Genomic DNA, 282,192 nt, shown 5'->3' with positions numbered 1-282,192 from the left:
GTAAGCCTATATGATTAGATTCTCAGCTTCTCTAAACTGGTATACACCTAATACCAATTATACCAGTTTACACCATCCGAGAATCCAGCCCATTGTTCTTTAACAATGAGGTGTTTAAGGCAGATTTGGTAAAACTATTATATTTTACCAGGGGCAAAATACAGTCTACTGTGTGTACTCTCCTCTGGATTTTAATAAAGCAGCACTGAATATTTGAGTTAGCAAGACACATCCTCCCCATGCCCTCTTCTCATAAAGAGTCTGTTATCACTTAAGCAAACACTGTTACAGCATTACTGGAAGTTAAAATCTCCTCTTTACACAGAGTTATGCAATGAAACCTCTGTATCTCAGAAAAATATCACACTGGATAGGAATGGAATTGCAAATAATACTCCTGCTCATATGCGACAGAATAGAGACTACTCTTCCTCTGTATTCCTGGAACGCCACTTCTGGCATGAGGACCTCAGTTCCTGTTCCTTGCTTATGTTAAATTAGTGCCAAGTGCTGCAGGTCTCCTTGACAGTACTTCCCTGCAACTTGGCTCCCCATTGCAGAACAACTGGTTTAGGCAGAAAGCTAGTGAAATCCCACTAACATGACATGTTCCCCAGTAAATTGCAGGATCTAGCCACAAACTCTCTTACATAATGGTGAATTCAGCACGGAATATCCATCCTGTATATTCTCCAAAAGATCTTAAGGCGAAACTGGTCCCCCAAAGAAGCTAGAGACCAAACAAGCAGACTGTTTCATGGCTGAGACAATTTAACTGCCACTTTGCATCTGGTCCTGTGCTGCTTCCACTGGAGGTGTAATTTTATTGCTACACTCCATATTACAGTCAAGTCCATATATGTCAGGTAAGACTGAGGCTCCACTGTATTAGGCACTCTACGAACATAAGGAGAGCCCCTGCCCTGAAGAACTGACTTTATGAACAGACAAAACAGGCAAAGGGTAGGAGGGGGAAGAGGGGCACAGAGAGATGCAGCCTGCCCAAGATCAGCAAGGAAAGCAAGGAAATCTCTGAACTCCCACTCCAGCGCCCTACCAACAACAGAATGCTTCCTTCCAAGTTTATTTCATTCCCAGCTGAATGCAAGAACCTTCCCCCTCTCCACCATTACAGACTGCAGGGTCCCTGACACACATTTCCAAGAAAACTACCAAAATTAAATTCAAAGCCACACATGGATTTGAAAAAAGTTAGTTTGCTGTATTTCATTGTTTTTCAATTGTGTTTATGGATTTTTTATTTTATTTTTGTTTGCATGTGGTTACAGAACTTGAGGATACAATTGGCATAAATAAACCTGGGATGGAAAGATAGGACAACATACTGTGGACAAACAATGAGTTTCTGGAACATTGATCCCTTTTTTCCTCCTTTTGTAGCCAAAATAGTGAAAGAAAGAACTTTCTGCAGCCATTTGTGAAGAAGAGAGGTGTTTGGTGAAAATTAACTCCCGGCTTCTCAATCTAACCTTGTTGTTCTTGGAGTCAGATTTTTCAGACTTACAGTCCAAATGGACACACTGCCAATTCAGGTAACCTTTCAGTTGAAATGACAAACCCTTTTGGACTTCCAAGTGCTTTAATAGCCACAACCAAAACTGTGTCTGTAGTTGATTTATACAGCTGGCAATATTTTTCTTTGTAGAGGACTACTAGGAGAATCTGATCAGCTATACAATTTCACAGCAATACAAATTACAGTACAATCACACAAGTCAGCCAACTGTGCAATCTTTATATAAAATGACTAACTTAATTTTCTATTTTTACATCCTGTATTGGAAAGCTGGATTGTTTAAAGCTTAAGTCAGTAATGCTTTTTGGACAAGACAAATCCTTTTCAAGTGAAGGAAAAGAAAACATTAAAGTCCACCTGGTCAGTAAGAATTTAATTTACTATGTTCTTTATTTGGGGGAAAACTGTACCATGCATTGTACTTGACACTTAAGTAGGCCTTTTTCATCTTTAAATCCATATGTTCTTATGGCCTCCCATCACGAAGTGTGTGGAAACAGAAATGTGAAGGCATCTTTAAGCAAGAAATGATTTCTGACACCCTCCAATATTGAAATGTTTTGACATCTCCTATGGCAACAGGAAAAGTGAACCATAAAATATCTTATGTATTCCATCTATCATCGGGTCTTCTGCTGACAAGGGCAACAGTCTCCCCCTGGCACGGAGGTGTCCAGCCCCATTCTCTATCACACCCTAGTCATTAATTTGGAAACAGGTGCTGCTTTCTGTGTGGTATCCTCTGCACCTACAGCTGGTCAGAAAGACAATTCAGTTCTAGTAACAGAAGGGGAGTGGAAGACGGATACTTCAGCTCCAAAGCTCCCTCTAATTTTTGTCCACCCATGTGGAATAAATTTTGTCATCTGCACCAGGTCATGTGTGGATGTGCACCACCAGCAGAAACACATGCTGCCAGCTGTGGCATCTGAATCTCTCCTGGTGGCTACCCAAGTGCTCAGCTTACAGGCAACCTCGCTTGGCACTATCCCTAAGTTATTCATTGGAAGAGGGAAATCGTTCCTGTTGAAGGGTTGTTTTATAGGGTTCAGATATTGTAGTGTAGGATGCAAAAGCTTCAGAACATAACTAGTGTATGGATCCATGCCCCAAGGCATGGCGTCAATCTTCCCCCTTTTCCCGTCAAAATTATTGGTCGCGGGGTCACCTCTAAGAGCACCTGCTGCCTCCACCCAAGCGACTTACTTTGAAGTAGGGTGCGTGTAGATGTTCTGCATTCACTACTTCGACGTAAGGGGTCTGCCAAGAAGGTGCCCCACCCTGGCGGATGGAGACGCTCTCATCAGCCCAAGCAGGGCTCTATGCTCCCTGCCGGCTGCCTTAAAGGAAGCACCTCCTCAGCAACCCCAGGCAGGAAGCTGAGACTGTGTCACAAGCAGGGGCAGTACGAGCTCCCCCTTGGACTGACCCTGCTCGATGCAGCACCCATCCTCCGCACGCCCTGTGCACCATAGCAGCATGCCAGGACCCCCTGCCCCCCCAGGGGCTCCAGAGGAGGGATCCGAGGGCTCACAGGGCCCAAGCAAGGGCCGTGCCAGGAGGGGACCCTCCTGGATTGAGGAGGAGCTGAAGGGCCTCCTCAGTCTGCGGGGGGAAGGAGGAGGTCCTTTGGCAAACCAGTGCCCCCAACAGAAATGCCAAGGCCTTTGACCAGCTGGCCAGCAGACTTGCTACCTGAGGCCACCCCGACTGCACTGGCAGCAGTGTGCAGATAAAGGTGAAAGAACTGGGGCAGGCGTATGTGAAAGCCCAGGATGCTGCCAGCCGGTGGGGAGCACGGCCCATGCACTGCCCCCACTATAGGGAGCCGCAAAGGCTCTTGGGACTAAGGGAGGCAAACGCCCTGGAGCACCTCATCGACATCATTGGTCCCCCCACATGGACAGTGGTGAGGAGGAGGGCACCTCCAGCACCACCAGCCCCCCGCGTGGGGACCAGCCCACCTAGACTGAGGGCGATGATGAGGGCTTCAGCAACGGGACCCTCATCATCACCTTCCTCTCCAGGACGCCCAGCCGAGCCTCTTCGAGCAGAGCTCGCCTGAGCCCCAGGAGGTCGCAGTGGGTACGTACGGGGCAAGTGAGATGTCGCAAGGGATGGGTCCCCCTGGTACACGCCTGGGGACAGAGGAGGGGGAAGGAACACGGGCCGATCCTCGCCAGGCGGGAACCTCAGCACACCTGGGAACCCACAGGGCTCATGGGTCATCAGGCAGCAGGGGACTGGGGTGGGGGCCAGCAGACCAGAGGCCCCCCCCACCGGGATTGGGACTCAGCACTCATGGGCCATTCCCCTGTCCCCTTTTGTCTCCATAGGTCCATCGTCAGGCAACCACTACAGACCTTTGGAGCAAGCCACAGCAGCAGTGGGATCAGGAGGCCACCCCATCACCCCCAACTGCATCCCCCTGTGGCTGGGCCTCACAGAGGTGACACTGGAGGGACGAGTAGGCGGCCACCAACCGGGCAGTTGTGCAGGAGATGACTGGGACACTCCGGGACTGGCTCGCGATGGAGCTGGATGTGTGGGTGTGGCTGGCTAGCAGCCTGGATGCCATGGCTCGGGCCTTGGCTGCGTGCCTCGCCCAACCTCCCACCCCCTCACCAGCCTAGCCCACAGCCTGCCTCCCACCAGCCGGTAAAAGACGCTGGATACAACCACTGATTGCCAGTGATCAAGCCTGTTACCCCTGTAAAACTCCGGATGTAGAGGCATAGCCGTCTGTGTACTGATACTCAGTGAAACAGTTTTTGAGGTTCTGCTGAGTACTTCGGTTAGGAAGAGTATTGCTCATACAATTATGTATTTCTTGGATGCAGTAGTTTGTGCATAGATAATGCACAAAATCCTGTTTTCCTGAACACAGCAGGAATCCAACAACAGGAGACATTTTCTTCACTAATAGTTTCAAGCCTCTCTGCAGCCAGCACTTTGCCCAAAGGTTCTCTCTCCACTTTATACTACCAGCACTTTGTGACCGTGTCTTAGGCTTTTTGTTGTTTATATCTCAGCTCCTCTGGCATTTCTTGCTGCTTCTGCCACACACATAAACACACCTCCACTGCTCCTGCACTTGTTACATCAGGTCCTGTAGACAATATTTCAGACACAGGGTTGAACTGCTATTCGAGACTTGGCCGTTTGCCAGTTTTGTGGGTGGTGCCATCTATTGTTTCTGCTATCTGATTCCATGAAGTGCTACAGGACTGCTTTTTTGCTTGACTCCTGTTCGCACTTATCCTGAATGAAAGGCACCCATGCTACTCACCTGCTTCCCAGAGGTTGAACCCTGCCCGTAAGTAGTTGGCTGTACTGGTGAGCCATAATATGGAAAGGAGGCTTATGTCAGCTCTCCCTGAGCCAGAGCGTACAATGCTTTCTTCCCCCTGTGGCCAATGAGGTGCCTATTTGGGTGAAGAAATGTTCTTTACGCAGGCAGGACATATGGCCAATCCTATAAGTAATTTTTTCTTTATTTTCAAGAAACAATTAAGGACCCCCATGCTGGTCTTCCTGTCTCCTACCATGGTTACTTTACAGATGTCACTGCAACTGTGATGGCCTCGAGTTGCAGAGGGGATGGAGAACCACAATCTGTAGAAAGCAATTTAGGGGTGAAGCAAATGCATGTAATATGAGCCTAACCATACTAATTCCTGTCAGAATTATCTAGCTATTATTTAGTCCTGCCTTAAGTGCAGGGGATTGGACTAGGTGACCTATTGAGATCTCTTCCCGTCCTACCCTTCCATAGTCTGTGGTGGGAATCCTCCACTGGAATTTCTCCTCACACTCACTGTCAACCCCACTTTCCCCAAAGTGAATCATGTGCTTGTCATGCTGCTCAGTGATCACTCAGGCCTTACAGAAGCTGAGAGTGATCAGCTTTATTCCGAACAGTAAACCCTCGAAATGCACGATTTCAAGGTGTGCTTAACTTGCATTAACATGAGTTAAGTGCAACTCAGAATCCTGCTCCCCTCCTGCCCTGGGTCAACCCCTCCAGCCCATGTGGCCCCGGCTCAGCACCCCACTCATCACCCGTGCCTGGCTCCAGCTCACCCTGCACTCCCCCACCCCCGTCTCTGGCTCACCACCCTCCCCCCTGGTTCACCCCGTGTGTGACTCTGGCTCAAGTCCCCCCACGCACAGCTCCGGGTCAACTCCATCCCCTGCCCACCTGCACCCCTAACTCATCCCAGGCTTAACTCTCCCCTTCTATATCCCCAACCCCCTTTGCCCCAGGACTTACCTTCCAAAAGGAGCTCCAGGTGCTCCTGCTGCCTCCCCGGCTGCAGAACGTGTGTTCTGCCAGGGGAAAAGCTACCCCCAACTTATGCAAAATTTGGGTTACATGGGGGTGCGTGGGAATGGAACCCTCACGTAAATCGAGGGTCTACTGTATTCAGTTCCATACGACTGTGTAACATCGCCATGAACTTCTGTCGCACCCCACCCAAAGGTCAGCCTTTAAGGACAAATACTGAAGTACCAAAATCATTAAGTGGCTTGGGGCTGGCCTAAAGTCAGCACTGCCTTTGAGCAATGTTGATGGCCATAGGCAGGGACACTGACGGGGGGTGAGGGAGCACAAAGGGGGCAACTGCCCCTGAGCCTGGCATTTCATAAGGGCCTGGAACTCCAGCCACTGCAGCTGTCAACTTAGCAGCGGTGGCAGCCAGAGCTCCAGGCCCCTTTGAAACACCATGGCAACAGTGCTCCAGTTACCCATGGCTGTTAGGGAGTGGAGGGAGGGAGGGGGCACCACAGCCCTGCACCTTCCACTCCTGGTCCCACCCCTTCTAGGTGTGGAACCAGGCCCTCCCTCCCACCTGGTACCAGGGCCTATGGGCCTGTCAGCGCTAGTGGCCATAAGGTGGGCAATTAAGGTCAGGCATTCTTATCCTTGTCCTGAGCTGTTACTCTGTGCACCATGAGATCATAGTGTTCTGAGCTATTAATCTCCTAAATTCCTCCCCTCACTATTTTCACCTCTGTACCTCTCCCTTGGCGTCAATATTCGTATAAAATTGGAGGCCATTGTAAAACACTGGCAGCACTAATCTATTCAGAATGCCAGTAAGTAAGGACAGTGATACAGAATGGGGCTGGAAATCTGAGGGTCAGTACATAAGATTCCCATGAAAGCCCAGTACATGAGGTCAATGCTCCTCACTAGGTGGGGAACAGTGTTTTGATAAATTTCCTAAATACCACACTCTGACAGGCCAAGCAACGTAAGACAGATGGTACTTCAGGAGTCCCAGCATGCTGTGATACACACAAGGTTGGGAGGCAGTGTGAGTAGGAGGCTGTTCTGAACAAAGGGCAAGTCAAACAACTAATCATTTTGCGTAATGGACAACTCTGCAGCAGTTTTATCGCCTGGTGCAGAGGCAGCTCTGTAGACAGAGACAATCGTGCAGCTGCCTATGAGAGATACTTGAACTAAGTAATTACAAGCTACCAGTCACATCTTATCTCTCAGGGGGGGGAGAGCTGAATTGGAGGGGTGGGGTAGAACATGCCCCCTACCAGCTGTGGTGGGTTTACAACGCAGTGGATTGCAGGACGGAATCAAGTGTAACTTGACAAGTTTTCAGGGTTTTTTTTTTTCCTCACCATACATAGAATCATTTCACGGGCACTGAACTATCTCATTTGCTACTGAGGCAGCAAGATGCCTATTCATTCCACAGTTTCTGCAAGCCTCAAGCTCACGGAAATAGTGACTTGTTTTTATCCTGACAAACACGCCTGCCAAAGAAAATCACATTCTCTACATCTATGGTTTACAACATTGTTTCATTTGCAGATCCCTAGAAAATTCTAAATGGAGCTGCAGAGCCTTTTTTGCAAGCTAACGAAGTCTTCAGACCACATTTTGAAAACCATTGCTTTACATACTCCTCACAAAGAGGTGAAGCTGGGACTGTAGGGGCCACCTACCAGGGACAGCAGACATCCTATGTGCGGGAAGCTTAGACACACACAGAGCACGTCTTCACTACCCAGAAGATCGACCCAGTCAGGGCAGATCTTCTGGGGTTTGATTTCTTGTGCTTAGTTGGGATGCTTGAAATTGACAGTCTTCCCTTTTACTTCCTCAATATTGCAAGGTCTAAGGGAGGTCAATGGGACAGTTCTTCCCATTGACCTCCTTCTGTGAGGACAGCCACATAAGTTAATTGTAGATAAGTCGATTCTAGCTATGCAACTGTCATAGCAAGAATTGCGTATCTACAATCAACTTTAAGGTCTAGTGTAGACCTGGCCCCAGGCACACGCATCTCCCCAAACTTGTGGGTGAAATTCCATGCCCCCTCCCAGAACTATCTTTCCAGATTCTGTGCTAGGCTGGGTAGGGAGGCCCTGATAGGGATACAACATGGGACATAGTAGCTATGGGATTCCCACTTGATCTTTTTTAACATTTGTCTTTTTGTCCCCCACCCGACATTCATAGAAAATAAATGGAGCTCATTTTACAGCACTGGCTGCAGAAATAGAAACAGTGGATATGATGCAGGGTCAACAGGGCATTTTGAACAACGATGGGTGGCCTGAGAGTTTCGGGGTATAATATTCCCAGACTCTTTTCCAATATAACCAGTTACTGTCCACAATTGTCACAACAAGATGTGCATGGCCAGCTTACGGGTCTTGGAGGGGGTCAGTGAGATGTCTGAGTGATGCTCCAAGCTTTAATCAGTCCTTTGAAAAGGACATGGGGAGGAAGATGTTCCCCCATTTCCTGTAGTTGTAATGGAACCTAGCTCTGCGCTCTGACAAATTATGAATCAGTTTGCATCAATTTTGGCTTTCAAGACTATTTCCACAAGGAAAAAGACTGGGAACATACTTTAAAAAATGGATGCTGAGATTCTTCTTTCCAGGGCACAAAAGCTGACCCTGTTAACAAGAGACTCCCCTGGGCTTTCTCCAGCCAGCTCATTAATGGGTGCGGTAGGATTTGTCTCAGCTTTCTGGAGATCAGCTGGCACTAGGGTTCCCTATAAGCCGAGTGCTTGGGAAGCTGCCCAGGAGTGAGTTAAGTGCCAGCCGGCTGATTAGCAGAATGCCCACAGCCACCCACAGCTGGCCGCATGTCTTTCTATTGGTGCATATCCACACATGCCTTGGTGCAAGTAACAAAATGTATTGCACCCCGGATGGAAATGTTAGGGCGAACACTGGCTAGCACCTATGTTTAAAGTGACGGTCCCAACCTTTTCAAGACGGTGACCCATTATGACAATTCAGTAAGACTTTGTGACCCAAGGCAATTCAGTTGGCCCCCGCCCCCAAGCTTAAACCCCTCGCAGCCCCAAACCATCCCCCTACCCCCAGGCTTAAACCCCTTGCAGCCCCCAAATGCCCCCCATCTACCTCACACAAGCACCACTGCTGCCCCCCACCTTCTCCTTCACCAGGCCACTGCCACCACCTCCCCCGTGTGGCTTCCTCCAACCCTCCTACACCCTTCTTCCGCCTCCAGCCTGGGCAGTTGCCTGCCCTGCCACACTGAAGTAGGACTCAGTTTAATTAGGTTTAACGGCCAGATCCCTCCTGCCAGCTGTTAAACCAATTAAATTGAGTTTCATTTCAGCACAGCAGGACAGGGACAGGGATCCAGAGGAGTGAGTCATGGTAGCTGCAAATGGCTCCTTAAAGAGCTACATGAGGCTCAGAGCCACCCAGCCAGTGACCCATGTTTGGGTCCTGACCCATAGATTGAGAAGCCCTGGTCTAAAGCAAAGAAGAAAAGCCTTTTCCTGCTGTGAAAGATGACCCAGAATAACTTTTAAGGAGGACAAAGCATTCAGCACTGAGTTGCACTCTCGGGTGCTGGCTGTACAACAGCCTGTCACCGACCCAGCGGTGGGGGTCCGTACAGCTGAAATTGGAGTGGGAAAGAATGCTGGTGCTGTATTGAGTTTTCAGGTTAGAATCAAGCTCTTGGAGAGAATAGTAATAGTTAGGGTCTCTAAGGTTTGACATGGCTCTCAGTGCCAACAGGACTGCAACCTTGGAGAATAGTGAGAGGAGCAAAGCGAAAATAAAATAATAACAACAATAAAAAAAACCAAAACCTGAGACTATAGGGAAAGGTAATTTAATTATTGTTGCACAACATCAGTGAAGATGCTTAAAGTCTGAATGGACTAGAAGACAGACCTTTCTACACTTATTGGCACCGGCAACCTACTTCAACTAAAGCTGAAGTCGACATGCTTACCATGGCATATTATGTATAGTAAGGTCAACAGGAGCTGCTCTCCCATTGATGCTGGCTATTTTTCTTGTTTTGGTGGAGTATTGGCATTGATGGGAGTGAGCTTGGAGATAGATTTATTGTGTCTGTAGCAGTCACAACAAATTTACTGCCAGTGGATCAATTACTTCAGCACCAATCAATTGCTTACTGTGGCTAAGTCCTTAATAATACAGTTCCACAAACTGTATCGCTTTCTCCCCTCAGAGTGGGGAAATCACCCGCCAGATACAAATCACAACACTGTCGGCTGTTTAAATGAATGGCCAAACTCTTAAAGGGCGAGGGATGGGGGAGGTTAATACAACAGCATAATCACATAACATCACAGAAGGAAGACACACACTTTCAGTTACATTTACCACGAGCAAAATCTGGCAGATCATGAGTTGCTCTCACTGGTTCTCTGCTGAGCTTTGGGAAAAGAATTCTGGGTACAAGACTGTGGAATTGCTCAATGGCTGCTGCCGTTACCCCAGGTCTCAGGCAATATGAAAGCGACTGCCAAGTCCACTCGAGTGACCAGGGATGTGGCAGAGGGTGGGAGTTGAGTGGGAAAGCAGCTCATGGATACTCTTAAGCAAATGCAACATTGGATTCAGATGTAATCAGGAACTGCAGTCATGTTCTCGCAGGTTGAAGTGTAGAATGTTTAGGGCTGGTCTACAGAAGAAGCACTACATTGCACAGTTGTGCATGTCCGCTAAAGGCATGCAATGCCGCAGTGCTGGTTCCAGAAGTGAATACCAGGTGTGGATGCTGCCTCAAGCTAAAACCTATCTGTGCCTTTACTCCACTAGGATATTACACCACCAGCTACCTATGTGAAGAGCACACTTGCTTTCTCTGAAGCACAGACATAGCCTTAGTGCTGAAAATAGCTTAGCTCATCTCTAGTAACTAGTACTATGTGCATTTATATCCATTTGTGTACAACCAGATGTGCTTGCGAGAAGCACACAGAGAAAGCAGAAATGGTACAAGTTACATGCCCTCTGCTTGCATACGCTTCTCACCTCTGCGGCACAAAGGGAGGGACAACAGAACTTATGAGTAGTGTTTCTAATGAAAAATATTTCCTTCTTTTAGTATCGCACTAAGCCCCTACAGTAAAGGGAACAACTGATTATTCTCAGGGATTAGGTAGACCATTTCTCCAAAAAGAGAGCAGTATCTCAGCAGTATGGGTAGAAGAACCCCTTTTTTATCAATGTGTCAGCTCTTGAGATTTGACACGGAGAAGAGCAAATTATATATGGCCAGAGAAAGCAAAAAACCATAACCAAACAAGACTGACCTGAACTTTCTGGAAAAGTTGCCTCTCGGTATTTGCACAGATCATTAAGTGACTCATTTGTGACCCTGTCTTGCAGCATTTTCCTGATGTGCAGTGTCCTTTTCTAATCAGTGAGATTCCAGGTGGGCTTAAAGGCTTCTCTGTAAATCTTGTTGTAAGACTGAGCCCTGGAGGTAAACAAGACAATGGACAAGTATACTTGTCTCAGATCCATGGTTAAAAGGATTACACCAATCCTTCATTTAAAGACTACTGTACTTATGAGTACTTGCTAAAACGAGGGACCTATGTTCACCTACCTATGTTCACTGAAGGAGTGAACTTCTTCCGCTTAGATGAGCAAGCCGTGGGGTCCCTGGCCGGAGAGCGGGGAGACCCGTATAGCCTTAGAACCCCCTGCAGCCCCAAACTTCCTCCAGCCTTAGACCCCCCTCCACATCCCTAAACTGCCCCCAGCATTAGATTCCCCCCACCTGCTCGCAGGTCTAAATGGCCCCAGCCTTAGACACTCCTCCTTCCACAGCCTCTTCGCCAGGGCTGCTAGACTGGTTGACTCTCCAAGCCCTCCTGCTCCCAGCAGGTAACAGTCGTTAAAACCAATTAACTCAAGTGTTAAGCTTTCAGCACCTAAGCATAAGGTAAATGCTGTTTTTAGTGATAGATATCTGCCTGAGGAAGCAATGTTAAGAAACTGCAAATGGCTTCTTTAACAGCCACATACAGCTCAGAACTGCCCAGCTGGGCACCCTTAACAAATCTAATGGTGACCCATGTTTGGGTCCTTATCCATAGATTGGGAACCCCTGCTCTACATACATACACTACTTCCTATTTCTGGTGCCAAACTATTCAAATACCTCCGAAAAGTACCAAAACTCAACTGGTTTATGTCAAGTTACAAGCACTTGGAACAAACCGGATACTTTTACATGTATTTTGATGGGAATTTAGTGTCGCTCTTATGAGTTTTCGCCTATGAGCAGAAATTGGGGAACGAGTTGTGCTCGTATAGTAAGGGATGAGTGTAATTCATATCAGACTCACTCAAGTCATTCTCCAGCAAGCTGGATCAAGGTATTATGGTTGGAAAACTTCCAAGGTATGATCCAATAGTCTTTCACAAAGTAATGACAATTATTTTCTAATATGGCAACCTTCTCATTCAGTCCCAGAACAGCTGCTAATCCACTTCCTCTTTCATATAGAAATTGCTTGTGTACATCTGTCTTCAATCAAATCATTTATTGAAAACATCCCATTGGGTTTTCCTACCAGGCCTAAAGGAGTCACATGCTCACTTTCTACTGGATCACAGTAGACTGTAGGTGCTTAACTCTCTTAGTTTTCTCAGAAAATCCCAGCCTTTCAGAATTAGGCTTTTTGGTATCCCAGAGTAGCAAAGCTCCAAGTCCCAAGCCCAACATCCAACAAGGGAAAAGTGCTTTATAAAAATGGCTTCACATTTTCCAACAGAAAATAAAGGTGTTTTTATAACAAATGAGAAAAAGCTGTTTTAATCCCTTCAGTCTGAACATGACTGTGACTCCTGCACCATCGTGGCAGTCAACGGCATAGTTGGGGGCTTAGTTGTGTCCAATCTGGCTTTTACTAAATTCCACCCCTGCCCTTACAGATCTAACCTCTACCATCTTTTCAGTCCTTACTCAAAAGAAAGCTTAGAAGACTCACTTCTTGTGGCAGTCCAGGTGAGTCAGCCAGGCAGTTCTGCATCTTTACACTCCTTGACTGGAGTACACCTCACCTCCCTCAGGATGCGATGCTGAGACCAAGTTTCTTGATACCCTAAATGACTGCTTTGTGAAGCAGCTGGTTCTGAAACCTAGAAGAGGAGAGGCAATTCTTGATTTAGTCCCAAGTGTTGCTCAGGATCTGGTCCAAGAGGTGAATATAGTTGATCTCTTGGAAATCACTATGATAAAATAATTAAATTTAATATTCTGGTGGTAGGAAAAACATCACAGTAGCCCAACAGTGCAGTGTCATTTATTTTCAGAAAGGAGAAGCCCTGTAAAAGAAGCAGTGAGAGACAAAGTCATCCTTTAAAAAATGGAAGTTAAATCCTAAGGAGGGGGCTGAGGCCCAGGAGGGAGTGGGGCGTTGAACCAGGGCTGGGGGTACCGGGATTTTGAGTTGCACTCACCTTGCATAAATGTGAGTTACACGCAACACAACAGCGCACATTTGAAGGGTTTACTGTACTAAGGTCTGTATTTTTAGCTCCCTAAATCTCACACCAGCTTACTGGTATCAGTTGTCTCAAGAGTGGCTCTGGGCTCCATATGACTGTTTACTGCATCTCAAAGCCGTTTCATTCACTAACTTGAATTATTTGTACTCTATTTGTCATTTCTAAAATATTAATTTCTCCCCAGTAACTAAACCTTTGACCATTCAAGAGCTTATCTTGTTTTCTATTCTGAGACAAAAATTAAAATATGTTTGCTTTAAGAGAAATTGGCAGTTACCACTTACAGAGGAATTAAATTTACCTCAGAGTTGAGCACCGGAGAAAGGGACCAAAAACTCCAAGTAAGCCCCTGAGAGATGCACTTCAAAGAAAAAAAAAGTGGATTTGCCCTTTTTTGTGATGTTTTGCTATATGCGGGATAGATATTCCTCCTCTGCCTTTCTTCAGCCTTTTAAAGAAAGAAACAAGAAAGTCTGAGTTTTGCTTCATGAGGGTCATCTACAGGTTAAAGAATGAAAATTCAGAGGAAAAGTGATTTCTAGTCAGGCTGCTTCAAACTCCCTGCTTTTTATTAATACCTATTTCACTGAAATGCATGAGAAACACCTGGGATAAAAAGTGAGGGTCCCTCACCATGTCTACTCCACAGGAAGTTTGTCAGATTTATCTACTGTTGCTAATTTCCGTTCAGTTCCACCAGACTTCAGCTTTTTCTTTCTCCCCGGCTCCAGCATTCACAGTGGGGTTAAAAGCCAGTGATGTTCCAAGATAGTGCCAACCCCTGGAAGCCTGGAAGTGGTGAAGTCACTGGTTAGAAATCACCCACAACAACAGTGAGAGACTTAAGCAGCCCCCTTCCTTTCCAGTACCACCACTGGACAATGCCTAAGAAAAAAGCCCGGCTGACTGTCATGAAAGACACTCATAAGCCAAAAACACATCCATCCTGTGTTAAAATCTGTTGTGTCTTTGTGCCCATCCCCTAAACTTCTATCCCACAAGCACTGTTTTCAGACTGATAGATCATGAGCGTCCTCCATCTCTAGCGTCCTTTCTCCCCCTGCAGATAATGTCACAAGGGCTATTGCAATTCCCAGAGGATGAAGCATGTTATAAGAGAGATGAATGTTGTGCTCTTGCATGGAAACCTTGGTAGCCAACAAATTTAGTTTATCATCTGTTTACTGTGGGAAGTCATGATTAATCAAAATTATGTTACATATAATCATTTAGAGTTAACTTGTAGGAGTATGAAAGTATAAGCTTGATCAGGACAAGCTGAAATGCAATAGCTTATAGGCTGAGGCCTTGTAAGACTCCAGCTTAGCTATTTTAGGCCTGAGAGACAAGAAATGACGATGTAAGTGAATGGAAAATAACCAGATGCCCTAAGATTATGGAAAAAGAGGTACCACGTGGTAATATTCCCCAAAATGATCCAGAATGAGATCATAAAATACTGTAAAGGTACATCTGTCTCCAACACATCAGTCACAGGATACAGGCTGGGCACCAATGCTAATGAAACAAAGGGAGCTTATACAGCCTATAGAAAAGTGGGAGCCTGTAAGTTGCCAGGGAACATAGACTACAGGTTGAAACTATAAAATCCAGGACACTCTGATCCGGTAACATCTGTTGTTTGGCTTGACCATGGATGTTACTGTACTGGAGAACCGAGGCGGCTGGGATGGGGACCAGCTGCAAGACCAGCTTCTGAGAGCTCTGGCCAGGACTGGGAAGCCTCAGGCCAACCATTGAGGGCCAGGAAGCGAGCGGAAGAGGCTGGCCAGTGTGGGCTAGGAAGTGAGCAGATGAGGCTGGCCTGTGGGGGATAGGAAGCCGGCGGTGGTCGGAGAGCCATAGCTGGGGCTGGGAAGTTGGAGGCAGCTGCAGCCAGGGAGCAACAGCTGAGGCCAGAAATCTGGTGGTGGGGACTGGAGAGGCAGCCAGACTGTGGCCATGGAGCTGGTGGTGAGGGCGGGGGATGGAGTCGCCGCTGGAACAGTTCATTTAATTCTGACTTAAATCAGATGTCTGCTCTTTATTTAGGGACACACTCTCTCTGACCCAGGGTATCAAGTGTACCATATGATGGTACTTTTCTGCAAACTGTCAGCCCCAGCGATACTTTGAGAATGCCCAGCGATACCTTGAGAATGCCAATTGTAAACACAAAATGAAATGTCACTGTGTCTATAGGCTGACAAACCTTTTGCAGTTTATAAAAGCCAATGACATGATGCTGAAGCTTTCTTTTAAACCATTGAATATATATACACACACACACACACACACACACACATATATATATATATATGTATATATATATATAAAATTCTAAACTCAGAGTAAATTTAGGCAAGATTTAGCTTAATATAAATTTTGGGCCTGACCATGTGTGGTGATATATGCCTCCAGCTTTCACTGACACCAGGCCCCTATACAATTAAGCTTCAGTAACAAACCCTTTGCAAGACAGGGCTTACAAGGAAACAGGAGCTCCAGTCAATTCAGTGTTGCAATATTCAGACATCTAAACGAAATACAAGTACCCTGGCAGTCTTCCTAATGATATTGCCTAACAAGTAAGCTGGTATGGCAGGAATGCATTTTCATGCTTACACTAAATGTGTAAATATAATTCAATTTTTAATGATCGAAATGGAGGTAAATTAACTGCCGCGTTATCCCATAAGATTCAGAAGGGAAGTTGGAAGCATTTCCAAAGAGTAAGACATCTTGTTATGGAAAGAGGGGAAAGGACGGGGAGCATAGGGAGGCAGAGAGAACACTCTGTTTTCTTGGGTACAGCCAAAATCTCCTGTTTCTTTACTGTTCAGAGTATATTCCTTCTGGTTATTCCTTCACTAAGATAATTGGCTACGGTTAATCAAAAGAGATTCATGTGAAGCTTCCAATGACAAACCACTGTCTGATTCTGCTCCAGATTGCTATGTGGCATTTTGGTCAGTCATTATCTGTTTGCTGTTGCCTCTTTATACAATGGAGCACCTGCAAACCCTATCATCGTTGGACATTATAGAGGACTTGTATTACTTTCACATCTCTGCCAGCCTTCCATAGTCTAATGATCCTAGAAGAGCCAACTTCTGTTGTCAAGATTCTGATACTACTTACATCAGTGTGAATCAAGAAGCTCTGCTGGAGTCAATAGCCTATCACTGGCATACATGAGAACAGAATCACATGAAAACATACCATATGGCTTAAAATAACAATATGAGCATCTTAATAGTCCTACCATACCAACCAGCAGTACCTTTTATTCCATCACTTTCTGATTTTAATCCAATTACAATACATCTACTCTAGAAATATCTCCCTAAATTCCAAGGCATACTACTTGCAAAGAGTAGGGTGAAAATCTGAAAATGAAACATTGCTGAACAGTCCAGTATTTGCCTTTCATCGAATGGAGCAGGTGCCAGAACTACAGGTCTAGAGCACAGGTGATGTGTAATGTGGTTTTAGATTAGAGCATCACATCATTTTACTGATGTGTAGAGGCTGGTGCGGGTATACAAATGTATCTCAGTGTCTGATCTGAGTCACAAAAATGATCTGCAGATTATATTTGCCAATATGCCCAGATTTTCAGGGTTCTGAAGGTTCCGACTGAAGTTCCGAGACACTACCCACTCTAGATCCTAGCCAGGGAGAGCCATGTGGGTAGCTCTGTGGGGGCCTGTACAGAGTCACAAGCCCTTCATGTGCCCTGAGATGTGTAGGAAGCTTTGAGGGAGGAGGTTGGAATCTTGGTCAGGTGGGTAGCTGCAGGGAGCCACAGGACCTCCAAGCAGCCAGTGGACTTTCTCTATCTCTTCCCCCTAGTCCTTCTACCTGAGCTCCAGTTCCTCACAACTGCCCATTGGACTCTTATCAAAGCCCTGCACAGATACGAAACTTGTATCTGAATTTATGCTGCTATCCACAGAAATGGTCTGTGGGTATCCAGATCTGTGATAAAGTGGATACCCATGAATTCATTGGGCTCTACCGATGTGTAAGGGAGTTCTAAACTGGTGTAATTTCATCCCAAGAAGATGTAAAAAAACTGCAAGAAAGGGTGGCTTCCTTTAGTAGATTCATAAATATTAAGGCCAGAAGGAATCCATACACCACCATCTAGTCTGTCCTACTGTGGAAGATAGTCCCAGTGCAGAGATTATTGGATGAGGTTCTCTGGCCTAACTTCTATGTGAGCTATAGCCTGTCTTTATTAAAAAAAAAAAAAAAAAGACCCAGTCTTGATTTAAAGACTTCACTTCAATCTCTACTAAGTTGTTGCAATAGTCATTACCCTCACTTAAAAATTTGCACCTGATTTCTAGTCTCAATTTGTCTAACTTCAGCTTCAAACTGTTGGCTCTTGTTATGCGTTTCTTCTGATAGATGTAAGAACCACCTACCGTCAAAAATCTTTCCTTCAGTAGGTATTTGTAGACCAGATGAATTCACCTTTCAAATTTCTCTTGGATAAATAGAATATGTTGACCTTCTTTAGTCATTCACTGTAAAAGCCTGTACTTTAACATGCTCATTCTTACACCCTCCTGTTAGTGACAGATCTCCTCTGGCTCCTCAAAATGAGAGTGAAAACAGTGTAGATTCACTCAGACTCCCCCACTCACACAGTGAGCAAAATGCAGAGATGTTGCATGTATGCTAAATAGCAATGAGTGGGTCTCAGTGTAATTGAATGCAAATAAGTCTAAGATAATTGATGTACAGCAGTGAAAATTCAGTTACCCTGCTAAACATTTCCAACAGAGGCCAGGTGCATCAACACCAACTGAGGTTTATACCAGCAGAACTTGATACAATTCTTTACCAAGTTAATTGACACTTGTATAAGCCTATTGTATGCTGGTGCCTATCATCTACATTAGGAGTTTGCACTAGTGGGGTCAAGTCAATGTACTTATGCCACTACAAATTTTCTTAATTTAAAGAAGGCCTGGACAAATCAAGACAGACTCTGGTACTGATATAATTTTCACCCTCCTCCAGACCCCTTCACCATGTGTGTTATACTAATTTAGTAATTTGATACCTGTTAGTCTATAAGGTGCCACAGGACTTCTTGTTTTTGAAGATACAGACTAACTCAGCTACTCCTCTGATGCTAATTTAGTGTCACTTTTAAATGCGGTCTGTGTATTTAGGAATGTACAGCTATGTTATCAGTTTGCGCGTATTCCCCAAGCTTTTACTCCTTTCTCAATTATTTCTCAGCTTAATACTGCTCAGTTCAAGGGACATGAAAAGTTTAATGTCCATTCTTTAAGACCTTCTGCCCAATGTCTACTAATATACTTTTCTGGGCTACTGTGAGAACTCTGTAGTCAGCCACTGAAATCAGCTTCGGATAGACTGTTGCTAGGTCACTGGGAAGCCTTTCTACAAATCCACAAAGATTTTTTTAAAAAATTGTGAACTTACTCTTAAAAGTGTGCAATACTGAACAGAAGCCAAAATGGAATTCTCAAGTAATATACTCTCCTAAATCAGTTGCAAGTTGAAGTTATTTTTAGGTGAGCAAGAGAGAGATCAAACAATTGCCATGTAAATCTTTGCTGTTTTATGTGCTGCAAGCACCGTGTATATCTACAGTGCTATAAAAGGCCCCAGGCTTTCAAACACACACGAGTAAACGTATGTCTTATTGAGGAAGTTTAAATGCCTGTTAATGATTAACATATAGGCTTGCATAATCATCACAAAATACAATATTATTTAATACAAACTTCTCCACTAGAGAGCACCAGCATACAAACTATTTTAGAGATTCCCCATAGCAAAAACAAAACATGAATAATAGGTCTTGAAAACTGTAATGTTGTAATTTTTAAAAATTGTTCATATGGGAACTAAGTGATTCAGGACTAAGCGGACTTAGAAGAGCCTGTTTCGATCTCTGGACAAGGCCTGTAAGCATTTGAGTGATTAGCTGATGTTTTCTATTCAATTCCTACTGGAGTGGCACCTTTATTACTCTCAGCAAAGAGGCCTAGAATATTGGAAACTGAACTACACTTTCTATCCTAGATGTGTTCCTTCTAGATCAAAACACAAGAACAAACAGTATGGCTACAGATCACAGACATAGAGAATTTCAGGCTGCTAAGCTGGTGGCTTTCATGGACACTAAATTCATTTGTAATATAGTTGCTCTCAGTGCTATTTTTGCACCCGTACAGCAGCCCCAGCCATGGGATTGAATAGTGGGGTGATGGGAGGGGAGCTAACTCAATACTGGCGCTTAAAAAAAAAAAAGCCAACCAACAAACCCACCACTCACAAAAAAGGTACCAGTTGCTCTTATCAATGCTTGTAGCATTTACCACCTTGTCAATGCACAGTATCTCACTGACACCAAGTGCAAAATATTTCATCTGTTGAATACAGGACTTTTTAAAAGCCATATAGACAGCTCAGTGCTAACATGTTTAGCACTATGTATGTGACTGTATGGTGATAAGTCTTGTTATTGATAAATGTAATTAATAAACACTTCCAATACTGTTTGTATATAACATGTGACCAGCTTCAAAAACTGCTGGATCGGTTCTCCAAAGCGTGCAAGGACTTTGGGCTTACCATCAGCCTAAAGAAGACAAATGTACTTGGTCAAGATGTTGCTGAATCCCCATCAATCAGCATTGACAACTATACTTTAGAGGTTGTCCACGAGTTCGTTTACCTCGGGTCCACCATCACTGATACCCTGTCGTTGGACACTGAGCTAAATAGGAGGATCAGAAAAGCGGCCACAACTCTGTCCAGACTCAGCAAGAGAGTGTGGAATAACAACAAGCTGTACACTCACACCAAAATGCAAGTCTACAGAGCCTGCATCCTCAGCACCCTCCTTTATGGCAGCGAGACTTGGACCCTGTACGCCCACCAGGAAAAGAGGCTGAACATCTTCCACTTGCGCTGCCTCAGGCGCATCCTTGGAATATCATGGAAGGACAGAGTTACCAACACAGCCGTCCTCGAGCAAGCTGGAATCCCAACCATGCACACCCTCCTCAGGCAGCGTCGGCTCCGCTGGCTTGGCCACGTCCACAGGATGAACGATGGAAGGATTCCAAAAGACATCATGTATGGTGAGCTAGCCTCTGGCAAAAGACCCCCCGGACGCCCCCAGTTGCGTTACAAAGATGTCTGCAAGAGAGACCTCAGAGAGGTAGACATCGAGCTGGACAACTGGGAAGAACTAGCAGACGACTGCGGCAGATGGAGGCAGGGGTTACACAAGGGCCTTCAGAAGGGCGAGTTGAAGATCAGACAGCTAGCAGAGGAGAAGCGAGCGCACAGAAAGCACAATAAGGACTTGCCAGACACTCACTACATCTGCAAGAGATGCAGCAAGGACTGTCACTCTCGTGTGGGTCTTTATAGTCACAATAGACGCTGTAAATGAAGTCTTAAATTGAAATTTTAAAGGGCGCGATCCATAGTCTGTGCAGACTGAAGGATGCCTACTACTACTATAACATGTGCATTCAGTGTGATTAGCATCTCCAGTGAAACTAAAGACTACCATGCACTGCTCAGCTAGACCTGATACATTAGTTTTAAAAGTAGTTTTAAAAGTACCCAGCCCCTCCCCTTTCACCTCTATGCAGGAGGAGAACTAGTGGAGAATGGTACATCACTGCCACCAGGAGAATGCAAAGACTTAGCTCCACAAACCTGATAAAATACAGATCTGTGGGAGAAATTCAGTCTTACCCCACCATTAACCAGGTATTGTGAAGGGTCTCCTGTCCATCCAGAAACAGCAAGCAGTCTTACAGCACCTTTGAGATTTACAAGTATATTAGGTCATGAGCTTTTGTGGGTAAGAGCCAATGCCTCAGATGACTGGATAATTGTCCAACCACCTGAGAGAGTGGGTCTTACACAGGAAAGCTCATGGCCTAATACAGTTGTTAGGTCTCAAAAGTGCTGCAAGACTGCTATTTGTAAAGCTACAGACTAACCGGGCTACCTCTCTGACACTAATCACTCCAGTTTAGCCAACCCACGTTCAACTGAAACTTTCACATATCTGAATCCCCCCAATACAAATGACTTTCCAAGCATTCTCTGGTTATCTTTTTGATGTCCTGGATGCATATAAGTGAGATGAGGTTGTACATGGCATAACATGTCAGTTCCACTAAATTGCACATTTCAGAACTCATGCAGAGATGTATTTCTCCACACAAGATTAGATGGCACCCTCTACAACCTGGCAAGACTCAAGGCCAAAACTAAGGTCAAGAAAGTCCTCATTAGAGAACTCCTCTTCGCAAATGATGCAGCTCTCATCACTCAATGAAAATACGCTACAGTCACTGAAGGATTCTCTGTCCATAGCCTGCAAGTTGTTTTCTCCTGGGATAAGCATGAAGAAAACTGTTGTATTCACTTAAGCTATATCTCAGCGACCCAATGTCATTCTGGATAACAGCCTGTTAGAGGTGGTTCAACAAGTCTGTTACCTTGGAGCTACTGTCACAACAAACCTCTCCATAGATAAAGAACTGAACATCAGAACTGGGAAGGCAGCTACTATTTTTGGCAGACTTACAAAACGAGCATGGAATAATCCTAAAATGACTGTGAAAACAAAGATACTACTCTACCAGGCATGCATATTGAGTATCCTGCGATATGATACTGAGGCATGGACCACTTACTTGAACCAGGAGAAAAAACTGAACAGCTTCTATCTTTGCTGCCTCTGCAGAATTATGAATATCAACTGTCAAGATAAAGTTTCAAGTGCATACGTCCTGTCAAGATCTGACATATCCAGCCTCATAGCAATCCTCAACAGCAGAAGACTACATTGGCTTGATCACATGAGAAGAATGGGTGACCAACGTCTTCCCAAAGAAATCCTCTTCGGTGAACTGTCATGTGGGTGGAGAACAAGAAGAGGACCAGAGCTAAGATTCAAGGACACATGTAAAAACACCTTGAAAAAATTCAACATTGATCCAAAATCCTGGGAATCTACATCATCAGACTGAAATACCTGGTGACGACTGAGATGATAGGGCATGTCATCCTTTGATAGTATATGTGCAAGCCACACAAAAGAACTTTGTCTCGGAAGGAAAAGCTCTCAGATTCAAGAATTTGGAAACAGACTGACATGTGGTTATTGCTGTCAACTGTGCAAATCCAATATTGGATGGATAAGCCTTGAGAGAAGCTGCGGACTCAAATACTGCCCATAGATCCTCACCGCTGCTGCTAACCACTGCCTCTCAAAATGAAAAGGGGCCATACATAGTACCACCAAGCCCCACTGGGATAGAGTTGAAGAGAGTTTTAAGCACAAATCTGAATTTCTTGGTTTATATATATAAGTGTAATATACGTTGTATGGAGCCAACTGATATAAATCTTAGTTTAAAATCTCAGATGCTGTTTCCTGTAATTGAGAGGAGCAGAATTTAACCATAACATTTTAGTCCAATTGGACCCACATGAGTTGCAATGCCTCATATGCATTTTTCCTGTCAAGCTGGACTTGCAAACAAAACAGCTTTCATGTGGCACCCTTTGTAAAGCATCCTCCAAACATAACCTGTGCTAATCCTCACTATGTGGTTTGACAGAATATCACTGTGTATAATGTTTGTGGCTGTTATTGTCTGTGGCCAATTCCACAAACACATTTATTTGATCAAAGCAAATGAAATGCTTGAGGTAAACAGGCACTCAATGAGCCATCAAAAGGAGCAAGCTGCAGGCACCAGTGGAATTGATTATGTCGATATTATATTGGACAGAGGTCGGCTGACATGAAGATTAGCACTATCCGTGCTTGTTATCATAATGAACATGTCAGCATCAACAAGACATCTTCCCGTCTCTTCCCATGGCACACTGTGTTACAGCCTGAGGAATGCTAGCATACAAATGCTACAGCAGGATGAGTAGCAACAGAAAGGACAGAATGGCTAGATCATGGTTTCTCAAACTGGGGGCATGTGCAAAAATTCCAGGAGGGGCACGAGGTGACCCAGCCTCCCCCCCTCCCCATCATTCCCTCGCCCCAAGAAAGAGCAGGCCTTTGCTTCCAGCTCTCAGCCCTTGCCATTTTAAGTGGGCAAGCCGGCATAGCTACTATAAAAAGCAGACAGATGGCGTAGACCCATGTGGAGCTAGCTGTCTCCTACAAAGGTGAGTGAGAGTGGGTTGGGGGGAGAGGGAGGAAGAGTAGGATGGGGTTAGATGGGGGGGCTGGGGGTGCCTGGCTCGGGGGGAGGGGGATGGGGTAAGAACAGGGGGCTAGTGGCACCTGGCTGTGGGGGAGGGGAGGGGCTCAGGTGGGTGGCTTGTGGGGCTCAGGCAGGCAGCTCAACCCCATTTGTGCTTATTTTTAATTTCAAATAACATTTTATATCAAGTTTTTGCATCTATTTTAAATTACAAATTGAATTTTTTGTTAAAGGGGGAGTTGGACAATGGTAAAGAAGAGGTGGGGGGTGTGAGGGTTTCTCCGAAATCAGAAGGGGGCGTGATGCTGAAAAGTTTGGGAACCACTGGGCTGGATAAAGCTATTTATACAGAAGAAGGACCTTCACTACAGTTGAATCTGGCTTCCTCCACCTGTGACAAACGCCACGAGAATTCAGTGTCTCATTTATGGGATGTAGTTAGAAGAAAACACTTCAGTTTCCACGCAGTAAATGAAAACCCCTATCTAGCACAGCATGCTGGAACCAGAGCAGATAGGGCAATGATGATGAGGCCTCTTATAGGCATAATGATGCAGATTACATTCCTCCCAATTACTCCTACTACCATAGCAAAGGAGTTCTTTGCAACCAGAAAATGCAGGATGGGTTACAATAAGAGAGCTCTTGACCAGCTGTGGATTGGGTTCACTTATAAAATTACTTCTGTCTACCCTGAACAAACGAAGGGCCAGTTTCAGTGTAGTATTCCTCACAGGTGAGCTGGGCCAAGAGGCCATTCCTGCAGACATTCTCTCTGGGCACTGAGCTGCCTGTGCGGTCACTCTAGAACCAGGAGAGCTCTCACGTGGACCCTACTGGAGAGGCAGGTGGGGACTGGTGGAACAGAGGGACAAGCAGTACTGCAGGCAGAAAGGGGCATGTTTGTGGCAAACCTGTGTCTTTGCAAGCTAAACAGCCAGGGCCCCTTGCAACAGGGGCTAACTCCCTGAGGGCTGTCCTGCCCTATGCAGAGGGTGGGTGGGAGTGCTGCACCAGTTTCCAGCCATCCCTATTCCTCAGGATACGTAAGCTACACCCCTCCCTTTGAGTGATGATATTTAGAGACAGGTTCATCGTAATGTTGGAACAGTCAGATCCTGATCTCACTTTCATGGGTGTAACTCCACTGATTCAATGAAGCTCCTCCTGATTTACACTGACGTGAGCCCAGAACCAGGCTCAGGATGTTTAACTTCAGTGTGTATGTTAAGGGTTAGACTATCCAGTTACTGATCTCAGTCACCCCTTTGAAACTAACCCTGGTTTAGAGTAATAAACAGCTCTGCATCCTGTCCTGGGGTTCCTGAATGTAGCAGTCCAGGTCTATTTGCCAGCTGAGAAATGCCCACATTCAAAATTAACCACTAGAGTTACCAGTCCCCTTGGCCTCCATATCAGGAAGATTAAGGACTCAATGGACATGGAGACTGGACTACATTTTAGGGTCTTACCCTTTGAGCTGGTATGTGCAGGGAAAACTGGCACTGAGATGGTTTATTTTGTACCTCTTCTGTGGACAAACCTGGTAACTCAAGTAATTCCACCACCTGTGGTAGCACAGGGAAATCCACAGGGCATTTCCGTAATGCATCCTAATAAAGGAAAATAAGAGTCATTAGGTTTTCTTGAACTGTGAATTACTTGGTAACAGCTGGGAGAGAAGGAACCAATGTTGAGTGCCAAAGGAAGTATGAATGTCATGGCCAATTCCACCCCTTCAGCTTTTATTACCTGCAAAGTTCTAGCCCACTTGAATTTTCAGCTCTTATGATTGTAGAGCTCATTAGTGGAAGTCAACACACTTAGTATGTATTTAAATGCAGCACAACTATTGTAAAAAAAAAAAAAAGGTACATTAAAGTGCTTTATAAGAGCTATGATGATTTTACACCACCATGCAACTCTACTTTTAATACATTACAAAGTAATTCAGCTTTTGCTCTGTTTCTCTTCACATGGGAAACAGAAGAGGAAAGGTAAGAAAGCATATTAGGAGCTTTTTAATGTTTCTGAGGGTAAGAGCAGTAGGAATAACACTTTATTCACTCTCCCCCTCCATTTCCAGCCAGCTACTCCAACTACAGCTATCAGACAGAACAGTGAATTGGGAGGAGATTGTAACAGTGGTAAGCAAATGGCAATATCAGGAAGCATCAAGTGATAGTGGCATCTGGAATATCATAAGCAGCATACTTGCATGTAATTACATTAATTGTATTTAATTACACTCTGTGACCTGAACATGCTGCTTCTGAGGGATCTAACATACGCTGGTATCACAGTTTAAAAAAGGAACAAGAACAAGTGCACAATTAGCTTTTTTTTTTTTTATCGTGGCTTTGCTCTGAAATACACAACATATTGTGCATGCCATGAATCACCCACAGGAGAGACAGAGTGACAAGTGGGAGATCCTTTACCATGTTTATCTGAAGCCTCTTAAAACATGTTTCCCTTGGGTGCAAATGAAAATTTGATTGCAACCTATGTAGGCTCCACACCTGTTGCAGCAAGGTCTGTTAACCAGCTAGCCTAGAGGCCTTACAGCTTCAGTCCATATAATCATCCCAAAGGGGACACTGGAGGCAGCCTCACTCACCCCCCATGATCCACTTGCTCCCCTCAAGTTCATTCACTGCACTGGAGTAGGCAGGGAGCAAGGCAGGAAGAGGCAGGATCACCCACTATACCGGGTTCCCCAACTTTGGGACATACTTATCGAAGTTTATCAAACTTATCAAAGCTTCCAGCCATTTCCTGAGCTGCTCCAAATTATGTTGCTCCTAGGTCACTTCCTACCAGGCCAAAGCTCCTCAGCTGGGACACAGTCACTGGTTTAGCAGACTTGCCTCAGTCTCCTCTTCAGTTAGTCAAACCCTCATAGGGTTTGCAACTCCCAAAGTGGTGTGTGTGGAAGGGGCTAGAAAGCTACATCTCTGCTGCTACAGCAGCTCTCAGAAGGGTGTTGGCATCTTAACACACCTCTCAGCGTGAGCTTTGCTTCCTGATACCACCTGCAAAACATTGCCCTTTCTCCTAGGCTCATTTTAACTTCTCTCCTGTTAGGAACATGCCTTGCACCTGCTGAGAGGTAGCTCTGCTCCCAGCTCTGGTTCTGTGTGGGGTCTGCAGAGCCCATTACACCTCACCACTGATGGCTGTGCTTCAATTCCATCTCCAGACTTCTGTATCCTTAGAAAAAGATATCTAGAGGTCATAGACACTTAGAAGCTAGTGCTATGGTTTTTGCCCTGGCTTCAGGGACAGTTCCGAGTACAGCGGATCACAGATCAATGGCTTAGCGCATGTTTTGCAGAAATGTTTTGGTTTCAACTAACTTCCACCAAATTACGGGAAATCAGTGGATACCTGCCTATCAGGCTGCTGGGGATCCTAGGCTTACAGAATCAACGGCCCTGAACGGCCCAGGCATGCAGACTGCTCCAGGGCTGGAGTTTCCTGGGTTTCCAGGGTCTGTGGCAGCCCTGCCACGCCAGGGTTCCAGAGTGCAGCATCCTTGAGGTGGACCTGAGAGGCCTGACTCTGGCTATGGCACTTCAAACTTTCTGCTATGGAGGTGGTCCGGAGATGGCCCTGAGAACTCTTGATCCAAGGAGAGCGTGAGATTGAATCTATAGCAGTGATGGACAGTTTAGGCGAGTAAGTGTCCCGCACGAGTGGCCCTCCTCCATCTCAGAGGGACACCAGATTGTTGTAACCAAGATGGTGGCCCACCTAAGGGTAGTTTTCGAACTGCGCTTGCATACCTCAAATGTGCGGGGTGTGGCTGTTGAAACGTAGCAGCACTGTGATTGGATACAAAAGGAAGTGCACAGTTCTCACAGCCAGAGCCTTGCGCAGATCCAAAAATGTGGACAAGCCTGCAATCTGCCTCTGCCAGGCTCAACTCCTCATCTGACCCGTAATCCATGACCTACATTTCACTTGCATCTGCACAGCAAACCATCCGGGGGGAGGGAAGGGAGCACAGAGGAGTAAGGAGTGGGCAGAGAAGAGGCCAGCAGCAGGGAGTGGGGTAAGGGCAGAGATGGGAAAAGTGCACAGAAAATTACTTGAGTAAAAATGCAGCTGCTTGGGGGAGGGGGAGATGTACTGAAGTACAAGTCACTGGTGTCCCTCTGGAAAACTACCTGAATAAAAGCACATGCACACGTCACATCTTTATAGCACTTAAGTACCCAGAAGTGAAAGCAGAGACACTTTTACTCAAGTAACTTTATGAGGCAGCAGAGACTAGGGGTAAAAGGCAGCATGGGAGGTGGAAAAGGGACATCAGCTCCAGCCCCAACCCCAAAGAACTGGGCCCTCCCCCCTCAGAGCCGGGCAGTTTGCAACTTTGCTGGGAGCCCTCATTCTCTCCCGGAAATGAGTGGCCGCCCCCACGCATGTTCCCAGCTGCCCTAGCCGGCAGCATAGAACAACGTGTGGGGTGGGCAGCCTGTGTCCCTGCGTGGGACCACTGGCCAGGCTCTCAGAGGTCAGTGCTCCAAGGTAAAGAAAGGGATGATGGCTCCTCCTGCAGGGAGATGTATGCGCTTGTGTTGCCCCTTCGCTGCAAGCAGTGCAGGGGCCCACCCTGGTTCCCTCCCCTCCCCAGGCAGGCAGGCAGCCAGGCAAATGCAGGGAGCCCTGCATGGGTATCTGCTCCACTCTCCACAGATCTCTGCAGATAGGAAGGACTTTTCTCACAGTCCATGCGGTGTGCAATCAGCGTGCACCTCACTTCACATGCCCTCGTTTTACATGCGTGTCACTTTAGTAATATCACTAGGGAAAAAACTACAGGGATGGAAACAGGTGGAATCTGGCAACTCTGTGCGTGGGCAAAGGTAAACAAAACGTCTCGTGGGCCACACATAGAACCCTGATGGGCCATGTGTGGCCTGCGGGCCGAATGGTGCCCACCACTGCTCTGTAGCCTGGTGGTTAGCATACCCACCAGGAAACTCCAGCTTCCAGTACCTGTTCCAATGATCACTGAAGTATTTAATAAAAAGTGTCACTGTTTCAACAGACAAGACTGAGAGAGATACTCTTTGCCTCTTCCCCCTGAATGCTCCATAGCTGGGTGGCTAGGTTACGCAACAGGGAGGTGATGGCCATAGCTGGGTTCTAGTCCCTACTCCACAGCAGGGAGAATGGGGATGTGAAATCAGGTTGCTGGCATCCTGGATGAGTTCTCTATAGGGCTATTGGATGGGTGAGGGAGAGGCACTACCAAGCACCTCATCCCTGGTTTTTCTTGAGAAAGGGGTGATCTAGCTTAGGCACCTAACCCCAGGAAAAGCTCTGAATCCTGAGCAGAAACAGCTGCTTCTCTTTGGCCCAGTTAGATCCACTTTACTTGCTTTGAGGGGCAAGGCTTAGGCCCCACTCCGTTCCTTGACATGTTTTACTGTCTGACTTAGGCAGCTCAGAGCACTGGTACCCACCTGGCTTTACTCTGGTTTGCCACCAGTGCAACTGAGACTGGAATTGCCCCATACAAGCACCCACGTGCCTGCCTCACTGCTTACATCTGCAGGGGGGAGGGGGAGAAGTGGAGTCGTTTGGGCATTAATTAAATGGACTCAAAACCACTTTGTCCTTTCCATATCTTTTCTCTACCTGGCTAGCTAAAGACAGCAAACGAGACCATTGATTAAAATAATGATATCCGCTGCAGTCTGACTCTGACCATGGCACCAAAACCCACCATTTATCAGCTAAAGACACACAATTTCAGCTCTTCCCACTAATCCATTACATGTTATTTGCTTCTAGGAAAAGTGTTGCTTAAACCAGGCATGACTCAGTCTCTTTTATATCAGCAACCACATCATTATAATCATTGGCATTTGTGGGTGGCTGCTATCTTGGCCAACATATTCCAGGGATTGTACCAGGGACCCCCAGAGCTAAAAGCATGAGCTGGTGCAGCTTGGCTGCCTATGTCTTAAAAAAGACTCTCATCCTTACCGGTCTGGGCACAGTGGGAAATCTGCAACACAGAGCAGAGCCAGAGCAGAGGCAGCAGCAGCTCATTTTGAACATGGGGCAGGAAGTGGGGTGTCGAGGCAGTCAGGGCATCTCTCTTGCCAGAGGTAGTTACTCCCAGTTCTGGCCTGATCACTCTGGTTCCCAGCAGCTGCCCTGCTGGGGATTAGAGGCACTTTGAGTCAGGGACAGGGCTCAGGGCTTTATAGAGGTGTTGGGGAATGGCTCAAAGCAGAGTGCAATTCAAAGTCAGTGTGTGTCATGTGTAGGGTGGAAACATAGGTTACCTCCCACCATATTTCCATCGCAGAGAAAGCAATCCTCATGACCCTGGCCTTACAGAAAGCAGAGCTGAGGGAGAAAAGTTAAGTATCTTTCATGATGCCAAAGTTAGTGATTGATCAGTACATAACTCAAATATTTCCAGCCTCTAGGCCAGTGCTCAAACCAGCTGTCCATACCACTGAACTGTGTTTAATACAAACTTATGCAGCACATTACTCTTGATCCACATTCATTGTACCATTAAGAGTGACCTGCTGGACGCAAGGACTCATTTGATGTGGTTGGGAATTATTGAGTTGTACAGCATCATCAACATGATGAATGAGTGGTAATTGCTTTCTGATGACTCTGCAGAGGACAGACTAATTAGCATTCAAAGGCCCTCAAGAGCCCTGTCTTGTTAATTCAGAATTAGATACTCACCTGTTTACTGTGCTACCATTTTGGGGTGGTTGTCTTTTTGGGCCAAAGCTGTCTCAGGTATAACTCAGCTGAAGCCAAGGAACTTATACTGGGGATGAATTTGGCCCAGTGTAGAGATATTTCATGCACACGTGCAAGAAAGCAATTTATATTTTCAACGTAAAGGAAGAGACCTTTCTCTCTACCTCTTCCCTCCTCTGTACCAGCAGCTCTCTAAGTGCTGGCTGCTTAGTCAGTCCCCGTATAGAAGCTGTGAAAAGCATCAGTTGTGCTGACAGTTCTGAGATGTCTTCGACTCTGCTATGTCCTTTAGAGCCACAGTGAGAGGAACAGACTGCGTTGGCTTGTCATCCCCAGTGTAATTTTTCTATAGCCCCCCTTTGAATGTGAAAAATATGCTATTCTTGTCTAGTCTCAGGCAATTTTAGTTTAGTATAATGCACCCGTGGAGGTTAGGCTGAGGCACTGCATACCATGACACTTGGCTCATTACTTGGCTCTGTCACAACCTTCCTGTATGACCTTTGGCAAGTCACCACCGCACAGGAATGAAACACCCACGACTGGCCTGGGCCAGAGGACTGTCCACCATCTCACCACTCAAACCCAGACACCCTTGCCCTCCCTCGCCCTTCACAGAGGCCCTGACGCACTCACTCCATCCCCCTCCCTCCATCCCTGGCTGCCCCCACCCCGCTCACTTTCACTGGGCTGGGGCAGGAATAGGGGCGTGTGGGATGGGGCTCTGGGCTGAGGCTGGGATGGCGGTACAGGAGGGGTATAGAGTGTTGGGTCTGGAAGGGTACTCAAACCTGCGGTGTGGAGGGGGATGAGGGGTGTGGGATCCAGCTGTATGGCACTTTCCTCAGGCAGCTCTCAGTTGGAAGCACAGTGGGGCTAAGGTAGACACCCTTCCTCCACTGACCCCACGCCACACCCAGAAGCAGCCCTACACACTGGTGCTGCTTGCAGGCACTGCCTCTGCAGCTCCCACAGGTAAGGTTGCCAGGTTCTCAGAATGCTTATACAGGACATACCAAGCCCTCCCGGCAACCCCAGTCAAGACGTCTGGTCACCCTATCCACTGGTCACAGTTCCTGGCCACAGGGACGTACTGGCCACTTCTGGGAATGGTGCAGAGGCAGGACAGGCAGGGAACTAGCCTTAGACCCCCAGCGCCACTGTACTTTTAGATCTGCCAGTTTGGCTTCTGTAGCCTTAGGCAGATAAAGCCCAGTTCTGGGGAACTCCAGACGAAACCGCAAGGGAATGGGGTTCGGGCTGCCAACTTTCTGACTGAAAACTGTTGCCCCATCTCTCCTCCGAGGCCTCACCCAGCTCACTCTCTCCCCACTCCCTCTGTCGCTTACTCTCCCCCACCCTCACTCACTCTTTCTTTTTCTTGGGCCTGGATCAGGTCCCTTTTCACGTGACTGGTTGGTTGAAAACTGGACACCTGGTTACTCCTCAAGGACTGGCAACTGGGGCTTGGGCTGCAGGGCTGTAAAACTGCTTTGTAAATATTCAGGCTTGAGCTGGAACTTGAGCTCTGGGACTCAGTGAGGGGGAGGGTCCCATGGCCCACAGCAAATTTTTAACTCCTCAGGCCCAAGCCCTGTGAGCCTGAACCACCTGACCCAGGCCAGCCAGAGCTGTGCTGAAGGGGCCTTTATTCCAGTGTGGATGTAGCCTTAGTCTTCTGTATCTTACTTTCTCACCTCTAAAAGGGAGGTAATACTTGAGTACTTCCTTTCTTCCACTCATTGTCTTGTCTCTTTAGACTGAAACCCTTTCAAGAGCAGGACTGCCTCTTACCCTATGTACAGCACCTAGCACACTGGAGAACTGCTCTGAAGTGTGGCCTAGAAGCAGTACTCTAACGCAAATAACTTGTTCCCAGCAAACCTCTCCCTAAGATTAACCCAGAGTCCACATCACAGAGCCATGAGACTGGCTGGCAGATGCACACTGCCAGATGCTCAGATATGATGGTGATGGGTTGCAGTACAGACACTGGGCTAGCAGATATCTACAAGCTTCTGGATCAGCTATACATAATGCATATTAGCTGCTTTGTAAAGACAATCCTAGTAGGAATTTTTCTAATACTGGTAATGGTAGCAATCCATGTAAAGGAAGCTGAATTTAGCACTCTGGCAACTAGGTCACAGGTCGCCTGTGGAAGCAAATTAAGAATCAACTACATCAAGGCTGTGTCTACACTAGCTCCCAACTTCGAAGGGAGCGTGGTAAGTAGGGTGCCAGGAGATTCCTAATGAAGTGCTGCACTGCATATGCAGCATTTCATTAAGCTAATTCTTCCCTGTGGCAACTTCAAAATTTTGAGGAGTAAGGGGACTTCGAAGTAGCCTGGACACTTTGAAGTACCGGCGGGTTAGCCGCGGCTACAGCAAGCCAGCGCTTCGACGTTTAACATTTCGAAGTTGCCTTGGGGGAGAATTAGCTTAATGAAGTGCTGTATATGCCCCACAACACTTCATTAATAATCTCCTGACACCCTACTTACCACCCTCCCTCCGAAGTTGGGAGCTAGCGTGGACACAGCCTAAGTCTCACAGCTTTGCTTTCCCATTTACCACACCCAGAAAGTCACTTACTGAAGAATACCCCTTCCATATAATTAAGGGCAATTGAAGTCATTATGGATGACTGATGTGCTGTATAGATTGTGCGCTCTACAGGTGGGAGAACAGCAAGAGACTTGTAGTCCCTGTGTACCGTAGGAATTATTCGGTATGATTAAAATACAGCACAGGAGGATTGGCTGGATCTATCTCCATAAATTATCAGCTCCTTACTTTGGCCAAAAAAAAAAGTAATTAAAGAGTCACACCTCATGGCAAGGTCAAATACAGAACATTTTAAAGTAGAATGGCAAATTTCATTTGAAATGCTTGTGATATGTCTGCAAGAGTTATGCCTGCCTGCTTTCTTTCTCTGCATCAAAAGCAAGGCAAGAGAGAAGTGTCCCTACAGACAATTACAACAGAAATGGAAGACTTGTATGAAAAGAAGAGTATGCTGAGAAGAGCTGAAATTTCTGTGAAAAATGGGATAGGTGACCAAATAATGGCACCTTTTGTAAACTTAGGCCAATATATGAAGTGTATTTAGTTTCTCAAGAGGATTATCTTAAAAAAACAAACAAACAAAACCACTACAGGCTTAGATATGGGAACCGTTACTCTTTTTCCCAGATGAATGAGTGAAGTCAGACTCTGCTACACTGATCAAATGTAGGACTTTGTTTTCTAAATTTCCAAAGAAAATCCTAATTTTCTCATAGAAGAACAGAAACAGCAGAGGAAAAGCAGGGCCAATTGCATGAAAAAAAAATGAATTATCCAGAATAGATGCAGCTGAACTACACCCATATCAGCAGACATATCATAGCAGTGGAGAGTCCAGAACTCTCCACAGCTCTCACTAGCTGACTGGAAAATGTCAAGAGCTAAAGCTGGATTTCTAGGGATCTTCTGTGAAAAATAGGAATGAAACTATTTAAAGCTGGTGCCTGGAGTCTACAGTAATGTACAATTGTGTATTTCTACAGATACAGTTGTTTATGGAGAGAAAGGAAAAGATGAGCCTTAACAAAGTACAAGAGCTCTAATGTGATGTATTCAGTGGCATCAAAAATATGCCACAGTAAACATTATTTAACACCAATATCAGTAACTGTAGATAGATAGATAGATAGACAATCAATTTGGCATGCTGGTTGTATTATCTTGTGCTCCACACATGATAGGAATGCTGCTAAAATATTTGGTTAAATGCTTAAATACTATGTGAGGACCAATTGCACTAACTGCTTGGGAATTCATGTAAGTGAACAATGATCAGTCTATTTCTAATCCCTGGTGAGAACTATAAAACCTGAGTGTTAATTAATTTAGTTGCAGCAGAACATTGTTAATGTTTTGGTACATGATTTGCATGCAGCACCATCATCCTTCTGCTGATAAGGAGGAGCTAGCACTGTAGTCTTATTAATTAGTATTCACTGTTCCATACCAGGCTTCATATACCCCGAGACTGTTTGACTCAAATGATGCAATAGAAATTACTGTGTCTTATAATGCATAGCAGTCTATGTTTTAAGTCATAACAAGACTGAAGTGAGCAGCACAGTGTCAAAGAGCAAGTCCTGTTTTCTTGAATAGAGCCAAGCAATGGAAGCAATCCCATGAAACCTTACCTGGGTAGTTAGACAAAAGAAAATAAATAAATAAAACAATGGCTTAATAACCCAAAGCAGATCTAGCACAGTATGCATTTAGTTTTTTGTAGCTTGCCAAGCTTGACCAGTTACATTTTCATCTCAGTTTAAATATGAAGGTGTTGAATGTATTAGAACCCCCAGCTTGACTGACTGAGACACAGAAGTACATTCTCTCACTTGCCACTGGGCTACAGATTCATCCTTTGGCTTTCCAAGGCAGTTTTTCATGTTTCTTGTAGTTGAGCTCTTCAGAAGAAAAAAGTGCCAGAGAGACCCACACCATAATTCTGCCTAAAAAGTGCCAGAGAGAGACCCACACCATAATTCACACCTATACCCTCCTGAGATTTGGGGTCTATAAAAGCCAAATATGTATTTTGCAACATGAGCCCATCTCTAGAACTTTTTTCCCCTCCACGATTTACACGCAAGAGGGATCTAGGCCTGAAAACGAAATGACTGGAAGAGATTTTCCTATAAGCCATTTATTCCATAAATGTCCATTGCAAGATTATTTGTAGTTTCCTCTGAATCATCTCCGTTTTACAAACAGGATACTGGACTTGATGGATTATTGATACGATTTAGTCTATCAATTCCTATGTCACTTAAGGCTGTGTCTAGATTGCGGGAACTGTCGGCAAAAGACATGCAAATTGCATACCACATTTGCGTATCTCTTGCAGACAGTTCTTTCAGGAGAGGATTTCCTGACATTTGGCCCATCCACATGGGGTCAAATGTCAGAAAACCCCCTCTGCTGAGACATCCCTTCTTCCTCATGGAATGAGGAAAACAGGGATGAAGACAAAACAGTCCCAAAGTGGCAGACTTCTGTCAGCAGACCTCCAATCTCTCGACAGAAGCCTTCAGTTTAGACATAGCCTAAGATTTGGGCCAGAGGCACGGGGTAAAAGGGAACAGGCATAATTTTTATGAACACTCTCTTGCCAGCTGATTCATAAGCTAGCGTTGATGTTGATTTCAGAAAAGATCATTTGACTGTGCTTTTAACTAAAAGAGGTTGAATTCATCTCCTATATCAATGGGACTAGAGATGCATTTGAACTGCAAAATTCAAGACCAATCCTACTTTTGAGCATCCTAGAGTTCAGAGCCAGTGTTTTGGTTCAACAGAGAACAGCAATATGAGAGCCTGAAACTGTTGGTATAAACAGTGTAATTATGGTAACTAAAGAACACTGATTTATACAAGCCCTAAATATCTTGAGTTTAGGTAGGCCCCAGCTCTGAGGCACTTGGAACTTTGCTGGCATCTTCCAATCTTCAGAAAATATGTGAAATGCAATACTGAAAAACTATTCAGTCTATCACCCCCTAAGCAGTATGATTACTGGAAACTTCACAAGTAGCTTACCAATGATGTTGAATGGAGAGAATGCCTTAGATACTCAGCTGCAGTGTTAAGGCATTTGTGCACTTTACAAAACCTTGCTAATGGCTTGGCAGTCCCAGAAGCTAGGAAGTAGATGTTATCCATGCAGAACTGCTGACTGCGCCTTCAAATGAAAAAAAAAACCAACAATTTTTAAGACAAGATCATTCCCCTAATAGATACAATCAATGTGAATGAAAAAGCCATTGCTTAGATGGAGCAGCAAATTCCCAGAATCAGTCAGCTAAAGATAATAGGGAGTGAGGAAATACCTTTTATCTTTCAACATTTGGTGAAAGAGACAAACTTTGAAGTTTGCACAGAGATGTGCAATCTCAAAAGCTTGTCTCTCTCACCAGCAGAAATTATGCCAGTAAAGAATGTTACCTCCCACCTCTGTCTCTTTAATATTCTGGGACTAACACAGCTATAACAATGTGGCAAACAATAATTTATTTAAGAGCATTCCGAAGGATAAGAAGCCAACCACAGTATTGTTCATCTGTTGGAGAAAGAGAAAGAGGGGTGAAAATACTTCTCAGTGTATATTTTTTGGTGTGGCAGGCTTCTCTTTCACTGGCAGGTGGATATAGAGGTCTGCAGAAGTGCAGAGTCTCTAATCTTAGGCTATGCCTACACCAGCCCAGAAGATTGACCTGCTCAAGGTCGATCTTCTGGGGTTCGTATTCACACATCTAGTAGGGACACGTGAAATTGACCTCACAGGGGTTGCACTCACCCCCTGTACTCCTTGCAAGATGCAATGAGAGGAATAAGGGAGGTCGATAGGAAAAACTCCCCCATTGACCTTGTACAGCAGGGACAGCCAAGCAACCCAAGTGCAGATAGGTCGATTCTAGCTACGCAATTGCTGTAGCTCAAATTCTGTATCTGCGGTTGACTTACTTTGCCTAGTGGATACATAGCCTTAAGAAAGAGTTGCATTTTAGTTTTTCCCGTGCACTTTGTATACCCATAAACAGGGCCAGACTTAGGGGCAAGCCACTGCATGGGGTGCTGGTGCTGGGGGCACCAGGTTCAGGGTCCTGGGCATAAACATGGATTTACAGGTCCCAGTATGCAAAATTATCATCTTATGTGACAGGATAGATCATGTGTGCAAATCATTCATCAAGGGCATGAAACAGGCTACAAATTAAATGGGCTAAAAACAAGATTCTGAAGTTTAGCAAATAGGGAGGGAGGCATCTGCCTCTCACCTGGGGCAGCATTTGGTCTAGGGCCAGCCCTACCTGTAAACAGCCATACAAGGTGCAAGGGGGTGGAAACCCAGTCTATCATTTTGCATTGGGAAGGCCAATGTGTACAGGGAGAGATTATGTGCAATCATTTGTGGAATGACAGCAGATTGCACATTCCTTTTCTGGCACCCTCGGGGCCTGACCACTCCCAAATGAAGGAATTTGCTGGACCATGGATGATCGTTCTGGGGCCTCTGCTGCTGGCCTCCTGGCCAGGCTCCCCCAGTGGCCTCCAACCCAAGTGCAGGCCTGGCCACCAGGCTCTGCTGCAGGCCCTTGCCAGACTCCCTGCTCCCACCACACTCCAGCTCTGCTCCTGGCCCCTGGCTGGGCTCCAGGCTGCCAGCTCCCAAGCCACAGGATGGGCTCTGATGCCCGCCCTTTCTGGACTCTCTGTCTCTAGCTGGGTTCCCTACCCCAGTGGCCATGGGCCAGGTGCTAGGCCACTGCCCCCAGTGCTTGTCAAATGCCTAGCCAACCCCCAGCTCTCTGATCCAGGGCCTTTCTGCTTCTGCAACATACATGGTCCTGCTGGATCACAGCTGTTGCCAGATCGGAGAGAGGTTCAACCTGTAAGACTTCTGGGATCCTCCTCCTCCTCTTCTCAGCTGGTGACTTCGCAGCCTGTGTAGGATCATAAAAATTAGACATGGAACAAAGACCTATGAAATTACTTAGTCCATCCCCTACTAACACTGGGTGATTTTATTATTGCCAATATGTTAGTGTCAAGGGGTCTCACTTCAGATGGGCACTGTAACTTGAGTTGATTCATACTACAATGGTGCACAGAGCTCTTTTTGGCTGTGCACAGACCAAGACAATAGACTGAGGGATGGTGGGAAGATGGAGGTTAGACAGCCTCTGAAAGAATCTCCATTTAAAAGCAATCTAGGGAATCAGAACTGGCAAGTTGCAGACCTAGGATAAATTTTCCTATTCCCTTTGTCCAGCAGGTATTTTTTCTCTGACCTCCTAACACAGCAGCTGCACATACCATATTCTCAATAAAGTCATAAAGCAGAGGATCCATCCCTGTCCATGGTCATAGATCCTCATTTAGCTTTTGCTTTGGCCCCGTTTTTCTTCTTAAATTTGCCTGAAAACGTTTATAAATTGAATTGAAATGGATATAAATTTGAAAAGGAATTGTACCTAATAATGCAAACTCTGATGTCTACATTTCAACTTCAGTAGCAATATATGGGCCATTTCTATGTTTGTACTATTTTCTTAATAAAATCTCAGAATCTGGATCTCTTTTCTTCTGTATGTATCTAGGAATAAAGTACTGTAAGTATTTTGTGAGTTTTTGAAACTCTTGTATTTTGATATCTAAAGAGGATTTACCTGAAATTTCATAAATTTTCCCCCTGTAACTGTGTATAGTAGTATTTATATCTGCTAGCCTAAAAAGCATTCTTCCATTGGGATTAGTAAATTCAGATTTTGTAGGGCCAATTCTGTGGTATGTTTAAACCTGTATTACACTTGCAAAGCGTCACTTACAATCTTCAGGAAGTTCCTGCTTGCAGGCAAGGGATCACCACGGAGAAATGAGCAGTCTGGGTTTAGAAAGAAAGACCCAGTGTGGAGCCAGATGTGGTGCACAGTGACTCTTTGCCTCAGGAGCAGCCTGTTTTCTCTCTCACTTAGTTCTTGTGTGTTATGGTTATTGGTTTTAACAATTAAAGTAGCACTATGGAGCAGTCTACAAGAATAAGTATTTTATGGTTCTTTATCGATATTCTGTTTTTGTGTGTCATGAACACAAAAATCTTCAAGTACAGGTCCATTGATATAAATGAAGTTACACTGATTTACACCAGTTGAGAGTTAGACCAACGGTTGCTTGTGATTGGCTTGGACACTCATCCCTGTAGTTATCTGTCTTTTTTCCAGTTCTCCAGATGGACAGTAGATAGCCTGAAGGCTACTATACATACAGCTACAGCAGTGGTCCAAACTGCTCTCGGGGGACCGGCAATGTTTAATCCTAATCATGCCACTGAATTTTAAGCAGAACTGTATCTGACAACAGTTATGTCTGTAGCCTTAGGAGCAAGTCAGTTAGCTTCCTATGCTCCTGTTTATTATGAAGTGTGAAGGGAAGAACAAAAAATGGAGATGAAGGTGTATTTACAGGAGGTGGTAATAGTGAGATGGGCAGTAATGGCTCTGGAGGAGCCTGCTTCTTTCCTAGGCCTCCACAGAGGCCTCTCCACAATATGTACGGCTGGCACTGTGAAGCTCAGAGGCATATTTTGTATGACAATTTGATTGAGAACTGGTAAAACCAGAGCCTTCAGTGAGAATCTGCTGCAATAAATGCTTAAAACCAGTTTAATTGTTGTTTGGATGGCTGTTATTTTACTGTATCTAGTTTAATGAGTTAAAGGGCTGTCTAAGCAATGGTGAAGCTCTTGCTGCCTATCATCATCATCATCCCAGGGCTGTTTCTTTGGTACAATGTAAGCCAGGAAAGGGGACCATTCTCAGAACAAAATGACTAGAATCTACCTTACCAGAGAGAGGCCCTTATATGTCAAATGGAGGAACCAAGACAGCAAACCCAGGAGCAATGGTAATCTTGATGCACCTTTCATCTACTTCTCATACAACAGTATCTGTGCATATGTTTTTATTTTGGATTCTTTTTAGGCATGCCACCACTACACTCATCCCTCGTTAAATGAGTACTTGCTTAACGAGGGACACATATACCTCCCTTAGTTCACTCAACAAGTGAATCCCCCCAATACAAGCCTAACCCCTTCCCTGTGGCTCCAAGCCTCTCAGTCTGACCCCCCTCCCCCGCCAGCCCCGCAGACCCAAACCGCCACAGCCTGACCCCCCCACACTGTCCCAACCCGCTGCAGCCTACCCCAACCCCCGCAGCCAGACCCCACCCCCACTGGCCCTGTGACCCCATACTGCAGCCTGACTGGACCCATGGCCCCACAACCTGACCCCTGCCTCCGGTGGCCCCACAGCCCCATACTGCAGCAGCCAGACCGCCCCCGCCGCCGGCCCCATGGCCCCAAACCGCAGCAGTCTGACCAGCCCTGTGGCCCCATATCACAGCAGCCTGTACCCACTGCTGGCCCCACAGTCTGACCCTCCTGCCAGCCCTGTGATCCCAAACCACGGCAGCCCGAACCCCCTGCGGGCCCGCAATCTGACACGCCCCCAGCCAGCCCCATGGCCTCAAACCATGGCAACCTGAACCCCCCTGCCTGTCCCTCCCCGGGTCCAATGTGCCACCAGATTTTAACCCTCCTTCCTGCTTAGGGCCCCAAACTGGCCCCAGCCTTTAACCCTCCCCAACCCAAGGTTCACTTACCTTTCAAAAGCAGCGCTACCTGCTGCCACTCCTTCCCCAAGTTAGGAGCACTAGAAACCAGAGACTTTTACATGTATTATAATGATAATTTAGTGTCCCTGTTATGAGTTTTCGTCTACGAGCAGAAAGTTGGGAACCAATTGTGGTTGTACAGCAAGGGAGGAGTGTATATCTGGAATCCCTGTCCCATTCCGGTTTGCCAACATAAGACCCTCTCTTCATTCAGCCCCCTGTTTAAGAATAGTTTCTTCCACCATCAACCTAAAAGGTGAGTCACAAACTATTTTTGTTCAAAAACTGCACCATCAGATTATGCACATGCCCGAACTAACCAATTTTGTGTGATTTATATCAGCTTCATAGATTGCCTCATCATTTCACCCCTATACACAGTGTAACTGTCATTTAGTGTCACATTGGGTAGCCAAAATCTCTGGAGAAAAAAGAAGCCATTGACTCCTTATTTATTCTACAATGTGTTTAGAACACATCTGGGTGCTTTTCTGCTAAGAAAGCACTGAGAATAACTCAGGATGGGTGTAGGAAGCAATAAAAAGGGGGTGACAGAATTAGATGAGTTGTATGACACGAACAATGAGGAGTCCTGTAGCACCTCACAGACTAATGGATTTATTAAAGCTTATGACCTAATACATCCATTAATCTCTAAGGTGCTCCAGGACTCTTCGTTGTTTTTACAGATACACAGCTATCCCTCTAAGACTTGTATGACAAGATCATTAAATAGCATCAGAATGCGCTACTCGGAAGGACTGACAAGAATAATGCCCTCGAGTGGCTATACATACAGGTTGTTCTACAACAGAAATGGATGCTACATAATGATTATCTGCAATTCTAAGTCAGCCATCGACTTTTACAATACATGTTTTATAATTTGTGTCTTACAACGATTCACCTATCTTTTTGTGCCCATCAAAATTTTGTTCTCTACACTGAGATGACATCTTCATTTTTGGTTTGGGTTTTATGCATTGAATAGTGTAGCACCACAAAGGGCAAATTATGAGCTCATTTATATTGGTGTAAGTTTAAAGTGGCTCCATTGAAGTTTGAATTTACACTAGTGTAACATTAGAAATTGACAGAGCCTAGGAAATAATTTGCTTCTCCTAGATAAAAAGTTTACCTTACCTTTGAAGCCATTCAGGCTCATGCCAGAATAGTGCCAATCCTAGATCTGAACATAGTGCTATATTTGATCTTTATTTTGAGTCACCAGAAAAGTAAAGTTAGAGAGGCTCAACCAATGGGAAGAAGCATGATGATAATAATGCACTTTTGTGTTCCAAGGCAGCATTTTCTCCTGCCACTTCCTGGGCATTGCACCTAAAGCACAACTGACAGACTGTGAAATGTACAACAATAGAACAGAGATCCAGTTGTCTCATGTTTGACCACAAATATGTAGTTTCTTTTTCAAGCTTCCTAGCAAGCATGGAAAAGTGATACTGCTTGGCTATTAATATACATAGTGGGAGTGATTTGGTCAGAAAAATGGCTTCAATAACAAGCACTAAGATTTCTTAACTTCACAAACCGAGTGAGAAAGAGGAAATGGAATACATTTTGCTGGTGTGTGCTCATCAGAACTGTGCCTATTGTCAAATACAAGCTCCACAAGTAATTGAAAGCTGCTTTGATTTGAATTTAAACCGTCTGTGTGACTGAACAATGCAGAACTCACTGCTTGATAGAAAGTGCCATTTTAAACGACTCTTCTTCAGGGAGCAGAGAGCAGACCTAGTCTGCCACCTGCAGAATATATCTTTCTGGTGGGGATGAATGGCCTCTCTTCTTCTGACACTCCCCTCTTTCGACCTCTCTACCTCGAGATTTTCCCATTGTGCCCAGTCTTCTTCAGTTCCACCTCACCAAGGTATCATTGAGCCCCCTTCTCTTTTGGTGGCATCCTGGGAGGCACATTCTGATCTCACTTCAAGTCTGGCTACCTCCTCTGTTCTATTCTCATAAACCTCTGCTCAGCCTCTCCACTCTGGCTTCCTCCAGCTTCCTCTCTAGCCAGGCCCATCAGGTCTTGGTACTACAACTCAGAAGAGCAAACTGGATGCTGAGCAGTTATCTAGAAGGGTGGTAGCTCAGATTCTACCATTGCCCCCTGCTCACAGACTCACACTCACAGACCTCCTCCAAAGTCTGGCCCCACTGAATTCAATGAGCATTTTGCAGGGAATCAGAAATTCACCTTGTGTGTCTGTTGGAAAGGAAAGGGCAAAAGAGAAGGACTGTGCTGAGCATTTAACAGAAATTTTCTCCCCTGCAAAGATTTCCTGCCCTCATCCCTAAAATTTCCAGTTCCTGTGGGGGAAAAAAAATTAAAAGCCCAAGACTGCTGCTGAAAGGCTGAGAAGCAGGAAACTAGGGAGAGTTTTCTCTCTCTCTCTCTCTCTGTGTTTTCCTGTGTGTTAAGGCACAGTACTGTGCTGATCTCCAGAGCCATGTTATTTCTAGAAAAGCCATTTCTGGTTGATGTCTAAAACTAGAGAGAAGGTGTGTTTTAATCAAGCTCCACAAACTAACTAAAAATTTAGGAAAAAATCCTGGTTTAACCTTTCCTCCCCAGTTATTTTGTCTAGTGTCCTAATACATAACTCTCTAGGACTTCTACCATCTTTCTACATCTTGTAATGTACAGTAGTCATTTCTTCTCTATAGTGAAGACAGAGTATTCTAGGACAAAGTACTGAATTTACACTGCCTGTAGGACTGAACAATGCAATACTCACTGCTTGACATAAACAAGGTCATTTAAAACGTGCACTTCTTCAAGGAGCTGAGAGCAGACCCAATCATTGGTGGCACCTTCAGGAGAAACCCTTCTAGTGGGAAGAAGGGCCTCTCTTCTTCCCACGCTCCCCACTTTCTCTGACCTCTTCACCTTCAGAGGACTCTTGGAGTTAAGGTTTGCAAACAGGCTTTGAGAAATTCCAGAAAAACAAAGGCCGACAGCTGCTAATCTAACTGCTTTTATCCTTTTAACAATGAACCATCTGCATCTGGAGCCACTCTCTTTCCCTCACTAATTCCTGGAGAGAGAACAAACACCTGATCAGAGATACAATCCTTTTGTCTTGGGAAAACCAGATTGCAGAATCTTTCTGGCAAGCATGAGGCAAACAGGAAAACTAAGAGTGCAAACACACCTGTTTGCTCCTGAGACTGTGATTTTGATTCAGTGAGAGACAACAAGTAAAGACCATCACCTTGGAATCGTTTGCAGTCACTTCCTAGAGTAGAGTGGCACTTCCAAGGTATAACTCCTCTAGTTCCTCCCAAACTATAAATGTGTCCATACAGTGAAGAAGTTGTAAAGTTTGCTGAAGGAGAGCCATATTCTGGCCTCCCGTATACCCAGAGCACCCCACTGATATATCTCAATGCAGGATTTTGCCTGTTTAACATAAAATCACCAAATGTCAAGCTAAATTCTCCGCCCCACTCTGCATGACAGACAGAGCCCTTCTCAGTGGTTCTCTGCCGATACAAGTGAACTCTATGCTAACAGCAGTGAGAATTCCATGTACATAAGGGGAATGGACGAAATAACAAGAAATCCTCTGTATGGATAGGAGAGGAAAACCTAGCTGTCCTGTTATATTTCTTTGTTGTGGAGCCCATTTGCCCTCCCACTTACAGTGGTGCCCCTCCATTTAATGCCTTAGGGACACAAAGAATTACTCACCAGAGACTTTGGTCTGACATGCGTGACTTTCCCTGCAGGCTGTGGCAGTGTGGCTTTAACAAGATGCACCCACTTCTCTTCGGGAGATGCAGCCTTTTTCCATGCTGATGTTGGTGTGCCAGTCAGTGCAGAATGGGGTGACGAGTGGGGCACAACCCCACATTCCTTCTGCTCCCAGTGTTTTTACTCATGGAGTACAATGAACTCCAGCAACTCACTTTCTCCTTACATGTGTATATGAAGGAGAACAAGAGGGCTCATCTGCTCAGGGGAGCGAGAATAGGCTCTGACCCATTTCACTGAAGTGAGCTGAAGAAGTGTCTTTTCGGAAATTCTTTGTTGCATCTAGAACTAGTGAACCACAATGAAACCATCGTATATGAGTACAGGTACCAGGGCTTTATTAGACATTTCACTGAATACAAAGAAACTGGGCTTTCTGCTTTTTTACATTAAATACACAGTCATAAAAAATCACATTGGCTATACAGAACTGTAGGCAATTTTTTACACAACATTTATTAAAGAACCATTGACTAGATCCTAAAAAGAGAAGGTACAGCCCAGTGAACCTCTGGTGCACAATGCACAAGGAGCTATAGGTCATCAGTGTGACACACCCACACGTCTCACGAAATGGACTAATGCCATTCCAGTGCATTAGCAATCATTTGGAATAGTAAGGCTTCTAGAAAGAGAATTTCAATAGGATCAGAGGCAGTATGGTAATATTGTTAAAGTAACAACCTTGCACGCTTCTACAACTACTCACCACTCAGCACTCCATAACCCTACACCTGCCATGGATTTATCTTTCAGTACATTCCCTCCATCCCTCCACCCAGTTATAACTACCCTTAAAATTAGTGCATTCTGTTTTATGTAGGCAAGCTTCCCAGGCAGTGTAACACTACTCAAAACAAATTTGTTAATGTAGTACAATTCACAGGATCTAGGTAACTTCGCAGATCCAACTGACTTTGGTTGGACTCTGCATGGGTGAAAATGTTTGCATATGTGGCTCTAACTGCAGGACTGAGGCCTTGGAGAAGTGGTCTGTCTCACTGCTAGTGTAGGATTGTCTCTACACTTATGCTTACCTGTTAGCTTTTCATTTCAGTTTACAAAGTTTAGGGCTAAACACGTCAGGCATGTGGGTATGCATAGGGAGTGGGTGGTGGAGGTGGGGGAAACCAGTGACAGGAGCTGTAGGTCTCTCCCTGCCTTTTCCTAGCCCCACGTACCTTCATGGATGTTTTTGACCACAGCAGGAAGTTGTGTATTGAAACAAGCAACCTTCCATAGCCAGCACAGACATGGGTTTGTTTATCTCTACAAGTGATGTTGGGGAGGGAACTGAGGTGGAGAGTAGGGTAAGGCACCTTAGTGCACATCGAAGGGAAGAGAGACACAATGGACCGACGGTAGAGAGGTTACAGAAGGTGCTGAAATTTGGTAAACAGCACTTCTGTTCAGTGTTTATTTTGTAATGAAAGAGGCGGTGTCTCTTTCTTTTACTTTGAAAACTGAGGCAGCAAGCCCAAAGGTGCCTAGCGGGGCTGGTGCTGAGGACTGGCCCACATTAAGCACTGCTTCTTGCCAGCCAGCAGGGTGGAGTCTCCCTGGATTTCACTTCAACACCCCAACCCTGTTATCTGATGCTTACGTAAGTCTGACTCAAACCTCCTGCCTGCTCCCCAATACATACATCATATTTCTTAGAGCACAAAGCCCTTCAGTTCTGGCCTGCTGGACATCGCATCCTAGTGAAAGTAGTAATTACTCAAGACAGCAGAATGCTGTCAATGGGTAGGAGTGGCACAGACACCTCTTTATCCCTAACGACTCTCTCCTCAACATGTTTGGAATGAACCTGGACACTGGGGCAGGCTCTGAACTGAGCTCACGTATTCCACCAGAGAACATTCTCGGTGTTATCCAGCACCCAGGTAATACACTGCACAGCTGGAAAACCCTGGAAAAATTTGCCCTTAGTGTCACAGTTACACTACAATATGGAGCAAATTACAAGCTCTCTCTTACATATGCACTGGTCTCATTGTCCTAAATAGGAGCTGTGAGTGTGCATCTCATGGAATGATCTAGCCCATATTGTGTCTCACACCAGGGCTTGATACTTGTGTACAATTAATTTGTTCACAATTTAGCAACCTTTAAATGAGCTCCAAGTAAATTCAGTTTAAGTCCTTCTAAAAAAGTCAAACATACCAGGGCTAGACAAAGCATTCAGCTACCACACAACTTGTTCTGAAATCTGAACTCATGGCTATGGGGCTTAACAAAATTATGTGGCTACATTAAGGCAGGTACCATGGCTGCCCTTTTCCTTTAGGATAAGTTTTTATTTCTAACAGTTGTACACAACCCCCACCCTGACACTCACACGCACGCATACACACATGCACACACACAGAGAACCAGTACCTATAAAACAGCAGCACGATAATAAACAAATAATAATAATAGAGAAAAATCACTGAACTCCAAGAAACTGGTCATCAATACGTTACATACTATACAGCGTATTGTATCCTGGTCAATGGGTGAACATACAGCGCAGAACAATGTTGACAACTGTTTATAACACAGAAGTTATCAGGGAGATATGGCAAACACATCATATAAACTATTTGCTTTTGCTTCGCTGAAAAGGAGTTTAACTGTCTAAAATGGTGTTAGCGGAACTCCTGAAATCCTCATGTAGCACATTCAGATGACAATGCTCATCACTCCCTGTGCTTTATTCAGAATGGAAGACACTAGAGATATGTTCTCAGTAGGCTTCCATTTTTCGATATTTCTCTGTCTTCAGAATTTTCAGTTCCTTTTATTATCATATGCCCCACACTGTGGTCAATCTCCACTCTAGATTACATCAGTTTAAAACTGCAGTAACACCTGTGAAGCCAACAGAATTGTACTGACAGCAGGATTCAACTCTGCAGTCAGGAGGTACTCACACATATTATACATACTTTTACAGAAATCAACACTATGATAATTTTAAATGGCAGAATGTATGTGTAAATGACAGCTATAAAAATACTGGGCAAATGCTGCTTGCAGTTACTCCAGTTGCCACATCACTATTTCATTACTATTGGTACTTCAGCAAGCTGCATTGTTCACTGAACTAAGCAGAATTTGGACCCCTTGGCTGATTCGAATCTCACATACTCTGGTGTAAATCAGGAATCACTTAATTAAAGCCAGTGAGCATACTCAGATGAAATCAGTGTCAGGCCAGGTCTACATGAAGAAACTAAGTTGATTTCAGATATGCAGTTCTAGCTAGAATTGACTTATCTGAAATCAACTTACCTGGCTGTCCTCACTGAGAAAGGTCAATGGGAGAGTTTCTCCCATCCACCTCTCTTACTCCTTGTGTCTTGCAAGTAGTACAGGGGTCAACGCTGACCCTGATAGGTCAATTTCATGAGTCCCTACCAGATGTGCAAAATTGAATCGTGGAAGAGCAATCCTGGGCTAGTGTAGACATAGCCTAAGTCAGATTTGAATTAGGCTTGAGACAAATCTCAGAAGGTATAAGTCAGAAGAACCCCAAGGAAATAAATGGAGCTATGCTGATTCACACCAGCAGAGGATCTGACCCACTGACTTTAATGTCTTTAATGTATGTGGTGCTCTGTCGTGATAGGTAATTTCAATTTTCACATCTCACTGAAAGAAAACATTAGAAAGCTATGTCATTACACTTGAAAGTTTTGTATTACGTGACAGACACACACTACACTATAGATATGAGTGGATAAATGCATACAGAGACAAAAGACAATGTGGTGGCATCTGATGAATTAACATTATTAACTCCAAAGAGAGTGATGGATGCAAAATGCAACAGAGGAAAAATTATGATGCCCAGTATCTTAGGTGGGGTTTTTGCTCTTATGAGTAGATACAGATATTATTTCACAGATAGGGTTTCATGTGGCACATATGGAGAAAAACCAAAGCAGGGCACGCATGTCCAACAATGGAATGTACTAGGACTCAATTCTGCAATTCATATCCAGGCAAATTTAATATTCAGGTCAATTTAGCTTACATATAGATAGAGAGGTTGGGCTCTAAGGACTTGTCGACACATGAAGATTAATGCAGGATAAGCAAAGGGGAGAATTTAAAGTAGATTAACTGTTCCTGATTAATTCCAGGAGTAATTGCTCACGTTCTGGAATAAGAGTGCTGTGTGGATTAAACTGGGGTGGGCAATATGCAGCCCTCAGGCTGGACCTGGTTTGCAAGGGCAAGTGGCGCTTTAATTACCTGCACGTTCACAGTTATGACCGCTTGCAGCTCCCACTGGTCACGGATCACTGTTTCTGGCTAGTAGGAGCTACAGAAAATGGCATGGACTGAGACACTGCTTCCCACTGCTCCCATTGGCTATGAACACAGATCTTTGGTGAATGGGAGTTGCAAGCAGCAGAATCTATGGATGCACAGGTAAATGAAGTGCTGGCAGCCCACCAGGGGCTAACCCTGGTGTATTGCCTTCCACTCACAGGCCACTTATTGCCAACTCCTGGTTTAAGCTAGTGTGGAATAAGGCATTCATGCTCAAATTTAAGCATCTGCATATGGAGTTAATTGGGAATAGCGATTCTGAAATAACTCTCTGTACAGACATGACCTAAAATGGTCCAGTTGCATTGCACTGTTCCTTTCTGGTTGGTTGGTTGGTTGGTTTGCAAGCATCCCACAAGAACAAAGGAAACTTTGCCTGCTAGGACAGCAGAATTAAGATTTTTGTCAATCACGTTTCTTCTATTTTTTCCCATCCATATGTAAAATAAATTTTGTCATCCACACCAAAACTGGGGATGCTCTGTTAATCAGCTGGGCAGCATCTGACTCTCTCCTGGGTGGCTGCCCAAGCACTCGGTTTACAGGGAACACTGATCACAGACTATACCACCAGCAAACTGAACATGTTACTCAAGTGCCCACCTGACAACAGTTAAAGGAATCTGTTTATCCACAATTCTGTTTTTCTCCATGGGGAAGGAGATTAACAGCTGAATGAAAATGGCATTTATCTGACAAAGGGTTTTTGTGCATTTAACTAACAGTACAAAGTTCCCTTGCCTCCCACGTCCTAATGGAGAAACCTCTTTCTTCATATATTACTCTGTCTCTGCAGAGGACTTTTTGCTTTGCTTTTATTTTCCAGCACCCAAAACACAAATGGGGCACAACTGACACTAAGCAAACATTTTAACAATGCCAGTAAGCTCAAGATACACCATAGTTATATTTATATATACTTTTTTCTTAAATACATTAAAACACCTGTTTTCAGTACATATTTATATAAATGGAACCCTTGTGGCGTTTTGTGTGCGCTTGATTGAGGGTTTCCAAGAGAAAATCCAGTACTGTGCCTCTCAATTAGCTACAACAGCAATCCAATCACAAAATAAAAAAGAAAATTATAGTCTTATTTCTTTGCCTACCCTAACGAGGCTTGCAATACCCAGATTTTTAATTTTTAACGTATATTACTTATGTGCAGTTAAAATATTTTAGTCATATTTAATAACTGAAAAACAACAGAAAACATTTAAAAAAGCAATCTAGTTCACTGAAGTAATTAGGAAAATAGCTTCTTCACCATATCTCCAATTAGTAAGAAAACATATTGTAATAATTTATATCACCAGGCACCCTGTTCTAAGGGAAAGGCACTGCCTTGAGAATTGTGCAAAATGTGGCAGTTTCAGTCTGCATGAGATTCAGCAAAACTTACTTTTACATTTCAGCTCATGTAGGTCTCATCTGTTCAATTCTTCCTTGAGAGAATCTGACAGCTGAAAACTACATTCATTAGAAGCTACTGAGCTTTGTCCGGCTTTGTGAGAAAACTTCTTCCATCTGCCACAGGAAGAGACGTTGTTTGTGAATCTCAGCAACTGTTTTGGTCAAGTTTTGGGTTGGTAAAGAAAAACTGGCCTGGTTTTGCGGTTCCAGTGTGATTGATTCTCATAGCCCTAACGGACACACAAGAACTGTTAATGAAGGAGGAGTGGAATTTTATTTTCTACTTTCTTTAACCCATTTTTGTACACCTTCAGATAAAAACAAAGGGCACAGTTCTTTGTGTGCCAATCTCTATGTTGTGTATGTGAAGATAATATATATGTGTGTGTGTGTGTGTGCGCCTTTACTGCACACATATATACATACACAGACACACACTAGAACTTCCTGTAAATATAAAATAGCAGTAAGTATACCTTTTATTCTACTACTTTGTAAATGCAAAAATACCCCTTCCTGGTGACACAATTTTCCTTTTCATAATCTCAGAATGTTGCATTTGCAGTTTCTAGTCCTCATGCTTTATCACTGAATGGAAATTAGTAAGGCCTACTGGAACCATCCTTAGTTTTTACTCAGGCAATGTCCACTGACATCATGAGGACTTTGATATCAAGGATGCCATCCTAACCCTCACCCTTTCAAATATAAACTATGATCTCAGAATGAGTAATTTTTCCTTGTACTGCTTTAGAGGCCATATAAATTGTAGAAATTTTATATAATGTTCTGCTTTCCTCCCTTGTGTGCCAGGACATCACGGTATATAATTAACACTATTAATTTCCAGTTGTGAATGGTTTAAATCATATAATAACTTTGTTCTCATTTGTTTTATACTTCATCATCTTTTTTTCATGTATTAGAGTGCTATATTTTTCATTAAGAGTAGGGGAGGACTGAAGGGCCTGCTGTTGTAATAGCAGATATTTCCAACCTCTTGTTATGATTTATTATTTCACATGAATGAAAGGACCATACATGAATGCTATTTGCTACTTACTGAGCTATTCCACCTTTTAGTGGAGAAATTTTTCACTGTTGAATTGGCACCAATTTTTCATCAGCAGAAAACTGTTGTCCTGTGTTTATAGCTGCCTTAAAGAGAAATTGATACTGCATCTTCATGTTAATCAAGTCAATGTTTCCCCTGTATAAATTTATCCCTGCAGAAAGCACATTTCTATAGATGAGGCCAAATCCTGCTCATCTTACTCACATGAGCATTTCTTCTGATTCAGGGGCTGGTCCAAATCTGATGAATGGAAAGCCTCCCAGTGACCTTAATGGCCTTTGCATCAGACCTTTAAATGGGACTTCCCATGGGAGGGTTTTTGAATGGGCTCAGCATTGCCTTAACTCTGTTCCCGTTGAAGTCTGTGGTAAAAGTCACAGCTTTGATAGGATTAGAGTTAGGCCAACTCTGCACATGTTTTGATGTCAGCAAGCACACAGAACTTCTAACAATCTTACCCAAGTGAGCAAGACAATCAGGATTTGGCCCGTATTCTGTACAGTTTACAGAATAGGGGTCTGCATATTGTGTGTCTGCTGATGATACAAGAGTTGCAAGCATGACTTTATAATGACTTTATTCCCCAAAGGCCAGTAAATTGATGACCGCCAATGAATGCAATCAGTTATGCCATCTACCAAATGAAGGGCACAGAATTAAAACATTAAAGTCATATACTGCCCTGAGTTTGCAGCAAAACATTCATGTCAGTGGGAATTCCCTATGCAGACAGAGGGCATTATATGTCATTCCAGTCTTCATACAACAAATTGCTTGGCACTATTAATAACTGTAGAAGTAAGACACAGAAATTATATTTGGTACTATGTGGAAAATGTGTAAGTGGCTTTCTCTAGTTGACCACTAAAGAAATCCTGTTTTACTCTTCAAATGAAAAACATGAGGGCTTATTAATGTACAAAATTATTATAATGAATGAAAATACGCCCCTTTGCCCCCCCACTACAGTCCTAAACACCTCCGAGATTCAGTGTTATAGGAAGATCTGTGTGTTACAAGATTTTTTTTTCTAATACGATTGGTTTTTCTTTTTAAATCTACTCAAGGAACAACAAATATATTGCAGTAGTATCAAGTGGTATCAGCTTCACCTTCATCCAGGGCATAGTTGAGTTTTATGACAGTGCTGATAAAGTCACCAAGTTCTACAAAATCAGCAGTGATAATATTGATACCACTTTCTCCTGGTTTCTGTGTTCGGACCCACTGCATCATGGCAGGAAGAGCCCTGAGGAGGAAAAGAAAGAAGAGTTATTCATAAAAAAAGAAAGACAAGCACTTTGGGTGGAGTTTTCTAAAGCCCTTAGCTTTGATTTTATTTTGCTCCCCCACATAAAATGCCCATGGACTTCAGTTAGACCACTTCTGAGCACTTTTGGAATTTCCACCCTTTCCTCCTTTAATTCCATATGAAGAATATATCTTGATTATATTCCAACTTAAGCATTAGTCTAAACATTTAATAGATACATGACATGCAATTCCACAGCAATTGGTTGGGAAGGAGAAATAGCACAGAAAACAAGTCATTGTTCATGTTAGGTTGATACATCTTAGAAAACTTTGAGAAATATTTTGCTTATACAGTAAACTCTTTCATATTCAGCAACCCTCGGACTGGGAGGCTGCCAGATATGCAAATATCAAGCGTAACTGGGGAGAGGCACAGGAAGCGGACAGTGACCCCCCAGAAAGTTCAACTCTTCCTGCCCCCCCACAAGCGCCAGCTCCCCCCAACCACTGCCCCTTTACCTTTTGGTGGGGACAGCGGGAGCTGCTGGCAGGGCTTTCACATGGCCGCATGGTGCAGGGAGCTGCTGGTGGGAGCAGGGACCATGGTGTGGGGAGATGCTGGTGGGTTCAGGGATCACAGCGCAGGGAGATGCTGGTGGGTTCAGGGATCACAGCGCAGGGAGATGCAGGCGGGCTCAGGGATCGCCATGAGGGAGCCCCTGAGGGGGCTTAGGGATTGCTACGTGGCGTGGGGAGCTGCTGGCAGGACTCAGGCATTGCCATGCAGCGTGGGAAGCCTCTGACTGCTGCCCTGCAGCCAACCCCCTCCAGGGACCTATGAGCACCCCAGCTGGCACTGGGAGGAGCAGCCATGGCTCAGCAGAACTCGCCTGGTAGCTCTGAGTGGAGAGCTACCAATAAACCTGCTTAGCCTGCAGGTGGGGTGGGGTGGGGGGTAGGGCTTGTGCAGCACCCGGGACTGTCTGAAAAACAAACAAACAAACAAACAAACAAAAACCGGAAGCTGCGTCATGGCTCAGGGTTTCCTGGTGCTATGCCGGTCATCTGAGAGTTCCAGCTGATCAAATACCGGATGAACAAGAGTTTACTGTATCGTGGATGCTGTCTATTGTTCTCACACTTCATTCTTCATTACTTCTTTTCACAAAAGCAAAAAACCTTTGTTTCTCAAAAGTTCTATTTTTCCTAAGTGTTATTTTCCATGAAGATTTGGCATTGTATCAAATCTTAGTTTGGGACACTGGAAAAATATGCAGGCTATCCACTTCTTTACAAAACTGTATGTCAAATGTCCAATACCCAAGCCATGCTCCATCATGAGTTTATGATTAGTTAGTGGAAGAAAATCAGTGAAGACTTACTGGTTGTTTTCTGAGCTAGCGTGAAGTTATTAGGGCAGGAACCCAGAGGTGGGATATTGGACTGCAAAACATATTTCTGTGTGTGTCTTCATAGCCAAGTGCTCTCTGATGCTATGAAAATTATGTAAGCTTTCTAAACACTAGGACCACCAATGGAGCAAAGGGGAAATCGTCCCAAGGCCTGGCAATACAAAAGTGCCCAGAGCGCCCAGTTGCTGCTACTACTACAGTAGCGGCAGTGCCTAGAGTCTCAGGCCCTTTAAATCACCGCTGGAGCACCACGCTCCAGAGTGCTGAAGGCTGAGCCACACTGTGGTCTTGGTGGTGCTTAAGGCTGGCTGTCCCAGCTCCTTCCTTTCAGACTGAAGCCCTGGCCTCTCTGCCCCCACTGCTAATCACCTATATATGGAGATGTCTGATACTAAGTGACTCCTTAACCCTGCAGATAAAGGAATAACATCATCATATGGCTGGAAGTTGAAGTTAGCAAAGTACAAATGAAATAATTATGTGCATTTTTTACAGTGTGGTTATTTGATCATTGAAGCAAATGACCAAACTATACAGTAGCTGGAATCTTGAAATCAAGACTGTTTATATTTCTACAAATATATTCTATTTCAACCACACATTACTGAGCTACAGGAAGCATTCACTGAGTGAAGTCTATGTCCTGTGCTATATGAGTTCAGATTAGATGAATGTAACAGAACATTTCGGCCTTAAACTCTACAGATCTGTTATTCCCTCCTGGATTGCACCTGAAATAGTCATTTTCCCCTATACAAATTAAGTGAAAAATGCTGATCTAGGAGCAATATCAATCAGGATTATTGTTTTGAACCTAAATTAATCTATTCCTGACCAAAGGTGTTAGGTAAAATAGGAAGAAAGTAAACAGAATGGGTAAAGGATACAGATTTACTTGTAAGTAGCCTAACTAATTGTAAAAGTATTCACACAAAGGTTAATATTGTTCTTACAAAATACTACGGAGAGAAATGGGGACTGGTTTTGTTCAACATCTTCATTAATGACCTGGAGGAGGGAATGGATTGTACCCCCAGCAAGTTCGCAGATGACAGTAAGCAAGGAGAAGAGAGACATATGCTAGAGGGTAGGGATGGGGTCCAAAGTAACCTAGACAAATTGGAAGACTGGGCCAAGAGTAATCAGATGAACTTTAACAAGGACAAGTGCAGAGTTCTGCGCTTAGGACATAAGAATCCCAAACACTGCTACAGGCTGGGGACTGACAGACTACGCAGCAGTTCTGCAGAAAAGGACTTGCACATTACAGTGAATGAGAAGCTGGACATGAGTCAACAATGTGCCCCTGTAGCCAAGAAGGCTAACAGCATATTGGGCTGCATTAGTAGGAGCATTGCCAGCAGATCTAGGGAAGTGATTATTCCCCTTTATTCAGCACCGGTGAGGCCACATTTGGAATACTGTTTCCAGTTCTAGGCCCCCATTACAAAAAGGATGTGGATGCAAGGGATAGAGCCCAGCAGAGGGCAACAAAAACATTTAGGGGGCTGGAACACAACTTCTGAAGAGAGGCTGGGGGATTTGGGCTTATGTAGTCTACAGAAGAGAAGAATGAGGAGGGATCTGACAGCACCCCTCAACTTCCTGAAGGGGAGTTTACAAAGAGAATGTTGAGAGGCTGTTTTCAGTGGTGACAGGTGACAGAATGAGGAGCGATGGTCTCAAACTGTGGAGGTGGAGGTCTAGGTTGTATATTAGGCAAAACTATTTCCCTAGGAGGGTGCTGAAGCACTGGAATGCATTACCTAGAGAGGTGGTAGAATCTCCATCCCTAGAGGTTTTTAAGCCTAGGCTTGACAAAGTCGAAACTGTGATTATATAGTTGGGATTGGTCCTGTTTTGAGCAGGGGGTTAGACTTGATGACCTCCTGAGTTTTTTTTTCCAATCCTATGATTCTATGATAAATGCATGGAAGCTTACCAGGCCTTGATTCAGATCAGAGAAGTACTTAAAGACATATGAAGTCCATCTTTGTTCAGCAAAGCATAACATTTTACTGTATGAATTCCTGTGAGACTTGAGCAGGTGCTTAAAATTAAGCGTGTGTTCAAGTGCTTTGCTGAATAGACTATGTTTACACCATAATTTTATTATCTATAAACCTTCAGGACTGTAGCTAGTATTGATGAACAAAGAACCAACAGAGAAGCTATAAACTTTGAGAAAGACCATATTGTAATTCCAGGAACCAACATGTGGAACGAATTGACACCAACCAGCTTTTGAGGAACTAGCCAAATCATAATAAGGCTGAAGAGAGTGCCACAGACAAATGAGAGCATGAAGACTGATTAAGGTTGCCTCAAAGGGGTTAGAAACATCCAAAGGCCGCGTGCAATATTTGCTGAACACAGGATAACTACACTGGACACAATTCCCACCGAGGACATTCAATAGCCTTACCTTTTAATTCATGCTTTCCATTTGAGTTAATAAAGTCTTAGATTTCTCTAAATAGGTTGATATTAGCCCTTTATTTCTTGAATGCTCATCTCCCTTTGATATTAATTTCCACTTGAGGCATAACACCTTCTCCCTGTGGCATCCCACTTGGTTGCTGTGCAATCAAAAATAATTTTGTCATTCTGTTCCCAAACCCCAGGGTTTTCTTAGAATCTAATCTAGTAGTTTTCAAACTAGTTTGATCATGCTTCTTGCCCCCCATGTGTGTCTGTCATAGTTTATACCCCAGGCACACAAGTACTTATGTGGATTAAAAAAAAAAATCAACATGCATCGATAAATATTGCAAACAGAAATTCAAACACAGCCACTGAGCCACTGTAATAAGAACAAAAACAAAACTGTGATTACGGTTGATACTTACAATTAAATGTGTGCAGGGAAATTGTTGTCTCTAAAGCTTCTTCTGCCATTCCCACCCGCCCCAGATACATTCTGTACCACCTCCGAGGGGTCAGAGTGGCACCTTGGTTTAAAACCCTCTGACCTAATTTATATAATAAAGATCCTAGCAGCTTGATATTTAGAAAAAGGGTTCTTTTTCTCTTACTAGGCGCTAACAAATCTAACCTTTATTACACAGGTATGATTTTTTTCTTTAGGTTAGTATTCTATTGAAGGTCTAACCTGAATTGCTGTGCTGCAACATTAGACCCTTTCAGGTGAAGTGCTGGTAGGCAGCTGATTTCATTTAATATTTCAAACTGAACTTCACTGCCCAATCCCCAATCATACTGTCGGATACATTGATAAAGATCTTTTGTTGATGACTCCAGACAGCTTGAAAACTTAAGTCATATGTAGATGAGTCTAGACTACAAATAAAATAAAATAAAATAAAAAGACTTTGCCTACCAAAGAACAAGACTTGTCTCTATATTAATACACAGAAAGAATCAAAGCAGCAAAATACAAGGGGCCCAAATTCTGCACTGGTGTGATTCCATTGACCTGAAGGATTAGGCTGCGGGTGTTCTACAAAAGTCTCTTTCATTAATGCTGCATAGGATGAGAAGTTCATAGAAAGGGCAGTACATTTCCCTCTTCCCATAATGTCACCTTGAAAATGGCTCTGCATCAGTGGTTGCAAGAAACTGTGTGCATTGTTTTGCTTTAGTGCAAATACTCACATATGCTAACAGCAATTATGGGACTAATCCTGGTTTAATGTTCCTGGGGGTCTCTTTGTGATGGCAATACAAAACTTGTTTACCCTTCATTGTAATTTCCAGGCTCTGCATGCCTCAAACTAGTAATTGTCCTCATTAAGACTTTTAGTCAGGAAAATGCAGACCATGCTGTGTGACAGCCACCCACGTGTTTTTAAGCTCACAGAAACCCAGTGGATGCCATGGCATTACGGTGTATTCTCTTACTCTCTTTAACAAAGTGGATGTTATTCATTGACATAACGAAAGAATGCAATTCTCTAACCCCATAAATGCACTGCAGCCAGCTATGGATTCCACCCATCCCCACAATGGAATCTGTGTAAGCAAATCCCTGTGGCCACTAGGAGTCTGCTGCAGGGGGTGAGTGGAATCCATGGTCCATTTACCTACACTATCAGGACCTAGGCTTCCCAGTCTGAAACTGGGAAAAGTGACAGATTAGTCTGAGAATAGGTCTCAGCCCCAGACCTTGCTGACGCACAAAAGTTGTGCTGATTAAACCAGGGGTCAGCAACCTTTCGGAGGTGGAGTGCTGAAACATGACACGTATGTATGATGTGAGTGTCGGTGACACTTTTAAAAGTCACTAATAGTCCTACTTACAACAGCTTCATTAATTAATTAAGATGCAGAGATTTACCATTTAGGTGGAGATTGGTAGCATCAGATGGTCTTTTATTAATCCATTTTAGAGACTAACGGATTTATTAGGGTATAAGCGTTCATGGGTAAAACCCACTTTATCAGATGGAAAGGAGTGGAAATACAAAGACAGGTATGTAAGTAAGAAATCTGCTACAAAAATAGTTACTACCCATTGTAAACTAGGGTGATTGTGACCATTCCATATAACTGAAGGGGAGACGTGAATGTGGAGATGATGCTGCCTTTGTGGAGTGTTAACTAATTAAGATCCTTACAGAGGCCTAATTGTTTAGTATTGAATTTGCAAATTAGCTCCAAATGAGCAGTTTCACTTTGTAATAGAGTGTGTGTGTGTGTGTGTGTGTGTATAAAGAGGGCTACTTTAAAATCCTTTAATGAATGCACAGGGAGGTTAAAGTGTCCCCGTACAGGTTTGTGTGTGTTCCCTTTCTTGAGGTCTGATTTATGCCTGTTTTTAGCTCTCTACCCCGATGCACATGATACAGCCTACCTTCGCTGTCCCCGACTCAAATCTCTTGGGTATCGTCTGTGCTGGCAATTGAGCAACAAAGCTTTTGTCATTCATAGGTGCTTAACCTCCCACCCCAAATGACAAAAGCTTTGCCATGGCAAGTACTAGTGAAAGGAAATCCTGCTTATGGGGTACGGCTACACTACACAGCTTTCAGTGACATGGCTGTGTCGACATGGTCATGTCATTAAAAAAAAATCAGGCTGTGTAAACACCATTTGTCAGCATTTCTGCAGACAAAAATCCAAAAATCTTACACTCCCTCCAAGCAGCCTTTGCTTTGTCCTTGAGGCAGCGGGGAGGGTAGTTAAGCATCTGTGAATGACAAAAGCTTTGTCGCTCAATTGTCAGTGTAGACAAAGCCATTGGGAGTGGAAGTATTTTGCTGGCAAAAGTGCCAACAGTGTTTATGCTGCCTGACTTTTAACAATGGCTGTGTTGACATATCTGTGCCACTAAAAGCTATGTAGTGTAGACATACCCCTACTGTAGACACAGCACTCCTGCTGACCAAGCAAACACCACTCATATGGATATAAGGTTTTTTTCAGCAAAAGCACTGACAAACAGTATTTACACTACCTGACTCTTAACAACGTGGCTGTGCCAACATGACTGTGTTGCTAAAAGTCTAGACAAAGCTTCTATGACTTTGCCTCAGTTTCCCTATTTCCCCTATCTGTAAAATGCTGCAGTGACAATCCAAAATACTTATTTGAGGAGTATTTGATCAGAATGCTTGCTTGCCTCACAGGGGTGTTGTGCAATTTAATTATTGGCAGTGAACATTCTGAAGTTCTTAGAAGATGAAAAGCACCATGTGAGCTTGATTGCTGCTGCAAATTAATGGCCAAGTACTTGAAAGCTCTGACACATGCAAATTAGTTATCGTCACATTTAAAAAAAGTTTGGTTTGCATTTCTATTTGAAACATCTGCACTAATATCTGCAAATTAGCTGGCTATATGATGGTTCCCTTTTTAAATGATCTATTGAGCATAGTTTATAAGAGCCTTACTTACTCAGTGGCTATTTCCAGATCTGAAGAAGTGGGTCTGCCCCACAAAAGTTCATTAAAAGAGCTAATAAATTACTTAGTTAGTCTGTTAAGTGCTACATGATACAGGCTAACACTGCTACCTCTCTGTGACTATGTAGCAGCTGAGGGATTTGCTGGGGAAGCCACACCTTGCATTGGAGTTATGCTGCAAAATTTCATTTTTTTTTAAAAGCTATTGGTCCTTATGGTTTCAAAAATCACCTTAAAAACATGAACCACAGCTACAAGCTACTGCACTATTGACTGCCTTAGTCTATGCACAGCCCAACTGAAATAACAGCACAAAGAGACAGCTGCACGATCCAATGAATGACCAGGAAAGAGAAATATCTTCCTTTAGTTCCACAGACCTTACGCATGAGGCCTCAGTCTGACCTGACACCACCCACTTTAAGCTGGTGTAATTCCACTGATTTCAGTGGGATTATGCCTACGTTACACCACTGTGGGATCAAAATCAGTTCCTGTGGCAGGCGCCATGTTGTTTGGCAAACAAAGGATGAAATACAATTCATCTGCCCCAGACTCTTGCTCCAGTGTGGGTTTGTAGTGGTGTTTTAGGAAACAGAGAGAAAGCTGCCTACAGGAAGGAAGAGCTCCCAGCTCAAAGGCTATCAGATGGTATTGAACACCAGTCTGTGAGAGTGTCTATTATTCTGGGTGGTCTGTTGCCTTGTTTTGATGTCAGATTACGAACATTACCCTTGGAGAAAATGCCTTGCTGAATGTTCCACTGTATGATTTCTGGTGAGTCATTCCACCAGCTCAACAGTCTGTTGTAAATAAATACATACTGCTGCATATCTGGGGTCACTCTTGTCTCTCAGAAGAGAGGGAATAAACCATTTCTTCAAGTCCAAGGACTCCTGAGAGCTGACAAACAATACTCCTCTTGTTTTCAACAAAGGAAATATGAAGTAGCTGGTCTGAAGGCAATGGAGTTAGACTGGTATGAAAGCAACAGGAGAATCAAATCCAATCAAATCATGCACAGGCAATTTCAAAGCTGGAGAATACTGTTCATCTTAAAAGAAGCATACTGGATTAGCATAATAAAATCTTTGAAAAAAACCCTCTAAGTAACCTCAGTTAAGGGAGCAAAACTGAAAGCCTCTCATGCTACCTTTTGGAATCAAACTATGGAAAAGCTAACTGCATTACAATTTGATAAAAGAAAATCTGTTTTTGGCCTGTTTTAGCTCAGAGTAAATTTTTTATGTCTGAGTCACATATCCCGGACAATGTGACAGAACATTAACGACAGCAGTGCTCTATCGTGAGGCCTCCTGTGGTGAAACATCCATTCCTCTCAACAGAGCTTTTGAGGAAGGAGAGGGGAAAAAAAGCAGCACAATAAACGTGAAAGAGTTGCTCAGGCTATTAATGAGAGTTTCATTGCTAAAGGGCAGACAGTCGGATTGCTTTCAGATTATATGGAACCACTCCAGTGACTAATCCAGTCAGGGAGAAGTGGTTTCATGTACAGATTGCAAAATGGTCAAACAGTGAGTGCCCCAGTTACCAACACTAGGTCACTCTATACCTTGAAGCTATTCCATTTGCTTGGAACAAAAACGATATTTACATGTTGTGATAGAATTTTCTGTGTCTTTCTTCCCTCTTCAATCCCCCTTTCCGCCTTGGAAGGTGGTAAAGTGATAGGGAACAGCCAGCATGGATTTGTAAAGAACAAATGATGTCAAACTAATCCGATAGCTTTCTTTGATAGGATAACAAGCCGTGTGGATAGGGGAGAAGCAGTAGATGTGGTATTCCTAGACTTTAATAAAGCATTTCATACGGTCTCGCATGATCTTATAAAAAACTAGGCAAATACAATTTAGATGAGGCTACTATAAGGTGGGCGCATAACTGGCTGGATAACCATACCCAGAGAGTAGTTCTTAATGGGTCTCAATCCTGCTGGAAAAGTGTAACAAGTGGGGTTCCGCAGAGGACTGTGTTAGGAGTGGTTCTCTTCAATATCTTCATCGATGATTTAGATATTGGCATAGGAAGTACGCTTATTAAGTTTGCAGATGATACCAAGCTGGGAGGGGTTGCAGCTGCTTTGGAGGATAGGGTCATAATTCAAAATGATCTGGATAAATTGGAGAAATGGTCTGAGGTAAACAGGATGAAGTTTAATAAGGACAAATGCAAAGTACTCCACGTGGGAAGGAACAATCAATCAGTTTCACACATACAGTATGGGGAGAGACTGTCTTGGAATGACTGCAGCAGAAAGGGATCTAGGGGTTGTAGTGGACCACAAGCTAAATATGAGTCAATGGTGTGATGCTGTTGCAAAAAAAGCAAACATAATTCTGGGATGCATTAACAGGTGTGTTGCAAACAAGACACGAGAAGTCATTCTTCCACTCCACTCTGTGATGGTTAGGCCTCAGCTGGAGTATTGTGTCCAGTTCTGGGCACCGCAGCTCAAGAAAGATGTGGAAAAATTAGAGAGGGTCCAGAAAAGAGTGACAAGAATGATTAAAGGCCTAGAGAATGTGACCTATGAAGAGAGGCTGAAAAAATTGGGCTTGTTCAGTTTGGAAAAGAGAAGATTGAGGGGAGACATGATAGCGGTTTTCAGGTATCTAAAAGGGTATCATAAGGAGGAGGGAGAAAACTTGTTCTTCTTGGCCTCTAAGGATAGAGCAAGAGGCAATGGACTTAAACTGCAGCAAGGGAGGTTTCGGTTGGACATCAGGAAAAAGTTCCTAACTGTCAGGGTGGTCAAACAGTGGAATAAACTGGCAAGGGAGGTTGTCGAATCTCCATCGCTGGAGATATTTAAGAACAGGTTAGATGGATGTCTATCAGGGATGGTTTAGACAGTACCTGGTCCTGCCATTGGGGCAGAGGGCTGGACTCAATGGCCTCTTGAGGTCCCTGCCAGTCCTAGTATTCTGTGATTCTATGATTCTTTCCTACAGGAAATGTTCATTTGCAAGGAAATGCTTGATCCTTTGTACCACTGCCTAGTTATAAGAGCACAGGAATTGCTGTTAAGAACTGTTTAGTTCAAATAATTGAACAGCCTAGACTGATTTGCCATCCAAGTTTTAGGCCAGATTGTAAAACTATCCACTAGGTTTGGGTGCCCAACTTGATAAACACTGATTCTCATGGTGCCAAGCACTTGCAACTCAGTTAACTTCACTGGTTGCTGGGAGTGCTCTACACATCTCCATCTTCATCCCAAGAATCTTAAATTGGATTTATTCAAAATTAAAATGGACATATTCAAAATTAGCAGACTGGGTAGGGCTTAAACTCTCTGAGTTGGATTTTCAAGAAGCCTCAGTGTTAGCCTAACATTGATACTAGTGAAAGTTATGTGGGATGGGGAGGACAGAATAGTTGCACTAGAAACTCCAGAAGGGTTCCTTGGGCCCCAAGCAAGTCTCTAGGAATTGATCTTTATTTAAAATTTATGTCATGTGCTGAAATCTCTCAGAATACATCCAAGCAAAATCACCAGTGATGCTCTGCAGAACTGCAGGAAGTACTCTCCCAATGCTCCTATTTGGGTAATACCGCTCCATCCACCCCACTGGAGACAGGGGCTCAAAGTTCTATTTAAACCCTTCATGTTTACACAGTGCTTTGAAGTGCTACCTTCAAGGCCAATTATCAGTGCTATGTGTGCATCTGAATTGTTGTTCCTTCTCTTCTGCTGATCTCAGGGAACAGGCCAATAGTGGAAGATCAGGGTTAGTCTGTATCTGCAAAAACAACATGTCCTGTGGCACCTTAGTGTGCTCTTGTATGGATGCAAGACCTGACGTACTAAAACATTTTCAAATCACAAGCTATGGACATTCATAAACAGATGCCTGAGGTACATCCTTTGCATCAAATGCCAAGACTTGGTCACAAATGAGGAGCTTTGGAACAAAGCAGGACAAGAACCACTTGACTTTCAAATCAAGAGAAGAAAGTGGAAATGGGTTGGCTACACTTGCAGAAAACCAACATCCAGCATAGTCCGCCAAGGTCTCAAATGAAACCCGCAGTGAAAATACAAAAGAGGAAGACCTTGGACAATGGGGAGAAGATCTACTGAGATTGAATACTAGTACAGCCAGTGTCTGCATCCTGCCAACTCAGGAAGAGTATAACACTTTCCTTCAAGATCCTGAAAAATGGACTCTCACAAGTCTCCTGTGAGACTGGATGAATAATGTACCACGTTCATTTCAGACAGTGTTCTAAAAATACAGTCTACCCTGGTACCCAGAAGGATTGGCACAACTGGGGTACTTCTGGAGTCAGCTAGAAGTTTTGTCCAGAGACAGAGTGAAGTGGAGGAGACTTGTAGTAGATGACCTATGCTCCACCTGGAGTACAAGGGTTTAAGTCAAGTAAGTCAAGCTATTGATCCAGAATGCCTCTTTTTTTTTTTTTTAGTGGAAGATCAGTTTAATAACTATTTGCACAGTCTTTCTGGCACATGTAGTGCGATGTCATTTAGCTAGTAATATGATTTTCCTGACCAGTATTACTTTCATATGACTGGAAATCTCTCTGTGAACCTTTTGGAGCTGCTAGTATATATAGCCTCAATAGCATTTACTGGGTGGTAGCCATGGACAGTGGCCACTTGCAAAGAGTTAATTTCAGTTCCTCAGCACCTCAGATGCCATAGTTTTTCCTTTGTCATTTGGTGGTACCCTGCAAGTCTGCCTAGGACTCCATCAGAACTGAATGTCCTGAGAAGGGGTTGACAGGGTTACTAAGTGATCTGAAAATTTTAATGGACTGTGCCAATCCTTCTGGGTACCGGGGTAGATTGTATTTTTAGAACACTGCCTGAAATGAATGTGGTACATTATTCATTCAGTCTCACAGGAGACTTGTGAGAGTCTGTATTTCAGGATCTTGAATGAAGGTGTTATGCTGTTCCTGAGTTGGAAGGATGCAGACACTGGCTGTACTAGTATTCAATAGCCTGTGCATTTATTCCATTGAAATCTTATCTATAATTCAGTGGTCTCCAATTACTGAATAAAATTTGGAAATATTTAACTAGACTTTGCAGGCTAAAATTTAGGGGCCAGATTAATATTTTAATATGATTGATCAAAGCACTATAGGCCCTCCAGAATCATTGGGGCCAGTTTTCTTTGTACTTAGGACTAGTTTTTTGTTTTTTAAATGAACAGTGTGAACCTGAAAGTCAACTTTCTGTCTCCACATGCTAAGTCAGGGAATGGTAAATTTTAGTGGTATTTACAAAACTAATATCCTTACTCTTGCAAAAAGTGAAGTGGGATATTTAATAGCAACAAATGTTGACTCTCTAGGCTACTGGTTTGTTCTTAATATCTTGCTTTTATTCCTGGGGCTTTTTTTATGTTAAGCTTTTAGAGCAACAGGGAGGCAAGCTGTGGATCTAAGGATGTTAGCGATTTGCACAGCTGGGAAAGGTTTCAACAAGCCTGGGGCTATGATTATAGAAACTCTCATTAAAGCAACAACACTAGCCTCCACAAATAAACTCTACTTTTGGTGAAGGACCAAGCATTGATCATTAGGCCTCACAGCTCATGTCAGGTGTTCAGTGTTCCAAACCCGTCTTTTTCTTATGACTAGGGTCTCTCTTTGGACAAGTTGCCTAACTTTCATAATTAGCCATTCAATTAATAGAGCTGAATGTGACAGCTCAGATTCCTCCCATCCCACACATTTCTTTTTAAACTTTCCCTACAGAGGTATCACTGCATACCGTTACTCAGGCAGCGGTACCTGATACTTATTATTGTTGACATACTTGAGCTGGTGATGTGCTCCGGATCTAGTTCCTCCCCAGCCACTGAAAGAATGGTAATTTTTTTTTATTCATGGAATAGAAAAGTTATTTTTGGAATCAGGAGTTGTTCTATCACGTTTTATGTGGATTTTCCCACTCTTTGCTGAGGCAATCTCTACCAGCAGTTAAGGAAATATTTAACTGTTTTTTTAGTCCATCTTACATTTTGTCTTTCTACTACTTGAGACAGTTATTGATTTCAGTTTAAACTCAGGGTTTGGAGTTTAGTGCAATATGGAAGTGCTTCCTTGAAGGGTACAGTTCATTTATTAAATGCAGATGATGATACTGGATCTTTCACAAACCTGCATTCACCACCAACACTCATCATGATGTGAGTTGCCAGGCAGAGCTTTCACTCCGTAGTTTGTATCTTCTAATTTGTAGGCTGATGACTGTGGCTGGTTTACCTTCAATCAACTTTTCTTGGCTGTGTTCTGCCTTGGAGAGGGCCTCCACCTACAACATTCATTTATTTGGATTATTTAGTCTACAGAAGAGAAGTGTAAGGGGGCATTTGATAGCAGCCTTCAACCACCTGAATGGATGTTACAAAGAGGATGGAAAAAGGCTGTTTTCAGTAGTGACAGATCGAATGAGGAGCGATGGTCTCAAGTTGCAGGGGGGAAGTCTAGCTTGGATATTAGGGAAACCTGTTTTACTAGGGCTATGGGTACACCAGCGAGTTTTGCCAACAAAACCCTGGTTTTGTTGACAAAACTGGTGGAACATCTACATACAAAATGTGTTTTGTCAACAGTATGTCAACAAAAGTTGGTACTTCTGACTTGCCCAGATGAGTAAGAGTGCCTTTTGTTAATAAAAAGCTGTGTAGATGCTCTGGGGGGGGCCTTCTTTCGACAGACAGGGCATCCAGGACAACAGGCAGCCCCATCTGCTGTGCTTCTGGGTGCCTGTTTTGTTAAGAGAGAGGCCGGGCAGTCCAGCCACTCTGTTGACAGAGTGGAGCACCCTTCTGATTGGCTTTTGTGTGTGGCCGCACTCTGCTGACAGGAGTTTTGTCAGGAAATCTCTTCCAACAGTGACTTCTATCAACAGATCCCTGTAGTGTAACCATAGCATAGGAGAGTGGTGAAGCTCTGGAATAGGTTACCTAGAGAGGTGGTAGAATCTCCTTTCCTAGAGATCTTAAGTCCCTGCTTGACAAAGCCCTGGCTGGGATGATTTAGTTGGGATTGGTCTTGCTTTCAGCTGTGGGGTGGGGAGGTGGTTGAACTCGATGACCTCCTGAGGTCTCCTCCAACACAATCATTCTACAAATTCAGATTTTAAAAATTCCACAGTTCAGTGACATTTTGGTCTGGGTCCCTAGAATATGTATCTTTCTTTTTATATAGTTTTATGGTACTATTTGCACAAGCTTTGAAAAAAAAAATTATTTTTTCCATCAGCCTGTTAAGATGCAACTTCCAGCTCTACTATTAGGCAGCACCAGTCAGATTCTGTATGGTGCCTCCAGCTGGCTGCACACAAGACAGCTGTGAGTGGAGCCCAGCCTTTGGATCTGTGGATGTTTTAAGCTTCCCTGAGTCTCAGCAGGCTGCAGCACTATTTCCACTCTTGGCCTCTCTGGGTGCGTCTACATTAGCCGGCTACTTCAAAGTAGCTGGCACAACGTCGAAATAGTACACATCGTGTCTACATGTGCCGTCAGCTATTTCAATGTTGAAATCGACGTTAGGTGGCGAGACGTTGAAACTGCTATTCCTATCCTAAGATGGGAATAGCGCCCTACTTCGATGTTCAACGTCCAAGTAGGGCGTGTGTAGATCTGCGTCCCACTACGTCAAAATAGTGGGGTCCTCCATGGTGGCCATCAGCTGAGGGGTTGAGAGACGCTCTGTCCAGCCCCTGCGGGGCTCTGTGGTCACTACGTGCAGCAGCCCTTAGCCCAGGGCTTCTGGCTGCAGCTGCAGCTGGGGGTCTATGCTGCGTGCATGGGGTCTGCAACTGGTTGTCGGCTCTGTGGATCTAGTGCTGTGCAGGCCTAGTGTGTCTGGGAGGGGCCCTTTAAGGCAGCAGCTTGCGGCTTTGTTGGCCCCTTATTTCAACGGGGAGCGCTTGTGTGTGTGGACGCTCTGCATTTCCTTCCAGGGTGGCTCCTTTCGACGTTCCCTGCCGCTACTTCGACGTTGAACATTGAAGGCACCAGCCCTGGAGGATGTGTAGACGATATGCGTCGAAGTAGCCTATTTCAATGTTCTTACGTCGAAATAAGCTACTTCAACAAAGTGTGCTGGTGTAGACATAGCCTCTGTTACATTTCCTGGGTGTTGACCCAAAGTCTCCTACACTTTCAGAGAAATGGAACCCCCACAGACCACCTGTGTTGTCCCCAGGATGAGTGGTGGCCCCCAAGACACCTCAATTGAATAAACACATCCTGCTCCTAGAACACTACTAAAGGATCAGAGAGGTAGCTGTGCTAGTCTGTAGCTTCGAGAATAACAAGAAGTCTTGTGGCACCTTATAAACTAACAGATATTTTGGAGCATAAGCTTTTGTGGGTAAAGACCTGCTTCATCAGATGCAACTTCTGATGAAGTGGGTCTTTGCCCATGAAAGCTTATACTACTAAAGGAGTGAGTCTTTTGGTTTACCATTTAACTCTCTCAAGAGGCAAGTGGAAGTTGGGAAGCATAAAACACATACAGAGATACTTTTCACAGCTTCTAATACCACTGGTTTTTTACACTTAAATGATAAAGCACAAGCATGTACAGGTCACATAGACTTCACCAGCCATTTCAACCACCATGCACCTTTCTAACTCACCACTTCCCTGAGGCACCCTGTGTTACAGGAAGGGAAATGGCACCCAGAAGAGCAGCTGGGGGCAATTTTACAACTTTTAGCCCCTTTTTCAGGTCACATTCTGCTCAGCCTCAACATGTATCACAGAATCCTACTGATTGACTTCCTTGCAAAGGCAACTTTTCCCCCGCTGAACCAGCTGTCTTTGGTGGGAGTCAGTTTATTATTCAGAACTCTTCCATTTCCTTCATTTCACTGCTTTCACCTAAACAGACAGATACGCATTTTGCAGCTGGTCCTCAGCGAGACTTGGACCCTGCATGCCCGCCAGGAAAAGAGGCTGAACGTCTTCCACTTGCGCTGCCTCAGGCGCATCCTTGGAATATCATGGAAGGACAGAGTGACCAACACCGCCGTCCTTGAGCAAGCTGGAACCCTAACCATGCACACCCTCCTCAGGCAGCGTCGGCTTGGCCACATCCACAGGATGAATGATGGAAGGATTCCAAAACACATCCTGTATGGTGAGCTAGCCTCTGGCAAAAGACGTCCTGGACGCCCCCAGTTGCGCTACAAAGATGTCTGCAAGAGAGACCTCAGAGAGGTAGACATTGAGCTGGACAACTGGGAAGAACTAGCAGACGGAGGCAGGGGTTACAGGGCCTTCAGAAGGGCGAGATGAGGATCAGACAGCTAGCAGAGGAGAAGTGAGCGCACAGAAAGCACAATAAGGACTTGCCAGACACCCACCACATCTGCAAGAGATGCAGCAAGGACTGTCACTCTCATGTGGGTCTTCATAGTCACAGTAGACGCTGTAAATGAAGCCCTCAATTGAAACCATAAAGGGCGCGATCCATAGTCTATGCAGACTGAAGGATGCCTGCCTTTCGTGGAGCCAGATCTAGGAAACAAGATTAAGTGGCTTCACAAACGGGCCTACCTTTTCATTTTGAATGGAAAATTTGTTGCTTTCCCCAAAATTGAAAAAAGAACCCCCAGGAAGCCTTGAATTTTTTCTCCTCCTCTCTTTCTTCTTCATAAAGTGGCAAAGTTGTGGTATTTTGGCCTCCTTTTGTTATTGTGTAAATTTTCCAAAAGTAGAAACATTGAATAATAACGAATAATAAATAAGAGGAAACAAAGAAAGAAAAAAGGAAAACGTTGGGAAAAATTCTCCAGGCATCACTGATTCTGTTGTATTTAGAGCAGGGAGGAGGAGGATGGCAGAGGGAAAAACACCCTTCACAATCTTTTTCTTTTTTTTCCCCAAACCAAAACACAACGAAAATTTAAATTAAAATACATTCAGATTAAAATGTTTGTTTTGAATTTTCCCATTTAATGTAAAAAAAAAATATGAAAAAAATTGAATTTTCCCAACACAAATGTTCGATAAACTGCATTTGTGATAGGAAAATTTCTCATTCAGAACGTTTCCATAGTGGAACTGATGTACGTGGCAAGATGGCTATGTAAGGATAAAGTAGTAACTGTAGGTCACCAGCATTTGTAATGGAGAGGTCTTTTTATGCAATCCCCTGGAAAGGTAAAGAGGGTGCCCAAAATAAGACGACACGAAGAACTCGTTGTTGAGTTCAGTGACAATCTCAAACAACTGGGGAAAAAAATTGTTCACGTCAAACCAAATTTGAAATGTTTTGATTGTTTTGGTGAAAAGAAAGTTCACTTCACACGTGTTCCAGAGGAAGATTTCAAACCTCGTTTTCCCACCTTCCATGTGGATGCTCTAACTACTGGGCTAAAAGTTAGTGCCACCACCGGTCTGGCCATGACACCAACACCAGCACCTCTTTTCTCTCTGGTCATTTTGTGAATCACTGAAACTGAGTCAAATTTGCAAACAGTTTTTGGTTCAACTGAAACCATATTTTGCACTGTAGCTCTAGTCCGCAATAGGAGACAATGGCTGGGTCTACATTTGCCCCCAACTTCGAAGGGGGCATGGTAATCAGGGTGATGGGAGATTACTAATGAAGTGTTGCAGTGAATATGCAGCAATTCATTAGGCTAATTCTCCCCCACTGCAATTTCCAAGTGTCAAACTTCGAAGTGCCAGCATGCATGTAGCCACGGGCACTTCGAAGTTTGACACTTGGAAGTTCCCACAGGGGAGAATTAGCCTAATGAAGTGTTGCATATTCATTGCAGCACTTTTAATCTCCCATCACCCTGATCACAATGTCCCCTTTGAAGTTAGGAGCAAGTGTAGACAAGCCCTAGGTGTATTACCACTATGTGTTAGCTAATATAAAGAAGAATTCTAGTGAAGACAAGGCAGTTTGTTGTCTTTGCACATGTTGGCAAGTGGGTAAGCCAAGACAGACACGTGCATGAAAGCTAGAAACAGCCTTGTCTTCACTAGGATTTTAGTATGGGTTAGCTAAAATGTGATAAAAGACACACCTTTCTTCCCCTACTTAACAGAGGGCACTAGTACAGGGAAAAAGCTTAGGCTGAGTTTTATGCTGTTTTGCTTACCAGCAAAGAAAGCCAAACACCAGACAGAGATTAAGCTTGAATTTTACACTGACTGCACTGTGTTCAGGGCAGGGTGGGAATGTCAGCTTTCCATAGAATATGTTCCTTGGTATAAAATTCCCAACTTTAATTTCTGCAGCTGCTTGGTATCCACTGGAGTTTTCCCAAAGTACTGACCAGGCTCAATTCTGCCCCGCCACCCCCACATCCCCACCCCTTTTCTTTAAAATGAGGACTGAGAATACTGCTGAGGTGATACAGCTGCAGATAGTAACATGTCTCAGTGCCATTGTGTAGGATATGTTATTTCCCCTCTCCCCATTCTTCCCACAACATAAAGGTTCAGCGGCTTCTCCTTTTCACTGAGAATGAAAAATGCATTGATATCCTCCTGCTCTAAGGTATGTGTGTTTCCCTCAGTGGACTAGATAGTGGAAAATCAAGACCAGGAACAAATGGATATGGTTAACCAGGTGAGTGCAAAACAGAATGCTGAGGTGAGAACTGATACTCTTGAAACTAGACAGCTCTGGGTCACGTTGTACAGATGTCACTGAGCAATCCAGACACACTCAGAAGAAACAGCCCAGGCATTTAGCATTAGTATATATTACGGCAATGTAAATTACGTGCAAGAAGAGAACTGAGTGACAGCAATAGAGAATATGTGATGATGGTCTAGCACTGACCTGAAAAGGACATCTTGACAAGTCATAGCCATTATTTGAAAAACATGTTTTCTCACTTTTTAAAACAATTTTCTGGAATTCAAGACAAAAAATCTCCTTATCAACGTGCTTAGACGTTTTCTAACTGCTGCTTGGCAAAATCTTACTTCTCTGTGGCTACGTCTACACTAGCACCCTGGTTTTGAAAGAGGGGTGCTAATGAGACACTTTGGGATATGCTAATGAGGCACTGCACATTCATTGCAGCGCCTCATAAGCATAATGGCAGTTGCGGCACTTTGAAAGTGCCGCTTTTGATTGCATGCAGCTCATCTACACGGGGTCCTTCTCGAAAGGACCCCACATACTTCAAAATCCTCTAATTCCTATTTGGTTATAGGAATAAGGGCATTTTGAAGGGTGCAGTGTCCTTTCGAAATGGACCCCATGTAGACAAGCCACGTGATCAAAAGCGGCACTTTCAAAGTGCTGCAACTGCCATTATGCTTATGAGACACTGCACATTCATTGCAGTGCCTCATTAGCCTATCCCAAAGTGTCTCATTAGCATCCCCCTTTCAAAAGTGGGGGTGCTAGTGTAGACATAGCCTGTGTGAAGCAATTTCTCTTTGATCGAATAAAACACCTCATTATCTTGGTAAGAGGGAGGGGATCAGTATTCGCACATTTTGTATCTGGGCTGGAAAATCTTCATGACAACTTTGCAAGGCCTTCACTGCAGCACTGCCAGCTCCTGAAATTGTACTGAGAGTCTCCTGATTTTTAGAGCTTGCCACAAAAGCATCCATGAATGACAAAAGTGTTGTCACTGAACTGCACATATAGATAAAACCTGAACAGCTCAAGACTCCGGAGGCAAATAAAATAAGATGTTCAAATCATTTTTTAATAAAGCCCTAATGATTTTGAGGGTCCAATTAATTATTTTGAACATTTGAGATTGGCAACACCCCTACTCTGAAATATTTGTTTTCTTCTATATAGAAAAGACATGCATGGATGTGACAAATACCTACAGGAGGAAAACATAAAAAGGTACTTTTTGGTGACATGTAAGGCTCTGTATGTTCCTTTCACTTTAACACAATAAATAGACACAACTATGGAAGAGCACAGAAGCATGTGTTAGATGTAATGGGGGTGCTCTTTATATTGAACTTCCAGCAACATTCACGTTTTCCTGGCAGACATTTAAAACCATAACATATAGGGCATCAAACAATTAATTCCTTTTCTGTTCCTTATAAAGAGAGAAGAAACCTTGCACCTGTATAAACATCTGTGCACGCTCTCTCTCTCTGTCTCTCCTTGCTAGCTGCTTTGGCAAGTTACCTAATTACTTTCTATACAACAGATTCCAGGAATAAGACAAACCAACACTCCTGTAGCACTTTAAAGACTAACAAAGTAATTTATTAGGTGATGAGCTTTGTAGGACAGACCCACTTCTTCAGATTCCAGGAATGTCACTTTATGGCTCATACTTCAAGCCCATATGCAGGGAAGGGCAGCTTGAAGGATGTCTGGTTGCCCTTCCTTCCTCTGTGCTGTGCTGTGCAGGGGGGAGCCTGCAGAGCACTATGGGGCAATCCAAGGCACCCTAGGAGCTGTATTTCCTTGGCCTGACTAAAGAGCTGTCCTTGGAGCAGGGAAGGGACTACATTTCCCAGCATGCTCTTGCTCATAGCAACAGGAAAGGGAGAGGGATGATGGAACACTGGTTTTCACTATCGCAGTTACAGCAAGATCCCGTAAGACAATTTCTGTAACACTTTCATTATTGTATATATATTTTAGTATGTTATAACAAAATCATTTTCCCAATTACAGCTTCCACAATTTTTTCATTAACCTCTCTTATGCACACTTATGGTATGACTATTTTGAACTCTTGTATTTAAAAACTTGTGGTTCACAATTACAAAAGACACAACCTTCCCCTCCCCCGCCACCCCCACCAAAACTCCCGCATATGGGCTTACAGTGAAGCCTATAATTTCTGTGGAATGAGTGAGAAGCAGTGGCAACAGCCAACAGCACAGGTGAGAGCACCTTTCATTTAAAACAGTAAATATCTGTTTAAACTTTTCTAAAGTTGTCAGCCATTTTGATGGTAATGATCTCAAAATTATAAACTGGTGAATGAGAAAGGCATAAAACTTTAATAAACTGGAGAGCATCTCTAGCGAACTGCTGCACACAGCAACACCATGTTTCCACCCCTTGCCTGCAGGGCACAGCTCCAACTTCCTTTATTCAGAATACTGCCCCTTACATGGGAGCTGCTTTCAAGTACAATCTCCTACAGACATCTCTCTACACTGTTGTTATGAACTACATCTGTACCTTATGTAATGCTGACAGACCGGGGTTACTAGCACCAGGGATAGAATCTGTGAGCATAAGGTCTAAAGCCCTCCACTCTACCATGTGAGCAAATCCCAGCTTGATCTCAGCTAAGGCTGTAAAGCAGAGACTTCACTCACCCCAGATGAGGTCTCATTACTTCTGGATACTACATTTATATAACTGTACCAAGGCATATAGACCATGCCTCAAATCCTAGACCATTGTAACATCAAAAATAATTCATCCAGTCACCACCTTTGCTCTACTGCTAACTTGTATGCAAAGATTCCATTGACTGTGTGAGACTAAATAAATGATGAATTATTTGGCCCAAGTGCCACACCTACACACCCAGCTCCTCTCACACAAATCAACACAGATTGCCCCAAAGCAAATGAACACACCCACCTACATAAGACAACCAGCAGACACAATAACCCTCAAATCCCATTAGCTGAGAAGGTAATTAAAAAGCACTGGAAGGAAGTGTAAGGAAGTGTGAGGAGGAGGGTAGTAGTATTTAGGAGAAGTACAATTTCCTTCTGCTCTGGAGAAATGGCTGAGGACAAAGGAAAAGGGTGGACAGTAACTGAAGGTGACTGGAATAGTGGTTTGGTGGAGGCAAATAAATGAAACTCACAGAGATGCTAGCAAATAGAAGGTGTTCAATGCTGTTCATGTGGGGTCTCCGGAGAGGAATGGAGAAACCTGTCCTGACAGAATATCTTACAATGCAGGAGGGCAGTGGGTTATGGGATATTGCGGGAGGCGCTTGTGGGATGAGGACCCCTAGGTAGTGGTCTGTAGGATACTGTAGGATGGACCTTCTCCAGCATCCTTGATGAAAGTGTTCTACAGTGTATTAATAATAAAAGCATCATTGGAGCAGGGATGTCAACCTCGGTGAGTGTCCTAACCACAGGGCTTGAGAGTCACTCTCTTTCCCTGTCTCAATGAATGACTGTGGTGCGAGGAGGGGTCCCTGAGAGATTAGAAGCAAAGGGGTTATTTATCTATACTAGTTTCACCCAGAGTCTTGGAACGTAACCAAGTTAGCAGTGAACTGTTGAGTGCATTCCCCATTAGTACTAATTTTCCTTTTTATTGTTATGTTCCACCACCAATCAAGTGCAGCACTTAACAGGGGGTCTGACTTTATTTGGGAAACTTCTGGCTGTCTGAAAAATACCATTCAGCTGCACTGGTGGCTGTGCATAGTTTCTCCCAAAAAGAGTTACTACAAATATGCAAAGTGACTTAATTACATAGATAAAATATGGGTTTGTCAGTCTCATACAGTGTGCAGTTTCATCAGCAACTTGCAGAACAGTTAAATGCTTAAGTCTCGCCCATAATTGATTCCTTTGCTATAGGAAAAGTGGAGCAAAGCAACCTTTCAGTTAAAACCGCCTGAAGTGGTTTTAATCCCACAAAATGGAGCTGATTTGTTTGCAGTGTTACAGGATGGGAGACAAAGAAAGAAAAACATGAAAAGCTAGGCTGAAACATTTACTACTTAAGGCTTTTCTTGGTTATTGGTATTTACTGATTTTACCCCCCAAAACTACGTATTTTAGGTTTTACTGATTTTAACCCAATTTTGGCTTTTTTAGCACTGAGGAATTGTTCACAGGGGCAACAGATAGGGCCATGTGGTCAGGCTGGCAGGGTTAGGAAGGGAAGGCCCACTTCTATGCACGGGGAAGCAAGACAGGCTGAGAGTGGAGTCCTGGCAGCTGAGACTGCCTGACTGCTGCAGCAAGAGGCTCACAGGGAGCAGAAGAGTGCACCCCATGAATACGGGGTGCTGCAGGATGTAGTCTGCCTCTCTCACCCCAGTCACAGCTGTGTGGTGGGTGGGTGAGCTCCTGTAAGTTTGAACTGCCTGGGAAGATTCCTCAATAGCTTTGTGATGGATAGTATGGGCAGGGAGGGGGGGAAACACTCCAGACAACCTCCTGCTCAGTGCCATTCATTTTTGGTTTTAGTGATTTCCTCCTCTCCCCATTTAAAAAAAATAAAATAAAACAAAACCCACTCCATTCCCAGGAAATTGAAGCAAGCAACTGAAATGAAGGGCCCTTCCCAATGCTGTACACAGCAGCTTCCTATGGCAGCATGCCTGAGCTTTTAATTTGCTTCCTTTAAAGTAATGTAGAGCAACCATCTGATTTTCCCTAAGCACACAACAGTTTAAACAATTAAAAACAGATACAACTGTAACAATCCCCAGTGGCACTACAAAAGCACTCCCACCCTCTCCATGGAAAACAAACAAACCCAAACCCTTCCAGCTCTTCAGAGACAGCATTGGTAAACAGATGGGTCTTGTTCTCTGAAGGCCAACAAACCCCAGCTCTGCTGGATTAAAGTAGAAAAAGCGAATACCAGAATTGAGAGAATTTTTAGCTTCCAGTGGAGGGCCTGTCAGCCCTAAGTTTCCACTGTTCAAATGTCGAGATTTCCACTGTCAGGGCAAAGCATCCTGACACCTTCCAATAGCCTCAGAACCCAAACACAGATGGCTCTTTAGGTGAAGAATCAGCACTATGAACGGCACTGGAAGCAAGTGCAGATTTTGGAGAACAGGTGACGTGCTCCATATGTAAAATACCACTAAGTAGAAGACAAGGGGTGACGCAGTCCAGCTTGGGGATGATGCTGGTCTGGAAAATTATGGCAAGAATCATGAGCTGAAAGAAAAAGATAGATGTAAAAAACTACCATTGTCAACTGCTGCTATCCGGACACCCCAAAATACAGAATGTAGAAGTGCCTATATTTCATTTAGACACTGAAGAAGTTGGCTGAGTGCCAGGGCAGGGTCTGATGAGACACATGTAGAAAGATGAGAACCATCTAACAAGTGAAGAGGATCAGCTAACAGGCGTTTTGCGAGGGAGTTCTGAGGGGCAGTTTGAAGGGGACTAGATACATTTAACATTGTTTAAATTCCTATAAAATAGATCAAAACCACCTGATTGAAAAAAAAAATCAATAAAAAATTAGCTCCAGGAGTAAAAATAGAATGCAGGTGAAAGCCCAGCAATAGAGTTGGAGCTATCTGGTTTACTGCACCCGAAGTAGCATGTATGCCCTATGGGCAGGTGACATGTAGGCATTCAGTGCAAGGAGCTCCTGCCTTCAGAGACCATGTACGGGATTTGGAGACTGGGGTGGCTGAATGGAAGGAGACAAGGAAGTCAGAGAGAGCACATATGAGACATTTCAAGACACAGCAGAATGGTCCCACCCCTGGTCAGACAGCCGCTGTGCTGTTGAAGAGGGTGAAAGTCTCAAGGAAGGAGAACATCCAACTGAGGGTCTGCACTAGTGAAGAGGTTAGGAACCACCACTCTAGTCTTCCTTCTTTTTTTTCCTTTTAGCCTGCTATTAAGTTAAACCAATACATTCATACCCTAAATATTGTGATGAGTAGGTCACATTCCTGAATTATTACAGATTTATCCCACCATCTATCACAGGAAATACAGTTGATTCTGTATCCACGTGGGGAACCCTGGACGCATTAGGTTGCCTATCTCCCAGAAGAGTCCTTTCAGTCAGGACTAAATGGAAAAAGGTCTCCCTAGTACTGGAAAGGTCAGCATTCAACCAAACAGGTGTCAAAGTGTAATACAAGCAAGAATTCTTTTACTAGATAATACATAATCAGATTGGATGGAAACATGTTAATTCCAGATCTTCCTTGTTTCACAATTTCATATCAGTAGCTACAATAGTCAAAGAAAAGTTAAATATCAGCAGGGTAGCCGTGTTAGTCTGGATCTGTAACAGCAACGAAGGGTCCTGTGGCACCTTATAGACTAACAGAAAAGTTTTGAGCATGAGCTTTCGTGAGCACAGACTCACTGTGGTGTATCTGATGCATCTGATGAAGTGAGTCTGTGCTCACGAAAGCTCATGCTCAAAACTTTTCTGTTAGTCTATAAGGTGCCACAGGACCCTTCGTTGCTGTTAAAGAAAAGTTAGTGGCTTCTGGTCAACTGCTTTATCAAACTCTTACGTCCTTCTACACAAGCTCTTGGTTTAACTTGCTTCTTACATAGTGCACATCAACCGACTGTTTGCTCTGGGGCTAGAGCACCCATGAGGAAGTATTAGTCAAGCTCCCCGTTTCTGCCTCTCGCCCACTCAAGTCCCTACTGATCAACTCCACCCTCACCTTCCCAGCACTTCCAGAATGCCACAAACAGCTGATTCGTGGTGTTCAAGAAGCTCTGGGGCAGTGACAGAGGAGAGGAGCAGGGACAGGGCACATTTGTGGGAGAAGACAGGGCAGGAAGAGCCATGGCAGGGGCTTGAAAAAACGAAGAGTGGGGCAGGTTGGGGCGGGGTGAAGGAGGAGGAGAAGGAGTGGGGGCAGTGTCTGGGGCAGAATGGGGATCTAGCACCCCCCCACACCCTCACAGGAAGAAGAGGTTAGCACCTGTAGCACTCGATCTCTGGTGGGTCCTCTATCTTAAAGACATATTGAGCACCTTAGTTGCTGACAATATATGCAAAGATGTGATGGTGTGAAAGGTGATAAAAAATCCCTACATCATTTAAAAAGTAAGAGCTACAAACTATGCTCAGTTCTGAGAATGAGAAATAGAAATAGATGGACAAGTGTGGAACATCTGTAGTTGTCTCTAGAAATCCTAGAGGGACATATGTAAAGGTTGGCTTTTGTTTTCTTCTTCTTTTGTTAAAGAAGGTCTGATTATGCTTTCGCAGTGCCTGTATTCCCATAGACAATCAACCTGAAATGGGACAAATGCCAACCTTCCTCTTCATCTCCTTCTTAAATGCAACTATTTATAAATCAAAATCAGATGTTGCTTAACACTCTCTATCTTTGAAACATTTCACAAACATTAAGAAATTAATCCTCACAAAATACCTGAGATGTATTTACACCTGTTTTACAGATGGGACACAGAAGGAGATTAAGAGCCTAATCATGCAAATTTTCGGCATGCTTAACTCCTGAAGAAGGCATTGGGAGTTCTGTGTGTGGATCAGAACCAAACTTACTTGCCTAAAGCCAAGAAGGAACATTCAGCATAGGAAGTAGGACTAGAGATCAGAGGTCATGTGGTTAGAGAACAAAACACTAGTCCCCCCCTTTCATATTCCATGATAAGCTATTTCCTGTAAACACATCTTGGGGTAGATCAACACTGCAACTCGAAGTGTGCCTCCCACCCCAAGTAGACAGGCACACACTAGTTCAGCCTTAGCTAGTGCACTAAATGTAAGCATTGACCTTGTGGCACAAGATAGCACCACAACATAGCTGCCCAACTAGTCCACCTTGATTTTCTTGATCTGTACTTTAGTGGCTATTTTGAGCTGTCGTCCATGCCACATCTGTGCTGTTACTTTTAGTGCACCAGCCGGATCAGAGCTAACGTGTGCCTGTTTGCATGGATTAGAATGCTCGCGCCCATGTAGAATGGACATAGTCTCGGTTAAATCACTCTGTAGCCCTCTTGGCCAGATTAATCTGGATGAACTCTTTCATTTTAAAAAAGAAATTAGTATATATGCATGGCCATTCTAGGTCAAACCACTGCTCCCTTTAGCCCAGTATTCTATCTCAGACAGTAGCCAGTGCCAGAGGAAAGAATGAGGTGATTTTAAGCACTCCATCCCCATCATTCCAGTTCTGAAATCTGGAGTTTTAGGGACACCCCAGCATGCGGTTGCCTTTTTGATGATGTTGTGCAACATCCACTGATGGGACTATTCTCAATGAACATAGCTAATTATTTTGTTGAATCCAGTTATACTTTTGACCTTCACAACATCCCCTGGCAACAAGTTCCATAGGTTGACTCTCCATTGTGTATAGGAGTACTTCCTTTTGTTTATTTTAAGCCTGCTGAGATGGAGGTGAGAGGGGAAGAATGGGGCAAGGGGGGAGGGCAGAGGATAGGAGTGAGTGATGGGCTGTGAAGGTCAGTGCATCATCACACAGTATAACCATTTGGCCATAATGGACTTTTGGTGTTAACGGACACCCCTTCCCCCCATTAAATTGAAGACTACTGTATGGTCAGTTTTTAACTTATGTATCTTCAGTAATTTTGAGTAGCCTGCAAATTTTGCCACCTCACTGTTCATGGCTTTTTCTAGACCATTTATGAATATTGTGCTTATCTATCTACGTACCCCATGAGTTTTTCTTTATTCTCATTGCAACAAATTCACAAGGGACTGAAGTTAGACTTATGGCCTGTAACTGCCAGGATCACCTCTGGAGACTTTTTAGAAACTGATGTTCATTAGCCATCCTTTAGTCATTTGGTGCAAAGACTTTAGCTGGAATTGGTCCTGCTTTCAGCAGGGGGTTGGAACAGATGGCCTCCTGATGTCTCTTCCAACCCTAACCTTTTATGATTCTGACTGAAGTGAAAAGTTACATGTCACAGTTAGCAGTTCCGTATCTGAGTTCTTTCAGAACTCTTGGGTGAATACCATCTGGTCCTGATGACTTATTAATGTATAATTTATCCATTTGTTCCCAAACCTCCTCTGCTGACATTTAGATTTGCTTCATCTTCCTTTTGTCTTTTCTGTTGTGGGGTGAAGAGTGAAGTAGGAACTGCCAATGGTGTATTAAAATCTCAAGGATTCTCAAAGTGTTTTTTACTCTTCTTGGTTTTGCAAATCATATGCACTTGTCTCAGTTTACCCTTTTGCTCTCAGTGCAGAGCCTCTTCTGCCTTAGATTAAAGGTTTTCTAGTCTTTCCCACCTCATTGGTTTCCGAACTCATACTTGGGTTACTTTTATATACTGGTAGGTGACCAAGTTGTCCAGTGACAGCCAGACTGAATGGATGCTATGCAAGTGTGCCTTCCCCCTACTTTGCTCCTCTAAAAAGGGCTGGCTGCATTGTGGCTGGACAGCAGAGCTCACTTCTCCCTGCATGCTCCTGCAAAGTGCATGAAAGGAGACAAGGAAGAATGGGTCTGCTTCCCAGCCTTACTCACCTGTTTACCCAGAGCAGCAGAGCTAACTGAGTGTGTGAGAGAGAAAACATAGGGCAGCATTTTCAAAGAAAGAATAGCTGCTATACCAGACTTTCTAGCCAAGCTTTCATACTGTGCCCATCACCATAATATCTGGGTTTTCGGGATCCTCTGCATGGACATCACCAGGAGGAACTGCAGCCAGTTCAGATTCTGTGGTGCTCTAGTTGCCTGGCGACTACTCCTCACATCCTTCCAGAACGTCTAAGTGCCCACTTGTGCCAACAGAGATCATCATAAATAGAGAAATTATTCAGAGAGGAGAGTTTAATAAACTGGTGGCCTCTATGATTTGATTTAATAAATGTTTACGTGTAATTATAAACCCCTTATGGGCAAAAAAAAAAGAGCCCTGGAAAATCAGAGTAGGAGAAAAAAAAATACTTCTCCTTTCAGAACAGGGGGTATATATGCAGTTATGCCATATATTATTCACTGTAAGCGCCTAAGGCCACAAAATTTCATTGACAGATATGAGATCAGACGTGTCATCCACAATAACTTTACTGACCATATCTGTCCTCTTAAACAATTAATTAACAGCAGACTTTATAATCAAATGCTAAAAGCCATCATTCATCTTTATAGCCAGTAATAATGAAATGTCTAGATGACATATGAATTAAAGATAGCACAATATGATTGATAAGCAATTTTTAAATCTCTTATAAAGGCACATAATCTCCACCAGGCTTTTACAATGTTGCATGTCTCGAAAATTACTGCATCATAACTACATCTACCTGTAATAGGATGGAGTTTCTGGGCACAGCTAAGGGAATCAATCCAGTGTATCTTTGTTTAAAACCGGGCCACTTACAGCCCTAGGGTGGACTTGCCTTAGCAAGAAGGAAATCCCAACCAGTCACAAAAACACATCTGCCAGCCCCACTGGCCAGCCAGAAGCCACACAAGCAAACCCACAGATTTCCCAGATGCTATACCAGCCCAGACCAACAATCCCCTCCTCAGGTGAAAGGTTCTTAAAGCCTACATCACCAACACCACACAGATTCTTCTAAGCCCCAAAGAGTCCAGCCACAGTCTTTGGTCAATATATACTTGGATCTTACCCAAAACAAAATGCTTGCCAAATCCTTCAGATCTGAAACGTAAAGGTTTATTAACAAAGAAGAACAGAACAGGGTTAGACAGAAAAATTGTTAAAGCGATACTTCACATAGATCAGTGACAGATATTGATGCAGGCCAGCAACATACTCTGCCGAGTCTTGAAAGTCTTTGCAAGCATCCTTTAGAGGGTGGCCCCTAGTCCAGACAGGCTTAACTCAGGAGGACTGAACAACAAAGACAGCCCGTGCCAGAGCCCATCTTACAGTTTTTTTTCTATTGTGACAAGGTCAGTCTTATTCCTGGGCCCCAGGACTCTACTTAGTTCGCTGGCCACACTGTAAGGGCCCAGCTGCCCTCTCTAGGGTGAGAGGTGGTCTCGGGGGGAACCTGGCCCCAACCACTCACTCCGGGTTCTGGCCCAGGGACCCCATGCGGCTGCCACTGGGTCGGGCTGACTCCCTTAGCCCTTGGCGCAGCAGCTCTTCTCCCTGGGCCACTTCCCCAGACAATTCCCCTGATACCTTCTCCAGGCCGCAGCAGCAGCAAGTCCTCCTTTGTGATCTGCTCCGGCTGGGTGACCAGTTCCTCCCCAGGCTATGGTTGAGCCTGGGGTTACCAGGGCTAGGAAGTCCACACACTCGCTGCTGAAGCACCTCACCCCCCTCTGCTATTTCTGGTGTTCTTGATATTCTCCTCTGCTCCTCTCAAGCTCTCTCTCTTCCTCTACTCCGATCTCCTCGCCACTCCAGTCGCCTCTCACGCTCCCCCGCTTGCTCTGCTAGGGAAAGGGTTTTAAAGGTAGCTTTAAGTGGGACCACCTGGCCCTAACTGATTGAGGGCAGCCTTCTCCTCAGCTACTCCCACTCTGACTGCCAGCTCAAAACCACCCTGTTTTATCTTCTCGTATTTTCTCCCCTGGCCTCAGCCTGCCACACTATGTGGAGGGAAAATTCCTGTCTTCTCCCATAGGTCTTGGCTCACCATCTGACCAGGCGGGTTACTCTGCTGTGTTGCCATTTGTTGCAGCCCCAGGAGAAAAGTCCCACATTCCCGATACGCGTATTGGCCATCTGGGCATCTGTTCCTTTGTCTTAGTCCAACCTCTTGGCTGGAGAGGCCCCTGCACCTCCCATTGTGTACTCTTAGCACTAGAACACTCCTAAGACAACCACAGGGCTAAAATCTATAACTTTACATACAAACATGGCACAGACATATAAATAGCATACACCGATTCAGAGCATCATCAGCTTTCGCTAGACATCTCACACAGTCCCCCGGCACAATATTTGGTGACAATATATACAATGGACACTTAAATGACTTCCGTATCCAGTATAAAATATGGCCACATCACACTACCATCAGGCTGATTGCCTTGATTTCAAATAACTGTAAATTTTAACAGGGCATTCGGGTTGAATTCACTTTTAACCACAACAAGTTGAACTTTTTTTTCTTCAAACTGCTGGAAAAAATAAAAATTACAAGGATTGGTATTTTTTACTTATTTTTCCTGGTTTAAAGAGGCTGCTTTTGTATGAAACTTATATTAAAGTATCTCACTCTCAGAGATCATTTGTTATTTCTCTGCTGTTTATTGCGTGAAACTTGTATTAAAGTCTCTCACCCTCAGAGATCATTTGTTATTTCCCTGCTGTTTATTGCATATTCACTAGATGAAATGGTTTTCTCAATAATGGGGTTTAGTTGCTGAAGATGGTCATATTTTTACTATTTCAACCAGTCAATCTGGTATCGAATACTAGAATTTGAATGTTGAAATTTCCAGCAAAATAAAAATTATGAAATGCATCAATTCAGATTTACCAAAAAGTTATTTTGGATAATGTTGAAGTATTATTATTATTAAAGGGAATACCCTCATTAAAAGATTACCCCACGAGCTACACAATGGAAATCTCTCCGACACAGCATGTACACAACAGAGGTTGTTTGGCTCATACCATATCAAAGGCTCCTTTCAGCAAACGGTAAGATCTATAAAATGGGGAAGTGACATCACTTGGCCTCATTCCCCCACAGTTCATCACTTGGAAGCATTCCAGGAGGGAAAAGACTCTGCAAGGGGGAGAGATGTCCCAGGTGGGAAAGGAGCTCCAAATGATGTATGGAGGCTCTGTAAACAGCTTGTATTATCATAGATCATCAGGGTTTGGAAGAGCAGAGTTTGAAAAGATCTGAGGTCATCTAGTCCAACCCTCTGCTCCAAGTAGGACCAACCCCTATTAAATCATCCAGCCAGAGCCTGGTCAAGCCTGGGCTTAAAACCTTCTCTAGGTTTTTAAGGCCTAGGATGGAGATTTCAACACCTCCTTAGGCAACTATTCAGTGCTTCACCACTGTCCTAGTGAAATAGTTTCCCCTTATAACCAGTCTAGACCCTGCCCGCCCCATTTAATTCAAATCCTGGATAGTTAATAGAACTCAGACTGTGACTATTTTATTTCTTAGGTAACCAACTTCAAATGTATGCTACCACGTATAATCACTTAAAATCCATCTGTCTGCGGTTGGACCCTGTTGAACCCAGCCAGCGTCATCCAGCCAGAGCTTCTGGAAGTTGGAGGTTTAAGTACAAGCACAGAATGAGGTTGTGTCCTTGATCCTTCTGTCTAATATCCATTGATAGACCCACTCTCCATGAACTTATTTAACTTGTTTTTAGGACTGACATATTTTTGGCCTTCACAACATCCTATGGCAACTTGTTCCAAAGGTTGACTGTGTGTTGTTTGTAGGAGTAATTCATTTTCTCTGTAGTAAACCAGTTGCCTATTAAAAGTACATTAAACCCCCACATAAAGTGGGAGTGGGTTTGAATGAGAACATTATATTTCACACAAAACAACTAAAATTAAAGCTGAAACCTGATTAGAGCAAAAGGGATGGGTGTCTGGTAGGTGCCACGGCACAGTTATCACACCCTCTTTCCCTCAAAGTGTGATGACAATGATGGCAAATGCTGTCACAGCACAGATACGCATCAGTACACAGGTCTCACCCATAGCCACTGCCTGAGCCAGCCAGGACCTGAAAGCCTGGCAGGCCAACTTAAAAATCAAGCTTTAATTTTTACAAGTAAATCAATGGTGGGGTGGACGTAATATGATTATGGCAGCTCAGTACTGTGAACAGACATGCTTGAATTCTAGCCTTGCTGCATGCAGCAGAGAAACCCTGCTGACAGCTTTAGTAAGGGGGACTTACAATAACGGACCCTAGTGATTATAGGAGCATGTGCTCCTTTTCAATGGTGTTGCAGGAGGAGGAAAGGAGCTGGCGGCTCTGGAAAAGACAGATTCATGTCACAGCCAACAGGTGGTTCTCACTAGAGACAGCATGGAAAAGATAGTGCAGAAGGTATATCAACTGCCTTGCTACTTCCAGAAGTGTCCCCCTCGGTCTGTGTAATGATGTAATGAAAAGAATCTCCTTGTCCTGGAAGATCTCGCTCAAGAGCTGGATGTAATGTCTTTGTGACCCAAGGCAACCAGAGATCAGTGTCATTCAAGCATCTTGCCAGTGTTGAGAAAGGTCACAGAACAAGAGATGTACAATTAAGTATAATTAGTCTTTTAATATATTCCCATCCATAGTTAGAAATGACCTCAGCAAGAAGCTTAGTGTATACATTGAATGTGGGAGACAAGACAGAATAGGGTGACCATATTTCCTTATGCCAAATACAGGACACTGGGGGAGGGTTCCCCATCTGCAGCTGTCTTATGGGGGACCTCCCCAGCTGCAGGGGCAGTTGCCCTGCAGAAGGTGCGGGGAGTTCACTGGCTGCCCCACACTGCCAGGCTCTGGGAAGACTGCAGGGATGTTCCCTGGCTGCAGGGGTGGCTGTCAGCCTGCGTGGGCCAGAGGCACTCCCTGGCTGCAGGGGGTGGCTGCAGCTCCTGGCTGCCCTATGCCTCTAGGTGCTGGGAATTGGGCTGCCACATCTGCCGGAGACCTCCCCAACTGCCTCATGCCTCTGGGCACCAGGAATGGGACTACCACCTGGCAGGGGACCTCCCCAGCTTCTCCACGCCTCCGGGCGCACGACTGGGGCTGCCGCCTTGTTGGGGGTGGGCCTCTCGAGCTGCGCAGGGTGGCTGCCCCATGGCTTGGGGCACTGGTAATGGGGCTGTTGCCCCACAGGAGAGCTCCATGATTGCAAGGGCTCCCTAGCTGTGGAGGCAGCTGCCCTGCAGGGGGTAGAGGGAGATGGCTACACAGGAGGCTGTCCTGTGACAGAGACTGGGCTAGCTCCCCACAGGGATCTCCCCAGCTACAGAAGCAGCTGCCCCACAGAGGGGCTGCCCAGCAGTGCTGGGGCACCAGGTCCCCCTTGAAATCTTAGAGGAGAGGAAAACATGCTACCCTGCCCCACAACATACCCTACCTTCCCTCTGCGGCAAGGCCCATGGCTACCTCTCCTGCTGCTGCCTGTACTGGCTGGTCAGTACGTGCTGGCTGGTCCGCTCCTGATTGATTTCACCTGCAGCTGCAGCTGCGCTGACTTGGGAAAAGGGCAGCTCAGCCGGGGAGTGAATATATGGGACAATTAGGTTTTTGGGTTTTTTTGGGGGGAGGGGAGGGGGATAAAGGTGAGACACCTGCCTAAAATACGGGACTGTCCCAGTGAAAACAGAACAGATGGTCACCCTAAGACAGAAGCTTTAAGGACGGTATGTTTCAAACCTTACAGTGATGGCCCCTAATCATCCGTTGCCACCAACAGATTCGCTTTTCTTTAACCTCTGGAGCAGGGGTGTCAAAACATGCATGCTGCAGATGGGGCCCTGGGGCCCTCTGAATCGCCGCAGCAGCGCTGCTGTGCAGGGCTGTGAGGGGAGGGCAGCCCAGTGCCACAGGCAGCGTGGTGCTCAGGGCTGAATGCCCCAGGCCCTGCCCTTTCTGGGTGCAGACCTGAGGTCCTCTCCCACTTTGCCCTGGGTTCTGCAGCACTTCTATGTGCCACTGCCGCACTGAATTCCCTGCAGTGCTCAGCCCCTTATCCACTACCACTCATAGAATTACTAGGTCAGCTGTTCCCAATGAAACAGCTTAGATCAGCCTGAAGACTGTCATTTTACTTAACACCAGAGCACTTAGATATATCTATAGTGAAAACAAGGAACAAGTATATTATCAAAGAACAGAGCATCCAGTGACAATGAGTGCGAACACGGGAAACAAAGCTCCATTGTAAGAGGTTTACACTCACCACCCCACCGCTCCCTCCTGGTCAGCTGGGACTTAGCATTATCCAGCACAGGAACGCGCTCTTCTGGCAGTGCCTTGCCTGCTACTACCTACCCCATCTATCTCCCCCATAGCCAGGCACAAACACACACATTGCCTGGGTGGGGGGTGCTTTTCTTGTAAATATAGACCACTCCCCCACACACAGCGGGTCCTGCCTTCTCCCTACACCATCAACTCTCCAGCTGACCATGCCCCTTCTCCAGCCACCCCCAGTTTGGCCCCTCCACCCCGCCCCCCAAACAGCCTCCCCACCCCCACTAGGCATGAAGATGCCCCCACCCAACCACTCGGCACAAACACTCTCCCCACCCCCCACTTGGCCTAAGGACTCCCCCCTCCATGCCCACTCAGCAGCAGCCACAGAGGGTCACTTCCCTGTGGCCTCGCTCTCCCTTCCCCTGCACTCACCACAGGGAGCTCTGCCTCAGCCTCCTCACCTGCTGAGCCCCCGTTCTCCACAGGTGGCTGAGAGGCCTCCAACTGCTCACCAGGGCTGGAGGCAGCAGTGAAGCACCACAGGATGAATACAGTGGGGAGGCAATCCCCTGCAGCTGCTGCTGCCACCACCAGCCCAGCCCCTGTCCCAGTAGAACCCAGCCAGGGTGGCCTGGGAGGCAGGCAGGGGTAGGGCAGGGGGAGCCCACGGGAGGTGCAGCCTGGTTCCCAGCTCCCTTGCATTGAACTGGTCAGTTTCCTGGGCCCACAAGCCATGGGGAGACTGGAAACAGGCTGCCTCCTGGTTCCTAGCTCCCCACCACTCTGGGAGCCAGGAAACTGACCAGCCCACCAGATTCCCGGCTCCCCTTGACTTGCACGAAATTCAAATCACATGGGGGGTTGCAGTTACATGGGGGTTGTGTTCCTCAAGGGTTTACTGCATTGCACTTAGGAGATGCCCACTCCCGGGTTTCTCCCCTTCGCAGTACCCCCATTCCACCAGTAGCCCCAGAGAGTGAAGAAGTGGGTCTGTCCCACGAAAGCTCAGTACCTAATAAATAATATGGTTAATCTTTAAGGAGCTACAGGACAGCTTGTTAGCTTGTTTTTTTTTTTTGTAAGTTTGTTTGGTTTGTGTTTGTGAAGCTACAGACTAACATGGCTACCCCTCAGAGACCCACTGCAGTCCTTAGTATAGCCTCTTCGGGGAAGACTGCTGTCTGACTTGACCACTCATCACTGGCTAGAGGGTTAACCTGTTCCCCTACCTCACCCCTCTACTGCCCCCAGATGAATCCTACAGCCCTATTAACCTCTTGGGTCCCTCTGTCAAGGTCTTACTGTGGCAGCTGATGAGGCCAGAGCTCCTCTGACTCTTCCTGATGTTCCCCACCACTGCTCTGTCTGTGGTACCTCTGTCTACTCATAGGCCACAAGTCCTTCTCCTTCCAGAGCTTTAGAGAAACTGAACTCACTCAAGTAACAGCAACAGTAAAACTGGGACAGCACAGATGACTGTTTTAACATGTACTGAGGAGGGTACAGAGTATCAGGTGCACATGGGTGAGCAGAGCTGGCTTTTGCAGGTGCTCTGCATTGTTACTCAAGCTAGCTTTAGCTCTCTCCAGCACGTCTACACACGTTGCAATCACACCTCCCAATTACAGTGTAGAGCAGAGGGGAAACAAGTACTAAGGAATAATGAAGAGACGTGCACCAAGGTCACACAGCAATCAGTAACACAGCATGAAATCCAGAGCTCCTACATGCTATCTAGTGTCTGAGCTACTCAACATGAGCATGAACACTAAATAGTGGAGCTATTTTGCTATTTAGAACTACATCTGAAACTCAAATGGAGTCAGGGTTTAATGCCTTACGGCCTGTGTTACATTATCAGTAGTCTTAAGGTGAACAGAGTATAAAATGCCTTGTGACTAGGTCTATAAACAAAATTTCTTTGGTGGGATAGTGCTTGCCTATCACCATGACTCCCAACTGCTCCTGACCAATCAGTCTGCTTCATTTGTTATTGCCATTCTATGACATGATATATTCTAGATGACAGTTGCTTGGTTACTAAAACTCTTATGTCAACAGCTTCAGTATTAAAATCCTGCCAAAGGTCAAGTCATACTGCATGATCAGTGAGTGTCCATATATAACATTTTTTTCTTAACATCCGATATAAACATGGAAAGATATTTCACTTTAATCACTTGTTCACCTGCTATAGCCACCGTGTAATACAGTATCATATGCGAAATACAATCATCATTATTGTGGAAGCATTTCCATTATACACTCCTAATACATGCAGTTTATATCTTGGTCACAAAATCCACTCCAAGGAGGTAAAGGAAAAACAAAGCTTTTGCCTGGGAGTAAATCTGTCAGGAAAAATTCAGTAAAATCAGGCTGTTTCTGAACTCTGCATGGGAAGGAGCTTTATATTCACATAAGCGAGGGTACTTAAGAATTCAGCCTTCCAATACCCCAGTGAGGTACGTATTTCTGTCTGAGACCTAGTGAAAGAAAACACTGAACAAATAGCATGTTGATGCATTCCGCTGGCTGCTGTGTATGCAAGATTCATCTACGTGATGCAACACCCAGCTCCGTCTGCAGGACTCATCTGCATAGTTGCCTGGGCTATGTGCCAGTTCATTTATTGCACCAAATACCAGCTCACCTTTCTTCCATTAAAGAACAGTTGTCTGCCAGTGTCCCCGTGTCACTTCCTGTGTGCCTTGTGTACATGCCTAATTCCAGGTGTATTCTTGTGTAATTAACAGCTTCCCCCAGGATGCAGGAGCCTTTCACAGCATGACTGGTTTCATGTTTGAATACAGTCAGGGAAGACTTAAGCCAGCTTGGAGCCTATATGGCCTCAGAGTCTACTTCATACAAGATTCAGGTGTTTTCAGGTTAGACAGTCTAATAGCTATTTATCTCCTTTCCTCTCCAAGCTTCAGAGATGGCTACAGCATTTCAAGTGAGACAATATTTATCAGTAAGATTTACCTAACCTTTTTCATAGCCCATCCTATTGCCACATGGCAATGCCCCAGCACCCCTTATAGATCAGCATTTCTTTCTCCTCCACGCCTCTCCATTCTCCTTTGTGCCTGGCCAGCATGCATTAGCATGGCACATGCTTAACCAGCAGCGGTGGAGCTCAAGGCTTTGTATGCAGTAGAGGGGTCTCTCTCCCTGAGGTGTTGGCTGCATCCTACCATCCAATGACTTATTTATGAGGCTAAATATCCTGCGCACTGTTCCTTAGAGAAAGACGAGAAGAAAGCAACACTCAGACAAGCTGCCTTCCCATGCACAGTTAAAGACGGTGAGAAGAAGCTCCAGTCACTTGGTATGAACTGTGCATAAGCTGGCATGCCAACAGGGATGGGCAAAGGGGCAGTTGTTCTGAGGCCTGATGGTTCAGAATGGCCCAGGGCTCCCATACTACTGCAAGAGCAGTTAACGGCCAGAGCCCCGGGCTCTCTACATTGCCACTGGAATGCCACGCATTGTGCGCTGGCTAGCTGAGGGCTGCCTCGGGGAGGCAGAGGGGGTGCAGCATGCTCTGGGCAGTGGTGAGGGCTGGCTGCTCCCAGCCCCGCCCCTCCCACCCAAGGCTCTGCCCCTTTGGGGAGCACGGATGGAGGCTCCTCCCCCCACCTTGCCCAAAGGCCCGAAAAATCTGTCAGCCCCCATATACATAATGGCCTGGTTTCCACAACACTGGCCTGGGAAGAGGATATAAACAACCCTGATTCCTCCACTGGCAGTGAAGGAGGAAATCTTGGCTCCTGCTCCTTTGGCATGGAAAGAAGAAAGAATAATCCATTACAGAAGAGGCAAAAAACCCAATGTCTCTATGGCTTTGTTTTGTGGAATAAAAAGGGGAAGAGAGTCCTACTGCATGCCATTCTCAATCCCCAAAAAGCACTGGCCTTGGTGGCTGCTGTGAGTCTCCCAATTCCATTGGGACAATTTGGCTGGTGATGTAAAAGAAAGAAGCAAGCATGTGATTAGGGGATACAAAGGAAAGACACTTGTGGATAATGTGTATGTGGGGAAGAGGGAGTGAAATAGCTCCACCAGCTTTACGGCACCAAGGGAATTCTCTGCTTGACATTTCTGGCCAGTTTCCATCCACTTTGTACCATTCAAACAGCAGGTAGGGTAGGTAGAAAAGCAGAGAATCCATACCATTGAATTTTTATCAACTAGATTCCAGTAAGTCTAAAAGTAAACAAGCCCATTGGTCAGAAAATGGCAATGACTGTTCTATGTATCTAATTAACTCCATGGAACTGAAGCATCTGCAGTCACTTGCTGTGGCCCTGTACTAATGTAGCATTCTGGGAACTGGAATTCATCATAAGATCGTGTTGTTACAATTGTGTGGCAACACAAATTCTTTTAAAGATCAATATTTCCAACCCCTCTATAATCAACAGGCTTAGTCAGCTTATTTGAAATATGCTGTGCTCACAGTACAGAGCATACCTAGGGACCCAGATTTGAGGTGTTAGGTGAAGGCAATGGTGGGGACTGTTGGTAAAAGTGAATTTGTGATAGAAGGATGTGTGTGGATTACTTTGAAGTGTGCAACAGAGTTGTGATTCTGCTATGATCTCTGATTTCTAACCTCCTGTGGGTGAGCAAAGGGAGGACCAGCCTGGATGAATCCAGTATGCATCACTTCAGTGCAGAACTGTGTGTGTTACATCATTAACTAGGCACAGTTGTTTATTACAAGGGGTATGGGCAGTAGGGATACGAGACCTGGGATATGAGCACTAAATATTTATTATCTGCATGCACTCCAATAAATCAGTGTGATTAGTGCTGGGTACAGTGTACTGAATGGCAGAGGCAGTAGTTAGCTCTACTTCACAGAGGTGTGTTTGTGAGATCTGTGGATTACTATGATGTGTGTGAGAGAGCTGTGACTGTGCTATGGGAAGATCTCTGGTTTCCACCCTTTCACAGGTGTGAGGACAGACATACAGTGCATGTGTGCCTTCAGGGAACTTTCTGTATCATTTCTATGCTGAATTGTGCAGGGCTGTGCTTGTAGCAGGGCCTGGGGCTTTCATTACAAAGAACAGGGCTGGCAGTCACTGAGGTGGAATCTGAGAGGATTCTGATGCTTTAATGGTGGTTAGGTTATAAGTGAAAGTGTAGACAAAGATGGTTCCTTGGGAGCAAGCGTAAGGCAACTGATTAAAAACAATGGGAAGTCCTGTGGCACCGTATAGACTAACAGATTTTTTGGAGCATAAACTCTCATGGGCAAAGACCCACCTCCAGATTCTGGAATCTCCACTCATGCATCTGATGATGCCGGTCTTTGCCCACAAAAGCTTATGCTCCAAAAATCTGTTAGTATATAACATGCCACAGGACTTCTCGTTGTTTTTGCAATTGCTCTCTTTCCTCCCTGCCCACAATCAATGGGTCTGCTAGTGGGAAGGTGGCAGGGGTGACTTTGTCCTTTAAGAGTATGGAGGAAGTCTTGTGGATGAATGCGAATGGGCTGTAAACAGAGATGAAGACCTTGCACCATTTTTCAGTGCTGGGGTTGGTATGGGTGTTAGTGGGGCATATTGTGGAAATGCTAACAGAGAGCAGAATTAAGATTGTCTGGGCAAGCTGAACTGTGCATCTCCTGTTTTTCGGAAGTGTGAGTTCTGCATTAACAGTAGCTGGGTTGGTTTTTTGGGGGGTGTTTCTGTGTCTGTCATTAAAGGTTTGCCTAAGCTACTGTTGGATTTCTTCCTCCTGGAGGATGTCAATATCAACTATAAAGGACATTCACCTTGAGACTAAATCTGAAAAGGTTTTTCTGTTAACCCCAATATTCATCTTGTAGTACTAATATGCGAGTAGGACTAAGCAGGCAGTGACTTGTCTCTTTCACAGGCTGTACAAAGCAGATAGACGAGCCCAAAATGGTACACAGATAATTGCTCTTATCCTTGAGGTCAGTGCTTGTCGGCATTTATTAGCTGTAGAATTATCAAAGTAATATTGGAGAGAGCAAAGGCAGCACAACTGCTTTAACGAGCCATTTGCAGTTTCACTGAATCAGCCACGTGTAGTGAGGTGCGCATGACTTCATCTTTGAGGCAAGCATATGCTAGGGGCAGGATAAACCCCAGTAAATGAAAAGTTATTTTTGATCCTGAAAAATATGTACTCCCCTCTCCCTATTTCAAGGGATAAAAAGTGCTTAGACATTACTGTGATAGTGTCATACAGGAACCCCAGGGCAACACGTAAGGGAAGTACGAGGGATCATGTGCCCCTCAAACACCATAGCTTTGTCTACATGTACCCCCTCCCTTGGGACAGGCCATGTTAATAAGGCAAGTTAGAAGATGCTAATGAGATGCTGACAAATATTTGGTTTTAGGAAGAAGGGGCTTTCAAAGTTGGGGGTGAGGGGGTGCTTTCAAAAGGTCCCCGTCTACATGGGTGGCAGCGTTCCAAAAACAGCACTTTCGAATTGTGCATGGCTGCCATTATGCTAATGAGGTACTACATATTCATGGCAGCACCTCATTAACATGCCTCCTCCAAAAGGAGGGGCAAATGTAGACATAGCTCATGAGCGGGAGGGGCTGGCCAGCAGCCAGCAAGGAGACTAGTGGGTCCAGGGAGTTGATGTTGGTAACTGCTCCCTGCCACCCTGCACCCTCTGGAAGCAACAAGAAAAGCACAGCAAGCTGGCACCAGCTTGTGCTGGAATGACCAGAGATCTACTCGAGGGGAGAGGGCAGAACCACCCTTGAACTCCCCCGCAAGAGGTAGAGTCATGCAGCTGGAGAACAACACGAGCTGAGGCCACTTTGCTGTGCATCCTCCTTCCTGTTGTTAGTGAGTGCGGAAGGTGATGGGGAGTGCAGACCCCTGCTGCCGGTGCTGGCCCCTTGGCCCCGGTAGTCCCAGGGCCACCTTGGTACAGGGAAGAGACAGGGAGGGGGGTGGGGCGGGGGTGGAGCAGGTGGAAAAAGGGGCAGGGCCTCATAAAAAAAGAGGTAGGGCCTTTGGCTTCATAAAAAATGGCTAAGAAACACCAGTCTTGGCCAGCAAAGATGAGGGTAGAGAGGTAGTGCCTCAAATCTCAAGGAGGCAGGTCGATGTATAGGACACCAATGTAATTAATAAATCAGATAAAAAACAATAAAGAAAGGTTACTCACCATAGTAATGGTGGTTCTTCGAGATGTGTCCCCGTGGGTGCTCCACATTAGGATACACACATTAGGTGTCGGGCTCACCCAGCGCCGCAGATCGGATCTTCCAAGCAGTTTCTGCCGGACCGTGCATGTGCCGGCGCGCGCCGCTCCCTTGCGCGCTCCTGGCCACGTGCGCGATCTGGTCCCCGCCAGTTCCTTGACCAACCGCCTCGGATGCTCCTGCAAAACACTAACAGAGATCCGAAGCGGGGAGGATGGGCGGGTAGTGGAGCACCCACGGGGACACATCTCGAAGAACCACCGTTACTACGGTGAGTAACCTTTCTTTCTTCTTTGAGTGTCCCCGTGGGTGCTCCACATTAGGTGACTACCCAGCAGTAACCCAAGATAGGAGGTGGGTAATCGGATCATGTACAGCTTGTCCCCGAGAGGACCGCTGTCGAGAGCTGGGTATCCTCTTGGAATACCCTGTGAAGGGCGTAGTGCTTGGCGAAGGTGTCATAGGATGACCAGGTCGCCGCTCTGCAAATGTCCTTTAGTGCAACGCCCTTGAAAAAGGCTGTTGATGCAGCCACCGCCCTAGTGGAGTGAGCCCTGGGCGGGGCCAATAAAGGAGTCTTCTTGAGTTCGTAGCACATTTTTATGCAGGATACAATGTGCTTCGAGATTCTCTGCGAAGAGACACCTTCTCCTTTCGATTTGGGAGCGAGAGAGACCAGGAGTCTATCCGTTTTCCGGATGGGCTTGGTCCTGTCTATATAGAAGGCTAGCGCCCTCCTCACATCCAGGAGGTGTAGGCGCACCTCTTTGTTAGAGTTATGAGGCTTTGGATAAAACGAGGGTAAAACAATAGGTTCGTTAATATGAAACTCTGAAGAAACCTTAGGAACAAAGGCTGGATGCAGCCGTAGAGTCACCGCCTTCTCGGAAAAAACAGTGCAGGGTAGCGTTGCCATGACTGCCGCAAGCTCGCTCACCCTGTGAGCTGACGTGATTACGAGAAGGGAGGTCGTCTTTATCGTAAGGAGGCGGAGGGAAACCATGGCTAAAGGCTCGAACGGTGGTCCCGTTAGCGCATTAAGCACCAGGTCCAAGTTCCACTAAGGTGGAAGCGGTTTCCAAGGGGGGTATAGGTTTACCAACCCTTTGAGGAACCTGGTAACCATGGGATGGGGAACACCATGTGCCCTTCCTCTTCGTGTCTGAACGCCGAAATGGCGGCAAGGTGCACCTTTAACGAGGATAGTGAGAGTCCTCCTCTCTTGAGGTCCAGTAAATACTCTAATATTACAGGTATAGGCACCGAAAGGGGGGCTAGCTGTTTGGTAGAACACCATGCCGTGAAGCGAGTCCATTTCTGCTTGTAGGTCTTCCTGGTGGAAGTCCTCCTGCTACTTTCTAGGACTTGTTGCACTTCCTCCGTACATGTGCTCTCTAGGGAGCTGAGCCATAGATTAACCACGCTTGTAGTCACAGGCCTTGGGGGTGTGGATGCACTTTGGACCCCTGGGCTTGCGTGAGCAGATCCGGCGCCACCGGAAGGGGCATCGGTGGACGGTCCGACATGCACAGGAGTAGGGGGAACCATTGCTGTCGATCCCACGTTGGGACTATCAGGATCATTCAGGCTCCGTCCCTCCTGGCTTTCTGCAAGACTTTGTGGATCAGCACTGTGGGAGGAAAAGCGTAAAGCAGGGGGCCCCTCCACGAGATCACAAATGTGTCCCCCAGGGACCCCTGTCCCAGTCCTGCCCTGGAGCAGAATCGTGGGCACTTCTTGTTGTGTTGACTGGCAAACAGGTCTATCTGGGGAAAGCCCCATGCGTGAAAAATCGGTCGTAGCAGATCGGGACGGATCTGCCACTCGTGCGTGAGTGCGAAACGCCTGCTCAGCTGGTCTGCCTTCACATTGTGAGCGCCTGGTAAGTATGAGGCTTTCAAGGTTATATTGTTGGCGATGCACCAGTTCCACAACCGGACTGCTTCCGCACATAAGGCACGGGACTGAGCTCCTCCTTGCCGATTTATATAAAACATGGTGGAGGTATTGTCTGTACTGATCCCGACTACTTTGCCTTGAATATGGTCTCGAAAGTGTCTGCAGGCGTTGAACGCTGCTCTGAGCTCCAGTATATTTATGTGCAGTGACTGTTCCGTGGAGGACCACAGTCCTTGCGTCACCTCTTCGCCCATGTGTGCTCCCCACCCTATGTGGGGGGCATCTGTAGTAAGAAAAACCGATATTTGTGGTTGGTGGAAGGGTACTCCTGTTAGCATGTTCTTGGGGTTTACCCACCATTGCAGGAATTTGCGCACCTCTGTTGTGGGCGACACCACCCTGTGAACGGTGTGTGCTGCCGGTTTGTATACGCTTGCCAGCCAGTGCTGCATGCTGCGCAGTGTAACCTGGCATTCTGTACTACGAACATTGCTGCTGCCATGTGGCCCAGCAGCTGTAAGCACGTCAGAACCGGCACCGTAGGGCTGAAGGTGATGACCTGCACGAGGGAGCCGATGGCCCGAAAGCGAGTCTCTGGTAGATACACTCTCGCTGTAATAGAATTTATGCGTGCCCCTATGAACTCTATGTCCTGTGTGGGGTCTATCTTTGATTTTGCCAGATTGATAACCAGGCCGAGCGAAGAGAACGTGCCTGCTGTGACACGTATCATGCGTAGTACCTCCTCCTTCGAGGCCCCTTTGAGTAGGCAGTCGTCCAGATACGGGAATATAAATACCCCCTGTCTGTGCAGGTAGGCTGACACCACTGCCAAGGTCTTGGTGAAGACTCTGGGGGCCGAGGAGAGGCCAAACGGTAGGACCTTGTATTGAAAATGTTCTTTGCCTACCATGAACCGGAGGAATCGTCGGTGAGCCGGATGGACAGTTATGTGAAAATACGCGTCTTGTAAGTTGAGGGCTGCGAACCAATCTCCATCGTCCAGTGCCGTAAGGATGGAGGCGATTGTGATCATCCGAAAGCGTCGCTTGCGCAGGTACCAGTTGAGGCCTCGAAGATCTGAGATGGGCCTCCAGCCTCCTGTCTTTTTCTCCGTGAGGAAGTACCTTGAGTAGAACCCTTTCCCTTGCAGTTGCTCCGGCACTCTTTCCACTGCCCCTATGAGCATGAGATGGTCTACCTCCTGCTTGAGCCTCGCTACGTGGGAGGCCTCCTGGAGATGGGGCCTGGGTGGAGGTCGTGGCGGTGGGAGCGACTGGAAGGGGATGGCGTACCCCGTGGCTATGATCTCCAGCACCCATTTGTCTGTGGTGATCCTTTGCCACTGGTCGTAGAATGGTCAGAGGCGATGGTGGAATAACCGCTTCGGATGACCTTGTGCGATGGTAGTGATGGTGCAGCCCTGGATCTGTGTGTCAAACTTGTGGCCTTTGGCCCTGCCCCGAGGACGCACGGTTCTGTTGGGAACGTCGCCTGGGAGTTCTGTACTGCTGGTGCTGTTGATGTCACCCTTGCTCGTATCCCCTGTGGTACTGGGGACGCTGTGGCTGGTACTGGTACCGTCTTTGTTGAGGGTAGTACTTTTTCTTTCTGTATGGAGGGGTGTAAATCCCCAGGGTCCTAAGTGTGGCTCTTGAATCTTTACTGGAATGAAGGACCGAGTCAGTTGATTCAGCAAACAGCTTCTGTGTGTTGAAGGGAAGAGCGATGATCTTTGCCTGGAGATCCCTCGGTATACTCGAATTCTGGAGCCAGGACTCCCTTCGCATCACCACTGCCGTAGCTGTGGAGCGTGCTGCTGTGTCCGCAACATCCAGGGCGATCTGAACTCCCGTCCTCGAGGCCACGTAGCCTTCTTGCACAACGGCCTTGAGCACCGGTTTCTTGTCCTCTGGAAGCGAGTCCATGAGGGAGGTTAACCTAGTGTAGTTGTCGAAATTGTGGTTCGCTAGATGCGCTGCGTAATTTGCCATTCGCAACAGTAGTGTGGAGGAGGAGTAGACCTTTCTGCCAAACAGCTCTAGCTTCTTGGCATCTTTGTCTGTTCCCCCTGTCTTGAATTGAGATGTCTTTGATCTTCGTTGCGACGACTCTACCACCAAGGAATTTGGTTGTGGGTGGCTGAACAGGAACTCCATGCCCTTCACCGGCACGAAGTATTTCTTGTCCGCTCTCTTGTGGACAGGCAGAATAGTCGCAGGGGTCTGCCATATCGTAGTGGCGGACTCCAAGATTGCTTCGTCAAGCGGTATTGCTATTTTGGAGGAGGCCGGAAGTCTCAGATTTTTGAAGAGCTTATGGTGTTTCTCTTGCACTTCTGCTGTCTGGATGCCTTGCGTGAAGGCCACCCTTTTAAACAGCTCTTGAAACTGTTTGAGATCATCCGGAGGATGGATGTCCCCCGGGGCCGTAGCCTCGTCTGGGGAGGAGAGCGAGGAACCACTAGGATACGCCTCTCTGGACCCTTCCGGTTCCTGTTGGCGATGGTACATCCGCTCGCTGGAAGCTTGCGAGGGAAAATCTTGGGGTTCCATTACCAGTTCCCCCCTGAGATACTTGAGTCTCTGTCCCCGTTCGCGATTGCCCTTGGGGATACGGGACCGTCTGTGGGGATCTTTCCCTGGTAGAATGCCGGTGGTGTCTATGCCCCGCGTGATAGGGACGGCCATGGCAGCATGGGCACTGTTCTTGGGAAGGTGACCTGGACCACTCCCTTGGTGCGTACCCCCTGCGTCTGGGGGAGCGAGATCGTCGAGAGACATGGGACACTGGAGAGAGCGATTTGTGATAGTACTCCAGCAGCTCAAACCCCAAGAAGGGTGAAGGTGGTCCCAGCCAGGGCGAGGCTGGTTGTAAAAATGGAGACAGAGGCTCCGGGTAGGCTAGTGGGGACCCCTGCCTTCTAGTTGGAGTCTGCAGCATGAGCAGAGGGCTGAGAGAAAGCAACTCTGCAGCCCTGTCTGGAGAGGGGCTGCGGTGCCTTGTTTTCTGTGCAGCCTTCCCCCTCCCTTGAGGGGGTGGCTCCGCCCCCTGACGTGCAGGGGATTTCGGCCCCGTCCGCGCCGCGCTCGGCACGCTCTTGAGTGGTGCCGCGTGGGCAGTGTCCTCTGGTGCCTGCAGGCTGCGTGCCTGCGCACTCTGCACCGCCGGTTGCCCGGGGGTCGGTGCCGCTGCCTGCGGTGCCGCCGGTACCGACGCTTGTTTAGCCGCCGCCCTGCCTGCTGTGCGGGGCGGCTGTTTGATCATCGGAGGCTGAGCCGCTTCCACGTGGCTCTCTGTGCCGCCGCCGATCAGCTGTTGCTGCGGCTGGCGGCTGTGCGCTCCTCCCGTCCCACTCGCTGTTGCTGCCGGCAGGGATCGGGTTGGGGAGACTTTCCTCTGTTTTTGCGCTGATGGGGTGAGGGAGGCAGCTTTCCTTTTATGGGCCCCAGAGGGTCCCTCCTGCTGCGGCCGCTCCGGCACGTCTGGCTGGAGGGCCTTGTCGAATAGCAGCATTTTAAGCCACATCTCCCTGTCCTTCCTTGCTCTGGCTGTTAATTTTGCACAGAAGGAGCATTTCTACGTGACATGGGACTCCCCAAGGCACCTTATACAGTGACTGTGCCCATCAGACGCTGGCATTGCCTCCCGGCAAGACTCACATTTCTTGAATCCTGAAGAGGACATTGTTGGTGAGTCTTTTAGTTGTTAATGGGGTACTTAGCACCTTCTCTGTGCTGTTTTCCCCCCCTCTCGGATAGCCTGCCGCGGCAGGAGGGCTAATGGCCCTAGGTTCCTGGCCTCCGGTGCTCCGCTTGTTGCTAGGACTGGACTGAATTCCGTCCCGCTTGTTGTTTCTTGTTTTTTTTTTTGAAGATAACAACTGGCTAACTTAACAATAGACTAAGAACTTGAAAACTTTAAAGAAAACAGCTAAAACCATTGAATACGCTAACTTGGCTGTAGCCTAGTTGGATTCCGTCTGCAGCCGACGGCGGTTAAGAGGAACTGGCGGGGACCGGATCGCGCACATGGCCAGGAGCGCGCAAGGGAGCGGTGCGCACCGGCGCATGCGCGGTCCGGCAGAAACTGCTTGGAAGATCCAATCTGTGGCGCCTGGCGAGCCCGACACCTAATGTGTGTATCCTAATGTGGAGCACCCACGGGGACACTCAAAGAACAACTTTTTTTTCCCCACACAAAATGAGTAAAAAAAACCCTTCTGCTTCAATACTTGGATTACAAACCCCCAAAAGCCTGCCCCTCTAGAAGCAAATAAAGCTGTAGCAAGGTGAGAAATGATTTGGAGATATGGTAGTGCCACCTACTGACTTATGAACACCACTTCTTGCAGCACATGGGATTTTTGTTTGAATGACTCTAATGTACCTGGTTAACTAGGAATGACTCTACTCAGCTTGTGACAGCAGCTAAAGACGGTCCCTCTGCGGGAAGCCTCTTTTCACCCAGTTACCCTTGTTCTCCTTTCTTAGGCTTTGTTTTTAATCAAAGGTTTTTGTGTGTTTCATGTTTTTGCCCTGGTTGCCAAGGCAGAATGGCACATTTTTAGTGTGACAAGCAAGGATTCAGTCACATGTCTGCTGAAGGGTGCAATGTCTTTAGAGATTAGTTTGGAAAAGGATTACTTTTACAGATACAAGTGGATTTGTGTCTTATTTTCTGTGCTCCAAGACAGGGACACAAAAAGTACCTCAACATTTCTTCATTCTCTATGGGAGCTATGTTATTCTACCCTACATTCTTTAACTCCAAAGACAGCAAGAGTAAGAACAGCTCCAATGTCATATATATCAGGCACAGATAAAATTGACAATTCCACTGAAAATCAGAAAACAAAACAGATTCATGTAAAGTACCTCTTTATGCCTACCAAAAAGGCTGTATCACAACTGTCTTTCAGATGTGCTCCAGGCAGCTATTTGACTGTCAAGTTAATTCAATAAGCAAAGGGAATGTAATTCATTTGGTGTGTACTGTTTGCTAATCAAAGAATATTTCTTGGCATGTAAACTGTGCATGACAGAATGTTAAGCTTGAAAACATATTGCTAGTCCTCAAAGTTTTTAATCAGCTCCAAGAAACATAATGTACAATCGTGAACAAATCTTTTCATTAAATCACTGAAGGCCAATGTGGCTCTGTAGAATTCCAAGCTGCACTGAGTTTGTGGTCATATGTGGGAGCTCATAAAAAAGACTTTTTTCGCATCTCTGTGTAGAAGACAAGGGACTGGTGACATTATAGATTTCTCCTCCTTTCAAATTCTTGTCCCTTAGAAAGTCACATGCCATGTCAATAGCAAAACCCCGTATCAAATAACGTATCCGCTATTGAACTGTGTTTTAGAAAGCTAAACGCTCTTTTATCTAGGTTGCCATTGTGATGCTGTGCACACATTTTTTATTGAAATGTGGTTTTGAATATAAATAGGTATAACTCAATAGGCTTTGTGGGAAAATGGGGCAATGGCTTATCCTTGAAAAGCTTTGTAATCCCCTGAATATGTATATTCTACTTGTGCACAAGTATCATTCTCAGATATGAAGTCAGAATTATGAAATAAGTCCATTCATACGTCCTGATGTGCTGGTGAAGGACATTAGCAATACGCAAGGAACTTAATGGCTCAATGCTCATTACAATAAACTGTGAATATGCTTGTTTTTCCTGTAAGCCTGGATTATGGTTGGTGCTACAAAGACATGACCATGTCACCTGATCCTGCTCGTCACCTTGAATTTTGTACTTTTCCCACAAGAGTAGGGGAACTAATAAGAGACTTCACACACTGAAGAAATTCTATAAAAGGGCAGGAAGCAAACAATGATTGTCTTCAGCTGACTTTTACAGACGGCTCCATAACCAGAGAAGACATGTGAAAAGACCTGGAAACAAAATAAGAACTCAATGGATGGGGATGAAGAGAACCTGCTGGACCTAGGTTTGAAAAAAGACCAGCTCTGGCTTGACAAGCACTATACCTGAAATAAGAACTGGAGTGAGAAATTATAATTTGTAACAACTTCACTTAGGCCGTGTCTACACTACAAAAAACACTTTGAAACTGCTTACTTCGAAGTAACAGACTTCGAAGTTGAGGGTCTACACACAACCTACTTTGAAGTTAAACTTCAAAGTAGGGCACTACTCCATTCCTGGGCTTCCTTACTTCGAAGTTAACATCTAAGTAAGGGGAAATGTGTGTAGGGCACTACTCCATTCTGGGGAAAGGAGTAAGGACTTGGAAGTCGGGCTTCCTTACTTCGAAGTTAACATCTAAGTAAGGGAAAATGTGCATCTACTGCACCATCTGCAGGCTACGTGGAAGAAGTGCCTAACTTCGAAGTTAGTTCCTAGTGTAGACACATCCTTAGTGTATTAGACATGTTTTATTTTGCTTAGTAACTTAGACACATCCTTAGTGTATTAGACGTTTTATTTTGTTTAGTAACTTACTTTGATCTGTTTGTTTCAACTCACAGTCACTTAAATCCTACTTTTTGTACTAATAAAAGTACTTTTGTGTATTATTAAAACCAGTTAAATAATTGTTACCTTGGGAAAAGGAGGAACAACAGTTGTGATTCTCTCTCTCTCTCTCATTGATACACACATAAAGCTTATAAATTTCTCTCTGTTTAAAACTTTTGTACAGAGTAAGACTGGGAGGCTAGATCTTAGGGGTTTTGATCCTATTGGGGATGGGCACCAGGGTGCTATGTCAAGTCCCTGTGACTGAGCTTTCCCAGAATTAATCTGTTCTCAGTGTCTGTTACTCTGCCATGGGCTGTTGCTCCACCTCTGTGCCCTGCAGGGGGAGACCAGAGCTTCTGGCTCAGCAGGACAGGATGGTGGAGAGCTGCAAAGGGCAGGTAAGTAGGTTCAGTGGTATGATCAGCCCATCAAGTGACAGTCTCAAGGTAATCACAATAACCCAACCCATCACAGCCATGATCCTCCCGTATTGTACATTTGCTACAAAGTGTGAGGGAAGGAACAAAGCCATTTTCCTTTCAGAGAAGGACTGGTCAGCATCTCTCTATAGCTTCATTTGTACTAGTGGCTTTTTCTCTTATATCTTGAGCAAGTGGGGCTGGTCTACTGCAAGCTCCTTCTGCTATCCTTCAAAGTTTGTCTTTGTGAAGAAGGACCACACAAATAAAGCTGACGAAGTCTTAAATAAAGCCCTGAATAATAACCAGGTTGTGTATTCCAGCTTGTCTTTATTGCTTTGGAAGACGGGTGTAGCCGGAGAGAGACAAGTAAAGAACTGTAGAGAGCTGGAGCCAACAGACCAGACATGTTTGTCTCAGGTTGTGTCAGCCCTGTCCTAAATGGGGGATGTGCACTGCTAATACTAGCTGGGTAATCAATGTCTCTTGGGCCTACAAGCAGCAGGTAGGTAAGTGGCTTCACAGATGGCGGAATGGTCTGAGCTACCAAAGCAGTTACTGAAGGGGAGGCAGGCGCACCCAGTGATTGCACTGGTATGATAAATTGCACCACTACTGCTGCTAACCTAGGGTTTGCTGTGCACATTGGCACTGGCAGTCCCATGCTGGTAGATAAACACTAGTCTTAGCCTTATCCACAGCAAGCACAAGCCATGTGGTGCAAATAATTATGTTCAGCTGCAAGTTCTTTTGTTTGTGCTACTCAAGGGCTATGTTTACACTTGCCTCCTTCTTCGAAGGGGGCATGGTGATCAGGGTGATGGGAGATTACTAATGAAGTGCTGCGGTGCATATGGAGCACTTCATTAGGCTAATTCTCCCCCGCAGCAACTTCAAAGTGTCAACTGGAGAGTAAAGGGACTTTGAAGTAACATGGGCACTTCAAAGTGCCCAGGGCTACACGCATCCTGGCACTTCGAAGTTTGATACTTTGAAGTTGCCGCAGGGGGGAATTTGCCTAATGACATGCTGCATATGAATTGCAGCACTTCATTAGTAATCTCCCATCACCCTGATCACTATGTCCCCTTCAAAGAAGGGGGCAAGTGTAGACACAGCTGATGTACTACAAGTGGTCTTAGGGCCCAATTTTCAATGAGGCACAATAGGCACGTGCCTATGGGAGCTGGCCTTCCAAGGACACTTAAAGGTTAAAGTGGGACGGAAGAAGGGCACTGAGGATTCTGTGCCGAGGTGTAAATCTGGCCTTGAATGTGTTGCATTACTGTTGGCAATTCACAAATGCTGCAGCATCAGCAAGGAGATGCTTCACTGCTTAGCTATCAATCAGGCATATTACAGCTTCTGTAGTATCCAGTAAAGTATCTGGTCTAAGTGTGCATGTGCTATTTTTACTATATAAAGGCACAAGTACTATACAGCACAGAGAAGATACAGTAGCAGTGTATGCACACTATAATCTGAACTATGTAGCTACTCAGAAAAGGGCAACGTTTTTCCAGTTAATTAGGATGCGTCTTCCTACATCAGGGTAATGGGCGTTATATGCATGCATCACATGCAGTAAGGATTACATGCTTATAAATTAATAAAATACGAATGCAGAGATGGTGAGAAAAGTTCTATACTTAGATGTATTGTTTTGCTTCTTCAGATTGCTCATCTATCTATTTTTGAACAGAATCACAGGCACATGGGCTTCAGCTTTGGAATACTTAATCTTTACTTTCAATGCAGTTATCACAGTGAGTTCAGTTCTATTAACAATCTCACATATGTTCCCATCAGGTCTATCCTGCTTCATAATATTTTACATTAACTAATGAGATTTTGTCATTCCTGGAAGGCAATATGAATAGCACTGAAACGTCTAGAAAGTTTGTTTCTCTTGCGGGTGCACAAGTGGGTTTGGGAGAATAAATCATTCAGATTAGTTTAAATCCATAGTTGCAGCTCATCAGAAAAATTCAATTATGAAACTAAAATTATTTTCTTCCAAACAGCTACAAAAAAGCCCATTCTGAGCAAGAGAAAACAAAACCAGATTTTTGCAGGGTTTTCCTGTGATTTTATTCCAGCAATGAGTGAGAGACTGATGGTTTGCCACTTGTGTTACTGAAGGTTCAAAGCCCATGACACAGTAAAGGAAAGAAATAGGGGTCCTTTCTAGACACACAGCAAAGGTACATCTATCCTGTGATAAATAGGGCCCTACCAAATTCAAGGTCCATTTTGGTCAATTTCACGGTCACAGTCTGTGCAGTGACAACATTAACAGACCTGTGATACTTCGGATATAACTATTTGGTTTGCAATGATCTTGTGTCTTAAGGTATGTCTGCATTGCAACTGCAGCACACACGGATCAAAGCTAGACTAGGTACCAAGAGCCACACAGCCACAATACTGCAGATTTCAGGAGGAGCTGAGTAAGTATGCAGGGTCCTGAGCAGGTACAGGCAGGTGTTCAGAACTTCCTGAAGTCTGTGCTGCCACAGCTTCATCACTATTGGCATGTGAGCTAGACAGATCACAGCTATCTTCAATGTGTCAATACATGATGCAACCACACTTCTGATTCAAGAGTAAATATTCCATAATGGCAGTGTGGCAGCCACCTGAAATTTGGAAGGCATGTAGCCACACAGGGGTGCCTTTAGGGCAGGGGTTCTCAACTGCACTCTTTCTGAGGCTGCCCAACACATGATGAAAATTCTACAACCCATCTGTGGCACAACTGATTTTCCGCATATAAAAGCCAGGGCTGACATTAAGAGGTAGCAAGGAGGACAATTGCCTGAGGCCACAGGGCACTCCACAAAGCTGAGTTGCCCAGGCTTCTGCTTCAGCCCCAGTAGCAGGGCTCATAGCCCCTCGCATCCGCTTTCTGCCCTGGGCCCTAGTGAATCTAACAGTGGTTCTGCTGCAAGGATCCCCTGAAACCTGCTCATGATTCCCACTCAAGAGGTCTTGGACCCCAGTTGAGAACCACTGCCTTTAGGCGGTTTGGTGAAAATTGGCTGTGATTTGTCCAAGTCAGAAACATTTAAATAATTATATTTAAATATGCACTTTTCTATAATGTAACAGCTAATAATAACCTGCTAGCAATAACCTGTCAACCTTCTGTTCACTTTGTGCATGCATTAGCTCCACACAGAATCTTGACTCTTTCCATATAAGGAATGTCTGACTGTTTCAGAAGGAACCAGAGTCCAAAAGAACCCTGCCACATTTGATACGACGTATGAAATTAAACAAAGAAGGAAGCATGGCTATGTCCTATGTCTAACCACAGGACGTGTGAAGGTACTGTGGTAAACCCGGTGGTAGACCCTTACCTGGAAGCTTCCGGAGCCTTCTGGAAGGACAGTATACTGGGTCTATTTGGAGACCAGGGAGTGGGTGGGCTGTGGGCTGTGCCCACCCATGACTAAAAGGCCCCCCTTAATAGAAGAGGTATCCCTTTAAAAAAAAACCATGGCCCCAACAGAATGCGGGGGACAACTGAAGAAAAAACAGGGACGGGAGTGGAGGTCAAAGGTTTAAAATGAGGGAACCAGAAGGGGATACCGAGCAGAGAACCCCGGACAGCACCCACTGCCCCTCAAAGGTGTCGAGAGAGCCAGTGGATGCCGCCCAAAGGAACTCTGCCCGGATTCGTGAGCGGAGAGCGGAGCGGAAATAGGCCCCACAGTCGCAGGCTTTCCCCTGCCAGCCTCCTCTCCCGAGTGTTATAAATGGCTACCTTGGCCATAGCCAGGAGGAGGCTGACGAGGAGGTCTCACAACTTAGTGGGGCCACGGATGGGGTGTGCTAGAATGAGGAGGTGCGGGGAGAAGTGCAGCCAGAACCTCAGCAGGAGGTTCTGGAGGAGCCGGAAGAGGGGCTGCAACCTGATGCACGCAATGTAAATGTACGCCAGGGTCTCCCTCGTGCCACAAAAGAAACAGGTATCCGGGAAGGGGGTGAACCGCGCCAGATACATGCCCGTGCTCACCGCCCCATGCAGGATTCTCCACCTGATGTCCCCGGCCGGCCGCGGGACCAGGGAAGAATAAAGGCTGGCCCACCGGAGCTCCCCACCCTCTGAAGATGGTAGAAGGTCCCGCCACTTGTGGTCTGGGAGGGACACGAGGGTGGGATAGTGGAGCATGTGAAGCACAAGCGTGTACAGATGATGTCTGGGCGTGGTTCGAAAGGGGACCAGCTGCAAGACGTGCAGCCAGCTGGGATGATGCAGGGGAGGAGGGCGGGAAGGTTCACGGAGCCGGGGGCCCACGGAGAGATCCGGAGGGCCAGGAGTGAGAGGGGGCGGGGTGCACCCTCTCACAAGACCCGGCGCAGGTAGACGTGAGCAGTGGGTGGCAAGGCGGCCTTCACCTCCTTGAGTACGCGTCAGGGAGAATGTAGGGTGGAGAGCCCCATGCACCGGGTGAGCGCCGGGGCCTCCATCCAGTCTCCCTGGCCGTAGTCCAGGTGGTCTCCGACCCTGGTGATTCCACCGAGGACCAGCCTCCGGCACACCGCGGGGAACTCCGCCGCCTGCACATGGAGGTACAGGTTGTGTAGCAGGGGCTCCGCAAGGAGGTCTTACCCCGTGGCAGCCCCTAAAGACCTGGAGACTGAGAGCAGCCGCCAGGTGCGGAGGAGGTCCTGGTGGAAGGCTGGCAGCTCCGAGAGGTCTCATGGATGGCCTCTCAAAGGCAAATAAAGGAGCGGCTGGTCGTATCAGAGCCCTCAGAAGCGATGGAGGAAAGCATGTGCCAACGTGCTCCACACTGGACTATCTGCACTATTGCTGTTAAGGAGTCCCTGCAGGGCCCAGAGGCGGAAGACATGGACCTGAGTGCATAGGCAGGTCAGGCCCTGCCCTCCCTCCTCCGGGGGGAGATGAAGAACCCCTGCAGGGACCCAATGCAGTCCTGGCCAAAAGAACTCCAGAACTACCTTCTGGAGGGTGGCCAGGAAACCCGGGGGTGGCACAGGGGTGTTGAGACGGTGCCAGAGCATGGACAGGACTAGTTGGTTAAGCACCAGTGCCCTCCCCCGTAGGGAGAGGCACTGGAGCAGCCCCACCCACCTCCGCAACCGCTCAGCCACCCTGCCCTCTAAACCCTGCCAGTTTTCTGGCGGAGAGGGATGCGTGGCAGATAGAAAGACGCCTAGATAGGATAGCAGACCCGTGCTCCACCGAATGGCCTGAAGCACGGGTGGGAGGTGGCCTGTCTGCCACCCAGCCCCAACCACCAGGCCAGAGCTCTTGACCCAGCTGACCCGGGCAGAGGAGGCTGCCGAGTAAACGGCTTGGCAGGCCTCCAACCGCACCAGGTCTCCCAGGTCCTGAACCACAAGGAGTATGTTGTCGGCATACGCTGACAGAACCAGCCACAGCTCTGGCTCACGGAGCACCAACCCTGTCAACCTTCGTCGAAGGAGACAGAGGAAGGGCTCGATGGCCAGAACGTAGAGCTGGCCTGACAGCTGGCAGTCTTGATGCACCCCTTGCCCGAAGCTGACCGGAGCGGTCAGGATCCAGTTGAGCTTGACCAAACACTCTGAGGCAGTGTACAGCACCTGGAGAAACCCGATGAAACAGGGTCCGAAGCTGAAATCCCTCAAAGTGCCCAGGAGATACCTGTGGTCCACCCTGTCGAACGCCTTCTCCTGATCCAGGGACAGGAGGGCGAACGACAAACCATCCCTACACCCGAGCTCCAAGAGATCCCAGACCAGATAGAGGTTGTCAAAGATGGTGCGGCCCGGGACGGTGTAGGTCTGGTCGGGGTGGACCACGTCCTGCAGCATGAACCCCAAGCGACGGGAGATGGCTTTACCGATAATCTTGTAGTCCGTGCTGAGGAGTGAGATGGGATGCCAGTTCCGAAGGTCACGGGGGTCCCCCTTTTTGGGCAGCAGAGTGAGGACGGCCCGCCTGCACGACAGGGGGAGGACCCCGCTTTGCAAGGACTCGGCCCAGACGCTGAGCAGGTCTGGACCGAGGACGTCCCAAAACACGTGGTAGAACTCCACTGTCAGCCCGTCCATGCCCGGGGACTTGTTGGTGGGCATGAGACGGAGGGCTTCCGAGAGCTCAGCCAGAGTGAGAGGAAGCTCTAGCCGGTCCCGGTCGCCCATGCTGACCAAAGGGAGTTGGTCCCAAAGCACTCTGCAGGCGTTGGCGTCAGTCGGATCCGGGGAGAAAAGGGTGGCATAGAAGGCGCGAGCCCTCTTGCGCATCTCCGCCGGATCCATAAGAGGGGTGCCATCCTCCGCAAGGAGGCAGAGGATATGTTTCTTGGCACCCCTCTTTTTCTCCAGGGCATAGAAGAAGGAGCTGGATCTGCGACCTCACAAAGGCCTCCTGTTCCCGAAAGGTGTCGAGGGCCCTGAGCTCGTCCCACTTCTCCCGGTACGTACCGCAGAGGGATGGAACTCCGGGGCTGGCGGCCAGGCACCTCTCCAGCTCAAGAACCTCCCACTCCAGCTGTCCTATCAACGCATCCCACCGCTGGCTGGCCCCCCAGGTACAGTCATGGCAGAAGAGCCACTCGCGCACCTTTCCCAGATCCCACCACCGCCGCGCTGAAGTAAAGGCACACTGTTGCCTGCACCAGGCTAGCCAGAACTCCCAGAAGGATGCCACAAAGCCCACATCCTCCAGCAGCTTGTTATTAAAATGCCAGTAGGCCGACCCCCACTTCCCTGGTGAGAGGGAAGCCTTCACGGCCACTAAGTGGTGGTCTGAGAAGGGGGCCGGCCACACGCTGGAGGAGTGGGCCCACGAGAGATGGTGGCAAGAGATGTAGATGCGGTCCAACCGGGAGTGCATGGATTTGTGGCCCACCACCCGGACGTAGGTAAAGATGGTGTCCTCATCCGGATGGTGGCTGTGCCAGACGCCCACCAGGGAGCGACAACTGATAAGCTCCCTGAGGACGTCTGCAGCGGCCAGGCACTCCTCCATCCTGGTACGATCCCATTCCTCGAAGGTGCAGTTGAAATCCCCGCCGAGGACCAGGCACTCGCAAGGATCGATGGAGTCAAGGAAGGCCGCCGCCTGCCAGAAGAAGGATGTTCTCTCCGGGCCAGATGTTGGGATGTAGACTTTGACGAGGTGGAGGGGCAGCCCCTCCACCCGTACCCGGAGATACAGCAGGTGGCCTGGCACGACCTCAACACTCCCCAGCACCTCGGGCTGCAGGTCTGGGGAAAATAGGGTCACCACCCCGGCCTGATGGGCCGAGAGGTGACTAAGGTGGACCCCGTCTCCCCACTCCAGCCGCCAGCTGGCTTCGGCAGACGGAGTAGTGTGGGTCTCCTGGAGGAAGGTGACCAAGTACCCCCCCGCTCAGAGGAAGGAGACCACCCGGCACCTGCGGAGACCTGACCCGCAGCCCCTGGTGTTCAAGGTGGCAACGATGATTGACGGCATTTAGAGGGCTGGGGAGGATCCTTACTGGAGGGAATGCCAGCGGTCCCCGTGGGGCCGCGCAGCAAGCCGTGGCCGACGCCACAGGTGATTAGGGCATCACGGAAGCCGTGGGCCCGTTGGTAGGCCGTGGTGTCCCTCCTCCCGGTCCCCTTGCCCTCCTTCAGAAGGGCCCTCATGGACTCAAGGATGAGATGGAAGTCACCCCAGCGCTGGAGGGTGAGAGCTACTTTGTTCTTGGAGCCGCGAATGTCCTCCAAGAACTCGTGCATGCCGTCCGCCAGCGCGTGGCGTGCCGAGGCCTTGGGGTCCTGAGTGCCCCTTGGCCTTGTATCCTTTTGGGCTCCACAGCTGGCAGGGAAGGTCATGCAGTGGCTGGGGCTTGGTTTTGGGAGGACTAGGGGTGGCGGAGGGAGAGCAGCCCCAGGGGTGCTGGAGAGGGTGAGACAAAGGGGGCCTCCCGAGGGATTGCAGCCTCGGGAGCAGTTATGAGTAGACGAGGGTCGAGGGGAGGTGCAGGAAGAATGGGGATGGGGGCAAAGGTGATGAATATATTGGGGGGAGGGTGAGTGTCGTGGAGAGAAGGGAAAGGCAGAGGGAGAGGGGGCGGGTGAGAGAGAGGAGGAGGGAGAGAAGGGGGGAGAAGGGTCTGGAGGGGGTTGGGGCACAGTTTCTGGGACGGAACTTTGACTGGAAGTGGGGGTATGAGTAAGAGGGGTGTGGGGAGGGGGGCTTTTCCAGGCAGCAAGAGAGGAGTGGGGGATAAGGGCGAGGTGCCATTGCGTCTAAGAGCAGGCACCAGTGAGGTGGAGGGGTCTGTGTTGAGGTTTTCGATACCGGGGGCAGGGTACGAGGGAAATACAAATCCCTCCGGGGGCAGGACAGCTACAGCTGGGAGGTGATCCTCAGCTGCGGGGGGGGGGGGGGGCGGTTGCACCCTGTGACGTCCCAGAACAAGGGAGGATAATGGTTGGGCGATTGCTGGCAGGTGGGGAGAGAGAAGGTGAGGGGGGCGGCTGGATGTGGGTGGCTGGCCCACAGGCCTCTAGCAGCAGACCCCCTACGTCCAGAGCAGCCGGAGTAAGGCCTAGGGCCTTGACCTCCTGCGAGAGGAGGGCGAGGCCAAGACTCATCTCCGGACACCCCACAACAGTGGTCTGGGCAGCAGCCAGAGGGGTGTCGGAGGAGGGCACAGGCTCAGGACTAGCCCCCTCTGCCCCTTTGGGCTCAGGCTCCGGGACAGGAGGGGCGATATTCTCCATTGCCGCCACAGCGGCCTCAGTCACCCCCGGCAGATGGTCAGTAGCCAGGGGTTCAGCAGATGGATCAAGGCTGGAGGCTCTTTTTAATGCTTTGCATGGCACATCCACCCTGTCCTCCGACAGGGTGGAGTGCCGGGGGGGGTGGGGGGTGCACTTCCTTCCTTGCGCTTCCCCCTTACCAATACCCAGTCCTCCAGAGAGGTGGGCTCAGTGGTAGAGGAGGAAGGACCAGGGGATGGAGGCAACGAGGAGGGAGGGAAAGAGGAGGAGGACAGGACAGCGAGGGAGAGGGATGGCCCACCCTGGGGTGGGCCCTGTCTGGGTCCTGCCGCCAGCCCTGCCTCCCTCTCCTCCACAGACCTGGCTTGCATGCCCGCTCGGGCACCAGCGCCTGCTTCTTCTTGCCCCTCACCATGTGCCTGGGCATCCTCTGACACCCAAGCGGTGATGGTTCCATCCGGGGCGGGAAGAGGAGGGGCGGTCCCAGAGCCTGTCGCAGTCGGGGTGTTGCCAGTCGTGTGGCTGGCAACCCCCGGGTCGGAGGAGGTCCCGGGCTCTTCTCTTTCGTGCCAGGCCAGGGGGCAATCCCTCCGGACATGCCCCGCCACCCGACACATGAAGCACCAGGCCTCCCCCAAGGTGTAAAAGACCCGGTACTGGGCCTCTTGATGAGGCACCAGTATAGTCTCCTCCTGGACCACCCCGCCCTGTGTTGCCGCCGGCGGCAGTTGGATTCACGCCTGCCGGTGGAAGGAGAGCACGTGCCGTAGGGCGGGGTCTTTGCAGCCAAGAGGGAGGGGACTCAGGACTGACAAGGGTTGGCCCAGGGAGGTGAGGAAAGGCAGAAGGGCGGAATTGGGAAGGAAGGGAGGGAGGAACAGAGGAGAAAACCTCCCACACGCCCAGGTCCTCAAGTGGCTCCAGGGGCACATAGATGCCCCCCGACTGCCAAGCCCCTCTCCACCGCCTCCTGCGTGGCGGCCTCCGACACCAGGAAGAAGACGACCTTCCTGAACATTTGAGATGCCGCCACCACGGCTGCAGGCCCCACCACCCACACCAATGCCCGCACGTAGGTCTCCACATGGGGCGAGGCTGACTCCATGAGGCAGCGGACTCCGTTCCTCCTGGTGAGGGTGGGGAAGGGGCCGCAACCGTCGGGGATGGTATTCCGAGCGGAGGTGGAAGGAGCAGGGTGCAAGGCGGCCGCCGCCACCTGGGCGTACGACCTGGGGGCCGGGGGATCCAAGCTCTCAGGATCAGTGGTGGGAGCAGGGGGGAGGGAAAGAGGGGCTGCAGCAGGTGCATCGGCAGCTGGGGTGGAGGGCCCAGTCACGAGAGGTTTGGCCTTCCGGGCAGGGCTCTTGTCCTTTTTGGTCCCCTGGCCCTTCCTGCCCTTTTGGGGGGGTGGATTAGGGGTGGGGTCACTGGAGGAGGATGCTGCGGCGGGGGCAGCAGGAGCCCCAGAGCCCATGCCCGCGCCCTCAACCGTCACAGAGTTCCCGGCAGCCCTGGACGAGTCGGACGCTGCTGCAGAGGTGGAAGGAGTGACAGTGTAGGAGAAGGGGGGGAGGGGGGCATCTATGGACAACCCCCCAGTGGGTGGGGAGGCCATTTTATAAGGTATAAGGATTTGTGAAAAAATGGGAGTGGGTCCTTTAACTAGTGGGGGAGGGGAGAGGGGGAAAAGAAAGAGAAAATGAAAATGGCTGCCCCTCCCCTACCAGCCAGGCTGAGGACCTGGACAGGCAGGGGTGGGGCAGGAGGGTAAAATAAAAAAACAAAGGAAAGGGAACACAAAAAGGCCACAACTCCCAACACAAGATGATAAGATGGCTCCTGTTTCTGCACTGGGATGTGAGGGGAATTCAAGATGTGCGTGTGGGGAGGTGAGTGCAAGGAAGGGGAAGGGGCTCAGGAACCTAACAAAAGAAGTGGGGGGATTCGCAGGCACAAAGGGGAGGGAAAAGAGGGGGAAGAAAGGGGGTGGCAGAGCCAACCAGAAAGGGGGGGGGGCAGGGGTATAAAGGGAGGGATGTGCCCACGGGTGCCTGAGGGGTGGGCCCACAGCAGCTGCTGCAGAGCCTCACAGAAACAGAGGAAGTAGGAAGGGGCAGACGGTTAGGGTGGGGCCCAGATGGAGGGGGCCCCAGTGGCAGCTAGGTGTGGCGGAGGGGCGGCAAAGGAGGCAGTGGCTGCAGGGGTGGGGCAGGGACCACACTCTAACACCCCACCCCCAACTACGCAGCCACCCCTGTGGAGCTCTGGTGGAGAGGGACCCCACCTAAACTCACCCCCCCTCAGCCTCTCCACAGCAAGCTGTGGAGGGAAAAACCCGGCCACCACCCAAGAAAGCCCCTTACCTCCTCCGAAGCAGCGAGGATGCAGCAGCCAGTAGATGGAAAGAGTGGGCCCAAATGGAGGGCCAGAAAATTCCCCCCCAGAAGATGGAAAAAAGGGGGGGAAGGGTACCCCCTCCCCGCCAAGAGGCAGGGCAGCACGAGTCACCACCCACCCAGCGGCTCCAGAGGGAAACTAGCCAGGAAGAGTGGAGTGGGGGGAGGAAAGAAGTAACCTGCCCAAGGCAGGGAAAGGGAAGCTGGCCCAAGAAAGGGGCCAAAAGACAGTCCCAGAGGGGGCTGAAGCAGCCAAAGGCTGCCTGTCCCCCAGTACTCACCTCCCAACTGCGGGGCTCCCCGCAGCCTGGAGGACAGAGCGTTTCTGTTCCCTGTCTAGGCCCAGACCTTCATTGGTCAGATAGGCCCTGTGCTCCCTATAAAAGGCTCCCCATCTGGTAGCAGGGGGAAAGGTTTTGGGAGGTGCACCACAGCAGCAGGAGCACAGCGAAAAGGTACCACGGGGAAGTGGTGGGCGAAGTGGCTGAGGGTGAGGCTACTGCTTTGGGGCAGGGGTAAAGGTCCTGCCGGTTGCCTCTTGTTCTCATAGGGACCCTGGGCCGGATTCCAGGGTAGAGGGTGGGTCTGGACTCCCCCCACCCTTCCCACGAGGGATCACTTTACTGGAGCAGGCACGGGCCTGCGAGGGGACTGGTATTATTCTCCCTGTACTGGTCCTGCCTATGATTAGGATGGCTCACTAAGCGGAGACCCCCGCCTTTGGAAGGGCCTGGGCAAAAAGGGGGCCTCCGTGAGTCTCTGAGGCAACACAGATCCGCCAGGAAGCGCAGGGACCCACAGAGGCTGACAAGGGACTTTGTCACAGTACGTAAGGAAGAACCCTTTACCATTGGCCAGCTTCATTAAAGAGACAGAAATTGATACCTGTTTCCCCAGTACCTGAAACCAGTGCCCATGTCTAAAAATCACCAATTCCGAATAAATGTTTGCAATGTTAAATGGTAAGAAACAAAATGTACGTTGGAAAGGGGAAGGGAAGTATCGAGAAAGAATCACGACTCTCTGTTTTAATGAAAATTCTTTCGAGGTCAAAGACTTGTCTATCACTATTGTTTCCGTTAAATACTTTGACTCTAACCCGTCATTGCAAAGAAAAAAAGAAATGCATTTGCTAAATCTTCCATATCAGGAGTGGCGAAAGCAGAATTAATGACACATAGGGCACAATCAGTCTGAACACAAGTGTCTTCCAAACACTTACCTTTCTGTGATTGTTTCTCTGAGTCCGCTAGCAACACCCTTAACCACAGTACTAGCTTTGGGGGTCAGCACCACTTGAGAGATAAAAAAGGAGCCCTTCTTTCTTCTCTCAGTGATTGATGCCTGAAGAAACTGAATCAGTTTTTCTGGGTCTGTTGTGTTTGCCCAAGGAGCTGGCATCATCTGGCCTGGCCAAAGAAATGGTACCTCAAGAGCCACTGGACTGTGATAAAACACCAGCACCTGGTAATCCTTCTCCCACAGATACTGGAGACTTACTTCTTGGGCAAATATAGCAGGGCACATTTTATTCCCAAAGGTGTCTTTGAGCATTTGGACCAGGTTCTCATGATGATATTTCTGCATCCCATAGAAATGATTGAAGTCCAAGAAGACCACTTCTTTGTGGTGGTCAGTCAGAAATGCATTGATCTCTTCAAGGCCCTCATTGACTTTTGCACTGAATAAACCATGAGCAAAGTAAAGTTCATTGTCGGGGTCTCTGGGTTTAGTGGAAATTCTGAGATCAAAATATCGTATACCTGCACCCAGCTGGCTAGTAAAGTTCATCGTCTGTGTTGCCAACCACTTTCTCATCAACTTTTTAGCCACAGTGCCAAATACAGAGACAAAATTCTGGACAGTTTCTGGTTGTTCAGGTCCAACTGGAGAGGCTTCATCGATATAGAAGCTAAAGGAGTCATGAGACCCTAAAAATATAACAAAGCAAAATCAATGTTGCGGTCATATACTTCAAATTATAAATACACCTCTTACAGGATATTCTAATTTTCTGATCAGCACAAAGATACTCTAATGTTGGCCTTTTCCTGCCAATCACCCCAACCCTGAGGTATTATTTTCACTCCCCTAGCACTGTTAGAGGAGCTAAGTGAAATGAGTTATGCCCTTAGTACTACTGAAGTCAGTGGACCTGAATCTCAGCAAAAGTTAGGAGTAACTCCCCAAGTCAGTCAACTTGTAGAAGTATGTAGTACCTATATAAATGAGAACTGGACCAATATGTCTCTTTACACGACTAACGGTTAGCAGGATCAGGACTTTCTTGAAGAGCAAAAATACATATTGTTAAATTTTACAAAAGCATGCAAGTCGCTTAGGAGCGCAGGTATCTAGGTGCTTTTGAAAATGGTACTTAAGTCCCACTGACTTTCAGTCAGCATCCTACACCAGACACTTTTAAAGATTATAGCCCACATATTTGCACTCAGTGTAAGAGTGACAGCTCATCACAGAAGTCCAGTGTGTCTGAGTGGTGACAAGGGCTGCCAGAGGGTTTAAATGGTCTGGTTGTGTCTCCGTATTAAGCTGGTATAGTGAGCCTGGAGCACACGTTTCTTGCGACAGGTCTCTGACTCCAAGAGGGGGAGGGAGCCGGGGGCCTCCACGCATGCTGTTCCCAGCCTGAGTGTCAGACCTGCAGCTCGCAATGGCAGAACTGCCTGGGCATCCCTATGCCTTAGAGCCAAGGGACATGCTGCCACTTCCAGAAAGCACCCGGAGGCAAGTGTGGCCCAGATCTCACTCCTGCACACTCCTTCCCACAGCCTCCTGCCACAGTGCAGAGTCCCTTTCCACACCCAAGCTTTCTCCTGGTGCCCACACCCTAATTGCACCCTAACCCCCTGCCCTAGCTTGAAGCCCCCTCTGGCAACCAAACCACCTCCTGAAGTCCACACCCAGTCCTACACCTCAATACCCTGCCACAGCACTGAGCCCTCTCTGTACCCAAACTACCTCCCCAAAACGAACACTCTGTACCCCCACCTCAGCCTGGCATCCCCTTCCTGTACTCTGGCCCCCCTAATTTATGGCCACATCCTGGAAACTGCAACCTGCCCAGAGCCTGTGCCCCATCCCACATCCCTGCTCCACCTCAGCCCAGAACACCCTTACACATTCTGAACTCCTTGGCTTCAGCCCCCACCAGGAACCTCCTTCTACACCTCAAATCCCTCATACACAGCCCCAACCCACAGCCTGAACCCCAACCCCTATGCCATCCCAGAGCATCTCCCATGCCCTGAACCCCCTCATTCTGGCTCCTCCCTGGAGCCTGCACCTCCAAGCTTGATCTCTTGCCTCCTCGTGCACCCCATCACGCTTCCCCAGCCCAGTGAAAATGAGTGAGACAGGGTGAGTGACAGAGGAAAAAGGGGAAGGAGCAATTGGGGCTGGGCCTCAGAGGAAGGGTGGGACAAGGGTGTCTGGTTTTGCAAGACTAGAAAGTTGGCAACCCTATATGGTGACAATTACCATCAGCTTTTTGTGCACATTGTGATGAAGAACTAAATTTTACCATTCATTCCTACTGCCATACTGTGTCCCACCACCTTGCCTGGGATGGGGGTCTGGAGTGAGTATCACAGGCCAGAGGAAGCTAAGCCTCCTCAGACAACCAACCAGGCTTGGCCCTCCCTATACTCCACTCCAAAGCCATCTGGAGCCTGCTCTTCCCCCATGGTTGCCTATCCTACAGTCGTGCAAATCTCTTTGAAGGGAATGGGACATTTGTGCCAGGAGTGGGCTGCAGCACAGTACCACCAGATCATCTAGCCCGGGTTAGCCAACCTTCTAACATCAGGGACCACATGGCAATTTTTTATATGCTCCAGGTGCCGAACACAGAATAGCACAATCTTCAAAACAGAAAAATGCAGCATAAATTGATGTATTATTCTAAGCCTGCCATGGACAGAGCCTCACCCATTGTCAGGGGCATCCAGACAGGGATGGGGAATCCACAGCCCAGGGACTGAATCTGGCCTGTGAGGTCTGAGGCTGCCCCCCGCCAGCAGTGGGGAGCTGGCGCTGGCACTCCAGCCATGCAGGGGCAAGGAGGCACCAAGGTACTGCACTGGGAACAGCGACGGAGGGACGCCGTACTCCTGCTGCTCCCATAGGTCGGGAATTCCAGACAACTGGAATGACGAGGGATGAGGCAGTACCATCTGTGCCCCCCACCGAGAGCTGCACCACGTAGGTGTCCCAATCCCTTGCCTGCTTCTGCAACCCCTCCCACCCAGACCCTACACCCACACCCCACTCCTGCAATCTGCCACTGGCTGAGACTCCCCACTTCCACCAATCAGCACATGGTGGGCAGAGGCACCATTCTCAGATGCTGTTGCTCCCAGAGACTCCTTTACTGCCCCCCGGGCAGGACACACACAAGGCATTAGGGGCGCACTCAATGCTTCCTCCTCACATCCTGCCTCCTCTTCCACCCAGCTGAGAAATACCACAGCTGCATCCAGGTGCTAGCTCCACCCAGAAACTGCATACTGGTCTAGAGGAAAGTTCCTCCATGACCCTACATGTGGTGATTAGTCAAATCCTGGACACATGAGCAAGAACCAGCCAGCCACACCCTGGACCTCCCTCTCCCATGTCCTATCTCCATTTGTTATTGTTCTGAGGAAAGAGATAAACTAACAAAAAAACATCCAGAAGATATTGGGGAAGGGTGGGATTCCTTCCTCACCTGTCTATGTGACTACATGAAACCCCCTGGAGCTTTTAGGAACCTAAAACTAAGCTGTAAGTAATTCAAATATCTAGCACCAAAGGTGGGATTTTCAATGACTAAATACCAGTGACTGCGAAAGCACGAAAGCCGTAGTAAACAACATATCAAGGTTAAAATAGTCCCCCCCAATTTGATAATTCCTGGATCCCATGTTAGCTACAGCATGAGGAACCTTACACATTCCAATGGCTGATGAAAGGTGTTATTCTTCACAAGGAAAAAGAAAGTCATTACTGCCCCTCTCAAGCTTCGGTTGAATTTTTCTTTGTTTATTCCAAAGAATTCCCTGATCCAGTATTTAAACCACCCCTTCTAGCCATCTCCCTAAAAGTCCCATTTTTGCCTCCATATACAGCATTCGTTTTAGATAAATTGCAGACTGTGATTAAACTTTCTGATAAGTGTTGATCTGATACCATATTCCTTGCACAGACTGGTTAGATTAGAGAGATTTATGCGGTTACACAAAGACATCCTAATAGACTAGATCTGCATACAGCATTTTAATGCTACATCAAATGGGTACAAGAAGATCAGAGCAGTGACTCATGTTTCAACGTATTACAGGAAAAAGAAATGGAACATGTTAAAGGTTCTGCTCAGGCTAGCATATGTTAATCAAGAAATCAAAGCAAACCTCTTATTTAAGACCAGGCTTAGGCTGTTGATAATATTCCACAATGGATGATGTGACCACTTACTACCATGCACATTCTTTACTCAAAAAAGGAGTACCTTTGATTTCTGCAGGATTCTGTACGGAAGCAAGCATATGTACAGTATCAACTGATTTCAGCATTAAGCCCCAAATTTGTGGGAAGACAGGAACAGACCAATGATTGATTAGTTTGCTTGGTTGCCTAATGTTATAAAGGAAGGTATACAACTATTGTAACACACCTGGTTAACATCAAACTGGCATCAAGTAAATGACTGGAAACAAGAGAAAAAACATAGAAGTCTCTTTACCGAGGCCTAAGCTTATCAACATAAATTGTTTAACTTTTGACAGGTTTCGGAGAGGTAGCCATGTTAGTAAACAAGGAGTCAGTTAGCACCTCAAAGACTAAGTTTTACTGTGGCATAGGCTTTTGTGAGATGCGGCTCACTTCATCAGATGCATGTAGTGAAAGAAAAAGAAACTGATAGTAGGGATACAGAGATGGGAGTGTTACAATCAGGGTGGATGGGGATAAGAAGATAAGAGAACCTAAAGAGGAAAATTACTTATTGTAATCAGAGAGCCCTTCCCAGCCCCATTCAGACCCATTCTGATGGTGTCAAAGTTGCATAAAAATTGCAGCTCAGCAATTTCACATTGCAGACTGCTTTTGAAGTTTTCTTGCTGTAGAATGGCAGCTTTCAAGTGTGTAACTGTGTGTCCAGAGAAGGTTAAAAAGTTCCCACTGGCTTCCATAGGTTACCATTCATGATGTCCGATCTGTGTCCATTTATTTTTTTGTGTGGAGACAATTCAATTCATCCAATGTAAATGGTAGAAGGGCATTGCTAGCACATGACGACATATCACATTAGTAGACGTGCAGGTGAACAAGCCGTTGATGGTACGGCTGATGTGGTTAGGTCCCATAATGGTGCTATTAGGGTTAATGTGTGGCCAGAGTTGGCAACCGTATTTGTTGCAGGGATTGGTTTCTTGGTTAGTATGTCTGTTGTGGGGCATGTGGTTAGTAGTGAGTGTCTAAGTGAGAACTGGCCTGCCTCTGAAGGTATGAGAGAGTGCAAGATAGTCACCTAGGATAAGTTGTAGGATCCTCGATGATGTGTTGGAGAAGGTTTAGCTGGGAGCTATAGGTGATGGCCAATGGCATTCTGTGGCTTTTTTTGTTGGGTCTGTCCTGCAGTAGATGACTTCTGGGTCCCCTCCTGGCTTTGTCAAACTGTTTTTTCACTTCTCTTGTTGGGTACTGTAGTTTTAAGAATGTTTGAGAGCTATCTTAGGTGTTTATCTTCCTCAGGGATGGGAGCAAATGTGGTTGTATCTTAGGCCTTGGCTTGGCTGTAGAAATGGATCAGGTGAGGTGTTCTGGAGGAAAGCTGGAGGCATGCAGATAAGCAGAGTGGTCAGAAGGTTTCTGATATAGGGTAGTGTTTATGTGCATGTTGTGTGCTGTAATGTACAGGAAGTGGATCTTTCGTGTGCAGATATCCAGGCTAAGACTGATGATAAGGTGGAAATTGTTCAAATCTCAGTGGAATAACTCAAGTTCCTCCTTTTCAGGGTCCAGATGAGGAAGATGTCATCAATGTAGTTCACAGATTAGGGGGCCTTAGAACAATGCTTCCTCAGCTCTCATCCCTGAGTCAGGCATAAAAATCTTGGTGTACTGTAGGGCCAAGTGAGTACCCATAGCTGTGCCACTGACTTAAAGGTATAAATTGTCACCAAATCTGAAATGGTTGTGGGTGAGAACAGTCACACCCAAAGATACAACTGCATTTGGTTTAATCACTCAGACATTGGACAAACTAAACTGTCTCTATGCAACAGAATAAATGAACTCAAGTCAGAAATCATGAACGGTAATATACAAAAACCAGTGGGAGAACATTGTAACCTCCCTAGACATACAGTTACAGACTTGAAAATTGCCATTCTCAAACAAAAAACTTTCAAAAACAGACAGCAACATGAAACTGCTGAACTGCAGTTCATACACAAATCTGACATCATCAGAATGGGCCTGCACAGTGACTGGGAATGGTTCTCTCTTTACAAAAAGAAATGGGTCTTACCCAAGAAGGCTCATGACCTAATACATTTGTTAGTCTCTAAGGTTCTACAGGAGTACTTGTTATTTGTCATTACAATATGTAATTTTTCCCCTTTAGGTATTTTCACCTCCTTACCCACACCTATCCCGATTAATATAGCTCCGATATAAGATTCCCATCTCTGTGTCCCAATCATCTGTTTCTTCTACTTTCACTTCACGCATCTGATGAAGTGAGTTGCAACTCATGAAAGCTTATACCATAACAAAAAAAGTGTTAGTCTTTAAGGTGCCACCAGACTCCTTGTTTTTAATTTAACTTTGTAAAGCAAACCACAGACAATACAGAGGAGGGGAGGAGAATTTATTTCATGGCTGGCAAACTTCTGAATATTTTCGGCCAGGGAAGTAATTCATGTATTCTTTGTAACTTTATGCACAGTCCAGAATCCAGACAGCTGGGACTCTTAGGGGCAAGAACAACAGGAGATGAGATTGCAATAGGTATAGAGCTCAGGTGGTGAATGTTTGTGGGTCAGCTGCCACTGACAAATCAGTTGGGGGGTCACATAAAAGACTCACTCATGCAGCCCTGGAATGAGACACCTCACTTCCCTCATGCTCCACCAACAGAGCAGGTGGGTTGGAGGGAGGACTGAGGTTCAGGGCTTCCCCCAGACCAGATTAACTCTTTTGGGGGCCAGGATAGAATCAAAAATGTGGGATTCAGGGTTCAGTGTGTGGGAAGCGGCTGCCAGGGAGTGGGCTGGGGATGTGGATCTGAGGGGAACGGAGGGTGCAGAAGAGGTATGGATGTGGGCGTTTGGGTTCTGTGCCAGAAGGAGGCTGCAGGAACAGGCTACGGGTGGGAGGCCTGGACAGAAGAGTGCATGAAGGAGTAGGCTGGGGTTGGGGGATGTGGGTGGGCGATAAGGTGCATAAGTGGGCTGGGGACAACAGTCGGAGTTTCAGGCGTGGGCTGGAGGTCAGGAGTTTGGGCAGGAGAGAAGGTGCAGGAACAGGCTGGGAGGGAACGTACAAGAACAGGCTGGGGTGAAGGGGTGGGCAAGAGGGGAGTGCAGCAGCAGGTGGGGGTGGTGGACAGTTTAGGAGGGAAGAGGGTTTGGATAAGAAGAGGGTACAGCAGTGGGCTGGAAGATCTGGGTAGGAAGGGAGATTCAGGGGTGAGGGGGGGTCTGGTTAATGTGGGGGCACTTTCCTTCATTTGCTGCCACTGCTGCCCCCTCCCCCGGCTGGTGGCAGCATGAGGAAATGCTCCCTGGAGAGGCTTTTCTCCCATGGCCCGGGTAGTGCCCTCCTGCTGCTCTGATTGGCTGGAATTCCAGCCAGAGTGGTGGGGGAAGCCTCTCCATTGAACAGGGTGCTCCCATTCCCCCAGCCAGGGGACAGTGAACAGCACATGGGGCTGCTTCCTGCCCCGACCATGCAGCACCCCTAGGCTGGAGCCAGCCCTGGCTTGCCTGACTATGGCCCATGAGGCTTGGGGCTCCGCATCCCTAGCTTGCTGCAGGCCAGATGCTGGGAGGGGAGCCCTGAGTCCCACTCCTAGAGGCCCCATCAGATATTAGTTACCTTGTACCGGTATATAGCAGCAAGAAAGTGTTTGCTCCAAAGAGCCTACAGTGAAAGCATTCAAGATGGACAGCCTGGGGTAGGAGGCACAGAGAAGTAAAATGATATCCCCAGAGCATCACAGGAGGAGACCTAGGAATGGAAACCACATCTTTCTTATTGCCAGCCCACTGTCATATTCATTATTATAGCATATTACAAGGGCAAATTTTCCCACAATATACATTCTGCCACAGCCAGGTTGCCTCCAAGAAGTGTTAGGTGATGGAGTGGCAGCAGCTGTGTGCAGCGCTCACTGGTAGGCTTTTTAATGTGCAAAGGAGATGATCTGACACTCCTCAAGTTTCACTCGAACAAACTCTCTTCTATTTCCATCTCAGCCTTGCCTCTTACACATGTGCATGCACACACACAGCTTCTCCCTGCGCTGCCAACTTTTTATACCTTTCTTCACCACAAACAGTCTCATCACATATTGGCTTCCATTCACACTTTTAGACTGAATCAGTTATTCCAACCATGGTAACATGTTTTCCTAATTCTCATTTCCAAATAGCTAGTCAGAAGGAAACATGAAAAATAAAATAATTACTCACTAGATTCTAACTCGGCCAAACTCCTTTTTATCATGGAGTCACCCTGTGCATGTTTCTGTTGCTGGTTTCTCAGCTTTAGAAGTAATTGCAAATAATGCTTAAGGTGTTTGCACCATGCAGTCAAAAATATAAAGTGAACAGTTTCAAATCACTGAGACTTTAAATTTGACTCACTTACATGTATGCAAGCGTTATTTAGACATTCAAGAGTGAAATGTATAGTAACATCTACCTTATAGGCAAAAATCTACTTTGGTACTTTCATTACAGAAATGGCTTTAGTTTTCTGTAGTGAATTCTTCTAACAGGACAACTGGGAACATGCAGCCTTGCTATCAACATATTTATAGGATTTCTAGATGCCTATGCCCCCCTCCCATTTAAAAATAATTGGGCTCAATGGTGAGAAAAAGACCATAAGGGGGAATGTATTTCAGTTTCGAATTTGTTTCTTACTTCTCTAGAGATTTACTGAAATACTGACAACCTGTTCCTGGCTCCCAGAACTATCCCCTCATCCATAAAAAGGACCAACATGGTTGGACTTTGGCATGTCTCTCTCCCCTCACTCTCTCTGCAAATGCTTAGATCGTCTTGCTTAATGGAAAGGGTGGAGAGTGTCTCACAACTTCCACACAGACTAGTGGTCCTGAAATGAAATACTTTTTCACAGCATTGCCACACTCCCTCACATCCTCAGTAGTGTGCTCAGGACTCACACGTCATAGCAAGACAAGTAGGATGCACAACTCTGGTACATTTTCTGACACCATAACCCCCAAATCTTTTTCAGGCACTGCTTCCAGGATAGGTCACCCAATAGGCACTGCATGAATGTCCCATTTGGAGAGGCTTGCCCTGGCCTCTGTCCCACCCCTTCCACCTGAGGCCCTGCCCCTTTCCTATCAGAGCCTCGAGCTCCCCACCATGGCTGGAGAAGTTCTGCCCCATCCAGACAAAGTTCTGGATGCTTCATCCCAGCTACAGCCTGGCTGGGCAGGCCCAACCCCAGAGCACAGTGCAGCCTGGCCTCAGCCCCACTGAGTCCTGGACAGCTTGGAGAGCCACCCTAGTTCCATCCCCCATCCACTTTGGGGGAAGAGGTCTGAGTAAGGGTATCAAGAAGAGCGTGGCCACCATGGAGGAAGAGCAAGCTGCAGGAGAACGCTTTGGGGGTGAAGCATGGACAGGGCCATGTTTGTTTGGGGAGCCTTCACCTCCTCTGGCCTGTGATACTCATTGCCTAACCTGTAAATTTCATCTACATGTTTTATTCCTAAATGTCAAAATTAAAAATTACTTAGACAAATTAGATATCTTCAAGTCACCACGGCCGGATGAAACACATCTTAAAATACTCAAGGAGCTGACTGAGGAGCCAAGCCATTAGTGCTTATCTTCAAAACCTCATGAACGGTAAGAGAGATTCCAGTGTATAAAAAAAGAAATAATGGCAATCTGGAGAACTGCAGACCTGTTAACTTCAGGAATCAAAAATATAAGGGAGTAAATAATGAAGGAATCAATTTGCAAACATCTAGAAGATGACAAACTTGCCAGCTTCTAGTATATTTAATGTATGCCATGTTCATTTCATGCTCTTCTATTTTTGTAACCAAAATATCATGCAAGCCCAGGTCAGATGCCTCACAAAGGCCAGAATCAAGTTTGTTTGGCATGATCTGTTTTCCATAAACCTATGATGATTAATTACATTACCTTCCTTTAATTAATTGAGTTGCATATCAGCCATTCCATCATCTTGCCTGGGATCGATGTCCAACTGTCCAGACTATAAATTACCTGGTCATTCCATTACCCTTATTAAATACTGGCATAACAAACTTTCTTCCAGACTTCTGAATCTTCTCCAGTGTTATAAGACTTACTGAATAATCAGCACTAGTGATCCAGTGAGGTCTTTTAAAACTCTGGGATGTAGGTTGTCAGTACTTGCTGATTTTAAAATGTCTAACTTTAGTAGCCGCTGTTGAACAGTCTCCTGAGATATAGTGGAATGAAAAGAGTGTTGTCATCAGGATGTGACAGAGCCTTACAAAACTGCTCAAGCCTTCGGAATACTACCCCTTCCTACTTCTGCATGTGGGAACTAATGACACGGCCAAGAATGACCTTGAGCGGGTTACTGCAGATTATGTGGCACTGGGAAGAAGGGTCAAAGAATTTGGAGCACAAGTGGTGTTCTCGTCCATCCTTCCTGTCGAAGGGAAAGGGCTAGGTAGGGACCGTTGAATTGAGGAAGTAAATGCATGGTTATGCAGGTGGTGTCGGAAAGAGGGCTTTGGATTCTTTGATCATGGGATGCTGTTCCGGGCACAAGGATTATTGGGAAGAGATGGGGTCCACCTAACCAAGAGAGGAAGGAGCATTTTTGCAAGTAGGCTTGCAAACTTAGTGAGGAGACCTTTAAACTAGGTTTGCTGGGGGAAGGTGACCGGAACCCTGTGGGTAGAAAGGAACTTGGAGGCTGGGAAGAAATGCAAAGAGGAATGTACAACAAAAGTGGACCCTTGCTTCGTATAGTGAGGGCGGGGAGATCAACTGGTTATCTTAGGCGTTTGTACACCAATGCCAGAAGCCTGGGTAACAAGCAGGAGGAATTAGAAGCCCTGGCTCAGTCCAAGAACTATGACTTGATTGGAATAACAGAGACTTGGTGGGAGTACTCGCATGACTGGAGCACTGCCATGAAAGGGTATAAACTGTTCAGGAAGAACAAGTAAGGGAGAAAAGGAGGAGGGGTTGCACTGTATGTAAGAGAGCACTATGATTGCTTGGAACTCCAGTACATAGAGGGAGAAAAGCCTGTTGAGAATCTATGGGTCAAGCTAAGTGGTTTAGGCAGCACTGGAGATGTGGTGGTTGGTGTCTGCTACAGGCTGCCAAATCAGGATGATGAGGTAGATGAGGCTTTTTTAAGACAACTGAGAGAAGTTTCCCGATCACAGGCTCTCGTTATCGTGGGGGACTTCAATTACCCTTACATCTGTTGGGAGACCAATCTGGCAGTACACAAGCAGTCCAGGAAATTTCTGGAGAATGCTGGGGATTACTTCTTGGTACAAGTGCTGAAGGACCCAACCAGAGATCATGCGTGGCTTGACCTGCTGCTTACAAACAGGGAGGAACTAATAAGGAAGGTAGAGGTGGGGGACAACCTGGGAAGCAGTGATCATGAGATGGTAGACTTCAGGATTCTGACCAAAGGAAGGAAAGAGAGCAGCAAATTACACACCTTGGACTTCAGAAAAGCAGACTTTGATTCCTTCAGGAACCTGATGGGCAGAATCCCATGGGATGCTACCATGAAGGGGAAAGGAGTCCATGAAAACTGGCAGTATTTTAAGGAAGCCTCACTGAAGGCACAGAAAGAAACTGTCCCAATGCGCAGCAAGAGAAGTAAATATGGTAGGAGACCAGACTGGCTTAACGGGGAAATCCTTGGAAAACTTGGGCACACAAAGTGGGAACTGGGACAGATGTCTAGGGAGGGGTATAAACGTATAGCTCAAGAATGTATGGCAGTTATCAGGAAGGTGAAAGCACAACTGGAATTGCGACTCACGAGGAATGTGAAGGATAACAAGAAAAGTTTCTACAGGCATGTTACCAAGAAGAAGGTGATCAGAGAGGGCATGGGGCCCCTACTGGATGAGGGAGGTAACCCAGTGACAGATGATGTAGGGAAAGCTGAAGTACTTAATGCTTTCTTTGTCTCTGTCTTCACGGACAAAGACAGCTCCCGGACTAATGTGATAAGTGATGCATTGTTGGATGAAAGCGGACAGCCTTTGGTTGGGAAAGAACAGGTTAGGAGCTATCTAAAAAAGCTAAATGTACATAAATCGATGGGCCCAGACCTAATTCATCCTAGGGTTCTGAGGGAGTTGGCGTATGTTGTTGACGAGCCCTTGGCCGTTATCTTTGAAAAGTCGTGGAGATTGGGAGAGATCCCGGATGACTGGAAACAGGCAAATTTAGTGCCCATCTTTGAAAAAGGGAAGAAGGATGATCCAGGGAACTATAGGCCAGTCAGTCTTACATCAGTCCCTGGAAAAATCATGGAGGGGCTCCTCAAGGAAGTCATTCAGAAGCACTTGGAGGAGGAGGAGAGAGTGATCAGGAATAGTCAGCATGGATTCATAAAGGACAAGTCATGCCTGACCAATCTGATTAGTTTCTACAATGAGATAACTGGCTCTGTGGATAGGAGAAAATCAATGGATGTGATTTATCTTGACTTTAGCAAAGCTTTTGATATGGTCTCCCACAATATTCTTGTTGGCAAGTTAAAGGAATGTGGATTGGATAAATGGACAGTAAGATGGATAGAAAGCTGGCTAGAAGGTCGGCCCCAGAGGGTAGTGATCAATGGCTCGATGTCGGGATGGTGGTTGGTTTCTAGTGGAGTGCCCCAAGGTTCGATTCTGGTCCTGTTCTGTTCAACGTATTTATCAATGACCTGGATGAGGGGTTGGATTGCACCCTCAGCAAGTTTGCGGATGACACGAAGCTAGGGGGAGAGGTAGATACACTGGAGGGTCGGGACAGGGTCCAGACTGACTTAGACAAATTGGAAGACTGGGCTGCAAGAAATCTGATGAGGTTCAATAAGGGCACGTGCAGAGTCCTGTACTTGGGCTGGAAGAATCCCAAGCATTGTTACAGGCTGGGGTCCGACTGCCTCGGTAGTAGTTTTGCTGAAAACGATCTGGGAGTTGTAGTGGACGAGAAGCTGGACATGAGTTAACAGTGTGCCGTTGTAGCCAAAAAAGCTAATGACATATAAGGTTGCATCAAGAGGAGCGTTGCCAGTAGATCCAGAGAAGTGATTATTCCTCTTTATTCGGCTTTGGTGAGGCTGCATCTGGAGTACTGTGTCCAGTTCTGGGCCCCCATTTATAGGAAGGATGTGGATACACTGGAGAGGGCCCAGTGGAGGGCGACCAAAATAATTAGGGGGCTGGAGCATACGACTTATGAAGAAAGGTTGAGGGAATTGGGACTGTTTAGTCTGCAGAAGAGAAGATTGAGGGGGGACTTGATAACAGCCTTCACCTTACTGAATGGAGGCTGCAAAGAGGCTGAAGAGAGGCTGTTCACAGATGGCAGAACACAGAACAATGGTCTCAAGTTGTGGTTGGAAAAGTCCAGGTTGAATATTAAGAAAAACTTTTTCACTAGGAGGGTGGTGAAGCATTGGAATGGTCTACTCAGGGAAGTAGTGGAGTCTCCATCCCTGGAGGTGTGTAAGTGTCGCCTCGACAAAGCCCTTGGTGGGGCTGATCTGATGGGTTTGGTCCTGCTTAGAGCAGGGGGCTGGACGCGATGGCTTTTTTAGATCTCTTCCAGCTCTATTGTTCTATGATTCTATGATCAGCTATGACTCTCTCAGCTGTTATTCCCCAAAAGCAAAACACTTATAGACTTGTTCTATCTTTTCTGAATTATTCTTTATAAGTAGGGCCCTACCAAATTCACAGTCCATTTTGGTCAATGTCATGATCATATGATTTAAAAATCATAAATTTTATGATTTCAGATATTTAAATTTGAAATTTCACAGGTTTGTAATTGTAAGGCTCCTGACCAAAGAAGGAGTTGTGGAGGGGTCAGAAGATTTTTTTATGTGAGTGTTGCAGTATTACTGCTCTTACCTCTGTGTGGCTGTTGGTGGCCATGTTGCCTTCAATGCTGGGTGGCTGGAGAGCGCCCGTTGGTGGACAGAAGTCCAACTCTGAAGGCAGAACCACTGTCAATAGCAATGCTGATGTAAGGATGGCATGGTTTTGTTTTGCCACCCTTACTTCTGTGCTGCTGCCTTCTGCACTTGGCCCTGGGCCTGCATCTGCCACTATCTGGCCACCCAGTTCTGACAGCAGCAGCACAAGAGTAAGGATGACACAATATATCATTGCCACTCTTGCATTCACACTGCTCTTATTGGGGGTGCTGCCTTCGAAGCTGGGTGCCCAGCCAGCAGTCACTGCTCTCCAGCCATCCAGCTCTGAAGGCAGTGCAGAAGGGTGACAATATCATATCCCCCAAATAATAACCTTGTGGTCCCCAACCCCCTTTTTCAGCCATGACCCCAGTGCAAGAAACACTGGTCTCCCCATTGAAAGCTCTATAGTATGAAGTGAAAGCACACAAAAGACCAGATCCCATGGTCTGTGACACATTTTACATGGTTGTGAATTGGTAGGGCCCTATTTATAATGCCACCATTTCCATCTAATAGTGGACCAATACTGTTAGGATTCTTTTTTTCTTAATATATTTTTAAAACATTTCCTTATTATCCTTAATACTACAGGCTATAGATTTCTCCTCCTGTCCTTTTCTTCCGTAATCACTTTTCTTCAATTCCTTGATTCCAATATATACTTCTAACTGTCGCTGCCCCCATTTTTCCACTTACTATACATACATTTTAAATTAAGATGGGTTGAACCTCTCTCGTCCGGCACCCTTGGGACCTGACCAGAGCTGAAAAAGAGAAGTTGCCAGACCATGAGAGATCAGCATTGTCTAGCATCATTACCAACACTTCCACTGCTGACTGGACTCTTAGAAGACATCCAGAATTAAATTACAGCTAAATAACAGCACAGAACACTGACAGCCAGGACTGGTAGATGTAAACACACTGTGACCATGGGAAACTTGGCCACACCTACGATTAGTGGTTGTCTGGCTAACTAAAATCATGCTGTATTATGGATATTGCTGGATGAGAGAGTTCCAGACCAAAAAGATTCAACCTGTAGCTGTTTTTGCTTCCCCTGTACACCATGTATTTTTAACAATGTTTTCCGAGGTCACAGAACCGTGAGGTTTTCTTTCTTTTTCTTTTTTTTTGGGTGAAGGAGGGCATATAGATAAGTGTCCTTGAACAATTCCCAATTATCAAATCACATTTTTCTGATTAAATTATTTCTCCCAGTTTTGCCTTGACTCATAATTGTTTTCAGCTTTGTGAAATTGATCCCTTTAAGGCACCCAATATATGGACTTTGTTCACTTTGCACATTATAAAGGTGACTCTGTCATGATCACTTGAACCAAAGCTAGTATTAATTTTTAGTTCTGTGATCATTTCTCCTTATCAGTCTACAGTTACAGCCCTCCTAACCCCTTGTGCTTACCTTTGGCCACAGTATTGCCAAGAACTTCCCTATCCATGCCTGGTGCAGCCCTGCTCCCAAGCTTCCTTGGAGGGGGTGGTTAATGAAATGAGTATTTGAGATAAACCCCACACTTATCATACTTAAAAGGTATGTGATGTGGGTACATGCACACGAGAGAGAGAGAGAGACTGGGGTGCGAGGGGAGGCGCAGTGTCTTCAGGTCTATACTATTGCAGAAGCCAAGCATAGCTGGTTTTTTTCCCTTGAACCCTAAATCGCAGTTTACATTTCAAGGTTACCTTTGCAAAGAAGAGAGCCAGAAACTTCTCTGTAAACAAGTAAATAAAAGAAAACAAGGTCAGATTCTCCTTTACATCGATAGCTCTCCAAACGGGGCGTTTCAGGAGGCTAACTGATGAGGCAATTTTTCTGAAGAAAAAGGCAATAAACACATGCAGCCCTCCTGACAGCCGGCTTTCCCATCGCCTTTGATTATTTTCTTAGTTGTTGGTCTCTTGTAATTATGTATGTAGGAGGAAGTGTTGCAATGTTTTCCCTGAAATTTCACAAAGTTAAAAAGGCATTGCTAAGTGCAGATACCCTCCCACCACTTCCCAGTCAGCCCACCCCCAGCCCACTTTCAGTACAGAACTTGTGCAGATAAATGAAAGCATGATGAGAGATTATTTCAAAGGCAAGCCCTTTCCGTGTACTTCACCATACAATGGTTCATATCGTCAAATGTGGGCTCCAAATGAAGAATCCTATTCTACATCCTTTATTCAGGCAAATGTCCTATTAACTTGAGTTTTTTGAGTACGGAGAGCAGGGTTAGGCCTTAACAGAGAATCAGTGTGGAACTGACCAGTCAACATGGTTAATCAGCTTATTAGAGCAGCGGTGTCCAATAGGAATTCAAAGCTTGCCACACTTGTGATTGTCATCTTTCCATATTCACCATGCTATATTGCAGCTGGGAGTGGCAGTGCTCCAGCTGTTCCCTGCAAGTAGCATGCAGACAGCAGCGCTGCCCCACACATTAGATGGCGTAATACCACCACCCCCATCCTTGCCATGCCCTGCAGTGCTCTCCTTCAGTATGGGGCAGTGTTAGTGCCCACAAAGGTTGCTGCTGGCTTGCAGGCTGCCTTGCCTGCATGCATTCACCACAACACAGTGTCCTATTCACCAGATGTGGCAAGTAGCGAATGTATTGGACACCACTGCATCAGAGACTGCATGCTGTGCAAGCACATTAACTAAGCTGGTGCCTCTTATGAGGGAACAAGATAAACTCCTACAGGAGCTTATTTATGCCACTGAAAAGTGCCCCACACTTGTAAAAGACAAGTAGATTTTTCTGCGAAAAATGTTATCGAACTTTTCAATTTCCTGATTAGATGAAAGATTTAAATTTCTGTTTTCAAAACCAAAATAAAATTGTTTGTGATTTCTTCCCTCCCACACACGTACTTTGCAGTGGACAAAAGGAAGTGAGAGGAAGGGAAATTATTTATTTATTCATACTTTTCATTTCCTTTTATACCCTCACCCACATCCTCCCATTATCGAGGGGGAAAATTTCTGATACTTTAAACAAAAAACATACCCCCAAGCCAATACATAAATAATAATAAAAACTATTTAAATGAAGATATAGCTCACATATTTACTACAGACAGAGTTGAGCAAAACCATTGTCATGGATGCCTGCTGGAAAACATTACTTTCTACTGAAGGTAAGAAAACAGCAAGACCTGAGCCTACTCCATTACAACCAGCTCAGGACTTGATGTAAGTTTGGGGACGGCAGCTGCATGAGCAGACAGCCAGGAAGGCAGAAAGCCAGCAGCAGAGGAAAGTAGATGCCTAGGGGTTTCATATATCTCTGTGAGCAGGGAGGAGCACCAGAGAGGGGACTGAAGTGTCAGCAATGCCTGTCTCCTCCTGGCTTTAGAAAATGGATCAGTTAGCTAGAGAGACACAAGTAGATGACTTGGAGTTTTAGCAAACATTAAAACATTAAAACTACACTGTTTAATAACACTTTAGTGATACATATTAGAACACTTTATGCATCAGCTAAAAGAGTGAACTGAGAAACAGAAACCTATTTCCTGCAGCGTTGAGTTGCCTCCTGTGACTTGGAAGAAGAGAAATGAGCACACAGAAGAGGAGGTGGATCGTGATCACCTGCAGGCAAAGGGGAGCAATATCTTCCTAAGTGAAGGGGAGTAACTTACGAGGCGAGGGGAATGAAAAGGACAGGATGGTTTCCATCTCTCTTACTCAAGTGTAAAGGGCCATCTCTCCCTCAAAGGAAGTTCTCACATCCAACGCCCCCTTCCCCCGTTTCCAACATGGCTAGGAAAGGAGTTACAGTTTTTGAGGTCTTCACCCAAGGGGAGTAGTAGGTGTAACTCAGCAGACAGGCCGCCCTGTGGGTGGTGTTCTACAGCTTGTGTGCTCTTCTGCCGCTGCTCCCTCAGGAAAGGCTCTGTGACTGCTGACGGTGAAGTGGAGCAAGGTCTCCAGTTTGTTCCACAGGCTTTTTCTGAGTGCAGGAATGATCACCATGTCCTTGTGAGCCCCTGAGTTAGCATTCCTTCCACACAGGTGGGCCAGTGTAAACATCTGGGCTCTTGCAATCTCAGTGAACTGTACCCATGCAGGTGATGAGTGGAGCATCTTCCCTATTCAACTCTCTTTGGCCGCATCTACACGTGCACGCTACTTCGAAGTAGCGGCGCCAACCTCGAAATAGCGCCCATCATGGCTACACGTGTTGGGCGCTATTTCGAAGTTGAAATCGACATTAGGCGGCGAGACGTCAAAGTCGTTAACCCCATGAGGGGATGGGAATAGCGCCCTACTTCGAAGTTGAACGTCGAAGTAGGGCACGTGTAGCTGATCCGCGTCCCGCAACATCGAAATAGTGGGGTCTGCCATGGCAGCCATCAGCTGAGGGGCTGAGAGATGCTCTCTCCAGCCCCTGCAGGACTCTATGGTCACTGTGTGCAGCAGCCCTTAGCCCAGGGCTTCTGGCTGCTGCTGCGGCAGCTGGGGATCCATGCTGCATGCACAGGGTCTGCAACCAGTTGTCGGCTCTGTGGATCTTGTGTTGTTTAGTGCAACTGTGTCTGGGAGGGGCCCTTTAAGGGAGCGGCTTGCTGTTGAGTCCGCCCTGTGACACTGTCTACAGCTGTTCCTGGCACCCTTATTTCGATGTGTGCTATTTTGGTGTGTAGATGTTCCCTTGCAGCGCCTATTTCGATGTGGTGCTGCCCAACGTCAAAGTTGAACGTCGACATTGCCAGCCCTGGAGGACGTGTAGACGTTATTCATCGAAATAGACTATTTCGATGTCACTACATCGAAATAAGCTATTTTGATGTAGCGTGCACGTGTAGATGTAGCCTTTCTGTTGCCTGAAAAATTAAAACTCACTACTTCCAGCCTCAACAGAACATCCTAGGGACATCCACAGATAAAAAACAACCTTATTTCATATGGGCATGAATACAGAGCAAGCTGCAAAACAGTGGATCCATGTTTAGCTTCCAATGTTCCTAATAATTATTCCCAGGACTCACCCAGCCATGGATCTGAATAAACCAGAGCACAAAAGAAATCACCAACTCTCTCATCCCATCAGAACATGCTGGTGTAGAACTGGAAAACACATGCCAAGTTTACAGATAGGGTGAGTGCCCCAGAATAGATTAAAAAATAATTTGGAATCCATGGATATGGACAGTTGGCTAACTGCCAGTACAAAACTGTGGCTGTAAAGGGATTACCATAGTCTTTTCATGCCTGGACAGGAGACTCTTGAGTAAGGGTAGAAGGGATTATTTTTGTGAAACCATTACCGGATACTGTCCGGTACTGCTGTTCACGCATCAAAACAAGATGTTAAAAATTAAGAAATGTTTAAAAAAGACTACAAGAATGATTCGGCAATATGAAAAACCAGCCACAGAGTGGACAAATTTAAGATAAGATAAATAAGCTTCCAAGACAAAAGTTTAGAGGTGACCAAATCAAGGTCAATGAAGCATATACACGTCACAACAATCGGATAGTACATTGCTCTTTAACCTAGAAGACAAAGATATAATAAGATCTAAGGGCTGCCAACTGAAATGAAAGAAATTCAGATGAGAGACAATACTCTTATTTCTAACACTAAGGGGATTTCATAATTGCCACAATTTATCAATGGATGTCATAGATTCTTCTTCACCTGAAGTCTTTATGTTAAGATCATCTTTCTGAAAGGTGACCTAGTGCTGGGGTAAGCACTATGGATTGCAAGCCACATAAAGCCCATTAGGGTTTTTAAATAAGGTCTGTGGGATTACCAGTCTGGTGGCACAGTGGGACTAAGTCAGGCTCCCTGCTAGGCATGGCCACATGCCACTCCCACAAGTGGCCAGCATGTCCCTGCAGCCGAGTAGAGGGGAAAGACAGACGTCTCCATGAGCTACCCCTGCCTCCAGGCACCATTCCCCAAAGCTACCACCATTGGCTAGAAAGAGGGAACCACTGCCAATAGGAGTGACAGGGATGGTGCCTGTGGATGGCAGCAGCACTCAAATATACCTGCCTTCCCCTACAGCCCAGGAGTTGCTTCAGGACATGTTGGCCACTTCTGGGAGAAATGTGGAGCCAGGGCACCTGTCTTGGCCCCAGTGTGCCAATACCCAGAGCTGCCTGCGGTAAGCAGTGCGGGGCTGGATCCCATGCCCCCTCCTACATTCCACTCCCTGCCTCAGCCCTGCTATATTCATAGCCCACCATACAATTTTCCTTCAGGCCAAAAAGTTTCCAGCCCTGATCTAGAGTCAACTGCAAGTTTGAGGAGTCTGATGCAGGAAATTACTTAGGTGAAATTCCATCACTTGTGTTGTGCAGGAAATCAAAAAATTTTAATGGTCTCTTCTGGTCTAAAATATCAGATTTTCAGCACAGCAGAGATTTAACTGTACATTTGATATACAAATTAAAGGGCAACACATTCCTTAATGCTTTTTTCAGTGCATTCTAGTTTACCCTGAGCTGAATTTTGGGGTCCATAAACAACTCTCCTTGGAATTTAAATACAAAGGGTCAGATCCTTAGCTGGCACAAATCAGCATAGCTCCATTACAGAGGATCTTTCCCCAAGCTTCACAAGGCTTCTGGTGTGCATCCTTTTGAGAAGAACAAACAAACTGGTGTTTGTTGTTTTTTCTTTCCCAGTAAAAGTCCAATGCTGCTTGTTTAGCTACGTCAGGGAAAAAAGAAATCCTTATCAAATCTGACAGTCTGGTTAAGTACTAGTCTGATAATCAAAGTACTATAGTAGCTATTTTCTCTTCTTTCAGTTCAAGGACTAGCACATAAAATGTGAATGTTTCTGTGACAGGGAGAAAATAGCACGGAGGATATCCATTGGTAAGCATAAAATGAATGTGCCAGCTACCATTTAGGAAATGTTTTACTGTAGCATCCCCCAACTCAGGCCAAACAGGTCATCAATATCCAAATCATGCCTCTTGGGGCAATCAACAGTGCTTTAGTTTTGAACTTATGCTCTGGAGAATAGCATTAAGCTACGATGACCCATGGTGGCTTTGCTCTGCTGAGCATGAGAAATGGCACTTCCCCAATGCTAGTGGCTACCTATCATAAATCATGTTCATAACCCGATGCTACCAGCCTTGAAGGGCAGTATCTCACGTGGGAGGCTTTAAAAAGAAAATCCTGCACTGACGTGTTACTATTCTTCCTTTTACTGCACAGATACATATAAACATCTTATTTATTATATGACCCAGAATAATTTAGTCTACTCTTAAGAAGTATCAAAGACATCCCCTGAGCTGTTCTGTGTTTCGTTTCCTCTCATGAATAGCAACAGTCCTTAACAGTGTTTGTATGGTTGAGAGAAAATTCTCTTAAAATTCATTCCTTCTGAGAATACAGTTTCCTCACAAAACTTCCTTTCATGCCAGTTTCTGGATCTTTTGTTGTAAAGTTAAATTTTGCATCTACGGATTTTGAATCTAATTTTATATCTAATATAGACAATATAGTCCTTTCCTAATCCTGAATATCTTGGATGTGCATTTTTGCTTCACTGTGGGTTTTATTTAATTAGGCCTGTCATGAATGAGTGGAGAAAACAGGTTAATCTCTCTTGCCGTACTTGAATCCTAGGTGAGCCAATACTAATTCTGTAATCCTGTTTAAACTGAGAACAATTGTAGTTATGAGGACTTTTGTCTCTGCATAGGGCAGGGAGAGATACTCAGAGGGGAGAGGGCTCCCAGGCTATTGGAATAAAATCAAAATTATCCTGACCATCACGAAATCAGCCACAGAGGTATAAGTACCAAAGAAATGTATAGTTAGACATCCTCAGTTTTCTGATTATTTTAAATGTGGATGGGCTGTTACCTTGTTTTGTTGTTGGCTGCTCTGTTTTTTCTCTTTTGTGTTGTTGTTTGATTTAAGATTTTCCCCCTGTAAATTTAAAGCTCAATCCCAGGGAAATACTTTTCTTTGCATGCAGTCCCATGATTTATTTTTTCTTCTGTTTTGTGAATAAATCACTGTTGTAAGCAACTGATCTGATTTCTGTGTCCTAAGAGTCGTCTGTGCCTCTGACCAAATGGTCACCTACTGAATTACACGTTTTTGTGTCCAAGTTCTCTCCTGAAGGGGGACTAATAGCTTGGGGTGCCTCCCGAAGAAGACACCCACTTATGTCTTCTTGAGGAAGGGTTTTTTTTCCCCCTCCCTCACTCAGTGGTGGCAGTGAGACTACCCCCAGGTATCTGTGATCCTGGTAGGTTTTAAGGTAAATCTTGTTTATAGGCAAGACTTTTTTTTTTTTTTTTTAAAAAGTCTCCATGGAGGTCCACTTTCTGAATTTGGAGTATAGGGTAGGGAGGAGCCCCTTACAAGGACTCTTTGCTTTTCTACATGTAATATATTCTATTAAATCTGTAACTGACCCTAAAGTACTGTGTATCTAATTCACATTGCTCCCTACTACAACACAATACCGAATCTGGGGAATATAGAACAGTGGGCATTTTTACAAGCTGGATATGCATTTGAAACAGCAAGTCTATGTCTATACTAGACATAGAAGTCAACTGCAGATCTTCAATTTTAGCTATGCCAATTGTATAGGTAAATTTGACTTATCAGCGGTCAACTTCCACGTCTGCGTACATGGAACAAGGTTGATGGAAGCGTTTCTCCTGTTCACCTTCCTTAAACCTCACCACTTGCGAAGAGTTCCGGGGTCGACTTTGACCCTGAAAAGTGCCATTTCATGCATGTGTGAAACAAACCCTGGAAGATCGGCCCTGAGCAGGTTTATCTTCCACAGTAGTGTGGCTCTAGCTTAACTTTTAACTAACATATTTCACATCCCAAATAAAGGGACTATGGCAAATATGCTTATGGACTGGCCTCTTTAAGGACAATGCACAATTTCAAATGGATAAATGATTTTTTTTAATGAAACGAGACAAAATCTGTTCACATTTTTGGTAAAACTGCATGTTCTCCGATTGACTTCCAGTGAAGCTGCACATGCTTAGAACTTCTGTATATAATGATTGGTGTTTTGGGGGTCTTAAATTAAATTTGAGATTTACATATCTACATAACATGAATTGCAGTTTTATTTTTTCAAAGCTAGTTCAAAGTCCCTTGCAAAAAAGATGAGGTTTGCCAAGTTCAGGATGCCAACTGACCAATAACAATGAACCAAAGCAGAAGCTCTTAAATTTTCGTGTTTTTATCTGTTAGATTGCAACCTAGACCAAAAAGACTGCAGGCATGGATGGATTAAACAAGGTTGTATGAAAAGCCTGTGAAAGAGGATTCAACAAATTGAATGATTTTTCCATGATTCTTGGTGTATCTCCACACTGTAATTGATCCAGGTGATTCTGGCGTGTGCAGACATATCCAAGAAAACTTTAGCCTAGTTCAATCGTGTACATATAGCAGTAAACCTGAAGAACACAGGCTTCCCTAAAGGTGCAGGCCCACTAGGAATTCAGTGATTACTTGGGTGGATACTTTACTGCTATTGGTACAAGAGCTATTTAGATTAATACTAACTTGCTGACCTCACACACATTCCAATGACAGTGAAGACATACCCTTAATGTCTCTGTAAAAAAGCCACTGTAGTCTGAAATTCATCTCCAGGAGATTTTTAAAGGCAAGATTTTTGGATTCTTTGTACAAACTTCCAACTCCTCTGGAAGGAAGCCTTCAGTGCAGAGAAGAAGGATTACAGCAGGCAGCACCTTGATGAGCATACTGAGTCTCTCACTGTCTCTCTATTACCATGCAAAGATGTAGACTAGATTTCTATGTGCATTTTCTCAGTCACTGAGCCTGGAAGGGCAAAAATCAAAGTAACTCACTTGATCCTTGTGAAAGGAAATTGTGAGACCAAGTAGGGAACATACTATAAATAGGGCCCTACCAAATTCACCACCACCATTTTTGGAAAATTCCATTAACATAAGATTTAAAAACATCTTACACTTCATGATGTCAGATATTTGAATCTGATTCTTCATGATGTTGTAACCATAGAGACCTGAGCCAAAAAAGACGTTTGGAGGTGGGGGGCAGTCACGAGGCTACTGTAGGAGGGATGCAGTATTGCTACATTTACTTCTGTACTGCTACTGATGGTGGTGGAGTTGTCTTCAGAGCTAGGCTCCCAGGCAACAGATGAGGAGCTTCTTGCAGCCAGGGAAGGTTGCTGGAGGTAGGTCTCACCTGTTCCTGGTCCAGCTCACACAAGAAGGAAGTCCCACCCCTCCTCAGCTCACCTGTGACTAGCAGCTGGAGCCTGATGCAAAATAGAAGCCTCGAGCTGGGACATCCACACCCCTAGCAGCACTGACAGCTCCTGTGGGCCTGGGGCCAAGGTGGGAGAAGGGCCCCAGCTCCACAACCCAGAAGGGGCGGGGGCCAAGAGCAGTCCACTGTCAGTGCTGCCTGGACGTGGCCTTGCTCCACTGCCCATGCACACACACAGCTGTATGCAATCAGAGCAGCACAGTTGTTGCAATTTATAGGGGCCTGGAGCTCTGGCCACTGCTGCTGCTTTGGCAGCAATGGCAGCTGGAACTCCAGGCCCCTTTGAAATGCTAAGTCCAGGGGCAACTTCCTTCTTTGTGTTGGCAGGCCTGCTCACCCCTACCCCTCCCTGAGGGCTTAATGGGGCCTTGGCTGGCTGTGACCATGGTGCCCCTCCCCCAAATAGTCACTGTACATCAACATGGGGAGACATGGCGACCGCTGCTTAGCCAAGCCGAGGAGATGGTGTGCACATCTCTGCTTTCATTTCAGCCTTTGGGCATGAATAAATCAAGATACAGGAATTGTCAAAACTAGATCAGACCTGAGAAATATCTAGCCCAGTCTCTAAGAGTGGCCAGAATCTGATGCTTCAGAGGAAGGTGCAGGAACAGTAGGCAAGCGAGGGAAAACCTTGGCATAAAATCAGGACAGGTATGTAGAAAGTGAATAAGGAAAAGTTATTTACTTGTTGCCATAACATAAAAACTAGGGATCACTAAATGAAATTAATACGCAGAAGGTTTAAAAACAAACAAAATAGAAGCATTTCTTCACTCAGTGCCAGTCAACCTGTGAAACTCCTTGCCAGAGGATGTTTTGAAGACCAGAACTTTATCTAGTTCTTTTCTGAACCCTGTTAAATTTATGGAGGGTAGGTCCCCCAATACTTATTAGCTAGGATGGATAGGAAGGGTGTCCCTGGCCTCTGTTTGTCAGACTCTGGAAATGGGTGACAGGGGAGGGATCACTTAGTGATCACCTTTTCTGTCCACTGCTTTTGGGGCATTTGGAACTGGCCACTGTTGGAAGACCAGATACTGGGCTAGATGGACCTTTGGTCTTGACCCGTTATGGTCTTATGTTCTTAAATTGGTCCCATATTAGGTCTCATCCAGGTTTTAAACAGGTTTAAGCCCTGAACCATGAGGCTTGATATCCCTTCCAGAAAGTTTATAATCATTAATTATAACTCTGGACATTCCTGATCATATAAATATGCAATTACTTTTGAGCCTGCGGTCAAGGATTTGAGAGCAGGAATGGAAGAAAAAAAATGTACCAAATAACAAAAGATCTCATGAGAGGATTTATTTTCAAGCAACATTCTGGAAACATAAGAGCAGCTATGATGCTCTTTCAGTTAGCAATTTAAAATAAAAGCCACCCTATCAAAGTTAAAATGTTGAGAAAGGTAGTGATGGTGAAAAAAACAGCTATGGCTGTAAAATAAGTCAAGCAGTGAGTTGTATTGCTTGGTGGACATCATCTATGTCCCAAGAAATGAAAGTGAAATGTAAATGTAAAGGGATTGATTTAATCTGAATAATGTCAATTTACACTAGTTGATGATCTAGTCAATAATGTTTAATACGCAGCCAAGTTGATTGGGGAGAAAGTACAGACAGCAACTTAGATTAAATGAATGAGCACACAGCTGAGAGATTGCTCGGGTTTCTGAAAACATGTAGTTCACACGGGGCACATTTGTGGCTTAATACATGAATTATCTCAGTTGCTTCCTGCTAAAATGTCATCAATATGTCATTTGCATCATCAGAAAGATACATGTGGCCAGGTGCTGGAACAATTTGTATAATGGTGGGGGAAGGAGGTGCTGAGAGCCAATGCAACCAAACTGTAAACCTGTATCTGATGGATACCTTCTTCAAGCCGGAGTGGGGGGGGAGGGGCGAGAAGCAGCCCCTCCTAGTTCCAACACCTACAAACATCTAATTTGATCTCTGATCTTACCCTCCCACCATGTCAATTAGCTACTTAATTCCTGTGTCCCCTGTTAACTTTGACATAATACATAAACTGAAAACACATTTTAAACACTTTTCAAAGCAACTGAACCACATACATTTGAGACTGAAATAAACTATAACTTACAGGTTTTCTCTGGTCGCATCTGCTAACATATCACTGTCCAGCCTGACTGTGTTATAGCTGTAATAGGTATGGAAACCCAGACAATGCTGGTGTTTGCAATCACCCTACAACTGGCAACTTTGAGAAATACTGATATTTGGTAGAATACTGTGGGCACCCATACAAATTCTTTTATTCCCTTAAAGGTTCCTTGCTAATCAAGCTGCCACCTTTTCCTTTTGCGTTAATAAGCACAGATCACCATTGTGTCTGAGCAGGATTATCACAGCCAACATTGGATTGGGGATCTTCTTTCACCTCTTGCTCCCCAAAGCAAGCTCCGGTATTTCAAGTCAAATTACTGGCAGGCAGTGTTCCCTGTAAGCTGAGCACTTGGGCAGCACCTGAATCTCTTGTGGGCAGCCACCCAACCAATTACCAGAGCACCCACAGCAAATTTCCATTGGTGGTGCACATCCACTCATGCATTGGTGCACATAAAAATTATTCTGCACAGGGATGGAAAAAATAGAGGGCATACTAATGGCAGGGATAGGCTCATATCTCAGGCTATGTCTACACAAGAGGGTTTTGCTGGCAAAATAAACATAACACAGCATCAAAATAAATACAGCATCATGTGCCTGACTGGAGAATCTCTGTCTCAGTCACATTTTTTCCTGTTTGTTTTCATTCTAGATGATGTACAGTAGTAAGTCAGGAGTTTGCTAAATACTGAATAACTTTTAGATTTTGTGAAAGATAAAAAAATAGAGCCCTTGGAGGTCTACCCATAAACATCTGTGCCACAGAAGCCAATTACATTATTTGTAAATTTCTATAATCCAACACAGCTGGATACAAACTGGTATTGTTAAGTTTAGCTTTCTCCAAAAAACATTTTTCACTACTGGAATAACTCAGACTTTCCATTATGTTCAGTGTATTCTGAGCAAATGCTTAATTAATAACTTAACGTAAACCCTTGTACTCAGAGTGGAGCATGAGTCATCTACAAGTCTCCTCTACTTTACTCTGTCTCAAGAAAAAACTTTTGGCTGACTCCAGAAGGACACCAGTTGTGTCCTTCACTATCAGCAGATCTTCTCCACATCATCTAAGGTCTTCCTCTTTTGTGTTTTCCTTTCAGGTTCCATTTGAGAGCTTGATGGACTATGCTGGATGATGGTTTTCTAAGAGCGTGGCCTAACCATCCCCATTTTCTTCACTTGATTTGAATGTCAAGTGGTTCTTGTCCTGCTCTGTTCCAAAGCTCCTTTTGTGACAGATTCTTACCCTTTGATACAAAAGATATACCTCTGGTATCTGTTTATGAATGCTCCAAAATACTCCCCAAGTAGCTTAACTAATAGGTCTTAGTAAATTTCTGAAATTGCATACTAAGAACTAGGGGTCCATAAAACCTGCTCAGAGAATGTCTAACCACCATGCTACTGAAAACAGCCATCAGAGCTATCTACAGTAGGACTCCCCATGTAGCTAACACCAGTGCAGTTGAACCAGAATTAGAAACAGTGGGACCTTTTATAAAACTTAATTGGCATAGACAAGGATGGAACTAAGCCCCTGGTCTTGTCTTTGCATAACAGGCCTAGTTCTGAAAACTTTCATTCATACAACTATTGTATTTCTCTGAGAGTAGTCTCACTGGCTTCAGAAATCAGAACTACATGCATAGCCTTGTGCTCATTGTGTTAGGCAACCTCTATTCTTAAGACTAGTCAGAGTTGTCGAGAATAACACTTTCTAAATTAAAAGGATCTAAAACTGTAAGTGTAGTAGAAAGCACAGCAACTGTCAAATCATACAGGAATCCCCCATGTGTTAAAGGGGCTTTGAGATTCCCCCAGACTTTCTCTGGTTTTACAAAACTGAGTTTGTGACAGAAGTCTTAGAAAGATCCTTTGGACCACAAAAAGCCTAGTTAAATGAACATAACCTTGCCAAACAAAACTATGGGGAAAAGGTGGGATGTCTAGTGTGAGTAAGGATTTAAAGGATCAGCTATATCCGTAGCCACTGTTTCCTCAACATCCTCAAAAAGCTCTTTGGATTAAGCATCTCAGCCATGAGAACATTTACACAGCTGCAAGAGTGCCAATGCCTGTTTCTGGGAATGCCAGCAGTGAATCCATTTTCAGCTATGATTTGTTTTGCAAATAAGTTTCTCTGCTACCAAATGAGGACCCTTTAAACAGTTAAATTACAGTACCAGGGACAGGCTACATGAATGGCCCTCTTTCACTTCAGCCAGTTGCAGCAGCCTGCAGCCCACTGGGGTTCCACTTGCGGCCCCACGGCTCTTTTCTGTGCCGTCCTCTCCCACACCTCTCACAAACCACAGTCGCACACTTATTGCTCCTTCCCCTCCCTCCCAACACTTTCGAAGTGTGTGAATCACCTGATCCACTCTCCATCCCCACTCCTCTCCCTCCCACCCAGAGCTAGAATGCCAAAAACAGCTGATTTTCGGCATTCCAGCACTGGGAGGGTGGGGGAGGAGGGTGGACGGAGCATGAATCAGATGATTTGTGGTGCTCTGAAAATGCTGGGAGGGAGGGGGTGGCTTAGGATATGCAGAGCTCCAGTGCTCAGGTGCACAAGAGTTTCATAGGGAGCGGGGACAGCCATGGGGTCCTGCAGGCCACAGGTGGAGTCCCAGGGGGCCACATACGGCCTACGTGCCACAAGTTGTCCAGCACTGGATTAAATCTAGAGTAGCTCCATGAGGTTAGCATACTCTAGATTTACTAGTGTGAGATCAGAATTCAATTCCATAACTAAGAGAAATTTTCTGAATATGTATTAAGTGGTTACAAATGACTATTTGGTTTAAGGAACATTGAATAAAATCTTTAAAAGCATCTAAGGTCCAGATCCATAACAGTACTTTGGTATTGGTCCATTCACCACTGCAATGCCTCACCCCGGCGTGTCCTGCTGCCTAGTGTAGCCCTCAGCCCTGGTTACATGCCTAGGCTCCTCCAACAATACATAGGAACAGCTGGTTGAGTTTTTTTCAATCCAGTACAGCCCTGTTCTCCTAGATTTTTGTAACTATTGCCCTGATTTGGAAACTGTTCCATTGCCTGCATATTGCCTTCCTTTCGGATAGGATGAAGGAGAGAGGAGATAGCTGGGTAATGGGAGATTCTTTGAAAATGCCTCTTATCTATTTGTCCATGGTAATTGCAAACTAGGTGGGAACAAATAGAGACAACCACCCACTCCCTCTCAGAAAATGTTGGAGGGAGAACAGTAGTCAGTGACTGTTAGAGTCATTCTTGAAGAAGGGGTCACCTCTGGATTTAGTGGATCTGTGTAAATCTCACAGACTTGAATAAGACAGTTTTCCAAAGGTCAGATTTTCTAAGATACTTAGGAGCCTGAGGAGGTAAAGGGGCACCTAAAATGCAAATAGGTACCTAACAGGATTTTCTAAATCAACCAAGCAGGTTGGGTGCCTAACCCACTGAAATGATTATTATGTTTAAAGAATGTTGTACCTTTTTACTTTAGTGTTTTATTCTTAAAAACAAGGTATTCACTGCAAAGGGATGTAAATGGCTACTGCATTTTTCCTGCTTATGATGTCCAGGCAGACGAGAGCACTTCAGAGTACAAAAAAAATGACATAAATAACGCAATTTCACGCTATATGGAGAGCTTCTGTTGCACTGACTTTTGTGTCATACAAATAAATGTACACTGATAAAAATGCAAATCCTCTTCATACCAAGTGCCTCACAAATCTTTCAAACAGCAATTGCAAAGTATTAATTACAGCTAATTAAAAGTTTGTCAACAACTCACTGTTCAAAACCACTGATTTCCAATGGAGATTGTCAGTTTCCTGGCTCCCAGAGTGACAGGGATCAGGAACCACACTGCAACTTGGTTCCCAGTCCTCCCACCTCCCTGCCCCACTTGCAGGACCCAGGATGGGAACCAAGCTGCCATATGCTGATTAGTTTCCCACCCCTGCAACCTGCGCAAAATTTGAGTTATGCGGGGGTTGCAAGGAACGCAACCCCCATGTGACTTGGGGGTCTACTGTATTAACAAAAGATTACAGGTGAGCTGGTTCTCAAGACAAGAACTGCCTTACCACAGACTTATTTTCACTTGTCTTTTTAAAACGTTCAGATATCACCCCTGCCAGAATGGCTCCAAAGCACAACACAGCCTCCTAGAGCAAAATCCTGCAACAAGGCCCTCTTGCAGTGTATGCGGCAATGCATCATTCCAGGCTGAACTGACAATTACACAGAAATTTTAATGGATTATGAAATCATTGAATAACCTTCAGTTTAATACCAGAGGGGTACCCATGTTAGTCTGTATCTCCAAAAATAACAAGAAGCCCTGTGGCACCTTACAGACTAACAGATATTTTGGAGCATAAGCTTTCATGGGCAAAGACCTGCTTCGTCAGATCACATCACAAGATGCATCTGATGAAATGGGTCTTTGCCCATCAAAGCTTACACTCCAAAATGTCTGTTCATCTATAAGATGCCACAGGACTTCTAGCTGTCTTCAGTTTAACGGAACTAGTAACAAAAATACATCACAGTGTGAAAATTAATCAGTGTTTGTATGTTACAGCTGTGCAGCTTTTCTGCTGCGTAAAAGGAGTAGGGGTCTCTAAAGCTGGGGATGGTAGTTACCTCATCCTCTTAGGTTTCCCATATTCTATCAACAGCAGTTTCCTTTCCTGCAGTCCCAGCCTACCCAGGGTTCAGAGAACTTTAGCTTGTCACCTAAACTCCCAGTTACTAAAGCGCTGCCTCTTAGCATCCCGATTGATCTCAGTGCAGAAGTTCAGAGGGTAGGCTGCAGAATCTCAGCAGGATTCTCATAAAAACAGAAGCCAGCATCACAGAAGCAACTAAAGGAAAACCACTCAAGCACAAGATTGCTCTTTTGACTGAAGTAGGTCACAATATGCAGACCAGAAAGTTTTTGGCAAAATGACAGCTGAAGAAGGCAGAAAAATGGTCATTTTTGTGAATAAAAATCAACATAAATAGATTTTATATTTTAAAAGCATACTATAAAGTCCCTTGTGAGAGCATGCATGTCCTGACTTATTCCATGACTTTCAGCATCACTACTAGCCAACTCTTCTACAACTCTTCATGCATAGCTCTCAAAGTACTTTACAAAAAGAAAAAACTGAGCCACAGAAAGGTGAAGTGATCTGCCAAAAGTCACTTGGCAAACAAGTGGAAGAGGTGGGAGTAAACCTTAGTCTTGGGTCCAGCCTAATGCATTACCCATTAGTGAAACTGCCTCCCAGCTTAGAACTACTGTAGTCAGTTCCCATGAAAGTAAGAATTTCAGCTAAACTAAAGCTTTGGCAAAGTTCCAAGGTGGACGGGAATTATGAGGCTTGTATCCATTTTTAAACATTGGGTCAGGTAAGCTTACACATATTGAGATGTTTATATGTATGTTATCACTGCAACTCTTGGAAATATTCCCCAGTAAGTTAAAAAATGTTAAGCAAAACTCAACTGGTTTCATATTATGCTGTAACCTCAACATAACTCAAACCATGTCCATTGAGAGACTCTTTCAGGTAATTTTGTGTCCAAATGAGAACATTGCAGGACACAGATTTGCATTGTTTTGTCAGAAAAAACAACAACAACAAAAAAAACACTAACAGGTGTAACTCAATGGCTATGACTGCGTTGTTTCCCTTTAATATTTTGCAGTCATCTGAATGCAAGCCAAAAGTGAAACTTTGGAGGTGCATGAAACCCTATGCAGAGAAACTGCTGAATTTTACAAGCTCTCTTTTTAATCATATGAACTGCGTCTACATGTGCTGGCTACTTCGAAGTAGCCACACCAACTTTGAAATAGTGCCCGCCACGTCTACACGTGGCAAGCGCTATTTCAAAGTTGAAATCGATGTAAGGCGGCGAGACGTCGAAGTTGCTTTCCCCAACAGGAGATGGGAATAGCGCCCTACTTCGACGTTGAACATTGAAGTAGGGCACGTGTAGCCGATCCGCGTCCTGCAACATCGAAATAGTGGGGTCTGCCATGGCAGCCATCAGCTGAGGGGTTGAGAAATGCTCTCTCCAGCCCCTGCGGGGCTCTATGGTCACCGTGTGCAGCAGCCCTTAGCCCAGGGCTTCTGGCTGCTGCTGCTGCTGCTGCAGCTGGGGATCCATGCTGCATGCACAGGGTCTGCAACCAGTTGTCGGCTCTGTGGATCTTGTGCTGTTTAGTGTGTGTCTGGGAGGGGCCCTTTAAGGGAGTGGCTTGCTGTTGCCCAGGAAGTGCTAGTCCGCCCGGTGACCCTTTCTGCAGCTGTTCCTGGCACTCTTATTTCGATGTGGGCCGCTTTGGTGTGTAGACGCTCCCCTGCAGCGCCTACTTTGATGTGGTGCTGCCCAACGTCGAAGTTGAACGTCGACGGCACCAGCCCTGGAGGACGTGTAGACACTATTCATCGAAATAGCTTATTTTGATTTCGCTACAAAGTAAATACATAAGGTATTTCAATGTAGCATACACTTGTAGACGTAGCTAAGATGAATATACAGTGCTGTCCCTGGTATATTTCAAGTACTGACAGTTGAGTTCTCTCTCTGTCTCTCAGAAAAAACTCCACACCTAAAACTGAAGATTCAAGCTGGTTCTTCTCTTACTTGCACTAGTTCACTCTGTCCCCACCAGAGAGAGAGCTTCTTTATTAAAATATCCACTGAAACTTTGTCTCACAGAAGGATCTCTCAGAGCCGCTCTGATATAGTAATACACTGTAATAACCTTGCTGGGGCTCTGCATGTAGAATAAATGAGGTTGAGCCAAATCCCAAGGCACCTGTATTGATCATTTTTTGTTACCTTATCTCACACACACACAGGGTAGTGAATGATGCACTTCAGAAAAATTAGACTGAGACAGTCATGCAACTCCATTTCGGCTTATTTAATAAGCATGTTCATAGTAAGAAATTAATGGGTGACATGCACTTCTACCCTTAGGGCTTTATTCTTTCACTTTCACCATGAGGATAACAAGGTAAGAAGGCCCCATAGACCTTTAAAACCCCAAATCTGCCTCATGTGAACTTCCTGAAGCCCTTTTCAGTTTCCAAGACTCCAAATGGCTGGCTGTAATTTAAGTACATAGGATACATCTTCTGGCCCTCAGCAGTTACACTGGCAAGTAGGAAAGAAGAACCCTTCAAAAGTCCCTCCCACCTCTACGTACCGCAGCTACTGCAGTGACTATAATAGTCTTTAATCTCTGTACGCACACTTGAGAACAGAAAGGGGGAATAAGAGGACCCATGCATAAGCAGACAACATGTTTCTGCCCCTCCAGAAATTCATTCCCACCTGTTCCCCTCCAGCTCCTCAGATACACACTACCATTGACATTTTGCTGTCATGGATTTTTCTGGCAAATTGCACTACATTGAGGCAGGGTGTACCTATTGTGGTGCCCTGGAAGCCTGACTCCCCATATGTAACAAAATAGCACTGGTTCTACTACCAAGGGAGCCGCTAGAGATGGCAGGGGCAAATTCTGCCCCTCAGTGAAGGAAAAGGAGGAAAAGTGAGCATCTACACCCACCATAGAGCAGCTTTACGAGCATGTGAACTTTTGCCTCCTATCAAATCACCTGTCCCAGCAATTCACCAGATCAGCCCCATCAGCTGTCCACACAAGCAAACGTTGCTCTGAATCTTCCCTGCTTTCTACTGTGGCAGCTCAGATAAAGGTAGCTCCTCCCTTGGGTAGGAGACAACTGCAGAATACCATACTGGAGGGAGAAAATTAGAACCTAAAATCCTCAATATAATGTCCTCCCCTTTCAATGCATCATAAAGAATAATGCTCAGAATAATTACTGCAATAGGGCTGTTAAAATGTTAACTTGTACAGTACTCTATGGCTCATGTAGTTTTGACTGACATTTTGGCTAGAAAGTGACTCTTACTTAGCAATCTCTGCTTGCTGAATTGAAGTACTAATAAAGGCATTTTGATAAAGCAATGTCTCCCTGTTTGAAAATGAGCCAAAGGAAACAAATGTTCTTATGACTTGCTCCTGCAACTACAAAATGATATTTAGATAGATAAGATTTCATGGTTCTCAGTGTGGGTGGCTTTCAGCCCTTAGTACTAAAGCTAAATATAATGATTAGGAAGTCTTTGCTGATTGTAAGCTGTGTAATGGCCCTCAGTTAGAAACATGCTGCCTTCAAGATCTGCAATATACTGGATACTCTGTCTCCTTAGTGGTGATAGAAGTGCATATCAACAGATCATTGAAGTATAAAAGTGCCTCAAACTTTAATGAATAGATCCAAATGACACACCTATGGGGAAGCTGAGAATTATCACCATTTCACTGATGGGGAACTGAGGAAAGAGGTTCAGTGACTTGCCCAAAGTCAGAAAGGAAAATATATTGATGAGCTAGGAATTGAACCAAAAATGTCAGGAGTCATTCTTGTACTCTGGCCACATATTGTGGCTTCTAGTCACTTAAATCAAAATTTTCATAGGTGGCCACTATTTCTGCATTTCTAATTTTTGGGAGTGTTCAGCTTGAGTCACCTGCAGCATGAATTTCAGAAAAGCTGAACACTCAATTGTATATGAAGTCCAGAAGGTACTGAGAATGCTAAGTAGGTCTGGAAATAAGATTATACAGTCAAGAAGAAGGGGTATGTAGTTGGGAGTAAGCAAATACTGTGTCCTAATCCTAACCCTGCCAAGAATTTACTGTGCGGCATTGACCAGGTCTCTTTGCCTTTGTTCTCAATTTCCATATCTATACACGGGGAAAAAAAGTATCAAAAATTTACCTCTCTCAAGAGCATTGACACAATTAAGTAATGTCCGTCCAGTGCTGCATTTAAAACAAAAACAAAACCCCAGAACAGCAGTAAAATGAGACAAACTGAAAATGGAAGCCAAGGAAATCTCTAACTGGATACCCCAAATTAGTGGAGACTTTAGGAAAATATCGTCCTAAATTTCTGTGTGCCTTAGTAAAAATCCTCAGTGAGTTGTTGTCATAACACAAATGATAAACGCATTTGCTAAGGTTTGCTACTTTTTCTATTGCAATAGTGCCAGAAAGTCATAATCAAATGGGCAGGATACTAAGCACTGTACAGACCTGCCCATACTTGTGACTGACAAGATTCCAGGGGTGTAATCTGGACTGTGGGATCATTGGACCCTCTCTCCCACCAACCTGGACTCCCTCTCACATTGTGATTGTGTTAGCAAGCTACAAATTGTTGGCAGGTACTGCATTTACAAAAACACAGAGACACCCCCGCTGCTTCTCGCAGCTATTCATAAACCAAGAGCTGAGATGTTAATGTTCAACAGATCAAGACTCTCAAAACGATAACTCACAAGGGACTCAATGACCTCCTGAGGTCTCTTCAGGTATGTCCACACTACAGAGTTATTCCAGAATAGTTTATTCCAGAGTTACTATTCCAAAATAACATATCTATGCTTCAGGGGAGCCCAAAAATAAGCAAAATTTATTCCTAAATAGTGTGTCCACACACAATAGGGCCTATTTCAGATTAGAGCCCCTGGAAGCATGTAAAAGATAGGCACTTGCAACCAGTGTTTCGTCTACACAGCAGTGTTGTTTAGGAATAAGCTATTCCAGACTAGCTTATTTCAAAATAGTCCCTATTCCCTGTCTACACAGCCCCTATTCCAAAAGTATCTATTTCAGAATAGGTGCTGTTCCTTGTAGAATGAGGTTTACAGAATTTGAAATAAGCCATCTGCTATTTCAAAATTATTTTGAAACAACAGTTTTGCAGCATGGACACACCCTTCAAGCCCCAGGATTCTATGATTCTAAGGTATAATTTGTACAAAACATATCCTAATCGTCTGAAAATGCTGAATGTGGTGGTTTCCGTGTGCTTGCTGCTTTAAGATGCAGCGTCATGATTTTTTTTCTAAGATCTTGCAATCCAAATATAAAATGAAAGACAGAAAAGCTACGTCTACACATGCACGCTACATCGAAATAGCTTATTTCGATGTAGCAACATCGACATAGTCTATTTCGATGAATAACGTCTACACGTCCTCCAGGGCTGGCAATGTCGACGTTCAACTTCGACGTTGGGCAGCACCACATCGCAATAGACGCTGCGAGGGAACGTCTCCACGCCCAAGTAGCACACATCGAAATAAGGGTGCCAGGAACAGCTACAGACAGGGTCACAGGGCGGACTCAACAGCAAGCTGCTCCCTTAAAGGGCCCCTCCCAGACACAGTTGCACTAAACAACACAAGATCCACAGAGCCGACAACTGGTTGCAGACCCTGTGCATGCAGCATGGATCCCCAGCTGCAGCAGCAGCAGCCAGAAGCCCTGGGCTAAGGGCTGCTGCACACGATGACCATCGAGCCCCGCAGGGGCTGGAGAGAGAGCGTCTCAACCCCTCAGCTGATGGCCGCCACGGCAGACCCCGCTATTTCGATGGTGCGGGACGCAGATCGTCTACACGTGCCCTACTTCGACGTTCAACTTCGAAGTAGGGCGCTATTCCCATCCCCTCATGGGGTTAGTGACATCGACGTCTCGCCACCTAACGTCGATTTCAACTTCGAAATAGCGCCCAACACGTGTAGCCGTGACAGGCGCTATTTCGAAGTTGACGTCGCTACTTCGAAGTAGCGTGCACGTGTAGACACGGCCAAAATGATATAAAATGAAAGACAACAAATGAAAATAACAAACAGATGAGGGAACCCCAAGAGAAAGGTAGGACGATTATGAAGACTGTAACAGCAAAAAGGGTGCTCATCAGCTGCTTAAATGTTGTGTTGTGCAAAGCTGCTACATGGCACCAGCAAGTTTGAAGAAAGGGCATGTTGTCGCTTTGCTGATTTGAAGGTGCTCCTCTCGCACAAATAAAGAGCAGGATATGAAAAAGGGCTATGGTATGTAGAGGAAAATTTGAATAAACCAGAAAGGCAAATGTTGTAATGGAAAGTAATTGGAGATTGCTGGTTCCATAGAACACGAGAGATGAGAAAAAGAACAAGGCTAAACTCTGAAGGGTCTGAAAGTGAAGGCAGCAGTTCATGTTTGACATGAGGGGAAAAGGAGAAGAGTGCAAATATGTGGATGATGCATGACAAGTAAAGCTCAGGTACCATATTGCTGTGCACCATAGAAAAGCCTTAGGACATTAATTTCTTATTCAGTGTAGGGTTTCATAGACTCATAGAATACTAGGACTGGAAGGGGCCTTGAGAGGCCATCGACTCCAGCCCCCTGCCCCAATGGCAGGACCAAGTACTGTCTAAACCATCCCTGATGGACATCTATCTAACCTGTTCTTAAATATCTCCAGAGATGGAGATTCCACAACCTCCCTTGCCAATTTGTTCCAGTGTTTACCACCCTGACAGTTAGGAACTTTTTCCTAATGTCCAACCTAAACCTCCCTTGCTGCAGTTTAAGTCCATTGCCTCTTGCTCTATCCTCAGAGGCCAAGAAGAACAAGTTTTCTCCCTCCTCCTTATGACATCCTTTTAGATACCTGAAAACCGCTTGTATGGCACATGGCCATATGTTGAATGGAAGATAAAAAGGAATACTGAAGAGCTGCCTTATTTTTTCCAACACTGTCCTTTTTGCGTGCCGAATATGGTAGGGGTCTAATATGTGATCATGCAGTGAAAGTCTGTATTGTAACGCACAAGGGGGCAAGTTAAATGTTCACAGACAATCTTTTGTGAGTACCCTGGGGCTGAGTGCATGTGCCTGCAATCACTTCCTCAGTTTGTGGGTGGTTTTAAATGCCAGCTCTTGCCAAGTTATACATGGTTGGTGCAAAATACAAATCAATCCTCTTCTGGATTAAAAAGTCAAGCAGTGGCCTGTCCCTCTGCCTCTTGGATGGAATGTCTCTGCAGTCCTCCCTGGGCTAGCTCACAAGCGATTTAATAGTCTCCCAGGGCTAATATGGGACTGTGCCCCAAGGACTTCCTTTCTATATACTCTTTGCTCCTCCTGTCCTGTCTGTTACCAACTCTCCATATAGGCCACTAAACAGTTCATTTTCCCACTGGGGGGAGCAGGGTATACAAATCCAGCACAGTCCAGTGTCACTGATCCCCCTTAGAGGTCAATCCGCTTTCTGGAGCCTGGTCAAGGTCCAGGGTATAAGCTATTTCCCCAGCATCTGGTTGGGAGGACCTAAGCCTGCCCACTACTTCAGGTCCCAACCTGGAAACTCTACAAATAGAAGCCACCCACTACGTCCCTTTGACTGTTTGCAATGATACTACATTTCCTTGAGCCAGTTCCCTGCAGCCCTTGCACCTTCTTTGCCCTTACCTTAGGGCTTACATCTGCCAAAGTCCAGCAGCCAGCCAAGAGCAACTTCTCTGCTCCCCCCATCCCCTGCTAGCGACTGCTCTCTCCATCATCCTGTAGCTTCTTCAGCCAGCCAGGAACCACAGCCGTACTCCTCCAGCTCCAGGCAGCAATTGTCCTCTGACCTGCACTGCAGCTCCTCTTATATGGGCGTACTGGACTCAGAATGGCTGCCCTTAAAGCCAGTCGGAGAGAGACTGCATCTCATGCTGCCATTCTAGGTTTCCACTACTCCTTTACAGGACATGATGCCTCCAGCAGGAGGTCAGCACAGAATTTTCAAATTTCTCAGTGCTTTCTTTGCAGCCTTAATGTTCTTTTAATACAGGTTTTTTTTTCATGTGATAATACGCTCTTATAAGGTAATTAAAAACACAGTAAGGTCTTAGAGTACGCAAACGCAGAGTACGGGACCCCGCTCTTACACAGCTGACACTGGATGCCTGCAGTGAACCCTGGAAATGCGTTATTTCTAGTTGCACTTAACTTGTTCCTGCCCTCCCCGGCCCTGGCTCAACCTCCCCCAGCTCCACACAGCCCCGCCTCAGCCCCCAGCTTAGCTCGCCACACATGCATAGCTCCTACTCACCCTCCAATTCTGCTTCTAGTTCACCACACCTCTGGCACGACTCTGGCTCAACCTCCCCAGCCCCAGTTCAAGCCCCCTGCTGGCTCACCCACCCCATGCATGGCCCCGGTTCCATCCTCACACCCAGGTTTAATGCCCCCCCCCCCCCCGCCACAGCTCCGACTCAACTCCCAGCCCCACGCCAAACTCTGGCTCCAGTTCAAATCCCCCACAGCCCAGCTCACTACCCCACACACAGCTCTGGCTCAACTCCACCCCTCACCCCGCCCCCCGCCCCCCTAACCTACCCCAGGGTTAGCCTGACCTACCTCCCATGGCCCCAACCCACCACCACGCCTACTCCTCCCCAACTGCCCCCCCACCCACTTACTTTTCTGCTGGCTCCCCAGCCGCAGAACATGTGCTCCGCTGGGGAAAAAGCCGGATCCCCACTTACGCGAAATCTGGGTTACGCGAGGACTATGCATACTCTGAGACCTTACTGTATCAGGCTATTGACCACTCTACTTCTAGATCCTCATGAGGCTGGGGGAACCATTTCTGTGGCACTTTCCTTACAACAAACAGCGAGTAACAACAGTGTTCCACTGATTGACCTACTCAGGTTCTGTTTATTTCAGGATGTTGCCATTAGTTTGACCTCAGGTTCTATTTCCACAATTTCTTTCTCTATCATTATAACTCAGATTGCCTTCAACCCTTTCCTCTCCAGAAAGAATTCTCCTCAGATTCCCCTCAACTTTGCCTCTGTCCTTAAATGCATTAAAGTGTTATTTACCCCTTCCCCAGTATCCTGGATTTATGTGCAGCCTACATGACCTACATGCCTTAATTTTGCCACTGTTAGCAACAGTGCTTGTCCCAAGCCCAGATACACTCAGGTAAGTTCTGCAACCCACTCTAGTAAAACACAAAGAACATCTTCGTTAAAACAAAACTTGAGGACAGAGGGTGCAGACAGAGCTTGAGACAGAGAATGATCAAATCTCAACCAGCATAGGCAAATGGAATGCAGTACTTTGTACAGTATGAGAACACGGGCACAGGTTACTTGAGAAAGCAAATAAAACAGCATTTGAACATAATTGGTGCAAACGAGAGAAGATTACCAGGGAGTTGCAAGATGGGGTCTGATGGTGCTACAGTCTTATATTCAAGAGCAGGAACATTAGAAAGAAGTGTGAGAATTACATTGGGTAACATCACAGCTAAGACAGTGTTGATTTGGGAGCAAATGAGCAACAGTAACTGGGCACAAACAAGACATGCAAACAATATAATCATCCAAATATATACAAAAATGCAGCAGACAAGAGTTAAAAAAAAAACATATTCCATTTACAGGAGCGGCAATTATTGGATGATGTAGTTAACTATGACATCAGTTTGATAATAGATGACTTCAATGCACAAATTTGCAACAACTCTCCTGGCTGGGAAGGAATCATGGGACATCAGTGGAAGGCAACCAAAGCAGTAGTGGTAAACAGCTCTTGAATCTGTGGTAAAAGCATTGTGAAGATAGGAGGGAGTCTCATCTTGTGAATTCTCTTATGTTGGAAGACACAAGATTACTGGACAATGTGACTGTCAGCAGATCTGCCATGTGCGTATATTGAAGAGATGGGTCTCTTCTCTTCATGGGGGTAGGGGCAGAGTCAGTCAGCAGAAAAGCAGATGCTGGCTCTGATCCTTATCTTGTAGAGTGGGCCCTGTAAGAGTGTAAGAGGGAGGCCAGGCAAGGCAGGGGTTAAAGAAGGCCTGTTGGCCCAATCAGCCCCACCTTGGCTCACCTGGGGCCAGTGTCAAGCCTTGAGGGGTCTAAAGGGAAGGAAGCCAGCCCAGTTTGGGGCTGACCAGCCAAGCAGCAGGCACAGGCTCGGAGGCAGCAGGCCCCAAGCCAGAGCTGCTACCCGGTCAGCTGTCAGAGGGCACAGCCCAAGACCCTCCCCCAAGCACTGAGGGGAGTGGGGAGCCCTCCCCAGGAACCCCTCTCCCGTCAAAGGGGGAACTAGATTCTTGGGGCCATGCCCCAAACTTAACCCATATACCCTTGGGTGGGCTAAAGACCCACCCAACAGGCCCTGGACAGGGGGCCTAGCCACTAGCCCACCCGGTCCCAGGTGCGAACCGCTCACAGGCCCATTACAATGAACTCAAAGATACAAAAAATGGACAAAAAGTGTTATAGCAATAGAGAAGCTCAGGGATAAAGAAATGCTACTCAGCCCACACTTAGCAACTTTTCCAGTGTTGCTGAGGGTGAATCTGATGCATGTCTGGAAGACAGTCAAACTGAAAAACAACCGTTAGCAGGACTTCAGAGGAAGGAGAGGGCCTCCAAAGGATTTGGAAGAAAAATGCACAGAGTTTGTCCGGAACATGGACAGCAACTTGGCACGCTTGAAAGTTTTGAAGGAAAAAGAGGAATAGTGCAAAAACCTGACAGAGTTCTATGGGGCTGATGAAAGATACTGTGAAAAAGACAGAGAAATGAAGAGATGCAGACAAGATAGAAGGACGACATCAAGGAGCTGTACAGAACAGCTGTCGCATGGGTAGATGTTGAAAACACTTGAAGGACAAAAGACAGAAGATGTACAGAACGTTTTCACTCCATGTTGAACTGTCCATAACTGATCATCATGCACAGCTCTGAGAGAAATCCTGTACTGCCCCCTTGCTCTCTCATGGGAAGGGAGGCTGCATTTTCTCAGGGCAGTTTGCCATCAGCCAGGGGTCACCATGCTGGGGCCAAGGTGTACACAATCTATAGTTCTAGGCCCTTCCAGCAGAGGCAACTCATAGTAATAGTTTGAGGCCTTGACAGAAGCCCTCACACCACTGTAGTCTGCATCCGGCAGACAGTCTATGGTATCAGCAAGCGGTTTTTCTGGGAGCCTCCTGGCAAAGGCTGAGGAGTCAGCCACCTTGGGGCAGAGATGTCAGGGGGATGCAGGCCCACCCTACTCCAGCATGTCTCAGCCAAGGGCCCTATCTGTGGCTGGGATCCTGCCGCAACACACCGACCGAGACATCTATAGCTCTGCAGCTAGCCAGTCGTCAGCTGCCCCTGGGCTCCTTCTTGCCTCCCCAGGCTTTTGTACCTCTGACTCCCACTGGTGCTCAGGATCATTGGGGTACACAGCCAAAGGTAATCCTGACACCTCATCGGGGCCCCTTTCCTCTGAGGCTAAGGGCTGGCCAGGCACCAGTTCCCCTCCTGGGTGCTGCAGTAGAGCAGGGCCATCCTTCTCCACAGGCTCTGGCCCAACTGAGCTTTGGAGCCTTCCGTTTATACTTCTGGTGCCACCCCAATTATTCTGGTGAAGCGGTTTGGCTCTGCCCACTGAGGTATGCATAGTGCCTCTTCGCTCTCCAGTGGGGACCCAGGCCACTCCGCCTCCCTACACAGGCTAACACTAATGTAGGAATAGAAGAGGCACAGACAACACCTGATGAAATTAAAGTGTTATCAAAGGACCCAAATATGGCAAAGCTGCTGGGGCTGACAATATTCAGCTAAAAGGCGGGGAGGGGAGGGGCAAAATTCTGATTAAATAGCTAACTGAAAAACAATGTTCAAGGGCCACAAGGTTGGAAAAACTATCCTCGTGGCATTGGCAAAAAGTATGGCCTTATGCATTATCAATCCTGAGCAAAGTTCTGGACACTATTAGGCTGAATAGGATGAAGGCAGCAGCTGATGAACTATTACAAGAAGAACAGTCTGGGTTCTATCCAGGGAGATCACTTTGTCAACCCATTCACTGCTTGGAAGATCATCAAAAAGCTACTGCTTGGTAAAAAAATAATCCCAATTAACTTTTGACTTTTAGAAAGTGTTCAGTACTGTCTGCAGAGACACTCTATGGAATATCGTCAGGAGCTATGGGATACCAGACAACATATTAACATAAAAGAGTTTATATGATGGAGGATCAGACACAAGCCTGGATAAGTGGTTAGAGTCTGTGGGTTGTGTTAGACAAGGGAGTGCATTGTCTCAGTTCTCTTTGCATTATCAATAAACCAGTAGATGATGTGAACAACAAAGGCATTCTTGATGGTGGAAAAGGTTTAATGGAGGTGAGATACGTGATCTTGACTTTGCTGATGGCATTGCTTTACTAAGTAAGGCATGGAATGGAATAAATTCTCCTTACATCTGACAAAGAGGGAAAAAAAGGAAAAATTGGACTGAAAGTTAAGTGTAGGGAAATCCAACATTAGAAAGGTAGGAAAGTAGACAACAGATGTAAAAGTTTATGTGGATGAAAAAGAAATCAAAATAGTAGAAAATTTCAGCTATTTAATCTACACACATGACAAGGTGGGAAGGTGACGGCAATAAAGGATATTCATACAAGATTGGGAAAAACTTTTGCAAGGATGAACAGCATCTGGTAAAACAGTGGGCTCCACACCAAATTAAAAGTTCAGATTATGTCATATGACTGTAGTGAGAATGCTACTGTATAGAGAAGAGGTTGTAGTGTCTAAAAGAAAAGAGTGAAGCTGCCTCTCACAGATGGCTGAGAGGAAGACATCACACATTTCATGGAAAAACAACAAATGCAGGAGTAAGGGAAATGACTGAGCAAATATCAAAGGCGGCTCAGGAAGTTCAGACAAACATGCCTGATGGAAGGCAGGAGACATCTAAACCATCATCATTTTGGGGGCATGAACAAAGAAAGAGAAAGCATAGAAATCCAAGGATGATCTTACAGAAGATTGTGACTGAGGACACTGTACATGCTGGTATCACCTGTGAAGGAATACCACAGCTTAGAGGAAGATTAATCAGTGGAGGAACTAGACTGCCCCTTGTATCAGCAGCACAGGAGGAATTCAGGTCTGGGATAAAGATTTAAAAGGTACAAGCTCCATGCAGTTCCTAAAGCTTGTGAAAAATAAAACAGTCATTTTCAAGTGTCCATAATGCTATATAATCACAACTCACTGCCTGCTCTCATCTCCTGGGCACAACAGCAGTAGAATGGCAAACATCTGCCACACTCCAGCTCACAGCTGGCTATATTTCAGAGAAGAGGGTAGCAACTCTTGCCTGAGCAGTAGGAAGGCTGATAGACTTGCTGAGCTCCTGAGGAAGACTGGGAGCTCCAGCTCCAAACTCCCAGAAGGGACAGGGCATTGGGCCAAAGGGGTGAAGTTGGGGGCAGCCAGCACCTCCCCTGCACCCTAGGCTGCCCTCAGCGCCATCTTCAGTGCACCTCACAGTGCTCCAATGGCCATTTAAATGGCACAGGGCTCCAGCCACTGCCTCTCCTGTGATGACAACAGCAGCGCACATGAGCCCCAGGCCTTTTTGAATCACCAGGCCCCAGAGCAACTGCCCTCTCTGCCCCGATACGGGAGCCTGTGAACAGTTTAAAAAACAAACCGCATCCTGCAGCATTTTGTATGTGTCCTTTTTAGTGTTAATTGTGCACTAACAATCAACGCTTCAATTCAACCGGTCGGTCTCATTCTGGGAATTGAAATTATGTCCTGCGGGTCATAATCACGCGGGCAACATGTGTCAGGAGATGTTTGGCTAGGAGTATGGAACCCTAGTAGCAAACGGGTGAGGTGTTTCTGCAGAGGTATTTGGAATGGTTGGTTTCATTCTGTGGCCACACTGCTTCCTTGGGAGAAGAACAAAATCCTGATGTACAGAATCTTGCCCTATTTTTCCCCTATATGAGAGAGAGGGGGCAAGCTTGTAGTTAAGGTGCTGGATCAAGACCTAGGAGATCTAGATTCCCATCTCTGTTGCCAACATCTCGTGTGATCTTGGTCAAGCCACTGAGTCTCTCTGAACTTCAGCTCCCCATATATCGAACAGAATGAATAAATTATAATGAAATTCTTTTCTCCAACCCTTTGTCTGCCTTATCGATTTAAACGGTGAACTCTTTAGAAGGGGGAGTATCATTTGCTAAGTACTCATGCAGTGTCTAGCACAGTAGGACAGCTAGGTGCTAGTGTAATACAGGTAACTAACAATCTCAGCAATTAGAAAAGGTGAGTCAGGAAATGATGTGATTAACGTGGTCAGACTGCAATATTGTCAATGAACTACAGACCACAAACAGTCTTATTGGTGTGATTACAGAAGCACCCATTTCGGAGCCCTCTCTCCATGGCTTTTGAATTCAGTGGTGAATATATTTTAAAGGCAAATCTGCATGTATCTGAGTCAAACCTCACTGCAGTTAATGAAAAGACTCCCATTGTCTCCACTTGTCTTTGCACTGGGCCACCTATTTCTCTTTCTTGAACAGCTGTAGGTTAATAAAAATGCAAACTTCTTACACCTCTACTGTCTCCTGACTGTAGAGAAGTCTCTTCATTAAGATGTTCCCATTAACTCTTTATCAACAGGAGGCAAATCCAGCTGCCAGGACCATGCTGGGTTATGAAATACCACCTGGCAGTCTGCTATTGTTTGTTATCCTCCCATCTGCCAGGTAATGTACATACAAATTAATCTCAGACTGTTCTAATATTTAGGGCTATGTCCAGAGGGAGAGCCAATTTCTCTATCATCTCCCGAAAAACATCAGGAGAAATGCTGAGGCTAGAGTTCTGCATACAATGGCAAGCAAGGGACATGGCCTCTCAGCCACCTCGCTCCTGTGTTGCCAGAGCCACTTTCAACTTGCTACCTCACCAGCAGCTAAACATAGTCAACAGCCCTCTATGCCATTTTGTCCTGCATCTGCAAGATGATTCTTGTTTGGAGCCCAAGGCCAGCACTGTTCAGTTCCTTCCAACGCTCCTGCCTGAGCCACACTTTTCCTTTACATAAGTGACAAATTTTTCCTTTTCAATTTTTGTAAGGCTTTTGTTGTGATGACACTCTGTCAGTGGACTGGCTTTCTGTTGTTGTTTTAATAAAACAAGCGGGAAAGAATAGTTTTTATTAGAAACCAGTGTGTGCCAATATATAAAGATTATTTCTCTCTATATATATACTCCAATATCCAAGACCATACTTGAATGGAGTTCTCCTTCTCCCCCTAGGCAGGGTGCTGCACACAAACATTTAGTCTTCAGTTCTAAGAAACTCAAGAAAGATCAGTTGTGACTTGTGTCTTCTGTAGGCGGAATTAACTACAAGGCTGGCTTATTGTCTTGTAAAAAATAATTCTCGGTGGCAGAGTATTGTCAAATAGAAGTTTATTTATATCCAGATTGCAAAGCCTTTCATTAAAGGGCTGCACACAAATCTGCTCTTCCTGGATCCTAACAAAGATGTTTACTGGTGCATTCCAAACATTCACTCCCTATCCCTACCCCTTACCTCCTAGTAAATGGGGAGAAAGGGAGCAGACTCCTTAAATCTAGGACATCCTGAGTAGAGCTGGTTGAAAAGTTTCCAATGGAAACGTCTTCAGAAAAATGCTAATTTGGTAGAACTGAAGAGTTTTCCATAAATGTGTCGATTCTGTCAAAACTTTCAATTGTTTTCAGGCAACCAGACAACCTGGGCTTCCCCAGTAGCTGACTCAAAGAAATGTTGGACGGGAAGGAACTTCAATTGGTCATCTAGTTCAGTCCCCTGCATGGAATCAGGTCTAAATATTATCTAAAACATCCTTCACAGGTGTTTGTCTAACTTCTTCTTAAAGGTGTCCAATGACAGATTTCAAAACCTCCCTTCACAATTTGTTCCACTGCTTAACTACCCTGGCAATTACTTTTTTTCCTAATGCCAAACCTAAATCTCCCTTGCTGTAATTTAAACCCATTATTTCTTGGCCTGTCTTCTGTGGATAGGAAGAGCAATTTAGCACCTTCTCTTTAACGACTACCTGACTCCCCAAGCAGATAGTCCCTTGGAAAAAAATTGGGCAACATGAGGAGGCGGCTTTTCAGAGTGCCCCCACCCCAACTCCGCAGGGATCAGGCAAGCCCTTGGAGGAAGTGGCCCATGCAGCCAGGCAGCCATAAGCAAGCCAAAATATTCTGCTTCCATTCTCCTAAAGCAAAGTTTTTTCAGAAATTTTCCTATTTTAAGATTTGCCAATTTTTGACTTTTCCTCCCGATTCAGGGCAAAGTCTTTAAGGTGACTAATTCTCCATCAGAAACAATAACCAGACTGATGGGGAAACACATGTTTTCTTTGAGACATGTCCCACTGCTGTGCAAAGATATCAGGCCGAATCCCTAAACACACTGGTTTGGTGGCGGGTGAAGGAATAGTTCTAACACTCATTGCTTTCTGCAGCATTGTTTCAGCAGGGCTGACAGCCACCCCAGGCCCTGGGGCAAGCAGTGTGTGGGGGTGGCTCCGTGCCCCTGGAAGGGGCACTCAGGTGGAAGGGGTGGGGCCTTGGGCAGTCAGTTCTTAGCGCCACCAAGATCTCAGTGCACCCCACTCCCTGCCCCAGCACTCTAGTGGCAATTCAAAGACCCAGGGTTCTGACTGCTGCTGCTGTCATAGTAGCAGCAGCAGCTGGTTGCTCCAGGCCCCTTTAAATTTCTGCACCTTGGCACAACTGCCCTCTCTCCTTCCCCCTCTCCCGCCCCCCCATCAGTGAGCCTGGTCTCAGTGTATGCACATAGCTCTCAGGACTTCATAACACCAGCCTTTAAAGTGTATGATCAATCAGAGGCAGACTAAAACAGCTGTTTGTTAAGAGAGTTTGAGAGACTAAAGCTTGAGCACGACAAAAGATGTTCAATTCCATCGCAGGCTGACCTCTTCCTTTAACCACTAAAAAGCTAAACACGCCGCTGCTTGCAGCTGTTGTACTGACTACATTTAAAATGTGATTCAACAGATTTATTTAAATTGGTGCAAACCTCTGTGGACATTTGACTCTGGTTTAAACTTTAGTTCATAGTCGTATAGCCTGAGCATGCAATGCAAGCTGAACTGACACAGGCCAGGTTTAAATTAACAGAGGAGTCTCTACACACAAAGTTGTACTTGTTTAATTAAACAGGTTTTAAAAATTCACCCCTTTACAAAAAGTGGCCCTACTTTCCATGCAAGGGAGCCAACAGCTCACTGGGCCCTGGGATGTGGGAGCCCCTGCGCTCCTGAAAGTGGCAGGGCCAGAGGCAGCCAGCCCAGCACCATGGTCACCACCCCAGCAGCCCTCAGTGCTGGCCAGAGAATGACACACAAAACTCAAGCAGCGATTCACAGGGCCCAGGGCTTTGAACACCACTGCTCCTCGGAGCCCTGGACCCTTTTGAATTGCCGGCCCTAGGGTACTTGCCCTCTTTGTCCCACCTCAGCGCGCCTCTTTCCATGCAAATCAGGGCTTGGAGTTAAGTGTTCTGACAGTGTCCTTCCTCCCCACACTCCAAAAGTGTAGAAAGTCAGGTCTGACTATGACCAGTGGTGGCATTTAAAGACATTCTGTAATGTTCACTGAATGCACTGACTGACAGCCTTCACTGCCTTTTGGGATGACACACAGTTCCAGGTTAATATGCACTGTAATGCATCTAAATTTGTGTTAAAGAAAAGACAAGTTTCCCAAGGATATATTAAAAAAATGCAGGGAAAGAATTTGCCACTATTAAAAACCTGGAGTCGTAAATTTAGTCAATCACACCAATTTTAATCATGGTCTGCAACGGAAGCATAGCCACTGGATTTTGAAAATCAAGTGAAGCCAAATGTTCTTTGTTTTATTCCAGATACCTCTAGGGAGCATGGAAATTCACATTTCTTATTACAGGACTACTGCATTTTCCTGCATAAAACCCCCAAATGCAAGCATCAACGAAAAGAAGGGTATGAGTTTTATTTGTAAGACAGAGGGAAATGCAGATCTAAAAATACAGGGACATTTTAAATCAAGCAACACTTATGAGACATAACTCTGACAGGGACATATTGTTAACTGCAGAGATTATGGAAAAAAAGTCATGTTCCAAAATGGGAAAAGCTACTATTTAATTACTCCACTGAATTGTCTTCAGGCGAAAGCATTTACAAAGTAAATAAAATATTTCAGTGGAGGGCTGTGATTTCTTGTGGTTCTTGCCTTGGTCAGATTGACAAATAAAACTAGCACAAATCTCAAAACCTGGGAGGCAAACAGTTTTCTCATTAAGGCACACATATTAACTTGCCGCCATCAACCCTACTGCATGCTGTGCTATGAACAAATTAAATGTGAATTCCAAAGCGTTCTGGCTGGCTGTGTCTGACAAGCAACAGAACCATACAAATTCCACCAGAGTCACAGGAAAAAAAGGAGACAGGACAAGAAAGTAACAGTCGATTTCTCTCCTTGGGCACTGGTATAGTTATAAATAAAAACTCCTGAAATAACAGCATATTAATATGTCAAGCACACAAAGCTGAACTATCCCCAGTGCAATAACCAATAATAAAACAGCTATTTCAGTGAATCATCACAATCAGGGTCTAACAATGCCCACTCCAGAGGCAACGTAATTTGGACATGGAATGTGCTAACTCTGGCCCCACAACAGCTCAGGCAGGCAGGCAGAAGTTGATCACACACTGTGCCGCCACTTTATAATGGATTTCCACATGATCTGAAATTCTTGAGGTCTGATTTTTATCTTAACCAAGCCCCTTTCTTCCATCTTGAGAATAAGCAGGCCTTAAACTGGGTGTAAAACATATTGTCGACTTGTTTCTAAATTACTTTTCAACACGCATAAGGTCCATAAGGTGTATAAGAGATACGCTACCAGAATGGACTAAAGTGCTGAATGTAAATGACAGTCAGGTTTGGGGTCCAGGTCTGCCATTTGATACACAGGCACAGCTCTTGCTGACGTCAAAAGGAACAATGGTATCCAGTTTTGTCAACAGAAGTTGCACCTGAAGGCAGAACTGGTCCCTTAGGCTACATCTACACTAGAAGCATCTGTCTACATAAGTTACTGTTGGAAGAGAGATTCCGACAAAACTTCCATGGACCAATCATGTCTTCACATAAAAGCAGATCAGTCTTTTGATTGGCTCTGTTGACAAAAGGCCCCCCCCCCCCCCCCCCGGAGCATCTACACAGCTTTTTTGTCGACAGTTTTGGTCAACAAAATGCATTTTGTGTTAAGATACTCTGAGTTTTGTCTGTAAAACCCCAGTTTTGTCTACAAAACTCCCTGGTGTAGATATAGATTAGTGCTCATATATGAACACGTTCCTACAGACATATAGTCTTGAATGTGTGAATTTCAGATAGCTGAAACTCAGTTTAAAAACACACTGACTTCTGTTGCCTTCATCATAACAAAAACAACAAGAATGAACATACAAGTGTGACAGCCACCAGAAGTAGAACTGGAAATTGCTAAAAGTACTGATCAGCTTGTATTGAAAGCAAGTACAACAACAAGATAATATTGTTCCAGTGACTTCGGCTACTAATTATTTGAGAGAGTTTGTGTGTCTGTCTGCTTGTTCAAGAATGCCTCCTAAACTATAAGAGCTAGAACCACCAAATTCAGCATAGAGCTCCTCGTATAACTTAAGGCAAAATAAGGGTTTGGTTGTGTCAGGAAAATAGGATGTGCCTGGAATGGGACTGTTTTTCATAAAACTGAACAGAAAGAGACAGAATCACCAGGCAAGTGAAAGGCGCTGGCTGGGATGTTCCCTCCCCCAACCCCAACCACATTGGGGACTGCCCCAGCCCTGAGCCTCCGGCCCACCAGGCACCCTTTAGGGAAGGTGGGAAGACTGAAGCTCTCCCCTCCTCCAATTCATACACAAACGTTGCTGGCTGTTTCCCTTTGTCAGGAAGCAAAGGGAAAGTGCAGTTGCTGCATTCCTCACTCTGGCTGGGGAGCGCAGGAGCCATACCAACCTAGACCTGCCCAGCAGGGGAATATATATTTCTCCCCTGGCTCTGCCAGCTGGAGCTACAGCAGCTCTGGAGAGGCACTTCTCACCTGGCCCCAAGCTGCTGTAGTGAGAGAGAACTGCGGTAGTCCTCTCTCCCTGAGGCAACCGGCATACTGAATGCCTTATCTCCAACCCCACCCCAGAGCAATGATTTCAATGAAGCATGTACATTTTCATTTTATTTTCCAAAATACAAAAATTAATTGAGTTACGGAGCTGAGCAATGCTGGGTAAATCTTCTAGTACTAAATGTAAGAAATACAAGATCAATAGAAACAAGAAAGCAGTCATGTAGCACTTTAAAGACTAACAGAATAATATATAAGGTAATGAGTTTGAGTGAGACAGACCCACTTCTTCATATCCAAAGGAGTGGGTCTCTCCCACGAAAGCTCATCACCTAATAAATTATTCTGTTAGTCTTTAAAGTGTTACATGACTGCTTTTTTGTTTTGACAGAATACAGACTACACAGCTATCTCTCAGTCACAAGATCAATAGAGTGATGTCAAGACAGACAAGTTCACAGGAAACAGATACTGCAAACCTCCTGCTCAGTTTGGAACAGTGGCAGCAGCATTATGGAAAGATCGTCAAGGGATAAGTAAAAATCAAAATGTGAAAAGAGAAGACAGTTGAAAAAGAAGTGTAATTATACCTAGAACTGCACAAAGACCTTTTCTTGTAACAAATATTGCATGTTGGCCCCTGGCAAAATAAGATTCCATGGCATTATATTTATCTCAGTGTGCAGGCGCATTAAGTCACATGCTGTCAGAAGTTTTTTTGAGATAAAAGCACACAGAATTCTAATTAGCAAGCTTAAATTAATGGAAAATTAAAAATTAACCTTTTTTCATCAATATTTAAAAGCCATATTATGCTCCATCCAGTGGAGAATACTCTATGCAGGCATACAAGGTTATCTTACAGAACGATTAAAGGGAAGCCAGGATGAATAAGAAGCATCAACCTGAATGTGAAGTAAGTACTATAGAACACAGCTACACTCAGGTCTATTGTATAAATGGTTTCAAAATAAGAAGTATTCTGTACCTGTATTCCACAGCTTGAGTACTTTATTTGCCTATTTGCTATGGGAAGCATTCCCAGGCAAATAAGGGCCTATTCATATTTGCAGAATGAATGCTTTATTTCACAAGCATTTAAGAGATTTTCAAAGTGGTAAAACTGACAAAACTATCATGCTGTGGACAGTTGTGGAACAAGTCCATGTACTTTTCAGTGATCTCAAAAGGGGAACAAAAAATATCAACCCACGACTTCTGCTGTCTGCTATCTGCTGGCTCCTAATTAGATGCTCAAACTTCTCCAGGGGATTGTCCCTATGGAAATCAAGTTTACTTCCACAGCGTGAACCTCCCAGAAGTTCTTCCATTCCATCAGAAAAACAGAAGGAAGCTTATACAGGCCAAAAGGCAGATGTTTCACAGAACCTGGAAACAGATTATGAAATTTATGAACTTAAGAATTCTAGCTTGATTCTATGAACACTGGTTATACCCTAACTGATGTATTTCACTATAGATTGACAATCTCTCATGTTAAAAGGAGGGAGTATGGTATTTGGTGTCTGTCCTTGAATGGAAGGGTAGGTAACGGTCATCAATAATTGACTAATCTTGCCCTAGAAAGACAATGAAGCCATTTGTTAATCACTCAAAACAACTGTAACAAACATAGGAAGAGGCTGTCAGCCACAACCCAGAGAGGATAAGGAAATGGAAAAAAAAAAACAAGGGAAGGACAGAAAGAGACAATGGCTATGTCTACACTAGCCAAGAACTTCGAAATGGCCATCCAAATGGCCATTTCGAAGTTTACTAATGAAGCGCTGAAATACATATTCAGCGCCTCATTAGCATGCAGGCAGCCGCAGCACTTCGAAATTGATGTGGCTCGCTGCCGTGCGGCTCACCCAGACGGAGCTCCTTTTCGAAAGGACCCCGCCTGCTTCGAAGTCCCCATATTCCTACGGGCAGATGGGAATAAGGGGACTTCGAAGCAGGCGGGGTCCTTTCGAAAAGGAACCCCGTCTGGACGAGCCGCACGGCGGTGAGCCGCATCAATTTCAAAGTGCCACAGCTGCCCGCATGCTAATGAGGCGCTGAATATGTATTTCAGCGCTTCGTTATTAAACTTCGAAATGGCCATTTGCATGGCTATTTCGAAGTTTTTGGCTAGTGTAGATACGGCCAATGTGTTTGAATCTATTGTTTGGAGATGGTCGGGCAAGAGGAGCAGGGTGCAGAAGGATTTTGGACCCCCTGAAGAACACTAAGACTCAAAGGGCATGAAGAAAGGGAGAGCAAAATGGAGTATCTTGCACGCAGGGGGTTGTTACTCTTCAAAGATCTATATATTTCACATGCTTTGTCTATGAGTAAATTGTGGTTTAGAAGTAGCTTTACAAAGTCCATGACCATTAAAGCAAGTAATCCACAAAGTCCCTGTAGAGCTCTGAAGAATGCATGCATAACTTACAGGAGACATCCACGGGAGGGAGATTGGGGCGGGGGTCAGCATTGGTCTTAGGCCTCAGTGCAGCTGGGCTGCAAGGCTTCATAACCATAGGGGAGTGCCAACATTGTCTCAGAAGAAAAAGGAGAGACTTAGGGTAGGTCTACATAGCAAAGCTGTTATTTTAAAATAACTATCCTACCATCTACACCATGCAACTGCTGTTTTGAAATTGATTTGATTGGTAATAAATAAATTGGAAATAAATTCAGTTTCAAAACGGATAAACCTCATTCTCTGAAGAACAGCGCCTGTTTTGAAATAAGTGCTGTTAAGACACAGAATAGCATCTATTTCTAAATTAGTATGTCCAATGGTTCTATTTTGACATAGGCTCTATTCATTGGCTACGTCTACACTATGGCCATTTCGAAGTTTACTAATGAAGCGCTGAAATACATATTCAGCACCTCATTAAAATGCCGGCAGCCACGGTACTTTGAAATTGACACGGCTCGCTGCCACACAGCTCATCCAGATGGGGCTCCTTTTCGAAAGGACCGCGGCAACTTTGAAATTCCCTTATTCCTAACAGCAGAAACCACAACAAGAAAGAAAATAATTTCAATTACAATTTTTCCTCCATTTTTAAAAACTGGGGAGGTGTCCAGAAAGATATTACAGTAATGGAGTTAGGCAAGCATTTAGTTAAACAAATACAGATATCAGATTTCAGTGAACAGTCACAGAGAGGTAGATGTGAGTCTGTCTTGTGAAAGCTCATCACTTAATACATTATTGTGTTATTCTTTAAAGTGCTACAACACTTCACTGTATATTTCAGAGTGAAAGCAGTGGGTTTGATGATGATACTGAAGTATTTTGGGGATGAATAGCTCCACCAGGCCCCAGTGCCATCCATGAAAGACCATGATGACCAAGATACACACTTTTCTAGAATGGTGCCATCTATACTAGGCTTATCATCTGTGCTTATTTCCATGATCACACATTCAAGTTGATCGGGGGCGGGGGGGGAAGTCAGATGTCATTTTGATAAGGACCTAGTAATTTAGATCAAAACCCAGCTCCAATAGAATATTGGAGGAATGAGTGGAAGGTCCTCTCCAGAGGCAAGGGTGGAAAAATACTCTGCATAAGGTATTGGTCCCCAAACTTCTCAGAGTTGTGCCTCTCCAACTTCTGTCTGTGCACTGCCCACACTGGGATTGGGAGCTGGACCAGCGCTCCTCAGATTGGAAGGATGTGGACAGGAATAAAGGAGGGCTGGGGTTAGGAACAGAGCAGTGCCAAGGGGTTAAGGCTAGGAGTAGATCTGAGGCCAGAGTTGGGTGTGGAGCACAGGACTGAGTCAAGGACTGGGGCCACAGTTGGGAGTGGAGTCTACGCAGAGTGGGGCTGTTCCAGGCCCTCCCATGCTCTTCTGCCAAACATTTCTGGTCATCCTGCTCTCAGGTGAGCCATTGGCCAAGGTTGAATGGGTGCCACATCTGTCCAGAGACAGATGTGTGGTGTATGTGGTGTGTACTGATCTAATTCTGAAAAAGGTCAAAGTAAGTGCTCGATCATCAAAGCCCTCCGTTTGGTCACTCAGTTCTTCTGTGCTCTAGATTTGAGAGGTGGGCAAAAGAGTTACTCTTTGCATAGAAAGGAGACGCTCACAAACAGCAGATACACTCAGAGTGGCTCACTGACTGGGACAGCCTCCTGAAAAGGAGGAAGGGAAAAAAAACAAACCTCTTACTACTCTCTAACTAATTCTACACTAACAAACAAAAAATATCTTTCAAACATGCTGAGGTCCGCACAAGGTGAACATACTAGAGCTCCATCTTAGGCCAAGGCAGTAGAGGAAGAACTGAGGGTAGGTCAGTACAGAAGGAACTGATGTGCAGCATGAGGTTGTATGGAAAAACACATTTTCCACCAAGGGCCTGAAAGTCCACGCACATTTGAGACAACAGTAAAGCATCCATGGGGACACAACTCAAAGAAGAATATAAGGAGTTTGTTATATTGCTACATTAGGTATATTTCCTCAGAGAAAAATATTGTATGATAGTGTAGAAATATTTCCTTTAAAATGGTAAAAATATCTGTTACATATTAATGTGCTTCTTACATGTTTCTGGATTTCAGAGATACTTAATTTACAAACAGATTCTTGTAAATATTTCTTTTTTATTAATTAGCAAAGAAACCACTGTCACAAAATTTCCTGAGCAGATATCACTTGCGCATTTTTTTTTAAATAAAAGATCCCAAATGAGGCTATACATCAGAGAAGCACACATCACTGCCTAACGGCCTACACACCACTTGATGGCACAATGGAGAATGAAATCTGTGTTGGTGTAAAAAGGGAATAGAGAATAATGAAGAAGGGAGAAAAAAAAAGAGACAATGACAACTAGTTTTGAATAGGCTCATTCAGGCTGAGTAAATGCTAGAGGAGCCACAGCTTTCTAGCAGTCAAACCCTCCTTTCATATTGCCCCTCTCGTCCAGCATTGGTCATACAGAAAATAAACTCATTACAATCTGGAGCTTGTGCAAATTGCATTCACTCCAGCTTCATCCATCACAACACTGCAGTCAGGTCAGGTGGGGGAACAACAAAGGGACAGTTGTTATTCAAAGGTCCAGAGCTCCCAGCCACTGCAGGAGCAGTGGTGGCTGGAGTCCCAGGTCCTTTAAATCACTATCAGAGCGATGCACTGCACTCTTTGTGCACCTTTGAGGACTGGGTTAGAGGGACCTACTGCCACAGTCCTGAGGGCTGGCTGCCCTAGCCTATCCTCTCTGTCCCAGGCTTCACTCCTTCTAGGGGTGTGGAGCTGCCCCCCACACACCTGGCCCAGTGGCTCATTTGCCCCCCCGCCCCTTGCCGCATAACAGTTACCTTTAAGGGCAAAGCAAGAGAAAGAACATTTCAGAGCCTCCAGGGTCATCAGTGAGGCCAAAAAACAATTGTAATACGTCTACTATACTCAACCTTCAATAGAGTGACAGTAAAGTGTCCTTCTCTATTGTCACTGGTGAGCAAACGCAAAAGAGGTGATCCTGTAGCCAGACAGGCAGCCCCCCTCTCAGACCACCATTGCTGGGAAAACAAGGGAGCCAAAACAACAGGGCACTTAACATAAATTCCAGCACAGCCTTTGAAGCTGTGAGAAGCACAGGTGTGCTGCTACAATGTGCCTCTGGGAACATATACAACGATTAGGCTCACAGCAGACAGAGAAGCTGTGACAGCCAGGGCTCTTAGCCCCTACTAAATAACGTGATGCACACACACTAACATCCTAGGTGGGAAAATATTTACCCTAACAAAAGGAATGTCCAGTAGTTGAAACTTATTGTTTCTCTCCCTTGCAAGTGTAAACTACTCTTGCAAGAGCTGGCATCACCCAGACAGACCAGCCCCAATTTGGCATAAGAAAGGAGAAAGAAAATAAAGGAGTACAGAGGTATAAGTATGGGACCTACAGCACCATGATTTTTGAGTGCTTTTCACTATCTGCTGGTCAGATAAGTGACAGCCTCCCAAGGCTTCTGCAGCTAAAAGGGTCCCTAAGCCTTGTCCCTTATTCGTCTTTCCGCGGAATTAAGTGACCGATCCTGGCTTGGCACCGCTGGAATCGAGAGATGCAAGGAGGGTAAGAAGCACCCACACCTGATCTCCTATCTTTAGTGTACACATATTTTGAAATAGAGCTCTATACTTTGTTTTCTTTCTTTGGGATCGTGGCTTCAGTTTTGTAACTTGTTTGTGTGTGTAACATCTATACATTTAAATAAGTAGGCACCAGCAATTTTTTAACCACATGATTAGAATCTAGTTTAATAAATTTTTGGTAACCGTTTGTGCATAAGCCTGACTTGTTTCTCTGGGTTACTGTAAAGCAGCCAACACAATTAAAGAACCTCAGCCATTTTGGCTATAAAGCCTGGCCATTAGGTGAGAGTACTAAGAGCCTAGCGTTGAGTTGTGCCGCCTCCACGGGGCAAACTCTTGGGGCGCCTGTCAGTCAATCCTGACTGCCCACTGCGAAGGGGCTCTGAGCTCTAGCAGTTACAGTCACGGGTGTGGAAAGGCTCTTAGTGCTGCCATTGGGGCACCTGTCAGTCAGTGTTGACTGCCCACTGCGAAGGGGCTCTGAGCTCTAGCAGTTAAAGTCACGGGTGTTTAGGACCTTGGGGCATCCGTCAGCCTGGCCCGGGCTGCCCACCGCGAAGGGACAGTGAGTCCTAGTGGTTAAAGTCACGGATGGTATAAAACGGGCATAGCTGGCACCTCACCAAACATCCTTGGCCATCGGCTAACAGATACACTCTCCCGATAGGAAAGATCCATCTTGACCTCAACCGAAACAATGGTGAGTAAGGAAAGCCTTTGTTCCTCTTACTGCTGGTCCAAGAACCATCTCCAAGTACGGTCAGCCTCTTTCTGAAGATCATTCATCCTGCCTTTGCTCTAAGGAACTTATTCTCTCATCAAGGAGGACAAATCAGAAAAAGATAATTTCTGATTAGTCCTCCTTGCTTACTGTTTTTGGTTCTCTGTGTCTTACATATTGAGTCTGTTCTGGTATGGCTATGGTCTGAAGAAGTGGGTCTGTCCCACGAAAGCTCATCTAATAAACTATTTTGCTAGTCTTTAAAGTGCTACTTGACTGCTTTTTGTTTTGATAGTATCTAGACTAGCACGGCTCCCTCTCTGTTATTATTCTCTCATCATGAGTGTATGTAGTGGAAATGTATATGAGCAACTCCTGTTACTGTATATGGGAGTTTCATCGATTAATTTCTTGTACATAAGTATCAATAGGTGCCCACTACTATGTTATTTGGATGCCCTCAATGGAACCTCCAATTCCAAAAGTAACATTACATTGCACAGTTCATTTTTAGCAGCTGCTTGAAAAACTGTCAAAGTCAGAGAGTTTAAAATAACTTGACTAAACACACTGCTGTACATGCTGTGTATGCCTGGGAATTGCAGGTGTAGCTATAATGCATTGCAAGAAGCAGGTTCTCTTTCAGCCCTCTGTTGCCTGAAAATTCACAGCTGGAGGACGTACAAGTTTGACCAGCTGGCCATAAGGAGTCCTTTCAGAACAAAGCAAAAAAAGCAGTCAAGTAGCACTTTAAAGACTAACAAAATAATTTAATAAATTTAATTAATAATAAATTGTTAATAATTTAATAAATTAATAAATTATTTGTTAGTCTTTAAAGTGCTACTTGACTGTTTTTGTTTTGATAGTATATAGACTAGCACGGCTTTCTCTCTCTTTCTGAACAAAAGCTTTCAAAGAATGTATTTTTAATTTTTTTAAATCCAGGTTGCCAGCAGACAGAACATTTTGGGGACAAGAAAAAGAACTCACAGATGTGTTCCGACCATAAAATGTTACCCATATTTGCATTAAGAGCTGAGAAGATATGAAACAGCTCTATTTTCAGGTTGATTTTTGGGAGTGGAAAAGAGAGAAGTTAGCCTTTCAGCTGATATTTGTCCATGCTTCTCAGCTCAGAAAGATGCATGTGCCTGCTGCAACGACCCAGTGTATAAATCAGAGCTAAGCACATGGAAATAGGCAGATCCAGTGATTACATGTTCACATTAACCAGTGATAAAATCCAATCAGAAAAAAACATCATTTTGTCAGGGACCTATGCATAGGACAGAAGTAATTTAGGCAGGCCACTGTGGATCCATTTTTTTTTTCCAAAATACAACCCCCATAACTGAGTAGAACATTGGAGGGGGGCCTTCAGGGGCAAGAATGGAAGAATATTTTGGATGAGGTATTAGAACAGAAGATCCATCCTGCAGCTTTCACAACCATCTAAAGGGTTATCAGAGCAATGGGGCAAGGGCAAATAAGTAGATCTACCTAGTAGCAATTCATTAATTCCTTTTGTTCATTTCAGTTGCCAGCCCCAGCTTTTTTCCAAGGAGTGACATTGTAGGGCTGTGCTTGGAGACTTTGATGACCTGGAGTTTGGCCAGGAAAGGAGACAGGATTCTCGCCTGAGTTACATAAGTGGCAATTATTGCACACAGGATTCTATCATGATGCTGCAGACAAAATGCCTTACAAACCTGAAATCAAGATTTGCCCAGTTAGGCATGTACACCTGGCACTTAAGGTGCCCAGTTCAGCAGATCACTTAGGTGCAACTTTGAAATCAATGGATGGTAAGCACATGCTTAAATGCTCTGCTGTGTCAACAGCAAAGTCAAGGGGAATTGTACTTGTTGGATGAGATAAATTCCTTAAATTACTACAGGAAAACCCTTGTACTACAATGTTTGCCCATCTGAAAGTAAGTACCTGACTAACTTGAAGAATAAGTGCAGATTATATCAGTCTCATTTTCTTCCTGGACATGTCTCTCTCTCTCTCTCACTCTCTCACTCACACACACACACACACACACTTTATCTTGTGCTCGTTACTGTTAAGGAGCAGAAAGGTTCAATATTTTAATGAAGGCACTTAGTTATTTACATTTGCATTACAAGAAAATGTAATTGTTAATATTTTCAGTCAGAGTACATAATATTTCAAAAACTTCAAGTGGTATAAATTTATCAAGTGATATGAACTGGAACTAGACATTCATCCTCATGAATATTTTAAAGTCCTTAAGTCAACCGTAAGTGTTTTGCCTGATAACTAAAAACTCAATAGCTTTGACTGAAGGATTTACTGTTAGCTTCAAGTCTTCTGTATCTGACAGAAGTTTTATTTATCCTGCCAGTAAAGTGAATTCAGGGATAAAGCCCTAGCCCCATAGGTTAGTTTTTTCATAGCTATAGTTTCAGTATATATTTTAGCCTGAAAGGAGGATGTTGTACCTTCTTGGCTCACATAGCTGTTTGGGGAATCTTAGCAGGGTGATTAGATAGCAAGTGTGAGAAACAGGGATGGGTAAGGGGCAGTAGGCAATCTCCTGAATACTGGAACTATCTGATCACCCAAAATCTAATTGATATATACAGCTTCTACTGCAGCCTTTTCTCCAGTGAGCAATCCTTACAGCAAATATCTTTAAGTAGGCCCCCTGGAACTATTTACATTAGCTCATATATTACTCATGGAAGGAAGGCTTGTTAAGAACATGTCCTTGGCTGGAACAATCATATCATTTTTTCCTCCTTTCGTCTCTTGTATTTTTAAATTTAATACTTTTCTCTTTCAAGTCATTTCTACTCATTGACCTAAGATCATAGACTTATCTTGTTTTATGAGCCTGGAAATTGCTAGATACACAGAAATTCTTCACTTCTCAATTTAGGCCACTACTTCAAGAAATGGGAACATAAATTTAGACTCCTAAATTCATTCTTGCATACCCAAATAAATGGGCCAAGGAGCAAGAAATGTTAGAGAAGAAAATTCTCACTTTCCTGGGAGGATCTATGAACAGATCAATTAGATCACAACCTGCTCTTTATCGAAGAGAGCAGCAAAAAAGTTGTTTCAGGATGCCTAGAGCCATCACTTCTTTTATATCCCTGTTGTAATTTCTTGTAAATGTAAATAAGAGGGAAGTGGCAAGACACTGGTTTGAATTCGCACTGAATTATCTGGAAACTTACAAAGTGGCAGATGGCTGCCATAATACTACCCAGGTCAGCACAGTGGAAAACATTGTCTGTTTCTTTTTGATGGACCACTGGATCTGAGCTAACAGATTATATAGTCCATTTTATATAGCATTTGCTGTTTCTGAACACAGCAGATGGCAGAATTCATTTCTGTAGGTGATCGCACATCATTATAAGTACACACATTTTCTGGTGAAATAGCAACTGCAAAGCAGTCAGGCCAGGAGGAGAGATTGTGGTGGGGGGCAATGTTCCCTCTAACTTTTAACATCCATGTGTGGAATAACTTTTGTTACGTGCACCAAGGCACGTGTGGATGTGCACAAACAGTAGAAACACATGTTGCTGGTTAATGTTGGCTGTGGGCACTCTGCCAATCAGCTGGGTGACACCTGGGTTTCTCCAACTCAGCTGTTTGTCTCTTTGCTTTCTTTTTTATCTCTCTGGTCAGCCTTTTGTACTTAACTCTCAGACTTATTTCATCCTTTCTGTTTTCTATAATCTTCCCATGCTTGTCACTCAACTGCAGCATTTCAGCCATTATCCAATTTGGTTTCTTCATATTGGCTTTGTAACCCACCACTTGGTCACCCACTGTGTAATTCTTTTTAAAAAATTAAAATAAAACCAAAAAACACTGTTCCTCATCTCATCACTGTTCATTTCCTCTTCCACTAGAGAGGTGTGATGGTCTTTCTGCACCACTTCTTTGTATTCTCTCCTGCTATCTAGCTCTATCAATTTGCCCACATCATAGATCTTAGCCCTTGACATTTTCTCCGTTGCTCTGAGCTTCAGTCTCATGGATGCCAGCACTAACTTATGATCTGATGGGATATTGGCTACTAAACGACTGCCTGACACCACACTTGCTCTGAAACTCTGATTCCCAAGCAAAGTCTGTAATGTTCTTGATTTGCCCATCAGGTGATACACGTCTGTTTCCCAGTGAATCTTGTTTCTACTGAAATAGTATGTTTGCTATTGCCAGGTTGTTGATTAGGCTATTAAATTTCTTCCAATCTCCTCTTTTGTTTTCTTCACATAGTCAAAATTTTGCCTGTGCTCCAATCCAGGAATATTAGTCTGTTTTTACTTTTGCATTTTGAAATTTCCATAATAAATAACTGGTCTTGTCTTGAAGCTGCTTGCACTAGGTTTTGTTTTGTTGTCTTTTTTAAAAAGGTCATTATAAAATTAGACAAGTTCTTCTTTGGGCATTGCTGAGGTAGTTACACTTTCATGAATGTAACTGCACTGGATTTGATTTGGAATCTCACCATCAGCATGATACAAGATGATATCAATGTCATATGAGTCAGGCTTGGCTTTGGCTATAGGATCAATCCCACTCTGCCCAACTGTACATCATACAGTAAACCCTCAAAATGCGAGACCAAGTTGCATTTAATTCACATTAATGCAAGTTGAGTACAACTCAAAGCTGCCACCACCACCACTGGGGGAAGCCAGGGAGAAGTGGTGCCTGGCTCCCAGAGCGGTGGGGAGCAGGGAAACATTCAACTGCCAGGTTCCCCACTCCCCACCACTCTGGGGGCCAGGAAACTGACCAGCCCTGGTTCCTGTCTTTCCTGACTTGCACAAAATTTGAGGCAAGCAACCCCCACATAACTCAAGAGTCTACTGTACTCTCTTCTGGGTATCAACACCTTATGGTCACCATTCTCCTTTGCTTTCCCAGGCCATTTTACCTTGACTGATTTTCCAACTTGTGTATCATTACCGCAAGTGCTCCAGCATGGGATGCTCTTACAGGCTCACTGACTGAGTGGACATGGTGGAAGTTGCCCCAGGGGCCCAGTGATTCAAAGGGGCCCAGGGCTCTCAGATGCCACTGCTACAGTGCATACCCTGTCCTTTGAATCACTCCCGGAGCACTGTTCCACTTGTGGCTCTGATGGCAGTGTTGGAGAAGCCGCGTTCCAGACAATGCGGAGGCTGGCTATCTCCAACCCTCAGTGGTTTGAGCATTGGTCTTGTAAACCCACAGTTGTGAGCTCAGTCCCTGAGGAGGCCATTCAGGGGCCCATCAGGGATGGTGATAGGTCCTGCTGTGAGGGCAGGGAACTGGACTTGATGACCTCTGGAGGTCCCTTCCAGCTCCATGAGATAGGTATGTAAGCTCATCAGCAGCTCACACAATTGTTTTCAAATGGCCTGCATATCCCCAGACAGGAGACACAGACAGCTGCATGCAAGGAATGGGGACAGGTCTGGCAGCAATACAGCTCCCTTCCGTTTGAGAAGGATTTCAAGCTGGGTGCAAGGCAACAGGAAACGCCCTGGGGTTTCTTTCCTAAGATGTGATTTTTGTCCCTACCACTCTTTGTTGCCAGAGTTGCCATTTAGCAGCTAATGACCCTTCAGCCATGTTTACATCTGTTAAGGCAGGATGTGCAAACTGGGGGGGGGGGGGTGCAACACAATCAGCTTCCATGCCGCCACCACACAGGGGCCCTCCACTGCTTCCCCACAGCCTCTGTCAGCTCAGCTACCCTGTACAGCACTGCCTGCCTTCCAGCCTCCACAGTCTCTGCCATTGGCAGAGAGCCGGCTCCATTTCCGGTCCCATCTGCCCACAACCTGCAGGGGCCTCTGCAAGCTCCCTGCAGCTTCTCTAGGTTAGGCTGACACAAGCTGCCAGCTCTCCTACCCCCAAGTGGCCCACCATCCCCTAGGAATGCTGGAATAATTTCCAGTCTTCCAGACATGTTACTTGTGTCTCCCAGCACAAGCCAACTGAAGTACATGTGGCAGAGGCAGCTGGGGGGTGGAGGGTAAGAGCTGGGAGCTTGTATAGGGACAGTTCCTGGTTTCAGCTTCCTGGAGAGATTTTTAAAAGTGCAATTACATTGATCTTTTGTTTAACGTGAAAGGGCTGTCCAGGAGGGCTGGAGACAGGCAGGGGGGGCGGGGAGATGGAGAGAGGGGCTCTTGAAACAGCAGGCAGCTGTTGAGTTTCTGCCCACCTACCAAGCTGGAGAATGGGTGGGACTGGCTCTTGAAACAGCAAGATAAAGAGCTACCTGGGTCTGCTGGAGTTCAGAGGGCTCTTTAAACAGTATGAATTTTCTGTTTTAAGAGTTCCTCTGCATCCCGCAACTCAGGGAGGGAGCTCCTCTGTGGGGTGACTGCCCCATTCCCCAGTACAGCAGCTCTCGCTGCTGGGGACCCCTGCCACAAGGTGGCTACCACATTCCCTGCCCCCCCATCTCTGCCAGAAAGCTTCACGGCCCCTATTCGTAGCACCCCCTCACCAGGAAGTTACAGAGCCCCATCCTCTATTCGCAACCCCCAACACCTCTGGTGCCTCCCCATCAGGAGGCTGTGGTGCCCCCATCTCAGGTGCCTCATTGTGGGGAAACAGCCCCCTTGCAGAGGAGTTCTGACACAAGACAGCAGCCACCCCACCCTCATCCCCAGACACCAAACCTATGTGCCTGGGTTCTTGGTCACCAGTCCCGTGAACTGGGGGCTTTGCTCTGAACCTCAGCTCTGGGCAGAGTGAGAAAGGCCAGGAATAAAGGGGATGGATCAGAGCTCCATCCCCAGCTGGCCACTTTCTTATTGGTGCATCACAGTGCAGAAGGCAGACCTTGTGCAAACATAATTAGCTAGTGCAGCTGTGATGGCCAAGCTAGGCTAGTGTGTGGGCCTCCATTTCAATGGGCCACAAAGCTACTTTAACCAAGACAGCTCCCAGGCTATGGTAGTTTTGCTAACAGCACTTGTATACCTTGAATTTGCAGACAGTGACAACTGAACTGTAGCAGCACATTGATCAGCTGCAGAGGGAGCACACAGCTCTCACAGTCAACATGTATAATCAGCACACTGGACACGCGAAATGAGCTTGCATTACCTGCATGCCACCTTAGTAATACCAATATGGAAAAAAAACCTGATGGAAACCAACAGAATCTGGCAACCCTGCACGTGGGCAACCATAAACAATAACCCTATATGCAGTCCATGGGCCACAGGTTGCCCACCCCAGCCCGAGTGCAGAGGGTATAGACACAGGGATATAGTCTGTCACAGGTAATATTTGTCTTATAACTGACTGACTCTAGGAACTCCTGAGAACACGAGTAGACAAAAAGCTGATGGATTGATTCAAGACAGCTGCAAGAGTGAGACTAGAAACAAGTAACTGTTGTAGCCCAGAAATAAAAAGGGAAGAATCATCTTATGTGGTAGAAAAGTACAACCTCTCAGATTCACAGACAATATCGACTTCACAGCATTGACCAAGGAGAACTCATAGAGAACTGACAAGATAAAGAAGGACAGCAGAAAATTCTTATTGAAGATCAACCTGAAGACAACAAAAATTATGACAATTGTGAAAAAAGAGGTAAAAATCAAACTCAAACAAAGAATACAAGTGGGAAAATTGGTATATATTGGATGACCAGTATTAAAGAATTGATTGGCAACTGTGAAGATGACATTAAAAAAAGAGAAAGAATGAGACTAGCCACTACTACATTTGGAAAATTTTGCATGCTCTGAAAGGCTAAAGACATTGAGATAAAATGAAGCATCAAGATAAGAGCAGTGTCATGCCAATAATAGGATATGGATTAGAATGATGGTGTGTGGAGAGAACCAATGAACAAGAGAGTTTGACTGCAGAAATGGCTGCAGACTGGCTGTGGAGAATACTGAGCATTTCCAGAGTGCAAAAATAAGATATACATCACATAGAGCTGGAAGGACACTGAAGAGGTTATTGAGTCCAGTTCCCTGCACTCACAGTAGGGCCTAGCACCATCTCTGGCAGATTTTGTTTTTAGTCTAACCTGCCCCAGGCCCTCGAAAGGCCCCCTCAAGGGCTGAACTCACAACCTTGAGTTTACAAGGCCAGTGCCCTAACCACTGAGCTATTCCTTCCCCCACATTCCTTAGATAATTGAGAAATTAAATAATGCTGCTACAGAAGATTCAAGCAAAATAATTGCAATGGCTTGGATACATGTAAAGAGCAACCACAGAAAGGATACCATACGTGGCAATGTATACCAGGCTGCAAGGAACTGGAGGCAGATGAAGACTGAGGATGCAATGGTGAAGAATGATATAGAAGAAAAACAGTTAAAGGTGATTGAAGCTGAGAAGCTGGTGCGAGATAGAAAGTGGTGAAAACCACTTTGTTCAGGTCAATCATCATTTTTAACCTGACAGACAAGGACCAAGAGAAAAGTTTTAGTATACACCATCCGGAACTAAGTTGTGAAACTGGAAACATGTCACAAAGAGCCATCACAGGAAGCACAGAGGCTGAAGGGTTGGAAAGAAGTAGGGAATGCAGCTTTCCCATCTCTCCTGAAAGCAAAAGGACTCTTCTCCCACTCTTTGCCTGGCTTAGGTAAGTAGTTTTTCCATCACAGTTCCCTCCTCCTTCTGGCTGGTGCAATGAGAGCTCCCTGCTCCTACCAACTTTAACCCCAGATGGCACAAAGAGCACAATAATCATCTCCACTTGACCTGGAAGAATGGCAGCTACAGGACTAATGAAGATCTCATGTTCCACCATGGGCACTTTCGCAAGAGAAACACCAACCAGCCATGTCAGAACCAAAACAGCCCCAAAACACAGATAAACAAAGCAGGCCGCTTCTTAAAACAAAGAGACATCACACAACCCACCCTACTCTAGCCTGGCTGCAATTTCATTTCTGTTATGCCCAGTTTGTTCATATGACAAAAGAGACCTGTGGCCTGCAAGTCGGACCAGGAGAACCTCTGAAATTTAAAGTGACAACCTATAGTTTCCACAGAGCAGCTTTACTCTGAAATAATCTATTCAGGAATAGCTATTCTGAAATAGGTTATTTCTAAATAACACAGCTACACACAAGAATCCATTTTGAAATAGCACCCAGATATTTTGAAATGGCCTGTCCGGACACAGGATGCCTATATCAAAATAGTGCCATTGGACACCTTTATAGCTTATTTCAAAATAGCATGATTCCTTGTTTTAACAGTCTATTTCCAAATAGCTTTGCTGAAATATGCATTATTCCTCTAGCAATGAGGCTTACAAAATGTGAAATAACGCACCCCCTATTTCAAAATTATTTCAAAATATTGTGTGTGTAGTGTAGATGCTAGCAAAGTTATTTCAAAATAACGCCTCATATCTCTAAATAACTTTGCTGTGTGGCCATAGCCCTGGATAGATTTCCTCATTGATTTACCAACACTAGATTACCAGCCCTTTTTCTTTTTGTTGTTGGAGTAAACTGATTTCTAGTGTAACACGTTATACAGTAATGTATTCCTCTTATGCAGAGAGATTATTATAGCTGTGGAGCGCAGAATAGTAGGAATCATCCATTTTAGACAGATAGTGCCACTGCCATTTATAGAAGTGTCAAATTTCCAATGAGAAGCATAATGTATTTTAACTGTGGGGTGCGTAATACATTAGGGATTTTAGGTCTGTGTAGGCAATATGAACATATTAGTAACTATAATGCTAATGGTTGGAGGTTTTTTCTTTTCCTTACAGATTCTACACAAGCTTGGGAAACTACATCACGGCATCACAGACCTCTGAAAGAGAGGAGGGTAATGTTATACTGTGCAGTAATGACTTCCCACCATGCTTCGGAGCATTTTAATGTACCGTTACAAGAACCGGTATAAATTAACATAGGAACTCTTCTTTAGCTGTACATTTCTACATAATCTGTATTAAAAAGATGGATGCATTTATCCTACCTTCCTTCCCCCACCCCACCCTCCCTGAATCTCTGGGTTTCTTCTTCTGTTAGAGAGACTTTCATATTATATTAAGGGACAGAACACGTCACTTAGATCCATACTTGGTGATTTCTCTGTTGAATCATCTTTTCTCTTGAGGTCTGGAGGTCTCTCCATGTGGTTCACCTTCTGGAGACAGGACATGCAGAAGTTTATTTTTACCCTCACCCTCCCCTTCCAGTTCAGCTTGCTTAGGGCTTATCTACATTGCCCCTGTGAATTTCTCACTAAGGGTTATGAAAAAAACCACACACACGAGCACAGCAAGTTACAGCACTGTGAAGTGCCACTGTAAATGGGCTCCCAGCATTGTTAGCTGTCCCCTCATGGAAGTGGTTTACCAACAATGCTGGTGGTTTACCTAGAGTACTACTGGTGTGACCACACTGCCATGTTAAAGCACTGCCGCGGGCATGCTTTAAACTTGGGAGTGTAAACAAAGCCTTAGACAGCAACAATCCTGAGACTGGGTAGCCTGCAGTATCTCGAGGGGAAGGAGCCTCGAGCAGGCGAGTTCTGATGAAACTGTACTGGTGAGGTCTGTTCTCCACCAGGAGGCAGATCCAATTCAGAGGCATAGGGCCAACATTCAAATGACCAAGGGAGCTTACAACACCTGTTAAAAATAGTAAAGTACATGCCAGTAGCATTGTATTTTTAAATAGACAGCATGCAGTATTTTTTTTCTTGACATTGAGAGCACATAATTAATGCATTTCCCCAAAACACCTGCTATACACACACACAGAGATGTTCGATAAAAACAAATAGTCTTCCTGGAAGGTTGCAACATACTCGTACTTTGTTTCTTAAAATTCAGAATGATAACACTAAAGAGCTGCAAAACAGAGAGAAACAAAGCAGACTGCTCCTTAAAACAAAGACACATGACACAATCCACCTTACTCTAGGCTGGCTGCAAATTCCTTTCCGTTATGTCCAATTTGTTCATTTCCCAAAAGAGACCCGTAGCCTGCAAGCTGGACCAGGAAAACCTCTGAAATTTAAAATGACAACCTACAATTTCAGCAGAGTTCTTAAATATATCATAATGGCCATTTTAACTTACAAATTAAAGCCTGGATTCAGGAAAAAGGTTTAACTGAGTAAAGCATTGAAACATTTAGGGCACTGATCATTTGAGGCCAGATTGTGAACCGACAGCACTACTGGGGAATATGTGAACTGTCAACTATCGGTGAATAGTTACCTGGCACATAAGTAGTCTCACCACTGGGACTATTCATGTCAGTAAGTGCTCCCCAGTGGCAGTCACTGGTTCAGAATCTGGCCCTTAATGAGCAAGGACAGCAACATAATTATTGGCCTCTTATTCAATTAAGGCTCAGTTCAGCACAGAATAGTCAACACTTTGGGCTGTGTAGAAGAACTCCAAGGTCACAGATCCTGGCTCTCAACAAGACTGAGGTCTTCACCACAAAACTTGACCTGGGAGCAGAATCACTTTCTGGCAAAACTTATGATGCCTCCTGCAGACAGCAGGTCAGTGATGGACAAGTCATATTAAAGAGTTGTCTCCCACTCTTGCTGGCTCAGTATAAAAAGTCCGAATGAGGCAAAAGTTTCCTTACCTTGTGCTCCATCAGGATTAAAGCCAACAATTCAGCACCAATTTACATTATCCATCCTCTACTCATTAGGGATTGTAAGTCTGTGTAGGCAGTACAAACAGATTAATAACTACAACGCTAACGGTTGGAAATCAGAGAGGCACAGAGCAGTCAGTCTCTAATTGTTATTTGCTACATTTAAATGTTTTTTTTTTTGGGCCAGCAGGTGTCCCCCATCTGACTAAAGGCAACAGGACACTGAGCAATATTCTTCATTTTTTAAAACTTTGCCTAAGCCCATTCCAAGAAAAAAAGTTTTCCTATTAATAAACCATCATCATTATCTTCCTGTCAGTTGCATTTACATAGTCTTCCTGGAGACAGACAGATGCTCAGTGGATTCTGACATTGTCACAAATAATTATATTCCAGATGCAGGATGGCTAAACAGATCTGTAGGATCCAGAGAGGAGAAAGTCAGCTGGAGAAAACCAAATAGGTGTTAGAAGACTGACTGGGTTGGGGGTGATGTCACGGAATGACTGCTGAAAGACGGGATAAGTTTAGTGTGGCTTCTGATAAGTTTTGAATATGTAGTGAATTACTATGAATAAGGTATACTGAGGAATAACTACGTATCAGCTTGGATTTCTTGGAGTCAGATATGAGAACGGATCCAATATTTTCTCCTACCTAGTTAGCTGAACCAAGTAATGGTGTTTCCTCCATTTTCCTGGGAAGACTATTAAACTTCATGCATCTCCTTGTCAGCATATTTGCCTGATCAGAGTAGAGTTTAACTGTGATTACTGACTAGACTATTAGTAAAAATATGGTTGGAAGAATGGCCAACTCTTTGCAGTTCTTTTTAAATATGATCTCAATGACGGAAGGAAATTCCTCTGTATTATAAAATATTTTAATGGTTTTATGACCATATTAGTCGGGGGGCACTGCCCGGAGAGAGTACACGGGAGAAGAAAGGGGGGTTGTCTATGCCATGCACTAGAAAAGAGGCCGGGCTGGGATGGGGCATTTGGTTTCCTTCACATAGAAACCTGGCAACCCTATTGCAACACCATTGCTTATGTTGCAGAAGAGGCACTACTGAGCAGACTGCAACTGGCACTTTTAGGATTGACCAGCCTTGCCAATCCTCCCTTTTTTCAGTGACTCACTCCCTTGGCACCACAGGGAATTAGGCCCATTTGCACGTCAAGTGGCAGCTAGCCTTCCCTTCCCACTACCATGTATTCCACTGACCCCAGATGTGCAGCTCAGCAATTTGGTATCCATTTACATCAGTTAACATTCTCAGTCTTTGATTACGGCTGCCCGAACAGCAATCAGTTCACTGATACTAAACTCCCTTCTTTTGCTGAAGAACTTTGACGTTTTGAGGGGAAAAAAACAAAACCCTTTGTGGCCCTGGGCCACCATTTAACTTCAGAGGTACTTTTCATACTTCTAATACAGAATCTGAGCATTTTTGCCACTATTTAACTACAAGAGATATACTCAATTGAAGCTCACAGAGCCATTTTGTGCGACTGCCAGAACACCAGTTACATACTAGAGCTATAGAAACAGAAGAAATATGGTGTTCTACTAAACATTAATTGATTGCAGATAAAAGTGGACCAGCAATTTAAAACCAGAAAGTACATTACTTAGTGCTATATCTTGTTTTTACAAAACATATTACAGGAGTTATTTAAAGGTTAGAGTAGCTCAGTTGCTCTGTAACTCTCCTTTTTAAAATCGTTAGTAGTTTTTGTAATCTAATAAAACTCCTAGTAATAACAGTATGTCATACCTCTCAACTAATCTGCAGCATCCAGTCTGAGTGCCAGTGTCCAGAGGAGAGTCAAAACTGAAACCTTGTGCAGGGTGAAGTACTTATTCTTTTGAACTTTCTGAAAAATTTTTATCTCATGGGTTTACTCATTCAGGTGGCTTTTATTTTAGATGAGGAAAAGATCAAATATCTTTTATACCAAATGTGGATATTAAACCAGATGGATGTTCCATTAATTGGCCTTAGGTTGATATAAAGCCAGATATTTACAGACAGGAATTTGTAGTTTGTAAAAGATTAAAAATATATTTTTAATTTTTGTATAATGGCAGCTCTTAGTGGATTTACCATTTTGTTCCACTTCAGGAGGAAGGACATTTTAGCAATAGTGGCCCATTCAGGAAACTATGAACCTGATTTTACGACATGTTGTTCACCCTCATTTCCCACAGGGGCTCAGAGCACTGAGTCCCTTACAGCCATGAGGACTTTCATCTGTTGAACAATAATCTATTGGAGAAATGTTCTTAGCTTTTCCTCCAGCCCTTGAAGACAATTATCCGACAGGTAGAGAATATCAAGGAAAGGGATTATTATTGCTATTATAAATGCAAAAGTTACAGTTTCATTTCAGTATCTTTCCATGTAACTAAACAGACTGAAAAAATTTTTTCCTCACTTCATACTACCCACTGCTATTTCGAGCACAAAATTTATTCTTCTCCCTAGCTGTACCCATTGTGAAATCACATTCTTGTTATAAAAATCCTAAACATGACCTCAGGTGATTTGGCTCTCAAAATATCTGCAGTACCATTACAAAATTATGCCACCAGCATGCCCTCATAAAAAGCAGGCAGCCGGCAAAGACCCACGTGGAGCTGGCTACCTTCTGCAAATGAAAGTGCGTGTGGGTTGGGGGGGAGGAGGAGGAGGATGTGGGGCTGGGGGTGCCTGGCTTTGTGGGAGGGGAGGACAAGGGCTCAGGTGTGTGGCTCTCAGGCTCAGGCAGCCTGCCAGCTTGCAGGACATGTGGGGCCCAGGCAGCTGGTCCTGGCAGAGCAGGACTTGGGTGGCTGGCCCCAGCAGCATGGGGCTTGGATGGCTCGGGCTGGTGGCTGGCCGCAGCAGCATGGGGCTCAGGCAGCTGACCCTGGCAGTGTGGGGCTTGGGTGGGCAGCTGGTCCCGGCAGCATGGGGCTTGGGTGGGCAGTGGGCCAGTGTATGGCTGGCCCCAGCAGCGTAGGGCTCAGACTGGAAGCTCTGGCAGTGCAGGTCTCAGGCGGGCAGGCGGCAAGCGCAGGCAGCTCTGGAAGCTGGCACTGGACTCAGACAGCTGGGGCTGCACCAGGCAACCACTAGGGGCCAAGAAAAATTATTTGTGCTTATATTTAAATAGCATTTTTACAACAAGCTTTTGTGTTTATTTCAAAGTATGAATTGAATTTTTTGTTAAAGGGGGGTTGGATGATGGTGAAGAAGAGGTGGGGGGGCGTGAGGGTTTCTCAGCAATGAAAATGCAGGAGCTTGATGCCGAAAAGTTTGGGAACCACTGCTCTAGAGGAAATTACCTATGATTCCAATTACTGACTTGGTACTTGAGGGGGATGAGGGTGAGGGAGTGCTACACTGCATTTGTTTTCACTGATTTGCTCCTGTCATGACAATATAACTGATTGTTGAGTTGTCTGACACCATAACCATATTCCAGCTAAAGATAGGCCCAAAATCCCCAATCATATGTAATCTGAAAATCCCATTTCCAAACATGCCCTAAATACTGGGAAAGTTCAGTTTTAAATTCAATCTTTCCAACTTCAATTCATCTCTCTTGCAACTCACATTTTGGACTTCAGTGGGGCTCCAAACTGGAATGAAGGATCTGTGTGAGGATCTGTTTGCAGGACAGGACTCTAAAATTGTAACATTTTGAGCACAGAATGAGCTAGGGTAGAGCTTATTCTCACTGGAACAGATGGCCTATTAAATCTAAGCAGTATATAATCAAAAGTGTCTTAAAAGCAGAAACCAAATTATATTTAATTAAAAGCAGGAAAAAAAAAACCCACCCCCGCTCCCCCCACAGCCATTACGGTGTTCAACATGATGATTAAGACTTTTAAATATAAACACTCTCTGTAAACCCTCAAGTTGCAGTTCCCACACCCTTAGGGTGTGTCTTCATGGGCACAAATCCTCGAAATAGCCATGCTAATGGCTATTTCGAAGATTACTAATGAGGCGCTGAATTGAATATTCAGCACCTCATTAGCATTAGGACACTTCTGGCTGCAGTGCTTCAAAAGTGCCGCTTTCAAAAGCGCACAGCTTGGCGCCGCTACACGGGGGTCCTTTTCGAAAGGACTCCGCACCTTTTGAAATCCCCTTATTCCGATCAGTGATTGGGATGAGGGGATTTCAAAGGTGCGGGGTCCTTTCGAAAAGGAGCCCATGTAGCCGCGCCGAGCAGCGCGGTTTCAAAGCGCCACAACCGGAAGCGTCCTAATGCTAATGAGGCGCTGAATATTTAATTCAGCACCTCATTAGTAATCTTCGAAATATGGCTATTTTGAAGATTTGTGCCCGTGTAGACACAGCCTTAATGTGTTTGCTTTGAATAAGTAGAATTTTATTATTGTTATTATATGGAACACACCTTTTAAGCTCTTAAAATTATGCATGAGTATGTATGTGTAGTGATACAAATATTTTGAATGAAATATACGATAGAACTTTGCAATGTTACAAAACATAATTACAATTGCAGCATTCCACAGTAGCAGAGGAAAAGAGGATGCACAGGCAAAGGAGTAGAGATGTTTTTAGCCATGATTTAAAAGGAAATGGGAAGTCAATGAGGTAGCAAGACAGAAATAATACCTGCCAACATTAGTGAGATTTTTATGGAGGGTCAGAGAAGAAGCCAATTCAACTGGAATTAAGCCAGCGAGCAGGGAGAGGGATCAAGATGTATTAAACTTGCAGCTCTTCTTTAAAACAAGGACAATAGTTCTGAATGAGAGGTGACAGTAGATGGGGAGCTAATGAAGGAGGCTGAGGTCGTTTTCTTTTTTAGGAGGTCAGAGGAGATCAGCAGCATCATTCAGAGTATGCTGAAGTCTGGAGAGCTAGGACTCAGGAATATCACTGAGAAGGGAGATCAGTGACAAATCTAAGAGAAAAATAAGCCCTGGCTCAGGATTTCAGCAGAGGTGGAAATTGAGGCAACGGCAGAAGGAAGGGTGTTGACAGACTGTTTTACAAACAGGGTGGACGTGAGAAGAGTACAAGAACAGAAGAGAGGAAACAAGGTTACCGTTAGTAGAAACAAATGAGGAGGGGAAGGTTAAGAGAAGCAGACAGAGTTATTTTTAAACATGATCATGTATTTATTGTCTTGAAACAAGAAAGCACCTCCCCAGGGCAAGAGAAAATTGAAACACAGACATTGCATGGACTGGAAAAGAAGGAACAATGATAATGTATCAGAAACATACACAGAGCTCGATCACCTCAGTGCGAGAATGGTCAGTAACATAGAAGGCAAGGATAAGGGGGCAGACTACATACCTATTCGTTTTAAGTTTTTATTATCTTATGAATTATCTGTTATTTAAACTCAACAAAAGGAAACAACATTTGGATAACATTTAGCAGCTGTTCTCTCCCCCATGTGCTTTGATAATCCCAAACAATAGCTAAAGAATTTTTAATGCTTTCCATGAAGTTTCCTCACTGGGCTCTCAAATAAATGTCCACTTCAGAGGTAGTATTTTTCAACATTAATAAGACACAAACAAGAAGGACTGGAATTAAGAAGTATCATGTGAAACAGTGTTACAATGCTCTCAGAGGAGTAAAACAAAGCAAGCAGTCCCGGATCATCTTAAAAGACTGACATTTTTATTTACTAGGCGCTGAGCTGTTGTCGGCAAGACCCGCTTCATCAGATGATAGTTGCTGCCAGATCTCTTACGTGTCTCCATAAGTAATGAGCAAACAGTTTCTGAATAAACACTGACGTCTCAGACAGAGAGCACACAGTGCCTCTTGCATCCAAAAGTCCAATGAGGTCTGAGGAAAAAGTGGCTGCTAAACTAGGTCCATAATGTTTACACACAGAAGTTTAAAAAGAGTGGGTCATGAAACACTAAGAATGAAATTTCTCTTACACATACAACCAAATATAGATATGTTTAACACAACTCTAAAATAGCCTATTTTTAAAAATGAAATAGTATCACAACATTAAAGACAAAGATTTTAAGGCCAGAAGGAACCATTGTAATTAGCTATTCTGACCTGCAACATAACACAGGACATGAGACTTCCCTGAAGTAATTGCTGTGCTTGAACTAGAGCATATCTTTTAGAAATAGATCCAATTATAATGTACAAATTTTCAGTGATGGAGAATCCACTACATTGTCTATTAAGGTGTTTCACTGGTTAATTACCCTGACTATTAGAAATTCACCCCTTATTTCTAATTTCAATTTCTCTAGCTTCAGCTTCCAGCACTGCATCTTGCTATAATTTTGTCTGCTATGCTGAAGAACCCTTAACTATCGTATTTCAGTTCCTCATGTAGGTATTTATGGACTGATCAAGATGCCTTCTAATTTTCTCTTTGACAAGCTACAAGGATGGCCTCCTGGAGTCTCTCATTACAATACCTGTTTTCCAAACTTTAACTCATTCTTGTGGCTCTTCTCTGAACTATCAACCTCCGCTCTTTACAGCTTGTTTTAGATATACATTACAGAGCTAATTTCACTTTCCCTGTCAGCCAAGCCACTGTTTTCAAAGTGGAAGAGAGACAGAGAGAACCCCCACCAACCAATCCCCACCAGTCTCTCTCTCTCTCTCTCTCTGGAAAGCTTCAAATTCCCTTTTTCAGTGGTGCAAAAATAGTTCCAAAGTATCCCTTAGCCTCACATAGCCCTCAGCTTATAAATTTAGCAGCACTATTCTAACCCTACCCCCCAACAAAAGCATTATTAGTCACTGTTAAAGGTATAGTACCTAATCTTCCAAAATTAAAAATTCCTAATCTCTCAATGCCTTCTGCCCCCTGTGGCCACAGGGGAAACCTTACCTGCAGCTCCTGATGGCACTCCTGTTTTGCCTCCTCTCATAATTGCAGTGGTAACAGTATGGCACGGGGAGAGACGTGTCCTTTAGGTGGGTGGCTCCCACAGAATTTAGGGCTTTTCAGGTTAAATCAGCTACTTGGAAAACAAAAGGGATCCACTGAAGATCAGCTTGTGTTGGTCTTGTGTTTCTGGTGAGAAGCCACAGCGACATATTCAGCACTGCCCACACAGATGGAAGGTGTGACATGCATTGCCACTGGCTAATCTCAAGGTAACATGAATGAGGGAGGTACTAGAAATTGGTGCAATCTCCAGGTGTGACAGGATTAAAACAGAACAGTCCCAGCTACTCATGAGCCCCTCCCATTCAAGAGCAGCTGAAGACCTCGCACAGTGTGCTTGAGTTACTAGTATCTCTGTTACTATTTAACATCTAGAACACACTCTCATGCCAAGTCTAGCCTGGCGCCTTCAGCACTGTAACATTCTGGCGCATGGGTGTTAAAAAGCATCCCTCTGAGTGCAGCAAATGGCAGAACTGTAAAGCACCGCATGACCCAGGCTGCAACATGGGGAGAATGCTCTCTCAGTGCTCCTGCCGTGACCACACTTTCAGTTTAAAGAGCTGCAACTGTTAAGTGTAGACAAAGCCTCAGTCAGAAGGGAGGATAGCAGCCCAGCAGCGCTGACAGCTGCCCCACAGAAGATGGAAGCGGGGGCCAGCTCTGCACCCTGGAAGGAGCGGGGCCAAGAGTGGAAGGGCAGAGCCAAGGGCAGTCAGCCCTCACCACTGCCTGGAATGCAACACCAGCCCCCCTCCACTTCCTGTGTCTTTTCCCCCACCCCCCACTGGCAAACCTGTAGATGCCACCACATAAATCTGAACCATGTCACTAATGCAGGACCAAATATTGTTCTTGCCAGGTCTCAGTCCAGGCTAATTTTGGTGGGACAGTTACATAATTTGAGGGGTGGGGCAGAAGAGGAAAGATCCTGTGATAAATTTTTAATTCAGCTCAGAGGTCCAGGCTATTAGAAGTAGCTCAAGAGAGGGATACATTCATTTCCTAGGTAGAACTGACCACTTCACCTGCACTCTACTTATTCACCTCTGCACTGTGTGCATGCAATGCTCCAAGTCACATTAAAACTTGCTACATATCCACTGATTGTTTGTGTATACAATCTGTGGGTGATTTCTAAAGGCTTGCTTTCTGTTGATGAGAACTTACCTTGTTGCATATCATTTCTACATAGGACCAGATATCAAGCTTTGGGCATATGTTGACTAAATAGGTACAATATTTAATCTACTGCTATTGGTTCGCAAACTCCGCCATGAAACTTCTATGAGCTCCATGCCAGTCCCAAGCCTGGGTGAAGGAGGAGGGTTGGTCAGATGAGTGTCGATGCGCTGACCATCAAACAACAATATGAATGAAATCTGACGCCAGTACAACGAAATGATCAAAGATGCCGGCTCAGATGTCGCCTGGATAAACAAGGTCTGTAATACCAATCGAGGGCTCGGGGTTGGGTCAATAAATTGGCTATTGAAAGAAAATTACAACTAACACATATGCTATCCATTGGAACATGGAATGTCCAAACACGGTGGGAAACTGGAAAATTAGAGCTACTTCAGAAGGAGATGGAGAGGTCCTGATGCAATATACTTGGACTGGCAGAGACGCACTGGACGGCATCAGGAGAGATATGCAGAAGGAAGATCAGTGTAGATGGAACTGAAATAGAAAATGTAGGGAAGTTCACATATCTGGGGAGCAACATAATGTATGATCTAGACTGTAAAAAAGGAAATAGCGACTAGAATAGTGAAAGCGAGCGCGAGCTTGAAGGCGATGGATAAGATCTGGAAAAGCAAAGCAATTAGCTTAGGAATGAAGCTGAGCATCCTGAAAATGTGTGTATTCAGCAGCACATTGTATGGATGTGAGACATGGGTGATAATGAAAGATTCGAAAAGAAAAATATTGGCATTCCAAAGGAGTTGTTATAGAAAGATTCTCAGAAAAGGATGGATGCAGAAGGTCACCAATGAAGAATTATATAGAAAGATACAGCCAAAAAAGAGAACCTGCTGCAGAAGGTTGTAAAACAGAAGCTACAGCTATTGGGGCATATTTGCAGAATGAACGATGAATGAAAAATCAAGACCCTGGTATACCAAATAATGGACAGTTCGAATAGGAGAGGCAGACCCCACAGAGAACGGGTAGATGATATAGTAGGTTGGTGTGAGGCTAGTATACAGAAACTAAGCCATTCTCCACTGGACAGGGAAAGATGGAAGGAAATAGTGAGAGAGGCCTCAGACACCAATGGGTGCTGAGCCCACGGTGGTTAATGATGATGATGATACTGGTCCACAATAACTCCACCAACTCCATTGGTTACTTAAAAGTGTTCTTTACCATTACCAAAGGCAGAGAAAATGAGCTAAATTACTTTTTAAAAAACTAGGTACAAAGACATTTTCCTCTACCTTTACTACCAAACAAGGCAGAGGTTTTCTGAAAACAGACCTACAACTTTTGCTGGGTGGATCTTCTTTTACATGGATAATTTACCTTTCATATTCAGAGGCGTGAACTAAGAGAGACTCAAAGGAATCATAGAATACTAGGACTGGAAGGGACCTCGAGAGGCCATCGAGTCCAGCCCCCTGCCCCAATGGCAGGGCCAGATACTGTCTAAACCATCCCTGATAGACATCTATCTAACCTGTTCTTAAATATCTCCAGCGACAGAGATTCCACAACTTCCCTTGCCAATTTATTCCACTGTTTGACCACCCTGACAGTTAAGAACTTTTTCCTAATGTTCAACCTAAACCTCCCTTGCTGCAGTTTAAGCCCACTGCCTCTTGTTCTATCCTCAGAGGCCAAGAAGAACAAGTTTTCTCCCTCCTCCTTATGACACCCTTTTAGATACCTGAAAACCACTATCATGTCTCCCCTCAATCTTCTATTTTCCAAACTGAACAAGCCCAATTCTTGTCACTCTTTTCTGGACCCTCTCTAATTTGTCCACATCTTTCTTGAACTGCAGTGCCCGGAACTGGACACAATACTCCAGCTGAAGCCTATCCAGCGCAGAGTAGAGCAGAAGAATGACTTCTCGTGTCTTGTTCACAACACACCTGTTAATGCATTCCAGAATCATGTTTGCTTTTTTTGCAACAGCATCACACCGTTGACTCATATTTAGCTTGTGGTCCACTACAACCCCTAGATCCCTTTCTACTGTAGTCATTCCTAGAAAGTCTCTCCCCATTCTGTATGTGTGCAACTGATTGTTTCTTCCCACGTGGAGCACTTTGCATTTGTCCTTATTAAACTTCATCCTGTTTACCTCAAACCATTTCTCCAATTTATCCAGATCATTTTGAATTATGACCCTATCCTCCAAAGCTGTTGCAACCCCTCCCAGCTTGGTATCATCTACAAACTTAATAAGCGTACTTTCTATGCCAATATCTAAATCATTGATGAAGATATTGAACAGAACCAGTCCTAACGCAGACCCCTGCGGACCCCACTTGTTATATCTTTCCAGCAGGATTGAGAACCATTAAGAACTACTCCCTGGGTATGGTTATCCAGCCAGTTTTGCACCCACCTTATAGCAGCCTCATCTAAACTGTATTTGCCTAGTTTTTTTTATAAGAATATCATGCAAGACCATATCAAATGCTTTACTAAAGTCCAGGTATACCACATCTACCACGTCTCCCCTATCCACAAGGCTCGTTTTCCTATCAAAGAAAGCTCTCAGGTTAGTTTGACATGATTTGTTCTTTACAAGTGCATGCTGGCTGTTTCCTATCACCTTACCACCTTCCAAGTGTTTGCAGATGATTTCTTTAATTACCTGCTCCATTACCTTTCCTGGCACTGAAGTTAAGCTGACTGGCCTGTAGTTTCCTGGGTTATTCTTATTCCCCTTTTCATAGACGGGCACTATATTTGCCCTTTTCCAGTCTTCTGGAATCTCTCCTGTCTCCCATGATTTTCCAAAGATGATAGATAAAGCTCAGATATCTCCTCCATCAGCTCCTTGAGTATTTTAGGATGCATTTCATCAGGCACTGGTGACTTGCAGACATCTAATTTTCCTAAGTGATTTTTAACTTGTTTTTTTTATTTCAACTTCTCACCTTACCCCTTTCCCACTAGCATTCACTACGTTGGGCATTCCTTCATCAGACTTCTCAATGAGACCGAAACAAAGAAGTCATTAAGCATGAATATATTCATTCAGTAACCCTAGGGATGCTGGTTTTTGACTGGAACACTCAGCAAAAATTGGATCCTGGGAGCTTAAAGGTCCAATTAGTGGCACAGCAGAGGCCCAGGACTAAAGCAGGCTCCCTACCTCTCCTAGCTCCATGTGGCTCCCAGAAGCTGCTGCCATGTCCCTGCATCCCTAGGCACAAGAAGTCTCCACAGGCTGCCCCCACCCTGAGTGCTACCTGTGCGGCTACCATTGGCCAGGAATTGCAGCTAATGGGAGCTGTAGGAGTGGCACCTATGAATGTAAGCACACCATGCAGAGCCTCCCTGTGACCAAGGGCGCAGGAACCTAGCAGTCTCTTCCTAAGAGCTGCAGCAAGGACTACCAAGACCCCACACTCCCCCACATCTCACCTCCCCGCCCCGAGATGACTCCTGCACTCTACTTCCTGCCTTAGAGCCCTCACCCCCTCCTGCACTCCACTGACCTACCGCAGACTGGTGAAAATGAGTAGGGTGGGGGATAATGAGTGACAGACGGAGGGTGGATGGAGGGAGTGGGAGGCAGGGCCTTAAAGAAGGGGCAGGACAGGGCAGTTCAGTTTGTGCGTTTAAGAAGTTGGCAATTCTGTTACAAATAGGGAAGTTAAATGTACATTCTTGCTTTCTAGTAGTTATGAGATTATTGTCCACTTGTTGTTACCAGCTGCAAGTTCCCTCTCCTGGGGATGACTCTGTGCTAAAATATCTAATTATAATTTTCCACTAGTGTCTTTTACAACAAAATAGATACAGACATAACAGCAAAGTGCTGGAAGAAACACCATGTTATAGGAGATCTTCTTAATACTTGTTGGGATCATCCAAAGTTGAAAGGTTTCTGGTTTTTAGAAAGTTGACTCTACAATTATTTCAGGGATAAATAGTTTGCCATACTGTGGTGTTAGAAAAGTGTCCTGATTTTAGGCAATCAAACAGCTGCCTAGTTAGTATTATTGAGACTACATCCAGTTAATGTATTTAGACAAGGCAGTGGCAAAATCTAATACCAACTGTAGAAATGTGATCAACAAGAATCTAAGCAGTGAAAAATTCAATCACTCCGTGTATTAGATTAACGTGACAAACCAAACAGAACCTTGTAAAAGATAAACAATTATTGTAACTCAGAATATACGGCCTCACGCCTGGCTGAATGTATCTGTAAACCAGATTATGGAAGTGAAACAGTAGCTTGAAAGCAGTTATGTACGTGCCTGTTCAATTAGCACACTGAATACTGTGCTTGGGATTAGAGACAATGAGAAGTTTTACTGATAGTTGTTCATAAAATCAACACATTTCTATCACACTGGAACATCTTCTGCGTCAGTTAAGCCAGGGGTGTCCAACAGGCAGCCTACGGTCCAAAGTTGTTGCTGGTGCCAGGTGGGGGCAGAGCCCCGGCAGCCAGGGTGCGGCATAGGCAGCAGAGCCCCAGCAGCCAGAGCACCAAGCAATTGCCAGCCCTGGGAGCAGAGCCGTGGCTGGGGTGTGGGGCCAGCAGGAGAGAGCTGGGGCTGCGAGGGGGGTTACGTCTGGGGAGTGGTTTGTGTTTGGTGCCCCCCAAACACGAAAAATTGCCAGGTGGCCCCCGATGAAAAAAAGGTTGGACACCCCTGGGTTAAGCAATTAGAAATCTATTAGGCCTGTGAATATGATTTTAAGCCAATATCTTGTTTCCTGTGACAGTAGGTCAGAATAAATATTCATGATCTGAATTAAACTTTAAGATAATCTGTTATTTAAAATCAGTACTTCTCTGGCTACAAAAGTAGTTTAGGTCTGATAGGGAAGAATAAAACCACTTCTATTTACCAAAAAATGAAGACGGGGGAAAATAAATATGACTTGCAAGAGATATTACCCACTAGTGATTACAGTTTCATTTCCTAAATCTTAAGAATTCAGAAGTTTAAAAACCAGAAAGATCTGAAATTCTTGCAGCTGCACCTCTCCTTACATGGTGGAAGTTATGCATCCAAATGTTTAATAACCTAACAGTTACATGCACTTAAAGCTGACTATTAAAATGTGTACATACAGGAGAAATTTTGTCAAACAGCAATATGAGCTCCTGGAAGTTAATTTCCTCTTAAAGAAGAATATAAGTCCTATGCTTGACTTCCGAGTAAAGCCTGTGCATTATTGAAATAGCCATGTCAGTCCCAGGCTATTAGAGAGACAACGTGAGAGAGGTCATATCTTTGATTGGAGCACTTCTGTTAGCAAGAGAAAGCTCATCTCTCTCACCAACAGATGTCACACCAATAAAAAATATGCCCTCTCCCACCTTGGATCCTTGCAGGCTGTCAGTTATGGAAATAAAGTCATGGAAATAAATATTGGATACAATATCAGCAGCAGACATTATGATTACAATTGTGGTGGAACCTAAGTGCACTAAGATCTTTCCACACACTCTGGAACTGTACTTAGGCACCTAAACCCCAGACACAGGTGTAATGCTGTCCCTAGGGGAATGTGGGGCCTGGGACAAGTCACCAACATGGGGTGGCTCCGCTTTTTTTTTTTTTTTTTTTTTTTTTTTAAATACAGGTGATACCAAGTTGCAATCAACTTGAAGGACAGCTGCTGGCTGCAGTTTAAATATTGCTAATGCCAAGCTGTACAATTCTAATGTTGTTATGTTGTAGCTCTTTTCTGTAATTATAATGAAGTTCATATAATTAAGACAAAACCACCTCACTGATCATGATCAGAGCCACACCACTTACATTCTGACATCCAGCTTCCTGGACTCCCTTTTCGCAAACTCTGCTTTCGTGTCATGGGAATCCTACTTCCTGCTCACTGGAGAGAATGGCAAGTCCACCCAGCCTCTCGAGAGAGAGATGCCTGTGGGTAATGCTAAATAATTTTTATTTTGGAAAATCTTTGCTCTCCTGAAGCCACCATGAGTGGGATTTTCAGCAAAATCCTGTGTGTGCAATTGCTGTGTTTGGGAAGGCACGGTCAAGTGATTTAAGAAACTGAAGGGCAGTAATTGTTCCCTCAGGGATGAACTTTTGTAGCACCTGAAGCTATATTTTCTCCATTTGTCTCTGTGCCTGCTAGTGCTAGCCATGGTATGCTAGCTGGGGGTGTGGGTGTGTTGGAGTGCAGAGCTGGGGAGCACTGGAACATGGAGGACTAGCAGAGTGGTGGGTGCTGTTTATCTTCCTCACCCAAACCACCACCAGTTTCTTTCTCCCCACCCATCTCCCACCCCACAACCCACTTTCTCCCCGCACTCTCCCTCTAACTTCTCCACTCCTCTGACTCCTAATACTTCTACTGGAAGCATTCACATGCCCAACTCGCTTAGCCCTTTCTCACCCACGCATCTCCAGATTACAACCTCATCAAAATCAAATTGCTACCTCCCAAGATTCACAAATTGTGACACCCTACAACAGTCCCTCTCAAACGTCTAGAGACCACAAAACACCTGTGTGTTGTTCACGGAACACCAGTGTTCCACAGAAAATAGTTTAAGAAACACTCCTCTACAGGCATCTATCACAAAACTCCTTTTGTCTAATGGGGTTTTGATCGACTTATCCTTAGTTATATTAACTGGCAATGGGGTGAGTTCCTTCTGTCTAACTGTGATTCATCCAGACATACTTAGTACCTCACTCTCTGTTCAACAGAACAGAAGGCAACAAGTTTGAGGAGCAATCTGTGACTCAGGGGCCCTCTGGGCAAATCACCCAGAATTTGGATCACTAGTACTACTCTGCTCCCATGGAGGCAGATTTCCAGAGCAACCTTTCAGATTTTAGAGCATTTTGAAAGGTTGAGTTTTAAAGCTCGTAAAACGGTGGGAGCTAGTGGAAACCCACTGCTGTTTTATTCTGTCATGTGCCAGCCCTGGTGAGCAGTGGTGAAATTGTGGGTCCCTTGGCCTGGTACGGGAAGGGATCCCCAAGGCTGGAGCTGGTGGAGAGCAGAAAGGGGCAAGGAGCCAGGGGGTGGATAAGGGCTGTTCCCCTCTGGCCTGGAGCCTGGTGGCACAGACTCCTGCATACCCAGTGCTGGGACAAGGGAGAAAGGGCAGTGGAAGGTGAAAGTGTGGGGTACTGGGGGCAACACTCATTTTGGGCTATGGGGGGAGGGGTCTGATGACGACTGGCTACTGGTACTTACTTATCTGTGCTAGGAGGGAGCCCACCGTACTGGTGGAGGTCCCACTGCCAGACGAGGGAAGGGTCCATGCCTCCATGGCGTAAGGGTAAGGGGTAGGGGCAGGCTAGGTCAAGCTTCTCTGTACAGGCTGCTGACGTGGCATGAGCCAGGTGGAGCACTAGGACCCTGCGATAACCAGCAGGCAAGGCCAGCAGGGCAAAGAGCAGTGAGCTGTGCAGCTGCTCCAGCCCAAGGGGCTGCGGGCAAAAAAAGGTAAATACATCTGGGCAAGGATAGAGGGTGGCACAGGACCAACTCCTGCTGCCACCATCAGCCCCTTCCTGCCCCCAACTTGCCTCTGAAGTGCAGCGCTCCAAAAATGCAGGGCACAGGGTGGCTGCCCCATTTCATCCTATGGATGCGATGGTTCTGCACAGATGTTTAAATCCCAGTTTTCACTGGATATATTTCTGGAAGTTTCATCACCTGACAATCTTTAAAAATTAATCTATAATTCCTGGACCCTCCAGGACAAATATGGAGGGTTGGCAACCCTTGTGTTTGGTGAACTGCAGCGTCTCTTAACTCCCACCTCAGCTATGTAGCTGGCTAAATTTCCAGGGAGAAATTCCCTTTGCACCTAGGTTTCTACCTCTGGGCATGCATGCCGTTGCCTCTTTGTAGCATCCAGATGCCTAAGTTCCAGTGAGGGCCATGAACCTAGAAGACAGGCAGTCGCAGGCCTCTCTCTCTTGCCAGGGAGACGGGATATTTTGAGGTTGTGCTCTCTGAATTTCTTCTGTTGCAGCTGTTTCACTATAGATGACTAATTACTCACTGGGGGGGGGCCTGAACTCTGGGGTCTCCCACCTCTGAGATGGGAGCCTAGGCTCCTACTATGCTAAACAGTCATGCTCTTGATGGCCCAATGACTGAGCCTTTACATGGAGTGGAACAACTTTAACAGGCGAGACTGAGAGAGCTCCCCACCTCACAAAAGCCCACAGCTCAGCGGCTAGTGCAGCCTTCTGAGAGGTAGGAAGACCTGGATTCAAATCTCAGTTCTTCTTCAGAGATGAGAATGAACCCACATCTCAGCTGACTGCTCTGACCAGGAGCCTGGAAGATGTATGGTGAGCAGCAGGAGCACTGCCTCCAGCTGTTCTGAGTCAAATAGGTGTCTCGTGAATAAATTCTCACAAGAACTGACTGAGGCACATAAGCTACCTGACTTCAAGACAGGAGTCCCCAGGTGTGGACTGCAAGCAGAAGTGGATGTCTCCCTGCAACCTGAACTTCTGACGTGAACTCTGTGAGAGGTTGCTTCCACTGCTAGCCAGGGTGCACACAGCTGAGCCAGTTTCCATCCTCTCACAGTCACAAACACACCCAAGGCATTCACCTTTCACAAACTTGATACTGAACAGTTCTGCTGCAGACCAGACATGAAACAAGCTTATTACAACTTCTGAGCTTCTCCCTCTGGCTTCCTAGTCCTTCCACTTATAGCCTCCTGATAATATCATTAGCTCAATAATTACCACACAAGCGCTTATTATCCCCCTTAGAAAGTGAGTAACTGTCTCCAGCTTCATGCATGGGTCTACAACACTGGTGGGCAACCAACAGCCTGTGGGCCACATGTGGCCCATCAGGGTTCTATGAGCAGCCCACAAAATATTTTGTTTACCATTGCCCACCTACGGAGTTGCCAGTTTCTGCTGGTTCCCATCTGCATTTTTCTTCCTACAGGTATTACTAAGATGACACTCACGTAAAGCAAGGGCACAATGAAGTGAAGTGCATGCTGATTGGTCACAATATTAACTGTGAGATCTCTGTACTCCCTCTGCATCCAAAGCATTGCTACCATTCAGTCAGCACATCCCACATATCGAAGGTACGTAAGCCCATTTAGCAAAGCTACCCTATCCCAGGAGACCATCTTAGTTATGACAATCTTGCAGCCCACTGAGATGAAGGAGGGTCACTCGTGACACACTCACTACCGTAGGTTGTCCATCACTGACCTACAGCCTTCTTCATGCTGCAGTTAGCACTGTCACATACCTCTTTCCCTACTTCACTTGAGACCTTTCTGGCCTCCTAAGGGTCTTCTTCACTGTTTGAGCCTTACTCTCTTCATGTGGTTGGAGTTCTAATGGAGCGTTTTCTGCTCTTTCAGTTTGGCTCACATGGGCCACCAGTGAGGGGTTCGTGCCTTACACCCACAAAAGGTACACCTAAGGATGCAGTGTCTCCCCTTAGCACTGTCTCAGCCCTTAGGTCACTGCCAGTTACACCCCACTGACCTTAACTCTGCTTTCCTTTGCACCTGTTTGTAAACACAAAGCAAGTTGTCCCTCCAGAGCTGCAATACTTTGGTCTCTATCTTGTCTCACCCTGACTCAGGATAATCGTATTTAGTTTGCCACTGAGACCTCACTATTAGAACCCTCCTCCTTCTCTTCAGCCTGCCTGCTCTCTCAGCCTTGCTCACAGCTCGCTCCTTCTGGGAGTCAGCCAAGTCTATGTCCTCCTTTTCCTCTAGATGTCCCTGCTCCAGTACTTCCTGATCCACTGCCACCTTCTTAAAATCTTCTCCACTACCAACCTCCATCCTCCAGTTCTTTCCGGGCTTGCTAATGTATGTCTGAAGTGCTTTTACACCACTCATGGAGGGCTATCTGGGGGGGTCTTCATTCAAAATTACTCATTAAGCCATTTATTGGTGTCTCCTTTTATACCAATTGTCCTTCCGACTCAAAGGAAACTGAGTCCAATCCAGTCCTATCACAACCACACTGGGTAATGAGGACTTGATTACATGTACCTTCTGCCATGTAAGTCTTCCTTCCCCCGCCACCGGGAGAGGGACAGCCACAAAATAAGGGTTCTTTTCCTGAAGCACACATTGGACAATAATCATCAGCCCTCTCTGTTTCCACTGTGGTTTAATCAACATGCTTAGGACCTGGAAACATGGATTTGCTGAGTCTACAACTCCCCTGTTAGTTCTCCAGCCTATTTTGAAATGAACAGTCTTTTTATCCCAGATCCTCTCTTTTGTACTTGCCCACCCACACAGGTCCATAACCCCACAGTTCATGTGTAAGCAGTCTCTGTCTCCTTCTTTCCCCCCGCCCTGCATACACACAGGTAATGAGACTACTGTAGGGGCAGGTGGGGGACCCTTGCTCACCCCTTACCTTACATCTCCAGGTTTTCATGAAGAAGGTTTATCTACCTTCTTTCTACTTCCCTAGTTGTGGGGGAAGGAGGTGATAGAGCTTTCTATGTAGGAAGTCTGCTTCCGCACACTCCTCTCCTGATCACAGCCCGTAATGATTCTGGCTGATGCTTCTGAAGGGAGATGCATGTAGCCTCAGGGAGGCTATGCAGAAAACTGTTTGTTCAAGGACAATAAAGCCCATTACAACCTCTTTGTCTTTCCTCTGTCTGCCTACCCACAAGTGCTATTCCCTGCACCAGCTGGGTCCTGTGTATCTGTTGCTCAACCAGCCAGAGTAGAACCTCCCCCCTTCACATCCAGACCCCACTATAGTGTTAAGGGCTCTGGATTAGCTCCCACTTGTCACAGGGTGCCCCCACTACTAGCAGACCGCCTAGCCCATTTCCACCCTTTGACAATCATGGGAAGTCCAAGCTGTTTGCTTTTCACCACTTTTATAGCACAGCTCTTTCTGCAAACAGAACACAACACTAACCTATTGCAGCAAGAGTTTTCCATGCAACTTCTCCTCTTCATACAGCTAGCCTTCTGAGCTCCCCCCCTTGCTTCCTGTCCTCCTCCTGATATCCTTCCAACTACTTCACTAGCTTAGTAACTACCACCAAGGTGCTCATAATAGGGTCACCAATTGTCTAACTGTGCAAACTGAAAGACCCTTTCCTTGCTTTCATCCCTCCTATTCTCCAAGGCCAAACCCTTGTTCTATTCCTTCTCCAAAGCGTCACCCCAACCTCTGTCTCTTGCTCTCCCACACCCTTACTCTCTTTCACCAGGCTGGGCCAGGGAGTTGGAGTGCAGGAGGAAATGTGGGTTCTAGGAAGGAGTTTGGGTGTGGGGTGCAAGATCTAGGCTGGGGCAAGGAATTGAGGTGTGTGGGGGGAGTAGGAGGGTCAGGTCTTATCCCAGGTGCTGTGGGTCTTGAAGATACATCCCTCTGTCAGTGACTTCTCCTAAGTAGGGGAACCAGAGAGTCTCCACATGCTCCTGCCCTCAGGCTCCATCTCTGCAGCTCCCACTGGCCAGAGCTCCCAGCCAATGGGAGCTGCAGAGTCAGTGCTCTGGGTGGAGGCAGCACACTGAGATCACCTGCCCTCTCCCCGCCTCAGGAGCCAGACAGAGTTGGCCAGTTCTTTGCGTGACGCAGAATGAAAGAAAGGGTGCCTACTCCTACTCCCCTGCTGGCCTGGACTGTTAGCACCCTTTGGCTGAGGTAGCCTCCAGGAGTCAGGATATGATTCTGGGAACCAGGGGGCCTGCCAACCTTAGCTCATAATTCCCCAACAGGAAGTGATGAGCTGCCTCTAACTTGACCTGCAGTCTTCTGCCTGTTGCAGTTTTGTCAGCAATCAAGGTGCTGCTGCTAGCACTTTTTCCCATAGAGGTGTGGCCTAAGACAGCAATACCCCCATTGGCTAGATTAGGTGGCTCCCTGTCAAGTATTAAAGGATGCGATCCACAAAGACCAGCATGCTAAGGTACCTATCCCTCCCCGCTCATCGCACTGGCTTTGTGCATTCCACTGTTATCCCCGATACCCACGGTGCCTGAAAATTAGGCATTGTGACACTGAGCATCACAGTGCTCGTGTCCCTTTGTGGAACTGGGTTATAGTCGTGTGCCATGCTTCCAAATGCACTCTTCAGGAAAACAAGTGGCATGACCTAATACCAGCATTTAAGAATTAGAGATCTGGATCACTGGATGTGCTTTGGGATGGTTAATGGTTTACAAGAACAAAGGACCAAATTCCAGAGGGTTTGATCTTGTGCCAATGAAGTCTATCAGAGTTTTGCATTCATTTGAATGAGAACCACTTCAAATACATAATTTTCCTTTTGAAATCAATGGGAATTGTACTCAGTTAAAGACCACAGAATTTGCTTCATAGTTAATCCTAATATTGGTGCTGGCTGGCACTGTTAGCAGACTCAGTGAAGCAGCCATCGATCAAGTATACAGAGAGACAAACACCCTCTGATTCTTCGAGATAGTTGTTCCTGTAGAGTATTGAGGTACGCTGGCAGGGCAGGGGGGAGGAAAGTTCCTTTGTTATGGACTGTGCTGTCTCACATCTCTGGGCAAAACTACGATAGGAAAATTAGCATCTACTTTACAGCAATGTTTCAGCTGCAGCTGCTGAAAAACAGCACGAAATTTCATACCATATAGGCTCTTAGTGATGTCAAGAAAGCAAGCAGGCAGTACCCTTCATGAGCATCAAATCTAATTGAACAGGTTTGGAAATAATTTAATGATCTGCTCAGAACTGACCTAAAAATCTATCGTAATAAAAAAATAAACCACACACAAAAAGCTAAGCTTTGCACTTAATGTCTTGATACATTTTAAGTCAGCTTGTCATTATTTGCAACACTGTGAAAAAAAGATTTTGCTTGTTGCAAATTAAAAGCTATTACACAAAAACAGTAAGCTGCGTTTTTATAACAGGAGCACAATCTGACCAAGTGATTGGTCCTTTATATAGATTTCTGTAGCTGGATATTAATACTTTCTTATATGGGACATATTCAACCAATACCAAAAATGCTGCAGAATTTACTGTGAACACAACGAGAGACTCAAATATACAGCAAAAATACAGGTACAAACTGTAAAGAAGAAACTACTATGATGTTTAAAAACAAAAACAAAAACACCACTAGTAAACAACAGTTGCAATTATATCTGCTTTGACTGGTGATACAACTTTCAGTGCACCGGCAGCTGGGGTTTAGGAAATGAGGTAAAAAATGTTGACACTTATCAAAAGTGTTTACTGGGACACCTAAGAGCCATTATAACATACATTAGACTGTTAGAGCAGCTGGTACAGTACAAAAGGACATATCAGAAAATTTCTCCAGGGGCTTGGGGGAACAGGCTTCCAGTTAATCCCAGAACCACTGGGTTGATCTAGGTTTACTAACCTGATTAGCATTCTCAGACTGCGACACCAAATTGTGCCTCAATTTAGCGTATTGTTAAACAGAATCTTTTTATCGAAAAAAAAAGAGAAGGAGGTGGAGAACAATTGGTCTAGTAATCCTGGCAAATCAGACAGTGTGAGCTATCATTCATTCCCTTATTTGGTTCAGGGACTAGACTGACATTTTACATAAGATGTTTTTGAAATGCTTCAGAAAATGAAGTCAAATACTGAAACTCAGTATTTATTATCTTCAGAAACAAGAAGTCATGTGGCACCTTATAGACTAACAGCTATTTTGGAGTATAAACTTTCATGGACAAAGATGCGTTTCATCAGATGCATGAGTCAGGGGGTTCCAGAGGAGGGTCTAAATTTATAGGAGGGAGTCCCAATCATGAGGATGGCCAGAGATGACAAGGTCAGTTCAGTCAGGGAGGATGTGGCCCATTATCAGTATCTAATGTGGAGGTGTGAATATCAGGAGAAGAGAAACTGCTTTTGTAATTGGCCAGCCACTCCCAGTATTTACTGTCTGTCTCTCTTCCTCTCTCTCTGTCTCACATACACAACCTCACCATAGCTCACCATCAAAACTGGGATTTCCAGATATACCAGGGAAATGAAATACTATCCTTTTAAACTCAATGTAAACTGTGCACTTCTCTCTCTTAAGCTCTTCTGAAATTCCTAGAATACCAGTTTACTTTATACCAAGTTTGTCATGATTTTAAGGTATAGCACCCCTTTACTCTTGCATTGCCCCTTTCACGCTGGCAAAGTGACACAAGTAAATGCTATTGCTGAAAGAAATGGTCTTGTGCATGGAAGAGACACAAATGCTAGGAGTTTGTAATTCTTTTTCCCTGCAAAAGTGCATACAGCACGTACTATACATTTTTAGCAGTTCACCACTATTCAGCTATGTCTACACAAGAGGCTTTTCCCAGCAAAACTGGTCTTTTGTCAGGAAAAACCAGAGTGTCTACATGCAAAATGCACTTTGTCAACAAAACTCAGTACATCTGCCAGCAGTGTCATACCTCTCCGCCCTCTGCGTTCAGCTATAACACCTCTCTCGACAAGGTTGTCGATAACACAGCCGTGTAAGCGCTCCAGGGCAGCCCTATCTGCACAGCGTCCAGTTAGCCATTCTGTTTCCAGAGAGCAGGGCAGTCCGACTGCTGTCTGTTGGCTGAGCAGACTGCTCTTTCAATCTGCTTTTATGTGTAGATGTGATCTGTCAACAAAAGATCTGTTGGGAAACCCCTTCCAACAGTGATTTCTGTCGACAGAGGCTTCTTGTGTAGATGTGGTCTTCATATGTTATTTACAAGAAGTGCTATTTTCAGAGGGTTTTACAGTTTTCATAATTTCCTCTATTTAGCTGAGTTTAAAATCAGTAGATTTATGTCAGCTCATTTACACTGCAATTGTGGCACGACACTGACTCATTTAGCAAAGACTAACCTGTGGTCTACACTGCACAGCTAGGCTGATCTACCTGTGGATGTGTTTCCTCAAATTTGGCTCCCACTGGCACAAGTGCCTCCTTACACTGATTTAGTAACACCAGTTCCCTAAGTGGCATACAATCACGATCAATGTATTTGTAATGCAGCCTCAGTGTAAACATTGTGTTGCTTCCATGGACTGTTAGGAGCCATTCCACACTACCCCACGCAAACAATACAATTCATAAAAGCACTCCTGACGACAATGTACGCTGCTGCCACAAGAAGCCAAGTGTGCACATACAAGCAAACTAAGAGCTATGATGGCTGTAAGCCAACATAAATTAGTTGACATAATTCTGAAGTGTAGACCTGGACCAATGCAAGATAACATTTAGAAGTCAGCCCAACGTATTCATACATATTTTCAATGGCAAAGCCTTTTTAAAGATGGGAGATGAGGAGGGGTTCTTTCATGATCTTCTAATGGAAACAGGAATTGTAATCAAACTGACAAGACCATTTTGAACATTTATGTATAGCAAACAAACTGCATGCTATATAAAGAAAGTGGGATACATGCTAAGTTATACTCTAAATGTCTGACAAAGGCAGGCCATATCTATATATGTGATATCATTTCAATCATAGAAGTTTCTATCACTTCTAATACCAATCAATGGCTTTATCTCATTTGGTTTTCAATCCTCCAAGTCAATGCATACTCATGTACCCACAAGGCACTCATTTCTGGAGTTAGCCCCGAAGAGTCCATTTCTTTAGAAATGCTTGAAAGCATCAGCAGCACAGTGTTAAGTGGCACACCCCTGCAGACTACCACCTTCTGCTGCAGCAAATTTAGTGTGTCAGCTATCCCACATATGCAACCCTATAATAAGACAAGTAGCCTCAGGTATTCCAAGGCTGTAGTTGAACCACTCGTCAGGTACTTGAGAATCAGCTTCAAATGCAGAGAAGGGGGATGAGAGACAGATGTTAAAAAAAAAAACAAAAAAAAAAAACTGAGACTGATGCAGCTGCCAAATAAACATGTCCAGCAAGCTGTTAGCACTCTTAGAGTTGCCATTTAGCATTTGCTGAATACAAATTGGTTTTGGCCATTGTTCTGGTGGTATTGCTTTTCCCACAGAACACTCTGCTACACAAACACATTTCAATAGGGTAAATTCTTGAGTACGCAGGAGCATTTTCTAAAATCTGTCTGATTTTTACCTTTGGTCTGTCTGGCTCCAACCACAGAGTTCAGAAGCAGACAAGCGTGGCAGAGCCCTGCTACAGACCCTATAAAATGACAGCTGAGGAGTTCCCACCAGCTCCTGTGGCTTTTGAACAGCCACATCCCATACACGCAATAAAGCCCTTTTTGTGTTCTCCAAAAGACATGGGTACCCTGCATTTGACATTGCCTTGACAATGGAGTGTGCGTAATAACGATCCTCCTTAAACAGTCCCAGAAAAGTTCTTTCCCGTTCCAAAGCTTTGCTAATACCAGCTCAGTGATCTGTTGGAAAGTGGGGAGCAGGAGAAGCGAATGCAGTGAGTCTAGCGCTCCAGATAGTGCATGTCCTTTGAAAAGTTAAGACAAAGTGATTTCTCCTGCGCCTGGGCTGCCTGAGCTTCCAGCCCTCAGTGAGTCTTTTGCAGAAGGATGTGGTCAGCAGGCAGTAAAACTGACCTGGAGCTGAGCTCTGTCCCCGCCCCCCAAACCCAAACTGGCCCCAGGAAAGACCCACCCTGGGACCAACCTAGCTCCCACCACGCACACAGGTCGGGCCAGCACAGAGCCAGGGCGCCCTCCAGTTTGGCTGACTCCCTCCCAGCCACGGAACCCGGGGAGCTGATTCCCTGGCACATCTGCACCCCCCCGCCCAACCCCGCTGCCCATACGCCGCGCAGCATTGCGTGGAAAGGCGCTGTGCTGAGCCGGCCCCGAACTTTGCTCGCCTCCTGGCGCGAGCCCTGAGGAGAATATGAATGACTCCACCGGAGAGTCGGGCAAAGACCTCGCCCGATCCGGCCAGTCCAGTGTCGCCACGGCGGCGGCGGCGAATGGTGGGAGGAGAAGGGCACCCAGCAGGCTCCCCGGAGCGCCCCGCGGCACAAAGGCAGCCGTGGCCGTGCCAGCCACGCGCGACTCTCCCCCCTCCGCCCAAGCCGAGATGCAGGACTCGCGCCGCTCCCCGGGCGGGGGCTCCTACCTGGGATGGCGAGGTTGGTGAGGGGGAGGCTGTGGATGCTCGCCGGCAAACTTGCCATCCAGTCCGCGAATTTCAGCTCACTCTTCCCTTGCGACGAAGCCATGCTGCTGCTGCTGCTGCTGCTGCCGCTGCCGCTGCCCGCGCTGGCCCGAGCCCGCCTCTGCCTGGCAGCCTCACTGCCTGCAATCCGAGGGCGGCTCCCCCAGCCCTGCCACGCCGCGCCGCGCCACACCCACAGGATGGCGCAGGCACATGCTAATGGGCCGAATCATTCCGAACGGCCCCGACTCCGCAGGGAGCAGCTGGGAGGCAGAGCCCTCCCCCTCCCACCACCACCACCACCACCACCACCACCTCTGGCGCGCCTGCCCCGCCACGCTGCGCTGCCCCTCGGCCTGGCATTCAGCCCCCCGCCCCGCTTTGTTCGCTGCCGCTGGAACCAATCGGCCAGGCTGCGCTTTGGGGTTTTGCTCGGTCATTCATCAGTGGCTCATAATACTTCCCTGGGGTCGGGGATTGATTTGTGTCCCCCTCTCCCCCGCCAGGGGTCTCCGGTTCAACCCTGATTTTTGTCTCTCTCAATCTGTCTCCTCCCACAAAGCGGCTTCCTTTAAAAAATGCTGTCACCAGTGACCAGCCTCTGTTGTTCTTTTGCGCGGGGCGGGGGGACACTTTTTCCATGTTATCAATTCTACTGCAGTCTATCAATTGTACGGCAATGAGCAGGGCCCCTGCAACCTGTCTCATGTTAGTCAAACCCAGGGAAATGTCAGGTGTGGTCCTAGGAAGAAGAAGAAAAAGAACCCTTCGGCAAGTGTAAGAAAACAAGTCTGTAGAATGTAAAAACTTTATTAATCGGTATATGAGTGTGAATGCACGTACATAACAACAGTAACAGAATTAACCTTTTGAGTGAGCAGGCAAAGCTTGAGACCCAGCAGACAATCGTGCTGCTCCCTCCTTGGAAAATTTCACACACACACACCTTTGCCTGTTTTAGGATACAATACACACACACAAACATACACCCCTTTGCTCACCCTTGTTTTAGGATACAATACACACATACATAAACATACACCCCTTTGCTCACCCCTGTTTTAGGGCACAACTCACACAAACACCTTTGCTCATCCCAGTTTTAGGTACAACCCCCCACACCCCTTTGCTCACCCCAGTTTTAGGGTACAACACACACACACCCCTTTGCTCACCCCTGTTTTAGGCCACAACTCACACACACACCTTTCCTCACCCCAGTTTTAGGGTACAACACACACACTTACCCACACACCCACATCCTACACACATGCACCTTTTCTCACCCCTGTTTTAGGGCACAACTCATCTTTGCCTTTCGGAGGGTCAGCCCATCGTTTTATGCGTGACCCAAGTGCCTGTTTTACCTGTGGGGAGGGGTGAATGAATCCCAGTGCCCCTTTCAGCAGAAGTGTGCACAGCAGGTTAGGTGGATGGTGGAGTTTGATGGAGGGCACTCCAGTGCTTTCTCCTACCATGCTGGCATATGGACACCTGTGAGGAGAGCAAACACTCTCCTGACCTTCTCCTGCCTTCTCCACTACAGCCATGTGGGATAAGGAAGAAAGACTCAAAAATGATTAGAGGTTAGAATGGGTGTCATATGAAGAAAGACTAAAAAGTCTGGGACTTCTCAGATTAGAAAAGAAGAGACTAAGAGGGGACATGACAGAGGTCTATAAAATCATGATTAGTGTGGAGAAAGTGAATAAGGAAAAGTTATTTACTTGTTCCCATCACACAAGAACTAGGGGTCACCAAAGGAAATTTCATAGTGGGTTTAAAACAAACAATAGGAAGTATTTCATCACGAAGTGCACAGTCAGCCTCTGGAACTCCTTGCCAGAGGACATTGTGAAGACCTGGACTTTATTAATAGGGTTCAAAAAGAACTAGATGAATTCATGGAGGATAGGTCCATCGATACTTATTAGCCAGGATGGGCAGGAATGGTGTCCCGAGCCTGTTCATTAAAGGCTGGAAATGGATGAGAGAGGAGGGATCCCTTGATGATTACCTGCCTATTCACTTCCCCTGGGACATCTGGCATTGGCCATGGTCAGAAGACAGGATACTGGGCTAGATGAACCTTTGGTTTGACCCAGTTCTTAAGACTGTCGCGCCAAAGGGAGGTCAGCCACAGGAGCCAGTAGAATGGCAGCAGTAGTTGCAGTAGGGTGAGGTGTGGTGAGGAAAGAATTGAAGAGGTGCAGGCATGAAGCCTTAAGAAACTCCATCTAGTACACACAGTATGTCTCCTCAACTACACAGGCTGTCCACAAATATAAGCACACAGAAACACAGAAATGCAGCCTGGAAAGGACCTTCAGAGGTCATTTAAGATCAGTGAAGGCGATTGGCAGAACCAAATACACCTGGACCATCCCTGACAAGTGTTTGTCTAACTGTCCCATTCCTTAAAAACCTCCATGATGGAATTTCCACATCTTCCCTTAGAAGCTTATTCAAGAGCTTAAAATCCTTATAGAAAATTTTCTCTTGTATCTAATCTAAATCTATCTTTCTGCAGTTTAAGGATGCTACTTTTTGTCTGCCTTCAGTACCTACGGAGCACAATTGATCACCATACTATCTATAATATATTTGAGGACTTTACTGCATCTCCCTTCAAATCTTTTCTCAAGATTAAACATGCCCCAGTTTTTAACCTTTTCTGACAGATCAGGTTTTCTAGAATGTTTGCCTTTTTTGTTGTTTTCCTCTGAATGCACTCCAGGTTTGATGCACATCTTTTTTGAAGTGTGTTGCCCAGAGCTGGACACAATACTACAGTTCAAGTTCACCAGTGCCAGTAAAGCAGGACAATTACTTCCTGCAGCTTACATATATTAGTCCTGTTAGCACACTCCAGAATGGTATTAGCTTTGTTTGCAGCTAGATCACACTGTTAACTCATATTCAATTTGTGATCCATTGCTATCACCAGATTATTTTCTCTAATAGAGAAGTGGTATGGTGGGGGTTGCTGCTTCCTGCAGCTCCCTGTGGCTGGGAACAGTGAACAACAACCAACAGGAGCTGCGAGTGGCTGTACCTGCAGAGGATCAGGAAAATAAAGCATCTGGCGGCCTGCTAGGGGCTAACCCTGCTGACGGTATCTGGTTGCGTGCCACTGATTGCCCACCCCTGCATAAGGCTTTGGGATGTGCAATGGAACTTTGCTAGTTTCTGTACAAAAAGGGTTAAGCTCAACTGTGCAGGACATAGAGAATTCTCAGGCTTCAGCCTGACATTTTTCAACAAACTTCAACACAAAGTGACCAGGATCCAGCCAACCAATCCTCACCATCTTCTACACTAATTGAAATGTGCACTTCTTAAACCGGCCTTCTCAAGCTAATGCATTCTGCTTCAAGTTCGTGAACTGTGGCTTCCCTTACACAAATGCAAAGCAGTGTGTATGGCAAAAACAACTGCAAGCCATTGCCATACCAAAATAAACCACTACAACACCTATACAGATCTCCACCTTGGGAGTAGATGAGAGAGAGAATGAAACATGCAGGATTGCTGTCAGTCACATTACTTAATGCACAAATGGAAGATGCTGAGATATTGCAGTTATAGTTCAAGAACCTACATGGATTAAACTAGCAGTGAAGTAACCTAAATGAGCACTTCGTAGTCACTGGTTCCCTATGGCACAAATGAAACAGGTTTTTTTCTGGCCATTTGCAACAACCTCCTGATGGGGAGCAGGAACATGATAAGGGACTGATAAAATGTACAGGTTGAAGCTCTCTAATATGGCACTCTCTCTTCCAGCAACATCTGTAATCCAGCATGATTTTAGTTAGCTGGAGGACCACTTCTCATGAGTGTGGGCAAATGTCCCATGATCCCATAAAATTTGTTTACGGCCACCAGTTCTGGCACTGTTGGATCATGCAGCAACATTCTCACAAATTTCAACAGAACTTTATTTACAAATGTGAAACGATTTACAAAGGTGCTGCTTCATTTCATAGCTCTCCTAAACCACCAGTTAATCTCTTTCCTTCTCCTTCCTGTTTCCTGTGCTTCCAGACTCGCAGCAGCCAGTGCTCTCTGTTCCAGCAATTACAAACAGTATTATATCTAAACACCACAGGCTCTCAGTGCTCTGTGCTGTTATTTAGCTGTTATTTACCCCTAAATGTCTTCTAAGAGCCCAGTAAGCAGTGGAAGTGTTGGTAATGTGCTAGACAATATTGACTTCCTGAGGTTCAACAAATTCTCTCGTCAGGATGTCTGGTCACCCGAGGATGAGAAAGGTACAGTCCTGGCAAGAAATTGTACCATATGTCCTGGCTTCTGGGAAATGTCCAGAGCCAGAGTTATAAATTTCTTGTCACATGAAAAGTTTTAGTGTTTGGTGACTCCAGCCGTTCCTGTGACATCTTCATATTTTTAAAAAAACAAAAATTAGATGAAAATAAAACAAACTCGGCTAAAAGTAAAAGTCACACAGTCTAGTCTGTTAATGGTTTCTGTCTCAAATCCTGTCAGTGGCTTTTGGATCCCACAGCCGATTGTTCTCAAAATAGCTCTGTCTGCAGTACGCTTTTCAGTCCTCAGGTAGATCAGCAACCTGGACCTCGTTTTTTTCTGTTCCCAGCATTTTATTTAGTGACTGGGGGTGCATGTATTAGTTCTGCCAGCTCAAGAACAAAGGCAGTAAACCTCTGTGTCCTTGGGTTTGTTTCAAAGTCTTCTACTGCTCTTGGATACGCTGGCAAGGATAGTTATGACAGGTGGCTTTGGCACGCTTGCTGTATCTCTTACATTGGTAAACTGCCAGACACTTAGGTTTGCATTCTAACTTTCTCTCCTACTTGCAACAGAACTAATTGCTGAGCATTTTTATCATTGCATTTCTTCTGTTTATATATTACTCTTGTAGCTTCTTCAAAGTTCACTTTCTTCCCTTCAGGAAACTTAATAAACTTATGCAGAATGACAAATGATTGAATCGTGGCACTGAACTGGTAAGCCTACTAAAGCACTGTGAGGCATGTCACTTTTTTTTTACAATTCTCAGTTTTGAATGCATTATCAATTTTTATTTTTATTAAATTCTTGATATTTGTGGTGACTTATCTCCTAGCTCATTTGACTGTAATAATAATGGCAAAAGCTTGAGGTGGTGTGCCTGAACTGGTAGGTGAAAGTAAAGTACTGAAATGAGTCACTTGGACCATTATAGGCTATCACCTTCTGAGGAATCTGATGTTGCATAAGCTGTGATTTATGCTGCAATACTGAACTGATAGCCAGTGTAATGTGCAAAAAGTCAGTTGCAAAAAAATAAAAAAAAACCTACCAAATTCACAATACAGATAAAAACAAAAAAACAGTCATATAGCACTTGAAACACTAACAAAATAATTTATTTGACTATGAGCTTTTGTGGGACAGACCCACTTCTTCAGACCTATAGCCTTACCAGAACAGACTCAACATATAAAGCACAGAGGTACAAAAATTATCATGGGTCTGTCTCATGAAAGCCATCACCTAATAAATTGTTAGTCTTTGAAGTGCTACACAACTGCTTTTTTGTTTTGATAGAATACAGACTAATACAGCTGTCTCTCTGTTATTATTCAACAATACAGATAAGACAGGCTTCTCCCTAGCCTAGAGAGTAGTGGAACTATTTATTGGCATATGAAGCATTTAAAAACATTTTAATTAAAAATGGATGTTTTGGATGTAACACCCACAAAAAAGTATTCCATGGAAGTAGGAGGGATTTGACTAAGGGAAAGGTATTGAACTGGTGCTCCGTCCCACAATATAGAAAAAAAGCATAAAGAGATTTGTGGGATGAGTGGGCAAACAGGCATCAAGGTTGCCATACTTTTTTCCAAGATCAGCAGTTCTTTACTCCCTACACACTAGTGTGCAAATCCATTACTTTTAAAGTAGCCGGCTTATTATATCCCAGAAATGAACGCAAAAGTCCATATGGTCCATGTGAAGCAAAAGAACAAATTGCACTCCTGAGCTAAAGACAAGATATCATTCTGCATCATCCTAGAGTGACATAAAAGAATATAAAATAGCATACTGCCCACTTTCAAACAACTGCTTTAAGTTTTGTAATGAATGCACAAAGAATACATGGTGCGGAGTGCGGGGTAAAATTTTTATCAATGCAAGTTTGGTCATATTACTCAAACGTTACTGATCAATTGTGCTAGTCAACCCAAAAAGTACTGATACATCTTTATACCAACTCTAACATGTATGCTTTACATTACATTTTCTTAGGGAAAAATGATTTTATGAAGGATTAGGAAAGTTAAGCGTAGAATTGGTACTCTTTCATGCTCCTTTCCGTGCGTAAAACTTGGGAGATCATGAGTCTAAGGGTATGTCTATGCAGCAAAGTTATTCAAACTACCCAGGCGAGAATCTACACAATGCAACTGCTCTTTTGAAAAAATTTTGAAACAGCTGATGCCTTATTTTGAAATTGGTAAACCTCATTGTATGAGGAATAACGTCTATTTCAAAATAGGTGTTTTGAAATTGGGGCTGTGTAGACCGGGAATAAAGACTATTTTGACACAAGCCATAATGCATCCAATGTCTCTATTTTGCAATAGGCTCTGTTGTGTTTTGATGCTCTGTTTCAAAATAGCTGAGTACTATTTCAAAATGCATTTTGTGTGTAGCTGGGAAATTACAGAATAAAATATTCCAGAATACCTCTTCTGAAATAGTTTATTCGGGACTAATGCTGTTGTGTAGACATAGACTAACTATATACCATGCAGGGCAAGAACAAACAATAAAACTCCTTAAATAGTTTTTTTCTATGTCTAAAAGTCACAGGATTTTTCTGTTATTTTGGACTTTCAAGGGCTGAAAAAGCAAGGTGAAATTGTGCTTCTGACACCTGCCTGTTCTATGCTCTGTAATGGTCGGAATCTAAAGATTAAAGGTACATGGGGAAGAGACGTAGATTCTGTGTATGTTGTGAATGAGAGACCATGTGAATGGGCAAGGCAATGTGGCACACCACATATATGTATAACAAAGTAAGTATTAAAAAAGAAATGAAACTTTCAGTGAAACAGATGAAAATTCTACTTGCAAATAAGCCTTGAGTCTCAAAAGAAACAGTGTAAGGGACAAAACCATATAAAAATAGTGAGGATAGTTAAAAGTTAAGGGAGTATCTGCATATGTGGAAATACAGTCCCTGGTCAATTAATGCCAACAATGTTTGACTCAGAGATGCCAGGGAATGACTGATCATGAAGACTGAGCTGCCCTTTGACTACTAATAGTATTCCCTACAAACAGACCTGTAAGCACACTGGTGAGTCATCTTTAGTAAGTGTCCCTGTCTATGCAGAAGCAGTTCTGTTAAAAATGGAATATTTCAAACAGTGAAAATATCAATGCAGCACTTTTTAGCAGTAATACATTCATTTAATTAAACTGTTTCCCATAATTTTACTTTTTGTAAAAGTAGCATTTTATGACAAGACTTCACTGATAATCTTTGTCATTTTCGTTATCAGACTGTCTTTTCACACGTCCTTGGATTTAGGTAATGGCGTCTATTTTAGTCAGGTGAAAAACAGAAGTAACAAGATCCCCTGCTTTAATCACCTTAAAAGACAGTTCTGCTCTGAAAAGTGACTCTAGAAAAATGGATTTGTGGGGCAATGGTTCTAAATTGCCAAATTAAATGTGCTTACTTCACAAATAAAAAGCATCTAAAAGCCAGTTTTACAAACTGACAACTGTGTTGTGAGCACCAATGATCACAAAAAGTGAAAAATATTGTTTTTTCTACTTTTTATTGGAATTTGTATTTCAAATTTTCTGACTCTAGTTCTGAGAATGAAATAGATTGTTTTCCTTTTAACACCCGAGTTCTATTAACAAAGATCCTGCAGAACAAGCAATGCCCTTCTTTACACTTGCATGCCCCCACCTTCAAATTATTCCATCAGTGAGACCCAGGGAATATTATTGCCTATAAGTAATTGGAATTAATTATCAGTTATGTTCCAAATACTCAGCAAGGAATCCAAATCACTGCATCTCAGCTTCACCACTCTGCACAGCAAACTGGAGTAAAATGCTATTTTCATCCCCAAATTGAACAAATATAACTCTGAATTTAGTCACAGGAAGCAGATCTGCTGAGTAAGAAGGTGCCATTTTGACAGGCACGATAAGGATGTGTATGGGGTTGTGGCACACAATTTTTTTAAAGTGCTGTTTATAGCCTTAACCTGCATTCATTAAGAATGCAACATTAATTAACATCACTTCTGTCCAAATAACAGGCAGCAAGCAAAACACCCCCCAAGAAAATAAAAATAAAACAAAAGTAATTAGTCTTGTCTTCCTTCTATCAGAATTTATTTACTCAGAGCTTATATCTTCAGAGAAAAAGAAGTGAAGTGAATCTTGCCTTGTGATCAGAATGCCTATATCTTTCAACCCATTAGCTGTGTTATGCGTTACAGTGCTATGAATAGGTGTTCACCTAGTGTCCTGCTGAATTTGAAAAGATGCCAGGTTTGTCCTATGGAGCTTTGCTGTAAAGAGGTGAGATCATATTTTATCAGGCCAACTTCTGTGATGAAAAAGACAAGCTTTTGAGCTTATGCAGATCTCTTCCCTAGGTCCTCAAGAAGAGTTGCGTGTGAGCTCAAAGGCTTGTCTTACTCATCAGAAGTTGGTCCAATAAAAATACATCACCTCACCTACCTTGTTCCTAATATTCGTCCTATGTATGTGACTGGGGGTGGCCAGGATACCTGGCAGGCCCATGAGCAGAGTGGAGGGGGCAAGGTTTGCATTCCCGGAAGGGGTGGGGCTAGAGGCAGCAAGCACTCAGAGCTGCCTAGAGCACACTGCACCACACCCCTGAGGTAGCCCTCAGAACTGCCAGGAGCATGCCATGCAGCAGAAATTTAAAGGGCCTGGGGCCTCTGGGAACCCTGGGCTTGTTTGAATCGCTGGGTCCCAGGGCTGGTGTTCTCTTGGCTCCCCTCAGTTGGCAAGTCTGAATGTGGCACAGCAAGGACTTTTTTTTCCCCGAAGTTTTTTCTGCCTCATAATTATTGCAAACCCTGTTGTAAGCAGCTTCACTTCCACCATCCTAGCACTGTATTATCAGAGCTTCTGGTTACAGAGACTGTCATTATAGCTCCGACTTAGGCTATAGTTCACAGTTCAGTACTTTGGCTAAGAAACATGCAGTTCAGATCCCTTCCAGGGTAACAAAACATTCAAAGTAACACAAGAAATGCCCCTAACAAATCAGTCCAGTCTTCATTCCCCTTTCTCAGCTATCCTGGAGTCTTCTGCCTAGCTCCAGTATTGAGCACTGTCCCATTAGTCAGAATCTCCCTGAATTTTCTGTGCTGCAGCCTTTTGCTCAGAGCTCTTCAATAGGAAAGCGCTATAATTCCTCACCCTTGAGGTCATTCTTTCAACCTTTTATGGGACCCTGCCCAGGAGTCTATTAAATTACCACCTGACACCTCTTCATTCCAACCCCTACCTTCAGCTCCTGGCTCAGAGGAGACTAAATTGCTTTTTACCCCTTTCTAGCCCATGATGAGGTTTCACCCAATTACACAAATAAAGTATGTATCAGAATAGTTAAAGTTCTTGATTCTCATTTACATTTTTATCCTTTACACTTTAGTACCTGAGCTAGAATGCTGTACCCATGCAAAGAGGCCTTACATGGGGAGTAAATAGTAGTTAGAAGAGTTTTTAGACTAAATGAGAACCCAGTATGTAACAGAAGACACAGACTATCCTCATCCAAAATACAATAATTAAAAAGGGATCAAAAGAGAGATTTTATAATCGAGCAGTTGAAATCCACAGTCTTGATATACAAGGTCAACATTTATGATAACGTAATACCGCATTTGAAATCAACATCACCATAGCTATTTGTTCTTGAACGTCATCATGAACTATTGCTTTCTTCTGAATTCTGTCATTATTCTGAATTATTTGGTAATTTAGGAAAGTCCTTAGAGTAAGATATATGAAAAATTTTAAAATTAAAAGATGGAAGGCACTTCAGTTATCACATACATGTATTACTTGAATTTCAGAGGCTGGAAATGGATCACAGGGGAGGCATCACTTGATGTTCACTCCCTTTGGGGCGTCAGGCATTGGCCACTGTCAGAAGACAGGCTACTGAGCTAGATGGACCTTTGGTCTGACCCAGTATTGCTGCTCTTATGTTAATTGATGGCTGGGAATGTGGAACTGCTACTGATTGATTATGTTTTTCTTGGTTTTCCATGCGGGAAAAAAGAAATCAGTAATGCAGACACTCTTGCAGATAATGTAACTGAACTATTGGCTGCAAACAGAGCTAACCACAAAGAGCCATGGAAGTGAGGGTGAGGCTTAGAAGAGGAGAGAACTTTTGGACATTTGCCATGTGACCCATCAACCTGAAATTTAGTATGTTATTAACAAACACATTTTCTCATAAATAAGAGCATCTGTGTCTAAGAAAATGCACATGTAATACTTGGTTAAAGAACTTGTCTAAAACCTTGTTTTCAAACGTTGATTTCAGAATGTTTTCAACAATTAAGAAAAATGAGATCCAAGACCAGAAAACAGTTTATCAGCTGAACGAGCCTTGGGCAGTTCAGACAGATTCCATGGCTGGAGCTCTGCAAATCCACAGGTGGCTGTGGCTCATTTTTGCAGATACAAATGTGGATATATTTTTTGTATCCACACAGGGTTCTATCCATAGCCACCATCTAAGTAGCCAACCTAAAACTAGAGTGATTTTCCTCCTGAAGAAAATGCCTACCTTGTCAAAAAACAAACAAACTCTCAGTGCCTTGCTTCCAATTTTTTTCATGTTGAAAAACAAAAAACAACAAAAAAGAGAAACAGCCCTTTCAAGGGTAATATACATTTTACGTAAATTTTCTTTTTGTCAAAATCCCTTTTTTATTGACGGAAAATGTACCCAAGACACTAAAAATCTTTCACAAAACACCAGACATGATCACAGGAAGCATAGTTCAGTGAAGGAATCTAAATTTTCTAGCTGCTATTCCCACCTGCCAGGCTCCTGCGTTGTCGATTTTATATAGCAGTAGATGGTGAGAAAGATAAGAACAAGTTTAACAGTACTGAAAATGTGAGAAGGTAGCGCCAGGTCAAGAACAAAGTGATTCTCATTTAACAATATTTACTTTGTTATCACCTTGCAGTTAGAAAAAAAGTCAGTGCTACTTGCAGCTAAAGCAATGAGAGGAGTAGGTCTGAGATGCAAAAGGTTATTAGAAATGGATAGCATGAATAGTATAAATGAATGATAAACAATCAATCTAGAAATATCATCAGTGTAAGATACAACTCCACCATTTTGTGTAACTACAGAATGTTAGGCAACAGTGAAACGTGTTTTTTTTCTGCACAGACTTCTTACTAATAGAAAAATTATTTTCTGTATAAACCAAGTTAGTTAAAATAGGAAAGTGTATACAAATATTCTGCACAGTAATACAAATGCAGCTCTGATATATGATAGCTGATGGTGGTTTTTTTACCATCTAGACATTCTGCGTAATACCTCATAATTAATTTCAATTATGATTGAACATCGTCTATGCAATATTGTGATTATTTATGCAGTTTTGATTGTTTTAGTGTGGAATCATATCAAATAGTAAAAAATATCCATGTGTTTCATTGGTAAGAGTCAGGAGGCAGGAGTAGCTAGACATAGCTTGTAATGTATAATGATAAGACTTTACTTAGGCCTTGAGTCCAATATCCTCTGAATATTTAATTAAAGTCCCTTCAGCATAGGGTTGTTTTTACCTCATTGTCAGCGGATGGGAGAAAACCAGTTTGGGGAATTATTAAATTTTTATTCAAGAGCACTAAACACTATGCAGTTGACATGTCTTATACATCCTTAAATTATTAAACAGTGTTATAAATATTGATATTACAATATAAATTGAGTTTGTCAAAATAAGGAGTTAATAATCCAACTTAAAACTGGGTACTTTTAAAGACAACAATTTACGCCTAACAAATGGTAACATTATTGCATGGGCACAGCCAGTAATCAAATCACAAAGTGAACCTAATGAAAACTATTACATTAATTATTTAATTTCCCTATTCCTTTGGAGGTTTATTTAGCAACTTACACTTTCCCTTTTGGAAAGGATAGGCTAAGATTTACATCTTTATATATCCCAGATGACTCTTGGAGATCTATGATAAGATTTGCTTTGAATATACACTGGTCAATACCCACCGGTAGTTTACACTGTGGGCTTATATGCAGATGCAATTTATTATTTATGGCCAACTCTCCCTGCAAAGGCTAAGACAAGAGTGTCTCCTTGCAGGTGTCCCTGAACAGCTATGTTCTATTAAGGAGACCAAAAGAAAAAGTATCTGCTCTGTAGCTTGCTTGTATTGTTGAGTGTCAAAGTCTCATGTTTCCTTTAGGTACAAATGCTTGCTGTCCACATTTTCCACCAAGTCTGTAGCGAGTCAGTCTAGCAGTGGCTCCACAGGTTGTTTTTTTTTCAACCCAATCATTCTTGAGGGGCTGTGGTTGCATCATACACAGCAGGCCTCAGTCCTTCCAGAGTGTCTTTAGTGTAGTTCTGTTATGTCAGAGAGGTGGGGGAGCAAAGTAGGGGGATCTGAGGCAACTCAATTCACTGAATCCTGATCCAGGGCCTTGGAAGAGTGATACCGGATCCAGGCCACTCATTAGTCCAGCTGCAGCCCAAATTACACTCCCTGTTTGGTTGCTTCTGACCAGGCTGTGGGGTCTCTATTTTGTGCACGATAGCAGACCTAGGAGTACTCATTTAGTCTTCCAGTGGGACCATGCCCCATTCTTTGCAGTGTCTTGTGAGTTTCTGGCTCACAAGGGAAGAGGGTTGTGAATGTGGGACCATTGCTCCAGAGGAGCCTTAACAAAGCTGAAGCCAAGCCTCTGACCGCTCCAGGCAATAGTATGAGTTCAAGGTGCAGACTATAGCTTCTTGCCTCCTTCCCCTGGCCTACCAGTACCTTGCAACACTCTCTCTCCATCCAGATGACAGTCTGCAGCTGCTGAGAGCCCAGCACTGCTCTAGGGCTTACCCTGGTTTAACATGAGGGATGGGTCCTAATTAAAGAGTGTGATGGATAATATTCAGCCTATCAGATATGAACCGTACACTAACTTCTGCAGCAATGTGGCCAGCTTCATTCTTATTATCCTAGTATTAAGCTTGATGACAGATGTATTTTTGTACCCTGGATTAGAATATCCAAAGGGTCTTTTTCTGTTTGCATGGTAATGAAGCAATATCAAGAGCTGTTGATTTTATGCAGACTACCTAAATCAATATGCCACTCACATTCTGTAAGTGAAAGAGCATATTGGGAGTGGTGATAACATTTTTATGAAATCCAAATCATAATTATTATTATTATCATTGAACCTCATTACTCTAGTTTTCTTCCTCTCACTTGCAGAATGAGTATGACAGAATGCAGGAGCACTGTCTGGTCCCAGGGGAAAGAGATGTTAACTCCAGCTCCCCTTTCTCCACTCCTTGTGCAGATGCTTTGAGGCCAGTGTGACCCAGGGACCTCTTGGTGCCAAATGGCAGAGGGCACCAGGTGCATAAAGGTAACAGGGTTTTCCAGGGTCTGCTATCTACACACTAATCATCCATGAGCATCATGTAAGGTCTCTATTGAAAGTCTGTTTCACGCAGGTCCTTGTAATCACTGTGAAATGTTTGTAAGTTATTATGTGTATATACTGGACTGAAAATTATATTCTTAAGGTCTGTTACTTGGAGCTGGTCACTGAAAAGTGAGAGGCATGTTTCTTTTTGGCATGCAAAGTTTATCTAGATGTCTGGCCACAGGAAAACTGAGTATTCTATGATTCACAACTGAGCGGAATGGTAATGAAGAGATGGCGAGAACTTCCAGAGAGGTACATTACAAGAAGAAATATGCCAGCAGGAGGTAGTTCTGTGGGAAAACTGTGCCCTTGTGGAATAAAACTGTAGACACAGAGCTACCCTGAGAACTTTATGAAGGAGAATAGTTGACAGCTTGGCTTGTTCCATGAAAAAAGTGAACACAGCCTACCTTGCAGAAGAATGCTGGCAGGCAATACGCTCATCCCTCATTAAACAAGTACTTTACTTATGAGAACTCGCTTAAACGAAGGACACATATACTTACCATTGTTCACTAGATGAGTGAACTCCCCCTGCCCAATTAATATGAGCCTTACCTGCCTCCCTGTGGCCCTAACATACCACAGCCTTACCCCCGCTGGCTCCATGGGCTCAGCCAGCTGCAGCCTGAAACCCCGCTGGCCCACATCTCCCAACACCCACGCAGCCTGGTCCCCAAACCCACCCTCTCCAGGTATGTTAAAGACTTACCTACCGCTGGTGGAGCTGCCGGTACCTCCAGCTGCACACATCAAAGTGGCTCCCCTTGCGTGGCAGGGTGCCGCACCCATGCGGTCAGGCTCCTTCAGCCACGCTCCACAGCTCTCTGGCCTAGCTTGGCCCACTCTCAATGCCCTCCCCCCAGCTTGCAGCCCCCCCCCCCCCCGCACCCTCCAGCCTGGCTCAGCCCACTCCCCATGCTCCCTGGCTTGCAGTTCTCCCTGCACTCTCTGGCCTGGTTTGGTCCACTCTCAATGCCCTCCCTGCCCCCAGGCTTGCAGCTCCCCCCCACACCCTCTGGCCCGGCTCGGCCCACTCCCAACACTGCCCCCAGCTCACAGCTCCCCCTGCACCCTCCACCTCAGCTCAGCCTGCTCTCAACACCCTGCCCCCTGGCTCACAGCTCCCCCAAACCCACCAACACAATCTGCCTGGCCCGGCCCGCTGCCAACACACTCCCAGCTCACAGCACACCTCAGCTCGGCCTGCTCCAAACGTCCTGCCCCCTCAAAGCTTGAAGCTCCCCCTGCACCCTCCAGCCTGGCTCGGCCCATTCTCAACGCCCTCCTCCCCAGCTCTCAGCTCCCCACGCACACCCCAGCCCATTCCACTCCCAACACCCACCCCGGCCTGGTCCACAAACCCCATGGCCCACCGCACCCGCCCCCCGCCGTACCACTGGTGCAGCCCAGAGGAACAAGCCATCACCTCCTCCACCAGAGCCGCCACCAGGTTTTAAACCTCCCCTTTCGCTCATGGCCCCAAACTGCCCTCAGCCTTTAACCCTCTCCAACCCCCCTGCCCCAACTCAAGGTTCACTTACCTTTCCAAAGCAGTGGCTGCCACTCCTTCCCTGAGGTAGGAGCACTAGGAACCAATCAGAGATTTTTACATGTATTTTAATGGTAATTTAGTGTCCCTCTTACAAGTTTTCACCTATGAGCAGAAAACTGGGAACCAGTTGTGCTCATACAGAGAGGGATGAGTGCACTAGGTGCTAAAATGAAAGTTATGGTTTTATTTTATTTGTAACCCTCTGCTTCCAACACTTCCACCGGCTTGCTTTCCCTGGAGTTGCTGTTTTTGGTTAAATAAACTTCTTGTGTGGACTGTCAGAATGTCTACTGCTATGTGTTGAATGGGGTAGTGACCCTGAGGGGTACCTTGTAAACTGAGCTGTACTATTCCTCTGGGAGGAGAGAATCTGTGAATTCTGTGCGTGTCCAGTATACAGGGCACTCCAGGAGGTTCTTGGGGGTTGGAAGGTGCTTACTGACAACCTGGAGAGAGAGTGAGGGCTTTGAAGGCCTGGAGGGACAAGTTTGTATTGCCAGAGACTGGTTATGTTGGGGAGCTGTCCCACAATATGTGCAAACAAAGCTTCCTTCCACTAAGGGCAAGTGGTAGCAAGGTGCCTCACAAGCCTGAGTGCTCTCAGGAAGAATCAAAGAAGTACTATAAATATGGCCACTTTGGCGGCAGGGGCAAGACTACAATTGAAAAGAGTGTGCAGGGGGTTGGCTCACTGCTGGTGCCTCATTATGGCTGGGCTTGGTCCTTCCTCTGACCTGGGATCTGCACCCACTGGCTGCTCTGCCTCTGCAATGACCTCACTGTTCCCGTGATGGAGCTTGCCAGCCAGGCCACATCAAAGCTTCTCTCCTTCCAAAGTACTCTGTCAACAAAAGGCAAGAGGGTTAACAAACAAACTGAGTTTGTACTAGGAAGAGGTGAATACTCCCTCTCAGCAAGGCTCACAATCAGGTCTTCCCTTCCCTAGGGGCCGGAGTCTTTCAGGCAGCTATCAGAGAAATTCCCGACTTCTCTTGGCCTGTCTCCAGAATCTGATGGTTGCAGATCTGTCCCCTCCCCAGCTCCGCCCACAGGTGAGCTGTTCTGCTTCCCTCTTTACTTGTCCTCCAGCCTGTATGTGTCCAGCCAGCTCCTTAATGCCTGCTTGTCTAGTGTGTGTTTTGTACACCCCATCACACAGGAATAAACCAAACCCCAAGCTGGCTTTTTTCTCTGGTTAGTGTTGCAGTCTTCCCTTTCTGCTAGCCTTGTGCTGCATCTCTCCCCTCTAAGTATTGCAAAGGTTGGACTCAGCTGTGAAGCCCTCTGCAGTAGTGTGTTAATTGGAGTGGGGACTATTTGCTATTTTAACCAAGGGTAACTGAGAAAAACAAGGGAAGAACACAGCAGAACAGATTTAGGGAGGAAACAGAGAGAGGAAGAACATCCCTTATGGCAAAGGAGAAAGCCGGTGGCCATGCTCATTCCGCCAGCTGGTGTTCTTAACGTGCCTACAGACCATTAACGGGGCTGGGTAGAGTTGCTTGAATGACTCTGTTCCTTGCCCTCTGAAAGGATTTAAGGGGCAGTGGTGAGTGAGCAATTGCTTTTCTGTGATAAGATGTTTCTCATGGAAGATACCCCCCTCTCCTGGCACGAACCTGGGCAATTTTTATGGAGACCCTGGGCTGCCCAGACACGAGGTCCCCCCACTCAGCTTTACTGATATAATCCAAAGGAAAGGATAACCTCTACATTTGATACCAGCTTAGCTGCAGGAGTTGCCGGGACAGTGCCAGAAGTTGACACAGAACCGCCTTAGGACTCCCCTCTGGATTTTCTGTCAGGATTTACTCCCTTAGCCTTACTCCTTCCCAGGATAACCCACAAGGCAGTGGGGCATCTTCCTCCACCTTCACAGGAGTTGTCTATTTGCAGCACCATACCTCCTGGTCCGCCGTTGAGACTGTGCATCAGAAGGGAGAAGGAACAAGTCCCTCCATAAGGTCAGTATGTGAGACAGACCAGACCCCCCTCACTGTGTTTCACCTGCGAGCTGAAGCAGTTGCCCAGGCGATGGCATCGCTGTAATGCACAACAGCTGCTAGGAGCCAACAGTGAGAGTTGAGTGGTGGGTGAGGACCAGTGCTTCTGTCCGCCTGAAAAGGTGCAGATGCCGGAGAGTCAAAGGTACTACCTCTACCCCAGACACCTCATATCCACCAATTGCCCAGGCTCACGCCTGGAGAGGTACTCCAGTATCGCTTGACAGCATTGAACCAACACGGGAGGCAACAGATACCGGTTATAAGCTCTTGCTTGATTGGTGTAGAGAACGAGCGCCCGGGGTTGCTTCTGATGGTGGGAGAGATAATCGCATCTCATTGGACAGTCACCGCCTGCCTTAAGCTGGGCAGCCCCCAGCCAGTAGGGTACTGTCTCGCCACAGTTCACTTGCCTCACTGGGTGCATGAGGCTTAAGGTTCCCAAACCTGACAAGTGACCGAAATAAGCACCAGACAAACCAACAAGAAAATTATAAAGAAAAGGAAATCATCAAAGTTTCAAGCTTGTTTGTTGGAATGTATGGACCATGTTGACCAGTTTGACTGAAGATCTTCAGGACATCAGCGGCACCCGAAAGACTGCTGTCATCAACGAGGAACTGAAGAGGCTCCAAGTTGACATTGCCACTTTGCAGGAGATGTGACTCGCAGCTTCGGGATCCCTAAAGGAAAAGGACTACACCTTTTTCTGGCAGGGCAAAGCCCAAGAGGAACCCAGGGAGCACGGTGTTGGCCTTGCCATCAGAAACACCCTTCTGCAAATGGTGGAAGTAGCCATGAATCAGAAAGATTCCTTCAGGTCAAACTTCAAACCTGCGCTGGTCCTGTCTACCTGATCAGTGCTTACGCTCCAACCCTGAACACCACACCAGAAGCAAAGGACAAGTTCTATGATGAGCTCGGTGCTGCCATAGTGCAAATACCTGCTCATGAACAATTGTACCTTTTGGGTGACTTCAATGCAAGAGTTGGAGCCGATCGTGACTCATGGCCCTCTTGCCTAGGTCACTTCGGTGTGGGAAAAATAAATAACAATGGACAGCGTGTCCTCGAACTTTGCACATACCACAATCTGTGCATCACTTAAATGTATACCCCAAATAAAAAAACACAGTAAGAGACCTAACAAAGAACCACCATGGCTTAACAGCCATGTTAAAAAGGCAGTGAGAGAGAAAAGGGCAGCTTTTAAAAAGTGGAAGTTAAATCCTAGTGAGGAAAATAGAAAGGAACACAAACACTCCCAAATTAAGTGTCATAATGTAGTAAGAAAAGCCAAAAAGATTTTGAGGAACAGCTAGCCAAAAATTCAAAACATGATAGTGAAATGTTTTTTAAATACATTAGAAGCAGGAAGCCCGCTAAAAAAGCAGTGGGGCCCTTGGACGATAAAGATATAAAAGGAGCGATCAAGGAAGACAGTGCCATTGCGGAGCGATTAAATGATTTCTTTGCTTCAGTCTTCATGGCTGAGGATGTTACAGAGGTTCCTAAATCTGAGCCAGCCTTTTTAGGTGACAAATCTGAGGAACTCTCCCAGATTGAAGTGACATTAGAGGAGGTTTTGGAGTTAATTGATAAGCTGAATAGTAACAAGTCTCCAGGACCAGACGGTATTCACCCAAGAGTTCTGAAAGAACTCAAATGTGAAATTGTGGAGTTATTAACAGTGGTTTGTAACCTATCCTTTAAATCCGCTTCGGTACCCAATGACTGGAAGACGGCCAATATAACGCCAATATTTAAAAAAGGCTCCAGAGGAGACCCTGGCAATTATAGACCAATAAGTCTAACATCAGTACCAGGCAAATTAGTAGAAACAATAATAAAGAATAAAATTGCAAGGCATGTAGAAGAGCACGAATTTTTGGGCAAAAGTCAGCATGGTTTCTGCAGAGGGAAGTCGTGTCTAACTAATCTATTAGAATTCTTTGAAGGGGTTAATAAACATGCGGACAAGGGGCACCCAGTGGACATAATATACCTAGATTTCCAGAAAGCCTTTGACATGGTCCCACACCAAAGGCTTTTATGTAAATTAGGCAGTCATGGGATAGGAGGAAAGATCCTTTCATGGATCGGGAATTGGTTAAAAGACAGAAAACAAAGGGTTGGAAGAAATGGTAAATTTTCACAATAGAGGTGGGTAACTAGTGGTGTTCCCCAGGGATCAGTCCTGGGACCGATCCTGTTCAACTTGTTCATCAGTGATCTAGAAAATGAGGTAAGCAGTGAGGTGGCAAAGTTTGCAGATGACATCAAGTTGTTCAGGACAGTCAAAACCAAAAGGGATTGTGAAGAACTACAAAAAGATCTCAGCAAACTGAGTGATTGGGCAGCAAAATGGCAAATGAAATTTAATGTGGGTAAGTGTAAGGTAATGCACATTGGAAAAAATAACCCAAATTACACGTACAACATGATGGGGTCAAATTTAGCTATGACAGATTAGGAAAGGGATCTTGGAGTTATAGTGGATAGTTCTCTGAAGACATCCACGCAGTGTGCAGCGGCAGTTAGTAAAGCAAATAGGATGTTAGGAATTATTAAAAAAGGGATAGATAATAAGACAAAAGATATCATACTTCCCCTATATAAAACTATGGTACGCCCACATCTTGAGTACTGCGTGCAGATGTGGTCTCCTCACCTCAAAAAAGATATATTGGCATTAGAAAAGATTCAGAAAAGGGTGACTAAGATGATTAGGGGTTTGGAACGGGTCCCATAAGGGGAGAGGCTAGAGAGACTGGGACTTTTCAGTCTGGAAAAGAGGCGATTGAGGGGAGATATGATAGAGGTATATAAAATCATGAATGGTGTGGAGAAAGTGAATATAGAAAAATTATTTACCTTTTCCCATAATACAAGAACTAGGGGACACCAAATGAAATTGATGGGTAGTAGGTTCAAAACTAATAAAAGGAAATTTTTCTTCACACAGCGCACAGTGAACCTGTGGAATTCCTTGCTGGAGGAGGCTGTGAAGGCCAGGACTCTATTAGGGTTTAAAAAAGAGCTCGATAAATTTTTGCAGGTTAGGTCCATAAATGGCTATTAGCCAGGGGTAAAGTATGGTGCCCTGGCCTTCAGAACAAGGGCAGGAGATGGGTGGCAGGAGATAAATCACTTGATCACTGTCTTCTGTTCTCCTCCTCTGGGGCACCTGGCATTGGCACTGTCGGCAGACGGGATACTGGGCTGGATGGACCTTTGGTCTGACCCAGTATGGCCATTCTTATGTTCTTATGTTCACAAACACATTTTTCCAAACCAAGCCACAGCACAGAGTGTCATGAAGACACTCACGCTCGAAACACTGGCACCAATTAGACTTGGTCATCACCAGATGTGACAACCTCAAAAACATCCTCCTGACACGCAGCTACCATAGTGCCGACTGCGATACAGATCATTTGCTAGTCTGCTCCAAGGTCAAGCTGTGACCCAAGAAGCTGCACCATTCTAAACCAACTGGAAGGCCCCGCATTGATGCCAGAAAGACAGCAAACTCAGAAAAAGCTGAAATGTTCAGAGAGACTCTTGAGGAGAATCTGCGCAGCAGCCCTGGGGGTGCTGATGTGACATCCAGATGGCAGCATCTGAGAGACACAATCTACAATATGGCCTTGTCAGTGTTTGGAAGAAGAGCTGGAAACACAAATGACTGGTTTGAAGCTAACTCCGATGAGATGATTACAGTCATCGAAAAAAGTGCGCTGCACTTCTGAAGTATAACCGCTCACCGAGTCAGAGTACCCAGCAGGCACTCAGAGTAGCCAGAAAAATAGTACAGCAGACAGCCAGGCGCTGTGCCAACAACTACTGGCTTAAGCTATGCAGGAGCATCCAGACCTGTGCTGACTCTGGTAATCTCAGGGGAATGTACGAGGGTATAAAGAAAGCAATGGGACCCATCCAGAACAAGATGGCACCTCTGAAATCCAGATCCGGTGAGGTCATCACTGACTAAGCCAAACAGATGGAGCGATGGCTCGAGCACTACTCCGAACTGTACTCATGCACGAATACTGTGGTTGATACAGCCCTCAATGCCGTCGAGCTCCTGTCAGTCATGGACGAGCTGGACCAGGAACCAACTGTGGTTGAATTGAAGAAAGTTATTGACAGCACTGCAGTAGGAAAGGCCCCAGGCCAGGATAGTATACCACCAGAGGTAATCAAGTGTGCCTTGGACACACTCCTAGAACCCCTACATGAGCTTCTGTGCCTGTGCTGGAGAGAGGGTGAGGTTCCACAGGATATGCGGGATGTCAATATTGTAACCTTGTATAAGAACAAAGGAGACAAAAGTGACTGCAACAATTACCGTGGAATCTCCCTCCTAAGTATCACTGGTAAATTGTTTGCTCGTGTCATCCTCGGCAGACTCCAGAAGCTCGCTGAGAGGGTGTATCCTGAATCCCAGTGCGGATTCCATGCCGAGAGATCTACCATTGACATGATCTTCTCCCTGAGGCAGCTGCAGGAGAAATTCAGGGAGCAGAGGAAGCCGCTCTATGTTGTCTTCATCAACCTGACCAAGGCTTTCGACTCGGTCAGTAGGGATGGACTGTTTAAATTGCTCCACAAGATAGGCTGTCCACCACGGCTACTCAAGACGATCCAGTCTTTCCACAAAGACACGAGAGGAACCATCCAATATAATGGCACATCATCAGATGCCTTCAGCATCAGGAGTGGCATCAAACAAGGATTCGTCCTTGCTGCGACGTTGTTTGGGATCTTCTTCGCGCTCCTCCTGGAGCACGCCTTTGGGTCCTCGACAGAGAGCGTCTTTTTGCACACAAGATCTGACAGGAAACTGTTTAATCTTGCAAGGCTGAAGGCTAAGTCTAAGGTGAGGGAAGTGCTCATTAGAGACATGCTGTTCGCAGACAACGCTGCTGTAGTGACACACACAGAAGGCCAGCTTCAAAAACTGCTGGATCAGTTCTCCAAAGCGTGCAAGGACTTCGGGCTTACCATCAGCCTAGAAAAGACAAATGTACTTGGTCAGGACATTGCTGAACCTCCATCAATCAGCATTGACAATTACACGCTCGAGGTCATCCACGAGTTTACTTACCTCGGGTCCACCATCACTGACACCCTGTCGCTGGAGACTGAGCTAAATAGGAGGACTGGAAAAGCAGCCACAACTCTGTTCAGACTTAGCAAGAGAGCGTGGAACAACAACAAGCTGTACACTCACACCAAAATGCGAGTCTACAGAGCCTGCATCCTCAGCACCCTCCTCTCCGGCAGCGAGTCTTGGACCTGGTACGCCCACCAGGAAAAGAGGCTGAATGTCTTCCACTTGCACTGCCTCAGGCTCATTCTTGGGATATTATGGAAGGACAGACTGCCCAACAACGCTGTCCTCAAGCAAGCTGGAATTCCAACCATGCATACCCTCCTCAGGCAGCGGCAGCTCCGCTGGCTTGGTCACTTCCACAGCATGAATGATGGAAGGATCCCAAAAGACATCCTGTATGGTGAGCTAGCCTCTGGCAAAAGACCTCCTGGATGCGCCCAATTGTGCTACAAAGATGTCTGTAAGAGGGACCTCAAGGAGGTAGACATCGACCCAGATAGTTGGGAAGAGCTGGCAGACAATCACAGCAGCTGGAAGCAGGAACTACACAAAGGCCTTCAGAAGGGCGAGATGAAGATCAGACAGCTAGCAGGGGAGAAGCGAGCCTGTAGAAAGGACAGCAAGGACCTGCCAGACACCTACTACATATGCAACAGATGTAGCAAGGACTGTCACTCTCGTGTGGGCGTCCACAGTCGCAGTCAATGCTGCAAATGATGATCTTAAATGGAGTTACGAAGGGCATGATCCATAGTCTACGCAGACTGAAGGATGCCTTGGACATGGAAGATGTCATGTGTGTAATGAAGATCAGCAGGAATTTAGGGAGGGGACATGAGCCTGTGAGGATGAGCATTGTCCCACACCTGGCAGCAAACCTGATGAAGAATTCACAGGAAGTAATATGTTAAATGATGGCATTCCTGTGTGCTGGGCAATTCCCTTACAGGAAGGATTGCAGGGGCATCAGTGGGGAGATGACTACCTGACAAGGTGAGTTTCAGCAGTGCTGCCCCGAAGCGATTCAGAGAGCCTCTGATCCAATGAGGAAGTTCAGGTCTGACACACACAGCAGAGTTTAGCCTCCTACAGATCCCCTGGAATGAGCCCAGATTAACCATGATGTGCAGGTTTCCAGGGCAGAACCCCTGGATTTTGGGAAAACTCCACAAAGGGGCCATCTATCTTGTCCACAGGGACCCTTCCCCCCTTGGTTTTCCTAAAGGTTCCAATTCCCAGAACTGACGTTCTCTGGTCCATCTGTGGTCTGTGAAGACCATGGATGTCACAGGACCGGAGAGCCCTGGGTCATGAGTATATTAGGAGGGGCTTCTTTACTGGGGCTAGTGCTCACAGGGCAGGGGAGCACCAGCAGCCCAGCCAGGGTTGAAGCCCTGGTGCCCCAGGGCCTGAGCCATGCCAGCAGCCTGGCCAGGGCTGGAACCAGCCTCCACAGGGCTGGCAGCTCTGGCTGCTGTCAGTAGCCCAGCTGCATCTGGGATCAGGGCCAGCACAGGCTGGGCTGCATGTAAGGGGGCAGCAGGGCTTGAGGGGCAGGGTAGAGGCAAAGGGGCCAGTGGGGTACAGAGCCAGCAGCAGGGAAAGGCAGCAGGCTGGGGATGCAGGGACACCTCCTTTTGTCTAAAAAATTCCCTCATAACTGGTCCTGAGGGTGTGGGATGAGGGAAGTGCAACCTGTTTCGGAAGGTATAACCTGGCTCTCTGCAAAGTAAGGCAGAATAATCAAGTCTGCTCTCTCAGATTGACCACAAGGGCACCTTTGGGAAGTTAGGAGCGATGTATGTCCATGACAGAGCAGACCAGCTACAAAGGACAGTGCAGACTGCCTAGTGCTGTTCCGAACTGCCATGCTGCAGGAAGGGCGTGGAAGCCCTTCTCTCTCTCGCATGTTAGAAGTTGTGCTGAGAAAGTCAGCCCTGCTCTTAGGCCACTGATTGGTTAGGACCTAACTGTTAAGGGATGGGCAGGGAGCAAGAGGTTGACTCTTTTCTTCCACACAGAGGTTGTGCTTCTCTGAGACACACATCCCTTTCCAAGATTCCCGCAGTAGAATACAGCTGTGCTTCATGTCAGATGTGAGCTACTGCCTAACCACTGTCCCATACTATATAGATCAAGGATGAGCAATAAGCAGCCCAGACACAGTTCAGTAGGGTTAGCCCCGGCGGGCCACCTCTTCCCACAGCTCCCATTGGCTGGCAACAGCGATTTGCAGCCAGCAGGAGTTGCAAGTTGCCGCACCAGAAGAGGCACAGTAAAAAAAGCGCCAGGGCCCACCCGGCAAAAACCCTGGTGAACCACCTCCAGCATATTGCACAACCCTGATATAGAATAAAGTGTATGAGTGAGAGCCTAATTAGCAATGAGAATTACTTCTCTGGTTCGTAGTGCCCTGGATGCGTGCTCTCAAAGTTCATAATAATTTATTTACAATTCTACAGCCCGAAGGGAAACCAAATATTGTTTCATAGGGATTTCTATCATCAGAATGTCATAAATGCTGCATCTTGTGTCTTACTTCTTGAATAAAAAAAAACTGGTAAAATGTTTTCATTAAATTCAGAATAGTGTTGGATTTTAAAGATAATTAAATGTTGAAAATGTAATAAATCTTCTGATATTGAGATAATAAAAGATATGAAGAATTTCTAATAAAAATACAATCCCTTTCGGATCTGAACTCATTATTTTGGCAATATAAGCTAGACTCTTCAACCATTGGATTTGCTTCCCACTCATTGGAAAGCCAGGCATTAAATAAGCCATAGGAGTCTTTTTCTAATATTTCCAGCAATCATTATAAACTGGGTTAGAATATAAAGGATAAGAATCAAAATATGAATGCTTCTGAGCTGAAACCAAAAGGACCTGACCATGCTGCTGTTAAGGGCCACAGCCTGTTCCCAGTTCATGCTGTGGTCTATATGCCTTCAGCATTTTGTACAAGTTAAAGTAAGATTAATTTTCTAACTATTTTTGCTGGAAGTCATATAGCCTATGTAGAGCATAAAATGGCCTGATTTTTCAGTTGCAGTACATGGAGCACCTGCAGCTTCCATTGAAGTCATAGGACTTAAGAATTTCATTTTCAGAGTTCAATTCTGGAAGTAGTCCTTGCAAGGACTGGTCATTGCGCTCCTGAATCAATAATAAGTAAAACTTTAATCAGAAGCTGCAGGAACTCAACCAACCACTTTGCAGTCATCTTGAAATTTTTTTTTTTTTTTAGTTTTAATTATATTTAATCCCATTCTTATTGGGTACACTAGTTTTTAGGCTGGATGGTCTTAAATCCATCAGTAAGACTTCAGAACATGTTTAATCTCATTTTTGAGAACATTGCTGAATTTGCGCCTAGCAGCACAAAAAGGCTGAACTGATAAAGCTACTTTTAAATCGTACAGTTACCTTTGACATTTATTTTCTCAAGGAGTTTGAATGGTGATATTACTATATTGTGCAACAGTGTAATTTTTGCATGTCAACTCCAGGCACGGGAAAGGTCAAGCATGTAGCCAGGCTTAGCAGAATTAGATTTTATAAAAGAATATGTTGACAGATGATATCTATGTATATTTTAAGCACTTTTTTATTTATATCAGTTGAAATTTTCACAGTTCCCAGAAACTATTGTGGGGCCAGACAATAATTAGTTAATGAAAATAGACATTGAAATCCAAAAAGTTTAAAGCTTTAGAACCCTGAGTACACAAACTGTCAACATCCCCGGTCAAAATAGACAAGTAACTGTCCTTAATTCAAACAAATAACTGCTCAGGCAACATTTTACTTATTGTACCTATCTGTAAATTTTGATATTTATTAACCAAAATACATTGATGGCTTACGTGTGTATGGGAAATTGACAATAATCGACATTTATTGATGAAAGTTTAAATCATTCCAAGACTACTTACAGAGGACCCACAGACAATGAAGAATCCTAAAGTACATAGAATTCAGCCACTAAAAGGCACTTCCATTGTCAACTGTAACAATTCACAGGAAACAAACCTATTAAAACCTATTTGTGGAAAGAAAATAATGTCCGTTCTCATTGTGATGGGAAGCTCCAGTTTGACCAGGTTAGCTGTGTTGTTATACTTCAGACTAATAACTGGTTCTTTATGTTTCCTGTTTAGTTAGGTAGGCTTAAATTCAGGTATATCTTTAGATCTCAGCACAGTATGAAAAGGAAACATGTTGGATAGTAATTGGCAGGTTCATTGCTGAGTGATTCAGAAGTTAGCACACAGTCTTCAAACCAAGGCTCAAGAGTTCTTTTCCCAGTTGTAACCCCCCATTCTGCAGCAGCTACTCATCCAGAGTAGTGGTAATTCCAGTTTATATTCCTGTTTTAGTTAATTGTTGATGATCATTTGCATTTCTAGTAGAGTTACCAGATTTGAACTTTCAAAAAGAGAGGACAGGCCTGAGAGGGAATGTATCAGTACCTACCAACTCACATTAATACAATGTGTTATAGTAGATATAATGCATTAATCCAATGTGAGTTGGTAGATACTGATGCAGACACATTCTGTCTCGGGGTGTCCACTTTTTTGAAAGTTCAGATATAGCAACCCTGGTTTCTAGTATCATTTTCACATCATACTTCTGCAGTGACCTTGTACATGCTTTATTTATTTATTTATTGTCCTCTGCAAGAGGGTGTTTACTAGTAAGAGGCATAGCAAATCTGACACAAAGGAGACAGCGCACAAATTTGGACACAAAAGAAGAGGAGTGGGAGAAAGATATGACTGGAACAAGTTTGGTGCCATTGCTTTCTCACCTACCTTTGTAAACTAAGTGTGGCAGTACGGAAACTGATACATTTATGTTTAAGGCTTTAAAAATATTCAGGATTACTATTTACACAGTCCTGTCAGATAACTGAAATTTTTAAAATGAGTCAATGTGATGGGGCATGACTCCCCACTTCAGTGCCACCAGCTAGCTGTCTTGGGAATTAGTGTTGCACCAATGTTCCTGCCTCTGGTGGAACACCACTGTAGTCATTCCTGGACCTGTGCTGCTCAAAGGACCACAGCGTCCTTTTCAGGACACAGCCTTCTGGCTATGCCACACTCTATGCGCCCGACTTCTGGGGAAGTGCAGTCCAATCCACAGCCACTCTTTTAGTGGCAACTGAAGGCCATTGTCTGAGCCATCAGCTATAATCTTTGAAAAGTCCTGGAAGATGGAAAAGATTCCAGAATATGGGAAAAGGGCAAATATAGTGCCCATCCATAAAAAGAGAAATAAGGACTACCCAGGGAATTACAGACCAATCAGCTTAACTTCTGTATCAGAAAACATAAAGCAGCAAATAGTTAAGGAATTCATTTGCAAACATCTAGAGATAAAAAGGTGATCAGTAATAGTCAGCATTGGATCTGTCAAGAACAAATTGTGTCAAAGCATGAATCTGTCGAGCTTTCCTTGACAGGATAATTAGCCTTGTGGATACAGTGGAAGGGGCACATGCTTTCCTAGACTTTAGTTATGACCAGCTCATTAACAAACTAGGCAAATACAACCTATATATAGCTACTCTAAGGTAGGTGCATAAAGGCTTAGATATCCATTCCCAGAGAGTAGTTATGATTCACAGTCATGCTGGAAAGGAATAACAAGCAGGGTTCTGCAGGGGTCTGTTTTGGGGCCCGTTCTGTTCAATATCTTTATCAGAGATTTAGATAATGGCATAGAAAGTATGCTTATAAAGTTTGCAGGTGTTAGCAAGCAGGGAGGGTCTGCAAGTGCTTTGGAGGTTAGTATTCTAATTCTAACTGGAGAAATGGTCTGGTGTTAAGACGGTCAAATTCACTAAGGACAAATGCAAATTACTTCACTTTGGGATAATCAGTTTCAGATATACAACATGGGAAATGACTGTGTAGGAGGAAGTAATGCACAAAGGGACCTAGGGATCATATTGGACCACAAGCTACCTATGAATCAAAGGTGTGATGCTGTTGCAAAAAAGCAAACATCATTCTAAGATGTATTAACACCTGGTTTGTAAGCAAGACACAATAAGTAATTCTACAACATTAGTCTGCACTGAGCAGGCTTCAACGGGAGTAGTGTGTCCAGTTTTGGGCACCACATTTCAGGACAGGTGTGAACACATTGGAGAAAGTCCAGAGAAAAGCAACAAAAATGATTAAAAGTCTGGAAAACATGACCTAGGAGGAAAGATTGAAAGTTAGGTTTGCTTTGTCTACAAAAGAGAAGACTAAGACGGGACCTGATAACAGTTTTCAAGTACCTAAAAAGTTTTTATGAGGAGGGAAAAATTATTCTCCTTAAACTCTGCTGATAGGACAAGAAGCAATATGCTTGAATTGGAGCAAGTGAGGTTAAATTGGACATCAAGAAAAACTTCCTAACTGTCAGGGAGATTAAATGCAGAAAACGATTGCCCAGGGAGGTTGTGGGAGTTCCATCACTGGACATTTTTAAGAGCAGGTTAGACAAACACCTGTCATGAATAGTCTACATCAGGGGTCGGTAACCAAAACAGCAGGCAGAGCCATTTTTTCTACTTCAGTAGAAAACTCAACAATTCAAGAGCCACAATGCATGTGACTACAAAACAGTCCTTAATAAATGATGCCAAACCATACTTTTCATGACCCCTATTTTAAGAACAGCGCACATACAATGATTTGTAATGAAATATATGTTTACTGCAGGATAGTCAACAATTTTTTGCATAGTCCATTTCCTCACACTGTATGTGAGTTTGTACCATACTCTTCCTGTCTTTCACTCCTGAACCTTCTCTCTCTCTGGAAGATGCTAGGGGGTGTTATCCAACATTTCGAGATCACATAATGTGTGCTATTTAGGTACAAGTTGTTCATTTTTGGATGTTCATCGTTTAGCAAAAATAATCAGAAGGGTTTTTTTAAAAAAAAACAACACTTTACAATTATAGCTTCAGGAGCCACAAAGAAGTCTTTAAAGAACTGGTCTAGATGGTGCTGTGTCCTGCCATGAGTGTGGGGGACTGACATGACTTCTTGAGATCCCTTACAGTCCTATAATTCTATGCCATCTGTGTTCAAACAACACTCCCCATGGATTTCAGTAATAAGTTCTGATTAAAAAGAGATGTCACAATTGATTGAAACATCTAGGCAGGCCTTGACATACTACTGCTACTAATAGATACAGAGAGATAGCTGTGGTAGTCTATATACTGTGAAAACAAAAAAGCAGTCCAGTAGCACTTTAAAGACTAACAAAATAATTTATTAGGTAATGAGCTTTCATGGGACAGACCCACTTCTTTACTGCTACTACTACTAATGATAATATATTACATTGTAAAATCTATCTGATTTTGTCACTAATTAGAGTTCTACCCATTTACCCGTTATTTAAAGCACACAGTTAGTGGAAGTATGTTTTCTGTAGCGCAAAGAATATATTTTCAGAAGACGTCATTAACAACTGTAGCAAGGTGGTCACCCCAATACAGGATACCTGGGAGAGGGCTGTACCAGGAGCCAATAAAAGTGAGGTGAGCAAAAGCCAATGAGGGCCCAGCTAGGCCCTTTTTAGAAGAGGAGAAAGAGCTTACTCTCACTCCAGCTCTGAAGGGAGAGGGACTTAGCTACTTGCTAGCATAGGTAACATGGACAGAGCAATGCTGGGGAAAGGCAGGGTGAGCCTGGGAGCTCCAACCTGATTAATATCTGGTTGAGGCCTAGAGACAAGGGCCCAAAGGGTACCAAGTCTGCACGGAGGCAGCCAGGGTAAGCCAAGGCAGCAGGTCCACATGCCCTTGTTTATTACAAGTGGTCATTTCAACTGCAGTTTGCCTTATGGAAAATGGAATTGGTTCACTGAGGCAAGGTGGGGCTAGGGGGCTGGGGGCTCCCTGAGGGGGAGGATGCCAGAGTGTGGGGGGACTGTGGCAGGCCAGTACCCTTAGGGAAGGGCTCTGTTGTCTGGGAGGAACAAAAGTCTTGATATAAGGTGATGGAGAATGGCCAAGTGTAACAGCAGACAAGACACTGGCTGGAACAGGGCAGTTCAGGGTTGGATTGAACTAATTCCTAGAGCGACTAGCGGGAGCATTGTGAGGGTGACTAGTGATCTTGCTACAATAACATAACATGTACCCGTTTCCCCTTTATGAACCAGCAAAATGGACATCTCATAAGAATTCTTCCATGGCTATACTTGGCGGCAATCCTAGATTAACATAACACATTGACCATTCCTGGCCGATGGGTGCATTGGGGGTAGTGCCTGTAGGTGACAGGGATGAGTGCTGTGCTGACCATCACTTCCCACAGCTTCCTTTAACTGGAGACTGCAAACCATGGCTACTGGGAGCGTGGGGGGAAGGGCACATGGCTAATCAACATCAGCAAAATATCTTGTGGCCTATAATGGCCATGTCTATACTACATTCCCCTTTTGGAGGAGGAATGCAAATGAGGGAGAGCAAAAATGCAAATGAAATGCTGATTTACAAATCTTGCACTTCATTCGCATAATTGCGTTTCTGGAAGAGACTCTTCCGAAAGCAAAGACAGCCGTGTAAAGGGGCTTCTGCGGAAAAATCCCATTTTCAAAACAGCCCTTATTTCTGTAACAAAACAAAACAAAACAAAAAACCACCAACAAAAAACAGGGTTTTTTTTCCCCCCAAAGGAACCCCATCTACATGGCTGGTTTTGCTTTCAGAAAAGTCTCTTCTGGAAATGCGATTGTGGGAGATTATGCAGATGGAGCACAAGATTTGTAAATCAGCGCTTCATTTGTATTTTAACACTGCCTCATTTGCATTGCCCTTTCAAAAGTGTAGGCACAGACAATCAGATTTCCCTGATGGGCCACAGCTTGCCCATCACTGACGGAACACCAACGTAGTATACCCAGTTTGGTTTAATTCATGGACATACTTACACTGTAACCATATATTGGGCATGACTGCCCATGTGCTTTCTTCTGATAAAATACCATCTGGATTTCCTTTTGCATAAAAGGATCTCTCTCGCTCCTTATTTCAGAGATTGTTCAGCCTTATTAATTAATAGCCAGGACAAAGTTACTCAAATTAGCGGTGCTATCTCCAGCAGAGAATTACAACCCAAGCACGCTAGTTTTAGAAATCTAACTCCCATAGTCCCATTTCCCTTATTTCTCATTCTGAGCACGGAGCTGAAGGACTGCTGACAGCTGCTATCTGGGAGATTTGGAATGACAGCAGCATGAACTATATCAAGAACATTGTGTGTTGCTGGCATTGTAGTTCATAAGAGAAAACACAATGACCTTGCGAGGTTGAAAACAAAACCTGGCAGCACCATTTAATGGTGGCACTCTGGGCCATGTTGTCTTGAGGCAAAGCTGGTGGCCGAGGAACCTGGCCCTCTCAATTCAATTGAGTTCCTACCCAGGATCCTGTGAATAATAGCTCAGATATGTGGCCTAGGGACAGGCACCCTTAGGGTGGCCCCCTGGACCTCTTCCTGCCCTGGTTTGGTTCCTCTGTCAATGTATAGTCATACCCACTGGAGATCTCTCTGCTTGCTCTTTGAGGAGTGTATCAGCCACCACCGCCCATGGTTCTCAGCCTCTTTCAGGTGAAGGGTCTATGATAGTGTGGCCATGGGGCATGGCCCGGCCACTGTAGCACCCCAGTGGCTTCTCTCCTGGAGCCTGCAGCACAAGAGTGCTCCTGCATTCTGCCTAGTCAGACTGAGTTGTGCTGCTCGCTTTTGAGCCTGGCAGGTGTGACCGGGTGGCGGTTCACAACTCAGAGCCAGCGTTTCCTGCAAACTGAATGCTTGGGCAGCTGTCCAGAAGAGATTCAGATGCCACCCAGCTGATTAGCAAAGTGCCCACAGCTGCTCATAGCCTGCAGCATGTGTTTCTATCGGTAGCGAACATCTGAACATGCCTTGGTGCACATAATTTTTTTTTCCACCCACGAATAGAAGAAAATTAGAGGGAACATTGCTCAGAGATTCCCTTTTACCTTTAGCTCATCAGTTTGGGACTTGTACATCCCATCAGTGTTCCTTAAAGAGATATTTCAGAATGTTCTGGCATATTCAGTAATTGCTTTCTGCCATACTAAACTTAATTCTGGAACCCTCAGGTACCATGTTTTGAAAGGAATGTGCCACGTTTAAGATGAAAGGAAGTCTGGGACTGTCAGAATGCTCAGAATTAGATGGCTGCCCGTTCAGTAACGAAAGGGTTAATTATCTCACTCCTTATGCACATGAGGTGAACCTGCAAGCCTATGGGCTTGGTTTTACTGTCACTTGCACTCTGGTAAACAGGAGTAATTCTTTAGAGGCAGTGGAAGTAAACTAGTATGAAACAGAGAACAAGTAAGACTATCATATTCATTGCTCTAATGTTAGAAAGCCTGTTTGCTTTTGATAGGTGATATCTTGAGATCTCAATTCTAAATGCAAGTATGGTGGCATTGGAAACAACGTTAAAAAGGGACCAAAGAGTTAAAAAGGCTCAATTCTGCAGCCAGTGAAAGAGAGCTAAAATTCTGACTACACTTGATGTTGTCAGGAGTAACTCCAAAGAAAGTAAGAGATTATTAGGGGTATGCAGCCTGACTAATGAAAAGAAGAATCAGGCATCACATTTGAGTGGGGGCGGGGGCACTGATATTGATTTCAGATCATAAACATTTTGTTAAATCTGTGAATCCAACAGGATATGGGCATTTTCAGGAGCTAGGTTACTAGTATAGACTGATATGGTATTAGCACTGTTACATTCAAAATATGTCATCTGAAAAGCAGAAATACTGATGTGTTATACCTTAAAGTATATAAATTGAAAAATCCAATTAATATAATCGAGGGAGAATGTCTTATTACTCGCAACAGAGGATATTGTGAATGCTCTGGATGATGCTGCGTGCCCATTGAATGGATTTTAGGCATTGTTAAAAAAATAGGATCTGCAGTGAGCCCCACTGTTTAGTTTGCCTACTGCTTCCCCTTAAAAGCTACTCCTGGCAACCCTTCACAGTGCGAAGCACTCGTAATGCCATAGTTTGCAGCATGGCCTTTGGCAAGTAGGACCTTTCCCCTCATGGCAGAAGAGTGCTCTTTCTTTGTCCCATGAAATTCCATTTGGATTTAGCTGAGCCATAAATTAGGGAAAATGTAATTTCCTTTCTAGCACTTGGTTTCTTCAGGGAAATTTTGACAGTTTGAAAAAGTCATTCATTTGGAAGCCAGTTCCTCAGGATACAGCATGGTGAAGACGAGTTCCCTGGCTTTCAACGGGTTCTACAAATTTGCCTAGTGAATATCTTGTTCTTTTTTTCCCTCTTTGTTTGATTAAACAGTCCACATTTCCTGCCTTCTTTGCCATCTCCGGAGGGCCTTGCTATTTGACCATTAGTTTTGACACAGAGCTTGGAAAAGCAGCAGAACTCTGATGCCCAGATAGAAGGTATGTGGTTGTGCTCTTTTATTATAAAAGTTGCTGTTGTTCCTGTGGTTGAAGATCTCTATAGCGTAGGCCTCCATAGCCTTCGGTTTCTCACATCAGTTTAACATTATACAAGCTTTTCAACTCTGGTGGTATGACATGCATGGTGGGTGAAGTTGCTGCTTGCGGAGGCAAGCTCCCCAGTCTGTGGCCCCACGCATATTCGTACCCCTGCTCAGTTCTCCCTCCCTCCCCACTGCCTCACTTCTTGTCACTCATCCATTGCCACCAAAGGCCTGAGCCCAAGTGTAGCAAATGACATTTGGCAGTGGGGGAAGGTGGGGAGAGGAAAACACTTTTCTAAAATGTCTTTCTAAGGAAAATGGAGCATGTTTTCTCCTGCATGCCAGATTGTAAAGACTGGACACGCAGAAGGCACTTAATTAAAAGCACCACGTTTGGGAATAAAATGTGTCAGTCAAAGGTGTTTTGTTACATGCTGAAGTTTGTCAGAGATTTATTGGCAAAAACTTGCTAGTAAGGGCAAGTCAGTTGTCCTGCTGAATACAGCATTGAATCTTATGGTATACATGACTTTACCTTTTCTATTTTACATTTTCTTCGTCAGTACCTCTAAGCTGATTTTATGCTTAAAATATACTCTAAAGCCTTCATAAAGTATCGTTGTAGATTACTACATATTTGAAATCATTAAAATAAATTTTTAAATTAGAGCAGTTTGCGTTCATAACAAAGTTAATTGATTTTAGAAAAAGTGACGCTACTTTATTTTAGTGATTTCCATAACAAGACATGCAAGACTTTTTTTTTAAGAGATGTGATTTTTCTAATCTTCAGACACAAGCTAATGAAATATTTAAAGCAGATTTTAAACTAAGGTCCCTTTGACATAGTCGCCACTGTTTTTGTCAGTAAATAGGATTGACACATGCCTGTTCAATGGCTTCATGACCACTTTTTGGCTCTTTCCCAGGTTCAATGTCATGTTAATAAGTTTGGCAAGATGGAACACTTTTCACTTTTAAAGTAACAAATCCACTTTGGGAGAAGTCACCAGTCTGCAAGCTGCCACAGCCTACTGTGGGAGCCTTCTGCAACAGTCAGAAGAGGGATAGGAAAAGGGGAGAGGTTGTGCACTAAGGGTCAGAGGAGGCCTTACCTCTTTTGTCTGCCGCCCACGGAGCATCACTTGCTCATGTCTCCTGCACCAAGTCAAGTGTGCTTCTTAACTGTCACCCGTATAAGATTTTGAAAGGTAAAAAGCCTGACACTTGCAGTGCTTCCTTTCTGGCAAAGAGTAGGGCCAGGAGTAGTTGGTTCCTATCTTGCACAGTCTCTTTAGCATCTGATTAACTCTTTCTCATGCATCTGACGAAGTGGGCCTTTGCCCACAAAGGCTACGTCTACACGTGCAGCCAACATCGAAATAGTCTATTTCGATGAATAACGTCTACACGTCCTCCAGGGCCAGCAACGTCGATGTTCAACTTCGACGTTGCTCAGCCCAACATCGAAATAGGCGCAGCGAGGGAACGTCTACATGTCAAAGTAGCACACATCGAAATAGGGATGCCAGGCACAGCTGCAGACAGGGTCACAGGGCGGACTCAACAGCAAGCCACTCCCTTAAAGGGCCCCTCCCAGACACAGTTGCACTAAACAACACAAGATCCACAGAGCTGACAACTGGTTGCAGACCCTGTGCCTGCAGCATAGATCCCCAGCTGCCGCAGAAGCAGCCAGAAGCCCTGGGCTAAGGGCTGCTGCCCACGGTGACCATAGAGCCCCGCAGGGGCTGGAGAGAGAGCATCTCTCAACCCCCCAGCTGATGGCCGCCATGGAGGACCCAGCAATTTTGACGTTGCAGGACGCGGATCGTCTACACGGTCCCTACTTCGACGTTGAACGTCGAAGTAGGGCGCTATTCCTATCTCCTCATGAGGTTAGCGACTTCGACGTCTCGCCGCCTAACATCGAAGTTAACTTCGAAATAGCGCCCAACGCGTGTAGACGCGACGGGCGCTATTTCGAAGTTGGTGCCGCTACTTCGAAGTAGCGTGCACGTGTAGACGCAGCTAAAAGCTTATACTCCAAAATATCTGTTAGCCTATAAGGTGCCACAGGACTTCTTGTTCTTTCTGCTAGGCCATCTGTATGCAGATGGTACACAGGTGTACATAATGCTTGGACTTTTGGTAGGTTGCAGACCTCTCTGATCAGCCAGAATATGAGATCTCTTACCTGGTCCTTCAGGAAATCGCTGGGTATCCCTACCTGGCTAAAGACCATCATTAGCATTGTCTTGGCATCTGTTGAGCGAAATGGTACGGCTTCAGCATACTGAGTGGCGTAGTTCACAATAATAAGTACATACTGTTGCATGGAGATGCTGTTCTCTAGGGCCAGGCCTGCACTAGAGGGGTTATTTTCAAATAACCCCAGTTATTTTGAATTACCGGGATGTCTGTGCATACAAGAGAACCCATTATTTCAAAATAATTCACAGGAGATCTCCACAGTGGGGAAAAGTACTAGTGGAGGCTGTGGGACTCTCTTGTGGGTGATGCACAGAAATTCAGCTTCTTTGGGAACTCCTGGCCAAAAGTATTAGGCCAGGATCCAGACTGTCTTAATCTTTACAAGGTGCCTAGGTGTTAGGGGCTCGCTCCTTCTGGGGCAAGGGAAGGTCACACCACCTCCTTACAGTCTCGGTTATGCCCAGATTCAAAGTGGGCAGCAGTCTGTACGGGTCCAAGTTCCTCTTTAACTGAGCTGAGCAAGCAGGCAGTATGCAAGCCTCTGGCCCCAGGGCAAGGGAGGGCAGCAGTCAGTCCAGGGCTCAGCTCCTCAGAGCAAGGCTGAGCAGACAAACAGCGTGTAAGACCTGGGGCAGGGCAGGGCAGCAATCAGTATAAATCTCAGCTCTTCTCAGCAAGCTAGAGCAGGTAAAGCGCACGTAAGGGGCATGCCCTGGAGCAGGGCACGGCCACAGTCAGTGTAAGGCTCACCTCCCTTTTAGCAGGGCTGAGCTGGCAGACAGTAAATAAGCACCATGCCCTGGCATGAGGCAGCACAGCAGGTAAACACTATATAAGCCCTTGATCTTGGGGCAGAGCAAGGCAGCAGTCAATACAAGGCTCAGCCCCTGACAGCAAAGAAACCCTATAGCAATAGTTTGGGCCTACAGCACCAAGGCAGTGTGGGTTTGGAGAGGCAAAGGACTATCTCATCAGGGGAAGGTATGGTGGGGTGCAGGCCCACCCATTCCACTGTGCCCCAGCCTGGGGCCCTAACAGTAGCTTATGCTAGCTGCCGGCCATGGGGGTTCCAGGCCACAACACACTGACATTGGCTCTGGCTACTTCCCACCTCCAGTTCCATCGGTGTGGGGTCACACTCAGGGTCATCCAGGAGAGTGGGCAGCTCCATGTCTTCCAGGTAAGTGGCATGTCCACGTCCTTGGGGTAGGTGGCAGTCAGCAGGTCCATAGGCTCAGGCAGGTCAGGGCTTTTCAGGTAGCAAGAGTCAAGGGGGCCGAGGTAGATCATGGACATCTAGGTAGCTGGCAAGCAGCAGTCCTGGACGTGTCTCTGGGGGCAGGGTGGGGTGGGTTGCTAGCCAACTAGTCTGGCACAGGCTCTTTATCTCCTGCTTTCAGGAACCCAGCCCAGGCCCCACTGCTCAGCTCAGAGGCCACCTTTTTAATGAGCTCCAGACCCCACCTCTGGTACTTCCTGCTCATGAGCCAACCTCGGGGTGGGGAGCGGGGAGAAGAGGGCACAGGTGCTCTGGCCCCATCCATCAAGACCTCTGGGAGACTTCCTCTGCTTCTGGGGTGGGGGAAGGCCACACCTGGGATTGCATGTGCTAGGTGTAGGTGATGGTGACAGTATACTTGGGACATTAGTAATTACCTGTGTAGTTCCTGAGTCTACTTACACAATATAACAAAGGCAAAAGGAGAGTACTGCCAGGCCCTCAGAGCAATGTCTATCATTGCTACTTGCACTTTGAGTCAGGTCTTTGAATAATTTTATTTCTGCTTGCTGAGGAAATCTAAGCCTCTCTGGGATAAGTTGCAGAGTGGCCATCACATTTAGGCCCGTGGAAGACGCTTCTCCACATGTTTTTACATTGTGTGGATTGGTTACAGAGTCTATGGTCTTGATTATGTCTATGGAAGAGATTGCCTATCTCATCACTCTCTGCTCTTTCCTTTCTACCCACTTCTCTCTGCAGGACTTTTTCCTTCTGGGTCAGTTAGGCCCTCTAACAGGACCTGTAATTTTTTTTCCTAGAATGTCACCTTGGCTCTTGCACTAAGGGACGTTTCTGTAAAAGTTCAGTGATATATGTCCTTAACTTTATAGCCATTGATAGCAGAGCTCCAGAGACATGCATACCTTCATCCAACCTTGATATCCCATTAACTGTTCATTTCATTATCATACTGGGATACTCTACAATATCTCCATAAATGCATTTAATGGGGATTTCCCCCCTTGCCAGCTTTTCTACTATTCCCATTACCCCTCATGCCCAGACAAATATCTGGTTATACTTTGAATCTATGCAGGCCAGCGTTCCTTGGCTATTTACCTCCACTGGAGTTGTGAGATTCCCTGGGCTTTTTTTTTTTCTGGGGGGGGGCGGGAAGGGAGGTGGGGAAACCTTTTGTCTCCTCTCCACACCTGCTTAAAATTATATTCCATGCACAGCAGTTGTGAAACCTATATCCTTATTAATCACAGACTGTCAAGTCTGTGCCTTGTCTTCTAGCTGCCTTGCCGTCCATTTTCTGAGCTTCGCTGAATCCTCATTCCTTTGTTAGCATCACCTCTCCTGCCCCACAATCAGGCAGATGTTTGAGTTCTCTTGGGCTTACCCAATATGGGCCACCTCCATTCTTGGATGCTTGGTTTGTTTCATTTTCCAGTGTGTATGGTGTGGGTACTTCTGCGGCAGAGGCCCCCAGGTGGCTTGAAGTGCCATTTAGCCCTCTAGGATGTGTAGTGTCTTCTAGAGTAACCTGTTGGTGTCTGTAAACATGGTCTTGGCTCTGCAGTGGAAGAATCTGTACAAACTATTCCCTAAGACTGGAGCCTACCATCTAGGATCCTGTTGAGTCACTGGCTTTGATCAACATTAACAGAGGTCCTTCAGCCATTGGACGATTGCCTGTGGCCATCCTTTGGGGGTAGAAATCATGGTGGAAATGCTGATGGTAGGTTTTGTCATCTGTACCTTACCAGTCTAATACACCAGCCTTCACTGTTTATAATTCTTGGTCACTGCATTTTCAAGTCCCCAACATGCTGCCTGGGCTTTCCCAGAGAGGTGTGGAGGGACTGCCTACTGGGCTGAGGGACACTGAGAGGTTGGGGTGACCCTTTCAAATTTTAACCAACGTACTCTGGGTCATTATCTGTCACCATCTCGGGACAGCAAGGTGGAGTGGTTCCCTGAAGTGCCAGAGACACATTTGCTGTAGCATTGGGCTGCAGAAAAGTAGCAGCTGGTACCAAGTCCATCTATTGTAACAGCTGTTGTTAGCGCAATGCCATCTGTTCAAACAGGTGTTGCTGCATTTGCAAGTCAGCCAGCCATTGCTGGTGCTGATTCACCTCAGTAGGTCTCTGGCATATTTATCAGAAGAAAAGTGTGTGTGTAGTGGGCCTTGTTTCTGCTTGTTTTCTAAGCTCCCTTTTCTACAGGGACAGTTAAACTCAGTCCTACTTCTGGTAAAACACTGTTTAACCACTCTTGGAGCAACATCTCTAGAGGTGGTCTCAGCTTTCTCCTGTCTGGTCTCTCGCGAGTTCCCTCAAAGTAGTCCAGTCCATCAGCCCTTAAACTCTAGGGCTTGCAGTCTTCCATTGTCTCCCTGTCAGTTTTTTAGAGGCAGCCTGATGTGAGGCTGTTGCCACTCCACTATCCCAGGCCGTTCTGTCTCCCCATCTCGCTGATTGCCTTCCGTTAAAGCTGGGTTCATTTTCCTTACTGGTGTTGCTGTCGGACCTCTCCTCCATGATTAGTAGCTCTTCTAGCTGTGCCAGGGTGTGGTCTGCCTGGTTGCTTGGGAGTCAGGAAAGAATCTCCTTTCCTTTCCGCCTGTGCTCAATATGGGGTTTCTAAAAGCCATTATAAGATAACTTACTCAGTGAATTACTTTGTAGTCCACACTTTGGCAAGGTGCTTAAGCAGACACTAAACTATAAGCAATAAAAAATTGAAACTAAGACAAATTACAAAGAATGAATCTAGGCAAACAACACAGGAATGCAGGGGCAAGATTAGAAAGGCAAAGGCACACAATGAACTCAAACTAGCTATAAGCATAAAGGGAAACAAGAAGACTTTTTATAAATACTTTAGAAGCAAGAGAAAGACCAAAGACAGGGTAAGCTCATTGCTCGGTCAGGAGGGAGAAACACTAACAAGAAACTTGGAAATGGCAGAGATGCTTAATGACTTCTTTGTTTTGGTCTTTCCTGAGAAGTCTGAAGAAGGAATCCCTAACACAGTGAATGCTAGTGGGAAAGAGGTACATTTAGAAGATGAAATAAAGAAAGAACAAGTTAAAAATCACTTAGAAAAGTTAGATGTCTGCAAGTCACCAGGGCCTGATGAAATGCATCCCAGAACACACAAGGAGATGGTAGAAGAGGTATCTGAGCCTTTAGCTATCATCTCTGGAAAAATCACAGGAAACAGGAGAGATTCCAGAAGACTGGAAAAGGGCAAATATAGTGCCCATCTATAAAAAGGGGAGTAAGAACAACATAGGAAACTACAGACCAGGCAGTTTAAAGATAATGGAGCAAGTAATTAAGGAAAGTGTATGCAAACACTTGGAAGGTGGTAAGGTGATAGGGAACAGCCAGCATGGATTTGTAAAGAACAAATCATGTCAAAGTAATCTGATAGCTTTCTTTGATAGGATAAAGAGCCTTGTGGGCAAGGGAGAAGCGGTGGATGTGGTATACCTAGACTTTAGTAAGGCATTTGATATGGTCTTGCATGATATTCTTATCAATAAACTAGGCAAATACAGCTTAGATGGGGCTATTATAAGGTGGGTGCAAAACTGGCTGGGTAACCATACTCAGTAGTTCTTAATGGTTCTCAATCCTGCGGGAAAGGTATAACAGTGGGGTTCTGCAGGGGTCTGTTCTGGGACTGGTTCTGTTCAATATCTTCATCAACGATTTAGATATTGGCATACAAAGTATGCTTATTAAGTTTGCAGATGATACCAAGCTGGGGAAGGGGTTGCGACTGCTTTGGAGGATAGGGTCATAATTCAAAATGATCTGGACAAATTGGAGAAGTGGTCTGAGGTAAACAGATGAAGTTTAATAAAGACAAATGCAAAGTACTCCACTTAGGAAGGAACGATCAGTTTCACACACACAGCATGGGAAGTGACTGTCTAGGAAGGAGTATGGCAGAAAGGGATCTAGGGGTTATAGTGGACCACAAGCTAAATATGAGTCAACAGTGTGATTCTGTTGCGAAAAAAGCAAACATGATTCTGGGATGCCTTAACAGGTGTGTTGTGAGCAAGAGACAAGAAGCCATTCTTCTGCCCTACTCTGCGCTGGTTAGGCCTCAGTTGGAGTATTGTTTCCGGTTCTGGGCACCACATTTCAAGAATGATGTGGAGAAATTGGAGAGGGTCCAGAAGAGAGCAACAAGAATGATCAAATGTCTGGAGAACATGACCTATGAAGGAAGGTTGAAAGAATTGGGCTTGTTTAGTTTGGAAAAGAGAAGATTGAGGGGGGACATGATAGCGGTTTGCATGTATCTAAAAGTGTGTCATAAGGAGGAGGGAGAAAACTTGCTCTTCTTGGCCTCTGAGGATAGAACAAGAAGCAATGGGCTTAAACTGCAGCAAGGGAGGTTTAGGTTGGACATTAGGAAAAAGTTCCTAACTGTCAGGGTTATCAAACACTGGAATAAATTGCCTAGGGAGGCTGTAGAATCTCCATCTCTGGAGATATTTAAGAACAGGTTAGATAAATGTCTATCAGGGATGGTCTAGGCAGTACTTGGTCCCGCCATGAGAGCAGGGGGCTGGACTTTATGACCTCTTGAGGTCCCTTCCAGTCCTAGTATTCTATGATTCTGTGTAGTCCCGTTGAGCAGAACTACTTATGCACAAAGAAAGACACGTGCTTAAGAATCTTGCTGAAATGGACCCTTCTTCGTCTTCATTTCCCACCCTGAAATACAAGATGGTTAAAAAGTCCAGCTCATATCTCAACGTTGCCATCTCTCTCAAGACACTAGACAGCAAAAAAAATTGGTGGGCAAACAAGAAAAGGAAACGAGGAAAATGTGAAAGCAACAGCTTTCCAAAGTTGCACCCATGTGCCCCCAGTGGAAAGCTCTGTAACAGACTGAGAAGTAATTACAAGACCATTCAAAAAATAAAAACCTTGGTTAATTATTGTGGGCTAAAACCGATTACTCCCATCATTGAGCATCCAATATTTGGTAAAATGGAAGCCCTGCTGACACTAGAAGGAATTTCTTATCCTTCTAGTATATTCACTGTATTAAAGAAATGATGTAAAATGTAAAAGCAGAATGGCAAATTATTACTGTGTATTCTTTGCTAAGACCCATATACATTCATATAGAGGAAAAAAAGACAATAAAATTACTTCTTATAAAACTTTTTTTTAAAATCTACCCATGCCATAATGCCTGCAAAACACAAGACAATGGTTAAGCAGCTCATGTGCTGTGGGCACTAGTAATCATGTAATGTCTCACCATTACCATACACTCTCCTGTTTGTCTCATTTACCAGTTGTCTCTTGTCTTATATTGGCTGCGTCTACACGTGCACGCTACTTCGAAGTAGCGGCACCAACTTCGAAATAACGCCCGTCGTGTCTACACGCGTCGGGCGCTATTTCGAAGTTAACTTCGACGTTAGGCGGCGAGACGTCGAAGTCGCTAACCTCATGAGGAGATAGGAATAGCGCCCTACTTCGACGTTCAACGTCGAAGTAGGGACCGTGTAGACGATCCGCGTCCCGCAACGTCGAAATTGCTGGGTCCTCCATGGCGGCCATCAGCTGGGGGGTTGAGAGATGCTCTCTCTCCAGCCCCTGCGGGGCTCTATGGTCACCGTGGGCAGCAGCCCTTAGCCCAGGGCTTCTGGCTGCTTCTGCGGCAGCTGGGGATCTATGCTGCAGGCACAGGGTCTGCAACCAGTTGTCAGCTCTGTGTATCTTGTGTTGTTTAGTGCAACTGTGTCTGGGAGGGGCCCTTTAAGGGAGCGGCTGGCTGTTGAGTCCACCCTGTGACCCTGTCTGCAGCTGTGCCTGGCATCCCTATTTCGATGTGTGCTACTTTGACGTGTAGACGTTCCCTCGCTGCGCCTATTTCGATGTTGGGCTGAGCAACGTCGAAGTTGAACATCGACGTTGCCGGCCCTGGAGGATGTGTAGACGTTATTCATCGAAATAGACTATTTCGATGTCGCAACATCGAAATAAGCTATTTCGATGTTGGCTGCACATGTAGACGTAGCCATTAAGGCCTGTAGATTCTTTGTCACTGGGCCTTTCTATTTCATGTATGTTCAATGCATTGCAAAACAGGGTCCTGATCAGAAACGTCTATGTGCTACTGTAATACAAATATATAGTAAGAATTAATAATGACTGTGCCTATTGGTTTCTGGACGGTAAAATCTAGGGGTGAATTCTTGGCCCTGATGAAGTGAATAGAAGTTGTGTCACCGTCTTCACAGATTTCACTTTAGGTAATATATCTTAAGTAGCCTGGGACTTATCTTTCTGAGAACCACACTTCTCCCCATGCAATAGTACTGTTGCAGCTGTAGATAACAACAACGGAGGTGAAATTCCCTCAGGTAAAATAGAGGGAGAACTGTCAGCAGAATGTTCTCCACAAGGTTCCCTTTGCTATGTAACTTGCTCACCCCACAAATCTGGTGAGCTTCCAGTCATCCATCCCTTCTCCTTGGACTTTGAGAGGCTGAAGTTTCCTGCCCTTCCAGCTGCCCACCTTCATGAATTTGGAAAAGTTTTTTTTTTAACATATCTGGCTTCTTTTTTGTTGCCAGGGCTAGAGTTGGCTGAAAGGTGAAAATTAATAATTTTAGGACTGTATATTTATAAAAATGTGTCAGGAGTGCCTTGGGGCCTGAGACAGATGGTCCTTTTTATTGGTTCTATAAATCAACCAAAATAATTAGTGGTGAAATTATGATGAGACTTATAAATCAGCTAATTGTACTGGATAAAGTGTTAATGGACTCTGAAATTTAGGACATGCCAAACTTGTGAAAGGTTTTTTTTCCCCATTTTCCTGTTGTTGAGACCTTTGCTTCCAACACAGAATGATATAGAGACTCAGAAAGCTATGCCAGCTGTTGAGCCTGCATGGATTTCTGCAAGGAGACAGACAACAAGAAAGCTTCTGGAAGGAAATATTGAAAGTCACCTAAGTGTGTGTTCTGTGGTTCTATACACAATACTGAAGCATCCATGTTTCTTACTGGAGAGCTTGTTTGAGCAGGACTGAAAAAGCTTCTTCTCAAGTATGACTCTCATTTTTACAGAAGAGCTTTTGGTAGCAAATACACTTGCTTTGTAAAGCGTTCTTCCTTTAAAGCTCCATAAACATTCACAGTTGGGTATAGGCACTGCTCCAAATGTTCTGTTAAAATCCCAGAATTGTTATGCCCATAAATCAAAACTTTGCCTAATTGTTCTCCTCTATCACACAATATGCAGTAATATTGTGCTTACAGTAATCACCCTTATTAGGAAGGAACAGCATTATCTGTCCCCCAGAAAAGCTCGAACAGATATATAGATATATAAAATGTAATTTCATTTCTGATTTTCATAAATTGAATTGGTATTTTAAATATCCTGAGCACAAAACACTTTTGTTTTTCTCTGTTGTTACAAAGCCTGAAGGATAAAGCAGGATGCTGTTCTTATTTCCTTAGCAACAGAGTCAGGTGTGATTTATAAGACCATGCTTCCCAACAGCTGTTGCTAGGCAACAAACTAAACTATAAAGCAAACTGTTGTATGCACATTGTATGGACATGGCTGAGGAACAGCAATGGAACAAAAATACAGGTAGCATGAAACTGGAAACAAGAAATAAAAGTAAATGAGATGAAAGTGAAATAACTGAAACAGTGTAAACACCTCAGGTTTGTTTGCGAAATCCTCCATATTTGAAGACAAAAAGCAATCAAAATCAGCCAGTCAGCATTTAGTTCACACACGCAGCTCAGAGTTCATCCTTTCCTGGGCTCTGCCTTGGCTCACCATGTGATACCATGGTATCTTCTGAACTGTAATTCACAACATTCAGGTGAAAAGGTGGAACAGTGACACATCATAGAATAATTTCAGTAATGGGTCACCATTAAAAAGATAGCATTTGCCAACAGTTGTCATACTGCATACCTGAGATCTAACATTTACTTCTGCTTGTAAATATAGAGAGTTACTTTGGCATTTCATATATCACAGCATTGCAAATGTTGGTGAATGTTGGCTTTTTTAACAGCAATTGCCATGTTCCTGAAGGTTGCCCGATGGTGCTAGTCTAGATAGCAACAGAAGTTTCTTTAAAAGACAGCACAGACAGCTAGTTCTCAGATAAATGTTCACTGCTAGTTGTGGTGCAAATTCACTTTAGAAATGACCTTATCAACGTTAAACTTTATTCCTTCTGCTTTAGTCTCTAAGGGCTTGACTAAATGGATGCTTAGTTCACAGAAAGGTGGAGTATAAATGTATATACACTAATATGCCACCTGCTGTTCATCCATGTGGACCCTGCTACTGCATTTAGTGCACTTTGATCTGCCCCTCTTTCAATTAGTAGATTAAAATGCATCAGGGAGCTTTAAAAATGCAGCAGAAGGGTCCACACGTACTCTTGATGTGCAGCATGCTAGTTTGGGTTAGATTTACACCCCAGTTTGTATGAACTAAGCATTCATTTAGCCATGTCTTAACAATCACTTTTAGGTACAGAGCTGCTGCCTGCGGATTTTACCCACACAAGTGAACAAAACGTTGTATTACAGCCAATGCTACCTTAAAGTTACAAATCCCAGATTCACAAAAGGGACTGAGGAGTCTCAACAATGAGCACTGCAATGTGTAACTTTTGGGCACCCCTCAAAAATCATGAACACCAGTGAGATCCCTAAAGCCTGAATTAGGCACCTAGGCTCCCTGTAAAATGAATGGACCATCTCTACCTGATGACTAGGCTGGTCTGAAAAGCAAATTCACCTTCATTCATCCAGGGCAGACCTGTTTACCACGTCCCTGATACACCTGATTTAAACACACTTTAGTAATAATCCTAACATGTATCTGTAATTCTCAATATTCTCTGTGCACGGCATCGTGCAATAATAATATTAATGATACCAGTTTTCAAATGATATCTCCTCCCAAAGCATATTTTGTGTTGTAAGATGTGGGGACAAGAACCATAGCGCTACTTGGCTCCTCCCTCACAAGAAGCAGGGAGAATACAGGGACTGCACAGAGAGAAATAACCCAGTGGGGTGCAGGAGAGTGACGAGACAGGATCCCATGCTGCCCACATTCCCCAGTGGATGGAACAGGCCAAGTGCTCTGTGAGGAGCAGCCAGTGCTATCCTAAGGGCTGGGCTGGTGTTAAGAAACTACATGCCAGTGTCTGCAGGGTTCCATCTGGCTCTGAATGAACTTGCAAGACATGAATGAGCAGTTTGGAGATATATTCTCAACATCAGCCTCAGCACCCCAAATCTATTATTAAGGCACAGTGACATATGAAAGCAATTTACCTCAATAATGGGAATTATATTAGTCCGATATATCCTCTGCCTGTCCTACTGGGATCTTTGCTGCGTCGTGTCATTTTTAATTTGCGGAATCTCTTGAAGTTCATTGTACTTCAAAGCCAGTAATTTTGAACATTAAAGAGCTGACTGCAGAAGGCTTTGCCCTTCCTTCTGAAGTGCTGCTGCTCTGACAATGCTTCATGTCTGGATGAAACTGCTCAGCTGCCAGTAGTCACGATGCAACCATTTTATTAGAACACCCAAGGTTCAGTCTATTGTTTAAAGTCAAAGATTCTTTGTCAGAATCTTTATTCAAAATGTGCAAATCAGAATCCATCATTTATTGTAGCTGTCAAATTGTCCTTTCCTTCATTAGAACATTCTTTCCTTCGGGTGGGGCTTAGTCTGTGATTTTATTGCATTGCCTGCTTCAGTTTTGCCAGGCAATTAAAATAACCTTTATATCACTGATCTGTCCGGGGGCATCTGTCATAGGTTTTATTCCATCCCAGCTAATCACTGCACCTTTTTGTTAGCACAACTGTGTTTACCATCACTTTTGAGCTGTCAGCTTTTCACTATTATACGTTTTATGTAAATGGATTTGCTATACAATGAAGCCTTCTTGGTGGGGGTCTCTTTAAATAAATGCACAGGAGCAGGGCTGTCTTCTCCATTTCTTTGCAAAGGTTTGCAAATTGCTTGGATTGTGTACTCTTCCTGAGTGGCTGTCCACCTCCCCACCTGATCACTGAATGCTGAATGTGGAAAAAAAATAACCTTCTTATTTGATCATTTCATTACAGGAGAATACACAATAAATGCAGCTTTTACCTTAATGAATCTCTTGTTGCCGCTTTTCTGAGAAAGTGTTCTTGTTAAAAAAATTGGAACTCAGCTGCTGGAATTCTCCTGCTTTGGTAACCACATTATTGAAGATATTCCTGAATGTTTTTTCATCATGGTACTATATATATTTTTAATGAGTTGGGGATGGGGGAGTGGGAGGGGAAGGTGAACAGACAGAATTCATCCAAAATATTGGAACCAAATGCTCCAGATCCAAACTTCTGTAAATGGCCCCTGCAAACAAAATCTGGAATCTGACATCCTTGAACCACGGGATGTTTGAAGACCAGATGCAGACTCTGACACATTGATCTGACCATTTCTGAGTATCTAAAGGGAAAAGACATCTTAAAAAGCAGAAGTCAGCTGAGGCAGGCACCTTACAATTTTTTGCACTGATGCAGGGCATACAGTATGTTCATTTCCCAACCAAGACTACACACAGATTTGGATTCAAACCCAACACCAGATTCTAGTTGCTCAATCTCTGAGTATATTCAGATCTGAGGCCCTGAAACAGCAAAGTATCCATTTCAGTCAGCTTTTGATCTGGCCCTATGTGCGTACCTTTAAACATATGAATGGTTCCCTTAAGGTTAGTGGGACTACACTTATTTGCTTGAACTTAAATACTTACTTATGTACCTTGTTAATTCTGAAGTCTGAGCTGCGCATTGCAACTTGAGCCTAACTCCAAATACCTGTTATGATATGCATGGCCTACTGCAAATGGTGCCATAAAGAAGTATAAAAGATAATCACATCTCCCCAGTAGCTTCTACAATGCCTTACATGTGTCCAACTGATACTGATGGATGAGTGCTGCTTAGCACTGCATGAGAAGTGTCTCAGAAGTACATCCTGTCAGGCTTTGGGAAGGGCATTTTAGCCCAGCAGCTGAGTCTACATGATTGCCCTTAGCCCTAGGGTTGCATGGCTTAGTGGCCAGCATCAATGAGCTGGCCCTCCTCTGTAGGACTGCAGGACCTAGTGTCCAGAGTCAGTATCACTACCCTCCCTTGTAAGGGCTGCATGGAGGAAGTGGTTCTCCCTCATCCATGGGGTTCCAGCCTAGGGACCTATCAGCAGTGAATAGACTTGCCACTAGGTCAGCAAGAATCCCACCAAAACATGCTGCCTTTGCTCCAATTTTACCACTAGGTCAACATCTAGTTTCCTGGAGCTACTATTTTCCAGACCTGCTGCACACAGACCTCCTGGGCTTCTGGGGTTATTCACAGGCTGAAATATTGGACATTTTTCTGAGCACAGCTGAGAGGGCAAAATTAGGGCAGATTGCTTAGAAGAGGGCTACTTCCAGCCCAAGACTGGGGGTCCTCCAGTGTAAGACACACCAAACCAGTGCGCCCAGAGTACGTCAGTTGCCACACTGGTCAGCAGGAAATCACACAAGTAATTTCCTCAGACACTCCAGCTTCCCTTGTGCCACAGCCAGTATCCCACCTTACACAGAGGAGCGGTCATGAAAACCAGTCTCACCAAATCCAACCAGGTTCTTCCAGTCCCAAAGGATCAGCCACATTCCCAGGTCAATGTATATGTCAGATCTTACCCAAAAGAACATGCTGTATCCATCCTCAGGAATCTAAAATCTAAAGGGTTATGAGTAAAAAGAATAGGTTGAGCATAAAATTGTTAAAGCAACCAAAGATCATACATCAGTCACAGCAGAGGTGCAGTAGGCTGCTATCTGAAAAGTTTCTGGAGTACATCCTTTATTAGGACAGGCCATTACACACCCCAGGGCGAGGGAGGTTGATGCAGATGCAGCATCCTGCAAGCATCACCTGGCTGGTTTGGGCAGGACAGGACCTCACACTGCAGTCCTGGCATGTGGAACTAGGTGCAAGGTAGCACGTGCCACCTGGACCCATCAGGTAGCCCCCAGGTGTGGGTGCCAGCTTGCTGCCAGCCTCACAGGGAGCTGGATGCTACCCATGAGGGGACTCCTCTGTGGCTGGCCAGCCCCTTTGCCTGCCAGCCCATTCCCCAGGGGAGGTTGGGTGCAGCAGTTAGCATGGTTCCAGAGGCACCGCAGAGTGCCTGTGTGGCAGGGCCCATTGTGCTGGCTGCACATAGCTTTGCTCACAGGACACTCCCATTCCTTGGCCCGGGGGATGTTGGTTGCCACTCACGGTGGGCGGCAGGGCCTTAGGGGCTGTGTTGCATGAATGACTCACTGTCCCCCTCCTTTTCTCCCTTACAGCTGGACCCACACCATCCCAGGGCTGGGCCAGCCCCACACCAGCACCAGGCCAGGCCCACAGCCAGAGAGGCCATCACTGCATCCAGGAGGACCTCCAAATGGCACAGAATTCTACCTTTTGGAGCACAACCATCCTCCTGGAGTGGGGGCTGTGGGATGACAGGGAGTAGCGGTCGCACACCTGGGACCAACTAATGTCCCACTTTGACGCCGCCACCGGTGTCTTGTGAGACATGATACCCAGTCGTCCCCAGCTGCTGCCCCTGCTGACTAACTCTTTTGTTGACAGATCACTCTAGTCTAGACATAGCCTCTGGGAATTGCACAGACAGATTCTAGCAGTGTTTTATTTGGCTAGAGAACACCCACTACCTGCACTCAGAAGCCGTGTCTACACGTGCATGCTACTTCGAAGTAGCGGCACTAACTTCGAAATCGCGCCCGTCACGGCTACACGCGCCGGGCGCTATTTCGAAGTTAACTTCGACGTTAGGCGGCGAGACGTCGAAGTCGCTAACCCCATGAGGGGATAAGAATAGCGCCCTACTTCGACGTTCAACGTCGAAGTAGGGACCGTGTAGTCGTTGCGCGTCCCGCAACTTTGAAATAGCGGGGTCCGCCATGGCGACCATCAGCTGAGGGGTTGAGAGACGCTCTCTCTCGAGCCCCTGCGGGGCTCTATGGTCACCGTGGGCAGCAGCCCTTAGCCCAGGGCTTCTGGCAGCTGCTGCGGCAGCTGGGGATCCATGCTGCAGGCACAGGGTCTGCAACCAGTCGTCAGCTCTGTGTATTTTGTGTTGTTTAGTGCAACTGTGTCTGGGAGGGGCCCTTTAAGGGAGCGGCTTGCTGTTGAGTCCACCTTGTGACCCTGTCTGCAGCTGTGCCTGGCACCCTTATTTCGATGTGTGCTACTTTGGCATGTAGACGTTCCCTCGCAGCGCCTATTTCGATGTGGTGCCGCGCAACGTCGAAGTTGAACATCGACGTTGCGAGCCCTGGAGGACGTGTAGACATTACTCATCGAAATAGCCTATTTCGATGTAGGCTTCACGTGTAGACATAGCCAGAGTGCCCAGCTGGGGAATCAGCTATGACGTGGGGCTGCTTGGGACTTGGCTCCAGCCCTGTGTGGCTGCCCCAGCCCCAAACCCATGGGGAGGGGCTAGCAGCCCCACTGTGGGGCTGCCAGGGATGGCTCCAGCCCCCCAGGGAAACAGGAGAAAATGGGCTGCAGCTTGTCCTCCTGCCTGTTTCTCTGATCCAAGAACAGCCCTGTCCTGCCAGATGAGGGATGTTGCCATACCAGAGAATGCTGGTTTTAGGAGATACAGCCTGTATCAATATATATGCCTGTTACACCTTTGCTTGCTGTTGGCCAACTCTGACATTTTAAAATATCATGACTTCCTTTAGCTTTATTATTTTAATCAACCTATGATTGGTAAAGGAAAGCTTTTATTTCAATCTTTCGGTGCTTATTCATAAATATGCAGCATTTCACAGGTTATATTTTTCCATTGTTTGTTTTAAAATGAACAGAACAATAAACAGATTATGGTAACAACAGGAGAAATGGACTGATTCACTACTAGATTACTCTGGTTTTAAGCCATCTGGAGAAATTCAGTGGTGAATCAGGCTGCCATTGGATTATTGCTTAGAAATTGTTATTGGCCAATAGATTGAAAAGGTCACTCTGTTTATATCACTATTCTGCATTAACACTCTGAGGCCAATCTGTAAGCAAACATATCATAATGCAACATGTAACCACGTATGAAAAAGTTCATCATCTCACAACACTTGGTGAACGTGATTTTTCCAAAATAATCACTTAGCCTATAAATATTTATTGAATTTTTCTTACTTAAATCTGATAACTAGAACTGATGGTGCCAGATAACCTTTGTTTTGCCAAAGCGAAGGCCTCACGCACACCATAACCAGCCTGTAGAAGAAATTACACATCTATTAAATTGCTCTCCCCACGTACCAGTATGGCTACTTGAAGACTTAAAAATCCCATGACTATTAAGCTATGATGGACAGATCAGATTTCTATGTATTTTTTAAGTCATCCACAGGTGAATAAGCAACAAACCTCTGTGTTCCAGATCAACGGGTATGTGTAAAGTAGTGTTAGATGAGTGACCTTATAAAATAGTGAAGATCTATTGCAATGACCTTTCATGGATCTCATCTTTTGCTTCTGGTGGCCTTGTGTGATACAGTATCCTCTCTCCTCCCCTTCCCTTGGCTCAGAAATAGAATGTTGGATGAAAGGTAGCTGTGCATGGCATTCCTGACACTGAACTCTCCACCATCTCTTCCAGGAACAGTTAGGTATGGAGCTGGCTTCATTAAGCTTTTGTGTGTGTGGTTTTTTTCTTTACTGTCTATGAAGTGCCTCACTTTTCTGCCACTTCCCCTGGACTCCATGCTTGTCCATTGTTCTTTTCTGAGAAATGGTCTCCATTTTATGTGACTGAGAAATAGTACCCTATAAATAATTCCATAGTGTCTTCAGAAAGGCTATTAAGGTAGTTTTTCATGCCCATATTTTAAGTGTAAACACACATTAGCGCCAGAGCTCCACCTACCCAGTCCATATGAAATGGGTCTGCCTTTTCACTATGGAGCCAGTTAAGTGATTGCTTTAAGAATAAGGGTCCCACATGGGACTTTAACCAGTAAAGAATCACAGAGGTTTTATTCAAAATTTCCCAAGCAGCACTAGATCATTATTAATAACTGATTCCATATAACTGATTAACAGTCATTATAAGCACACCAAACTAGCTTATTTGTCTATTCTTTAACCTATCATAGAACACTGGAACTATAAAGGACCTTGAGAAGTCATCAACTCCAGTCCCCTGCCCCCATGACAGGACCAAGTACCATCTAGACCATCCCCGATGGAGGTCTATCTAACTGGCTCTTAAATATCTCCAGTGATGGAGATTCCACAACCTTCCTAATTATGCAGACATAATTTTCTATTCAATGCAACAGTTAAAAAATTGTACTCAGCTGCTGCTTTTCTTCTCGGCCCACACAGGCAATATAATTGCCATCTTTAAAAAGCAAATATTGTACCTTTCCAGTTACATGCATTTTACATTTAGCAAATTAAATCAATTGAAACTTGTGAATGATTGAACGGATTGTGGTTACTTTGCCATTTTCTGATTTTTTTTCCTGTGAGATACTTTAACACCTGACAGTGCTCTAATATATGCTTATTTATTAAGGGCAAAATGCAGGAGGCCTGTGCAGTACTTCACTGGTGTTTTTAGAAGGATTATAAGTAGGATTCGAAACCTGAAAAAGAGTCTGGTTCAATATACCCACCCCTTAGGTTTCAACTGCTTGTGATTTCTTAAATCCATTAGTTTTATCAGGTCCTCTATAGGGGTTTTAAAAGAGTCAAGACCTGCTATTTCTCATTTTAAAAAACTGAACGCTTCTCAGAGCCTCTTTTACATGCTGTTTACAAACATTTTTTTCTTTGCACACCTCATCTGAGATACGTTGTCTTCTTGTTCATTTCAAATACAGAAAATAAACAAATAAGTAAATAAAAACTTCGCCTTTAACATTTGAATATCAATTGCTATTTTAAAGAACATCTTCAAATATGCTGCAGCGCTACTACAGCTAAAGGCAAAGAGCACTGCCAAATAAATATATAAAGTAGTGTCTTAGTGCTCTTAGCAAACACTTAGTTTTACAATATGGAGAAATTGTTGCTTTTTACTATGGGGTTTGAACTGAAAAGAAAATAATATGTCCTTTTGTCTGGGAAATATTGCATGTTATTGTGCTTCACGCAAAGGACAATTCACATAGCGCTAGGATTGTGCTTTGTATTTTAAGCTACTCTACAATTCGCTATGAGAGTACAATAAAAATCACAATATTGTGTGTCAGGAAAATATACCTTCAGCTTGTGACAGCCTGGGGGCAATGCATACGAAAGCAAATGTACAAGTTCCTTTTGGAAATCCTGCATTAATTCCTTCACCCACCAGCAGCCAGGCTTAGACAGCCAGACAGCATATAGCAACAGTGGTGGTGGGTGAGGGAAATAGCCCTGTTCCTGGACTGGATGGTGATGCACTCTCTTTAGTGCTTTCTGCACTACTCCTAATTCGTGGCTTTGGACTCCTGCTCTGGGGCCAAATGGAAGGTCTCCCTTTGACTTTAGTGGGTTCTAGGTAAGGTCCCGGGGAACTCTGGCAGGATGGCTAAATGCTAAGTCTCTATGGTTCAGGCTTGCTATAGGCACACTCTCTGAGACTGGAATCCTCCAGGAGCATAGAGCACAGTATATGGCCATACAGTTGGAGCACTAGGAAAATATGACAGGAAATGATAACAACTAGATTGCTGAGGGTATAGGCTGCTTGGGAACTACTTCATAAAATAAGGGATAAATCAATGGAACAAGGGGCAGTCCCTTAAAACCAGGGGTGAATAGCCATCCTATGATACACACACACACACTTCAAATAGGAGAAAGGGTTTCTTTGCTATGGCTGCCAGAAACAGGGGAAATAGCTTAGGCACAGTTTTGGTAAGTTATAAAAGTCAGTACAGTGATCACCCTAGAAGTAGGCCAGTACAAGGTAAGACTCCATCCGCTGCTCTGTATCCTCTGCTGATGCTGGTCTCTGCCAGCAATGGCAAACGAGTCAATGCTTGCCAAAAACAGCCATAAGAAAATAACACATTGCCATGTCTGAAGTTTCAGTTCTCCCTTACACGATGCTACTGCCCTGGAGGAGGAAGAGGAGGGAACCAGGAGCTACCAGTGGGACTGCAATTGCCAGCAGGAGTGGCACCAGGAGCTGCCAATGGCTGTTGAACAGATATTTTCCGGTGAGCAGAAAAGGTGGCAATCAGGGTGGCTAGCCACAAGCCAGCATTTCCTGGGGACCAGAGCAGATGAGAAACAAGCAGTCAAGGAGCAAGTGCAGGAACCAAGCAGTAAGGAAATACGCATACAAAAGGAAGCAGCTGCAGCAGCTGTGGGAGAGGAGGATGAGGCAGGTGGCAGGGAAGAATGTGCTGCAGACAGGGGCATGGAGAGTAGAACAGGACAGATGGGAGGGAGAGAGGAAAGTTGAGACAACATGTTTGACTTCCCCTCACCCCCAAAGTAGAGAACACTCCATTGAAGACAGCTTAAAATGCAAATAGAGGATTCATTCCCCTGCTTAAAACTCATAATACAACCAGAATGAACTATTTAAGGGCACCCCCTCTACTTTTCATGTAAGCAGGTACACTCATCCCCCATTAAATGAGTGCTTAACTAACAAGTACTCGCTTGAACAAGGGACACCTTTACTTACCCTCACCAGCCCGCAGCAGCCTGACCCCTCTCCCACGCTTCCATTGGCCCCACAGCAGCCTGATCCCCCCGTCCTCCACTGCCCCACGGCAGCCTGACTCCGCCCCTCCACCGGCCCCACAGCAACCTGACTGCCCCGCACCTCTGCTGGCCCCGCAGACTGGCCCCGCGGCAGTCTGACCCCCTACCTTCCCTCCCCACCAGCCTGGTAGACCTAAGCCACCCACCACAGCCTGACACCGCCCCTGCCCCCTAGACCACAGACACACCCTTCAGCAGCCTGAACCCCCACCCCCACCCCATGGACCCAACCGGCCACCAGGTTTTAACCCTTCCTCCCTCCCACTTATGGCCCTAAACTGCCCCCAGCCTTTAACCTTTTCCAACCCCCCCCAAGGTTTCCTTACCTTCCAAAAGCAGCGCCACTGGCTGCCACTGCTTCGCCGAGCTCTAGGAACTAATCAGAGACTTTTACGTGTATCCTAGTGAGAACTTAGTGCCTTTCTCACGAGTTTTCACCTACAAGCACAAAGTTGGGACCCCATTGTGCTCCTAGACCGAGGGACGAGTGTACTGCAGTTGCCATGTGCCTGATGTGTTGTTGTAAATGGGAAGCTCCCTCATGGGAAAGACCAACAGAATAATAAAACCAAGTGAGACTCTTTACCTCAGTTTTAAACTATCTTGGAGAATTTAACAGAGGATCATAACTGAACCTAGAACTAGAGAGGATAACATAAAAACTCATAGAAAGAATGGATTTCACAGTACTTTCCAGAGGAACCATTGTTTTCACTTATACTAAATTCCGTTGGACTTTTCTGTAAGGGGAAGATAAGTGAAACAGTCCCTCTATTGAAAGGTGCTCCACACTGGGACAAAGTTTGAGATTCATTGAATTAGTGCTGTGCGTCTGTTTAAAGCAATGCAATATAAATACACAAATGAGTAGCTTGACCATATCTCTTTTCGGATTCTGCGTATGATCTCTGCCTGCCTGTTTCACCAATGATGTAGTTTTCTTCAGGTTGAATGTTCATTTGGCCTGATGACAAACATAACTTGTTGGAGAGAAGCTTCAGCCAATCCATGCACGGGGTTATATCTCCTCCCTCACTTTTGAAGCCCAAGTGATGGGGTCATGCATGATGGAATACTTTCTGTAATACACAATGTATCTCGGGAAGGCATGCATGTTGAACGCCAAGTGGCAGTTGGTGCAGAAAAGCATCTTGTGAAGGAACCAAGAACAGGTTAGCTGAACACAAAAATTGCAGTAATCAGTCAAGATATAGCATTGTACATGCTAATATCACGTAAGAACCTACTGCCGTAATCTATCTCCAAAGAACACCATGTGTCACTGCATAGTGTAGAACTGTGGTGTCCAATACAATCTCCATTCGCCACATGTAGTGAATATGAGACTGCATTGTGGCAAACTGGGCTCTTGATGTGCAGCGTGGGGGCTGGGTGTTAGCCCCTCCGATGGAGCCCCCGCCGGAGTGCAGGGCTGGGGCCAGAGCCCGACCCGCTGCCACAGGGCTGCACAGAGCATGAGGCTGGGGCCAGACCCCAACCCCTTGCCAGGAGTGCAGACTGGGGCCAGAGCCCAACCCCCTGCCATGGGGCTTGAGCCGGAGCCCCTGCTGCAGGCCCTGCCCCAGAGCACAGGGCCAGGGCGGGGCCCCATCTGGAGTGCGGGGCTGTAGCCTGAGCCTCTGCCACATGCATAAGAGACCTGAACGCATGACTCACAGCTCTTATTTACTAACCTGATATTTACCATTTTCACTTCAAGGCTCTCTAATATTCCAGGAGGATAGTCTGCTTGTAGCTACGTGTGTGCACCCAGAACCACTGCAGTGAAATAATGCCGTTACTCCAGGCAGACATCAGTGAAACTGAGAAGAACCCAGCACACCAATGTTAGTTCGTAGATTCACTGATTTTGTGAGGCCAGAAGATAACAATAGATCTTCTAATCTCGCCTGTGCTACACAGGCCATAGAAGGTCATTGTTATTCCTGTATTGAGCCCACTAACTTGCATCTGACTGAAAGCAAGGGTAGATTTGAGGACTTCAAGGGATGGAAAATCCACTACCTTCATAGCTTGTTCAGTGTTTTAAAACCCTCCTCAACTGTGCTTGCTGGTGTTCTTGACTGTTACGGTATTTGTTTTTCTGGTGAGCAAGGATTTCATTTGCCCTATAAGGATTATGTAGAACCCTCCAAACAAAACACTTTGATTAAGTTCATCGCCCGTTTGGCATTTTCTGAAATGTGATCTATCTCCCTGGTTCTGGTTTGCTTATTGACTTGCAAATGTTTTTAATATGCTTGTCAGTAGGAACAAAGCTTTAGAAGAAAGTCATTCTGATTGGTACAAAGAGCACCAAGAGATGTGACCGGAAAAGACAGAAGACAGAAAAAAGGCATAGTCTCTTCCCTGAAAAGCATGTGGTGTAACTATTAGCTGTAACATGATGCAGGGGGGTGAAGAACACTAGCGAGATGGAGGGAGACAGGATAAGGATTACAACAGCAGGATTCTTCACTCGGATTGGAAAAACCTGTCAAATGAGACAATTTGAGCTTTGCCATCTGGAGATGATCAATGCAGTTACTTGGCAAGGTAGCCTCGTAATTCTGCATGCTCAGCTGAGCTGTGACCACTTCATACAACATTCAGGAATATGTAAGGCAGTTACCATATGCTACCCAACCCCCACAGACCACTGAGAAGGGTATGTGTCAGGGCTGGGTCAAAGGATGGCAGAGCTGTAGTCAGTCATTGTCGTAGCTTACATTAATGATCCACGGGTCCCAGACAGAGACAAGAAAATGTAAAGATGTCCCATGTTCCTCTGCTGAATCATTCTGGCCCTACTGCTTGGAAGTACTCACAGTCTAAGTTGTGAGGATCAGGTACGATGTTTAGGTCTAACATGGTGAGTAGGACTACACACTGTATAAGGTCTAACCAGTCTTTGCATATATAAAGACTGCAGGCTCAATGCTGAATCTTTACCCACTTTTTAACTTAGGCCATATTTAATCAACCCCACTCCCCAATCTCTGTGGCAGTTTTCACAGAAATGTGACTATAAATGTGTAAGGACTTCACAATTTGACAAAGCAATCAGAAAAATACCAGCTTCCTTGGGTGGGATGAAAAGCATTTAGCTCTTGCAACTCCCAAATGTACGTATTGCACCTCTCTATTTAAAAAAGGTCTTTCCCCTTTTTTAACCCCTTCACACCAGGCTTTATTTTATACAAGCATACTGCTTTTTTAAAAAAATTAATTGTGCATTTTATTCTTTGAAGACCCATCTCTTGCTGCCAATCACTGTGAGTGGTTTAAATAATCTTGCTTATTGCCTTAAGCCCTAATAGTAACCTTATTGCTAAACAATAACTCATCTTTTCTTGCAATTCTCTCATCCGGCAACATCCCTATTCCAACATGATTTTAGTTAGCTGGGTGAACACTGATTATGGGTATGGCTAAGTTTCCCATGACCGCATTAAATTTGTTTCCAGCCACCAGTCCTGACTCTCAGTGTTCTATCTTATTTAGCTGTAATTTATCCCTAAATGTCTGCTAAGAGCCTCATAAGCAGTAGAAGTGTTGGTGATACACTACACAATATTGACCTCCCATCATCTGGCAAATTCTTTTGTTCAGCACCAGTCAAGTCCTGAAAGTGACAGACAAGAAGATTCAACCTGTATTTCAGTAAATTTAATTAAATAAGCTGCACTGATGCAAGCAAGTTTATGTTGGTTAAATGTCCAGCCTAGAAAGTTTCACTGATTTCATCATACCTATTTCTAAAGGGATATACATAAATCGGTACAAAAACAGGGTGCAGGCAGAACTGAAGTCAGAACTTGACCCAGTGACTGGATAGAGAAAGTATCATAAACCAGAAATGGTCAGCTTTAGGCTTGCAGCTGTACATTGATTTCTCTTTTATCAGCAAGGAACTGATTGCAGCAAGAGCATATTGGGGGAAAAGGAATTCTTTGTGCAACGTGCAAGAATGTGCTTGGAGTCCACCCTAGTTAACTCTTGTGGCCAAAACTCTGCTCTCACACTGCTACTAGTCAAATTGCATTAGTGGAAAACCAGCACAGTGAGATCAGAATCATGAGCACAGCTCGGTAATGAATTGCAAGTCACGTATTTAGTTCCTAAATACACACACTTCTTGGTGACAGAGTTCTCGCCTTCATTTCATTTCTCTCTTTTCATTTTCAAATTCTAACTCCAGCAGGCATCAGCCTCTGAGCTGGAAGGGGATGGCCCTACCCATCAAGGAGCAGGTGACAGCATAGTGCATGCTCCTGGAAGGAGGAAGTAGCAGATATACCCTCCCTGACCTTCTGGGATTTTTGAGAAGTGTGCCAAGGCTCTACCCCATCCCACCCCAGCTCAGTACCTATGCAGAACAGTCTGCTCCTAGGTGCATTGTAGCAATGCAGCTATAGGGTCAGTAATGGGCTGATGATATCAGTGTATTCTCAGCCTTCTTGTCCAAGCTATTAAGAGTCTTCGCTTATCTTAATGACAGTCCCAAGGGAACTCTGCAATTTTATAAGGCTCCAAGTGCAAAAACTGCAGAATTCCCCCAGGACTACGATGAGCAATTTTGGCACATGAAAGAGCACTAGTTTCTTGATATGCACATCAGTACTAAAAGCCCATTTTAATTCTGTTTCAGTCACTTCCTTGCTGTCAGTTTAAAATTCTCCGAGCTATCATAAGATTACTATCTTGGTGTATTGCAGTTCTCAAATGAATGACACCTATGTGCTAGTTATCAACATAGCATAACAGCCCCTTAATTGACTAACCAGCTACTACTCCTGTCCGTTAACTGGATTTGAATTACAACTTTGATCTGGTTTCATCCAGAGGTCCCTATAGTTCATTGTCTGCCCTTTCTTTATATCATCTCAACCATTTTCTCTTCTGTGCATTACAGGTTTGGATCTTGCAATTAGTTCTGTTGGCAAATGAGTATGCTGCTTCTACACAGATGATAAAAAGAGCGAGCTGAAGACCAAGTGGGCTTAAAATTCTGGCTGAAGAAACCCCACTGCAGCACCCTGGTTAAAACCAGAAATCTGCCCATTTTAGCTCAAATATGCCTAGCATGTTCTTCTGATCCCTCCCATCCCTGATCTGCATACATTTACATGCCTTTTATGACATCACATTACTGAACTGGGGCATGTTCCGCCAGTCTCACAATGTCCAGTTTCTTTATTGCCATGCATCTGTGTGGTCATCTTACCCTTTTTTCCACACAGGTAAAACATCAGGCACAAAGCACAAGGCAATGAGGAAGTGTGTAAAATACCAATGGGCCAATGCTGTCAAAAAGCAGAGTGGTGCAGGAGCTGGAGAAATGCACTCAAGCCTTGTTCTTGCAAATCTTCATAAGGTGTACAAGGTGATTGTGCTCCAGCATATTTTAGCAGAGAATATAGCTGGCCCCAAGTAAGGCTCAGCCCTTGGCATCATGGGTAGCACGTACTGCAGGACAATGGAGCCTAGGCCTCCCCACATCTAGTGCTTCTGGGGTGGGGGCAGTGGCAGATAACCCATCCCCACGGCTCCTAGTAAAATCTCCCCCAGGCTGCAGCTGGGTGAAACTTCACTTTCCTCCTGTGCATGACATTGTCCTTCATGCTAAAGAGATACAAGCCTTAAGCCCCTTGACTTTTTCTTTCTTGACTCAGGGTTGCAGGCTAAAAAAGGGCAACACGAGGGAGGCAGAACCTTAGATTGTGAGTGGGAGGGAGAGAGGGGACGCCAAATCTGCATTAGTGCACGCAGATTCTTTGTCCTCATTCTCACTGCCAGGCTGAACTAACTTGGTAGCCTCACAGTACTGCCTACCGAGTAGTTTTGAAATGTCCAGAAAACTTTCACAACACTTTCTCTTGCCCACGTAGTGACATAATTAATCAGAATCTCATCTGACCTGCATCAGTTTTGCACCAGTGTAACACAAGCGATTTCAATGTAGCTAGTTAGGATTTACGCTGGTGTCATCCAGATGAGAATCTGGCCCAATTTTCCCAGACTACTAGTAAATCCTATGTAAATCCTCAAGCTGCAAATCACAGTTGCTCCATTTGTTTCAAGAAAGCTATGCTGATTTACATCAGAGATTAATCGAGCCCTTAGAGCATATTGCTGCTGTTATAAACCTGATTTAGGAATAATGTCCTATTGCATCATAGTTCATCTGTTTTAAATCTATAGTTAATTACAATGTGCTTTTGTTTGTGAACAAGTGCTTCAGAATCATGAGATTCGGACACCAAGAGTACATGCATAGGCAGGCCCCACGACAGGGTGGGGGAGTGGAGCAAAGGGACAATTGCCCCAGGGCCCAGTGATTCTAAAGGGCCCAGGGCTCCTGCCTGCCAACTCTGGTACTACAGCCCCAGGACCTTTAGAATCACTGCTGAACTTACGCACAGCGAGCTCCAGAGCTCTCTTCTACACCCTCCAACCAGCTCTGAGGGCTGGGGGAGGAGGGCATAGCAGAGCTGGTGCGGCACTGAGGGCTATCTGCCCTGCCCCCACCCCATCCGCTCTAGGCCCTGCCTCTTCTTGGTGCAGGGAGCCACCCTGCCTGATATTGCACAGAGGCCTAGCAATCCTATTGGAGTCCCTGTGTGTAGGCATGACCCATAGCATCTGTTAGCACCTCATTCAAAGAGTTTAGGGGCAGAATGGACCATCAAACCAATTCGCCTGTCTTCCTCTATGGACCAGGAAGGTCTATTGTCTAGACTGGAAGACATCAAGAGATGGAGAACCCATCACGGCCAGTGGTAGGTTGTTCCAAAGCTGAATCACCTTCACTATTAATGTGTGCCTTATTTCCAGATTGAGGTTGCATGGCTTCCGCTCGCAGCCATCGATTCTTTTTCATCCTTTCTCCGCTGGATTAAAGAGACCTTTAGTCCCAGTATTTTCTCCCCATGAAAGTACTCATGCACTATAATAAAGTACCTTCCTAATCTTCTTTTTGTTAAGATAAAAATCAAGCTCTTATATGGTAGGTCTACATAGCAAAGTTATTTCAAAATAACAGCTGTTATTTTAAAATAGCTGTCCTAGCATCTACCCAATGCAACCGTTATTTCAAAATAGCAGCTGGCTTATTTCGAAATTGGTAAGCATCATTCTTCGAGGAAGGGTACCTATTTCAAAACAGGTGCTGTTAAGACAGAGAATAGAGTCTATTTCAAAATAAGACATAGTGTCCGTGTCAAAGTTCAGCAGCTACACACACCCTACTTCAAAGTCAAGCTTCAAAGTAGGGCACTACTCCATCCTCAGGAATGGAGTAAGGAAGTAAGTTAACCCAGTGCAACCAAAGGCTCTATTTGGAAAAAGGCTGTGTGTCTTTCCAAACACCTAAGTGCTACTTTGAAGAGTATGTTGTGTGTAGCAGCTTTATTTCAAAATAAGATATTCTGGAATAGCTTTTCCAGAATAGCTTATTTTGATATGGCTGCTGTGTGGACATTCCACTAGTGTCTCACTCTTAGGAATTTTCTGCAGCTCTTAATTTTGTGACTCTTCTCTGCACCTCCTCTCCAATTTTTCCAACATTCTTTTAAAAACGTAGACACCAGAACTAGATGCAACATTCCACTAACACTCTACCCAATGTAAGATGCAGAGGTGGAATCTACTTCCCAACCTCTGCTCCCCATTTATACATCCAAGAATATGGTTAGCCCTTTGAGGCACAGGATCATACTGGGGAGTTATGTTGAGTTGATTGTCCACTAAGACTTCCACTTACATCCTTTTCTGAGTTGCTGCTTGCCTGGATACAGTCTCCTATTCCGTAGGTATCATCTGCTGCATTCCTTCTTGCAGAGCTATATATCTAGCATTTGATAAATTAAAAATGCATTTTGTTTGACAGGGCCCTGCTTACGAACCAAGCCAGACTGCTGTGTGTAGCTGTCCTAGCTTCCTGCTTATTTACCATTCTGTCAGTCTCTGTCATCTGCACATTTTATAGGTAGTGATTTTATATTTATTTCCTGATCATTGATGAAAATGTTTAATAGCATGGGGCCTTTTACCAATCCCCGCAGAAACCCACTAGAACCACCTGTTAGATGAAATCCCATTCTGGCTGAGTGGCTCTACCACAGGTATCAAATGTAGATAAAGGAACAATTGTTGGGATTTTCTTAGAATTTGCTGTTTTTCTTGTTGCTTGAAGAGAGAGGAAATTTTTAGTCAATGAAATAGATTGTTTAATAGCCATTGATAATTCACTCATGAAATCTTGAATACTTATGTTACAGAAAGCAGGGAGTTATTTATGCCCATAGCACCTGTCTCAGTAATGTGCAGAAAGAAAAATTGTATAGTTATTGAGCTCTTCAGTCGAGGACACGTATGAGGGAAGTTTCATGGAATCAGTAGTAAAACATCATTAGAGTTTTGAATATATATAGAGAGGATAATTTTCTAGCACAAAAAGATATTGCCATCAACACAAATTGGTTGCTTACATAGATCAGTAATCATGATCTAATTACATTCAATATGGGAAAAGAGGACAATAATATATTTGCACACTTAATGCTTCAAAAGGACTAGTTTTCCACAACTGAGGAAGATTATATGAACTTGATTGGGAAGAAAAATTTAATCAGAAAAATGGGGATAATCATTAGATTACCAAAAAGCCATGATTCCTTGCTCAATAAAGAGGACAACTTACACTAAAAGCCCATTCTGGTTCAATGGGGATGTGACAGCAGCAACTAGAAATAAAAAAGCAAATATATAATAAATATAATAAAAAGGTAAAACAGTCAATAATCAATACAAATTAGAAGATCTGAAGTGTAGAAAGTTGATAAGGGTTGCCAAATCCATTTGACAAAAGTCCATAGCCGACAAAACATAAGACAAGGAGGAGTTTTTAAAGTATTAGTAACAAATAAAACTATTAGTGATAAAGGCCCCTTAGTGGACAGTGATGATTAAATTGTTGATACAGATAAAGCATAAGTTTTCTGTCAATATTTGCATTCCATTCTATATTTGGAAAGAAGCAGGATGATGTATTTGTATCAGAGGAGTATGATACAGAAGCTTAATTTTCACTTCACTAGTAACTAAGAATAATGTAAAAACAATCAATTGTAGATGAACATTTTTCAATTAGTAGACCCAGCTATCTTTTAAGCAAGAGTTCTAAAAGAGTTGGCTGAGGAGATCACTGACCCTGACCCTAACTGTTGGTTTTTAATAAATCTTGGAATTTGATAAGACTGGAAGAATATTAATGTAAGACTGGAAGAATATTGTGTAAAATTCAAAAAGAGCAAGTGAAATGATATGGATGACTATAGGGGGTTGTTTGAAGGCCAGAAAACAATGTTTGGGAAAGATTTCTGTTAGGCTGTAACCCCCATCAAACATGGATTGTAATTGTTTGATGATACCCCTGTATGGCTTCCACTGTAGGGTGGTAGTGCAAACAACTATAGATATAATACATTTAGTACTGTTGTATGTGTTAAATGGATCTCAAAAATAGCTGTCTATGAAGACTTATTATAAAATAGGGACTTTTTTCTAGTGTAGGTGTTTCTGGGATCACTTTAGGTCTGAGGCTTCACTGTCACTGCAGCTACAACCCCGGGGGTCAATTTGTAGTGGGAAGGAAAGATGGTATTTTCCTACGTTTCATCCACAAAACCAAACTCCTTCACAATATCTAGGCAGCAGAACATTTCTGCTGTGAGAATAAGCAGTGAAACAGTTTCCTTAAACATTGCAAAAGAAACATCAACTATGGCTCCCAGAAAGCCTGTGCACATCGAAATGCTCAAAACCTCAACAATTATTAGATGTGAAAAGACTTCCATTATTCATAACACCGAGATAGTGGCAGCTGACATAATCAGCAGAACCAAGTATACAGACAGGAATGCACACAGTTTAGCAGGTAGCAGAATTGCATCACAGAGTGAGAGAGATAACCAAACATATTTGAGTTGTTTCTGTTACATAAAAAATGCTCACCTGACCCAGCTGCAAACACAAACATGTATAGTTTCAGAGAATCAGTTTTGCAAATCCAATGTCAATTCTGTGCGTGCCAATCAACACAAGTATTACTCAAGTTGAAACACCTGGATACAAGAAAGAAACCTGTTGGATAAACACAACTTTATAAGATGACAGCAATTATATTTTTAAAAGACTGACCAGCAACAAACAAGATGAGAAGCTGTTCTTACCTCTTAAATTATAGGAGGAATCTAGTTTTTACACTCCAGTAAGAACAGATGATGACTAGTCACTATTTTAGATGAACATGCATGAAAGTATATGGTCTGAATCTATACCTCTGATCTCAGTGGCTACGTCTACACGTGAAGCCTACATCGAAGTAGCCTATTTCGATGTGGCGACATCGAAATAGGCTATTTCGATGAATAGCGTCTACACGTCCTCCAGGGCCGGCAACGTCGATGTTCAACTTCGACGTTGCGCAGCCCAACATCGAAATAGGCGCAGTGAGTGAACGTCTACACGCTCAAGTAGCACACATCGAAATAGGGATGCTAGGCACAGCTGCACACAGGGTCACAGGGCGGACTAGCGCTTCCGGGGCAACAGCTAGCCGCTCCCTTAAAGGGCCCCTCCCAGACACACTCAGCCTGCACAGCACGCGGTCTGAGGAGCCATAGGCACACAGACCCCGGGCGCCGCAGTCATGGACCCCCAGCAGCAGCAGCAGCAGCAGCAGCTAGAGGTCCACCCAGCCCTCCCGGCAGGAGCAGGGTTTGCCCTGACCCATGCCATGTGGGAGGCAGCTGAGCACCTCCTTGCACCAGGGGAGGAGATTCCCCCAGGGCAGCAGGGCTCAACCCCTACCCCTGCAGCACCCCGCTCCACCCCCCACCTCACACGCCGGCGGCTGTGGAGCTACCCCACCAGCACCGACTGGTGGGAGCGGCTGGTGCTTGGGGAGTGGGACGACAACCACTGGCTCAGGAACTTCAGGATGACCCGGCAGACATTCCTGGAGCTGTGCCAGTGGCTCACCCCCGCACTCAGGCACCGGGACACTGCCATGCGGCGTGCCCTCATGGTGCAGAAACGGGTCAGCATCGCTGTCTGGAAGCTGGCCACTCCAGACAGCTACCGATCCGTGGGCCAGCAGTTTGGTGTCGGCAAGGCCACCGTCGGGGCTGTCTTCATGGAGGTAAGTGAACCCACGGGGGGAGGCCAGGGCAGGGGGGGCCAGGGCAGGGCAGGGCAGGGGGGCCAGAGCAGGGCAGGGGGGCCAGGGCAAGGCAGGGCAGGGCAGGGGGGCCAGAGCAGGGCAGGGCAGGGCAGGGGGGCCAGGGCAGGGCAGGGCAGGGCCACGCACACACTGCTCACCCCTCATTGGTGCTGTCCCATGTGCTTTCTCTGCAGGTTGTGCGTGCCATCAACGCCATGCTCCTGCACAGGCTCGTGAGGCTGGGGGACCCAGATGCCACCATCGCCGCCTTTGCCACCCTGGGCTTCCCCAACTGCTTCGGGGCTCTGGATGGGACTCACATCCCCATCCGCGCCCCGCATCACAGTAGCGGACGATACCTCAATCGCAAGGGCTACCATTCTGTCATCCTGCAGGCCTTGGTGGACAGCCGGGGACGTTTCCAGGACATTTACGTGGGCTGGCCTGGCAGCACCCACGACGCCCGGGTTTTCCGGAACTCGGGCCTGTGCCGCCGGCTGGAGGCGGGGACCTACATCTCCCAGCGGGAGATCCCTCTGGGGGACACCACCATGCCCTTCTGCATCATCGCAGATGCGGCCTACCCCCTCCGGCCGTGGCTCATGCACCCCTACACGGGCCATCTCTCCGCTAGCCAGGAGCGCTTCAACGAGCACCTGAACCGTGCGCGCCAGGTGGTGGAGCGCTCATTTGGCCGCCTGAAGGGACGCTGGAGATGTCTCCTGACCCGCCTGGATGCGGGCCCCAACAACATTCCCCAGATTGTGGGTGCCTGCTGCACCCTGCACAATTTGGTCGAGAGCAAGGGGGAGACCTTTTTCCAGGGCTGGGCTGCGGAGGCCGCCAGGGCACACGTCCAGCCACCTGCTGCCCCCAGTTGGCAGGTGGACCCCGAGGGGACCTGGGTCCGGGAGGCCCTGCGGGCCCACTTCGACGAACAGGCCGCAGGGTGAACTCTGCCCAGGCCCCCTACTGCCCACCCCTTCCTCCCCCACACTCCTGCCCCAACGCCCACACCATGGAGCACCCCACCGCCCCCCCCGACTTGTCCTGGACAAATGACAGCACACACTTGTGGCTGAACGTACATTTTTTTTTTCCTTTCCGAAACTTTTTTTTTTCTTTCCGAATTTTTTTTTTTTGATGTAAATAAATATATGTGAACCACAAACAGAAAACAACGAGGTACAAACATTCAAGAAAAGCAATATGTACAAAAATAAAACAATCCAAAGAAACAACTGTCTGCCATAAATAATACAAAGAAAACCAGGGAGGATAAAGGGGAGAACTATTTACATGGGGGGGACGGGGCAAACGGGGTCCAACTATATACAAGGGGGGGGGCCACGTCCCGGGCCCCTCACCCCTATAGCCCGGCACTGGGCGTGGCCGGCCAGGAGCCCCACCGCGCTTGCAGCCTGGTCTGTGGCTGGGTGGGAGCGGGCTGGACCGGAAGGTATGGGGGCCGGCGAGTGTCAGGTGGCTCCAGGGGTCCCTCGGCGCTCCGGCCCTTGCAGGTGGGTGGTGGGGCGACGGCGGACGGGCCGGCGATGGGCAGAGCAGCTGGTGGTGAGGCTGCAGGAGCAGGCAGGGCGGGCGATGGTTCAGCCGGCACGGCATGGAGGGCCAGGTAGTCCACCAGGCGGTTAAATGTCTGCATGTAGGCCCCCCATGCCTCCTGGCGCCAGGCCAGCGCCCGCTCTTGCAGCTGGAGGTGCTGCTCTGCGACCTCCAGCTGCCGACTAAGAATGGCCAGCAGCTGGGGGTCCGTCGCCGTCGGCGGTTGTAGGCGCGGGGTCCGCCGTCTAGCCCGCCGTGGGGCCGGTCGGTCCTCGGCTGAGGGGCTGCCCTGGAGCGATGGTCCCGGAGGGCTCTCCGGGACGACTGACACCTCGCCGGCGCTCTCTTCCGGTCCTTCTGATGGTGCAGGTGCAGGACACAGGAGAGGAGGGGGGGAAGAAGAATGGAGACAGGCGTTAGTGTGGGCCCCGAGCCGTGGCCTTTGTCCCCCCAGCCTGTGCTGCAGGTTCCCCATCCCCGTCCCCGGGAGATGCTGCTGTGATGGATGGGGTTCAGGGGTCCCCCTGCACTGCACCCCGTCCCCTGGTGGGAGCGACTCTCACTTCACCCCCCAGGGTCTGACAGCAGGAGAGGTTTCTTAGGCCACAGATGCCCAGTTTCTGCCAGGAGTGACAGCACCAGCTGTCGGAAGAGACAGTCCTTCCAACCCGTCGTAGGGAGAAGACCCCAAGGGGGGCCCCTCTGGGATGCAGCTTTCCCCCTCCTCAGGCTGGCTGCCTTCCAGCTCTCCCTTCCCCTAGCCTCTACCTGTGGCCCCCGCCCTCGCCCCCCAAGTCCAAGCCAGCTCGGCTCCTCCCTCCTGTTTGTTCAGGGCAGAGGTGTCACCTGCCAGCTGTAGCGCCAGGATCCTCCTTTGCCCCTGGGAGCTATTCAGCTCTTGTTGCTCATATGTAGCCTGAGTCTCCCTTTGGCACTCCCCCCACTCCATCACATGCTGCTGCTGCGGGGTGTCCCACCCCCTCCTCCCGGGGGCCCCTCAAGGTTCCGCTCCCCCCTGGCCCGGGGATGGGGCATGGCACTGTCATGCGGGGTTGGGGGGGTCAGGGGCTGATGGATGTAGTGCTGTGAGGGCCATGGCCCTGGTGTCCATGAGGGCCATGGCCATGTGAGCATGTGGGGGGCCCTGGACACATATCTCTTACCCCCACCCCTCAAGCCCAGGGGTGTCCACTAGAGAGGGGTACCTACCTGTCGGTCTGCTCCCACAGTCCGGAGATCCCCGGAGGTCGGAGGCCCTGCTGCTGCTCTGGGATGGCAGGAGGAGGATCTGCAGGCTGGCTTCTGCGGAGGAGGAGCCCCCCTCCTCCTCCTCCTGCTGCGGTGTCCCGGGGGTGGCCTCCGGGGGGGGCCCCCGGGGTGCGGGGCTTGCCTCCGGGGTGGACTCCGTCTGCAGGGCCTGCTGGGGCTCGTCAGCCGAGGTGTCAAGGGTGGCCGGAGGGGAGGAGGTGTGCCGGGGGCCCAGGATGTCCCTGAGCTCCCTGTAAAAGGGGCAAGTGACGGGGGCGGCCCCAGATCGGCTGGCCGCAGCCCGGGCCCAGGAGTAACCCTGCCGCAGCTCCTTGACCTTACTCCTGACGTGGTCAGGAGTGCGGGCAGGGTGACCCCGGGCAGCCAGGCCGTCGGCCAGCCGAGCGAACGCATCCGCGTTCCGCCTCTTGCTCCCCATTACCTGGAGCACCTCCTCCTCGCTCCAGAGCCCCAGCAGGTCCCGCAGCTCGGCCTCCGTCCAGGAGGGGCCCCGCTGCCGCTTGCCAGCCTGGCTGCCCCCCTGGCTGGGCTGGCTGCCCTGGCTCCCCTTGGGGGGGGTCCCCTGGGGGCGCTGGGGGGGCTGCCGTGCAGCCATCGCAGCTGGCTGGGTCGCTGAGGGTGGTGCAGGCTAGCCGCGTGTGCAGGCTGCAGCCTGCACGTTCCCTCAGCTTCCTGCAGAGGCAGGGAGGGGGAGGGGACCTTTAAGGGGCCGCTCCACGCGGCCACCAGTGAGCTGAGGGGCTGGAGAGAGCGTCTCTCAACCCCCCAGCTGATGGCCGCCATGGAGGACCCAGCAATTTCGACGTTGCGGGACGCGGATCGTCTACACGGTCCCTACTTTGACGTTGAACGTCGAAGTAGGGCGCTATTCCTATCCCCTCATGAGGTTAGCGACTTCGACATCTCACCGCCTAACATCGAAGTTAACTTCGAAATAGCGCCCGACGCGTGTAGCCGCGATGGGCGCTATTTCGAAGTTAGTGCCGCTACTTCGAAGTAGCGTGCACGTGTAGACACAGCTAGTAAGAGCAAGACCAAGTTGCAAGATCCAGCTCTCAGAGAAAAACATTTTTGTTATTAATCTAATTTTTATTATGTCTCCAAGACACAGGTGTGTTAGTCTGTATCTGTAAAAAACAACAAGGAGTCCTGTAGTACCTTAGACTATCATTGGTTTTCCAGGGTACAAATGTACATTGGTATCCCAAAATAGCAAATCTGCAGCTATTCGCCACAATCTAAATAGCGCAGCTATTTCAAGTGTGGTATTCCATTTTAACTGCCCCTCATCATGAAAGGAGTAGGAGAAACCTTGAAATAGTCACTTATTTTGAACTTTGGTGCCATTTGGATGGCATCAAGTTGGAAATAAGTTATCTCAAAATAATTTATGAAATTTGCCTAAATTATTTTGAGTTAGGGCAAAAGTGTAGCTGTAGCCTTAGAGACTAACAGATTTATTACGGAATAACTGAACTGGAGTGGAAGTGCAAAGGCAGGTATATACATGTAAGAAAATTACTGCAAAAGAAACAAGTTACTGTCCATTGTAAATTAGGGTGATTGGTCAGTCTATGTTATTGCTAATCAGGTAGCTTTTGTTTAATGCATTCAGTTACCATATTGACAGGTTTGAGTGTTTGCATTCCCACATTGTGGTCTCTAAAGGCTGCTAAAGAGAGAAAACAAAGTTAATATTACAAACAAGCCTTGGATTGAATGATTTCATTAAAAACTTATATTTACACCTGATGCCGCAGTCCTGTTCATGTTCAAATAGATATGCTGGACAAGGAATATTGAAATCGTAAGTCTCAAAATGGTCTGTTCCCTAATAAAACATCCATAAAGAGCCCACACTGTAGTCTGAATGCAGGGCTTCCATGTACTTGCCATAGGACTTGCTTCAGTTAAAATAGCTGGGGGGTTTTAGAGCTGTTCACTGAAATCTTGGTGCCATGGAAATCAACAGGATTTTTGCCATTGACTACAATGGGGCAGAACTTATTATTTAAAATATTGAAGGTTTTGTTTGTTTGTTTTAAACGAAGGCACTAATTCAAACAGAAATC

The 282,192-nt window shown here is 45.4% G+C and overlaps 1 protein-coding gene across 1 annotated transcript; it reads right to left on the bottom strand.

The window, feature by feature from the left end:
* Nucleotides 1-52,258: 52,258 nt before the first annotated feature.
* Nucleotides 52,259-210,842, bottom strand: PLCXD3 (phosphatidylinositol specific phospholipase C X domain containing 3). The gene is made up of 3 exons (XM_074994306.1): nt 210,740-210,842; nt 115,594-116,302; nt 52,259-52,415 (listed from the first exon to the last, which is right to left on the bottom strand). The coding sequence occupies exons 1-3, from the start codon at nt 210,840-210,842 to the stop codon at nt 52,259-52,261; spliced, it is 969 nt and encodes a 322-aa protein (XP_074850407.1).
* Between the last annotated feature and the right edge of the window lie 71,350 nt (nt 210,843-282,192).

This window comes from Carettochelys insculpta, chromosome 5 (assembly GCF_033958435.1).
Source record: "Carettochelys insculpta isolate YL-2023 chromosome 5, ASM3395843v1, whole genome shotgun sequence".
NCBI lineage: Eukaryota > Metazoa > Chordata > Testudines > Carettochelyidae > Carettochelys > Carettochelys insculpta.
The sequence above is the reverse complement of the archived record's forward strand: the minus strand, read 5'-3'. Positions and strand labels throughout refer to the sequence as shown.

What these genes read in the sequence shown, in the direction of transcription:
- PLCXD3 (XM_074994306.1), bottom strand. Translation starts at nt 210,842, where the DNA reads ATGGCTTCGTCGCAAGGGAAGAGTGAGCTGAAATTCGCGGACTGGATG. An exon ending in CACCAACCTCGCCATCCCAG is followed by an intron (nt 116,303 to 210,739) that starts GTAGGAGCCCCC and finishes TTATATTTTTAG; the next exon opens with GGTCTCATGACTCCTTTAGC. An exon ending in AGAGAAACAATCACAGAAAG is followed by an intron (nt 52,416 to 115,593) that starts GTAAGTGTTTGG and finishes TTTCCTCCTCAG; the next exon opens with GGCTCTTCCTGCCATGATGC.